General features: G+C 40.7%; 1 protein-coding gene across 1 annotated transcript; it reads left to right on the top strand.

Moving 5' to 3' along the window:
• Nucleotides 1-103,977: 103,977 nt before the first annotated feature.
• Nucleotides 103,978-233,527, top strand: ANKFN1 (ankyrin repeat and fibronectin type III domain containing 1). The gene is made up of 17 exons (XM_070934819.1): nt 103,978-104,163; nt 116,235-116,445; nt 123,499-123,693; nt 124,609-124,722; nt 146,085-146,182; nt 149,698-149,788; nt 163,327-163,434; nt 188,754-188,853; nt 193,773-193,905; nt 197,054-197,170; nt 201,607-201,822; nt 206,648-206,814; nt 208,175-208,322; nt 212,761-212,929; nt 220,905-221,071; nt 224,673-224,886; nt 232,749-233,527. Exons 1-17 carry the CDS (start codon nt 103,978-103,980, stop codon nt 233,525-233,527), a joined length of 3,213 nt encoding a protein of 1,070 aa, XP_070790920.1.
• The last annotated feature ends 54,831 nt before the right edge of the window (nt 233,528-288,358 follow it).

The raw sequence follows: 288,358 nt of genomic DNA, 5'->3' as shown, positions 1-288,358 counted from the left end.
CTTCTTAAGCATTGTTTCAAAGTGACATTCTGCTTGTTATATATTTCTTCACCTCTCCTTAGTATAATAACATTTTCTATATCGGTAATATTTCCCCTCTAGGTTTTTGTTTATTTCTAGTTTTTAACCAATTATGCCATTTATTCCATATTTTATAGTAATCTGATTCTTCTCTTTCTTGTATCTCTTTGGTTAACCTATCCATTTCAGTGCATTCTAAAAATTTTTCTATTAAATCTATTTCGTTTGGCGTTTTTTCTTGTTTCCAGTTTTTTGCGTATATTATTCTTGCAGTATGTGAATTGTGAGTATGTGAATTGTGAGAGATTTAATATCTTTAGGGTATGATTTATTAAAGATTCCTAATAAAAACGTTTCTGGTTCTTTATCTATCTGTGTTTCTGTTATTTGTTCCAACCATTTTTTGATATTAGACCAAAATTTCTTTGCTGCCGGGCATGTCCACCATAAATGATAGAAGGTTCCTGGCAATTTTTAAGTAGGTCACCATATACCATGCCTGAGTTTATCATCTTTTTTGGTTATTAAGTAAACACTTTTACCCAATGGATGTTTTGCCAGAAACGGGAAGTAAGTGCTGGAAACTGGCAAAAAAAGCTGAAAATTTTGTTTGTGTGACCTTGGGGCACTGCAAAGAGCTGTAAATGCAAGCCAGCTGCCAAACAAAGAGTGTGGTAGCTCATGTGGTTAGGACACTGGGTTGGAGATTAGCAAGCCTGCGTTTGAGACCTGAGTGCTGCTGCATGGCAGGGGTGAGCTCCCTGTCACACACTTCAGCTCCTTGACAGTGTTGTGACCTAAGCTTCCTGAGTCGTTAAAACACATGTGTAGTCCCAAAAGCCTCTTTTATTGCAACAGCTGTGAATTACGTTCATTCACAACTGAGTCCCAATTAGTTGCAAAAAGTCCTTCGGGAGAAGTCCTTAGGGATAATCACCAACCTTTATCTTCCTTGACACTCTGCTAAAGACCTACTTGGCAAAACCCCATGGAGTCCAGAATCAAACAGAGATGCCGACTGGGAACAGAATTAACAACATTGCTTTCCTGCAAAGAGCCCATGTGCTTTGCTCCTCTTTTAAGCCTTATGGGAGGGGCCAATCATCTCCAGACCTTATTCCAGGGGTGAAATGCTCCTGGTTCGGACCGGCTCGGGCAAGTAGGTAGCAATGGTGGCGGGCAGTTCGGAAAACCGGTAGCGAAAATCCCTGCCCCCGCCCCCCATGCCCAGCTGAGCCGCGCGATCATCAGAACCTTTTTTTTCTTTTAAATGGCTCTGACCAGCCAAGTTCTGGTCTTAAACCCATTTAAAAGAAAAAAAGTTTTTTCCCCCAAGCTCTGACGATCTCAGCCTGCTAATCAGTAGCAAAAATCCCTCCCTCTCCCCCCCTCAGCTTGCTTACCTTAGCTGCTGGTCACAACGCCTTGCTGTAATCCCTGCAAATCCATTGCCTCAGCAAGCAACTGAATCTCCCTGCCTGCAATCAAGCAGGCAGGGAGTTGTGGACTTCAACTCCCAGAATTCCTCAGCCAGCAAAGCAAAGCTGGCTGAGGAATTCTGGGAGTTGAAGTATACAAGCCTTAAAGTTGCCAAGGTTGGAGACCCCTGTTCTATTGGGTAAGTTTTTTTCCCCTTTGGGAGCTTTAAAAAAATAGTTAATTGGTTTTTTTTTAGTTGTTCTTTTTTTAGACCTAGCCATTTAAAGTTTAGGAAGTTTTAAATTTAGCTGCTTTTATATAAAAATAAAAATAAATTAAAATAAAATAATATTTGTGCAGCTTTCTGAGATTTAGTGTGTTTCTGTAGTGTTTCACTCTAACTACACAAACACACAAAATCTCACAAAGCTGTATGTGGAATTTTGTGTGTGTAAACTGTGAAAGTTGGTTTTTTGGGCTTTTTGTGGCTGTGTGAGGTTCCTGCTTCTTGCAGGAGCCATTTTGGGTCTAGCACAGCTGCTTTTACATTGTGGGTGAGCCAGTTGTGTTGTGTTGTGTTGTGTTGTGTGTGTGTAAAGTGTGAAAGTTGTTTTTTGGGGGCTTTTTGTGGCTGTGTGAGGTTCCTGCTTGTTGCAGGGCCCATTTTGGGTCTAGCACAGCTGCTTTTATATTGTGTGTGAGCCTGTTGTGTTGTGTTTTGTAGGTTAAAAAAGGGCAAAGAAGTGACATTGACTTGGCCACGCCCACCTGACCAACAAGCCACGCCCCCCAGTCACCTTACCACCAAGCGCCACCCACTAATTAAGCCACGCCCACAGAACCGGTAGCAACAATTTTTAGATTTCACCCCTGCCTTATTCCCAAGTCGTCCCTTTAGTTTTAACTGTTCTTTCCTTTTGGCAGCTCTGCACATGAGTGCACTAGGAACAGGCTCCTCCTGTTCCTCTGCCTCTCTGATATCTGACTCTGGAGGCTCCAGAGTCCATACATAACTCCCAGGTGGCCCTGGCCCCATCTCTGCCTCCGACACAGAGTCCTCATCCAAGCCTTCCCCAGACTTCAGGACTGGCCCATGTTCCTCCCCAGCCTTCTCACTGTCCAACTCTGCTGCCAGCTCCACAGGCTGCTGGCGGACCACAACAGACAGCAACATAAAAGGAGCCCCCACTGGTGTCCCCAGGGCAACAGCGATGTCACCAGCTAATCTTTCCAACCCAAAAGCGCCTTAGATGGTGCCTCTGACATGAATGGGACGGTAGTTGCCAAATGCCCAAAATATGATCGCACAATTATGAGTCTCTGTGTGTGGCCATCAGAACTTTCAAATCAGGTCCTAGCCAGTTCTGCAGAGATTGAGTGACCAGTCATTAAGCGAGGACTACCTGCGAATCAGTTCCATGTTGCCTCACGAGTTCCCTCTGCTTTGAATTACAGTTACACAATAGGGGTGAGAAATGGATATAAAATCTTTTCTTCACTGTGAGTGCAAGGAAAGCTCATTAATTTTCTACATTAATTAAATATATGCTGTTTCTGCACCTTCCTTAACTTCTAAATTTCACCATGAGGAGAAAAGGGATTTCTCCCCAAACTGCTGCAAAACATAAATATTTTAGTGTCAGATACTTATATTGTCATCAGCTTGCTAGAAAAATAGTTTTCTAGAAAATCAGATTCTTTCTTTCTCTATGGAAAGTGGATATTTGAATTATAATGAAAATGATGCTAAGGAATTAGTGGCAGCAATAACACATACGGTATCATAATTTTGTTGTATGTGGAATATTCTTTATCCTAGTTAATTTATCTGCCACATCTATTGGAGATTAACATCTGTGGTAACAATGAACTGTGACTGTTTAATCACTGGATAATTTCTGTTTGTTTCATGAATTGTTATCCTTTTCTTCTGCAAAAAAAGAAGCTTATATTGATTCATATAGAATGGAATGAAAGAAGGGAAGGAATCCTTCTCTGTGGATTTATAACTTCAGACCTATAATCAGAAAAAGAAAAGAGATAAAGACGAAAGAGGACTGTAAGCTTGGAGATCTTTGTTTAAAAATGGGTAGTTTTAAAATAATGATTAGTAGGAGAGAAGGAATCAGAGAAGTTCATAAATATGAATGGTCTACTTTCTTTCTTATTGCCATTCACTGGGTGATGAAGTCATTGTTGTTCTTGAAATGATCATGAATCATGAATGAAAAATGTAGAATAAGGACAACATAAAAGGAAGTTTATTTTTCAGAGTCAGACAACATTTTATAGCTGTCTTGGCTCTTTGCTCTGAAAATGCATGTGACCTTACAGCATGTATCATATGTCTATAAATTATTGGCTTCTAAGAAAGGGGCTATCTGGCACTACAAATGACAGAATATCTCTTCCATTATATCAATGCATCGGTCAATATGATTGTTTTCCTTTCAAGAGACTGCTTGGACAAGTCCCTGCACTTTTCTTGGCAAGTCCCAAAGGTGCTTTTTCAGGAGGCAAATGTTGTTCTTGTTTTTTCTTTGAAGATGTTTTGCTTGTCATCCAAGAAGCTTCTTCAGCTCTGACAGGACAGTGGGGAATGGAAGGATTTATATTCCTTGCAGACAGCTGGTCATTTGCATCCTTTTAGAGGGTCACTGAAGCACTTGGAGGTTCATCTGTGTCCTCAGGGTCACCTGAGTCTGCAATTTTTTCCTCTGGAAATCCATTCCTACTCCCACACCATTCCAACAGATAAACTTCCAAGTGCTTCAACAACTTTCTAAAAGGATGCAAATGACCAGCTGTCTTCAAAGAATAAAAATCCTTCCATTCCACACTATCCTGTCAGAGCTGAAGAAGCTTCTTGGATGACAAGAGAAACATCTTCAAAGAGAAAACAAGGAAGTCCAGTTGCCTCCTGAAAAAGTACCTTTGGGACAACCATGACCTGGACGACTAAGAATTTCTACAGACTTTTTTCTTGGCAAGGTTTTCAAAAGTGGTTTGCCATTGGCTCTTTCCTAGGGCTGAGAGAAAGTGACTGGCCCGAGATCACCAAACTGGCTTTGCACCTAAGGTGGGACTATGACTGATGTTTCCCCCATTTCTAGCCTGATGCCTCAACCACTATACCAAGCTGGCTTTCAATATAATTATAGCATAATATTTAAAGATGGTTAAAAGCTAATGAATCCTTGATGAATTATTTTGGGTCAGTATCCTTTATACATTATTCTCCCTTCCTAAATGATTAGATGCAGGCAGAATATATAAATTAGCCTCTACTTTAATCATGTACACAGCTCTTTATTTTTTTAAAAAAGCCTCTGCAATTTAGATGAGGTTATCTAATATTATAGACAGTACAGAAGATCTATCAGTAAGATTTTAAACTCAGCTGTGTTCATTACATTACATGAATAATAGGATTGTATAAATATTCCATTAGTAGCTAATATTATCTCTTCAGAGATCAGTTCAAGCTCCATTAGTTAGAAGTGAAAAAGATGTTGTACGGTTGGGACAAGGATTTTACTTCATTAAGACATTGGTTTAAATCAACAGATTAGAAAATTTTCTTATAAAAACATACCCACTCCAGCTTTTGTATTTTTAATTATTCTCTGATTCCTGTGAGATTAAAACTGATCTAATTAACTTTATTTTAACAGAGCTCCCACATGTCAAAGTTGTATCTTCTTGTTCATGGATATTCATTCTCTGGACTTTGGGGTTGAGAGGCGTTGTCTTTCATTGTTTTTGCTTAGATCTTCATTGAATTTGAGCTGCTAGTGAGGGGACATAATTATTTCTTTTTTTAAAAAAAAATATTTTAAAATAAAAATAAAACATAAAAATAACATCATTCCAAACAATCACAAACAGTGTATCAATCGGTTAACATCCTTTTGTGCTCATTCCCATCTTCAAAGTATCAATATATGATCAAAGCTTATTTTCATAAAGAAATATTTCCCTTATTTTATCTCGACTTCCACTTCATATTTCATATTTATCTCCATGTTTTATTATCTATCCATTGATAAAATAAATCCCATATCAAATAATATTGTTTAACTTCCTGTTCTCTTATTTCAAATGTCAATTTACTCATTTCAGCACAGTCCATCATTTTCTTAATAATTTCTTCATCAGTAGGTATCCTTTCTCCTTTCCAATTTTTAGCAAATACAATTCTAGCTATTGTTAAGATATTCACAATTAAATATCGCAATTCTTTATTATATGTCTCTGGCAAGATCCCTAATAAAAATATCTCTGGTTTAACGTCAATATGTCTCTTTGTCATTTTTTCCAACCACATGTGTATCTTAGTCCAATATCTCCTTGCTTCTTTGCATGTCTACCACATATGGTAATAAGATCCTGGAGTCTAATGACACTTCCAACACTTCTCCGATTTATTCTTGAACATTCTGGCTATCCTCATCAGAGGTAAATGCCACCTGTAAAATATAATTATTTCTTTAGCCATTCAAATTAACCATCTTGAAGACTTTAAATGTGTTGACCAGAAATTGGGGTTATTTTCCCATGATAACTCATATGCTTCTGCACTCATCTTCACAATTGTAGAATTGATTTTTTGAGCAGACAGTTGAACTTACTGCATTTAAACTTCACAATTTTTCTTACTAACTAGAATCTCTCTTTGGGGGGGGGGGCGGATTTGCGAAGAATTCCCTTCTTGGGAATGGCTGAGAACCATTCTGATGAAACCAGAGAACAAGCCACACTTAGTGAATGTTGTTATAACTGCTTTTATTTTTATAAGCCATTCCAAAACAGGGGTTGCTGGCTATAAATGGATTGGGGGAAATTTGGGAAGGGCAAATTGCTGGCTGTCAGAGTTAGCAGCCAAAATCCAAAATAAAATTGAATGAAATATTATTCCTTGGACCATCTGTTAGATGTCAACCATTCAAATCATTACTTTTGCTTCAGACTTTTGACTGGTTTGTAAAACAATATTTGAACTAAAATTAGAAAAATGATTTTTTTTCCATTTGAAGAGTTGCTTGGAAATAAAAGACAGGCTGGAGCTATTCTAATATAAAACAATTCTCTTTAAATATTGCACAGAGAGGGGCGTTAGGAATTGTCAGAAAAATTAACCTCAGTATCTTAAATAGAGAAGAATAAACACCCATACATTGTGGGAAGTTTGAATGGCAATTTATATAAATACTTTTGAGGACAAAAAAGTGTTAAGTATTATAGATATAAATTTGAACAAAACCTGTGATCACTAAAATATGTGAGGTGTAAATAATAGAACAGAATATTTCATCCTTAACATTAAGCTTTGATTTTAGTATCATGAGGCCTGATAGGAACTCTGGAGCTGCAGAATGCACCAACATGTGGTATTTTTTTAGTCCTAGCTTGGAGAACAAACTCAATGGACTGCTTTACTCAGATTTTTAGGTCGTAAATAATGTTTCTATCCTACAGTGGTTGGGTTCAAGTGTCACACAATCATATTGCGGCTTTGCGTAGTATATGAGCCAGCCACTGTGTGTTTAGGTAGAGAAACCAGAATGTAACACTCTAAGTCAGTGTTTCTCAGCTTTGGCAACCTGAAAATCTATGGACTTCAATTCCCAGAATTGCTGGCTGGGGAATTCTGGGAGCTGAAGTTCATTTATCTTCCAGTCGCCAAGATTTAGAAACAGTGCTGTAAGCAATTATGCTGCCATCATATTTGAAGCTATCTATTTTTCCAGATCTGAATTTTGCATAATTAGATAGCTAAGTGTTTGGGTTGTGTCTGTTCCACGCTTATTTTGGGTTTGAGTTTATTTTTAGTTTTGCCTTGCTATCATAAGACTTTCAACAGCAGGGCTATTTGAATTGTTTTTGAAGTTAACAAAATTTTGATAAGGGCAATTTTTCACATCCTTCAATTCCTTGAATATGGCATACCATAGTGATGAAATTTGTTTTCCTTTCCAAGTTTTAAAAGAGGTGGCATTTAAAGTAAGCTGCAAAATCATGACCCGTGCATCTAGGGGGTACTGAACACAGGACACAACTCAGTATGTGCATAACAATGCTTGAAATAAACACAAAAGTCATATCTTTTGCACCGTGATGCTGTTATGTCCTTATAAGGACATCCGCCCTGATTGGCTGCCAGCCATCGGGCGGGAGATTTGAATCCCTGTCTAGGGGCGGTGCGGCTGCCGGGAGCGAATATAAGGAGAGCTCCGGCAGCGTGCCAGCAGTCTTCTTTACTTGTTACTTGTAAATAAAGTTTGTTACATGTATCGAGCTGGTCACGTCTTCTGTTCCTGCGCCTGATCTAACACTGGCGACGAAGGACTAGAGAAGAGAACCTGAGAAAGACTCACGGCACGATCGCCCAAAGAGCTGAAGTCACTTCACCACAGCGACTTCCAGAATGGCTACCCCGCAAGCCCCGATGACCGCGCTGAACCCGTTCGACCCATCCCGGGAGAAGTGGAGGTCATACATGGTCCGATTCCGGCAGTTCCTGCGAGGCAATGGATACCAGAACCTCGATGATGAGAGGAAAAGAGCCCTCTTCCTGGCTCATTGCGGATCGGACGTCCTAGAGATGGCGATGGACCTCGTGGCACCTAGGGACATCGAGGAGATGTCCTGGAACGACCTGCAGGACGTCTTACAGGAGCACTATGCACCTACAGGCACCCCCATCGCAAACAGGTTCACCTTCCAGCAAAGAAACCAGCGGGAAGGTGAATCCATCAAAGAATTCGTGGCAGCGCTCCGCCAACTCGCTGCCAACTGTGAGTTCGACAATGTGGACAACGCCATCCGGGACCGCATTGTTTTTGGAATGCGAGATGTGGGGCTGCAAAAGAAATTCCTCAGCAGGAAGAGGATTCCGCTTAAAGACGTCCTCGACGAGGCAACAGCGGCGGAGACGTCCGAACAAGCAGCCGCTGCAATGGTAAAAGCAAGAGGGATCCATAAGATCCACAAGTCGGGCCCAACCTCATCAGACGAGGCAACCACGCAATCCGAGTCTGATGAGGAAATGGCCGTCCACAAGGTGTCCCGCCCTCCCAGGCGGGAAACACCACAGCATGGCGACCGTGGAGAGCGATGCGGCAGCTGCAGAGGCGACCACCCCAGAGCAACCTGCAGATGGAGGGACGCGACCTGCCGCCGATGCCTGAAGAGGGGCCACATCGCCGAGGCCTGCAGAGCCACAGACCCAGCCCCGGAGCCGCCCAGACCGCGATTCCGGGAAAATCGCAAAGATAACCAGAGGACATCCAAACGGTCCTCAAACCAGTCCCGGCGCGGGGAGGAGGAATATCCCCGAAACAGAACGGTGCACCAGATCACCACCATCGCTCACACAAGCGACGAGGGAACCACCAAGTTCCACGTGACGCTGCTAGCAGAGGGGTCTCCGTGCAAGATGGAGGTAGACTCCGGATCCGCCTTCTCCATCATGGACTGGCAGCACCTACAACAGCTGAAACCGGCATACAAAAGAACCCAGCTGAAAGCCCCGAAGGACAAACTTGTGGACTTTAACGGAAACCCCATTGAAATCCTAGGCAGAGCAACCATCCATGTGAAATACAACGACTTCGATGGAAAGCTACCCATCACCATTGTGCAGCACAGCCGACCGAACCTGTTGGGCGTGGAGTGGTTCAAGCCTCTAGGACTTTCACTTCAGGGCATCCACGAGATCCGCAGGGACGAACTCGACTCCATCATCGAAGAGTTCAAAGAAGTCTTCGATGGTAAGCTGGGGAAATTTGTGGGGAGGCCAATCTCCTTTAATCTGGACAAGGGAATCACCCCAATCAGGCTCAAGCCCCGCCGAGTTCCATTTGCCCTGCGGCCTAAAGTAGATGAACAGCTGGATAAGCTGATAGCCCAGGGCGTACTGGAACCGATCGATCATGCCTCATGGGAGACCCCCATTGTGACCCCACTGAAGCATGATGGGTCTGTGCGCATCTGTGCTGACTACCGTTGTACCATCAACAAGGCGTTGGCACAGAGCGCATACCCAGTCCCAGTGGTGCAACACCTGCTGCATTCCCTGGGATCTGGATCAATTTTCGCGAAACTGGACCTGGCCCAGGCTTACCAGCAACTGCCAGTGGATGACAAAACGGCGGAGGCCCAAACGATTGTCACGCACAGAGGGGCATTTAAATGTAACCGCCTCCAATTTGGAGTCAGCGCTGCCCCTGGCATCTTCCAATCCATGATGGAACGCCTTCTCCAAGGCGTTCCAGGGGTGGTGCCTTACTTCGATGATGTGCTCATCTCCGGTGACTCGAGACCCCAACTCCTTGAAAGGCTCAGGCTTGTCCTGCAGCGGTTCAAGGACAAGGGTTTGAGGGTCAGGCGGGACAAGTGCATCATAGGAGTACAGGAAGTCGAGTTCCTGGGCTTCCTCATTGATAGCACAGGCATACACCCCACCAAATCAAAAGTGGAAGCAATCCATGAAGCTCCAAGCCCAAAAAACAAAACGGAGCTTCAGGCTTTCCTTGGGTTGCTCAACTTCTACGCCATTTTCTTAAAACAGAAAGCCACAGTTGCTGAGCCACTCCACCGACTGCTGGGGAAATCGGCTTCCTGGAAGTGGGGCCAGGAAGAGGAAGCAGCATTCCGGGCCATCAAGGGACTATTGACGTCCAAAAGCGTCCTCATCCAATACAGCGAGACGCTCCCCATCAGACTGACCTGCGACGCGTCGCCCTACGGGGTGGGGGCAGTCCTCAGCCACGAACTGCCCAATGGCTCGGAAGCCCCAATCGCGTACTTCTCAAAGACAATGTCTGGCGCAGAACGAAACTATAGCCAGCTGGACAAAGAAGCCCTGGCCATCGTGGCTGGAGTGAAGCGCTTCCACGAATACCTTTACGGCAGACGTTTCACCATAGTCACAGACCACAAGCCGCTGCTGGGACTCCTCGCAGGCGACCAACCAACCCCGACCTTCATGTCCCCAAGAATGACGAGATGGGCCATCTTCCTAGCTGGCTACTCCTATCGGCTCGTGCACCAGCCAGGCACAGCCATAGGGAATGCTGATGCCCTCAGCAGATGCCCATCGAAGAAGCCGGTCGAAGACCCAGCCCCCACGCTCCACCTACTCCACATTGATGACGACGCCAGCTGCCCGGTGTCGTCCGCAGATGTGGCCGTCCACACTCAAAAGGACCCCACACTCCGCCAAGTGAAGTCCTGGATCCTCAGAGGGTGGCCAGCGGAAAAGCCGGAGGAAAGGTTCAGCCCGTTCGCCAGGAAACAGGAGGAGCTGTCCACCATAAAGGGCTGCCTGCTATGGGGAGACAGGGTGCTGATTCCAAGCACTCTGCAACGGCGGACGTTGGAAACCCTGCACAAGGGGCATCCGGGCATCGTCCGCATGAAGGCCCTGGCACGGAGTTACGTCTGGTGGCCCTCCATGGACAGAGACATTGAACAATGGGTCTCCAGATGTGACCCGTGCCAAGAAGTTCGCCCAGCGCCGCCGCAATCCGAAGTCGCGAAGTGGGAGACCCCCAGCAACCCCTGGTCGAGGATCCACATTGACTTCGCGGGTCCGATGCAAGGGCGACACCTCCTCATCGTGGTAGATGCCTTCTCCAAGTGGCTAGAGGTGATATCCATGGCATCTACCACAACAGAAGCGACGATCCGAGCCCTGCGCCGTCTGTTTGCCACACATGGACTTCCGGATGTGCTAGTTTCGGACAACGGCCCCCAGCTCACATCCCTGGCCATGGAGTCCTTCCTGGCAGGACTGGGCATCCGCCACGCCCTGTCCGCCCCCTACAGGCCGGCCGGAAACGGACAAGCCGAACGCATGGTCCGACTGACCAAAGAGGCCCTCACCAAGATGGGCCCGGGGGACTGGCAAGAGCGCATAGACAACTTCCTCCTCACCCAGCACATCACGCCACACGCCACCACCCACAAGAGCCCGGCCGAACTGTTGATGGGCAGAAGGTTGAGGTCACCCTTGGACCGGCTGCACCCCCAATACAGCCCGGAAGTGACCGCAACCGCCAGCCGCCCGCTTCGCGCCTTCAGCAAAGGAGATTCAATCTTCGCGCTGAATTTCAGCGGCTCTCCTAAGTGGCTGAAGGGGAAAATTGCCAGCACAACCGGGCCCAAGTCCTACATCGTTGAGTTGGAAGATGGACAGTTCACGAGACGCCACATCGACCAACTCCGAAAAAGGTGGGGGGGGCACATGAAAACCAGCCTGACGAGGGAGGCCTACAACACCCCGACGAGGTAGGCCTCCAACACCCCGGCGAGGTAGGCCTACCACACCCAGACCAGGTAGGCCTACAACACCCCGACGAGGTAGGCCTACAACACCCTGACGAGGTAGGCCTACCACACCCCTGCGAGGCAGAGCGGCACCACCCCGACAAGGTTGGCCCAGCCCACTACCAAATGCTGTCACATCGGCAGCCCAGCGAGGTAGACCGGGGCCAACCGCACGGGGGATGGCAACACCAACCCAGCCAGGTGGGCACCGGGCACGGCAAGGCCAGGGACCACCAACCCAGCCCGCAGGTAGACCGGGACCTGCCCAGAGGAGGAGCAGCGCACCCCACCAGTTACAGCAGCCCATGCCAGCCCAGCCAGGGAGACTGCAGTTCCAGGCGAGTAGACCGGGACCCATCCAAGACGGGCACCCCCAAACCTATGGGCAAGGGTGGCACTCGACTCCCCGGCGAGAGGGACCCCCCGCCCATCACAAGAGGCAGCCAGGAAACAACACCCCGACCCGGATGACCCCAGGCACCACCCAACGGTAGACCAGGGACTAGGAGGAAGGGAAAGCCGACAACAACCCGGCCAGGTAGGCCTGCACCACCCCGGCAAGGGAGACCTCCGCCGCCCCGCAGAGGTAGTGCCGCAACAACAGCCCGACCAGGTCGACAACCACCGACCAGACAGGGTAGACCAACGCCAGCCCGACCTAGCAGACCAACACCACCCCTGCGAGGTCGGACAACGCAACACAAGCCAGCACCACCCGCAGCCGGCGGGCCGGTCCAGAGGGCACCAGACAGAACCACCACCCACCCGGCACCAGGCCGAACCACAGCCGAACCGCAGCGCCCGGGAGACCGGGGAGGAGCAAACAATGGACTTACCAAGATTCAGACGCTCTTCCCGGGTCGGAACCGAGCCACCGAGACGAGGCGACAGATCCACAGGCCAGGAAGAAGACCACCAGAACCAGCCATCCAAGGTCTGCGGTCCGGCCGGAGGCGCTGGGGGTGACCCCGCTCACTCGACAGCCGAACCAAGCCCGGTTCCGGAGAGGGAGCCGGGAGACGACAGAGCCCCGTCCACCCAGGTCGGAGACGGAGAACAAGTGAGACTGCGCAGGTCAGCTAGGGTGCCGAGGCGTCCTACGTACCTGCGGGATTACGTGACTTTTGTGGACGAGATTTGACAGTCCAGACTAAGGGGGGAGGAGTGTTATGTCCTTATAAGGACATCCGCCCTGATTGGCTGCCAGCCATCGGGCGGGAGATTTGAATCCCTGTCTAGGGGCGGGGCGGCTGCCGGGAGCGAATATAAGGAGAGCTCCGGCAGCGTGCCAGCAGTCTTCTTTACTTGTTACTTGTAAATAAAGTTTGTTACATGTATCGAGCTGGTCACGTCTTCTGTTCCTGCGCCTGATCTAACAGATGCCTATAACAACTCAAATTCCTCCTGCCCCTTCTTGATCTTGCTGGTTGATGCCTATCGCTGACAGGTTCCTGACATTAGGCTATCTATTTCTATGGCAAGCTATGAAAACTTTATCTTCTACCCTTGCTATTTGGAGGAAATAAATGAGCTCAAGTAGGAAATAACACAAGTTTATTCCTCTATATCAGAGGTGGGGAACTATGCCCCCTTTATGACTTGTGGACTTCAACTCCCAGAATTCCTGAGCCAGCATGGAGTCCACAAGCCATTAAACAGGGCCATAGTTCCCCACTCCTGCTCTATATGGATAGACCTGGAAGATATCAGGCAGTCAAGCTTGTGTTCCAGTCTGCTCTTCAGTTCAATATATTTCTGCAAAACCACACAAGGAATAATGCAATGGAATAAGTGATGGAAAATGATAGTTCTAATCTAGAGGCAGTGGTGGGTTGCCTGCAGTTCAGACCAGTTCGCAAGAACCGGTAGTAAAACCAGCCCACTGACCCGGACGTCATCATAGGTGATCTGTGCATTCGGGTGTGATGCGAACTGGTAGTAAAGGTAAGTAGAAGTTAAGTAAGTTAGTTATCATGAGCGCAGGACAAGCAGGAGGAATTGAGATTGAATTAGAAGAACTGGATCTGCTGTCTGAGTTGTAGATCCCAAGAAGTCATCAAGGGGGCTGATGCTAAGCCAGCCTAATTGACACTGTGCCTGTTTTTATGATATGTGTGTGGCCTAATTTGCAGGACTGAAAATTCCAACTTGTCAGATAGCTGGAATACCTCGGAGAAGGAATTTCCTGTTGTGGCCTATGGACCACCTCTCCTCGCCCCATGCCGTTGCAATGTCCAGTGTCCTACTCTGTCTGAATATGTATTTTTATTAGGATAAATCCAGAACAGTCAAAAGGTGTTTCAGTCATACTTGGGTGAGGTGGACAGTCTGGCCTTTCTTTCCTGGAACAAGGAATGCCTGAAATAACCCAGCATAACACTGATTGATGATGCCACCAGTTTACATGCCTATCTTCGGATCGTTTGGAATTAAGGACTTATTATCAAGAAAGCATTTTACTTCGTTTTCTTTCTTTCTTTTTTTTCTTAATGCGTGATCTGTTTATATGCTGCAGACAGAATCATTGGGTTTAAATAGACTGGTGGGATATTAGAAGATTGGAGTTTCAGAAATAGGTTTTTGTTTTTAACAGTTTTGAGAAATGTGTCGAAGTAGACATATGACACTAGATATCAACAGTTTATGGCAAAAGTGGGTATTTTTAACTTATGAATATTAATCACCCTAAATAAAATTTTGCTTGAAAATATAGTGAAAATTGAAAGAAACCTAAATCCATCTATTACTCATAGCTCTGCATAATCTCCTCTTTCCAGTGGTGGGTTTTCTAAGAACTCATAAACTGATTAAGAACACTCTTTGAAGTTTTTTTTTCTTCCTAAGATTTTCCTGCAAGTATGAGGTCAAATCTTCTTTTTTTTTTGAGGGGGGGGGGCAGGATCAACGAAGTGTTGAACCATTGATTGCAACAAGAATTGATCAAATGGCTTGTTGCTCAAGCTGGCATCATGGCCTGACAGAGAGTGACTGGCCCAAAGTCACCCAGCTGGCTTTCATGGTTAAGGCCTGACTGCAGCTCACTATCTCCTGCCTTCTAGGCTGGTGTCTTCACCACTACATTCTTTGAACTGTAGGATTCTAAATGAAAGGAAACTGTTTTGTAGACTTGTTCTTGTTCTCCTCCCCCTCTCTCTCTCTCTCTTTCTCTCTCTCTCATCTATCTGAATCTATGAAAGAAATCAGAGCTTTGAAATGTTTGTCTGCAGTTATCAACATTCAGAATTTTATTGATTTTTTTTATTAATTACATTTCTTAGTGCTTAATAAACATCATGTTTTGCTTAACAATACTGATTATATTCTTACTCTCCATCCCTTTTTTCCCAACCACTGGTAAAATAGATTCCATGTTTTTTTTTTAATTTTTTTTTTTTTTTAATTTGATTTATATGCCGCCCTTCTCCGGAGACTCAGGGCGGCTTACAATGCTTTAAGCAATAGCCTTCATTCTTTTGTATATTTTATACAAAGTCAGCTTATTGCCCCCACAAACTGGGTCCTCATTTCACCTACCTTAGAAAGGATGGAAGGCTGAGTCAACCTTGAGCCTTGGATAGTATGTTTGATAGTATCTTCTTAATTATCTCTTCATCTCGCGGTGATTCTTCCTTTTTCCAATGATGTGCGAATATAATCCTTGCTGCTGTTGTTACAACACGTAACATTAAATACATACTTTCCTTATCTAATTTTTCTGATATTATACCTAATAAAAACAGTTCAGGTTTAAAATCTACATGTTTCCCTATCATCTTTTCTAGCCACCTGCATCTTTGCCCATTTTTTTTTTTTTTTTTTGCTTTATCACAAGTCCACCACATACGATAAAATGTGCCCGTTTTTTGGTTACATTTCCAACATTTGCTAGACAGATTTTTAAATTTTTAGGCAACCTAACAGATGGTAAATGCCATCTATAAAGCATTTTCTTTATAAGAGGTTGCCATTGTTAATTTATAGTTCCTTTCCCATGAATTTTGCCATTTAGCTAGTTCTATGTTATAGCCGAAGTTTTTTCCCATTGTACCATTGTGTCTTTTATTTGTTCATTTCCCATTTTCAAATTTAGTAAAAAATTATATACTTCTTAATTAGTTGAATATTTGTGATAAGACATTTGCTTATGTGCTTGGGAGCATGAGCAGCGCAGCCAGCAGTCTGACAAAGAGTATAGGCAAATGTGTCATTTTGGTTTTCTGGAAGACATAGAACAAAATGCATGATTTGCCAGCATTCCTAGGCTGGATTAAATGAGTTGCAGGCTCCACCAGCCCTTGCCAAGTACCACCTCTGGTGCCATGCACCAAAATCAGATTTTCTGCCCTCAGAGACTATTGTATAAAGCTCTTACAGTAACTCTGGACATGTAGGTTTTATGTTGTAATCTGGTAACAACTTCCTATCTCACATACTCTGGAAATCTAATTCAGATGTGTCACTTTGGCTTTGTGGTATTCTTTAGCAGGAGCTTTAAAGCCAGAATTGATGTCTAGCACAGGACCATCATTTATCAAAGAAATCATGTAAGCAGCTTTGTCTTTATTGCTACACCCTAAGAAAAAATAAAGTGGTTGATTCAGATCATAGATGTGAGGTGGACAGGTACCTTACCTGCTAGTTGATTGTTTCAGAAGGCCTGCCTAAAAGCTCTTAAATTAGCCTGATGTTTTTAGGTGTGGCCCAGTGGCAGGTTTCAATTTTTTTTTACTACCGGTTCTGTGGGTGTGGCTTGGTGGCATGGCTTGGTGGGCGTGGCTTGGTGGGCGTGGCAGGGAAAGGATACTGCATAATCTCTATTCCCACCACACTCCAGGGGAAGGTTACTGTAAAATCCCCATTTCCTCGCAATCAACTGGGACTCAGAAGGCAGAGAATAGATGGAGGCGAGGCCAGTCATAGGTGGTATTTACCGGTTCTCCAAATTACTCAGAATTTCCGCTACTGGTTCTCCAGAACTGGTCAGAACCTGTTGAAACCCACCTCTGGTGTGGCCCAGTCTCACCTACAGTAGATTCAACCTGTAAGATTGATTGGTCCAGCAGTAGGAAAAAGGATGGATCCATCTAACCCTTTGCTTCCAGCCTGGTTGCTGCACATAATATGTATAACACTAAGGATTGACTGCTAGCCAATGGTGGATTGCTCACGGTTCTGTCCAGTTCTATAGAACCGGTAGTAAAATCAGCAGGAGGCTCCACCCACCCGCCTGGATGTCATAAATGACGATCTGCGTATGCACGTGCGGCCCCGTTGCGAACCAGTAGTAAAGGTAAATAGAACCCACCCCTGCTGCTAGCCTTACATTGCTGTTTGAAAATCAGAACCTAGGTTACAAGGAGAAGAAAGGTTGGTCTCAGAGTCATTTCTTTTAATATCACTCTGTCTGGCGCACCATAACGCACATCTCAGCCTTTCGTTCTGACGGATGTTGGCTGCTACTCTAAGGCAGATAGATACAGTATATTAGGCTGAAGGCATTAACGTTTTAATTATCCTGAAGCACATTCAAGCCGCTTCAAATCTGAGGCCCTGCTTTGTACCTTGCCTGGAAATTCCTAATATTCAAAGGCTAGGGATTGAAGTGTACCCAGTGGGGTTCTCTGTAATGGCACCCCGAGAGATAAGGTGCAGGTTTAGAATGTTAATCGACAGGAAACAAATTTGAATAGATGCCAAGAAGAGAAATCACGATTTTCATAAGCAACAACAGTTTGACATTGTGAAAAACTCCCACAGAGTACAAAAATGTACCCTAGAAACATTGCCTTGTCATACATACATTTATTATAGGTTTCTGGATGGAAAAAAAGAACCATTTAAGCTCTTGAAGCGTGAAATAAAATGCTACTCCACAGGGATGGATCTCCTACATTGTAGGAGCCTATGACTTTCTTTATGGAAATACATTTTATTCTGCATTCTTTCTCAGATCCCTCCATATGATTATACACTTAATTGGTCACACCCGCAAAAATCACATAAAAGACCCTGGAAGGTTTCTGTAAGCAACTCTTTCCATGCTGAATGCAAGGAACACCGTTACACATTTAATATTTTAAAAAAACCTAATTTGCTGCAGTTTTCTTCCAGTACAGAATAGCACAGACATATACTTTGCTATAATTACAGGAATCTTTTTCCCCACTAGCCCCTAGCAACAGAGTATCAGTTGTTAGACTTTAAGGAAATCTTCCCCATTTTCCTTTAAACCAAAGCAACGGACAGGGAAGCTAGTTGATGTAGGCACATTTGCAAATTACAAAAAATTTAGGCTTGTGTTTCACATTGCAGGGAAGCAGCTGCCTGAGGTTTAAACAAGGTACAGTCTGCACAGGGAATCTTGAGCTTCATTCAAAAGACATCAAAAGCAGGGGTGAAATCCAGCAGGTTCGGACAGGTTCTGGAGAACCGGTAGCAGAAATTTTGAGCAGTTCGGAGAACCGGTAGCAGAAATTTTGAGTAGTTTGGAAAACTGGCAAATGCCACCTCTAGCTGGCCCCAGAATGGGGTGGGAATGGAGATTTTGCAATATCCTTCCCCCAGGAGTGTGGAGGGAATGGGGATTTTGCAATATCCTTCCCCCAGGAGTGGGGAGGGAATGAGGATTCCTATCCTTCCCCTGAAGTGGGATGGGAATGGAGATTTTGCAGTATCCTTCCCTTGCCATGCCCACCAAGTCACCCCCACCAAGCCACACCATGCCCACCAAGCCATGTCCACAGAACTGGTAGTAAAAAAATTTGGATTTCAACACTGATCAAAAGCCAAGGGTAAGATCATTGTAGCATGGAGATCAGATTCCTCTCTGTCTTTAATTTTTCTGAAAAATAATTGCATGTGTCTTGCAAAAGCTCAAAGGTCAACTTGTTGATATGTTATCTCTGGTCAAATTTGAATGGCGGCAAATATGCTTTCAGGGTTAAGTCATGGTTCATCATCTAGATCTAGGATTGGAAACTTGGGCAATCATTGCTGAATAATAATTTCACCCTATTCCCCAGCATTTGCCATGCTGACTGATCTGCCAATTGAAGTGGTTCAATAGCAGCTGGAAGGCGAATGCTTCTTCACCTCCATTTGTTTCTACTTTTAAAAGAACAACAACAAAAACCAACCAAAAGCAGCACAACTGTTTATGAATCATTCAAAATAGTATTTGAAACTGCGGAGAAGGCAGAAATAAAGGAATAGATAGGGATTAGGGAAGAAGGAATGCCAATAGCAATAGTGTAATGGGTACTGGTTGGAAGTCAGAGGAGCTATTTTTCCAGCATATAATAAGGGATTTACTTTGCGGGGGGAAATTGGAATGCTTATGAAAGTGTAATAGAAAGTGTAAAAGTCAGAAACCCATTGAAAATTGCACACACAGCCTCTTTTCAGCTTGGAAGATGAGAATAATGTGTGTTTTGCATTGATGATACAGCTTCATGAATAAGGCAGGATCCGAACTCAGCATGAGACTGGTGCCCATGTCAGATAAATGCACTCACTGAATTATATTGAAAGAAGATCTGAACATTTCAGTTCATTAATGATATTGAATTTGAATGCACCACTTCAAAGAGTGATTAAAGTGAAACACTTGCTGGGCCATCTCTACAATATGTTAAAGGCATTCATATTGTCTTGTTCTAATATGATGTCAAAAAAGCTCTAATGCCTTTCTCCTGCTCTACAATCGATTTTCAAGACAGTCCCTGCCGCTCCCGCTAAAAAAAAAGTCTCATTTTTTTTCTTGCCCTCCCACATTTAATTAATTATCATCCATATTTAATTACAGATATTTTGTTTGCTTGTGGAAACACTTCTGTTTCTGTATTATCTACTCAGAGTTACTGCGTGGTAAGATGGGCAACTAATAAATTTTACAAATAACATAAATTTTACAAATATATATATTAGTAACTGCTGGATTAGTGCTAACTACTGATAACATAACACAAACTTAACAGTGAACATAAGATTAAGAAGCATGTCAATCATTTATCAGTTTCATCCTTTCAACTGTCTGATCATGTCAGTATTGTTAATGGTGCATGTAGCTGCACCGTTAGTATTTATAGGTCCTTTTAACAGCAACCGTTCATAATACTCGAGCCGAGGTGGCGCAGTGGTTAGGGTGCAGTACTGCAGCTACTTCAGCTGACTGCTAGTTCAGCAGATCAGCGGATCAAATCTCACCGGCTCAAGGTTGACTCAGCCTTCCATCCTTCTGAGGTGGGTAAAATGAGGACCCAGATTGTTGGGGGCAATATGCTATTTAGTATACTGTCTTTGCTGTAAGCCACCCAGAGTCCTCGGAGAGTGGGCGGCATAGAAATATGAAAAATAAATAAATAAATAAATAAATAAATAAATACTCAACATCCAGTCATTCACAGTATATCATCCATTGTTAGTTCCATGTATGTTCTTTTGCCCTTTTAAAATATTTAACATATTTTATGTCATAGAGATATTTTAAAATAAGTGTTTCCTAAACAAAAAGTTTTGCTAAGAGGACAAGTGTTAAATGCATCAATGTTTCTAAAACCTTGATAACTTGAAGATGTGTGGACTGCAACTCCCAGAATTCCCCAGCCAGCTGTGCTGGCTAGAGAATTCTGGGAGTTGAAATCCACAATTTTCAAGCTGCCAAGGTTGAGAAACACTGAAATATATAATTCCAGCAAACTGAACTCTTAGTCAGGGGTGAAATCCAGCAGGTTCCAGAACCGGTAGTGGAAATTTTGAGCAGTTCAGAAAACCGGCAAATACCACCTCTGGCTCGCCCCAGAGTGGGGTAGGAATGGAGATTTTGCAATATCCTTCCCCCAGGAGTGGGAAGGGAATGGGAATTTTGCAGTATCCTTCCTCTGGAGTGGGGTGGGAATGGAGGTTTTGAAGTATCCTTCCTCTGCCACGCCCACCAAGCCACACCCACCAAGCCACACTATGCCCACCAAGCCACGCCCACAGAACCGGTAGTAAAAAAATTGGATTTCACCACTGCTCTGGATCATATATTCAAAATTGCTCAAAGGAGAGCAATCTCATTTTTTTTGTGTGGGTGTGTGTGTGTGTGTGTGTGTGTGTGTGTGTGTGTGTGTGTGTGTGTATGTGTGTGTGTGTGTGTGGTGTGTAGGGAAGGGGTGATAATATTTGTGTTGATCTCTCCATTCTAAGGCTCAAGCCCACAACAGTTCTACTCTATGATCCCTTTCTCTCAACCAACAAAGATTGAGATAGAGAAGTCAGAGAAAAGATCTTCATCATAAATGCCGATTCATAAATTGCAACTTTCCTGAGGTTGAATCAACACATAGGTCTTCATGAATATGAATTAATGCAGATTCCCTCTCCCCTTTTTTAGCCACATTTAAAAGTACAAAGATGTGAATCCAGCATGCCTCATTGGACATCATTATTTGAAAGACAGACCATATTCTACAACAGCAGGAAACAGTAGCCTTGATGAGGTATAAAATTCTCTACTTTAGAATGAAGTACTCTTAATAAATCCATCTATCTAATTTCTTATATTTGTGATTCTGAACAGTTAAAAGTATGATAAGTTTTTGGTTCTGCCAGGAAGACCTGAATTGTTCTTGGCTTAGTCAAAAGACTACTTGTTTTACACAAATCAGTGAATGAATAGCTGGAACAAGCATGCCATGTTGTTGTTCAAAATACAACATATATAATACAATTTCAGATATAATGTCATAATCTTCAGGACTGTACAAGCACTACTCACTGGCTTTTTTAGACTCCTTGTGATAATAATGATAGTTTGTCTGTTATTAAATAAGCAGTGTAAACATTAAAGTAGGCAGGCTTAGCTTCATAATTTCTGTAAGAGGCATCAGATCTGATTGATTTCCAGGCTGAACTGAGCTGATTTGGACAATTTCTGAGGTGTTAAAATCAAATTAAGATCTGGTGGGCTTGAATAACTCCCATAAGTTCCAGTGGGTTGTTTTATTAAGGTTTTGTATGATTGATGTTCCCCATGTAAAATTTGATATGAGCAAATTTCCCTTTGGGAAAATATGGGCAAATGAGAAACTAAGCAAAGGGGCCAAAGGCATTTCCTGTATGTAATGCCAGCTGCTTGATGCTTTGTTTATCCTCTTTTTGGGGGGTAGAAACATATAATGGTTAAAGCTGAACAGCAAAGAGCATTAAAGCAATTTCCCAACTAGCAATTGATATAGCACCATTATGGAAGTGAATTGTCCTTCGATCCAACAATGATTGGATGATGCTGGAAGATGCTGGAAGTTACTTTAAAAGCACTCCCAAAATTGAACTGAATGTACAGACAGGCAGAGCCAGGTCTGAGAATTACCCAGAGCTTAATTCTATATTTATCTTTGTGGGTTTAGTTGTTCACACAATGTGCTATGGTCTTGCATTCAGAACACCTAAACTTTATAAACAAATATTTTGTGGGACCCCTCACTCTAATTAATATGACTGAATCCCTCTCATCACATCAATAGCACATTTGTGCATGAAAGCCAGCTAGGTGACTTTGGACCAGTCACTCTGTCTCACCCCTACTCACCTCACAGGGTTGTTGTTGTGTAGAAAATAGGAGAAGGAAGGAGTATTAGGTATGTTCACTGCCTTGAGTTGTTTATAAAAATAATAAAAACATGGTTAAAGATAAGTTTTAAAAAATCTTCCTTGCTAACATTTCACAATATGGGGATTAAAAGAAGTAATAGTACATTAACAGGGGAGGATGGAATGCTTAATAAAATTATATTGGCTAGGGCAGTAATCAGAATAGTTCATTATTTTGTCTTCACATACTCTCTCTTCAGAAGTTTATCAAAACCAGACTGCTCTTTATTTGAACTCATTTCAGGAGTATTTTCTAAGGTACTCTTAAAAATAGGAGTCTATGGTGATGTAAATTAAATGTTAACAGTTGAGGATTACATTTCTTTGAAATCATTCCTTTGATATCTTTCGTATGAATGAAATTACTTATGTCAGTAAAGAGATTTCCCCCTTTTGAAGTCCCCCAACCTGCTGTTCAGGCCCCCACCAATACTATTTATGCATATATTAATACACTGAATTACAGTAGGCTGTTGCACAGCTACTCCTGTAGTGCTCTATTTATCATTCTTGGAGGATGGAAGTAACTGCTCCTCTAATTAAGTGTCCAGAAAAGTAGCCAAGTTGTGTGCTATTGAAATGGCATTGAGATTTATTGGATCTGAACATAGCTTAGGAAGACTTAGTTTTATGGTGTATATTTTGCATTTTAACGTTTTTGTAGGAGGATTCTGGTTGTACATATACATCTGATTGTACAATAATACATCCAGGAATTGTACATGATGAGGATAAGAGGAGAGAGACCCGTTTGGATGAATGGGGGCTGTAATATAAATCTTTGCATAGGGAACAAGGCTATGTCATCCTTCTAGCTGATACTTGACGGGCTGTGACAGATGAGCTCTCTAGTTAATTGAAGCAGCCAGAAAGGATCATTAAGAGGTTATGTTCCACTGAGTCAATTGCCAATGGCCGATGACTCTGTGGATCAAAGCTCTCCGAGCTGACCTGCCTCTTGCCAGTTTTGCAATTCTTGAGGGGTTAGAGAATGAGGGGTTAGACCTTGATGGAAGGCAAAGGGGAATGAAGAATACTTTTAAGTTCTGGAAAACAAAATAATACTTGGATGTGACTCAAGTATACACTTCCTTAAATCACTAGAGTAAAAGAAGAGGGGGAAAGAAGAGTACAATCAAACTTGTAAGATCCTATTATTATCATCTATCTAGTCTTCCTGTGGAGATGATTTTCCAGTCCAGTCTGCCTACTGGGCTAAGAGGCTCTAATCTGTTCTGGAAGATTTTCAGCAGCATCTTGCTAGCATTTGGCATTAGGGCAATTCTCCTATAATTTTCTAATTCCTTTAAATCTTCCTTTTTAGGGATTGGAATAGAGGTAGACCTTTTGTAGTTTGGCCATTGTACTTTTTTCCATACTTTTTTGGCAAAAGATTGTCATAATCTATTATTTCCAAGATGCCCTCCAAGAGTTACATAGGGTTTCATTCACCCCTGGGACTTTCTTATTTGACAGTTGGATAATAGCTCATCTGCTTTCCTCTTCAAGCACCACCAGTTCATCTTCAAACTCTGCTCTCTTGAATGCAGTCTCATCTGAGTTGGGCTCCTGTTACAGACTTTCCATGTTTTCTTTCCGTCTTTTTCAAAAGATTATGTTCCATTATTATGTCTTTTCCATGCTTGTTCTTTATGATGTTGACCTTGGAATATTCCTATGATTTCTCTAATTTTCCTAAGTAGATCCTAGTTTTGCTATTTTGTTTCATCTGTCCAAGTTCAGATATTTGATCTCTTTATCTCTTCTTGCTCTCAGCTGGAGGTTTGCATTAAGTTCTCCAGTTTTCCATAGTTCTCTCTTATTTTCACCAGTCTTCTTTCCTTAATGATTTGTATAGTTTCAATTTCTGTGAGGTCTTTTATAACCAGTGTGCCCTTTATTTCTTTCTAGCTTTTCTTATGTGTTTTCATTCAGTGTACAATAATTTTAACTTCTTCCCATATAATTTTAGGTATATGAGGTCCCCATCTTTGAATCAACTTGTAACCTATTCTTCAAGAATGTGTTTAAAGTTATATAAAAGATTAACTGTCTGGATGATCTACCACAAAGGTTGAACATCAGGTATCTTAAAGAAAATGTTTTGTTCAATTCTATTGAGCAATTGCTCTACCTTGCTCATGTCATTTTATGGACTGTGCAAAAGCCATCATCTTCCATTTGCCACCTTCCTATTTTTTCTAAACATATTTCCATACATTTTTTTAAAACATGAGAACCGTTAAAAAAGAAAAGATGAAAAAAAAATCCACCTTTTAAATTGGTAAAGCTAGGAATGATGTCTCTATAAGTAGACCTCAGCTGTGTGAGAAATGAAAACAACTTAACACTCATCAAATATTGGCAATTTGGCACAGAAAACTGTATTGCTCAGACAAAAGTGGGAATTAAAACAAAATTTGTTTGGGACCCTAGTGAGAAAAAAGTTAAGTACTTTACTCCTACCAAGTTCTAAGCAAATTCTGGCAGCTGTCTTTCAGATAGGCAGTTTTTAATAGAATTAGATAATTGAAGGTAAACCTTGCACTGCATGCAATTCTTGGAGGACAGTGTGAGAAAGAAGGAGGAAGGGAGCAAGGGAAAAAATGGGAATTTCATTTTTATCTAAAATCCAAATTTAAAACCCTCTTCAAAGGCAGCTCTGTAGAGAATGCATTGCAAGAGTCCAATCAGGAGGTGACTAAGGCATGAGTGACTGTGAACAGAGCTTCCTTTTCTAGGTTCAGGCACAACTGGCACATGAGATGTAATTGTGTGAAGGCTCTCCTAGTCACAGCTGCCAACTGTTCCTTAAACAGGAGCTGTGAATTCAAAAGAACTCCTAAATTGTGCACCAATGCTTTCTGGGGGAGTGTTTGGCCCAGAATGCAGTTGCACAAGCAGTGGTACGCCTGATCCACTGCCACATAATATTACTGGTATGTGAACTGCACTGGTTTCCAGTAGATGTCAGGTGCAATTCAAGATGGCAATTGTCACCTTTAAAACCTGATGTGGTGGAGCTAGATTACTGGTGGGGCAACTTGGTCCCCAATGGTTTCTTCCCATCCCACCAGATTGAGAAGAGTGGGCATGGTCTGGATCTCATTGGTGAAACAATGTCACTTGATGTATCTGTTGTGACCCAGGCCCAAGTAAGTAGTAGGAAAATCAGTCAGTGAAAAAACAAACAAACTTTATTCGGACAGCTGAGAATTACTTCATTCTCATGAAGAATTACCCAGCTGAGAATTATCCAGCATCGTTCAACTAAATTAAAGCAAATTCCTCCCAACACAAATTCCTCAGTCCTATAGCAAACCTTGTCCAATTAGGCAAACTGCCAAAGTCCTTTCTTGGCAAACGTTCAGAAGTCACAGATACAAAAGTAAATACAAGACGTAGACAAAGAAGAAGATGAAGCTACCAACATTGTTTTCCAGCAAAGCCCAAACACCGTTGCTGGTCTGTTTTAAGCCTTATGGGGGGGACCAATCATCTCTTGGCCCTACTCCCAAATTGTCCTCTTTCCTTGAGCTGCTCTTGCCTTCTGGCAGCTCTTCTCATGTGTGCATTAGGAACAGGCTTCTCCTGTTCCTCTGCCTCACTCCTATCAGTCTCTGGAGGCTCTGAAGTCCGCACCTCACTCCCCAATGGCCCTGGCCCCAACTCTGCCTCTCACGCAGAGCCCTCATCCGGGCCTTCTCCAGCCTCCAGGACTGGCCCATGTTCTTCCTTAGCCTCATCACTGTACGACTCCACTGCCAGCTCTGCTGGCAGGCGATCACATAACTGACTGGATTTTATGACATTTTCTATGGCAGTCATTAAGCAAATGGCATAATCACTAAGCAAACTAGTGGTTTGCTGTGGGCGTGGTTTTGCCAAAAACCAGAAGTAACTTTTGGTTTTTGCAAAAAGCATTGTAAAACATGATCACCTGAGAGTGGGATGCTGCAAGTGACCGTCAATGCTGCCATGTTGCTGAACACCCAAAGTTTGGTCACGTAACTGCAGAAGGGGCCTGTCCTTCGAAACTTCATATTCAGGTCATAAGAACCCCTTTTTTGGGTCAGTCATAACTTCAAATGGTCACTAAGTAATTGGTAATAATTTGAAAACTACCTGTATGTCTTCTCTGTCTTGTGGAACGGCCTCCCTGTTGAGTGATGGCTGTGAAGACTTGAGTAATCCTCCAGGCACCGACACCAAGGTGCTAATAGGAGTCTTACGTGGGTGTAGCTATATTTGTATATTGCTAATGAGATTTCAAAGGCCTCTGAGTAGCGGTTTTATGTAACTGGAATTTGTCTAAATGTTTGTCTAAACATTCTTTAATTTTATTGGAAATTAGGACACCTCTACCCTACATCAGAGGGGACTGCATTGCAGATTCTTGGTCTATTTCTGTATTTCTCACTTTCTCATACTTGCATAACTTCCTACTTTTTAAAATGTGTGTATGGGGGGAGGGGATGTTTTCATTGCCACTTATAACTTTCCCTTTGTGATCTGCCACGTGCTTTTTGAAAAGCTTATTCTCTTTTCAAGGTGAGTGGTGGTTGTCAGCAGACAATAAGAAAACAAACCAGCAGTACCAATTAATATGAAGTCAATCAATCAGAATAGAGCTGGAAGGGACCTTGGAGGTCTTCTAGTCTAACCTCCTGTTCAAGCAGGAGACCGTATACTATTTCAGACAAGTGGCTGTCCAGTCTGTTCTTAAAAGATCTCCAGTGATGAAGCACCCACAACTTCTGAAGGCAAGTTCCACTAGTTCATTATTCTCACTATTAGAAAGTTTCTCCTTAATTCCAGGTTACTTTGTTCCTTTATTAATTTCCATCCATTGTTTCTTGTCTTGCCCTCTGGTGCTTTGGAAAATAAGTTGATCCCCTCGTCTTTGTGGCAGTCCCTCAAATCCTGGAATACTGCTATCACGTCACCCCTAGTCCTTCTTTTCTTTAGACTTGCCATTTTCTGCAACCATTCTTCATATGTTTTAGTCTCCAGGACAGTGGTGGGTTTCAAATTTTTTTTACTACTGGTTCTGTGGGTGTGGCTTGGTGGGCGTAGCAGGGGAAGGATACTGTAAAATCTCAATTCCCTCCCAATCAGCTGGGACTCGGGAGGCAGAGAATAGATGGAGGCGAAGCCAGTCAGAGGTGGTATTTACCGGTTCTCCGAACTATTGAAAATTTCCGCTGACCAGAACTGGTCAGAAGCTGCTGAAACCCATCTCTGCTCCAGGACCTTAATCATTTTAGTTGCTCTTCTCTGCACTTTTTTCAGTCTCAACATATTTTTTGTAATGTGGTAATCAAAACTGAATGCAGTATTCCAGGTGTGGTCTTACTAAGTTTTTAGAAAGCCGAACTAATACTTCACATGATTTTGATTCTATGCTTCTTTTCATGCAACCAAGGATTGTATTAGCTTTTTTGGCTGCTGCTGCACTTTGCTGGCTCATATTTAAGTAATAGTCCACTAGGATGCCAAGGTTCCTCTCACAGTTACTGTTTTTGAGCCAGGTTTCACCTAAAATGCACTAACAGATGGCAAGAAGGAGCCTCCAGGTAGTTTGGAGCATCTTCACAATCAGCTATAAATTAGCCTTGCCCAATACAATTGGACTGCAAGCTGGGAGAGGATTCAGTGATCGATCAAAGCAATGTATTGTGAAAAAGCCCACATGTTTTGCCGTGTAAACTGAAAACATGCAAGCCAAAACAAGACAGTTGAACAAAAGAAATCTTGCAACTAAAAACTATCAAGCTTTACTGTTGATTCTCCCAACCAATGTTATCCTTTGTCACAGTTCCACATTTTATAACTTGATCCTGGAATCCATTGTGGGAGAAGTTGGAAGGTTGGTTGAAGTTCCACCAAGACTAGCTTCTTCTATTTCAACAACAACAAAAAAACCACACCCTTTGTTCTCCTGTGGAATTAGGAGAAATCCCATGGGTCGGACAATTTGTAAAGCATTATTTGTATTGATTTCTCATATAATTTAAGGCTGTATGATTCTTCGTTTGAAAGAACGTTTATAAATATCCATCATAAAGGAGAACAAACATATGTTGACATTTTGTTTTCAATCTTCTTCACTAGTACTGCAGACAGTAATTCTGTAATGGTCTTAACACTAATCTATGTAGAAAACAACGCCTCCTCTCCTTTGTTGATGAATGAGCATTACTCGGGATATTGGTTCTTGTAATCCCAATTTACATTCACAAATCTCTTTAATGGAGTTAAATACCAGTTTGATGGGAGCTACACTTTCACACATTCATATCAGACAATTTACATTTTCTAAGGGTTTAATAATGCATACATGAATTTTATCTCAGTATATATACTCACAAGGCAGTGAGTCTCACTAAAGTTAGTGCTGTTTAAATACAAATAACCTTGTGATTGTGCTATATAATCACCCTTATTTTTCTCTCAGATTTGGTTTACAAACATATGACTCTATATTAATAGCCCCTCTAGTATACTACTTACGAAGAATTAAATGGCATCGTGTGTCATGCCATTTGACTATTGTTAAGTCACTAGGGAGTCTTGGGTCAGAAATAGGAAATATGTAACTTGTTAACTTCCAAATTTCATCAGCCATAGACTGATCCAAAAAGATCCGGAGGATCATATGTTACCCATTCCTGTCAGAAGGCACTTTTTGCATGGCAGCCTTAAGCTGCTAGTTTCTTGTGCTGAAACTGACTGGAAATTTAAGAAGTTGGTGCTTGGATTTCCATCTGTTCAACTTCAACTTTTTGCTAGTTAGGTGGTTTAGCCTTTATTGGGGAATTCTTCTACTTCTTTACTCCTCCCACCCATGCCTGGAAAGCAAACACTTATTGGTTTTCATTCTGTGGCCTAGTGTTTGAAGGCACATGTTTTTCACCGATGGACTTTTTTCTATGAGTGCTCACACTAAGCACTTTTTGTGTGATGTTTCCACTGATCAGAAAGGGAGAGAAAACACACCATTTTGTCAATAAAGGAAAATGTTTGTAGCTCAGGGTTGAAATGAGGAGTCCTTGGTAGTCTCTGAGCTTGGTTGTTGATAGCACATCATCCTGGTAGCTCTGATGATGTTACCTAGTTTGGGTAATGAAAGGTCTGCAAGAAAACAACCAAGCTCAGAGAGCACCAAGGACCCTCACACTGTTTTGTGTTTTTTTTACCCCATCACTTGAACTAGGAGAGGAAAGTGGGGGAACTTTACAGGGGGAGGCGGTGAGTACACCATTCCGTTAGTCCACTGTGAGAAGGTTCCTGCAATAAGAGGCAGTCAGTCCAGCAGGTGTAGTATGAACTTTAATTGATTAAACACACACACACACACACACACACATATATATATACAGTGTGTATATATATATATACATACATATATACATATATATATATATACACACACACACACACACACACACACACACACACACACACACACACATATATATATATATATATATATATATATATATATATATATATGTAGGTCTTTGGTTATTCGGGTCTTCTCCCACGTAAAATTGGAAGTGTCTTGGCGACGTTTCGACGAAGTCTCATTCGTCATCTTCAGGCTGGTGTTCTCGGCTTTGTGCTTCCAGCATTGCTCCTGGAAGCACAAAGCCGAGAACACCAGCCTGAAGATGACGAATGAGACTTCGTCGAAACGTCGCCAAGACACTTCCAATTTTACGTGGGAGAAGACCCGAATAACCAAAGACCTACATACAAACACCCGCGAAAACCTGAGAAAACATATATATATATATATATATACACATATACATATACATATACATATACATATACATATACATATACATATACATATACATATACATATACACATATATATTCGTAGATTTTCATGGGTAGAGGTATGCAAGTTTTGGTGTATTCGGGTCTTTTCCCGTGTAAGATTGAGAGTATCTTGGCGATGTTTCGATGAGATCTCAGTCATCATCTTCAGGCTGGTGTCTTCAGCTTTGTGCTTGTGCGAGGGAAGCGCTTTCCTTGCCGTTTCCGTGCTGTGCCCAGGCCTGAAACCAAACTGGAACGGATCCAGATAGGATGTTTCCTCCAGGAATTGCGGGAACTGTCGCGCGACCACACTCTCAACAACCTTCGCCAGGAAGCGAAGGTTGGAGACAGGACGGTAGTTGGCCAATATTGCTGGATCCAGGGACGGCTTCTTGAGGAGAGGTCTCACCACCGCCTCCTTCAAGGCCGCGGGGAAGTAACCCTCACTCAACGAAGCGTTGATAACACCCTGGAGCCAGCCTCGTGTAACCTCCCGGGAGGCCAGTACCAACCAGGAGGGACACGGGTCCAGTAAACATGTGGCCGCACTAAGTCTCCCCAAAATCCTGTCCACCTCATCGGGAGTCACAGCATCAAACTCCTCCCAGATAACATTCTCAAGACTATTCCTCGTCACCCTGCCCTGATCTACCCAGTCAGAGTCCAAGTCCCCCCGGATCTGAGCGATTTTGTCATGCAGGTATTGTCCGAAATCCTCCGCCCTGCCTTCCAAGGGATCCTCCCGCGCTCCTAGGTGGAGCAGGGAGCGGGTTACCCTGAACAGGGCGGCCGGACGATTCCCTGATGACGCAATAGAGGCGGAAAAGTAATTGAACTTTGCCGTCTTTATTGCCACTAGGTAGGTCTTAATATGCGACCTTACCAGTGTTCGGTCAGATTCAGCGCGACTGGCCCTCCAACCGCTCTCTAGGCGTCTTTTCCGGCGTTTCATCTCCCTCAGTTCCTCGGTGAACCAAGGAGCCGTGAGGGATCGACACCGGGTCAGAGGCCGCAAAGGCACGACTCGATCCAAGGCCCCACCAGCCGCCCGGTCCCAGGCAGCTACTAGGTCCTCGGCTGAGTCGTGTGCCAGATCATCAGGAATTGGCCCAAGCTCCGTCTGGAACCTATCAGGATCCATCAGGCGCCTGGGGCGGACCCATCTAATTGGGTCCGCCTCCCTGCGGCGGGGTGTAGCGGTATGTATGTATGTATATGATCATAGATGATAATGAACATTGACGGCAGGGGAGTGGTGCATCCAGATCATTCAAGCATGCACCTGCCATGGTGAACCACAGCCAAACGGCTTGGAGGCATTTGCCTTCAGTAAAATATAGAGCAGACAGATCAAACAATATCACCGTGACAGCACAAAAACCACTGATACAGGTGTGGGGCAAGAAAAGGCAGGGGTGGCTTGAGGATGTTATCTGTCCCAGGCTCAGTTATTGAGCTGTCTGGGGAGAGGATAAATTGGATGTTCAGAAGAGCCCCTAGATGTACACAAAGCTCTAAATGAAGCCAGTTGAAGGCACCTGACTTAGGACAGTCCAATGCCAAAGAGAAGAACTGTCTTTGATATGGAGCAGCAAAATCTCTTGGACCATCCCTGCCTCCCAGAGCCTTTGCAATTCTGACAGCCTCTCAAATCAAGCCCCTTTTTTCCTCTTCTCTTTTCCAATATTCTGATACGAAGCACTAGTGATTCAGTCCTGATGAATATTGCAACAGCTGGAACTCAGGGCTGCTAAACCAGGACTGGTTGCTGTTGTCACTATCTTTAAATTAGTTACTAAAGATACTCCGTGTCAAGGAGTGGGAAGCGATGGCTATGCTTTCCTGATTCACTAGTTAATGTCAAGGCAGAAAGGGAATTCCAGGTGACAGTACTAGACATTCTACATAAAAAGCAAAGAAAAACAGAGATATATTTCTTTTCTCCTTGAGGTTAGTTATTTCCGATGGCTACCATTCTATAATGAAAAAGTAGTCTGTCGTGATCAGCATTCCTTTGTTCTGTGTGAACGATTCAGGAGTAACAATATACCTGAATTGTGAATTCACAATTCAGAATCAGCTTTATTCTATGGCAGGGCTGTCAAACTCCTGGGCCAGATGTGTCACGGGCTGGCCACGACCATGCCCGGTTTACTGAAGGGGGGGAAGCCACGGTACATCATGTGACACAGCCGTGATAACGTGAGTTTGACATCCCTGTTCTATGGATTTATGTGAACAATCCCATCAACAGCTGGCCTAAGCTACCAATTAGAGATTCATTCAGTTTGCTTGTCTTAGGTAGCTGGATAGATGGAGGGGAAATTCTCATGACTGCATTACAGCAATTGAGGAATGCAACTTGATTAGAAGGAAAAAAAGGGAGGAACTCCAGTGTGTATATATATTTAATATATACATATATATTAAAAAAACAACTTTGTAAAGAAGTCCAAGGAAGAAACCCAAGTTCAGTTAAAACCTGCCCAGAAATGCAAGAAACCCAGAGATAGAGAAAAATTATGAAGAATACTAGGCTAAAATATTGTTATCTGCTGTTGCCTGCAACCATGGAGATAATGCTTTTTGAAAGCAAAATCCAGATCATTCAAGGAAGTCTGAAATAGAAATAATGGAGGACTTTAATTACCCCCAATATCTCTTAGAATACAATCCCTGCAACTTTGGTCTTTCCTGGAATTTCAATATGTTACTGACATATTTCTCCTTCAGAGGGTGAACAAGGCAGAAAAAGGTCAGCTATATTTTTCTTAACCAATAAGGAAGACTTCATCATGAAATGGGAAAAGCAGGAAATAATGGTGTAAGATGGAGTTCTTGATATTACAGGAAACTGAAACTGAGCATAGTCAAATGGTACCTTGGTCTTCATGAAAGGGGATGTAAATAGATTTTGAGCAATGATCAATAGATTTCCTTTGTAGGACAAGCTAGTTAAATTTTCTAAAAAAAAAAAAGATACTAAAACATAACTGAACAAAAAACAAATATAAAGGTTATGTCACTATGCAAAGAACTTAAATCGAAAATTAAAAAGGAGATTAGGAGTTCCAAAAAGGAACAGGTACCATATTTTTCGGACTATAAGATGCACCGGGGTATAAGATGCACCAAGATTTCGAAGAGCTAAGTAAGAAAAAAATGGTTTTTGCCCTCCCCAGCCCTCAGGAGCACTCTGCAGGCCTCCCAAACCCCCTGCGTGTCCCATTTTTTGCAAAAAACGGGACCTGCAGAGGGTTTGGGAGGCCTGCAGAGTGTTCCTGGTGGCTGGGGGAGGGCAAAAACGCCCCTGTTTTTGCAAAAATCAGGCGAAAAATGGGCCTGTTTTTCACAAAAATGAAACGAGCTGGGCAGGGCTTCGGGAGGCCAAAAATGGCTGTATTAAGTGTATAATATGCACCAAAATTTCCACCCTCTTTTAGTGGGGGGGAAAGGTGCATCTTATACTCCAAAAAATACTATATACAATTTAGCCTGGTACATACAATTCACTGAAGAAAGCAATTATGTTTGGAAGAGTTAGCAAAAGGAAACTAGGCCATCGAAGAACACAGTGGCTGGACATCATCAAAACTGACACCACCCAAAGCATAGAAAAACTCAAAGAATTAAGGCAAGATCAGAAGATGTGGAGAGACCTGGTCCATAGAATCGCCAAGAGTTGGACGTGATTGAATAGATATTATCATCATCTTCAGAGAGGAAAATTAAAGTTCGTAAGGTTAACAAGGGATGGTAAAAATAACAACTCAGATTTGTTTAAGTAACAAAATAAACATGGTGTTGGCTTCTCAGTGAAGACAGCAAAAGAACATTGCTGCATAATAAAGCATAATAAAGAACAGCATAAAAAATAACAGCATAATAAAGAATTGTAGATAATAAAGAAAAGGCAGCTTCAGTTTTGACTCTTTCTTTTCTGGAAAGAAAATATGCATCCCAGCAGATACTTGTAAAGAGCTCACTGAATACCACTTTATAATGCCATGATAAGAACACACTTGGAATACTGCATCCAGTTTTGATCACCACAATGTAAAAAAATATGTTGAGACTCTAGGAGTGCAGAGAAGAGCAACAAAGATGATTAAGGACTGGAGGCTAAAACATATACAGAATGGTTGCTGGAGTTGGGTATGTCTAGTTTAATGAAAAGAAGGGCTAGGGGAGACATGATAGCAGTGTTCCAATATCTCAGGGGTTGCCACAAAGAAGAGGGAGTCAAGCTATTCTCCAAAGCACCTGAGGGCAGGACAAGAAGCAATAGGAGGAAACTAATCAAGGAGAAAAGCAACCTAGAACTAAGAAGAAATTTCCTGACAGTTAGAACAATTAATCAGTGGAACAACTTGCCTTCAGATGTTGTGAATTCTCCAACACTGGAATTTTTTAAGAAGAGCTTGGACAACAATTTGTCTGAAGTGGTGTAGGGTTTCCTACCTGAGCATGGGGTTGGACTAGAAAATCTCCAAGGTCCCTTCCAACTCTGGAAGAATATTCTATTCTATTCTATTCTTGATTGAAGGAGCAAGATTCCAGTTTATGAAAAATAAAGTACGGAGTACCAATAGTGGTCTGAATGTGTTCAAATATCCAGGGAACTGGAGAGATTTTCTGCGGATCTAACTAATGGAGAAATATTGGAGTATTGTGGTGGAATTGGGTGCTGAGTTGAGGGAAGGAGTGAAATGGTTGATTCACCTTGAGTCACTTATGGGGAGGGAGGTGATGAAGGGAGATCTTCCATAAAACTTTGCAGTATTTATTTAGTAGTTATGTATTGAGTGCTTTGGTCTGGCAAGATTCCTGCCTATAGGCGAACAACAATAAACATATCACTCTGAGCAGCTGTTCATGTCGTTTCTGGTTCCTTGTGCCTGACCTGTATGGCTGAAGTACCAAATAACAAATTGGCAGATGTATCCACTAAGTCTATTATTAAAATAGAGACCATGAAACCATCCAAAAATTTCAGCTGTGACCTGGTCTGATCCTGATGGGAAGAGAGTGGCACTTTTTAAAAATGTAGAGTGATTCAAGCATTTCAGCATCCTTTCTTCCCACTGGGGGCAAGTCAGAAGACAATTCTTTTTTCACTACGTTTCTTGAATCTATAAATATATATATATATAATCAGTTCAGTATACATATGGCCCCTCCCAACACATCCTTAAGCCTCTTTTTCAGTGCACCCCTATACTTTGTTACTCAGAACTAAACCTTCTGTTGTCTTCTGACTTAAAAAAAAAAATCAAATTGAATAGCTTGGGTGCATTGTGGGGAGGAAGGAGGGGGGGGAGGTTCCTGGATGTTTCAGGCTTTCCTTCTATGTTTCAAAGGATGGCATGAATGACTTTTACCTTTTCCTAAACATTGGAATTAGATTTTTTTTTTCAGTTCTGGCGCTATTTTTTGCCCATTGTTTCAGTAGCTCATTGTCTATTCTCTCGGAAATTCATTTGCATTACAAATCACAATTTCATGTCGACAAACGGTTGGCAGATAATAATTACTGCTTTAAACTGTCAGCTGAAATATGCCCAAATAATGGCACTGCCCCCATGCTAGATGGCTCTGCTGTTGCCCAGCCTAGAAAACTAATTGTTAAACAGTCTGGGGTGAATTGGAAGAGGTGGAGCTCAATGAAAATGAAGCAGTAGTAATTCATCAAAAAAGGGTTGCTTCTTTTTTCCCCCCCCCTCCATAATTTCTCATATCAGGAGGCTGGAAATTGGTGCCTTAACACGTTTGTCAAAAATGTATTCATGCGCATTTGGTTTTCAGCATTTCCTCTGAGCAAAGCTAACTGAATACATTTTCCTAGGCCCCATTGGCTACAGCAATATTGATCTTTGGTTATTTCTCTAGAGTTCAGTCTTTTGTATTAATAAAGGACTGTTTGTACCAGTCAGCCATGGAATCCCCATCCTAAACCAAAGTGGAAAACATTACAAATTCATGCTTGTTATGGAGCTTCCTGGCTTCTTGCCATGTTTCCATCCGCCAGTTTTCTATTAGGATTGGAGCACAAATGAAACTTTTACATCGAGATCTTGAGTCAGTCATTCACTGCAGAGGTGGGTTTCAGCAGGTTCTGACCAGTTCTGGAGAACCAGTAGCGGAAATTTTGAGTAGTTCGGAGAACCTGTAAATACCACCTCTAACTGCCCCGCCCCCATCTATTCTCTGCCTCCCGAGTCCCAGCTGATTGGGAGGAAATGGGGATTTTACAGTATCCTTCCTCTGCCATGCCCACCAAGCCACGCCCACCAAGCTACACCACGCCCATCAAGCCACACCCACAGAACCAGTAGTAAAAAATTTTGAAACCCACCACTAATTCACTGCTTTCTGTCCCCTCTCCTGTCTATGTGTTATCCTGTTTGTACTATATGATAAGGGGAAGATATTCCAGGACAGGAATATCTTCCCCTTCTTTTTCCATGTTGCTCGATCCAGTTTGGCAACATTTCAAGACCTGAATCCATAATAATGAAATTCTTCCTGTTCTACTCCACTTCTTTAATGCATTTAAGACATATTGAAAACTTATTTATTTAATAACAGAATAACATAGTTAGGAGCGACCTTGGAGGCCTTCTCAGCCTTCCATCCTTCCGAGGTCAATAAAATGAGGACCCAGATTGTTGGGGGCCATATGCTGACTCTGTAAACTGCTTAGAGAGGACTGGAAAGCACTGTGAAGCAGTATATAAGTCTAAGTGCTATTGCTAATACTAGGACTACAGGAGTACTTGTATTCATCTGGAACGCATCTTCCCTGTCCAAAAAAGCAAGGGAGATCTTGGTCTTGTATGAAGCGGGGAATACAATATATAAGTGGGTTATTTCCTAATCAGTATCCGAGTATTTTTCCATCTCATATAGCATTTCGGTTACTGACATTATTGACTTTTGCCAAGGCCTACTGTGGCTTTATTAGTTAGCATCGTTATCTTGTTACCCAGTGGTACTGAACCACTTATGAGCTTCCTGCTACTAATTCATTCTTGTTTAACACAGGCAATAAAGCTCTTTCTGCTTCCTGCCTGGGATGTCCTCTAACCCATTGCTGAAATTCAGATTTATCTGAGTGTTGGCAATATCCCTGCTCATTTCCAGCATTACTATTCAGGGCATAACTGGTTTTTACCGAAACAGATATGGCTATGGCTGTTTCTTTCCTCCCGTCCCTTCTAATGCCAAGTAAAAGATGTATGTTATGGTCCTATCAGGCTCATGATCTCCTTTTTTGCACTTCATTGCTTGCAAGCATTCATGGGTAACTTGTCTCTGTAACGTTTTCCCATCATGCATCTTTTAATAGCCATTACTAGGGAGATGCAATGATCTTGCAACAGTCATATCGTTCCTTATAAAGTGTCTATTTTGGCTCTTGGCTTTGAAATGTGGGAGGGGGGAGGTTATTGTCTTATTTGGTATATGGTATGCATTTTCTTACTACTCTGTAATCTAGGACTGTATTTTGTCCTCTTTAAATGTATTTCTGTGATCTTACCTTTCCTCTCCCTCTTTTTATCCTTTTTCTCAAACAGCACCCCATAATAGTGTCCAAAGAGCAGCTTCCTGTGATCATTTTATAAGGATGTTATAAAACCAAGGGTTACATTTATGACCCCATTTTCATCTTCTGGCGTCTGTCGTGAAATAATTTTATATGAGGAATCCCACCCACCCTGCCTCTCTCTGTGTGTGTGTGTGTGTGTGTGTGTGTGTGTCTGTCTCTAGAAAACAGACAGATAGACAAATAGATATGAAAGAAAGGGTGGGTGGGATTCCTCATATACAAAGAAAGAGAAACAGAGAGTCTGTGCACACACATACACTCACATGCATGCAAACACACAGAATACACAATCAGAGAAGGATAGAGCATGAGAGAGAAGTTGCTTGCCACACGCCATTCAAAGCCAGGAGAGTTACTTGTGTCCTTATTGTTTCCAAAGGCTTTTGTCTAAAGTGAGCTAAAAAAAACCCAGCACCAATATTTGTAGCAGATTGATTATGTGACTGCTGACGTGTGCCTTCTCTTAGTAGTTTTAAATTTCAATTTGCAGTAAGAGGAGCTGGAGCAAGGCCTATAAAATTATATCTTTCTTGCCTTCATTTTCCCATGCCACATGATGCTTTTATTAAGATGATATAGTATTTTTATTTGCCTTGAAATCTTAGTTTCATGACGCTAATTTGGTTCAGATGGTGGCACCAGACACAAGAAATTTTGAGAACTTTGATAGCCTGAAGGCCAATCAGATTTCTTTAATGCCAAAGAGGAAGAGTTTTTAAATGTAGATAGTAACATCCATTCTTGAGTTATATTATCACATTACACATAAAGCACATGGTAGGTTTAGCACATGAAAATATCCTTCATTTCACCCAGGCAGGGGATAATCTGAAATTGTGACTGGCTATTTTATTATAGATAAAAGATTTTAGTATCCTGGGAAGAATAGCACTGATTGTTCAATAGAGGTCTAAGGTGAAGTAATCCTCTTTAATGTAGGATACAGGTAGTCCTCAGCTTACGACCACAATTGAGCCAAAATTTTTATTGCTAAGTTAAATAGTTAAGTGAGTTTTGCCCCATTTTACAATCTTTCTTGCCACAGTTGTTAAGTGAATCACTGCCATTGTTAAGCTAGTAACCTGGTTGTTAAGTGAATCTGGCTTCCCCCTTGACTTTGCTTGTCAGAAGGTCACAAAAGTTGATCACATGACCCCAGGATACTGCAAACGTCATAAATATGAGTCAAATGACAAGCATCTGAATTTTGATCACGTGACCATGGGGACACTGCAACGGTCATAAATGTGAAAAATGGTCATAAGTCACTTTTTTAGTGCCATTGTTACTAAACAATTGGCTGTAAGTTGAGGACTGCCTGTATTCCCTTAGATGCGATGGCAGCAAATTCTAGGACCTGTTAAGTCTCATGGTCATAACCCAAATTACTTGCATGTGGGTATATTTGGAGGTAGCATGGAATCCAAACATAGGTATTGTATAGATATTATAAAATTGTTTTCCTTGCAATGGTTCCCAAGAGTTTTTTTTTTCTTTATGGCTGCATTTGTGAGCCACAAGACCAAATATTTAATTACTCTTGTTGGCTGTTTTTGTCCTTTGAAACAGTCCTAAGGAATATCCACACCCCCAAAAGGAAAGTCCTCCTTTGTTGATCATTGGCACATGAACCAAGAATTGTAGTTTGTTCTGTCTGAGGAGTCAGAGCAAGAAACCATCGTTTATTGAGACTTGATTTCTGAACTGACCAAGAGAGTCAAGCATCATGATTCACATGTCACGGTAAACAGAATCAAATCCAAAGAAGAGCTGCTGTGCTTTAGTTTGTCTTGCTAGCAGGTGGACCTGAGGCAGCTCACTTTGGGAAAACAAGAACTCTTCAAAGCTGATTTATTAGAACATCCTAATATGGCTTGTGTGTGAACTTGAGCCAATCTGCTCAAGTTCACGCACAGATGGACGCAACAAGACCACTTATTTATTTATTTATTTATTTATTTATTTATTTAATTAATTAATTAATTAATTAATTAAATTTTTATACCGCCCTTCTCCCGAAGGACTCAGGGTGGTGTACAGCCAAGAATAAAACCCACAACTATATGAAAGTTAAAAGACAATTTAAAAATATTAAATAATTTGGCCGAAAGAGCTAAAATAGAAACCACCCATTAAAATAGCATTTAGGCCAGCCCTGCTTGGTGAAACAATAGCGTTTTGAGGGCGCGGCGAAAGGTACGAAGGTCAGGGATCCTACGAATCTCTGGAGGCAGCTCATTCCAGAGGGCAGGTGCCCCCACAGAGAAGGCTCTCTCCCTGGGGGTCGCCAATCGACATTGTTTGACCGACGGCACCCTGAGGAGTTCCTCTCTATGGGAGCGTACTGGTCGATGGGAGGCTATCGATGGCAGAAGGCGGTCTCGTAAGTACCCAGGTCCTAAGCCATGGAGCACTTTAAAGATGGCAACCAACACCTTGAATCACACCCGGAAGACCACCGGGAGCCAGTGCAGCTCGCACAGGAGTGGTGTTACATGGGAGCGTCGAGTCGCTCCCATAATCATCTGCACGGCTGCATTCTGGACCAGCTGGAGCCTGGTCCATAGAAATGGCAGCAGAAGTTTTGAGAATGGCAGGATTGGAAGATGACTGAATTTAAAAGAATAAGCTCTTAAACCTCCTGCTGCTAAAGAGCCAGGAGTGGCATTTTTCATGTATGTTTTATTTGCAGGATAAAATTTATACAAATAAAGACATGCCATTTGAACTGACCATAGCTTTGTGGGTTTTGTGTATTCAGTAATTGCTTAATCATTCTAACATTCTTCCTCCAAAAAGATCAGTGTGTAAAACATATGGTTCTTCCACCTCCGCCTTGAAGTCATCTAAGCTTGTGAGGCAGGCTGAGAAAGCATCGTGAGACTCAAATCTAACCATGATTGGCCCGCTCTTCTTAACCTTCATTGCTGGATTCGTGTATCACATGCATGCTGTGAGAACCCAAATGATGGTTGTCCTGGTTTGTTTTATGAGCAAGCCTACCTTTCTCTGTATCATAGTGGATTATACCTCTTTCCCAGTGTTGGGATTCAAAAAAATTTACTACCGGTTCTGTGGGTATGGCTTGGTGGGCATGGCAGGGGAAGGATACTGTAAAATCTCCATTCCCTCCCCACTCCAGGGAAAGGATACTGTAAAATCTCCATTCCCTCCCCACTCCAGGGGAAGGTTACTGCAAAATCACCATTTTCTCCCGATCAGCTGGGACTCAGGAGGCAGAGAATAGATGGGGGAGGGACCAGTCAGAGATGGTATTTACCGGTTCTCTGAACTACTCAAAATTTCCGCTACCGGTTCTCCAGAACTGGTCAGAACCTGCTGAATACCTCCTCTGCTCTTTCCATTGCATCAGTTAAAGATTGCTTTGAATTTATCATTTTCATCTGGGTGGGCTTTTTCTCTAGCATTTCAGTGCTGTTTCCCGGTTTCCCTGTGTGATGTAGACTTAGCTTGGAGGGGTTGGGGATGCTCTACTGCCTGGACAATGGGCTCAGGTACACTTGATCAAATCAGGGCTAAAGTACAGGGAAACAGTTGAGGTTCATTTAGTGTATTCATTCAAATATGTAGCTTCAGCTAATGATTTGCTTTGAGATTGAGCCCATTTATGGCTAAATGGATCCTTCTGCTAGAGGTGCCGGTTCTTCCCATTTACCTAACTCAAGAGAAAGGGGGGCCCAGAGTGGTTGTAGTCACAGGCATTTTCGCTGTTTCTTAGCAGCCTCCATCAAGGTGCTTCATGCCATTTAAGAATCGTAGCAAAACCTCAAATCTGAGACATAACTACACATACGTCTTGTATTTCAAAGACACTTTGGAGTGTTTTGTGATTGGAAAGAAACTGAAACCTTTATTGTTCTTCTGGAATGCTTTGTCTGTGTTGTGTACTTGCTGGGAGGAGTAGATGGGTGAAAGAGTGAGATACGATTAGTTTTCGGGGGGGGGGTGTTTAAACAGTGGTTTGGTGTAAGAAAAGCGGAGTACGTTCTGATGCTTAAGCCACTGGGGTTCACATAATAATGGGTCTCTCGGTGGCTGTGTTAGTGAAGTTAGGAAATGAGTTGATTTATTGATACTATAACTTTTTTTTTTAAGGTTCAGATGCTTTGCTGATATAAATTATTGCTATTCTGGAACTATTCTGCTATTCACGTGATCAGACTGTGTGCAGCCCACCGGTCTTTGAACTGGTAGGAAAATATATCAGTCTAAAATCTTTGCTTTGATTATCTAACCCGGGTGGTGCTGTCATAACAATTTTAATGTGGGACAAGGTCAAGGAAGTCTCTGATGGCCTCCCTAGGTTTTATTTCCCCTCACAGTAAGTGTTGATTACTAGTGGGAAGAACAGCCACCAACCAGCCTCTTTAATCTGGCAGCATGGGGTCATAGATGCCTACACTTTGAAACAACTTGTGGAGTAGGGAAATGGCAAAGAAATAGAAAAAATGGCATCCTGACTAAAAGGAGTGAAAATGTGTCAGCCCTTCAAGGTAGATCAAAGTTATGAATGCTAACACTACTTCTATTATGTTTATTTATTTATATCCCACCTTTATTATTATTTTTATAAATAACTCAAGACAATGAACATATCGAATACTCCTTCCTCCTCCTATTTTCCCCACACAGCAACCCTGTGAGGTGAGTAGGGCTGAGAGAGAGTGACTGGCTCAAAGTCAACCAGCTGGCTTTCATGCCTAAGGCAGGACTAGAACTCACAGTCTCCCACTTTCTTGACTGGAGCCTTCACTGCTAGACCAAACGGGGTCTCATAGGGGAAAAAATGAATACATTTAATGTTACAGTAACAAAATCTTCCATGCAGGGGTGAAATGCTCCCAGTTCAGACCGGATTGCCCGATCCGGTAGCGATGGAAGCGGGTGGTTCGGAGAACCGGTAGCAAAAATCCCTGCCCCCCCCCCATTGCCCAGCTGAGCCGCACAATCATCAGAGGCTTTTTAAAATTATTTTTCAACCGAAGAGGTTATAGAAAAAATGTTTTTAAATGGAAAAAAAGCCTCTGCCAATCAGGCAAGTCAGCTGGGATCGTCAGAGGCTTTAAAAAAAAAAGAAAGCCTCTGTCATCAGGCAAGTCAGCTGGGATTGTCAGAGGCTTTTAAAAAAAAAAGCCTTTGCTGATCAGGCAATTCAGCTGGGATCATCAGAGGCTTTCAAAAGGATTTTTTTAACAATCTCTTCAGCTGAAGAGGTTGTAGAAAAAATGGTTTTAAAAGTTTAAAAAAAAAAAGTTGGCCACGCCCACTCAGTCATATTACACCCCCCACCAAGCCACGCCCACAGAACCGGTAGTAATAAATTTTACATTTCACCACTGCTTCCATGTCTGAATTAATTCCATCCTCCATTTATCTTGGTGAAAATCATGGAGGTTCAAGTGTGAGATGCTTTCTCAAATTACACTTCAGTCCAGGATTTAATCTTCGTTTGCTTGACAATTGTTTTGGTTTTGACTCTTCCTTCTGTTCCTCAAGGTTATTCCTTCTTCCCATTACAAAACTACAATGACCTCAAACCCCTTCTAGCAAAACCAGTGTAATATTTGTGATCAAACTGGCATAAACACAGCTGGCAAAACCAGATTCTTTCCTATTTAAAATCTACCATCTGCACGACATAGGACATTTTAGGTATAGATCTACCATTTGTTTAAAGCAGCCTTAAACCCTTGTTTATGAAGCAGGCTTAGTGTGCTTACAACATGAAGCTGATTCTGTAGTTTGAACAAAAGGATTTAAATAGCCTGTTTGCCTTTAAATATTGTTCGGTTATTTCTTCCATTAATAATTTAGCAAATGAGCTTTGTACATATCTCACCTACCCAACAACGTATGGGAACATTTTTTTTTTTATAAACTGAAAGTGGGTGCAGAAATTAAAATGTTAAACTTTTAAAATAAATCATATTTGGGTTTTTCTAATAATATTTTGTTTTTCTGAGAAAAAAATCAAAACAGTCCGGTGTGAATAAAACAGCTTTCAAATCACAATTGTTATTTCCACCAAGTCTCTGATAAAACCCCCTGATGTTATTTGTGGATAATAATATTTTTTTTAAAAAAACTGTCTTGAAGTTATTTTTAAGAAATGCTGGGATGCACTGAGAATCTTGGCAGAGGACTTTTTCTATGGTTGTGAGGTTAAGTTGAACTTATCATTACTCAGAAGGAACAAGTTGTTTCAGGCAGCAGAATCAGAGAAATAGTGGTCCCTCCTGGGCCCTTGATATACTGAAGCAGTGGCATTATCAAGCAGTAGCCCAGGGTACATGCTCTTCCCTCTTTAGTATCATATCAGTATATAAAAGAAAAATTTAGGGTGAGCAGATTGGTGGCCTTCACCCCTTAGCCAGGTAGCCAGTTGCACTACCTTGAGTCTTCGGAGAAAGGCGGCATACAAGTTGAACAAATAAATAAGACACTCGTATAATGCCATTTGATATAGCTTCTTTTCAATAATAGATTATAAAAATGAATCTTCAGTGGGAAGCCCCCCAATTCCAAGCTTCCCCCCCATTGCTGCTTCCTTCAGAAGTCCTTGCACCTAGGAGTGATTTTGATGATGGACGAAATGTTGTAAAAGAAGGTTGATGTGGCCTTGGGAAAAGGGAAGAGAAAGGAATAGTTGAAGGGGTGTTTCAGGAAAGTTGACTCAGTCCAAATCATAGGAAAGCACAAGAATGAAAATCAAAATAACCTGGCCTTCAGCTCTGACAGGCTGTCAAGACTTAGTTATTCTATCCTATAACAATAAAAAGAACAGCTCAAAATTCCTACTATTTCTGATTCTTGATCTTGCCTACTTCACAGGAGAATAGGCTGGGCTGGGCTGGGCTGGCCTAGAGTGGAGTGGAGTGGAGTCAGGGCCAGATTTAGATGAAAAGAGGCCCTAGGCTATTCCACTTATGAGGCCCTTTCACCAGTGGTGGGATTCAATTTTTTTAACAACAGATTCTGTGGGCGTGGCTTAGTTGGGGGTGTGGCTTGGCAATCATGTGACTGGGTGGGCGTGGCTAGCTGGTCACGTGACTGTGTAGGCGTAGGTAGCTTGTCATGTGACCGGGTGGGCGTGGCTATGTGCATAGACTTTTTTCAGAGGGCTGAAAAAAGTCATTTCTGACTGGGCCTCGCACTTTTGACCAGTCCTCACACTTATGACCATCCTCACATTTATGCCCGGGCAGCTTTCTTAACAACCATGTCACTCATTTCACAACTGCTTCTCTTCACCATGGTGACAAGATAGGGCAAAAATATAAAATGTGAGGACAGTTGTAAGTTCGAGGACTGGTCAAAAGTGCGAGGACCAGTCAGAAATAACTTTTTCAGCCCTCTGAGTAGTCCATATGCATAAAAGGATACAGCAATAGAGAGGGATGAAGGAAGGGAAGGGAAATTAGAGTAGGAGGGAGGGTAAGAGAGGGAGGAAGAGAGGAGGAGAAGGAGAAAGGAAGAGGAAGTAGGGAGGAGAAGAAGAGGGGGAGGAAGAGAAAGTAAGAAGGAAAGAAAAGAGAGAGCTGGTAGGTTTGAGGAGAAAGATTGCTGTACAATAAAAAAGATGAAAGGGAAGAAAGCCAACCCCAAACAAATATAAAGATATTAAGATAAAGAATGAATTGTTAAACTTTAAAGAATAAAAGAGAACAAATATGAATAAATAACAATAATTAGAAACACACATACAAACATACAATGTATTTTCTTTGAACAGAGTATTTGGCCGGTTCACAAATTTAAACAGTGTTTAGTCATTTCAATTAAATTTACAATTTCTATATTTCCTTTTTGCCATATTTATTCCTCATCTATTTTTGTAAAAAACCAATATTACCCTTCATCCTCATCTCTAATCTTAATCAAATTCAATTTTCCCCTTCTATTCTATATTATACCCCTTCCCATTGTCATCTATTTTTATATCCATCCTCACATTGGTTAATTATGTAATATTAGTTGTTTAATATAAATTCAACATTTTAATATAAATCAATTAGTTATATAACTACCTTTTTTGTATATTAATCAATATGAACATGAATATTCCAATTATTTCCATGCAATCCAATTTCTTACAAATCCATTAATTATATTTACCAATAATAATAAACCTAATAATTTCCCCCATATATTCCTCCAAACCACAACTTAACCATTTCTGCTTTCAGAAATATACAATTAATAGTATCTCAATTATTACAATTCCCTAGTTAAATAGAGCTTTTTTTCTTTTGTGTTTTAAAATCCTGAACTCTCCTCTTTTTCCCTAAATTTCCCATTGTTTGCACCTACCTTTTTTGGTGAGGAAAAAGAAAAGAATTCTGCCTGCCTAATTTTCCAACCTTGCAGCAACAGCAAAGCAGTTTCAGTTTCGTTTCTCAGCATAGCTAGGGGAAAAAAAATCAGCACTCTTTGCAAGGAAGCAGAAGAGCCCTGAGCAAAACAGCCGAGACAAATCAGCTGAGAGCCGGGAGGCCAATTAGCCTATGCTGAAGCTCCGTGGGCCAATAAAATTACAAAAAAAACACCGAACCCTTTATTAAATTGCTGGCTCCCCCGCCCCTCGCCCACCACTATTTATTGGCAATAAATAGTGGTGCAGAGGGGCGGGGCAAGCCAGCAATTTAACAAAGGGTTCGGCTGCACCACTGGCTATAGGGTGGCCCTTTGAAGCCCCGCGGCAAGAATTTGAAGTTTTTTTTTCCTCTAGCCATCAGCTGGGACTCCGGAGGCAGCAATAGATTGGGAGTGGGCGGGGTAAGCGAACGGCCGGCGATCCAAGAGAGCAGAGAGTGAGGGTGAGTGAAGGTGTGGAAGCTGCTTTCTCCATCCTGCTCTCTTGCGTCCGGAGCCGGTGGGGAACCACGTGGCAGCCCACGTGGATCCCAGGCAGCGGAACTCAGGCTAGGGAAGGGGTGGGCAATTGTGGCTCTTTTACAACCTGTGGACTTCAACTCCCAGAATTCCTGAGACAGCCAAGCTGTCTCAGGAATTCTGGAAGTTGAAGTCCACAGGTTGTAAAAGAGCCACAATTGCCTACCCCTGGCTACGGTAGGCTGGCGCCGCGCGGGTGGGAGGCGAGGGGCGGGCGAGCCAGCAATTTAACAAAGGGTTCGGCCGAACCCCCTAGAACCCCCAGAATCCCACCACTGTGTAGGCCCCTCTTGATCTTGAGGCCCTAGGCTGAAGCCTAGTTAGCCTGTAGGAAAATCCCGCCCTGAGTGGAGTGGAATGGATTGGAATAGAATAGAATAGAATAGAATAGAATAGAATAGAATAGAGTAGAGTAGAGTAGAGTAGAGTAGAGTAGAGTAGAGTAGAGTAGAGTAGAGTAGAGTAGAATAGAATAGAATAGAATAGAATAGAATAGAATAGAATAGAATAGAATAGAATAGAATAGAATAACAGAGTTGGAGGACCTTGGAGGTCTTCTAACCCAACCCCTGCTTAGGCAGGAAACCTTATATCATTTCAGACAAATAGTTGTCCAATCTCTTCTAAAAACTTCTAGTGTTGGAGCACCCACAACAGGTAAGTTGTTCCACTGATTAACATTTTGATTGTTTTTGATTGTTCCACTGATTAACAACTTTTTGATTCTTCCACTGATTAACATTGCTAAGACTTCTGTACTAAGAAATCCAGTGGATAATTTATCAAGGGGGAGGGCCTTCTCTGTGGGGGCACCTGCCCTCTGGAATCAACTGCCTCCAGAGATATGAAGAATTCATGACCTCGGTGCCTTCCACTGTGCCCTGAAGACCTTTCTTTTTCAGCTAGCCGGGCTGGCTTAACACTTTTTAAAATGTTTTTAATAGGTTAGTTATTGTTCTTTTAATTATGGGGCCAAACGCATATATATCTTTTTAACTGTATTTTAATGTTTGTATCTATGTTTTTTACTTTGGCTGTACACCGCCCTGAATCCTTTGGGAGAAGGGCGGTATATAAATTTGATAATAAATAAATAAATAAATAAATAAATAAATAAAAATATTACAGTTACAGATCCCCAAATCAAAAGTTAACTCCATGTTTTCTTCACTAGTTGGATGGTCAAAACACAAAGGTTTGGGAAATTATTTCTGTAAATCTCCCATATCTTCCCAATTTAGCTATCAGATGGGTGAATAGTAATCTTATTATATCCTGTATGTAAATGTTATCATTTCAAATTCTATGTGCTATTAGGATTTTAGTAATCCAGGCTCGAACCGAAAAAGAATGATAAAAAAATTGGTCCATATTTGATTGATTTTATTTTTTAGTATCTTCTATTTAAGAAAAGAATCGTTTGCTGTGATTAAAATCATGTTGAGACTGCACATCCACTACACTAGTCTACCAAGTAGGAGACTCAGGTATACTGCCATCTGTCGGTGATGCATCTGGGGCAGCTCAGGAGTTCATGGCTTCCACGACGGCCATGGACCTGACCCAGTTAGTTCATGGCCCAACCCACACAGGGGGACACACTCTGGACTTGTGTTTTGTCTCAGGTCAGTGGTTGAGTGATCTAGAAATAAGGGATATAGTTATTGAACCCTTGTCATGGTCAGATCACTCACTCCTTCGACTCGACTTTCGTACCGCCACACCTTGCCGCAGGGAGGTGGAACCAACAAGGTGGTTTTGCCCCAGGCGCCTGATGGATCCGGATAGGTTCCTGATGGAGCTTGGGCCATTCCCTGAGGCTCTGGCTCATGACTCGACTGAAGAACTGGTGTCCGCCTGGGATAGGGCGGCCGCTGGAGCTTTGGACCGTGTCGTGCCTTTGCAGCCTCTGACCCGGTGCCGATCCCAGGTGGCTCCCTGTTTCTCTGAGGAGCTGAGGGAGATGAAGCGCCAGAAAAGACGCCTGGAGAGCGACTGGAGGGCCAGCCACTCCGAATCTGACCGAACACTGGTGAGGTCTCATATTAAGATCTACCTAGTGGCGATAAGAGTGGCAAAATCTAACTATTTTTCCGCTCTTATCAGGTCTGCAGAGAATCGCCCAGCAGCCCTGTTTAGGGTGACACACTCCCTCCTTCATCTGGGAGTGAGGGAAGACCCTTTGCAGGGCAGGGCTGAGGATTTTGTGCAATTCCTGCATGACAAAGTCACTCAGATTCAGGAAGGTCTGGACTCAGATTGGGTAGATCCAGATGGGGTGACGGAGGTGGATCTTGAGAATGTTATCTGGGAGGGGTTTGACCTTGTGACTCCCTAGGATGTGGACAAGATTCTGGGTAGGCTTAGCGCAGCCACATGTTTATTGGACCCGTGTCCCTCCTGGTTGGTGCTGGCCTCCTGGGCAGTTACACGAGGCTGGCTCCCTGGGATTATTAATGCTTCTTTGAGTGAGGGTTTCTTCCCCCCCTCTCTGAAAGAGGCGGTGGTGAAGCCCCTCCTCAAGAAGCCGTCCCTGGACCCGGCTGTATTAGCGAACTATCGTCCAGTCTCCAACCTTCGCTTTCTTGCAAAGGTTGTTGAGAGTGTGTTGGCGCGACAACTTCCCCAGTACCTGGATGAAGCTGTCTATCTAGATCCATTCCAGTCAGGCTTCAGGCTGGGGTACAGCACGGAAACGGCATTGGTCGCATTGGTTGATGATCTCTGGAGGGCTCGGGACAGGGGTTGTTCCTCTGTCCTGGTCCTATTAGACCTCTCAGCGGCTTTTGATACCATCGACCATGGTATCATGCTGCGACGATTGGAGGGGTTGGGAGTGGGGGGCACTGTGTTGCAGTGGTTCTCCTCCTTCCTCTCCAACCGTATGCAGTTTGTGTTGGCAGGGGGACAGAGGTTGACCTCGAGGCGCCTTGTTTGTGTGGTGCCGCAAGGGTCAGTCCTCTCCCCCCTTCTGTTCAACATTTATGTGAAGCCGCTGGGTGAGATCATCCGTGGTTTTGGGGTGAAGTTCCACCAGTACGCTGACGACATCCAGCTGTACATCTCCACCCTGGACCATCCCAATGATGGCTTTGACGTGATGTCCTGGTGCCTGGAGGGCGTGCGGATCTGGATGGGGAGAAACAAGCTCAGACTCAACCCTTCCAAGACTGAGTGGCTGTGATTCCCGGTGTCCCGGTATAGTCAGCTGGTTCCATTGCTGACTATTGGGGGCAAGATCTTGGCTCCCTCAGAGAGGGCTCGCAACTTGGGTGTTCTCCTGCATGCACGACTGTCTTTGGAAGAGCATATGACAGTCGTGGCCAGGGGAGCTTTTTATCAGGTTCGCCTGATACGCCAGTTGCGTCCCTTTCTGGACCGGGATGCCCTGCGCACGGTCACTCATGCCCTCGTCACGTCCCATCTGGACAACTGTAATGCTCTCTACATGGGGCTCCCCTTGAAGAGCACTCGGAGGCTCCAACTGGTCCAGAATGCGGCCACATGGGTGATTATGGGGGTGACATGGCGCACCCATGTAACACCTCTCCTGCGCGAGCTGCACTGGCTTCCGGTGGTCTTCCAGGTGTGATTCAAGGTGTTGGTTACCACCTTTAAAGTGCTCCATGGCTTAGGACCGGGGTATACACGAGATCACCTTCTGCCACCGATAGCCTCCCACCGGCCAATACGCTCCCACAGAGGGGGGCTTCTCAGGATGCCGTCGGCCAAACAATGTCGACTGGCGACACCCAGGGTGAGAGCCTTCTCTGTGGGGGCATCAGCCCTCTGGAATGAGCTGCCCCAGAGGTCCGTATGATCCCCGACCTGCGTACCTTTCGCCGCGCCCTGAAGACTCTTTTATTCCAACAAGCCGGGCTGGCCTAATAGGAATTTTTCAATTGGGTCCTTGTTAGTTTTTAAATTTCGTGGGCCAATTTTATATATTTTGTTTTTTTTAATTTTTCTTAAATTTTGTGGTTTATATCTGTTTTAATATGGCTGTACACCGCCCTGAGTCCTTTGGGAGAAGGGTGGTATAGAAGTGCAATAAATCTAATCTAATCTAATCCAAAATTAGACTCTACCAAGTTTTAGACTTACTGTACTACAGGTATGACACAGATGAGGCAGCAGAAAAATAATAATAATAACACAGATCAATATGACTGAAACTTAGCATGAATGTTTTTTTCATAAAGAGGTGAGCACTAGGATAATAATAAAAGACAATATATTTGCTAATGTTTTCAAAACTGTATTTTCCTATGCTTTCACAATGTATTTAAGTTATGTTATTTCAAAATTCTATTTCTGCGGCATCATTCAGCAAAAGGTAAAACCTGGTAGATAGGAAAGTGTTAAATTGCACATTCATTTAAAGGTGCAGATCAGATCATTTTACAGAGGAATGTGAAATTATTAAATTTCACTATCAAACTGAAAAAAAATTGTCTGCCTTTTTCATTGGATTAACCTTTTTCATAAATTAACATTTCTTAACCTGATGCATAAAGGGGATTGTTTCCTTTACCAAATTTTAAAAAACCAGTGGTGAAATCCAATTTTTTTTACTACTGGTTCTGTGGGCGTGGGTTGGTGGGCATGGTGTGGCTTGGTGAGCGTGGCTTGGTGGAATGGCAGGGGAAGGATACTGCAAAATCTCCATTCCCATCTTGGAGATCTTCTAGTCCAACCCCCTGCTCAGGCAGGAAACCCTATACCCGTGATGGCGAACCTATGGCACGTGATGGCGAACCTATGGCACGCGAGCCATCACCCAGCTCAGGTCCAAGGCACAAGCATGAGCGCTTCCCACTGGCCAGCTGATTTTCGAGTCTCCCCTGCAAGTGGGAAACGCATGCGCTTGCGTGGGGAGATCTACCTTTCTCCTCACTTTCTGCTGCCTGTGTCTTCCCAGATCTCCGGAGATTCCCCTCCCAGCGCTGTTTTGGGAGGCAAGGCTTTTTTCCCTCCCCCCCAGCCATTTTGGGAGTCAAAGGCTTTTTTTTCCACTCCCAGCCATTTTGGAGGCTCCCCCCCTCAGCCATTTTGGGAGGCAAAGGCTCCCCCCCACCCCCCATGGTTGGCCAAGTCCATTTCGGTTAACAAAAGTTAACAGACTGGTTTTGCTTGAGAAAGAGTAATGTGTGCCTCCCTCAAGGCAAGATCCATAGTACCTATTTTTAACTTGATAAAATACCACAATAACAGCTAAAATAACTAACCATTTGCTTCCCTCTTATGAACTGCCAGAACAGTGGCACAAAATGGCTTCTTGTGTCTGTTAAATGATAGAACAGACATTCAGTAAAAAAATATTTATGCTTCAGATCTACACAACTAAATGGGAAAAGAAAGTGAATGAAATTCAGGATGGCTGGCTGGACCAACATTTCATCTGTCTGTAATGGGTTTTTTTCCCTCAGCCTTTCATAAAATGTTTCCTGTGCTAAAAGTATGAAATTGATTCATTAGACCTTTTAGAAATTGCCTTTCTGTTTGGAAGGAGAATTTTTGCCTGCTCCTTCTCCTACCTGTAAACTCTAATGGGAGATAGATCTGCGTACATATGTATTGTACCTCTCCCTGAGGATCCGTGCTTGAGATTCCAAGATTGAATTACTAAATGTCTACAACATAAAGAGTTTCGCTAAGTATACATTCACAAGACCTCTGCAATAAAGTCCTGCATAGCAGGAGAATTCATCCACAGTTAGAGTAGCCTTACCGAGAAATTTAAGATTCCTCCAAAAGCATTTGAAAACCCATGTGGTACGTCACTGAACACCCCAGGACCTAATGATCCTATTCTTTTAAAACTTTTTTTTAAAGGATATGGATTTTGTTCACAGAACTAGTACATTTTAGTATAGTTTGTATAATCTGTATAGTTCTAATATTTTAATCATTTTTACTTATATCTTGTAAGCCATCCAGATTGTTAAAAAAAAAAACTTATAGGGGAGATAGTTAAAAAAAAAAAAAGGGAATCCCTGTGGACTTTACTAGTCAAACTATAGGAGGTGGTGATCACCTCATTTTCAAAGTCATTGACGCAACACTTTCTGAAGATATTTCCACAGTTATGTGGCCAGCATGATACCATGGAGGGCTGTTACCTTCCCACCGAAATGGTACCTTTACTCTGCTACTCTACTCACATCTGCATGCTTTCAAGCTGCTAGGTTGGTGGGAGCTAGGGTTAGGAGGGGAACTCGGTCTCGAATCTGGGTTCCAGCTTTCCAGTTGACAAGCCCAGCGTCTTAATTGCAGACCTATCGCCTCATGGTTAAAGGTGTGATGGGCAGCATAAAATTTAAATGAATGAATGAATACATACATACATACATCAGGGGTGGGTTCTACTTACCTTTACTACCAGTTCGCAACAGGAGCGTGTGCATGCACTCGCTTCGCTCGCTTGTGCATGCACCCTTCTGCGCATGCGCAGATCATACCTTATGACGTCCAGGCAGGTGGAAGGAGCCTCCCGCTGCTTTTACTACCGGTTCAGAAGAACTGGATAGAACCGGGAGCAACCCACCACTGACATACATACATACATACATACATACATACATACCAATCTGAACAGGACAAACTGTTAGAAAAAATCTACGACTGTTCAGGCATTCCTTCATCAGAGAAAGCTGATTATGTAATATCAGCTTCTAACATTGGCTTCCATGAAGGATGCTACAGTCATGGTTCACCAGCATTTCCAGGGTTGTGGGTTTCTTAATCCCTATTCTAGATTAAATCACTGATTACGTCTGGTGGCCTACATCTGACTGAACTTTCATCCTTTCTTTTTCATTGAAATCACTCTCTGACCATGAGACAATTCTGAACAATCCTTAGGTCTTTTACAGAAGGTTAATTTCCCACCAGACAGTATCATGTAACAGACAATTCACACAGGACAACTGCGCCGAACTGTAAAAATAAATGAACTTTGGAAAGAAAACCTATTTGCAATTAATTTAGGAGTATGTAGTGCCTAGTTATACAGTGCGATTTCACACAGATGCATATAAGGCATCTGTGTGAAATCCAATATTATTTTTGAAAGAAGGTGGTCTTTATTCTCCCCCCCCTCCCAAGTGTGGCCTTTGAGTTTCGTCTAATGTAATGTGCAATGCACAAACATTTTTGACAGACTATTCACACCTATGATCTTGTAAATAGTTGCAATTTTCTAGATCATAAATACTGCTGCATAAGCAGTTCTTTCAAGACACCATTTCTACTCCATTAAAGGTTAATTTACAGGTTAGTAACCTATAGAAAGAAGATATGTGTACTTTTATGTTAATGTGCTGTAAAGGGAGACGAGTGTCTCCAAAGGTAATTTGTAATTCTCTAGCGGCCCTTCCTTGTGGCACCACTCAAAGCCCAACGTGAATTCTTTTCATCGGTTCATGTTTATGGCAAGCTTAATCTTCTGTTTTAAAGCAGGAGGGGGCAGGAGGAGGGTGGCGGAAAGATCTTAGCTGTTCCGGCTGTATTTGAAAGCATTCATGTGTTTGTTTAAACAGTCTCGCATAACACACAAACTCATTCGTCACAGTGCTCGGATACCTGCTTCTGAGCTTTGACGTGGCTCACAAGGAGGCTGGGATGCGGCTGAAGTTGTGGAGGAGGCTGATCGAATCACAAAGGTGCCATGGCTGCACTCTCCCTCGGTACAAGACGTATCCAATTCTAACCCTGGCCACGCATTTAAGGTGACCTATGATCTTTCATATGGAATCCAGAAAATCTTTTCTTTTTTGTTTTCTCCTTCTCATAATAGTCTTCTCTCCTCTCCCCCACCCGCCACCCCCAGCCACCGCCTTTTCTACTCAGTCATTTGCCTGTCTCCTCTCCTTAGACTACTCTAGCCAATGTTCCTTAGTTTTCTAATAAGGAAATATCAGGTTAACCCTTTCCTAGCATTGGTAGAATGTAAATAATGTTTCATTTCATGTCAATGATGTCAATGGAAAATAATTATCTAAACCAACCAACCAACTAACCTCTAAATAAGAGAGAGATAGGGAGGGAAGGAGGGAGGGAGGAAGGGAGGTAGTGGTGGTTGCCCCCGGTTTGGACCAGTTCACAAAAACCGGTAGTAAAACCGGCGGGAGGCTCCGCCCACCGCCCCAGATGTCATCATCGGCGATCTGATCTCTGCAGAAGGAAGGCGCGTGCGTGAGCGAAGCAAGTGCGCACGCGCGATCCCGTTGCTAACTGGTAGTAAAGATAAGTAGAACCCACCCCTGGAGGGAGGGAGAGGGATGGATGGATAGATAGGTAGATAGATAGATAGATAGATAGATAGATAGATAGATAGATAGATAGATAGATGACAGACAGACAGACAGACAGACAGACAGACAGACAGATAGAATGAACCGGGGTGAAATTCAGCAGGTTCTGACAAGTTCTGGAGAACTGGTACTGGAAATTTTGAGTAATTCGGAGAACCGGCAAATACGACCTCTGGATGGTCCTAGAGTGGGGTGGGAATGGAGATTTTGCAATATCCTTCCCCCAAGAGTGGGGAGGAATGGGGATTTTGCAGTATCCTTCCCCTGCCACTCCCACCAAGCCACTCCCACCAAGCCACACCACACCCACAAAGCCACGCCCACAGAACCGGTAGTAAAAAAAATCAATTTCACCCCTGGATAGTACTGTATTTTAGACTATTATATATGCCTACAGCTCGTGTATTTCTGTGACAAATGGCTTTAGATATATCTATAAACAAACAACAGTATACTGTTATTGATTTTTGTTAAGTGATATATGTATGCACATAAAAGGGCAGAAATCAAGTCTTTTCCATTTTTGAAAATCATATTCTGATACTCTTCTATTTGTAAATAAGAAATAACATAGAATAACATTCTGTGCATAACATAGAAATAATTTAAAGTATGTATTTATTATATACTCCAATACATTTTTAATTGATCACAAAAAAAGTGGCTCCACTGGGAATCAAAATGGTAGGCCACAATGCCTATCTTTTTAAGGATGTACAATGCAAGTAACATTGCGGTGGCTCAGTGGCTAAGATGCTGAGCTTGTCGATCAAAAGGTTCAAAGTTCAGCAGTTCAAATCCCTAGTGCCGCGTAACAGGGTGAGCTCCCATTACTTGTCCCAGCTTCTGCCAATCTAGCAGTTCGAAAGCACGTAAAAAATGCAAGTAGAAAAACAAAAATTGCCATCTTAAAATTGCCAAGTTTCAGAAACGCAGGCTTAGAACATTTAACCCAACACTCCATTTCTAATGAAGTTTTTTTTTTAAAAAAAAAATAAATTCAGAAGTCCTGAGAACCTAAAAGGTTCTCTCTTCCCTTTTCAATGGATACAATGAATTATCCACAACAACTTCAAACTCATAAATAATCCTGTCCTCATATCCATTTTCTGTATCATAATTACAAATGGACTTCTGTTTTCACATTGCAAATACTACCATGCTCAAGTCAACTGCAGATAAATGGAGTGAATGTGAGGTTGTGGTGGCATCAGCTCTTTGAACAGTTCCAAAGGGAGGGCACCTAGAAGTGGGTACAAAATTGGTTAAGGCCCAGGAGTAGCAGATACATTTGGGCAATACCTCTATTTTATTTATTTTTATCCTGCTTTTATTATGGTACTTTTTAAGTACAGATAGTCCTTGTCTTACGACCACAATTGAGCCCAAAATTTCTGTTGCCAAGTAAGACACTTATTAAGTGAATTTTGACCCCTTTTATGACTTTCCTTGCCACAGTTGTTAAGTGAATCACCGCAGTTGTGAACACGTTTGTTAAGTGAATAAGACTTCCTCATTGACTTTGCTTGTCAGAAGGTCACAAAAAGGTGATCACATGACCCTGGGACTCAGCAACCGTCATAAATATGAGTCAATTGCCAAGCGTCTTGAGTTCTGATCACGTGACCATAGGGATGCTGCAATGGTCGTAAGTGTGAAAAATAGTCATAAGTCACTTTTCTCAGTGCCGTTGTAACTTTGGTCCATAAATGAATTGTTGTAAGTCGAGGACTACCTGTAATTCAAGGCAGCAAATATACTTAATACTCCTTCCTCCTCCTATTTTCCCCACAACAAAGTCACCCAGCTGGCTTTCATGCCTAAAGTGGCACTAGAACTCACCATCTCCCACTTTCTAGCCTGGCGCCTTAACCACTAGATCAAATTGGCTGACAGGCTGCAAGACCAACAACAGGCTGTTCCTTTGCCAAGGTGAGGAAAATAAGTTTTTCTACCTTCCTTCTCCAAAGATTGCTGCATTACAAAGTTTCCCTCAGCCCTGCTTTGTATTTGCTTCAGTCCATTTTGACATTCAATTTATTCATGGATAGGTTTGGAAAGGTTTTATGGAAGTGTCCAAACTGGCTGATCAGAAAAGCCTATTCTTCCTTCCAATGCACACTTCCAGCTAATGATACGGAGTTCATGGCTCCTCATACATATTCGTGTTCATTAGGCAGACTATTTCTACTTGAATAGGTCTTTGTCTTGTTAGTAATGCTTGCCTCAAGACATTCTTGTTTACCTCCGCAACTGTTCTCTTCATTTCTTTTCTCTATTTATTTAAAACATTGATAGAGCCACCCATCTTATAATTGCTGCTGAGCGGCTCCCAAACAAATCGAAGGTCTCTTCATCTTCAGTCCCTCATTCCTTCTTGACCAAAAATATAAATTTGGAGAAGCGACCGCAGGAAGAGAAGTGACAGCAACAAGTGTGCCAGTGAAGTTGTGGCAGGCGTAGGAACAGGTAATGGAGAAAAACAGAGGCCTGAAATCTTTACAATCGTGTAATGTTCTGCTTTATGTTATGTTACGTTAAGCTCTGAGCATTTCTGAGTTGTAAAATATAGCTAGCTGAAAATTGAAAATAGAAATAAAATTCAGAAGAGCGTTTTGCAACAAAGCCCGAAGGCAACTTCTCTTTTGAATAGATGCTAAAGGTGAATTTGATTTAGATATATATGTACCTGCACACTTAGCCCAGGCAGAATGGCTTCTTATTTGCGCTGCTGGAAAATTCAACCATTGATTCTCTTATCTAAATGCCCACTTTCTCAAAAGCTGGCCGTAAATTTTCTCACACATTACTGCATATTAAAAAATGTTGCAGGCCTCATTATTCACAGCTATTAGCCTCATGAATCCTCCCCCCTCAAAACATTTTTCTTTCTGAAATACAGTTAATACCCATTAAATTAAATGCAGTCAAATGGGTATGTTAGAATAATGAAATTCACCATTTAAGAGGCTAATAAATCCAACTGCGATTCTGGGAAAGCTTTTGCTATGCAAACCAGGATCTTTGGGTTTGTATCTTCAACCTTTGAAGTCACATGGAGTCCTAGAATTACATTCTTTAGACAACAAGGATTTTCCCAGGACCAAATGAGGTTGATAGGACACAGATTAATATGACAATCCTCCCAACATGGTAGCGCCATAGCTTGGCGGCAGGTAGCCAAAATTTGACAGAATATTGGGTGTAGATCCATGTATGCGCAAATGTTGATATGTGTGTCTTAACCCTCAAACAGGGGCTTCGGGTCTCCAGTATTGTGAATGAATTTCTCCCAGTTCTGAACAATAAAACAATAATTTTGTTCCTGCTCCCCCACGGAGATCATTGTCTCTCCTGCTACACTGTGAGGAAATAGGCCTGCCACCTGCCCCTATTAGATATGTATGTACATACTGTATGCATTTAGAATTTCCCTAAGGAGATCTACCCATCCTCCGAGGTCAGATAGGGTAGGCAAGCTCCTGTGTCCTTCCTCCAAATATTGTCATCTGATGGGAGCTAGAAAGCGTGCTTTTTCCAGGGCGATCTCTACCCTATGGAACCCTCTGCCCCTTGAAGCAGAGGCTATACTCCTTCACAGTGCTTCACAGACCTCTCTAAGTGGTTTACAGAGTTAGCCTATTGCCCCCAACTATCTGGGTCCTCATTTTACCCACCTCGGAAGGATGGAAGGCTGAGTCAACCTTGAGCCAGTAAGACTCAAACTGCTGGCAGTTGGCAGAGTCAGCCTGCAATACTGCATTCTAACCAATGCGCCACCAAAACTCTTATGGTACAATAGCATAGATTGGCCCCAGGTTTTTCATTGTTTCTAATGTTTTATGTTTCAGCTGGTTGTGTTTTGTAGTTTTAAAAATGATTTTATGGGTTTTTAAATCTTTCTTTGGGACAACCCAGGGTTGGCTGAAAGAAGGGCAGTTATATTAATGTTTCAAATGAATAAATATGTAAATCTATATGGGTTGATTTTATATATAAAAAAAAACAACGAATAAGCCCCTTCTGTGGTTGGAAATGATAAATGCTGAAATGGAATCGCCAAGTGATTTTTTTCCCCACTAAAATTTTGAATTATTTCTCAATGATTGCATACTGAAGATATGACTGCATATACCCTGAAGGTACGAACATAACCAAGACAAGTCTGACAGGCTTTCTCGGATCCCTTTCCCAGGAAATGGGCTTGGCTTGACTGCACTGTGAGTTAAAACAGATTTGTAGACTAAGCCGCACAAGTATTTCAGAACAACTAGACAATGACAAATGCAGTGCTTGGAGGGCCATTCTTAAGTGGCCAAGATGGGAGATGAGATGCTTGTTTGTGAAAATGGATGAGTGAAGGACCAGGTGTATTCTGCTCCTTTAGTTCGTTCTTATAGAAAGATTCTGCTGCCAGTTTCAGCTGGAGCGTCTCGCTGATCGTTCTTTCAGCACCATGGATTTTATCTCAATGGGCAAGGTAGAGTAATTACAACACAAGTTGCTTTATTTACCTTGAGGATAAGCAAGATGAGAGCTATCTTAACACTAGTTGACAATTGTTGTAAGGTTTGCCAGGCAATTTCAGATTCTATTAATGCTTTTTTTTTTTTAATTTATGCCCTTTGCAATGATGTTATTTTGCTTTATCTTGTATTACATCTCACAAATAAATACCCTGTTGTATTTATTTGCATCTCAACACTGGATTTCTGTTGTTTTCAATAGCTCATTTGGTGTTGCGAATGTAATTTAGTATGAATAAAACATTTTATTCATTAAAATATATCATTTGGATTTTCACATTTGCTTTTTTATCTACTCAGACCTACTGGAATTTAGAAAGCATCTGTTGGTGCTGATGTGTAACATAGCTTTATGATGTAATAATAAATGCCATAGATTTCTGCTTATTTTTTTAAATTGACCCCTGACAATACAGTAACTTTGGGATTCTAAGAGAATAAGAATCCCAAGGAACATGTAACTAAAGCTTTCTATCCAAAATATATAACCTATTTCTAATTTATGAAACTGTTTCTAAAAGATAAAAAAATATCCTCTCCCCCAAAGCCTGAATTCTCAAACTAGACATAGTAGCATGATTAACAAACTGAACAGAAAAAGAGTGAATGGAGTAGAAGAGAAGAAACCAAGAAACGCATAGACTGAGACGCATAGACTGTGTGTGTGTGTGTGTTTGTTTTTGTGTATGTGTGTTTGTATTTGTAGGAAAAATAGAGGAAATGAAAAGAGATTTCCAAGCATGGTATCAACAGGGATCATTTCTATGCAGGCAGTTCTTGCTTAGCAACCGCAGTTGAGACTGGCAACTCTGTTGCCAAGCAACATGGTTGTAAAATGAAATATGTGATCACACTCAACTTACGATGGCAGTTTGTCAGTCCTGGCTATGTTCACTAAGTGAATCCCCCATGATCGCTAAACGCAATGTCATAACTGCAACTTGCGATCTCTTGCTGGCTTCCCTATTCACTTTGCTTGTCGGAGGCTGGCTGTGGAGGTTGCAGGTGGTGATCACCCCTCTGGGACGCTGCAATGGCCGAAAACTTTGAGGATGGGTCAGGTCTCCTTACTCAGCACTGTCATAACTTTGAATGGTTCCCAAAACAATGCCCATTCAATTTTAGTACTGCAGGGGGGGAAATGCATGTACTATTGCAATTTCCCCAGGTTAGATTTAATATTTTCTGCTCTTCCACAAAAAGACAATAGGTCTATATTGTTAATAGAAGGTAAAACACAATAGGTTTGTTTTATCACCCTGAAGCACTGGCTTTGTCTGCTTCTTGTGAAAAACACTGGGGTCCCCATCTATTAACATACATTAAACTATGAGCATGTTAGAGTCTCAAGCATTAGTGTTTAGTCTCAACCCTTTACGGCATGGGTCGAGGGTATCTGAGGAGCTGTCTCACCCTGATGGGAGTAGTCTGTCTCCAGGCCACCCATCATTTTTGTTTTTAGTTTTTCTATTTAAGTCGCCTAATTTTATCTGGCTTCTATTACCTTTTTTTTTTTTTTTACTTTTTATTATATTGTAAACCATCCAGAGGGACGTGGTGGCTCAATGGCTAAGATGCTAAGCTTGTTGATCGAAAGGTCGGCAGTTCAGTGGTTCAAATCCCTAGTGCCGCATAATGGGGTGAGCTCCCGTTACTTGTCCCAGCCTCTGACAACCTAGCAGTTCGAAAGCACGTAAAAAATGCAAGTAGAAAAAATAGGGGCCACCTTTGGTGGGAAGGTAACGGCATTTCATGCACCTTTGGTGTTTAGTCATGCCAGCCACATGACCACGGAGACGTCTTTGGACAAAGCTGGCTCTTCGGCACTGAAATGGAGATGAACACCGCCCCCTGGAGTCGGGGATGACTAGCACATATGTGCAAGGGGAACCTTTACCTTTAAGTCATCCAGAGTCACTTTAGCATAGTCATGGCATAAAAATTTGATAAATAAGTAAATAAATAAATAATAAATAAATAAATAGTCTTGAAGAGTTCTTATTCAATTCTACATAGGCTGCTGTGATTCTTCTCAAACTTATTCCCATTGTCTTTCTATATCCTGAGTTTCTCTATTTAGTTCCATTATTTATTAACTCCTCCATGCTGGCTTTCATCATCAGGAACCTAGTTCTATAGCTACTTCTCGTGTTCTCAACTGAGGAAGAGAGATAATGGATCATTGGCCCCATCAGTGGTCATTTTATGGGAATAGAGACTTGGTGTGAGACTTCCTTTGTTTATTTTAACTGATCATTCCAATTTGTTGGAGCTTTGATTCAACACAAGAACCAAATTCAGAGGTATATCCACCTTATAAAGCCTGATTAACTACACAGGCTTAAAGGCCCATGGTGTCCAAGCATAAGACAGATAGATTTAAGTCATTTTTAGACGAAAGGAAGAAAGAAACCGAATGTTTAAAAATAATTAGAGGTTTAAACTTGTGGCAAGTCAAAAGGCCTTGATGATCTCCCTTGAGATTGTGCCCAGAATCTCAACCTGTATGAAAAAGATATACCAGACAGATAGATTTATGAGATTTTGGTATTTGTGCCAACTCATCCTTCACTAGCCAGCTACCCAAATCACGTATCAAGGTCTAATCTTTTTCTTCCAAGTCATTATACTCATAAGTGTCAAATATTAAGAGCCAACCTTGCAATTCAAACGTAAAGCAGCAAATTCTCAGAGTGAGAATACCAAAGATGTTAACAATGTGGGGTGCACAGTGTGGTTTGCCACCTCTTCTGGGGTAGTACATGAATTGTGTCTTACTAGAATAAAGTGGCAGTCTAGCTCACCTGTTGCTCATATGAATGGGGATATATGCACATGTGCATGCATTCTCCCATCACTTCCGCAGCCCAGTTCCGAAATACTCAAGGCCTAGTAGTGGGCTGCGGCACAGGGTTGGGGACTCCATGGCTACGAAAATATTTCATAGCCATGGTACTTAATTGGGGGGCAGGGCTTAAATTGAATATGTAATACCGGGTAATACTAAGTCAGAGATGGCTTCAACACCACCATGTCAACTCTGAAGCTGACCTGGATGAAGCCATTTTTTTCCCCCTGCCTCATAGTTGCCACGAACTTTAAAAAGGGGAAGAGAGGGAGGAAGCAGATAGACTGGCTACCAGTCAAAACAAAAAGTTTTCTTGTGGGAACCAAGGTCATCCCAACAGATGGCAGAGGAGTGACCAAGCAGCCTCCCAGCTACCTTCATTGGACAATGTGATCGGTGACACCTGGGGTGGGAATATTTGTTCTTTTCATTAGGAGAAAAACCGCAGGAACCTTTAGAGTTGGTTTTCACTAGCTGTGCTGATATGATGTGTACAATAAACATGTTCTTTGAGAAATCTACCTGTCTCAGAGTTCTGCTTTTGGTGGAACCCTGACACACCATGCACCGTACCATGTGTCTGTCAGTGCAGAAAGACAGGAGGAAGAAGCCACAAATTTAAATCTCAAGGCTATAAAAGTTATTTGCATCTTCTTGCTGGGAGGGGTCAATCAACTCTTCTGTTTGGCTTCATCCTTGTCTACTGAAAAAAAAAAGGGAAACCTCTGTCAATCTTCTGCCAAGTCAAACTGAAAAGCTGACAAAGTATTAAGTGTCAGGAGATCTGTGAGTCATTGCCAAGCCTTGGATTGGTATAGTAGGTTATCCTGAACAATATAAGGGCATATGAATAATATTGATTTAAAAAAAAAAAAAAAAGCACTGATTTTTGAGGTATCTTTTGTTCTTCGTCTTTTAAAAAAAATTTCCTGGGTTTTTCTTGAAAAAGTAAGTCTTTAAAATTATAGATGGATTATCATAGAATAGTAAAGCAATAGTTTCTCCAATAAGTTAGTATCAATTCATGCATAACTGATACTGAATAACTGTCTCATTATAATTGCTTTCACACCTTAATGCCTTTCGTATTGTATTACTTATCAGTTTAATTTTCATATCACCTCAGTCAGTGCACACCTTTCCAATTATATCAGTGGGATTGTGCTCTTTGTCCTGTGCTGCAAAATGCTACATAATAATTAAAAGCAATCATTTATGGGAAATAATATAGCAAATTATTTCTCAGATAAGGCTTAGCAAGTTTCTATTATTCTCAAGTACGCGGGAATTAAACCCTGCCGTATCATCTTGAATACGGAATAGTATAACAAATTTCTCAAAAATCACAGCACCAAAGACCATGCCGTAGAAAGAAGAGATGAAATATAAACAGAACAGCCTGAAGTCCTATTAATCTACTTGGCTTTAGCTCACATTATCTCATAAGTGGTCTGCAGATGCCTCCTGTGGCTGCTGTCAGTAAGGGAGTTAGAAGAATCCCAGTCTGCTTTTTCCTACCTGGAAATTGTTATTCAGTAGTAAATTGCTACTGCTGCTTTCTTTGACTTAAAAGAGATAATAAGAGAGCAGCGGTCTCATATACTTCAGTACCATCAGGGAGAATAAAGCATAGCGAAATCTACTTTTCAAAATAAAACTTGAACAAATTACTTTGCCATGGGGTGTAGGCTCAGCATAAAGCAGCATTCGGTTTTGCCCCGTTTATTCAAATTGCTATTGATGAAGCAGACTAAGGAGAACAACAGTAGACTGGGTTTTTCGGTCTCAAACATAGCCAATTGCACTGCATGGCATTGCCACGCTTTTCTCCCTCCTCCCCTCTTTGCCTGAGCCAAGGAATAAGTAAAAATGTGTGTTTGAGATGCAAAAGGGGCAGGATTTTTAGTTTTGTTTTTTTGGAGTCAGTCGATACACATGGATCTGTGTCTGTGGCTGGGTTATGCTACAAGCTGCAGACATACATGGCTGCAACTCCTATTTGTGACAGCTCTTTGTGTCCTAATTCTAGAGTTAAAGAAGGCCTTTACGGAGGCTGATAGCAAAGTTTTTCTTTCTATCTCAAACATTTGGGCCATTAGCCTCTTTCAGGCATGCCAGTACACCCTCTCTGTTGATTAATGGTGGTCCTTTAGTGCTTTAGTGGTTACCATGCATTTTTAGTACAGGTAGTCCTTGACCATCCCAAAAGTGCTTTTTCAGGAGGCAACTGGGCTTTCTTGTTTTTTTCTTTGAAGATGTTTTGTTTCTCATCCAAAAAAGTGCAGGAATAGACTTTGGGGAGCCAAATTAAATATTATACTAATGAAGTCATTCTACCTATGGGGTAGGGCTCTGACATCAGAAGTTTTAAAACTCCTCCTATGTGAGCCTTTTTTTGGAGGGGGGGGGGTGTTCCTTTCTATTTCCTTTTGCATTTTCATTTTTCCAATGATAGTGGGCCGGTTGGAACCCATTCTCTTCCTGATATACCCTGTTTTCCCCAAAATAAAACATCCCCTGATAATAAGCCCAATCGGGCTTTTGAGCGCATGGCAATAAGGCCAAGCGCTTATTTTCAGGGTTCAAAAAATATAAGATTGGGTCTTATTTTCAGGAAAACACAGCAGTTGTCAGGGTTCCAAGTAACAGCCCAGATGAAATCAAAACTCCAAGAGGCTTCCTCAAAGTATAGATTTATTAGGCACTGCTGGTGAAAACCCAACTCTGAAGCTCCCCAGGTTTTCTCCACCCAACTCAAATCCAAAGTTCTTCTCTCCCCCTCCCCCCATTGCACACAACCATCACATGCCCCAATCACATGCCCCAGGCCCAAAGCCAGATGACTCCAATCCACGCTCTGCCAGGTGCTGGTGAGAGTGTCCTTGGCTCCCAGAAGGAAGAATGTTATTTTGGCTACATATTTCCCCAGCTATCTCTACTCCCCCCCCTCTTTCCCACAGCTCTATCCAGCCTCTCTGTGGCAACCCTGAAGACATTCCAAGATGGCTCCAGGGTTGACAATAGTATTCTGACACCACAGAGGAGAAACCCTACATCTCAAAGCCCAGACATAAAAGTTAAAGCAGGACCCATGCAAATGGGTGCAGGTTTAAAAGCCTAAACTGGCATGTTCCAGCTGGAACTAGAATTGGAAAATTCAGTAGGGATGAATAAGAAATAAGAGCCGTATATTTTTGTTTCATTTTGTTAGCATTTCCTTGGAACAAATCAGATCAATTATTTTAGGAATAATAATTGGGGAAAAAATTTAAATATCTGCGCTGGATGGTTATAATACTAGTAACAAATATTTTGAACTCAAATGTTTTGCACTCATCTAAAAACAGGTGTAATATCTTCTTACTGCTTGGTCTCAATAATATTGCACAACAGTGATATTTTCAAAGCCAGGACCCATTATCGTAGAGTCCGTTGTGGATACTACTAGAGTACAACATGCATGGCTGGACCAGATGCTTGCATAGATCAGGTCCCAAGCAGTGGTGGGTTGCTCCCGGTTCTGTCCGGTTCTTTAGAACCAGTAGTAATAGCGGCGGGAGGCTCCGCCCACCCACTGGACATCATAAATTACGATCTGCACGTGTGCAGAAACTTCTGCGCATTCACGCGTGGCCCCATTGCGAACCAGTAGTAAAGGTAAGTAGAACCCATTCCTGGTCCCAAGTATCCAAAATGGTTAAGTTGAGAGAAGACACTCCTAGCCTCAACCTCCACATGTCCTTCCAGGAACGCCCGCTCAAAAAAACCCTCAGACAGCGAACCCTATTGTTTCACCAGAACTAACTATATTCTCCTACTTCCATAGCTATATCCATTATCTGTTTCATCTTCAACTACTGCTACTCCATCAATTACAAAACAAGTAGTCCGGGCACCTCTTAAAGTAATCCATGACTTCAAAGGGAGTTGCAGGAGGAAAACAGAGAGAATTAGATGTCATCAGCTTTTCCGACAACACAATCATTTGCCTGGTGATTCCTCCAAAAATTTCAGTGTAGTAGTTGAGAATCATTCACATACTTGGGCCACAGGATTAAAAGTCCTGCCTCATCCTCAGAGACAGCTGTTTTTAAAAACTACGGGAGTTTTGCTGTAGAGCAGGGGAGTCAAACTCAAGGCCCGCAGGCCAGATCTAGCCCACAGGATGCTTAGATCTGGCCCGCGGGGCCAACCTGGAAACAGTGAAGGACCAGGCCACAATGCCTCTGCCAGTGAAAATAGAGCTCACGAGGGCCGCAGGCGGCCTTTCCGAGCTCTATTTTCACTGGCAGAGGGTTGCAGGAAGCCATCGCAGCCATCAGGAGCCCGTTTTCGCTGGCAGAGTGCTCAGGCCACCACAGGCGCCCCTGACACAAGTGACATTGAGCTTGCCACACCCACCCTGGCCACACCCACCCTGCCCCCTCGAGGTCAAACACAATCATGATTTAGCCCTCAGTGAAATTGAGTTTGACACCCCTGCTGTAGAGTCTAATTCTAGAAAAATGCCATGGTACTGAAAGCCCCTGAGAAGTCAAAGAGAATTAAGAGTTCTGCTCCTGAACTAAATATGCATTTTTTCTTATTTCATTTTTATGTATTAAATTTATATGCCACCCATCTCAGGTGACTCTTCCTCTTCCAGTACATTTTTCATATTGTAATAATTGGATACTAAGGTTATCTATAACCTATAAGGTTAAACAATTCCCCCTCTCCCCTGAAAATAAATGTTCTCCAGCACACTTCAATAACCAGGATAGGCAGAATGTTCATAGGCTCAGGTTGCACAACCTAAGAAAATCTGTAACAGAAATTTGTAGCATTGTAGTTGCTTTCATCTCTGATTCTGTTAGAAATGTGAAGTTCAAAGCGCTACCGTGCAACACTGCAATTTTAAGTGAAAAATGTACTAGAAGTTGGTCTTCAAGGGCTTGCTTTATTTTGCATTAATCGTCAGCATGGGGTGATTTTCTCCAGCATTTCTGGAGAAAATGAAGCACAAAAATCTTCATTTGGGAATGAAATACATATAGTTTGAAATGTGCTACATTGTTCCAGGTTTTCTGCAAAAATCCCAGATTTTTACACATTTCTTTCCTAGGTCTTTCAAATTATTCCATGGATCTTTCTATACAGTCTTAATCAAAGAAATGTAGTTGGGGGAGATTTTTAAAATATGCTTTCCCAGTTATTATTTTTTTTCTGAGTAGAACTTCCTTCTTTAAATATTTTAAGAATGCAAACTGTGTAGTTCCTCTAATAATTACTCAATTAATCAGTTGATAGCATGAGCATGAACTGATGCAGATGCTATTAATCAACATCAGGTTAATATATCTGCATGTTCTTCCCTTGTGCTGAATACACTTTGCTTTCTGAAGGGAAACGATATCACACAAGCCGCAATTCACCAGGCATTAAACCCCTGTGTGCCTGTTGTGGTTTTTCCTTTTGCAAAAGATCACAGGGTGGGTTTCTGAGACCTGTGGCAAATTTCCCATTGAACAAGATTCCCATACAAAGTTGATGTAAATCAGAATGAGGTAGGCATTTCCCTGAACTCCTTGGTTCACTGAATGGTGAATCCTCTTTCCTTCTGCTGTCAGTAGTGTTAGCTGATGCATGAGATGACGTCCCCAATGTTTGAGGTAAATTGTATTAGACTGCATGTCTAAGGCGTAGGAAATTCTTCCGGAAAGAATTTATTTTTTTAGCAAGCATAGTATGCCACCATCCAGTAAAGTTTCTCCACTGAGAATTAAAAACACTATTAAACAAAGGTTATAACAATTGTTAAAATAAAAATGGAAACAAATACAGCTAATTAAGATGAGCAATTGATCCGGATAAAACCATCTTCAAATTAAGGGCCCTTTTTAAAAGCTGATAAGGATGTATCAGCAAAAGAGGAAAAAAGCTACTTGTTAACAGAAAAAAGGAAAATGCAGGTTGGGGTCCTCTTCCTAGCAGCTTGAGGATGGGCTGAGGACAATATATGTTCTTGCCCTCTTGCAATAGTGCATGGCCTATCCTCACTTAGGAAGCCTCCTCAGATGATCTCTGTAAATGGGAGGTTCACATAGAAAGAAACATGTGTTCAAATAGCCTGCACTTAAGGCAGGGGTGTCAAACTTGCAGCCCACGGGTCAGATGTGTCACGCTCTAGCCATGCCCGCTCCTGGTTTAGCGAAGGGAGAAAAAGTTGTGATACATCATGTGACAACATGAGTTTGACACCCTTGACTTAAGGCATGCAGTGCTGGTGCTGGACTGAGGCATAAGCTACATCTTAGAGCCTCGCAAACCTACAGGGCCTCACAACATTTGAGAATATTTGTTTTCTGATTTTGCAAATGAGTTCATTTACTGATTACTGTTCCTGATTACTTATTGTATAAATATTCATGTGCTTTAAAATTATTTTTAAAGTTATATTTAAGCATTGTTTCTAGGATGGACTTATGAGAAAGTGGAATATTTACTAATCCGTAAATGCATTCATTTGAAAATAATTTGTATTATTCACTTTAAATAACCTGCCAATAAATAATTTAAAGACACACACACATTCAATTTTTTGGTGGTGACCCAATGTCCTCTTTTGGAGTGCACGGTAGACCTTCTGGGATAGCTTTTTAACAACAAACCTCCAAGCTTCACCTGAAGTTTCTAGACTACAAAGACAGTCCCCACATAAGTGTATCTTCATTGTCATATTTGTAATTTATTGTCAGGCTTCTTGTCAGACTGGAAGCAGTTTATACAAGAACAAATTTTTAAGAACTCTGATTTGTAATATTTATTAGAAAGAGGATTACGATTATGACCCAAGAATTCCCACAAGTATTCTACTTTCAAATGTATGTATGTATGTATGTATGTATGTATGTATTTCTCTTTAGCCAGGTTCTTCCTACGTAAACCAAGATTTTTACGCAGCCCTAGTTCAGTGAAATCACAATCCACTAGTTTCTAGGCTTTTTTTCTGGCAGCCAGCAAACACTCTGCTGCCCATTATGTGTTTGCTGGCTGCCAGAAAAAAAGCCTAGAAACTAGTGGATTGTGATTTCACTGAACTAGGGCTGCGTAAAAATCTTGGTTTACGTAGGAAGAACCTGGCTAAAGAGAAATACACATAAAGCCTACGAAAAGGAAAGAAAACAAATATATATGTATCTGGAAGTGATGACGACGAATGGTTTGGAGAACCGGTAGCAAAAATCCCTGCGCGCCCTGCCCCCACAAGCTCAGCTGAGTCGCACAATCATCAGAGGCTTTTTTTTTTTTACTTTTAAAGCATTTTTTCTACAACCTCTTCCGACGAAAAAATGCTTTTAAAAGTAAAAAAATAAGTGCCTCTGATGATCCCGTTGCTCAGCTGGGATCCTCAGAGGCTTTTCAAAGCATTTTTTCCTGCAACTTCTTGGCCGAAGAGGTGGTAAAAAAAATGCTTTGAAAAGTCTTTGACAATCCCAGCTGAGTTGCCTAATTGGCAGAGAGGCTTTTCAAAGCATTTTTAAAAAGCCTCTCTGACAATTCCAGCTGAGTTGCCTGATCGCCAGAGGCTTTTCAAAGCATTAGAAGAAATACTTTGAAAAGTTAAAAAAAAAATTGGCCACACCCACCCAGTCACATTACCCTGCTCCACCAAGCCACGCCCACAGAACCGGTAGTAACACATTTTACATTTCACCTCTGATATATACATACATACATACATACATACATACATACATACATGTGTGTGTGTATATATGTGTGTGTGTGCGTGTGTAATTAAGTTTAGGTAGCAAGATTCTGGTTCACCTCTCACTTTTTCAATGTGAAGTGGAAGACACTTGTCCATTATGAAAACAGGGTACAGAATTCAGAATGACAGAGTTGGAAGGGATCTTAGAGGTCTTCTAGTCCAATCCCTACTCAGGCAGGAAACCCTATACCATTTCAGACAAATGGTTGTCCAATCTCTTCTTAAAAACTTCCAGTGTTGGAACATTCACAGCTTCTGGAGGCAAGTTGTAACGGGGTTGTGTTGGAGGCAAGATACTCTGCAACTGTAGATTGCTTTCGAAATGGCTCCTCGAACTTCTTATTAATGTGAGAACCAGCTCTCCCAGTTACCAGTGAAACTCATTCTCATATACCCCACAGTGAAACTGATTCTCTTTTGGAAACAAACTGCAGTTGGCATATCGACCAAAGCTGATTAGAACCAAAGTGCTGCTGACTGTAGTTGCAGTTTGGTAAACCAGAGATATGTGTGTGCAGAGCTGCCCCCACATTGAAAAAAAAATGTAGAACAGGTAGATCTACCTCCTATCTGGAATTTTCAACCCTCACCATAATCACCTACATCTTTCATTCAATTGCAATTTCTTTTAACACATTCATTTCATTTCTTGTTGCATCAGCAAAACTGAAAAAGCCCTCAACCATCTTACTAATACCCAAATAGATTAGGAAAGACATGTAAGGATTCTGGGAGGTCTGAGCAGATGCAAGTTTAAGCAGGTGCCATTTTTCTTTTCTTTTCTTTTCTTTTCTTTTCTTTTCTTTTCTTTTCTTTTCTTTTCTTAAATGGTAAGATCACCACGTTGAAATGCTGACAATGCAGACAATGAAGTGGGATGGACTTAAAAGGTATTTCATCCATCCCCAGACATAATTATTCTTATTGAATATGATTGAGGCAAACAAGCAAAAATTATGTTTTTTTCATTCTTTGATGCCAATGTTTGTGAACATAACCTTAGAATTGGACTGAAAATATAAATATCTATGGAGATTCTCGGTCATCCAGGTCATGGTTGTCTCAAAGGTGCTTTTTTCAAGAGGCAACTGGACTTTCTGGTTTTTCTTTGAAGATGTTTCTCTTCTCATCCAAGAAGCTTCTTCAGATCTGACTGGTCATTTGCATTATTTTCTGTGGTGTCTGCTGAACACCCTTCAAATGGAGTATGAACGGATTTCCAGAAAAGTTGCAGACTACAGGAACCATTTGCGCTTCAGTTTGAGAGGCAGACAGCACAGAAAATAATGCAAATGACCAGCAAGGGGTATAAATCCTTCCATTCCCCACAATCCAGTCAGACCTGAAGAAGCTTCTCGGATGAGAAGCGAAATGCCTTCAAAGAAAAACCAGAATGTCCCGTTGCCTCTTGAAAAAGCACTTTTGGGATGACTGAAAGTGTAGATAGTCCTGGACTTACAACTGGTCATTTGAAAATCATTCAAAGACCTCTCCTGAGCTACTGATGTCCCATGATGACTGTACACTCGCTCATAGTTAAACGATCACATTTTGGGTTCTTGCCAACTGACTCAATGATTAGCACTGAGCCATTTTCTTGTGTTTACAACTGGTCTCCAACAAATAATCTCCATTGGGGAAAATCGATTCACATAACGACTGCCACACTTATTAACAACTATTGTAAAAAATGGTTGCAACGTTGTACCCAGTGCCTGATGCCTTAACAACTTGCAACTGTAATTCTGAGCTCAGTTAGGACCATAAGTCAAGGACTACTTCAATTTGCCTGTTCTCAATTGGCATAAAAGTGTTTGAAATATCTTTGCTCACATTTCCTGTGGTTTTGAAAGTTATGTAAGACCTGTTCATGTGCAAATAATATACGATTATTATGAAAGTACTACTGGTTAAAATACATACCATTTTTCAGAGAAGGGAAAACGGAGTCATTCAAGATCTCTCCTTTTCTGTAGTTTGGGTAAAAAGAGTCTGTAAAACAATACGTTTGTGTTTGCACACATGCCGAGTCATATCCAATAATAAATGTTCTTTTCTCTGTGTTGTATTATGCTATTTTTGTAGGTAGAAGATAAGCAGATAAATGTTTTAGGGAAAAGTGGGTGGTTTTACACACAGAGGGTTACTTCCTTGGAGGGGGGGGTCAGTAGCATTTAATCCATTTTCTCAAACTTTTTTTAAGCACAGCAAATTGTTCAGAGAACTGAGTAAGAGCTGAAAACCTATTAGATGTTTTTGTGCCAGCCATGGCAGTTTCCTAAAAGGCCACCAGATGGGAGCAAAGAGGTACCTTTGATCCCACTGGTGGGTCATGGGGCTCCGGCCCCTTCACACCCATTGGTAAGGGAGGGGTCAGGGGCCCCTATAAAAATCCCCTGCGCAGGGGGTGCTCCCCAGCTCTTGTTCTAGCTCCCTTTGAGACTGATCCATGGGCTCAATCCAAACTTGGATGCCTCCATGCTAGGGAACTCATTTTATTTACTTCATCTTTAAATAATAAGAGCCTTGATGGTACAGTGGTCTAAGCACCCTGTTATTAACACAGCTGCCTGCAATTACTGCTGGTTCGAATCTCTCCAAGGCTCAAGGTTGACTCAGCCTTCCATCCTTTCTAAGGAGGTGAAATGAGGACCCAGTTTGTGGGGGCAATAAGCTGGCTTTGTATAAAATATACAAAAGTATGAAGGCTATCGCTTAACGCATTGTAAGCCTCCCTGAGTCTCCGGAGAAGGGCGGCATATAAATCAAATTAAAATAAATAAATAAATAAAGCTTTAACTGTTTGCATCCCTGCATGCTGCCTTTCCTTGGAAGCACCCCAACGAACCATTAACCTTGTGAGGGGTCACAAAACCTACCAAATTTTGACTCAGGAGGAAATTAATTCCTAACAGAGGAATATAAGTCTTTCTTTAATTAAGCCATTGAAGTTGCTCCCCCTCCCCCTCTTTTTTTGCAAATATTTATGATCTCTTTTACAAAGGCCTCATACCCTAGTAGTCTTATTCCACCATGTGCATTTTTTTTAAGCAAGTATTTAATAACATTGGTAATCATTTATAATGCTGGTTTACAGGAACATAAAACCACACCTCACTGTTCTTTTCATGAGCTTCAGAGGACATCTAAGGAGAGTTCATATTTGCAATGATGTACAATGGGAGCTGTTTCCAGGTTAATAGTCATTACAAGTATGTCATGTTTCATATCACTTTGTGCAGATTGTGCAATAGTTTATATTTGTAGTTTAGCATTAAGACCGGTTATCCTTATATAATGTTCTCCAGAAGCCTTGAAACTACAACCTCGGTAATTTTCAACTAGAATACAATACAGAGAATGGTATAGGAGAGATGGATCTGTTTGTTGTGATGGTGGTGATTGTTAATCAGTCTTTCAGCACAAGTAAAATAACTCATGTGTTTAAAGCCCAGAAATTGCATAAATAAAAGCTGAGAAATTTAATCAAGGTATAGTATCCTGCATCTGATTGGTTTTGTGAAATGCAGCGTCAAGCGCTGAGAAATTCAGGCAGTTCAAATGTGTATAAAGATTTATTGCAAGCTTAAGTTTTCTACAAGAATCTGAATACAACAGAACAGAACAGAACAGAACAGAACAGAACAGAATAGAATTCTTTATTGGCCAAGTGTGATTGGTGCATACAAAATCACTGTGTACACAAGGAGTTTCTCTTTGGTGCATATGCTCTCAGTGTACATAAAAGAAAAGATACATTTGTCAAGAATCACAAGGCACAACACCCAGTGACAGTCATACGGTACAATAAGCAATCAAATCCTACTAGGAAACAATCAATATCAATATAAATCACAAGGATACAAGCAACAAAGTTACAGTCATGCAGTCACAAGTGGGGGGAGATGGGCGATAGGAACGATGAGAAGACCAATAGCAATAGTAATGCAGCCTAATGTGAATAGTTTCTAGAAAACTACAGGTTGTCCTCCACTTACGATCCCAATTGAGCCCAACATTTCTGTTGTTAAGTGAGACATTCGTTAAGTGAATTTTGCTCCGTTTTACAACCTTTCTTGCCACTGTTGTTAAGTGAATCATTGAAATTGTTAAGCTAGTTTCGTGGTTGTTAAGTGAATCTGGCTTCCCCATTGACTTTGCTTGTCAGAAGGTCACAGAAGGTGATCACATGACCCCAGGACACTGCAACTGTCATAAATATGAACCGGTTGCCAAGCATGCACATTTTGATCACATGACCATGGCAGATGCTGCAGCAGGCAAATGGGTGAAAAACAGCCATGAGTCACTTTTTTTCAATCCTGTTGTAACTTCAAACAGTCGCTAAATGAACTGTTGTAAATCAAGGAGTACCTGTACTAACAATCAAAGGAAATCAGCAATAGTTAAGAAGGAATTCAAGATGGGTTGTACTTAGATCTCTTGTTGGCATGCAGGGATTCATGACTGATGACATGTTTGACCCTTCCCTCAAGCTCAGCCTGGTCATCTCCTACACATAATTTTGGACACTTGAGGGAGGACACCCATAAGAGGAAAGAAACTGGGGCCAATATGGAGTATGGGCTTCATTAGAAAGCAGTGAGGACTACTGTGCTTTGTTCTGAGAAATTATACTGTTGATGGAAAAAAAAAAAGTTAATAATAGATGTTGTTATTGGGACCGATAAAGAAGCAGCTGGGGAAATGAGAATTGTCTGAGCATCTCAGAAGCATTAGGATGCCTTTTTTTTTTTTACCTTTTATTTTTATTTAGAAACTTGGCTATATTCCAATAAAAACAAACAACAAGGTTACAGTTAAAAACAAATTAGAATAAAACTCCATTAAAAAAAAATTAAACGGTTAGAAATCTTTAAAATTTCTCACTTCCCGCCTGGACTACTGCAATGCTCTCTACATGGGGCTCCCCTTGAGGAGCACCTGGAAGCTCCAACTGGTGCAGAATGCGGCCGCGGGGGGGATTATGGGAGCAAGGGGGCGCTCCCATGTGACACCTCTCCTGCGTGAGCTGCATTGGCTTCCAGTGGTCTTCCGGGTGCACTTCAAGGTGTTGGTCACCGCCTGTAAAACGCTCCATGGCATGGGACCTGGGTATTTGCGGGACCGCCTTCTGCTGCTGATAGCCTCCCACCGACCGGTACGCTCCCACAGAGAGGGACTCCTCAGGGTGCCGTCAGCCAGGCAATGTCAGCTGGCGATCCCCAGGGGGAGGGCCTTTTCTGTGGCAGCTCCTGCCCTCTGGAACGATTTGCCCCCAGAGATACGAAGGATATCGGATCTCCGGGTTTTTCGCCGTGCCCTAAAAGCTTTTCTTTTCCATCAAGCAGGGCTGGCGTGAAACCCCCCCCCCTTTTTTTTTAGCCTTTTTTAGCCTTTTAAATTGTCAAATGGGTTTTAGTTTCAATGTTTTAAATTTTGGGCCACAGTTATATAATTCTTTTAAAATTTTAAATTTTGTATTGGTATGTGTTTTAGTTCTGGCTGTGCACCGTCCTGAATCCACTAGGAGAAGGCGGGATACAAATTGAATGAATGAATGAATGAATGAATGAATGAATGAATGAATAAATAAATAAATAAATAAATAAATAAATAAATAAATAAATAAATAAATAAATACCTATACTTTCTATGAGCTGACTAGAATAGATCACTAGAAAGAGACGGTAGATACCACTTCCCTAACAAAAAGCTTAAGTGAACAAGGGTGCCTTCAGTTGTGCCAAAGCTGATAACTGAAAATGAAGATAACTGAAGTGGTGGCTCGATTGTGACTTTTAGGACACACTCTATGGAAGCGAACGTTGGACTTCGGAGAAGCAGGCTAGCAAACAGCATTGATGCTTTTGGATTTTAGTGTTGGAGAGTAGAACAGAACAGAACGGAACAGAACCTTGGAGATCTTCTAGTCCAACCCCCTGCTTAGGCATGAAACCCTATACCATTTCAGACAAATGGTTGTCCTATATCTTCTTTAAAATGTCCAGTGCTGGAGCATCTACAACTTCTGGAGGCAAGTTGTTCAACTGTCAGGAAATTTTTTCTTAGCTCTAGGATGCTTCTCTCCTTGATTCACCAATGATGACGTCGTGGTGGGTGGGCAGAGCCTCCCGCCGGTTTTACTACCGGTTCTATAGAACCAGACTGAACTGGGGGCAACCCACCACTGCCTCAGGTGCTTTGGAGAATAGTTTGACTCCCTCTTCTTTGTGGCAGCCCCTGAGATATTGGAACACTGCTATCATGTCACCCTTAATCCTTCTTTTCATTAAACTAGACATACCCAACTCCAGTAACTTTTATATGTTTTAGCCTCCAGTCCCCTAATCATCTTTGTTGCTCTTCTCTGCACTCTTTCTAGAGTCTCAACATCTTTTTTACATCGTGGCGACCAAAACTGGATGCAGTATTCCAAGTGTGGCTTTACGAAGGCATTATAAAGAGGTATTAACACTTCACGTGATCTTGATTCTATCTCTCTGTTAATGCAGCCTAGAACTGTGTTGGCTTTTTTGGCAACTGCAGCACAAGAAGACTCCTGAGAATAAAATGGATAGCCAAGAAAACAAACAAAAGGATCATATAAGAAATCAATCCAAAGTTCTCATGCAAGAAACAAATCACCAGGCTTCACATTATGTAAAGATCTAGTTCTCTTGGGAGAAGATGCTGTGAAAGGTAGAAGGAAAGAAAAGGAGGAGACCCCCTAACCACAACCAGCATCAAAGTAGATGGAATCAATTACAGGACAATGGATACACTGTTGGAAGACCTGAAGAACCAGTTAGGGGTGGACCCTCTGGAGAAAAATCTATCTATGTGGTTATTAAAATCAACACCCACTTGATGGGACATGATCAATCAATCAAATTCATGGACACTTATATTGTAAATTGACAAAGCACATATAAGTCCTAAACTATAAAGGTCTTTATACATCATGATACTTTGTGACATGACAAGATCTTCAACTTTGCTTGATAGGAAACTGGTGGCTGCTACAGAACTTTTAGAATTTCTATGTGCCCAGTAGATTGTCATATTCAGCAACCTAGGTCCAGTATTTTTCAGTAGTTATACAGAGAGTCCTTGACTTACAACAGTTCATTTAGTGACCGTTCAAAGTTACAACGGCACTGAAAAAAGTGACTTACAGTATGACTGTTTTTCACAGTTACAACCTTTGCAGCATCCCCTTGATCACGTGATCAAAATTCAGATGCATGGCAACTGACTCATTCTTAGGGCCGTTGCAGCATCCCAAGGTCATGTGATCACTTTTTGCAACCTTCTGACAAGCAAAGTTAACGAGGAAGCCAGATTCACTTAACGACCAGGTTAATAACTTATCAACTGCAGTGATTCACTTAACAACTGCGGCAAGAAAGGTCGTAAAATGGGGCATCATTCACTTAACAAATTTCTCACTTAACAACAGAAATTTTGGGCTCAATTGTGGTTGTAAGTCGACGACTACCTGTTACTTTGTAGAACAATCAAATCTCACATTGAGTGTCTTGAAAAAAGGGTAAAGGTAAAGATTTCCCCTATCCAGTCATGCCTGATGCTAGGGGCCTATGCTCACCTCTGTTTCTTAGCCCAGGAAGCCAGCGCTGTCCAAAGATGCTTCTGTGGTCATGTGGCCATCATTATACTCATTAAAAAATATTTTAAAAATAGGGTATGTTTTATGTCATTATGATAAATCAATCAACAAACAAAAATACAAACACCACAACAGCATTAAAGGATTAACATAACTTCAAAATGATAGCTATATACATTATAGACACACATATATACGCATATGCATTATGAACATACATATACATTGAAAGAAAAATGATAAAGATAACAACTCCAAAAATTCTACATTGTTCAAGTTCTTCTTTACAGAATGTCAAATGTAAACATTGTACACATATCACGAGGACCCAAATTGTTGGGGGCAATATGCTGACTCTATAAACTGCTTAGAGAGGGCTGTAAAGCACTGTAAAGCAGTATATAAGTCTAAGTGCTATTGCTATTGCTACTGCTATCAACAATCACTTGCTGTAAATCAGGAATAAACTTTGCCTGCCATAATAATTCTTCTTATCAATTTCCATACCCCCCAAATTCCACAGTATTTTTAGTCGTTTTCCAAATCCTTAGAGTTTAGCCAAGAACATATGCATTAGTAAAATGCAACAGTTGATCCAGAGTCATGTTAACAAGCCTATAGATATCAGCCCAAATTCAACAATAATAAGAGAAGACTTAACCATGTGGTTTAATGTTCCAGCTCCTGATTTATATCTCCAGCAGCGAGATGATCATAACCAACTTTTATTAAAGATTCTAAGTATACCTAAAACAAAATGGTTGTTGTTTTAACCTCATCTTAAGATCGTAAGAAATTGATTTGATGTTGTTAAATGTAACCCACTATTGATTTATCATGACAGGCTATTTAAACTCATTATTCTAAGGTCAGATAAATCATATCAAATTCATCAGCTTTTTTTTTTTTCCAAATTCCTAATAAGAATGGTTACTGGCATAGGAACTTCAGATAATTCTTCAAGAATTTTTCACCAGTGTTGAGCTTCAGAAGCAAGAATCACATCTGGGTCAAATAAACTAAATAATGGATTCCAAATATTTGGAAGCTAATCTAGAGCCCCCTCCCCCCCCAACTCCTGACCCAATCTGATTCCTTTATTAGAGTGTCTGGCTTGTGGAGTTTTCACCGGTCTTAAACTCCACCCGAGGACAAGTCAGGAAAAGAGTTTTGATTCTCCTTTCTTGCAGATCAGGAAAAAAATTCACCTCTGAAAGAAATGGAATCTTCCTCAGCCCTGGGAAAAGAAAACCCCTTGGATAGTTCTGCATTGATCAGAAAGGATGTTGTGGCTTATTGGCTGCCGGCCCCTCCAGCAGCCGAATCAGATGAGGAGAAGGAGGTGAGGGAGTCAGGGTCAGCATCAAGGCAACCTGACAGCTCTGAGGGGGAAGAGGGAATGGAGCTGTCAGAGAGAGAGAGAGAGGTGGAGCCTGGGCCTTCCGTCAGCCCTCAGTTGCAGAGTCAACAACCCCCAGGTCTGGAGGTGGCTGATGAGGAAGAGGAGGAACAGCTGGGTCCAGTGCTTGATGCACAGATGCGCAGAAGGCAGAGGAGAGGAGAGCAGTGGAAATCTGTGGGCCGATCCTTGGGACGGAAGAGCCACCGCTGCTAGCGAAGCCTCACCCTAGTTCTGGGGATTAAAAGCAGGGGGCAGAGATGAATAGATGTGGCAGACAACTAATTCCCTGCCAGACAGACTTGTTAGCCTGCAGTGAGAGAGAAACTTTTTGCCGGGGCTGCTGGCACTCCTAATAAAGGAATAATTGATTTAACTTCAGAGGGTTTGTCACTTTTGGGGAGCTGGGTCAGAACAAAGAACAAAGGGATTTGGGTTGAGAGAGATGTATGTAACATGATGACATCCACACAAACATATAGGGAGCCATGCCAGTAGCGGTGGCAGCTTGAAAATCTTTCTCTACCCTGGTGCTAAATGGTACATCGAATGGCTGATGGTTACGTTTGTCTCACAGTTGCATTCATGCAAATTAACGTTTGACTTATCCTACCCACGCCATCCATGTTTGTAGATCAGAAAGAGTCCTCGCCACAGAAATTAATGTGTCATCCTGAATCACGCCTTTCCAATAGGACAGCTTTGTCATGTGATCTTTACATGATGGGAAATTGGGGGGGGGGAAGGTCAATACAAAGTACAACTAGCATAGGAATGTGCATGACACAGGTTGTCACGATTTCCTGTGGGTTTAGAAAATAGCTAAGCTCTTGGGAGATTAAACTGATCTCAGTTTGAGGAAAAAGTCGGTTGATAAACATTTTGAACAGTGGTCATTGTCTACAGGTAGTCCTCAACTTATCACCGAAGGGAGGCAGTGGTTAAGTGAGTTTTGCCCCATTTTACGACTTTTCTTGCCACGGTTGTTAAGTAAATCACTGCGGTTGTTAAATTAGTAGCTTGATTGTGAAATGAATCTTCCCCATTGAATTGGCTTGTCAGAAAGTTGCAAAAGGTGATCATAAGACCCCAGGACACTGAAACTGTCATAAACATGAGTCAGTTGACAAGCACCTGAATTTTGATCACGTGACCATGGGGAATGCTGCAATGGTCGTAAGTGTGAATAACGGTCCTAAGTCATTTTTTTTCAGTGCCATAAACAAACTGTTGTAAGTCAAGTCACTAGCTGTATGTGCATTGTTCGGCCTAATTTGTGATGTCAATAAGGTGCATATGCTACCTCCTTACCAATTTGAAGTTGATTTCAAAACCTGGCATGGGCTTTACATGGGAACGGGATTTCCTTCCTGTTCAATTCCCCCCTCCCCCCCCCCCCAAAAAAAAAGAATATCCAGAATGAAGCCAGTTCAGACTTTGGTTCCAAATCTGCTGAGTTGATTTCAGTAATGCAGCCAACTTCAGGAAAAGAGAAACCCTGTTTATACAAGTGGTCTACTTCTGTTGCCAAAGTAAGTGGGAGCCCCAGACTCATTCATGCATACTCAATACACCATAGCTCCACTTCCTTTTTTTTTTTAAATCACAACTATTGGGGGGGGTTGGGTTTCCAAAGGAGTTGTGTAGATTTTATGTGACTAGATTAGCCACCTTGAATGAGATTGTTTGTGTGTGAATAATTTTTTTCCGTTCCTAGCTGCTCCCAGAATATGGGTAAAAAGCATTTCAAAAATATATAAATTCTTCACGTTCACCTAGTTATCAGCTTCCAAGCTGCCATAAGGAAGGAGAGAAGAGGCTTGAACTTTCACCTACTTAATTCCCCTGAAGAACTGTCTCCACGTAGATGGGATGGGGGGGGGGAACATTCCTGTGAACTGACGGAGATGGGATGGGGAGAGTGGCTTGGAAGATGGCCAATGAGACACAGAGAATTGGGAACCGGAAAGAGAGGTTTTGGGGGGGCCAAAGTTCAGTGCTAACTGCGCATTGAGTCAGGGTCAGTTCGTTATGCTCAATAAAGAGAAAATTTTCCTCAAAGATTGGGCGTTTGGAAATTCATTTATTTGGAGATAACAACGAAGCTTGACAATAATTATTTTCTACCTTTCTAAGTCCCCTTAGCTCAAGTGGTTGGCAAATCATCTGGACTTTCATTTTATTTTATTTTTGGCATCACAGTTCTCTTCAGCACTAATCAGCAAAGTCAAAGAGTTGGGTTTCTGGCCACTGAAATACAAAATACCATGAAGGCATCAGGCCCTATTTGCAAAACGCAGCTAGTTTTATTAAATGAAGAAGAACCAAGGTCCTAATCCCCAATTCTATCCTAAATGCTTTCTAATAAATTCAGTTGCCAAGAAACAGTAACCAAGCTACTGTCTCTAGGTTTGAGCTTCTGTGTACACTGACCCATCCAAAACAAGGGAAAGTGTGGTGTGATTCCTATGCCCAACGAAGTAGAGAGAGTGGTTCCGGTATCGCAGTGCCCAAGGCACAAATTGTCTGTTTCAATTCTCAGGGTGAAGTGATGAAGAATAGCTTGAGAAACAATTGGCTGTTTCTACTTACTCCTCAGTTGGTTTTGACTATGTTGGCAGATCAATCCAACCAGATTGAGACACAGTTATTAACTTCATTCCCCCCCCCCTTTTCTTGACCTCCGTCGACGGTATTTGTTTTCTCCATGCATAAATATATTAACATTTGGTAATCTAATATATAAAATGGCAGCAATATCTGTCTAAATAAATTGCAGAAATAAGAATCAGGAGCCCTGCATTAGTGAGAGAGTAGAAAGAAGAAACAGAATGATGAAAAGGGTGAATTATTTTTTGTGGGAACAGATTCAGAAGTTCTAAGTACGGTTGTTTGGAGCTCAAAAGAGTTATATTAGATTTTCTAGCTCAGGATGTTTCAAGTGCGTCGCTGTAAATAGATTAGATTCCTATAAAGAAATTGTCCCACATAAAAGAATCATCTCGAGCCTGCATGCTAACCCCCCCCCAAAGGGGAAGGGACTAAAGGTGAAGATGGAATGTATCAAAGAAAGACCCTCATCCAAGAGTTTTATTTCTAAAATCTGCAAATGCCAGGAAGAAATTCCTGCCTCAAGGGCAATGATTTTTTTGCTTGAGTTTGAGAAAGAAAAATATCCTTCATTCCTCATTTTCTTGGCCTCCAATAGGATTTATGCCTTCTTGGACATGATAGCAGTGTTCTGATATTTGAGAGACTCCTACAAAGACGAGGGGGTCAACCTCTTTTTCAAAGCACCAGAAGGCAAGGCAAGAAACAATGGATGGAAACTAACCAAGGAGACAAGCAACCTAGAACTAAGGAGAAATTTCCTAATGATGAGCGCAAGCAACCAATGGAATTGTTTGCCTTCAGAAGTTGTGGGTGCTCCATCACTGGAGGCTTTCAAAAAGAGACTGAGCAACCATTTGTCTGAAATAGTATAGAGTCTCCTACTCTAGCAAGGGGCTGGACTAAAAGACCTCCAAGCAGGGGTGAAACCCAGCAGGTTCTAACAGGTTCTGGAGAACCAGTAGTGGAAATTTTGAATAGTTTGGAGAACAGGCAAATACCACCTCTGGCTGGCCCCAGAGTGGGGTGGGAATGGAGATTTTGCAATATCCTTCCCCCAGGAGTGGAGAGGGAATGGAGATTTTGCAGTATCCTTCCCCTGCCACACCCACCAAGCCACACCATGCCCACCAAGGCATGCCCACAGAACCAGTAGTAAAAAATTTGGATTTCACCACTGCCTCCAAGGTACCTTCCAACTCTATCATTCTATGTTCTATGTTCATCTATACAAGTAATGTAAACATAACGACTCCCTCATGATGACTTCAAATCCTGATGACTTCATTGACTCGCCATATAGTTTTCTTGTTACCGTATTAGTGTTTAAGTGACTTGCTAGTAATACCTTCTGTGATGTTTTTTGATCTCACTGACTAGCTTATAGCTCTAGAATACCCATATATTTTTAAGAAGCAACTAAGTTAACTAGGCACTACCACTTGCTGTGTAGGAGGAAGCAAATATGGTTATTGCTCCCATTTATCCTGATTTGTTGGTGTTCGGAAGGTTGTGTAGGAACTCTTTGCAGAAGAAAAGTCAAGTCATTAGCAAATAGAGTTAGGGTAAGGACAGGGAAAAGTAGGCATGAAATAGAGAATGTAAACCTTGTTCAGGTAGTCAGTTTCTATTTCTAATTAACATATGATAGGAAAATAATTAGAACAACCCAATTAGTTCACTCTTGAATTCCTTTATGCTCCTGAGCTGGAGTAACCCATAGGTTCTTGTAAAATCGGAATTTTACACTGCAACAAGAACTTAAAATCCCCCAAACCAGATGCCCTTGTTTCATTGAGGATTGTAGGTAGTCCTCCCTTAACAACAGTAAGTGGGACCAACAACTCCACTGCTAAACTAAATGGCCATAAACCGCAGTATCAAAACCTGTACTGACTTATGATAGCCATTTGTGATGTCTACAGTTATGGTAGTTGTGGTAGTTGCAGTAGTTTCAGTTGTGATAATTAAATGAGGCATGTGCAAGTTGTTAAGCACAATGTTATGTGATCACCATTTGTGACCTCTGCTGGATTCCCATTGACTTTGGTCGTCCGAGGTCAGCAATAAAGGACACAAATGAAATTCACGACTACAGGATGCTGTGATCATCGTAATTGTAAATTGCCAGTTGCCGAACATTCAAATTGTAATCATGTCACCATAAGGTGCAACAGTGCAACTTTGCCACCAAAGTTGCAACAGTGCAACTTTGAAAAAGGTTGTAAGTTTTATTTGGTGCCATCATAACTTCATATAGTCACTGAATGAATGATTGTTAACCAAGAAATATCTGTATAGAGTTCTGTCTCCCTCAAGGATTGATAGAAGACAAATTGCAAACATCTCAGTGGTAAATAATTGAGCTAGCTTGTATTCTCACCAAAATTTGGAGAGTTCACATATAGTACTCTCTCATCCATTCCAATCAGATTTCATAATGATTGGCTAGATCATGGGTGTCAAACTCGGGGCATCACATTGCCATCATGTGATGTTTCGTGACATTTTTCCCCTTTGTGAAACTGAGGTGGGCATGGCCTGTGTGTGATACATTTGGCCCACAGGCCGCTTGTTTGACACCCCTGGGTTAGATCATCACTAACTACAAGTGAAAGGATTGAAATTTACCTTGTAGTCTTAAAGTGATATTTTATAAAATGATGTACTGTTGGTATTTGTCACCAAAGAGATTGTCTAAAATGTATAAAGGTACTTTGAATTTATGCTGGAAATGGGAACAACATGAGAGGGCATTTTATTATGTATGGTGCATGTATAAAAAAGCCCACACACCCCAAAATATGTTTGGATATAGATATATATGCTAATTCTGAAAATTTTTAAAGATTAATATACCATTGGACCAGAGACTTTTCTGTGGAAATTAATGGATAATCAACTAGGGGGATAAGGTTGATTTTATATATGATAACTGCGACGAGATTACTGTATGCTCAAAAGTGGAAAAGTTCAATCCAACCCACAATAGAGGAATGATTAGTGAAGATGATGGAACTTAACTGAGATGGCTAAATTGACTTCCATGATTAGAGAAAAGACAGTATCTACATTTCTGACTGACTGGAAACCTCTTATTGACCTTTTACATGAAACAGAAAAAAAAAATACACCAATGACTTGTGGTTTTTATGATTAGGGAAAAAACTAAATAATAGAAAAAATGAGGGTTTTTATAACCGCAGAGTAAGAGATAACTTTATAACCATACTTGCATTTGTTGAAAGGAAATTGGAAGTGCTTCTACCTCTTTTTATCTTTTCTTTCTGTATTTTTTTCTTTTTCTGTATTTTCATTATTCTTTATTTTTTTATTCTTTATTATTTTTTGTTAGTTTTTATCCTTTCTTTAAACCCTTTAGCAAACTTTATATAAATAAAACCAACCATAAATGACTTCATTGACTTAAATCTCATATAAATTATTCTTGAATGCTTCGATGATCCTTAGTTCTGTGGACACTAATCTAATAATTTATATTTTTGCTTGAGAAGCTAACTCCATTTAAATTAGGTTAAAAGGAATAGAATGCTTTCCTGACTATCAGATCACCAGCCTAATCAGGCAAACTGTGAAGATACTTTTAATTGGATATTTAATAGACTTGGCTAAAATTGTGGTCTAATCCTAGAGTGCTCTCACTTCCATAGATAAAGCACCACTTGGGCACCCCTTGTGACACCGTTATTAGAAATCCTGCAACCTAAGTGACATTCAAAGCATGTTATTTGTAATACTTAGACAATTCAATAAAACAGGAAGGAATTTAAATTAGTCGGATTTTATGTAAGTCTCTCCTGAAAGCCATTTTGCTTGCACTCCTACCTGAAGTGGATTTCCGCCCTTGAGACCATCTTCACAGCTTTTTAATTCTTTCCAACCTAACAGAATGTAGGAAAGAAGTTATATAAAGGGACTCTAAAGTCTGTCCATCTCTCTGTCTGTCAATAAGAGAACGCTAGAAGCAAAACAGAACAGGACCAAATTTCATGTGGAAAGATAAAAGGAAGATGAAGTTCAAATAATGGGCCAGAAATATAGAGAAAAAAGAAAAATCTCCAGATTTCCCCCCCCCCCTCCAAATAAATTCTCTAATGCAGGAGTGTCAAACTCGATTTCATTGAGGACCGGATCAGGGTTGTGTTTGACCTCGAGGGGCCAGGGTGGGCATGGCCAGCTTGACATCACTTGTGTTGGGGAGATGCCTGTGGTGGCTTGAGAGCTCTTCCAGCAAAAATTTATTTTTATTTTATATTTATATTTAAATTTATATTAAAAATGGACTCCTGAGCTCCGTTTTCGGCTGGGACAGCCTCCTACAACCCTCTACCAGCAAAAATGGAGCTCGGGAGGATGTGCACACGGCCCTTTCGAGCTCTGTTTTCACTGGCAGAGGCACCACGGGCTGGTCCTTCACTGTTAGATCCACCGGCCAGATCTAACCACCCTGTGGGCCGAATCCAGTCCACAGACCTTGAGTGTTGTGATCTAGGCTTCCTGAGTCATTAAAACACACGAGTAGTCCTAAAAACCTCTTTTATTGCAACAGGTCCTCCTATCTAGGCCATTCCTATCCTTCCTTGTCATCTGACCCACACCTGATCTATAAAGGTTTGGAAAGGGTTCCTGAAACCATAATTTGCATGCATTTCCTACTTTCTTCTAAATTATGGCGGCCAAAGCACTCTTTCATTGAGGTCTGTCCATATTTCCTTTTTTTTTTTTTGTACATGATCCTTTTTAGCATAGCAGTCTCTTCTCCGCTTCTGATGGTATTGACCTGACATTTAAATGGATTCAAAGCTTAGCCTGAATATCGTTTCTATCAAAGGTATCTGATCAAATACAGGGTGAGATGCTATAGGATTCCATCCTGACCTTGTAGAATTCAATATTTTTATTGAGGTGGATGGAGAGGTAGAGAGATATGCTTATCAAATATACAAGTGACATGAAAACAGAGAACAGAAATAAATCCATTAAAGAAAATGAGCTGAAAATATCAGGATGCAATTTAAATGAGACAAATGCAAAATTATTGGGGAAACAGAAATCTAATACACAGGTATGGAATGGCAGACATCTAGGTTGGGAGTGCATCTGGAACAATCTGAATATGGGTCAGCAGTGTAAAAATACAAATGCAGCATTAGAGTAAAACGCAAGACATAGCACCTTTATGCTGTGCTGCTCAGAACTCACCTTAAATATTGTATCTACTATAATTCTGGGCAGCACCCTTTATTGGACAGGCCTGTCCAATCCACGGCCCTTGGGCCACATGTACAACTTGTAATGCGGCCTCTCAAGATTGTAAGCTTTGAACATTACTATGTGATTTATAGAACAGAACAGAACAGAACAGAACAGAACAGAACAGAACAGAACAGAACAGAACAGAATAGAATAGAATAGAATAGAATAGAATAGAATTCTTTATTGGCAAGTGTGATTGGAGACACAAGGAATTTGTCTTGGTGCATATGCTCTCGGTGTACATAAAAGAAAAAATACATTCGTCAAGAATCAAAAGGTTCAACACTTAATGATAGTCATAGGGTACAAATAAGCAATCGAATCATATTAGGAAACAGTCAATATACAGATCAAAGAATTAACTATACCTTATATTTTATATCCAGTCAAAGACAATTCCTCTTCACTCAATGCAGCCTAGGCAGGCCAAAAGGTTGGCTACTTGTGCTTTAGAAGATGTGGAATACATTCAGATAAGAGCAGTGAAGAGGCTCAAGAAACTAAAAACTATTATGAGACATTAAAGGAACTGGAAAAGCTTAGCCTTGAGTTTGGGGGTGGGGGACGATCTTGAGAAAAAAAATGACCAAGGACAGATATTGTATCCCTTTTCAAGTGGTTGAAATAATATCACACAGAAGAGTAGCATGATCTGCTCCTTGTGTTTCCAAAGCCCAGGATAAAGGATGATTTTAAAAATACAAATGCAGATTCTCATTGTATATAGGGGGGAAAAAAACATCCCGACAATAAGTGTAGTTCAACAGAAGAACCAATTATCCAGTGAGATGGTGGTGCTTTTCCTTCATTGGATATATTCAAATGGAGGCTAGACTGCCATCTTTTGGGGGGGATGATTTAAGGTAGATTTTTGCACTGAGCAAGGGGTTACAACCAGTGACCCTAAATGGCTTTTTCCAGTTCTATGATTCTGTGATCAAAGTTTTCTCCTCGCAGCTTTGAATGCTCGAATGAACCTGCTGCCTTACATGCAGTGGACCCCCTGGGTCCCACCCATTGTAGCATGTTAGACAGCTTCATTTCAGTCTTCCTTTTAACTCGAGGCCTTTCACAAGGAGCTTCGGTGATGCTCCCAGATTGGTACCTTGTTCCTTTGATCCCACGCTATCAATATTGAGCAGCTCAGGTGCTTTTCCTTCCGCTCACCTGTAATGTAACTCTAATTGCAGCTGCTGGAGCTTCAGAGCCTGGTTTCCCATTGATAAAAAAGCTCCTACTCCTTTCCTCCCCCTTCATTTATTCCGCAACTGCTAAGCTGCTACATCGCCTGTGCACTGAGCTTTGTTAGGTAGTTTTTGGGGAGTGACAAAAAGGTCTGCCTGCGATGCTTTAAGGGATTCCATACTTGAGAAAGTAAATGAACTTTGGACCAGCAACTTATGATATATTATAATAAGATATGTTAGTGCTGGGGGTGAAAATGATACCAAAGTTTTGAATCTATGGTTTTAAGCACATATTATCAAAGCTTTTCAGTTACTTAAGGACCCCGTTCTACCTTTTAAAACCTCCAATTCTGAAGAAACCCAGGCTTTGGACTTAAGATGGTGGATGTTTTGCAACCCTATCCTAGGGCATTATGATAAGGAAGACTTCCTTGGCTCAGGAAATGGGTATGGAATGATGGGAATTGCAGTCAAACACATTCAAGGGCTACAGAGGGGGATATATCACTACTGCAGAGTCTTAAACCAAGCACAACCCTGCACACACTTGGGAGTTTTCCTTCTTGTTTTTTTCTCCTAAGTTCCTTAACCTCTTCCCCTCAGTTTTTCTTTCTGTTGCCTAACTGGGCTATTTTTTACCTCTGAAACTCAGAGGAATCTTGTAGTGTTTAGCTTTGCAAGCCTTGTTTTCATCAGGGACTTTCTCGTCTCTTTATTTAGGACAGGGGTCGGCAACCTTAAACACTCAAAGAGCCACAAAGGTCTTAACTGGAAGCTCCCCATTCAATTCTGGAGCCGACTGGAAGTCCGGTTCCACCATAGAGTCTCCTCCTAGTGTGGGGTCCTTTTTCCTCTACCTGCCCTAACTGAAAGCCCTATCAATTGTGGAGCCGACCAGCGACAAGGAGCCACAGCAGAAGGATGAAAGAGCCACATGCGGCTCCAGAGCCACGGGTTGCTGACCCCTGATTTAGGAGATCACAAAGGTGCTTTTTCAACAGGCAACTGGACTTTGTTTCTCCTTGAAGATGTTTCACTTGTCATCCAAGAAGTTTCTTCAGTTCTGACTGAATGGTGGAGGATAGAAGGATTTATATTCCTTGCAGTCACCAGGTCGTTAGCACTTTTTCTGAGAGTGGTTGAGACCGCTTGGAGATTTATCTGTGCCCTCAGGGTCACCTGAGTAGTGAAAGTGGGTGTGGAACCTTCTTGGAATTGCTGAAAGGACTGTGTTCAGAGAGTGTTAGTGACCAGATGGAATATAAATCCTTCCATGCTTCACCATTCGGTCAGAACTAAAAAAGCTTCTTGGATGAAAGCAAAAAGTCTTCAAGGAAAAACAAAGTCCAGTTGCCTTTTGAAAAATCACCTTTCGGACAGCCATGACCTGGATGACTGAGAACCTCCATAGATATTTGTGAGATCCCATGCCTGTCTTTTGGGATGCAGTGGCTCAGTGGCTAAGACACTGAGCTTGTCGATCGAAAGGTCGGCAGTTCAGCAGTTTGAATCCCTAGTGCCGCATAATGGGTTGAGCTCCCGTTACTTGTCCCAGCTTCTGCCAACCTAGCAGTTCGAAAGCACGTAAAAAATGCAAGTAGAAAAATAGGGACCCCCTTTGGTGGGAAGGTAACAGCGTTCCATGCGCCTTTGGCGTTTAATCATGCCGGCCACATGACCACGGAGACGTCTTTGGACAGTGCTGGCTCTTCAGCTTTGAAACGGAGATGAGCACCACCCCCTAGAGTTGTCAACAACTAGCACATATGTGCGAGGGGAACCTTTACCTTTACGCCTGTCTTTTAATTTTCTCTTAAAATAGTTAGGGATACTCTGCTTTTTACTTTAGTGCTGGGATTCTAATCAATCCATTTTGTTCCATAGGACAAAATAGAGCTTCTGTGTCAGTGGCCTATATACTTCAGTTCATTCTCCCATTTTGTTAAAGTACAGTGTAAAGTCTTCCATGGAGAAACCATGCTCCTGCAATGATCATTAAATAGTGGGAGGGTGGATTCTTTAGGTGCCTATTTGGTCCCAAAGTGCTTGGTTGATAAGAATAACTGCCACTTGTGGTCCTAGTTTGCAGATTCACAATTGCCTCTGTAGATTAAGATTCAAACTGCACCTCTAAAGAGTCATTGAAATCTTATCTCTTATCTCTTCAAGCATCCTGATTTGAGAATCTGATAGAACACTTTCACTTTACAGAATAAATCCATTTTAGGAAACGCTGAACGTGTGTCAGCAAATGTTTCAGAAAATACTGACAATTGTTGAGATAGTATTGTTCCCTGTTTCATAGGGTCTTGGCCCGTCCCCAATGATTCCTCACAATTGACTTTGTGTATCATGTCTTGCATAACTGAGCAACAAAAGAAAAAACACGTGAACAATATAAAGTAATGTGGCAGACAATTGAAAATGGCAGGATTGGAAACAAATGTCCTAAAGGCTCTAAATTTTATTCTGTTGCTAGGTGCTTAAAATGACTCTTACGGTTGGTTACAACGAACCAAGAACATATAGCATACCTTCTTTCATTACATTTATTTTAGATTTTAAAACACAAAACAAAAAGGGGTTGCTGCATTTTTCACATTCTGCACTCTTGCAACCCTATTTCACCTAGAATTATTGTTTTCCCCAAAATCTCTCATTTTATTCAAGCTCTTCTTTCTTAATCGTATAGTTTTAAGGCAGTGTGGCAGGCACGGTTTGGGGCTTGCGCTACAGCTTCAGCGTGAAGGTACCAACACTGATTTCATAACCTTTTCAAAGCTAATCTAATTAATGCTGACTGGAGGATCCGACTGTCAGATGATTTTGCAGATGTCCCGGTATGATGGATCCAGTGCCTTGTTTTTGTGGCTGGATTGCAGCCAGCTTTATCCAAACCTTGGCAAATGAGAGCTGGGATTGTGAACTGCTCGACCAACATCCAGGACCTGGACTGGTTTTGCTCTTATGGATTTCACATAAAACTAAGTGTTTTTAAATGGCAATTCTAATGCCTATTTGATCTGTCTGGGTAGCAATTGCTTACAATCCTGTTTTCTCTCCTTTTTTTTTTTTTTTTTTAATTTCCTTTCCTTTACTCTGGACAATGATTACTTTTTTTTTCTTTCCTACTTGCTTGCTGGGCTGATCAGTTGTGAAAGACAGAGAGTGAGAGAGAAGCAAAAGGATAATGGCATATAGCATCATATAGCCGGGGCTTCCTTGACAACACAAATAAGACCCTTTGATAGCAGGTCTCGGCTACAGTACTAGGGGGGCACCAACTGTTCAAGAATCCAGTACTGTTTATTTGGATATTGTCTTGTGTTGCTGCAAAGGATTTTTTCCCCCTTTCTTTTTCCTTGCTTTGTGTTTTGGAAAAGCTTTCACGCTGGCAGACTTCAACTCCAGCAATTGCTCATAGCCAATATGTATGTATGTTTGTTTTTAATTAGTCACTCATTGTGGGGAAGAGATCCGGAGTCTCTCTGTCCAGAAGCTTAATCACACTAGAGAAATCAATGTGATCTTACTGAATGAACACCGTGGACCGTTAATTTACTTCTCTTCAGCTTCATAATATAAAACACTGGTGAGTGATCTTTTATTTCTTCTCATGCATGTCTTCTCATTTACAGCAAGCAAAGCTGGGGGAACATGTGGAAGGGGGAGCAGAGAGAAACCTGGCAAATTGATGGACCTTATAGTAGTATTATATAATGTCCTTCTACCTGTTGTGCATGTATCTTTCAGAGCACCTTGTTAAACCACCACTGATACTCAGTGCTTTCCTGAGTTGCATAGGCTTGGCACATACCCTGTGGATTGATGCACGCACCAAATTTAGGAAATTCCCTCTCCAGGCTGAGTTAGAAAACTGTGTAGAAATTACTTGGCACGAGGGAGACAGACTTACTTTGCCGACGGTTAGCGTTCAGGTTATACCTATCTGAATATACTGGCATATGATACATCTATGTATTTATAAGAAACCTATCCTTACCTCTTCCAAAGAATGTCTGATTGGCATGATGTTTCCGATGTATATTTTGTGCTGTGGATCATGAGAGTTGATTTGTGCTTAATTTGTAGTGATGATTAGAAATGCAGCATGCAGAGAGGGTTGCCTCCTCCTTGCCCCCACTTCAGCAGCGTAAGGTTTCTGCAATAGTTAAGCTACTGAAATATTTGCTACAGTTATCATTCTTTGATTGCTATAATGTTTAAATTTTTCCACGGAAGGGATAGGCACCAAAAGAGTGGTGGCTAAATGCAATTAGCATGTCAGCAACTGAAATGCATGTTCCCCCTGCTGCGTTCCACAGATGTCCCGGCTATCTGACCGTTCCCCCAGCTCTGATTAGAGCATCGAATAGCCTGGAACACAAGCATGAGGAATTGTTTGGGATGGTGCCTACCATCCAGATTGCCAGATCTCACCTGGGACCCACTCCTGATAGAGCTGATGTCTCCAGAGATGAAAGTCCTCCCGTGCATTGACTCATTGCTCCATCTAGTGTTGACTGTGGCTAGCTTGTGCAATGAAGTCGTGCCAGTTTATCTTTCCACCAAGCAGTGAGATCAGTGAAGAAGGTATGTTGCAGAACGAGGTGCTCAGGACCCAACTGTATCTGCTGTACCCCGTACGAATCTCCTTGGTGTTCCCTGTACCAAAAAGTAGGACAAAGAGAGGAAAACGTGCATGTGCTCATGCAGCTAGCAAGCCTGAGAAACAGGAGAAAAAAATAAAGCAGCCTCATTCTTGCTTGTTGAAATCGTGAGGGGGAAAAAAGGATAAGATGTTCTTAGAAAGGCGAGGGAGGGGAATGTGAGAGAAGGTTGGGAAGCAATTGATGGAAAGGAGATAGGGGAACAAGTAATCCTCTACAAAATGTATCTCAACATTGAGTTGAGATACATTTTGTTTAAGAGCTTTGACTACCATAGCTACACCCAGCTGAAAAAGGAAGCTTGGATTCCATGCTAGAGATTTGAGTTCCATCACCCCCATACAGTTGGTTGGATTTTATAGCAGTGATTAGAAAGCATGATTGGCTTCCTCAATTGATGAATGTTGCACATAGTCAAAACCACAATGGAATCATTAGATTTTAGAACTACATTAGGTTTTGCATGTCTTTGGAAATTCTCAATCATCCAGGTCATGGTTGTCCCAAAGCTGCTTTTCCAAACTTTTGGACTTTCTTGGAGTTTTTTCCCCTTGAAAACGTTTCACTTCTCATCCAGATGACTGCAAAGAATATAAATCCTTTCCTTTCCCCACCATTCAGTCAGAACTGAAGAAGCTTCTTGGATGAGAAGCGAAAAGTTTTCAAGGGAGGGAAAAAACCCAAGGAAGTCCAGTTGCCTTTTGGAAAAGCACTTTTGGAATTAGGTTTTACAAAGACTACTGTTATACAGTTGTGTGTTAAGTGCCAAATAAATCAGTTAAATACATCCAAATCCTCATGCATACCATATTGTTCACTATGTAATGGATCATCTGTTACTAAAATAGGTTACCATAAAACTTGGAGGAGCTAGATAGGCACAGCCGAGGACATGGAGATAGAGAGGATGAGAAACTTTCATTCTTTGAAGTTCTTTAGCAATAACAATAGCAGATTTATATACCACTTCATAGTGCTTTTTAAGTGGTTTACAGAGTCAGCATATTGCCCCCAACAATCTGGGTTCTCATTTTACAGACCTCGGAAGGAGGGAGGGCTGAGTCAACCTTGAGCTAGTCAGAATCAAACTCCTGGCAGTGGGCAGAGGTAGCCTGCAATACTGCATTCTAACCACTGCACCAAGCTAACTTACACTAGGGTGTTTAACTGTTTAACTGGTAAAATATCATTTTTTAAAAAAGTCCTACCAGTTCCAGAGAGTTGCAGAATATGTTGATGTGCTAAATATTATTTATCTATAGAAATATATGTGCCATTTTTATTTCAAGTGTTGAAATCCAACGAGCCTCATAATAACCTTGCAGCTTCCCAGTATAGGCTTGCGGCTGCTGATTTTCCAAGAAGCAAAATATCGGGGAGGGCAATTCTTACAAATCAGATATTATTCTTTCTGGGCAAACCCTACATAACTACTCCACAAAGGCAAGAAAAATCTCTGTCCTTTTGCTCTAGGTGAGTGTCCATGTTTGGAACAGCTTCTATCCAGGAGGTTCATCTAACTCTGAATGTCTCTCATCCTTTTGAAAATCTCTTTTTTGGAGGCAACAGTAGCAAATATCCAGTGAGCTCAGCTCTCTGTATATACCGATAATAAGGGCAACCCATATAATAAACCTCATCCAATATACAAAGAATGTGATAAGATGTTGAAACACAAAGAGAGAGAGATAACCAGATGGTTTCACAGTCCTCCATAATATCCTAAAGCTTCTTTCTTTTTGTTCTTTTCTTCTACTTTCCTTTGGCTTTCTCTTTGATTTCCCCCCCTCTGATTGTCATATTCATACCTTTCTACTTTTATTCTTTAAAAATAAAAAGGGTTGCACATCCTTTGAGACCTTGGCAAATATTCCTGTTTTACAGTCATAGAATAGAATAGAATAGAATAGAATAGAATAGAATAGAATAGAATAGAATAGAATAGAATAGAATAGAATAGAATAGAATAGAATAGAATAGAATAACAGAGTTGGAAGGGACCTTGGAGGTCTTCTAGTCCAACCCCCTGCTTAGACAGGAAACCCTACACCACTTCAGACAAATGGTTATCCAAGCTCTTCTTAAAAATTTCCAGTGTTGGAGCATTCACAACTTCTGGAGGAAAGTTGTTCCACTGATTAATTGTTCTCACTGTCAGGAAATTCCTCCTTAGTTCTAAATTGCTTCCCTCCTTGATTAGTTTCCACCCACTGCTTCTTGTCCTGCCCTCGGGTGCTTTGGAGAATAGTTTGACTCCTTCTTCTTTGTGGCAGCCCCTGAGATATTGGAACACTGCTATCATGCCACCCCTAGTTTTTCTTTTCATCAAACTAGACATACCCAGTTCCAGCAGAGTGAGGCTACCAAATTAGCTGTTCAAGGATGCATGTTCTCAATGTGATCTTACGTACTTTCTGCATCCTGCAGATTAAGATGTAATTCAAGGCACTATAACAATCCCGTTCAGTCTGATTGATCATATGAAAGTTAAATGTACCCTTATGCCTCGTGTCTCTTAGTGAGCAGGCTCCTCTTCTAGATGGAGCACAAAGATCTGAAGAATGTTTTCCAGAGAAGGGCGGCATATAAATCAAATTAAAAATAAATAAATAAATAAATAAATAAATAAATAAAGAAAGAAAGAAAGAAAGAAAGAAAGAAAGAAAGAAAGAAAGAAAGTATACTTCGCCTGAATTCCCCGCTTCTGACGTGATTCAGAATCCTGCCTTATTGTGGTTCTAAAGCAGAATTGGACACCTTGAGAAACATTTAAGTGCCGCCATCTATTAACTCATAAGAAACAGTAGAGATTGGGTTGATTCACTGTAAATTGAATGTTTACCTCATTCACAGTTTCAAAATGCAAATCAAAATGCAGCTTCCTTTACCTTCGTATTTTGTAGTTCAGCACTAATTTTAAAAAGCATGTTCAAAGTAAAAAAAAAAAGAGAGAGAGAGCATGTATTATGCAAGATAAAGCACAGAAGTACACTGTGATAGAAATGCCCATGTTTAGACAAAATTGGGTATAAAAATTTGTATGCACACACATTCAAAAGGATTTAGGTTGTAGGTTCAGCTGTGGCTCCTGCCGAGACTGAAAAAGGCTTCTGCCTGAAATGCAGAATACAGGTAGTCCTCAATTTATGACCCCAATAGGGACCAGAAAATTTATCATTCAGTAATGCAATTGTTGAGTGAGGCATCACATGACTGTTCCCAATTTTATGAATGTTTGGCTGCAAATGTTAAGCAAATCACTGTGGTCATTAAACAAGTACAAGTACAATATCACATAAGTACAATAACATATACAATCTTCCCGGCTGGCTTCCCCATCAATTCTGCTTCATTTGCTAAGAAGTTTGCAAATGACAATCATGTGATCACGGGATGCTGCAACCATCATAAATGTGCAGCGGTTGCCAAGCACTCAAATTATGATCATGTGATCACAGGGACGCTGAGATGTTCGCAAGGACCAATCATAAATCACATTTTTAGCATTGTTGTAACTTTGAACAGTTGCTAAGGTAAGCAGGAGTTGTGGGCCCTGGAAGACCCAACTTGTGGACAATCCTTGAATGGGGGAGTGCCACCCCATTCAAGACCAGGAGTTGGACTATCCCTTGACCTGGGTGGTCCAAACACCCACAGTCTTTGATAGGATTGTTTAGAAAAAGTTCCTCCCCATCTAAACTGTCAGGAGCAAGGAACCAAGAATGACAAGATGATTTAGTCACGGTAGTTTCTTCATCACTACTCATCTATAGACAGGAATCTTGCCAGACTAAAGCACAATCTGCAAAACTATTAGATACAGTTCCTGCATGCCAAGGATTCCAGGCTGATTTGCCTCTTAGGTCCTTGGGAAAGATTCTCTCCCTCTTGCAACTCTGAACCAGATTCCATCACATAAACCCACATAGCCTCTAGGCACTGGGACAGACCCTCAACAGCTGTACTTGGCTGTACTGGAGTCAGAAGATAGACTTGGGTATGATTAGCATACTGACAATTCCAAAGCCCAAATTGGTAGATGACCTCACCCAGCAGTTTCATGTAGATGTTGAAAAGGAGGGGAGGCAGAATAGAATCCTGCAGCACCCAGGCAGGAGTGATGATGAAGCAATCTCTCCCACCCCCACCCACCCTCACCCACATGCACATTAACACTTACTGAAACCAGCTGTTGAGAAAGGAGGAGAACCTTTATAAAATGGTGGCCCCAATTCCTAACCCACAGAGTCAACTCAAAAACTGCCATGGTTGACACTCTCAAAACCCACTGAGAGATAAAGGAGCACAAGATGGATGCACCACCGCCATCTCAGTTCTGCCATAGGTGTTATGTCCTGACAGTTGGCGCATGCGTAATCGCAGCCGCCAGAAGAGGGCGCTAACTTGGCGGGAAGTAAGAGGGCGCTGATTGGGTTAGACACTGATAGCTCAGGTATTTAAGAGCTGTCAGCTTATGAGGGCTCGCTCGCTCGCACCGTTCATGCAGTTAGCTGTTCACGTTATTCTGTTGTTGAAGTAATAATTAAAGGACATTGTTAACTGTTAACTATTCTGCCTCGATTTCTGCCGGCCCATGTCAGTATAAAGCAATAGGTGATTGGCAAGCATGAATAAAGCTGTCTCAGTACTAAAGTCCAACCTGAAGCCTGCCTGAAATGAGGATAATCTGCTTCCTCCAGGGTTATCAATGGCAGATGAACCAACCCAGGGATGGGTTCTACTTACCTTTACTACTGGTTCACAATGGGGCCGCACACGCATGCTTGCTTCATGTGAATGTGTGCACTTATGCACATGCGCAGAAGCTTCCTGATGATGTCAGGGTCGGTGGGCAGAGCCTCCCGTCAGTTTTACTACCGGTTCTTGCGAACCGGTATGAACCAGGGGCAACCCACCATTGAACCAACCTTCTCAACAACCAAAAGAGAAGATTGGAGACTGTCAATAGTTACTGAAGACCATTAGGCCCAAGGATGGCCTCTTGAAGAGTGGGCCACTTTCAAGACTGGGGGCACCATTCCCTCTGTCAGAGAGGTTTGTTTGTACCTCATCGTGGACCCGATCATAGGTGATGACCTCCCTGGTCACTTCATGACCCAGAAGAGAGCCAGATCCAGTAAACAAGGGGCCAAGCTGACAGCAAAATGAGTCCTGCCCACTTCCTCAGGAATCACCAGCTCAAACCCATCCCAGAAAATGGGAGCTCTGCCACTGGGCAACAGCCCCTCTTCTAGTCAGTTCTGGGTGAGGAATGCCTATAAGTTGCCATACTAAACATATAATTAGAATTAGATAGAGGTGAAAGAATAACATTAAATGGAAATAACTTTACAACTTTCAAACCTCTGAAAGCATTCCCCTTAGGAATTCATTTACACAGTTGTTAATTCCACATAATGTATGCATTCTAAGTTTTCTTTGCAGGGTGACTGGCTCCAGATGCTCAAAACCATAAAACAGGCTTTCTGTGTTTTTGCAAGAATGTAAACACTGAAGACAATACATCTGTATTCTTTTTTTAGTTAGTCTGTTTTCCACTTACCTGTGTGGGCATGTTAAACACTTCTGGGTCTTATCAAACGTGAGCCTAAGATTAACCAAAAAAAAAAAAAAAAAAGTTCCCTATCCACACACAGCTTACCTTTTAAGTAGCATTGGAAGTTTTCTTCAGATCTTATTGTAGCTTCCATATGTGATTTCTGTACTGTATGTTTTTATTTGATTCAGTAAATAAGTTATAGGTTAAGAGTGATTCCATGATCTGAGGCAACTATCTAGAAAAATACAATTTCTTTGGCAAACTACAGGCAGGTTGCATAAATTACCTTTCCTAATAAAATATTTGTACATAATGTAATCGCAGGGAGAGCATCCATCAAACTTGGTGCTCTGGATGCTACATTTTTCTTCATAACAGATCTCTCCAAGGGTGCATGTCTTACACATCCTATTTTTAAAAAGCATCAGATCCCCAGTTAGTTGTAAACAGGTAGCTGTAATTAGAGGTGAGATAAATGATAATTTATTTCTCCTCATCATATTGTATTAGTGAAGTAAATGAACTTAGATGATTGCCTATGACTTGAACCCAGACTGAGCTACCTAAAATAAGATAACAGTTCCTCATATTCAGGAGATTCCCTAAGCATTCAATAGAACATGTGTGAATGCTAAGAGAATGCCAAATCGCTTTATTAGAAATCAATGATCATCTAGAGTAGAGGTGTCAAACTCATGTCATCATGGTGTCGTCACAACTTTTTCCCCCTTCGCTAAACTGGGCATGGCCGTGGCCAGCGTGTGATGCATCTGGCCCACGGGCCACAAGTTTGACACCTCTGGTCTAGAGTATTGGTAGCAGATGAGTCTAAGAAAGAAAGTGTGTGGGGACACCTGTTGAAAACAGTTGCCCACAAAAAATTTGAAAGTAGAAAAAGAAAAGGAACTGAATCTATTATCTTAAAGTTCATAGAATTGTTAAATGTAAGGATTAGAAGGTATTTGGGGGACCATCAAGGCAAGTGGTTCTCAAGCTGTGATCCATGGACCCTGGGGGGGGGCATGATGCCATCACAGGGGGTCCACAAACGTTTGAGGAAATGTTATGATTTAAATCTTGAGTTAAGTCTTGGGGGTCCGTGGTCACAAAAGGTATTTAAAGGGAGTTGGTGATGAAGAAAAGGCTGAGAATCACTGATCTAGGCCACGTCTACCAAGGACAAGACAGTATGGATTCCCTAAAAAAGAATCAGTTTTGAGTTAAACGTCTGTTTTGCAATTTACCTTGGTTGCTAATTAAAAACAAAAAGGAAATTAATTATTTGCCTATCCCAAAGCTATTGCTAAAACTGGAGGCCAACCCAGACAGATTGGTAGACCTGCCAGAAGCATGCTCAGTCTAGAGAACTGAAGGCTTCATAATTTACCCTAGAGCAATATGCAGATGGGTTCTTCGACCAGGGTGATTAGGGGACTGGAGATTAAAATATATGAAGAACGGTTACAGGAACTAGGCATGGCTAGTCTAGTGAAGAGAAGGACCAGGGGAGACATGATAGCAGTCTTCCAATATTTGATGGGCTGCCACAGAGAGGAAGGGGTCAAGCTATTTTCTAAAGTACTTGTAGGCCAGACAAGGAATAATGGATGGAAACTGAACAAGGAGAAATTTAACCTGGAAATAAGGAGAAATTTTCTGACAGTGAGAACAATCAACCAGTGGAACAGCCTTGCCTTCGGAAGTTGTGGGAGCGTCATCACTTGAGACTTTCAAGAAGAGATCGGACTGCCATTTGTCAGAAATGGTGTAGGGTCTCCTGCTTGTGTGGGGGGGTTGGACTAGATGACCTACAAGGTCCCTTCCAACTCTGTTAATCTGTTACCATGTGGAGCCTACTTCCAGGTATACAGTATAACATCAAGAAGGTTTTCTGTTCTGATTGGTTCCCACTCTGCCTCATAAACTGCCAATATCATAATCTTGAATCCAACATCCTGGTTAGTTTCAAAATCACTCTAGTTCTGGAATCTGTACACATCCTGGTACCCTGTCTTCATTTCAGTAAGCCTGACAAAACATTTCCACTCTTTTAGTTCTCATTCTAAAGCTCACTTTCCCTCAATTTTCCTTCCATCAAAGGTGCTCAGCCAGCTTTCTCTCACTTGAAACAGACACATTAACAGAGATCCCCAAAGTCACCTTAAAAATAAAAATAGGAAATGGCAGCAAGCCAGGCTTCTTCTGACGTACGTTCATTTGCCTAGGAATTATTTTTTTTTACAGAGACAAGATGAGGTGACAGACAGCATAATAAGAAGCTAGAGGGGTTAGTGAGAAGCAACCTTGCCTTTTAGTAAAGGATGAGTTGTTTTAACTAGATAGGGCTACTTTATGGGAATGCCCGTAATAGCATGCCATCTCCAAAAGGAACTTTGCTTTAGAACTACATAGTATAGCAGCGGAAAGCCTGAGAGTTTTTTTTAAAGGGGTGGGTTAATAATACCCTTATCTATTGCTGAAATTAATGAGGGCTGAATACAACAAGGTTCCATTCTAAGCTTCAAAATAGAAATCAATATTATGAACATTAATATCTATTTTCAAACATGGAAGGATAAAGATTTCTATAGTGTGTCTGTCTGTCTATCTATCTATCCATCTATCAATCATCTATCTATGTTCCTATCTATCATCTATATCTATCTATCTATCTATCTATCTATCTATCTATCTATCTATCTATCTATATCTATCATCTATCTATATTTATTTATCCGTCTGTCTGCCTGTCTGTCTGTCTGTCTATCTATCTATCTATCTATCTATCTATCTATCTATCATCTATCTATCTATCTATAGCTATCTATTATCTATATTTATCTATTTATCCCTCTGTCTGTCTGTCTATCTACCATCTATCTATCTATCTATCTCTATCTATCTATCTATCTATCTATCTATCTATCTATCTATCTATCTATCTATCTATCTATCTATCATCTATCTATATCTATCTATCTATCTATTATCTATAATTATCTATTTATCCCTGTGTCTGTCTGTCTGTCTGTCTGTCTGTCTATCTTTCCATCTTTCTATTTATCTATCTAGGTAGAATAAATAAATTTCACACAAAGTGTCTCTGGACAGCATATATCTGTCTCTATCTCATGAAGAAAAGATCGGACAGCTCTTTTAAAGCCAAGAGATAATTGGGGTATTCAGGGACATAACCAAGAGATCTGCCTCTGCTTCTCCTATGTTTTAAGTTGCTACATCTTAAAAAGTCAAGATAAACTTCCACCTACCTTTTTGTTCTCACTCCTCCTATCTTTTTCATGTGCAGGGAAGAACTTCTCAGGTTTCTTTTCCATTTATAGAAACTGTCATTTGAGTTTAATGAAGCATGTTCTTCAATGAACATACCAATTATTAGCTTGTCTCCTGGCATATGTTAGCCATTTAGAGAATTCATCTGTTTACAATAGTTCACCAGCCTTGGAAGCGTGCAAGGCTATTTGTGATTTAAGCCAATTTAGGTTTCAGACATCCGCCACCATCACTTTTAACAGGTAGAAAGTTGAGAGTGGTACCAGGCCTTGTGCCTCTGCCTAATTGTATGACCAATTAGTGAGAAGGGTTCAGTGGGAAGAAAAATAGAAATACTTCTGAGGCCTGGTTATCAAAGCAAGGCTGGGACTTCATTATGGAATGGATCAAAGGAAGGAATGACACTACTCTAAGCAAGCAGTTCATCCCACACATTCCATTGTTGAATTTCTGAATTAAGTTACACAAAAACACTCACTTTCCCATTATAAAGTGAGCATTGAAACCTGGGTGATTCTTAACACGCCAATTATACATCAAATGGGTGGATAGTACAGCACAGTGCTTTCTTCAGAGCGACAGACAGAGATGGGTTTGGAAAAACTAACAATAGTTTTATATGATTTAAGTCCAGATCAGGAAGAATATGGGATGAAATTCAAATTAGCTCTGCCTTAGCACTCTGGAACATAAGAGGGAAGGAAGGAGAAAAGGCTTTCAAGATTTTATTACTATAGTCTATTAATATAGCATAAGTGTAGTAGTACTTGTGGAGTCTCTTTCTTGACCTGGTCCCCTTTGAAGAACTGGCCAGAAGTGTGTGCAGGTAACAACCAGACTGTTGTTACACAGGGTAGCTAGAGTTTCTATGGCTGTTTCCTAAATATCAACTCCTTATTTTGTGAGTCCCACTCCCACCACTATCGCTCCTGGTATCATTTTATTAGACCACCCCCAAGCTCACAACTTTACAAAAGTGTCCCTTTTGCCCCAAAATGTTGCCTGTCTCTAGAGCGCAAGACAAATGTGTTCCTTATGTGCAAGCAATGAGAAAATATATGTGTTTATTTTAAATGTTGAAAAACTTGGTTTTCTTTTTCTGCAAAAATCATTTATGGTGGATTGCTCCTGCCTTTTCAAAGAAGCACAATCAGATCAAAGCCAAAGGAAAACTAGAGGGGACAGGCAGTGTCGAGAATAGAAAGAAGCAGGGCATCCTTTGACAGGGTCACGAAAGAAACATTGTGAAAGTTCTAATGTGAGGCTGGCCAATGGCTCTCTCTAGCCTGATATTACTTTACTTGTGATGGACAGCAGCTCCATTGGGTATTTGGCCAAAGTTTTCCCTCTCAGTTGCTTGATTCTTTCAAATGGAAGTACCAAGTTTCTTAGGTCTGACAAATATACATCCCATCGCTCTGAGCTACAGAGTTCCTGAGATGTTCTGAGAAATCATAGTTTACTTGGTCACTGGCATGTTGTTCCTTTTCCCTTTTTGCAAAATTTCCTGAAACAACAGAACCAGCAATTTTATTTATTTATTTAAGGTGGCAGCAGTTGCTTGGGTCCCACCCATGGAGGAAAGGATCCCATCTGAAATATAATTCAGCATATGAAATGATGGGATGAGTATGGTTTAGTCAAAGCCCCCAGTGTAAACCAGTTAAAACAGAGTGCCAAAAATGCTTTTGGCACTTCAGATTTCTCTGCCCACTCTCAAGATTGGGCTATTGACTCTAATAAAGAAAAAATAACGGAAAATGAAATTACAGTGATAGAGAAAGCAAAAATATGAATATGGAATAGGATAGTGCTCAGATAAACACTATACTCCAGGGTTTTTAAAAGGCCCCAATCAGCATTAAAAAGAACAAGTGCATCAATCAAGATGAGGAATTTCAAAATTGTTTCCATTCCAGAGAAACTGAACAAAAGTAATTTGATTTGGGGCTGAGAAAGCAGGCTGAAAACAGGCCGAATATTTACCACTGGCATAATTTCTTCTTTTGTTTGCAAAAACTGCTGTTTTCATGCAGAAACTTAGATTTCTAAGATTCTAATATAGCTTATTTCCAATGAACTCACTTGCCAGATTCAAGAGTTCTAATAGCAAAGCTGTCCTGCCTCTTTTGTAGGAACTGCCCTGTGAAAAATGACCCAGCAAATGCAGAGCTTACAACTTTCCCAGACCAAAAAGAATAACCCTCCATCTTCTCCCAATGCCGCCAAGCGTCTCTACCGGAACCTCTCTGAGAAGCTGAAGGGAAGCCACTCATCCTTTGATGAAGTGTATTTCAGAGCTCGAACAGATCGTCTAAGTCTCCGGAAGTCTTCAGTGGTAAGTCTTTGGCATCTCCTGCATTCGTCCATTCATACAATGTAATGTCATATCTGTTCATGGTTCAATTCCAGTAGTTCTTACAACTGTCTCCCCAGGGGATGCCAACTTCCTCCACCAAATTTTGGTCCATGTAATTCTTTCAGTATTATATCAGGGAAATGTTGGAGGCATAAGTGAAGATAATTACAGACCTTTCCAGTAAAAATATGAGGGAAAATTATATTGTTAAGGTATAATGTCATTTACATAGCTATTGTATAATACAGCTTCTATGGGTGAGATACACCATTGTCAGATTGGTAGAATAGCCAATCCCTCCCTCTCTCTCTCTCTCTCTCTCTGTGTGTGTGTGTGTGTGTGTGTGTGTGTGTGTGTGTGTGTGTGTACCTTGGAATAACAGAATTACAGAGTTGGAAGGGACCTTGGAGGTCTTCTAGTCCAACCCCCTGCTCAAGCAGGAGACCCTATACCAATGCAGACAAATGGTTTAGAAGCTCTTCTTAAAAACCTTCAGTGTTGGAGCACCAGGCACCCATAACCTCTGGATTAGGAGTCAGTATTGTCTTCTGGTAATTGTCTAGAGAAGGCCCTGAAGTTTTCTTGATTATATTTTTGGTAGTAGTTAGTTCAGTAGTTAGGCTGGCCCAAAGTCACCCAGCTGGCTTCAAGCCTAAACTGGGATTAGTAATCTAATGGTTTGTAGCTGATGCCTTTAGCTACTACAAACTGACTCTCCATATATACTATGCATCAGGAATGTATAGGCAAGTTTTCCATAGTGGGAATGGTGCATTTTTACTTTAAAAAAAAATATCCACAAAGGGCAGAAAGGGACGTGGCAATGGTATTACTGGGTGATTTTTTAAAAAAAATTATGGATGGGGGGTGTTTTAATTAAGATAGATGCATTAAGCCTGGCAGAAGTTTACCATATGCACTTCTTTTCCTATTTTGTTAAAAGCAAACAACCCATCAAAATATATACCACTGAATTTCTTTGGCATAATCTAATAGACTCTTGTCTTTATTGGTCTGGGATCATAAATAAAGAAATAGATTCTGCTAGCCTGGTCACAGTTGGGTTGCAAAGGGAACAAGATCTTTGGTTTTCACAAAGGCATCTTGTCCAACCTTTGTAAAATGCTATTCAGGCAAAACAGGTCTAACAGTCTTCTGAAAATTCAGGGTGATTGGTTATTAAACAGATATTCAGTGGTCTTTTACTGGAATGTTTCCTTATAAACTATTGGAATAACTGCACGAAGAGTCACTTTTTAAAGGCAGTATTATATTCTAATACATTTCAGATGAGACACTATCTTGGAAGGTGAGAAAAAACTGACTCAATAGGAGTAAAGATATTTCATCCTATTCTGCCATGCATAGAAGGATTATTATGTCATTGTAATCCTAACCTGAAGACCACATTAGGGATAGATTATCTTGGGGAAAAAATAATCAATCAACCAATGGTATTGTGTATATTGTTCATTTTGTAGTCAAAAATTCCATCTCAATCATGAACATATTAGATGCAATTAAAAGATATATGTAGGCATACACATATTTGATTTTTCTACACTGTTTGCTTATAGAACGGTACTCATATATCAGTTTTCTAAGAATCTGAAGGAAGAAAACCCACTGATTGTGCTGAATTTTAGTCCGATCCACAAAATATCTCAGAAGCTTCTGTTAATCAATTACATGGATAAAACCATGTCCTTATTAAAGGTAAAGCTGTGAAACAATGAAAGAATCCTTAAATGAAGATCAGAAATGGGATGGGGTGTGGGACCACATCAAGAGTGCTCTATATCCAAAATTCCTCGACCTCCATGCCATCTGTTCCAACCTGAATATCTTGGCAAAGATCTGAAAGTTCCCTTGGTAATGTTCCCTGGAGATTCTTATGCAATCAGGAACCCAGATGGAATCCGTTGTGTAGTAGATGGACACAGAAATGGCAGCACGGTCTGTTCCAGAAGATCTTTCAACAGGCTTGACAGTAGCATCTGATGCTTTTGAACCCCAGAGTCTGAGTGGCTCAGGAAGCAGGAGAGATTGGATGCAACTCTTACTTACGTCAAGCAGCCTTATTATAAGACAAAGGATGCATCCAACTTATATTGTCTAATATTGATTGGTGCCATTATGGACAGTATTACATGAGACATTTAACACCTATCATGCAGCAGTATTTATAGTTTAAAGTTTAAATTAAATAAAATAAATAAAATAAATTAACATGTAGTAGTAATGCAAAGAGTTTTTCTCCCACTCTGTTACTGCAAAGGAAATGACTCCATTTAATTCTTCCCCATTTTTATCAAAATTCCCTTGTGATAGGAGAATTCCAAATTATATTGAAAACTGTACTCCAAGACCACATTTTTATGATTTCCAATTAACCCCACCTACTTTTGGTAAGAACTTCACATTTAAAAACAGAGTGACATACACAATATACACATATGGCTTAGAATGCTTTATAAGACAAACCAGTCAATGTTCACATTAATTTGAATGCAGCCAAAGTTAATTAAAAGAGAGCACGGTGCTGTCTAATTTCAGTATAATAGTGCAGGCAAATGTTTGCTGGCTAAATGCCCATTTCTTCTTTTCCTATGAATTTATAGGCTTTGGCGATACTTTGTGCCTGTTCTGAATCCTGACAATAAAATTAATCCTAAAACTTATCATAAAAGGGATTCATGGAGAAAGCCTTATTTATTTATATGTTTGTTTAATATCTTGCCTCCATTGTTTTTACAAATAACTCAGGGCAGCAAACATCTTTTTCCTCCTATTTCCCTCACAACAACAACACTGTGAGGTGGGTTGGGCTGAGGGAGAGTGACTGGCCCCAAGTCACCCAGCCGGCTTTGTTATCTGAGGGAGGACTTGAACTCTTGAGTCTCCCACTTTCTAGCTTAAGTAAAGTGCATATAGTCAAGGCTATGGTTTTCCCAGTTGCAATGTATGGCTGTGAAAGCTGGACCATAAGAAAGGCTGAGCGCCAAAGAATTGAGGCCTTTGAACTATGGTGCTGGAGAAGACTCCTGCAAGTCCCTTGGACTGCAAGGTGATCCAACCGGTCAGTCCTAGGGGAGATCAACCCTGACTGCTCTTTAGAAGGCCAGATCCTGAAGATGAAACTCAAATACTTTGGCCACCTAATAAGAAGGAAGGACTCTCTGGAGAAGAGCCTAATGCTGGGAAAGTTTGAGGGCAAAAGAAGAACGGGATGGCAGAGAATGAGGTGGCTGGATGGAGTCACTGAAAGCATGAGCTTAAATGGACTCCATTTAAGAGGATGGTAGAGGACAGGAAGGCCTGGAGGAACATTGTACATGGGGTCATAATGGGTTGAACACGACTTCACAACTAACAACAACCTTAACCACTAGACCAAAATGGCTCTCTTTTTAGAAAATTAACTTCTTTGGACCCATTCACACACATTGTAGATAGTGATAAAATTATTTTGTACCACATAAGATGGCAGGTGAGGAACTCACACAAAAGAGAACGTTAGATTAGAATTCTCTGTGGTGTGTAGTTCGTGCTGGCTTTGAAATGAGAGGGAGGAAGAGGATTTATTGGATTGCTCATCTGCAGCTTCTAACTAGGTCAGTTCTGCTTTTATCTGCCTTGTTTCAAGTGGAGGGCTTCCCCCCTCCCCTTAAAAACTTGGTTTTGTGTCGGTTAATTTCTCCAGAGATGCATGTTCTGTGAATTTCACAAACACATCCAACAGGAAGGCTCAAACGTGGCTCTTCGTCACAGTTCTCCAGGCAGCTCTTCGGAGCATTGTGGGAAAGCATATAAATTTGTGGAATTGTTTCTTTCTGCCACAAGAACATCTCATGCGATACAGTTCTCACCACAGAATAAAGACACTACATTTCCTTTCCATCTAGGAAAACCCATTCGATATAAGTAATGGCTTTTGGCCACTCCCAGTATAACCCACATAGGACATAAAGTAAGAAAAAGCCCATGCAGGGAGAAAAGTCTTTGTGTTCCCCCCCTTTAATGAGCCAACCCCATTTCCCAAAGGAAAAAGTTGCTGTGGGGGTAAAAGGTAAAGGTTCCCCTCGCACATATGTGTTAGTCATTCCTGACTCTAGAGGGCGGTGCTCATCTCCGTTTCAAAGCCGAAGAGCCAGTGCTGTCCGAAGATGTCTCCGTAGCCAGGCATAACTAAACGCCAAAGACAGACGGAATGCTGTTACCTTCCCACCAAAGGTGGTCCCTATTTTTTCTACTTGCATTTTTGACGTGCTTTCGAACTGCTAGGTTGGCAGAAGCTGGGACAAGTAACGGGAGCTCACCCCGTTACGTGGCACTAGGGATTCGAACTGCTGAATTGCCCACCTTTCGATCGACAAGCTCAGAGTCTTAGCTGTGGGGATACAGGGTCTTAAATCCAACATGAACCAACCTTGCTCTTGCTTCTGCAATGGGGATTTTCTTTATCTTTCTGTCTCTCTTCCACCCCTTTGCTCTCCCTGCCTTTTCCAGAGGTTGCCCCAATACTCTGGTGCTGCAAATAGGAAAAGGGCTGTGGGTAAGCTGTGCAGTTGCTTGGTCCTGTGGCCAGAGGTGTTTCTCCACATCTCCTTGCCAAAAGCCTTTTGCTCTTTGTATAACGTTTGTAAAAGCTCAGGGTCATCTTTAGACGAGATGGGTGACACACAAATTTGAATGAATTAATGAAGACAGAAAGCCCAGACGTTTATTCTTTGGGCCAAGTAAAGGGACAGTCGCAATTCTGAGCCAAAGGGCTCTCAGAAAATAGTGCCTCCAGAACCTGCACACTCACAACAAAGAGCAGGGGTGGGCAATTAATTTTCCCAAGGGACCATGTGAGAAACCGGGACTGTTTTGAAGGCTGAACCAACAATGCTGTGAAGGTGCCTAGGCATACATGCACGCACATATGTAAATTAGAAGTAATTTAGACGTTATTTAGAATAGAATAAACTGGAAGGGACCTTGGAGGTCTTCTAGTCCTGCCCCCTGCTCAAGCAGGAGAACCTGTACCAATTTAGATAAGTGACTGTCTAGAGTCTAGATCTTCTTAAAAACATCTAGTGATGGAGCGCCCACAATTTCTGAAAGCAAACTGTTCCACTAGCTAATTGTCCTCCCTGTTAGGAAGTTTCTCCTTAATTCCAGGTTGCTTCTCTCTTTGGTTAGTTTCCAACCAATGTTTCTTGTCCTGCCCTCTGGTGCTTTGGAGAATAATTTGACCCCCTCTTCTTTAAAAAAAAAAAAGGAATAAAAAGTGTATTAAAAAGTAATAGCAGTCGCCTTCAAAATAAAAGCAATCCACATGGGTTGAACAGAGAGAGCCAAAGGGCCGGATGTGGCCTAGGGACTGTAAAACACCCAGATCTGATAAAGAGCATGCTAGAGATTGATAACTTATGATAACATATTCCCAATTACAATTTCTAGTAAACGTCTAATGAAAATCACTGAGGTAAAGATTCAAGTTATAAGGAGATAAAGAAGCAGACAATGCCAAGGAAGGTAAACCTAGGCTTAAACTTTTCATTTCTGGATATCATAAAAATGCGGAGGTGTCTCTGTACTCTGTATGCAACAAGACATATGTCTTTTGCAGATCCTTACTATGAATATGGATCAATGTTTTTCCCTAACTGAATGCTGCCAGGTGGAGAAGTGCGTTTGGCACTCAGTGTTAGGGTTTAATTTCTCTGGACGAATGTGAAAAATATAAATGTGAGGATTTTTTGGAAGGCATAATGTAAATGTGCCTAATTATACTAAGTGAAATAAAAAAAGGGAACTATTTGCCGTGAAACAAAAAAAAAATGTCTCTAGCAGGTGCCCTTTTATACTCTGCATTTAAGGCTTTGTTACCTTAAATACAGAGTATTCACTCCCTCCAGATTCTTAGAAAACTGATATATGAGTAACATTCTGTATAAGACATCATGTTTTGATCTGCTGCTACCAACTGTTCTTTAGAGATAAAGAACTGTCAAAACAGAGGCCCTTGAAACTCCCACAGTCTGGATAACAGATGAGAAGATATGCTGGTCTCTTGATCCAACTTGCAGGGCTCCCTGGTTCTAAGGATGGACACACTGACAAGATCCAAAATTTTGGACCATGGGGGTGCTACAATGGCCAGAATTTTCAGAGGGGGTCATATGTCCCTTTGTTCAGCTCTCTTGTAATTTCAGTCATTGAACAAATGGTCGTAAGTCAAGGACCCCCAGTGATCTCCTGGCTTCAGTTCCTGGAACCTCACAGAAATAAGGGACCACCAGTAAGTTCTTGTAGTACATATGCATCAGACAAGCCAATTCTGGTTGAAGAAGATAATGCTGTAAGTATCTCAGCTCCAAGCCATATAGGGCTTTAGAGGTCAAAATCTGGACTTCAGCTGTACCTGGAATGAGCACCTGAGACCTGCTTATGATGCATGATGGCATTTAGCACATGGGCTGCAGCATTTTGACTGAGATGTTTTTAAAGGCAGGAGAATAGTGCCTAATTATGTTCCTAATTATGTAGCAACAACATATGCCCAGAAACAAACAGGCATCTCACAATATCATGGTAACCTTTTTCAGATCTTCCAACATGCTCAGTTGGATCTTGCTGTTTGCATAATATAGCTCCTGCCTATTTTTTTTTTTAACGAGAAAAATACAGGCTAATTATCCCAAAGGGATACTGGAAAGGGAATTTTGTAGAACCCACCAAGTTACCATTGCTGAGCAGAGTTGCTGAGATAGATGCTTTTGTAAGCAAAAATCTTATGGGTGATAATATGGTTCTATACACGCTTCTTTCAAGAGCAATTGCAAGAAGGTACGTTGATTTGCTTCCTGTGGTTGTTCTTTTCCATCTGAGCAAGCTGCCTTTTAAAGGGAGGTCTAATGGCTTCTTTTTTTCTGGTCTTAAATACCAAGCTATGTGGTGCAGCTATGTGACATTGGGCTGTGTCAATCCTTCCTTCTTCACATATAGTCATGTTCTGGATGATCTGCAGATATCAGATCACAGGGACGATTAGTGTGACATGAAGGATGTGATGGGTGATGACATCTTTGGATCACTGATATGGCACTTACTTCCACGTAGGGAGATTTTATGGAAATGGCATATCCAGGAAATGTACGGTATGTCTTTATTCATTGTTGGAGTGTGAAATTCTATTGCAGTGGATCTGTCCAAGAAGATAGAATAGAATAGAATTTTTATTGGCCAGGTGTGATTGGACACACAAGGAATTTGTCTTGGTGCATATGCTCTCAGTGTACATGAAAGAAAAGATAGTTTGTGGACTGAATTCTCATAAAGAAGTATCAGATAATGATGGGACATTTCTGGACCTGACTTCCTTTCTCAGGATCATCACAATCCTGATTTATTTTTAGCTATGATGGCTAATGTCATTCTTTTTTATTTATTTTTATTTTAGCCAACTATACCATGGGATATTAGTAGAAACCTATTAGCGTGTGTTTGTTATCTACCATTGTTGATTATAAGCCCAAACTTTCTGAGATCTAATGTTTTAATGAGTGCTACATGTAATTTCAATTCTTTGAATTTTTTCCCCCTCCAGTGTGAATTATATTCTTTAATTTATGCTACCAATTTCCTGGGATTAGCTCAGAGATGGAATTCAGGAGAGCAACCTCTCTTCTGAAACTAGTATTTGCTTTAGGGTAAATCCCTGAACTCGGGCAATTTGCATTTCAAAAGCAAAAACAAACAACTCTACATCTTCAATGCAAAGTAGCAGGTAGAGTTGGATTTTGAATTCCTTTCTCCATTCTCTTCAGTTGAAATCCGTTCAACAACAAAATCTCTTAATTAAAAATAAAGCGTCGTCATCATTATTTTTTAACTGAAAGGCTGCCACAATCTGAATCTCAGTACTAAATTCTTTTCCACTGAAATTGATTCCAAAATTATTCTACACCAACTTTCCCATTCAAGTAGTCTTTCGGATAAAGTGTTTTTTCCAGTGAGACCGGTCTATCAGGGCAACTGTGGGACAAAGCATACGGCTTCCGCTTTCGCCTTTCAGACCCAATCCAGGAGCCTTTGCAGGCAGTTGCTTTCGCAGCAAACTATGCTTGTGTTGACAAAGAACACAAAGAAATAAAGGGAGAAATAAAGGGAGACTAGTATAGATCTATTTCAAGCTATTTAGCTCCCATCAGCTAGCCCTACCCTTCTGGGATTCAAACCCAGGCTACTTGCATATTGGGTAGATGTATTAACCAGGGGTGGATTCTACTTACCTTTACTACTGGCTCCCGGTGGTCTTCCGGGTGCGCTTCAAGGTTCTGGTTACCACCTTTAGAGCGCTCCATGGCTTAGGACCTGGTAATTTACGGGACCACCTACTACCACAAGCAGCCTCCCACCACGCTCTCATAGAGAGGGGCTCCTCCGGGTGCCGTCAGCTAAACAATGTCGGCTGGCAGCCCCCAGGGGGAGGGCCTTCTCTGTGGGGGCACCCACTATCTGGAACGAGCTCCCTCCAGAGATACAGAGGATCCCGGATCTATGCACTTTCCGCCGTGCTCTTAAGATTCTTCTATTCCAGCAAGCCGGCCTGGCCTAATTTTCTCCCCTGTTTTAAAATTCTTTTACATCGAAATTTTAATTTGTTTTAAATTATTGAGATTTTTTAATTGTCTTGGACTAAATTATTTAATTTTTTAACTTAATTATATTTTTTAACTTTTGTATTTATGTATTTTATTTTGTGCCTGTTCACCGCCCTGAGTCCTTCGGGAGTAGGGCGGTATACAAATCTAATAAAAGAAAGAAAGAAGAACTACCGATTCGCAATGGGATCGCATGGGCGTGCCTTGCTTCTGCGCATGTGCAGAAGCTTCTGCGCATTCGCAGATTGCCAATGATGACATCCGGGGTGGTGGGCAGGGTCTCCCGCCGGTTTTACTACTGATTCCTGTGAACCAGTCCGAACCGGGGGCAACCCACCGCTGATATTAACCTCTAAGCCACGGGCTCTCCTCACTTTGTCAGCTATACCAGGGGAGAGATTAAGTGTTTTTTTCGGTGAGATCAGTCTAGCAGGGCAACATATGGGATGATCTTTCAGATGTGTGGGGACCACAACATTCCAAGGGCAATTTGATTTGAAATTCAGAACTGGAGACCCATCACAGCTGAAAGGTGCCAGGCTGAAGAAGGGAGAAGGCTATTCAAGATGGAACAAATTATTAAATTAGTATCACATCAACACAACACTAATTGAACCCTTTTGTATATTTGTAAATCATGCACATCTAGAGATGAAGCTTAAGGTGCAACTCAGTTTTGGCCAATAAGCGCTGGATCTTGCAGATGCCTCTTGAGTTTTTCATTCCTTGAAAATTAAGATTAAGAATCTGAAAGAATACAGTGAATTTCATTAATATAAATGGTGATCGTTGGTAAAGATTATGAAGTGCAAACAGAAATACATATTATTTCCACAGCAAGAGCCTTGGTGGTGCAGCAGACTAAAGTGCTGTTAAGTAGCACTTAGCTGCCAGCTGCCTGCAATTACTGCGAGTTCAAATCTCACCAGGCTCAAGGTTGACTCAGCCATCCATCCTTCCGAGGTAGGTAAAATGAGGACCCGGATTGTGGGGGCAATAAACTGACTTTGTATAAAAAAGAACACCGCTTAGGGGGGGCAAATAAATAAATAAATAAATAAATAAATAAATAAATAAATAAATAAATAAATAAATCAGTAATGGTTAACTCAATTGTTCTATTCAAAGAGGAGAATATATTTATATTTTTTATTTGGATATCATTTCTGGCTTTGTGCTTGTGATGAAAAAGGATGAAACGTTGACTTTGGCTTTGCCGATTAGATAGATTTGTTGTTATAGAAATGGCTAGTTATATACTAATACATAAAAATGAAAAGTTGAGGTTGTAATGTTGTTATCTTGCACTGTGCTAAAAAGAAACACCTTTTTCTTTCTTCCATTGTACCTTTTTTTTGTTTCCCCAGTTCTTTTTCCTTCACTTAATTTCCTATTTTTATTTTTCTTTATATTTTATACATTGATAAAACAATAAAAGTTAAAAAATAAAATTATTACTTCATCATTATTAATAACTATTTGAAATTAAAAATATTTAATAATTATTATTACAAACCATTCATTTCATTCATTTATTCAAGACTGGTTCACACATTATGGTAAGCCATAAAATGATTTCCTTGATTTAGCTTTTGAAGTCAGCCATTACAATGTTATAAAATATATGTAAAATAATGCTGTTGGTGTGTGATTCCAACTGCTTATTAAGGTCATTCAAACAAGGGTCCAAAGGTTGTTGGGGTATGGTGATATATTGGATGAATGGATGGATGGATGGATGGATGGATGGATAGATAGATAGATAGGTAGGTAGGTAGGTAGATGATAGTTAAAGAAAGAAAGAAAGAAAGGTGGAGAGAGAGAGAAAGAAAGAGAATGAGAATAAAATTAATTGTGATTTATTTAAGCTCTTATTTAGTCCAACCCTGTTCCTCTGAATTAACTATTACTGACAGGGGTAAATAAATTATGCTTATTTTCATTCACTTGAAATATTTATTTACAGTGATTTTCCAGCCAAAAACTAGCCAAAATTAAAATCTCAATGATACGTAAAATGTATGATACATGGTGCAAATTGACAGCCAATAATTTAGAATTCACCAACCGGAACATAATAACTAAACTCCTGTCGCGTTTGAAAGCCACTTGAAAATAAAGGTGGTCATTTGGAAGAACTTTAAAGGGAGGTATTCATGGTGGGCTCTGAAGTGTCCTCAGCAAAATGGGCTGATTTCCATGACGGTGGTCCTCTGGTGTTCACTTCCAATGAATGCATCTCTAGGCATTATGGAAACCTTATAAATGTCACCCTTTCATTGTTGAGATGCAATTGACCAAACATATAGCACTGTCAGATTCACTCTCTGAAATAAACTATGGCTCTACCGTAATTGGCACTTACTGTGGCTTTAGAAACATGGTGGGAAGGGGAGAGAAAGTGAGTGAGAGAGAGAGAGTAGCAGATATTCATTTCAATCAATGTCAAGTTTCAGAACAGAATTATGAACAAGGCCTGAGACAACAATTGTCTCAATATTGCCCATGGATAAAGCTGGATTTACTCTTACATCCTCCATCCCTCAACATCCATCAGAAAAAGAGCTTCAGCATCTTGTTTTGACACATTTCGAGATCAACCCTACACAAAATATCTAGTTATCTACTGTGGGAAGAAATATCCACTTGGTTCAGTTCCAAGCCGGGAAGAAGGCACTAGAAATAAAATGGAGGCTGGAAGCTGATTGGAAAGAGAGTCCATTTATTGAACCGCATGGGTTCTGGGCAGCTGACCACATGGAGTTGAGAGGGGGGGTTATAAGTTTTCTTGGGCTTTGCACTTGAGCTTCCTGTTCCTGTGCAATAACATGTATTCTATTGGCTGATGTCAGACTCCCATGGGGCTGTTAGGGGGTTATGTAGGGGTCATAGCTGGCTCTATAGGCAAAGTACAAATCCTAGGTTTTTGTCTGAGCTAAGTTTGGTTGAAGTTTGGACTGCTCTGAGGGTGATGCAATAATTCCTATTGTGGCTTAATGGCTTTTTCCTGTGTTGGATTTTGGGTGATGGCTGCTTCTAATCCTACCATTCTGCCTTTGTTTCAAAATATCCTGTCTTGAATGGATTACCAAATCTGCATTTCTAAAAGCTGGCCTCAACATCTGCTGGGGCTATTAAGAAAGTCTTGGAGGCTGCTTTCTTTCTCCAAGAGCATGTTTCTCCATTTCTCCTTTAGGGAAATATACTGTATTATTCTGCCTTTTTAATATTTCCCAAAATATTTCATTCTTCTAGGAGGGGGGGGGGTGAGTGCTAATTTTCTACAATAGTTACTGAAATGTGCATAATCAGGTTTTGCACAATGTTTTTAGTGTAACCTTTTTTACAAAATTGATGTCAAAACCCATAAGGCACATCCAGTTATTTCACCAACAGAATTTCCAGTGCTGCGAAGCCATGTTTGAGGCTGTGGAGCAACAGGACCTGGATGCTGTCCAGGTTCTTCTCTACCAATACACACCAGAGGAGCTTGATCTCAACACACCTAATAGTGAGGGCTTGACAGCTTTGGACATCGCCATCCTGACGAATAATGTGCCCATTGCCAAGATCCTCATGAAAGTTGGTGCAAAGGAGAGTCCACACTGTAAGTATTGCAGAATACTGTACAAACAAAGCTGTACCATACTAAAAAAGGTCAAATAAATCAAAGGAGAACTGGCACATAGTTCTTTAAAGCCACTTGTATTTTTGCCTGTATGCGAACAATCAGCAAAAAGAAGAATCATATTCCTATCTGGATGACGGAGAACTGCTAGATACTCCATTGTGGCCTGCTCAAAGGCTAAAGTGTTCAACCCAAACGATTATTATTAAATGTACTTCCCCAGGATTTCTATGTGCCCATCCCATTCATTCTATTTTGAAGGGGTCAAGATTCTCCTCTTCAACTCTGTAATTTTGAAACCGTTTTCAATCATGATTTCTATTATTGACTTTTTTTTTTAATTGAACTGTGTTTACAGCTATTGTCATATTAAATAGTTGCTAAATGAATGGCTATAAGTCAAGGGCTACTTGTATGCCCCATCACTGTATTCTAACATGCTTTTTGCTTTCAAATCCAAAAGCCTTGTATAACTTCACAAGCTGTATAAATAATTGAGCATAATGCATACATGCCATAGTGGTGTGCAAATCACGGCAAACCAGAGTTAAAAGCAACCGTAGCCTAATACAATTTATAGAGCTGGCGAGTGGAATTTCGTTTTGAACAGATATGAATGAAATAGAGTGCTAGTCATAAAATATCTTTTCCCCAGTTCTGTAAGAAGCAAATATACAGACCCTGCTGTTGTGGTTGCAGCCAGCTGTTGGGCTGACAGGAGACCAGAATGGAACAAGGCAATAACAAACATTGAAATCATTCATTCATTCCAATGTGACTAATAAACAAAGACCCCCGTGAATATGCCTGGAAAGTTTTGATTTCATTTGGATATCAAGCTTAATACTCTTTTTGTGTGTGTGTCTGTGTGTGTCCCTGAACATCTTAAGGACATTTATTCAAATCAAAATTTGAATCTGGGATTAATGACTTGAAGGAAGTGGTGCTGTGAGATGCTGTAAAACAGCATTTCCCTACATATTTCAGCTATTTAAAATGCTTAATCTGTAAAAATTTTAATTCCCACTGCTCTTTTTTTGTCACACCTCTTCAGACAAAGTATCTTCATGTACGTACCTGATTGGAGAGAGGATTTAATGAACTAAGTTATTTTAACCCATAACTGCAGTTAAAAAAAAAAAAACAGTTGCAAATTGGCATTGTTGAATAGTAGTTTGTATCACAGGCCAGACCTCCATGTCGCATGTGGTTGTACCAAAATGTGTTGCCGACAAAATGTTGATGGATACACAAACTCTTATATTAATGTGTAAGTTTCACTATCCTACTAATGATGAATAAATCATAGAGATATAGAAATATTGCAAAGATGAGTTTTGAAATACTGCGTTGAAAAAAAAAAGGGTAATGCATAAGAATTCAGAGATTAGGCAAAAATCCTTTCCTGCAGAATTTTGCTTGGGTGAGATACACTAACTAAGCGAGGCATCTCAGTTTAATCATGCGGTTGTTAAGCAAATCTGGCTTCCCCCATTGGCTTTGCTTGTCGGAAGCCAGCTGGGAAGGTCACAAATAGTGATCACATGATCTTGAGACAGTGCAGCTATCATAAATCCACACCAGTTGCCAAGCATCCAAATTCTGATCACATGACCATGGAGATGCTGCAACAGTTGTAAGTGTCACTTTTTAGTCACTTTTTTTCAGTGTTGTAACTTGGAATAGTCCCTAAACAAATGGTGGTAAATTGAGGGATATCTGTATGTGAATCTCAACCTACCTACCAGTGGTGGGTTTCAAATATTTTTACTACCGGTTCTGTGGGCATGGCTTGGTGGGCGGGGCAGGGGAAGGATACTGTAAAATCTCCATTCCCACCCCACTCCAGGGGAAGGTTACTACAAAATCCCCATTTCTTCCTGATCAGCTGGGACTTGGGAGGCAGAGAATAGATGGGGGTGGGGCCAGTCAGAATTCTTACTACCGGTTCTCCGAACTACTCAAAATTTCCACTACTGGTTCTCCAGAACTGGACAGAACCTGCTGAAACCCACCTCTGCTACCTACCTATTGTATCTGTCTGTGTGTATGGGTACGTGTTTATATGGGTGCATGTGTATATGTGTATATACCAGGGGTGGGTTCTAAATTTTTTTACTACCGGTTCTGTGGGCGTGGCTTATTTTGTGGATGTGGCTTGGAGGTCATGTGACTAGGTGGGGCGTGGCTAGCTGGTCAGAGTCATTTCTGGAAGGTCCTCGCACTTATGACCAGTACTTGCACTTAAGACCTGACTCATTTGTTTGGTTTTAACACTGATCAGCTGTAGGATGGCCCTTTGAAGCCCTGCGGCAAGAGTTTAAACAGTTTTTTTCCCTCTAGTCATCAGCTGGGACTCAGGAGGCAGCAATAGATTGGGGGTGGGACCAAATAAAAGGTAAGAATAACATGAGGGGGTGCGGGGGTGGGAGGGCTGGGGGGGAGAACCGGTTCGGTGACGTCATATCGTCACCGCTACCGGCTCGGCCGAACCGGACCGAACCGGGAGGAACCCACCACTGGTATATACATATACGGTAGATGCAGGTGTGGGTGTATATTTGTGTGTGTTTGTATATCTCAGAATATACACTTTTATACAAATAAAAGTGTTGTTTTATTTTATTTATTTTATTTATCAATTTTTTACAACAGCCCATCTCCTATCAATTCAGAGACAGGGAATCTGGGCCGCTCTAAATGTGACCAAACTAGAACTCCCTCACCTTGCTTCCAATTGGCCCTTCTGGCTCAGAGCTGTCTGGGGTTCAGTCATATCAGAAGGAGCGCTCCATTGATTCCCCACCACCAGATTCTGAGATGAGAATTCATTGGTCTCTAGAACAGAAAACAGTCCCCAGTCAGTTCAACTGTCCCTGTGGGATGCATTTATTTTCAATAGCAACAAGCCCCCCCCCCCCCAAAAAAAAACCAAGCAATGACAATTGTAAATAAGCAGATAACCTAGAGCCAAGAGAAGGTTTGAGGCTCAAGGGACCCTAGAGAAGATACTTGAGCTCTGGCTGGAAGATGCTCTTGGTTGACCCTTGTCCAAAAAATACCTGAGGAACACCTCACCTGCTTGATGACATCGTCCACTGTCTCCATTCAGGGAACTGTTCCACTCAATTTTTTACCCCTTGTCTGTGTGCTTGCAAGGGGAGAGCAAATGAGTCAGTCAACCGTCATTTAAACCGTGACTCAAATTCTGACATCATATGTAGAACATAGAATAATAGAGTTGGAAGGGACCTTGGAGGTCTTCTAGTCCAGCCCCCTGCTCAAGCAGGAGACCCTATACGATTTCAGATAAATGGTGGCCCAGCCTCTTTTTTGATGCTCCATCCAGTGATGGAGCATCCACAGCTTCTGAAGGCAAGCTCTTCCGTTGGTTGATTGCGCTCACCGTTAGGAAACTTGTGGCTAAGAATACTATTTTGCTTGCATCTCGGCAAGTCACATAATGAAACTGTGTCCCCAGGAGCTCAAATTTAGCAAACTCTGCTGTTAATTTAAAGTTAGTTAAATTAATAACATTTCGTATGTATCTGCCAGTCTCCATGCTCCAGGAAATCATATCTTGAGGCTCCAATTTCCTGGCATTTTTTCCCCCTACTGAGCTATGCCTGTATATTCTAGCCCCCTCTCTGTTTTCACCAAGTCTGTAGAATCGGTGCACTTTTATGGCTGTGTCGTGTCCACAACACTTATATTATCATTTAAACTGGCCTCCCTTAACTTTCCAGGGTGATTTTTTTCTCTCTCTCCCTCTCCTTGGTTACTGTAGCTGTTCAGTGAAAAGAGTTGTGTCGTTTAATATTTATTTGTTTATTTTTCTGTCATGGTTCGTGACTGGAGGAGAAAAAAAGAATCAGGGGTGACAGGAATTAAAGCACGTGATTGACGGCTAAAGTAACATTCATTAGGCATGACAAATCTGCAGGAAAACACAGCCTTGAGTGTTCTAAGCAGCAGTTAAAAAAAAAAAAAGACTGAGCTGATTTTTCATTGACCATCTGTAAATAAATGCAGACTGATGGCACGGAGGGGCAATCGTAAATGAGTATTCATTTCCTGCCTTTAATGCAAACATGCCTGGGAACGCAGGCTAGGCACCTATAGCCACTTCATTTCCATGGCAAAATAATGCACTGTGCTGATCACAATTTGCATTTGCTATCTCCATCCATTGGAAGTCTGAAGAGGAGAATTTTATAAATGGATCACTGTTGCAAGTAGAGTCCTTCTTCCAAAGCTGATAGCTAAAATGGGATGCAAATAGCCCCACATAAGCTCTTCAAATTAGCGTCAACTAAATCAAGGGTCCCCAACCTGTGAGCCATGAGGGGATTGCAACCAAGCTGCAGAAACAGCCAGCACGCATGCGTGCACATGCATCCTCACTTGTGTGAGCAACATGTAAGTGCATGCACGTGTGCTCCATTTGCATGAGAGGCAGGTGCACTCATGCAAATGGAGCTGCATGCGCATGCACATGCTTGTCAGCCACTCGCCAGAACCATCCCCTCTCCCACACATACACACTGGTTCACAAAGTCGGAAAAATTGGGGAACTCTGAACTAGATGCTGTGAGCTAATCCATTATGTGACGACTTGACTTGACTTGACTTGACTTGACTTGACTTGATTTGATTTTCAGCCAGTGCAGGCAGTGCTCGACATTCAATCACAATTGAACCCAACATTTCTGTTGCTAAGCATGGCAGTTGCAAAGTGAGTTGTGTCTCACTTTACATCTTTTTTGCCACAGTTGTTAATTGAATCACTGCAGTTCTTAAGTGAATCATGGAATCCTTAAGTGACTCTGGCTTCTCCCATTGACTTTGCTTGTCTGAACCTGGCTAGGAAAGCTACAAACAGTGATCACATGATCCCAAGACACTGCAACTGTCATAAGTACATGCCAGTTGCCAAGCCACCCGAATTTTGATCACATGACCATGGGGATGCTGCCACAGATGTAAGTATGAAAATCGCTCAGAAGTCACTTTTTTTGGTACTGTTGTAACTTCAAACAGTCACTAAATGAATGATTGTACCTGTATGGTTAATTTACTATGTTTTGTGAGTTCACATGTAATGTGAGCCCATTCATTGGCTTATTCAACGAACTACAGTTAAAATAGACCATGGTTTAACATGCTCTGTAAACTCTATCGTTATACAATTAAATGCTTAAGTATTTAAAGATACATTTCTATAATAAATGAAAGGGTATTTGCAGTTATCATGAATTGTTGGGGACAGCACATGAACTCACCTATATTTTAATATCTTCCTTAAAACAATATGGTTTGTTTTTTTTTTAAATCATTCTTTCCAGAAAGCTAAAATGTAGGCGAAATAGATACGGCTTGTGCTAAAATGATCACATGGTTGCTTTTTTTGGTGCAATATTAAAAGCAGCCAAGTCTATGGAGTGGCAAGTACCATAAGCTGTTTAGGGGTGCAGCAACAACGTTGCAGTTTCCTATAGGTCACAACTGCACAACATAACAAATGATCAGCCCTTCAAAGGAGGCCAAATCAAGAAATAAACACCACAGGGATTCCAGGGACATTATTGATGTAAGTATAATAACAGAATTTTGAAAGTCTGTCCAAATTTCTCTCTGTCCCATCTAGGCTTAAAAAAACAAACAAATCAGGCATAGTTATTTTGAGTTTCCTTCTCACATTTGCTGGACTGTACAATCGTTACTTCAAGTCCCTTCTTAATGGTTCTTTCATACTTTTCCCAACATCATCTCAAAATTCCTCTACTCAAATTTACTATAGAATTATATCTTTGAACATTACTGACAGATACCAGAACCGAAGAAGGACTGCAGCTGAAGATTCAGGGACACATCTCTAAGAAGATGCTCTTTTTTGTAGATGCTAAAGAAACCCTTAATGACAGAGAAAACCAGCTATTAGTAGCTACAAAGTGTTAAGGGTCAACCATATATCTAGAAGACACAAATCCCAATCTTATGTGTCCTACTTTCATCCATATGCAGCTGGTTCTTGCTTCACAACTGCCCTGTTTAATGACTGTTTGAAGTTACAACAGTCTTGAAAAAGTAACTTCACAGTTTGTTCTCGCAATGACGACCGTTACAGCGTCCCCGTAGTCACACGAGTGAGATTCAAATATGATACAACTGGCAGGTGTTTACCACTGTTACAGCATCCTATGGTCTCAGGATTGTCATTTGTGTGCTTTTACCATCAGCTTCCAACAAGCAGAATCAATGGAGAAGCTGGCACTTAAAATCGCAAGTTGTGGTCCCATGATATTTCACTTAACAACTGCATTGCATGTAGTCATGAAACGAGAACTACCCATATTTTAATTGACTGAGAGCCACTTGATTCTCTCTGGAGCAGTCGAGGATATCTTTATAGGTTAATGTAAATAGACTGGTTTCCATCCCTGGGCTTATCCACAAGTATACAGGCTAATACTCTTTAAAGTACCCATATCTCTCATACCCTATATCAGGGGTGTCAAACTTGATTTTATTGAGGGCTGTATTAGAGTTGTATTGGACCTTGGGAGACTGGAGTGGGGTGGGCATGGCCAGCTTGATGTCACTCGTGTTGGGGATGCCTGTGGTGGTTCAAGCATTCTGCCAGTGAAAACGGGCTCCTGAGCCCCATTTTCAGCCGCGACAGCCTCCTGCAACCCTCTGCCAGTGAAAATGACAGAAAACGGAGCCTGGGAGGGCTGCATACGGTCCTCCTGAGCTGCGTTTTCACTGGCAGAGGCAATGTGGGCCAGTCCGGGGAGCTGCGTTTTCACTGGCAGAGGCAATGTGGGCCAGTCCTTCACTGTTTCCAGGGTGGCCCCGTGGGCCAGATCTAAGCACCCCGCTGGCCGGATTCAGCCCCCGGGCCTTGAGTTTGACACCCCTGCTCTATATACTCTGATATATGATTTCATATGCATACTTCTCTCTCCTGATTAACTTCTACGTTTCCCTTTGAAAAGTCCCAGAACTTAACCCACTTCCTCTTCCTCGCAGTTGTCAGCGTGGAAGGCAGATCCGTCCATCTGAGCAACTTGGTCCAAGAAGCTCAACAACGGGTGAATGACCTGTCTGCACAAGTCATGAGTGAAAGTCTCGGCACAGACAGCTCTGAGAAGGAGAAGCAGCTGAAAGCCTGGGAGTGGAGATACCGGCTTTACAAACGCATGAAGTCCAGCTTTGAACACTCCAGTAAGAGCCAAGGGAGAAATGCCTGGATGAGTGAAATGGGTGGAACAGAAATAATTCATAAAACACATTGTGTCTCCAGGGATTGTGTCTCCCTCAGCATTTCACTGAGCAGCTAACCTGCTTGACAAATGGGTTACAGGTAGAACAGCAACCTGCCGGTTCCTAAAATAAGACAAGTGCAGGACTAGAAAAGAATTATTTAGTTGTCTATTCATGGAGATGGACATTTATCATAAAGAAGGTTGGCAACTATTAGACCTTCTTAAGGAAGCTGCTTGAAACAGTGGAAAGGCATCTTGCGTTGCGATATAATAAAATATATTTCATACCCAGTGCAGTCAGGTTCATCACTTGCAATGCTGATGTCAGAAAATATGAAATCTTTTAAACAATAATCTGTGTTTTACAGGCAGGAAAGTTTTAACTGCTAAGCCAAGCTGACACATCCTTAAACCTGCATTAAAAGCAGCTTCTTACATTTGTTTTTAAAATTTATAAAATAAATGATATCTAAACATACAATACAATCGGTGTCTAAATAAATTCTAAATACGAATAAAAATTCATCAGTGCTTCCGTTATTCCATCCCCTTGGCAAAGCCCGTGTGACTGAGGAAATGTGATATTATAAATGATGATATTCTAAATCTTGTACTATGCTTACATATAATTACTTGCCATTAGAAATACTTACACTCTAATGTCCCAAATAGACGAAGAGAACAAGAGAAACCAATGGTGTCAAAGAGTCTCATTAGCATACTGTAGATGCCTTGTTTTCATTACAAACACAAGCGACTTCAGTAGAAAGCTCACCCTCGTTGCATGGCTTCGACTCATTTCTTCAATGACCCAGGGCAGTGTTTGAAAAGTATTTGTTCCGCATGAAGTACAGTGTTTTTCCTCTGTTCGCAGAAGCCCCTGAGGCACCAACCAACATCTGCCTTATGGTAACAAGCAGCACATCACTCACTGTCACTTTCCAAGAGCCTCATAGCATCAATTCAGCAGTGGTGACAAAATACAAAGGTAATAGATTTGTATCAATTTCATGAGCTTTCATGAATGTGTGTTCAACGAAATAGGGGCTTTATATCTTTGTTGGAGCTGAAAGTAGTTCCCCAACATAACTTGGATTAGATATGAACTATGTTTGATTTATCTTAGTAAATCCTTCCTTCCTTCCTTCCTTCCTTCCTTCCTTCCTTCCTTCCTTCCTTCCTTCCTTCCTTCCTCCCTCCCTCCCTCCCTCCCTCCCTCCCTCCCTCCCCTCCCACTTCCCTTCCCTTCCACTTCCCTTCCCTTCCCTCCCTCTTCTGTATCTCTCTTCAGTAACAGCATGTTTAAACCCTAACATGGTCTTGATAGTAATTAAGAAAAACTAGAAAACAGTGTCTGTAATGTTTTCAGCTGCCATCTGCCCGCATCTGTAAAAAGAACCTCTTTGTATAAAACCCCCCCGAGTGACATTATATTTGTATTCCACAAAGTATGACCAAGATCCAGCCATAGCGGTAATTTATAATCCCATTTGAGTCGGTGCTTCTTCCAAACTCTCATCAAAGAGTCTCTTAGTATATGGCTTTTAAATACTTTATCCACTTTGTTATCATAAAATAGGTAAGCATGCCATCCAAATTCAAGATCGAAACTTTCTATATTCAATATTCCAATCTTTTTCCTTCCAAACCAATCACTTGTTAAAGTCAAAGCTGCTGCATCATAATATAACTGTAGGTTTGGAAGTTTAAGACCTCCCCTTTCTGGAACATCTTGCATAATTTTCAATTTCACTCTCGGTTTTTTCTCGTTCCAGACAAACTTATTCACTCCAGTTTGCCACACTTTCAGTTGTTTATCACTTTTAAGCACCGGAATCATTTGAAACAAAAAAAGAAATCTTGGCAAAATGTTCATCTTAACTGCTGCTATTCTTCCAAGTAGGGACAGCTGCAGTTTTTTCCAAGTCTCCATATCTTTCTGCAACTCTCGCCACAACACCTCATAATTATTTTGAAACAATTTTGTGTTTGATTCTGCAACCTGAACTCCTAGATATTTTACCTTTGGTACAATCTCAAAACCTGCCCTCCTCTCAAGCTCGTGTTTACGATCTTGTGTCATATTTTTAACTATCATCTTAGGTTTTTTTTGATTCAATCTAAAACCTGAAACTTTACCATAGTCTTGTATAATGTCCTTCATCAGGATTATTGATTCCATTGGCTGTGTTAGGGTGACAACCAGATCATCTGCAAATGCTTTTATTCTGTAATCCTCTTGCCTTATCATTATACCTTTCAAGATATTAGAGTCCCGTATCGTATTTAACAAAACTTCTAGTGTTAAAATAAATAAAAGTGGGGACAGCGGTCATCCCTGTCTTGTTCCTTTTTCAATTTTAAACTCTGTTGTCAAACTTCCATTAATAATAATCTGTGCCTTTTGCTCTTGATAAATTGCTGAAATCGCCTGTATAAATTGATCCCCAAAGTCCATCTTTTTTAAAGTTTTTAGTAGAAAATTCCAGTCCACTCTATCAAAGGCCTTCTCTGCATCCAAGAAAACCAGCACCGCAGGAATCTGTTTATTCTTCTCAAGATATTCCAATAAATCTATTACTTGCCTTACGTTATCCTTCATGTATCTACCCTCGATAAATCCCGCTTGATCATCATGAATCACCTTTTGGATTACTGGCATCAACCTGTTGGCTAATACTTTTGCATAAATTTTATAATCAGTATTCAGAAGAGATATTGGTCTGTAATTCTCCGGTCTTTTAGGACCTGCTTGCTCTTTTGGTATCAAAGATATATAAGCTGTTGTCCATGATGGGGGTATTTTACCCCCTTGTTGAATATTACAAAATAGATCTCTAAGTTGTTCCAGCATTTCTGCTTGCAAAGTTTTATAATACACAGCAGTCAAACCATCCGTTCCAGGAGCTTTGGCTGTTTTTAATTGTTTAATTGCTACTATTATCTCCTCCTCTGTTATAGGATAATTCATTCTTTCCTGTTGGCTGAAGGGATTAATTTAACTTGGCTACAATATAATCAATTACAATTGAGATGGAGAGAGGACCAAAAAACTGGTATTATGTTGCATGAGGAAGAATTGGTTAGACATATAAAAGAGAAAGGTCCAATGCATATTAAAAGGCTTTATAATGTTTTGTTAGAAAGGGATTCAGAAACTGAATTAGTTAAAGATTGTATGATTAAGTGGGCACAAAATTTTGAAGAACCAGTGATGTTGGAAACATGGGAAAAAATTTGGGTTCAGAATGTAAAATTTACACAGTCGCAGAATCTGAGGGAAAACTTTTATAAAATGTTTTATAGATGGCACTTAGACCCAAAAAATTGTCGTGTATGTACCCTAATGTTCAGCCAAAATGTTGGAGATGTGACTGTTTAGATGCTACATATTATCATGTTTGGTGGACTTGTAGGAAAGTTAAGGCTTTTTGGATAAAAATTTGGTGGGTCATGCAGAATGTTTTAAAGAAAAAAATTCAATTCTCTCCACAACTGTTTTTATTGGGTATAGTTAAGGGTTTCACATTGGGTGAAACAAAGTTGATATTGTATATGATAACAGCAGCAAGATTATTGATAGGTAAATATTGGAAAAATGAAGCTTTGCCCACTATCGAGGAATGGACTATGAAGATGGCCAGTTTTGCAGAGATGGCGAAGATTTCAGCATATCTAAAAGATTGTTCACAAGAGACTTATGAATGGGAATGGGAAAAGTGGATAGGTTATGTTCAGAACAAATACCAAACTAGGAAGTATCAAATAGCTTTCATTTGAAAATGATATATCAAGATAGAAATATGTTAATGTAATGAAGATAAAAAAGAAAATTATAAGGGGGAGGGAGGGGTTCAAGTTTTATATAAGTTTTATACAAAGGGGTTTTTTTTTTTACTTATATCAAGTATACTGTGTGGAAGTCCGGGGGGAGGGGAGGGCTAGGGAGGGTTAGGGAGGTTGGGAAGGTTGGGGTGGGTTGAGGGGGGGGGGAAAGGGGTGAAAATGTAATTGTAAAACTTTTGCAATAAAAAAAAAGAAAAACTAGAAAAGACACAGAACCTTCCCTGCCCAAACCTAGGAAAGGAAAGAGGGGAGGGGAGGGGAGGAGAGGAGAGGGAGGGGAGGAGAGGTCATAGCTCTCAGTTTCTCAACAAAACTTAAATGTATGATCAGTCACATATACCCCAGGTAGTACATCTCAATATGATATTGAAATGCAGAACTGAGACACTCACTCCTTGTTTGTTTTTTTCGGGATTCACCACTGAACATTTGTAACACTGAATGCTAGTCTTCCTTTCTATCAGCACATACAGCTCACAATGTTTTACTTCCCATCATCATTTGGGGGGAAATAGTGTTTGACTAAGTATAGTTTGTCTTCATTTTACTCCTGCCATAATTCCCGTTATTCTTCACAAGTCCTTTAAAATTGGCTTCCATTAATTCACCTATCGATTGATACTATCCCAGATGAGAAAACATGAAAGAAAGCTGAAAGTATGGCCCATTCCTTAATAAAAGGTACAAGGTGTTATTATGTGGAAAAGCAGGAGGAGGGATTGCTGTCTATACATTGCTCCGAATTCCTGTATGAAAGGCAGGAGATAAATTAATAAAGAGCAGAAATATTTGTTTCAGTAGTAACTAAAGATTATCACAAAAGCCCCATAGTTACTTATCTGTTACTTCCTGGTGGTGTTTGATGTTACCAGCCCATTTCACTAAAATCTAGATTTTTCAGTTTCTAGAGTCATATACCAGTGGTAGAATTCAATTTTTTTTACTACTGGTTCTGTGGGCATGGCTTGGTGGGAGTGGCTTGGTGGGAGTGGCAGGGGAAGGATACTACAAAATCTCCATTCCCACCCCAGTCTGGGGCCAGCCAGAGGTGGTATTTGCCGGTTCTCCAAACTACTCAAAATTTCCGCTACCGGTTCTCCAGGACCTATCAGAACCTGCTGAATTTCACCCCTGCCATATACAATTGTAACCACAAGAGACCCCTGACCTAAAGCTGGAATTCATTACATTGTGTGATTGCATGTACAAATTAACTTCCCCCAATCTAGTACCTTTTAAATGTGTTGGATGGCTCCCCCACCATTATCTCTCAATTTCTATTGGCCATAGTGATTGAGAATGGTGGAATCCGGTATCTCTCTATGCAATATTTGAGACACTAGCTTGGATGTAGCTGTCACGAATCTTTCTCAAGTGGTTATTTTATTTTATGCTTTCTTGCTCAAATTTAGGAATAAACTATACCTGTATTTACAGCAAGTGTACAGATTGAAAACCTTTCCTTTCTTGGGAAGATGCACTCAGGGAAATAGTCCGACAGAGAAGGAATCCGTCTCTCAACTGTTGCTTTTCGTAGGAATTTTTCTTACAGAAAACTAGTAGACCCTGAAGTAATCCAACCTCAGAATAACTCTTTGAAGTGATCTAAGCCTGAAACAAAATATATTCGCTCCAAGGTCTTTGTTTTGAGGTCAGACCAAAATAAGCTGTTTTGCTTCAAGTTTGGGATTGGGATGCTTGCTTTATGAATTTTCATCAGCAGCAAGGGCTAATCCAATCCCTGGTCCTGTTGGTTTAAATTGGATGAGGTAACATGTAAAATCTTGAAAGGAAGGCAACAATGAAGCTGATGGTGAAGCAGAAAGAGAAGCCTGCATCCAAAAGCAAGACATTGCTGCTATTTTTTTTTTTAAAGGGCAACTTGAGGCTCACCTGGGAAACACTATCTGTAATGCAGGTAGTGAAAGGGATACAGGTGTCTATGGAAACATCTGTATTCTTAGTTTTGGGAATGCTACTGAGATTGCAAAAATGCAAAGACTATCAATATAGGGTTGGTTCGGTTGGCACTGGTGTGTATATGTGTGCACATGCTGTGCATACTTTTGTGTCCTATTGATTTTGAGCTTTCAGGTGAATTTAAAAATCCAAAAAAGTTGCCTTGTGTCAGGGTTCCAAGTAATAAATCCATAGCAAGCAAGACTCTGAAGCAGGTAGGTTCCTCAAAGAATACTTTTATTGGAATTATCATATTGGCACATATCTGGTGAAAACCGACTCTAAATTCTCCCGTGGTTTTCACCTAATTAAAAGTAAAAGTTTTTCTACTTCCTCAAAACAATCAGTCACATGGTCCAATCACTGTGCAGGCTGGCAGCCGGGTAACATCACTCTGCCTTCCTTCAACCAGGTTTGAGAATGTCCTTGGTTCCCAAGAGAAAATATGTTGTTTTGACTACAGACCCCTCCAAAGCAAATCCCCCCTCCCTATCCTTCAGTTCCAGTGTGGCAACACTGAAGTGGTCCAAATGGCTTCAGTCAGGTCAGCTTCAGGGTTGACACCTTGTTCACGTATGGTGCGTGCCCTGCGTGCATGCTCTTGGGTCTTGTGGTTTCAGTATTAACGTCATTCGTGTAATTCAGAAATGCCATCGGTTGCTTTTACTGAGGTTGTGCCTGGCAGATGGATGGCAAAAAGGGAGCGTGCTAAACTGTAGCTTAATCTGGTTAAATAGGTGGAGTGGCAGTGCCTCCAGAAGAATTGGCTAAGAGGATTTCAAAAAGAAAAGAAAACATTAAGAAAATGTCATTGGAATAGCATGATGTACAATTTCTGCCTTTCTGGCTGTGTTTGTTTATCTTCAGGCAGTAATGGTACCACTGCATTGGAAAGTTAAAACAATTATCTGTTTTATCTTGTCAAGGTGTTGGCTCAGAGTCTCAGGATCTGCGGAGAGAGAAGGGAGAAGTATCTGATAATAGATTTTAAATTAAAGTCAGGGATTTTCTAGGGGTAGAGCTGTGCCTGTGAGGATTTGTTATCATTTTTTTTAAAAAGTGTTTTTCCCAATTACTATATTCTGCAAGTTGACTGGCTGCTGGCAGTATATATCATGAAACATGGAATGAAGAATCATAGGGCTGGAAGGGGCCTTGGCAGAGGTGGCTTTCAGCAGGTTCTGACCAGTTCTGGAGAACCAGTAGTGGAAATTTTGAGTAGTTCGGAGAACCGGTAGTAAAAATTCATACTGCCCCCACCCCCATCTATTCTCTGCCTCCCGAGTCCCAGCTGATCAGGAAGAAATGGGGAATTTGCAGTAACCTTCCCCTGGATTGGGGAGGGAATGGAGATTTTACGGTATCCTTCCCCTGCCATACCCACCAAGCCATGCCACGCCCACCAAGCCAAACCCACAGAACCGGTAGTAAAAAATTTTGAAACCCACCACTGGACCTCGGAGATCTTCTAGTCCTACTCCCTGCTCAAGGCAGCAGATTTTATATCATCATAGACAAATGGTTGTCCAATCTATTCTTTAAAATCTCCAGTGATGGTGCACCCATAACTTACGGAGGCTAGCTGTTCCACTGATTAATTGTTCTCACTGTCAGGAAATTTCTCCTTAGTTCTAAGTTGAATCTCTAACAAGCTTCTGCTCATTGCTTTTTGTTCTATCCCATGAGTTTGGGAGAATAAGTCAATCCCCTCTTCTCTGTGACAGTTCATCAAGTACTGGAAAACAGCTATCATGTCACTCACAACCCTTTTCAACAGGCTAGACCAGCGGTCTACAATCTTGGCAACTTTAAGCTGGGGAATGCTGGGAGTTGAAATCCACCAGGCTTAAAATTGCCAAAGTTGCAGACCCCTGGGCTAGAATATCTAACTCCCTTAATCGTTCATCATATGATTTAGCTTTCAGACTCCTGATTATCTTTGTTGCTCTTTTCTGCAGTCTTCCTAGGGTCTCAGCATCCTTTTTTGAATCTCGGTGACTTGAACTTGGATGCAGTATTCCAAATGTAGTTTCACTGGTGCAGTATAAAGTGGTATTATCACTTCTTGTGATCTTGATAGTATCCCTTTGTTGATGCAGCCTAGGATTGCATTGGCTGTTTTGGCAGCTGCAGCACACTGATGTCTCATAAGTGATGGTCCACTATATCCGTCTCACAGTTACTACTGTTCGGCCAGGTACCAGCCTATTCTAAACCTATACATTTGGTTTTTCCTGCCTAAGTGAAGACCTTACTTATATTACCACTGAACTGCATCTTATCGGATAGGGCCCAGTACTCAAATGTGTCAAGTTTCTTCTGAATCATGAGTCTATATTCTAAAATCTTACCTATTCCTCCCCCAACTTGGTGTTGTCTGCAAATTTGATGAGTTCCCCTTCTATCTCATTTAGACCATTTATGAAGATGTTGTATCTAATGTCTTATGATGAATGTATTTTTACAATGACTTTGATAATGATCTATCACTATTGTTGTATGTACACCAAGAGCTTATGCACCGGAGACAGATTCCTTGTGTGTCTAATCACACTTGGCCAATAAAGAATGCTAATTCTAATGTTGAAGAGTACTGGGCCCAAGACAGAACTTTAAGATACTGCACTGCATACTTCCCTCATGCAGATATAGTTCTATTGAGGACTACATGCTGGGTGGTTGGTCAGCCAACTGCAAATCTATCTGGTGATGGTACTGTCTATTCCGCATCATTCTTTCTTATCAAGAAGTAGGCTATGATTTTACTTTGTCAAATGCCTTACTGAAGTCCACGTGTCAGGATTCCTACAGTATGTCCACAACATTTCTTTGATGTACTAATTTAGTCCCTTTATCAAAGTAAGCAATTCAATTTGTCTGCCATGATATGTTTTTAACAAACCCTTGCTGACATCTAGTAAAAAGCTTGTTCATTTCTAGATGCTCACAAATCCGCTGCTTGATTATCTTTTCCAGGATTTTCCCAGGTATTGATGTCAGGCTGATTGGCCTATAATTTTCTGGATCTATTTTCCCCCTTTTTTGTAGATTAGAACCACTTCAGCTCTTTTCCGGCCTTTCTTATGCTACAGGAACTTTATATTTAATGGCTCCAAGATTAATTCTGCCAGCTCCTTCAGAACCCTGGGTTGTAAATCATCCAGTCCATGTGATTTGTATGTGATTTGAGGGTGGATAGGTATTCTCTTACTAATTCCTTGCCTATTTTAACTTGTATACCTGTTTATCTCCTGTTTTTGATAGGTTGGGCTATTTCTTCCTTTTGCATAAAAACAGATCCAAAGAAAGAATTAAGCAATTCTGCTTTCTCCCTGCCAGCTGTCTCTTTCTTGCCATACGCTCCCATTAATGGACTTATCATTTCCTTCACTTTCTTACTTGTTCCTTACGTATTGAAAGAAAATTCTTTTTAAATAATGTTTAGTATTAGTTGCCAGTCTTAGTTCATTTGGGGCCATAGCTTTCCTGACTTCCTCCTTGCAGATTCAGGCTACTTGCTGGTATTCTGTTTTAGTTATGTACCCCTCTTTCTGGGGTTTCCCCCCACATTTGACCTTTTTGTCCCTCAGTTTATCAGAGAGCTCCATGTGCAACCTTACCAGTCTCACCGGGTGTCTTTTGTTTTTCCTCTACCTTTCATAAGACAAAATTGTCAGCTAGGCACATCAAGAACCTAGGGAATGTGACATTTAGACATTTAAAAAGTCTAAAACAATGCAATTATATTAATGCGCCCTAGTTCAAATATACATGAATTAATTAAGTATTTTAAAACCACATGGAATTGCTATTACACTTCAATTTTAAAAGCAATTTCTCTGGAATGTCCTTTTCTTATTAGGTATGAAAATGGTTTTTCTGAAATTTTAGGAGACTCATCTTTGCAAACATACATAGGATGGCCCTTTTCAGTCATTTGTGTATATTTAGAAAATTATGTTTTGGTCATTCTCTAAGCCATTGGTTTTCAATCTTTTTGAATCCATGGCACAATATTGAATATAGCATTGCTTTGAGGCACACCAGAAAATTAATCATATATAAGAATTTTTAAACATGTAGGGAATGGTTCAAGGGGAAGTTATAATTTTTTAAAAAAATTATGAACACAACTTAATATACAGATTATATAGAATAAACATAAACAAGAGCCATGATGGCACAGTGGTTGGAATGCAGTATGGCAGGCTAATTCAGCTCACTGCAGGGAGTTCAATCCTCTCTGGCTTAAGGTTGACTCAGCTTCTATCCTTCCAGAGTTAGTAAAATGAGGACCCAGATTGTTGGCGACCATATGCTGACTAGAGGGGGCTGTAAAGCACTATGAAGTGGTACATAAGCCTAAGCGCCAGAGGTGGGTTTCACATAATTTTATCACCAGTTCACCACACACCAAAAATGTGAGTGTACGCGGCTTAGAAAACATGGCTAAAGAGGACGATATAGCACCAGGGAGGGTAGGCAGGGGCGGGGGCGCATGTCGCCACTACCTGTTCGCTTGAACCGGTCCGAACCGGCTGAATACCACCACTGCTAAGCGCTATTGCTATTGCTATAATACAGAAAAATAAAATAAATAACATGCACACAAAATCTTGTGCCACACTAGTAATAAGCCAAGTCATGGCTATGTGTCATGGCACACCAGTTGAGAACAACTACTCTATTGTGTTTGCACAATATAATTTAAAACCTAAATAAAACCATGCATCTCATTTAAATTCACCGAGAGTGGTAGTATCTATTTTTTCCCCCAGTACTGGCCTCTAGGCCATGCTGATTAAGGAATTCTGAGATTTAATTCATTCATTCAGAGGGTGGCAGGTTAGGGAAGGCTCTTCTAAGGCTGCCCAAAAGAAAGACATGTAAAGGCCACAATTTAGGGTGTCTGGTTATCACCTTTAAAGCCAAAACAACCTGATCATGACTCTTCTTCACCTCCTCCCATTCATGCAATCCAGCTGACTGGCATGATTCTGCTGATTTTATAGGCTGGAGGTGAACTGCTAGAGAAGAGTGACCATTGCAGAATTAATCTGTCATGCCTTTGTTTTCAGATGATGCCCTCTGATCCACCTCCAATGCAGAAGCTTTCACCACATGAATGGCTATGCATTTTGTGAAATCTGCTAGCAATCACTTTGCAATAATGTGATGTGTTCAGGTAGTGGTTCAAAAGTGGTGTTCAGGTAGTCCTTGACTTTGTTTTCTACTCAGGAACTCAAGCCATGTGCTCCTGTTCAGGAACTCAAGCCATGTGATTCCTGTCCACCATTAAACCATCTTTCCAAGCAGTCTTCTTGTTTCCAGTGTTTTTTTCCCCACTTGGAACTGAACCCAGATGGACATTTCTTCCAACATATTTATAATGGTTGCGGTGTCCCAGGGTCATGTGATCATCTTTTGCAACTTTCTGTCAAGCAAAATCAATGGGGAAGCCAGATTCACTTAATAACCATGTTATTAACTGAACACCTTTAATGATTCACACAACTGTGGCAAGAAAGGTCGTAAAATGGAGCAAAACTCACTTAAAAACTGTCTTCCTTAGCAACAGAAATTTTGGGCTCAATTGTGGTCTTAAGTCGAGGACTGCCTATACTGTATATTCATTTATAAAAGATTATTTATTGTCATATACACATCGCCACAAGTCCCATTAAGTGTAGACATATACATATTTCGGATAACTAAAAATAAAATATGCATCTATGAAGCAACCGTACATACATATTACACAGAGTGTAATAGACAAATATTCATATAAAATATATACATTATAATAATTTCTGAGATTATTTTTAACCAATGTACTGAACGTTTGATAGAATATAGCATCCTAATACTGAATGGATTTAGACTGATTTACCCATTCCTTGTATTATCCTATTTATTCAGAGAGATAATGCCATAGAAGAGTAGCCTGATTCTGAGTAAAATTGCTCCCTTGTGCCATTACATAATAATCATTTATATTAAAAGGCTTATATTGGTGTTTATGCTTGCTTTTCCCACCCTGACCTCTTTCTCTAGTCTCAGAGGCTTCTGGTTTTCATTCTTCACCTCAAAGTCAGTGCTTTGTCAGAGAAAGTAAGATTTCACAGCTTAAAAGACCCCATGCTGAGGAGAGAATTTCTTTGATCCCCAAGCACCATCTTCAGTAGCTGTGCTTTAACAAGTATATAACGATTTTGTTAGGCAGAAAAAAAATAACAAAAATACTCAGTGTATTCCTATCAAGAAAGACCTCCATTTTGGAGCATGTCGCTTGAAGTACCTCTGAAAAAGATAAAAAAAATGTTTCATTGCATGGGAAGTTTATACCTGCACTGTTATTTGGCGGAGAAGGGGATTTGGTGAAGAAAATATTCTCATTTTGTGGAGGAGGATAGACAGAAAAGATTTAGATATAAACGTGCAGACAGTTTTCTAAAACCTATAACCATTGAAATCTTAGGCAAAATACTCAGGGGTGAAATGTTTCCGGTTCGGACTGCATTGCCCGATCCGGTAGCGATGGAGGCGGGTGGTTCAGAGAACCGGTAGCAAAAATCCCTGCCCCCCCCCCCCCATGCCCAGCTGAGCTGCGCAATCATCAGAGGCTTTTTTTAATTATTTTTAAAAGCATTTTTTCTACAACCTCTTTGGCCAAAAAAATGCTTTTAATAGTAAAAAAAAAGCCTCTGATGATTGCGCAGCTCAGCTGGGATCATCAGAGGCTTTTAAAAGCATTTTTTCTACAACCTCTTTGGCCGAAAAGGTTATAGAAAAAATGCTTTTAAAAGGAAAAAAAGCCTCTGCCGATCAGGCAACTTAGCTGGGATCGTCAGAGGCTTTTAAAAGCATTTTTTAAACAACCTCTTCAGCCGAAGAGGTTGTAGAAAAAATGCTTTTAAAAGTTAAAAAAAAAAAGTTGGCCACGCCCATTCAGTCATATTATCCCCCACCAAGCCACACCCACAGAACCGGTAGTAACAAATTTTACATTTCACCACTGAAAATACTGTAGTTGTTAAATTGGATTTTGTGGGTCTGTCATCCAGCTATGTATGAACTAACATTAGTATTACACAATAAGTTATAAGTGCTTCAGATACATTGCCAGTTTGATATATGCCTCCTTCATCTTGAAATGGAGAAAGATGCTGCATTTCCAAGAGAAATAGGCCAATTTTTTTCTTTGCCCAGAAAATAAGTCTCTCAGAAGAGGAAAAAGATTAAATGCTTTACACCATTGTTGTCCAACCTCCTGAGCTATATTCGGTAAAGAGGAATTGTGCTGGACACATATAAAATATATAATATAGTTAATGTATATAAATAACAGGAAGGTGCGATGGCTCAGTTGTTAAAGATGCTGAGCTTGTCAGCTGGAGCTGACAGCCTGGGTTTGAGATCTGAGCACCATGCAAAGGGTGAGCTCCTGTTCCTGCCCCAGCTCCTGCCCACCTAGCAATTCAAAAGCATGCAAATGCAAGTAGATTAATAGGTACCACTTCGGTAGGAAGAAAGAAAGGTAACAGTGTTCCGTGCACCCTTTGGCATATAGCCACGCTGTCCAGAAGACCATGGAAAATGTCTTCAGACAACTCTTCTGGGGCTGCATTACTAGTTGTACAGGGCTGCACATGCAGCCCTGTACAACACAGTCATGTGTTGGACACACCTGCTTTACACAGCCATCAGTTTTTGCATAGATTCTTTAGAGAAAAATAACTCAAACCCAGTTTAGTCTCAATATTTCCATATTCTCCAATACTTATTAGGCTTATCCAGATTTACAATTGAAATGATTCTGGAATCTTTGTTTGGTTAGTATCACATCATCATAATGCACAGTGCCTTAAGAAGTTACTCACAGTATCAGCAAATTTGTCATGATCTGGGCAATGCAGAGAGAGACGGAGGGAGGGAGGGAGAGAGTGTGTGTGTGTACTGGATGAGTATGTATGTTGTAGTTGGGAAATGCAAATGGAACATACAATTTTGGCATACGTACATTCTGGGAGATCAACAGAGTTCTTTCGTTAAAAGAGCTCTTATTCAAAAAAATTTCTTTAAATGATGCAGTTCTTCTCCCCAATCTAATTCTTAAAATTAGATTTGATGCCTGGAGAAGATATAAACTTATGAACTGTCCAAATGGGATGGTGGGTGAAATTGTACAGAACTGTTTTGTCTTAACCTATTAAACCTCACTGGCTATATCACTAGGGCCATGCCTTTTTTTTAAACTTCAGCCTATGTTTCTTGCACTGTGACATAGTGAGGTGATAAGTCAAGCCAATACCCACACTTAGTGCTTATTTTCTGTTGGCAAATAAGCTAGAGTTAGCTAAGAGAATGGAATTCCTCCCAAAAGCTTTTCTCCAGAAAATGTTCAATGAGTTGGCAAAGCATAGGATTTTTATACTGCTGACAAGATTCATACTGCACAGATCAACAAGGCAAAACAAACCAGAGACTAGCCAGAGTGTGCCAGAGAGGTATGTTTTATCAGGAGTGCTAAAGAAAAAAACATATATACTACGTTTCCCCAAAAATAAGACCCTGTCTTATATGTTTTTAAACCCTGAAATAAGCGCTTGGCTTTATTGCCATGCGCTCAAAAGCCCAATTAGGCTTATTATCAGGGAATATCTTATTTTGGGGAAAACAGGCAGGGGTGAAATCTAAAAATTTTTGCTACCGGTTCTGTGGACGTGGCTTAATTAGTGGGCGGGGCTTGGTGGTAAGGTGACGGGGAGGGCGTGGCTTGTTGGTCAGGTGGGCGTGGCCAAGTCAATGTCATTTCTTTGCCCTTTTTAACCTACAAAACACAACACAACACAACTGGCTCACCAACAATATAAAAGCAGCTGTGCTAGACCCAAAATGGCCCCTGCAACAAGCAGGAACCTCACACAGCCACAAAAAGCCCAAAAAACCAACTTTCACACTTTACACACACAAAATTCCACATACAGCTTTGTGAGATTTTGTGTGTTTGTGTAGTTAGAGTGAAATACTACAGAAACACACTAAATCTCAGAAAGCTGCACAAATATTATTTTATGTTAATTTATTTTTATTTTTATATAAAAGCAGCTAAATTTAAAACTTCCTAAACTGTAAATGGCTAGGTCTAAAAAAAGAACAACTAAAAAAACCCCCAATTAACTATTTTTTTAAAGCTCCCAAAGGGGAAAAAAACTTACCTAATAGAACAGGGGTCTCCAACGTTGGCAACTTTAACACTTGTAGACTTCAACTCCCAGAATTCCTCAGCCTGCTTTGGTTTGCTGGCTGAGGAATTCTGGGAGTTGAAGTCCACAACTCTCTGCCTGCTTGATTGCAGGCAGGGAGATTCAGTTGCTTGCTGATGCAATGGATTGCAGGGATTACAGCAAGGCGTTGCGACCAGCAAGCTGGGGGGGAGGGGGAGGGATTTTTGCTACCGATTACCAGGCAACAGCTGAGATCATCAGAGCTGGGCTCATCAGAGCCATTTAAAAGGAAAAAAGGGCTCTGATGATCGCGCGGCTCAGCTGGGCATGGAGGGCGGCGGCAGGGATTTTTGCTACCAGTTCTCCGAACTGCCCGCCGCCATTCCTACCTACTCGCCCGAGACTGTCCGAACCAGGAGCATTTCACCCCTGGAAATAGGGTATTAAAACCTTGTTATTTTCTTTCTGGACTTAGCAATAGTTCACTGTCATCCTCAAGAGTCTACTAGGCCAAGCTTTATTATTAGTCCAGAAGTTGTTGAATTGACATGCATGACAATGGCTTTCCAATTACTTAGCACTATATGTTTTGCTTCTTGTATATTTTGATGATATCTTTTACAAATATGTGGCCTGAGAATGGTTTCCTACCCATCCATCTTTCTTTGAATCCTTTATCATTTTTAATCAGTGGTGGGATTCAACCAGTGTAACAACTGGTTTGCTGAGCATGCGCTTCACTCATGCATGCTCGCTTCGCTCGCATGCCTGCCAATCCATTAGAAAACACAATTAAAAGCAGTGTTAAAAGCACTAAAAACAGCTGAGGCGCAGCAATCCGCTCTGCCGCGCCTATCAGCTGGGCTTCAAATGAACAAAATAAAGGTAGGTATAGCACTGTGGCAGGCGGGCAGACCCAGCTGATGGTCAGAGCGAACCAGTTCGCTCTCAGCTGATCATCGGAGCAACTGGCTTGCCCAAAAGCAGACCGAATAGGCTGAATCCATCCATGTTTTTAATGTGTGAGAACGAGGGAATTTTCAATGTATTCGCAGCAGTTGTATTGGTTATTTGAAATTAACTTAAATCTCAAATCAGTGTGTGTGTGTGTGTGTGTGTGTGTGTATGTTTTCTGAGGTTTTCGCGGGTGTTTGAATGTAGGTCTTTGGTTATTCGGGTTTTCTCCCGCGTAAAATTGGAGGTTTCTTGGCAACGTTTCGACGAAGTCTCATTCGTCATCTTCAGGCTGGTGTTCTCGGCTTCGTGCTCCTAGAAGCACGAAGCCGAGAACACCAGCCTGAAGATGACGAATGAGACTTCGTTGAAACGTTGCCAAGAAACTTCCAATTTTATGCGGGAGAAAACCCGAATAACCAAAGACATATATATATATATAGGCTTTGCTTCCACCTGTCTGGGCCCTTGGCAGATGGCCACTCGTAGATAGAAGGCTGCCCTTATTTTCAGTTTTGCTGCTATTCACATTTAGAGGTAGTTCCTGATTAGTGATTTCTCTGTTTGTGCATTCACAACAGTCATAGGGTCTGCAGTTGAATGATCACCATTTGTGATCATTCTTCCAACAAGCTTCTAACAAGCAAAGTCAGTAGAGATGCTGGCAGTAAATTGTATATTGTGGTGTCAAGTTAATTGTAAGTGTATGATATTAGATTTAATGAATACAGTTGATTTGCTAAATGACCACAGTGGAACAGATGTTGTAAATCTGGTGTCATCAAATGATATTCCACTGAATGACCACTTCACTAAGTAAGAAAATAAGAAAATAAGACTCAGGGAAACACGGGTATCTATCATCTATCTACTATCATCCATCCGTCCGTCAATCCATCCGTCTGTCTGTCTGTCTATCTATCTATCTATCTATCTATCTATCTATCTATCTATCTATCTATCTATCTATCTATCTATCTATCTATCTTATTGTCAATTATATTTAGAGCCCACCACATTTGTACACAGAAAATGTCACTATCTGTCAATGTAAACAATTCAAACCTTGATAGAGCTAGATAAGTCTTAGCTTTCATGTAGAGTTTAATGCCATTTATTCCCTGTTGTGTTCGTTCTCAGGAAGTGAAACAGGGAAAGAACACAACAAGAACAAATGGCCTTAAACCTTACATCTCCCCCCCCCATCAATCTGGCTTCGCTATTATGGCTAGGGTTAAAAGGAGACATAGTATTAATATATTTGATGAGCATCAGAGTGGAGAAGGCCTCTTTAAGATATATCTTCATCAAAACTCCTGTACTGTCCTCTATCTCTCAATCAAGGTCATTGGCATAGATAGATTTACCACAGAAGCTCAACGCTGAAATAAAACATAATAAATGGCTAATCTAAACACACATATCCCAGCAACAAGATCTTGAGAGCTTAATGACTAGGGGGGAAATGAGGACAGCCACTGACTTTTTTGGATTATTAATAAGATGCTCTGTGTATGAACAATAAACCTGAGTCCTATTTTAGCTAGAGAACTAAACAATGTGCCATATGAAACACTACAAAGGCATAAAAAGATAATCTGTCACTGCTCCTGACAAATGTGTTTGTTTTCAGATGTGGAGAAAAAGTTCGGCTTTTCTCTAGTGCTTACAGTGACAGATAGATAAGTCCCCAATTGGGAAACTAATAGCTTTGCAACATGGTATATAGAGTTTGAGGAGATGTGCATCTTGAATCTCTGAAATTCAAAGTACACTTTAATACATAGCATTCCCACTGATTTTCCTGTGTAGCAACCCTGTGAGATAGGCTGAACTAAGTGAGCGTGGCTAGTCCAAAGTCACTCAGTAAGTGTCTATGATTGAAAGTGGACTAACTCTTCAGTCTCCCTGCGCCTAAGCTAAGACTTTAATATGGCATCACCCTGGCCTTTAATCGGAGACTATCCTTATTTCTTTTGTAGGAGGCTGGAAGCCTTAATTAAACCAATTTCTTCTTAAAATGTAATGAGCAACATGTGAAATCAAAAAATAGGCAAACTGTGACCCATCGGGTCATCATTTCAGACATCAAATTCCTCAGTGCCTTCAATAATAGCAGAGCTTCTAATATACTTGAAAAGTTCTTAAAAATTCAGGCTACATTCAGAGATGTATCTGCCTTGAAAATGGGTCTAGGGCAATTTGTCATGACCGACTTGCTGTGGATAGCTGGGATGAGATGGCCGTGGCGAGTTGTCCCATTCCATTGAAAATAGCTCATGTTGAACTGTGTAGCACATTCAACCATCAGTGCAAGATGTGTTTTATGACATTTTGTATATTGTCATAAGCTATTTTATGATAATGTTTCTATCATAACATGTTTTATGAAACTTGCTGAATTTTAATTTCACAGAAATCATGGGATGGGATGGGATGGATTGGGGTGGGGTAGGGTGGAACAGAATACCATGAAGAAGAAAGCAAAGCAGACATTCAGCCATCTAGACCAGTATTTCTTAACCTTAGCAAGTTGAAGACGTCTGGACTTCGACTCCCAGAATTCCTCAGCCAGCATGGCTGCCTGGGGAATTCTGGGAGTTGAAGTCCACCCACCTTCAACCTTGCCCAGGTTGGGGAACACCAATCTAGACCAAAAGTTTGGAATGCTCTGAGTTTCAATTCATGTGCATTCATATAATAAATGTTGTACTAAATTACTGTATAGTTTCCAACAGATATAACTTGATTCTTTCCAGGCCTATCTGTACTTACTCAATGTGGCTATACAATTAGGCAAGAAATGCCCACATACAATACAATTCACACATTTCATCATAAACAATATTTTAAAAGTGCAATGTAAGAAAGCAGAACTGACAGAAGTGTTTATTCTTTGCCTAGCTACCTGTCTTTGTTACCCATTCTTGCTATATCTGGGCTACCAGAGGTATCAACCTGGTTTTTATTTGGATATAAGATGGCTATTCTTAAGGGCAAAATTAAAAATTAGAACTAATTCACATAGTTTTTTTGAAGAGCTTCTATAATGACAGCTACGTTTTAATAATGCTTTCTGAGGTCTGCTTACAATATTTAAATTCCCCCCATGAGATAATGTAATTTTTAAAAAGTCATGGCAGGATGAAAAAATTGATAAACTAATATTTAAGAATAAATATTGTTTTATGCGCAATGTGCAATAATCAGTTCTGATCATCCCTTTGCATTCTTTGCATTCTTTGACTGTTGCTTTGCTCCTTATGACAGTATTTGTGTGAATTATCCCGTCAGGTACACAGGACAAAATGCATGTGGACTAGAGCTGTATAAACAGAGAGTTTCCTCTGACTTCTTATTTTAGCACCAAATTGTCATTCGGTTGTTATTATGAAAAAAAACCTCATGAATTTATCACGAATGAAGTTGAATATACATACATGTCCCAGGATAATGTTGCAGGATCCAATCTGAGTCGGTCACTGGGACCACAGGTTTTGTCTTCTCAGCTTTTGGACTCATGCTAGAGCCCATCCTCAGGGAACTCCTTCCTAGCAGAGTGTGTGCTAGGAATTTATATGGTGTGTGCTACAAATGTGTGGAATTTATATGGTACCTGTTGTATATGCCTTTTTAGATGTTGATCAGGATCTGTTGATGGTTGGTTTTTAAGTTGTTAACTGTAATTTGTTTGTGCTGCACAGCCCTTACCTTCTAAATACTTGATAGTCTGGTGATAAATCAGCACTCCTGTTGATTGACAAGGGGCATGTTTCCCAGGCTTCAATCACTTCCCTGGCTGTTTTTTGTCCCTGCTCATCCAACAATCTTAGTAGCTGCAAAACTGAATGTGTATGAATTTATGAATGGTGAATTTATCTCTGTTCTGACACTGTTTGTGTGATAAAAGTCACTGTCCAGGAGCCCTGTTCTTTATCTGACTAATGAAATGTTCAGTAGCAACAAAGAACTGATTTTCAAGACAGCTGGAGGTGGTTGGGAGAAGAATGTTGCTGCTTTAGTATGAGCAAAATCAAGCTCTAAATAAACCATAGTGATTTTCTTTTCTGCTTCTGATAAGCAAGAGAAGTCAACATAGTGAGGTCATCCCTTTGAAGAGGGCCACCTATCAATCATAAAAGAGGATATAGTTTTCATAAGAGATAATTAATGTAGCTTAAAAAGAAATACTGTATATCTGTATACAGACAATCTTATCTGCATTGCTAATCCCAAGAAAGTTTTGTGAAAAAGAACAATAATATTGAGCACGCTACAGATAGGCAAAAGATTTTCTTTATTTTAAATGCATTATTTTTGGCTTTATCTTTCCTTTTCAAAATTCAACAGCCCATTTCTTTAAAAATCACACTTGAAAGAGGCTTCTTTTGATATTCTTAGCCTGTAATGGATATTCTCTTGCATCACTGTATTCATATTACTTTAATTCAAGCCCATTGATACTGGCTCAATGTTGTTTTCGATGAGATTTGACTTAAGGTGGATTCTGAAATGCATAGGGCATGCCACAGTTGCTCTTTAAGATTATAATAGCAAACATTTTAACAATTATAACATTTTATGTTCTTTTACTTCCCTTTTATCTTCTCTCTTCTTTGATTTCTAGTCATTTGGCCCAAATTTACTAAAATATAGTTAATCCTGGTTCTTGATTATGCTTGACGTATTGCTTCCTTTTCTTTCTATCAGTTACCTACACTGCACATTTCTATCATGTGCAATGAAATACAAAGAATGGCCTCAAATTCCCCCCCCCTCCTCCCCCAGTACAGGTCTTCAGACAAGACAGCACATTCCTTTTGTTTGACATTAAACAACTAGGATGGTCTTCTCCAATTTATGCTGGCACTGTAATGGAACTTGTCTGTTTTGGCAGTTTGTATATCCAGCTTTGCTTTTAGGTGATTTAATGCAGCAAACGTTATAAAGCCCAGAAAAATTGTGGTTTACAATGGAAAATGTGAAAGGCCATCAAATATAATGACACTTACTGGCACATTATAATGAATGGCAGCTATGCATAGGAAAGAGAGAAGCCCTACAAGATGTTTGATTAACAGCCTTTCATGGTGCTGGCTGGAGATAGTGCTGTGGCTCTTAGTAAAATCACTGATACTCATGTTGTTAAAGCCTTGGGGAATGCAAGGCTAAGAGAGAAAAGCTAACATTTATTGAACTTGGATGTATTACTTCTCATAGTAGGTTTGAAGAGGGGAAATTTTTGGAAGAGGGACTTAGAGCTAAAGACCCATAGGAAGCATAATATAGAATAATTAATCAGTGGAACGTCTTGCCTCCTGAAGTTGTGGGTGCTCCAACACTGGAGATTTTAAAGAAGAGATTAGACAATAATTTGTCTGAAATGGTATAGTTTCCTGCTTGACCAGGAGGTTGGAGAAGAAGACCTCCAACATCCCTTCCAACTCTGTTATTCTGTTAGAAGAAATGTATCACTGCTCTTGGCCAGGATACAAGAGAAGGTAGAACTTACTTTACATGAAGGATCAGATGTGATACCAAATTTGGTATCAGGATTTAGATGTGGTACCAAATTTGGGCAGTAGAAATTTGGAAGTTACTAGATGATGACAGAGAAAACTTTAACTCTTTGCTGATATCTAGTGGTTATCTGAATTTTTGCAGCCCAAATCTGATAACCCTACATTAGGTATCAAACAAACATTTTCCAGTCTTTAAATGTTTTGGATTCTATTTCCATGTTTTCCTACCTCCCAGTGTTGCTAGCTGAAACAGTAACTATAATTATAAGAATGGAATTTCAACAAATATAACCTATTCCCTTATATTTTATTTATTAAGCATTGGTTTAATAATTTTATCTGTCAGCTGCAATTTGTATTCCTGTTTTTACTTGCTTGGCTTCAGTGGTGAAATCCAAATTCTTTTACTACAGGTTCTATGGGCATGACCTGGTGGGCCTGGTGTGGCTTGGTGGGCATGGCAGGGGAAGGATACTGCAAAATCCGCATTCCCTCCCCACTCTGGGGCCAGCCAGAGGTGGTATTTGCCGGTTCTCCGAACTACTCAAAATTTCTGCTACCAGTTCTCCAGAACCTGTCAGAACCTGCTGAATAGCACCCTTGCTTGGTTTATAGTATAATCTCATACATATCTTAAATATAAATCCCACTGACTGCAACTAGGTTTGTGCCCAGGCCATCAGAGATTGCATAAGATTGTCTAATTTTTAAAATTAAAAATAGTAAAATGATTTAAGAAAAATGGAAGGCAAAAATTGCCTTGAAGTGGTTTAGCATTTACAGACTTCCTCCTGAAGCAACCCAAGCCAATCTGACCTTCCCCTTTTTGGTTTGTTTTCTAGTGGAATGGAGCTGTTCCGAAGACTTTTCTCCTTTGGCCGGAGAAATCATAATGGAAAACCTTCAGTCTTTGAGATGCACTATTACTGGCCTCACAATGGTAAATGAAAAGTTGTTAATTCAAATTGCCTTTTTTCCCCCCTCTCAAATGCTAAGAGAAATCTCTGCTGGAGAGAAGCAGCTGAGTGCCATTTCTCTGGCAAGTCATTAAACACATTCTGTTCGACATACAGCATCCCCAAATCACCAAAGAGTAGGAAAGCCGCATCGCTTTTTGTGTGAGTTGCTATATTAGTGAGGAGAGATCAGAAAAGACTGGATTGAAAGCCGGCCATGCCATGGATCAGGGGCTAATCTTAGGGCAGATCAAAGGCTTTGAGAGATTCAATCCTGACTCCATGTCTGATGGCTAAAATAACAATTGTCTCTTCACTGCTTCACTGGGGAAACAAATGTCACTGGATGCACTAACTTGAAAGGGGAGAAGTATGTTTTTCTAAAGATTAAAAGTGGGTGGAAGATGGGCAATCCGATGAGCTCCTGACAGACAATCTGGTGAGAGTGAACACATTTACCTCCAAGTTGGTCCTTCCTAAGCAGCTGAATGTGGATTTGGTTGGTAATAAAAGAAAGCAAATAGAACAGCATCAATATCAGCAACAGAAATGAATTTATCAAAAAAATAAATAAATCAAGTACATTCTCTGTTTACAAAATGGCTAAATAAACATATGTTTATCATCTCCAAGCCTATAATGTTTACGATACTTCCAATCAGCATTACATTTAATTTATAACGGGTTTAAACTATGGTAAATCCAAGGAAGCCAGAATCAGGACAGGAGCATTACTGATTTTAAAACTGCTTAAAAACTAAGAATTTAGATTATATTGCTGCTGTCTGCACTGAATTTTATTTTGACGTTAATACTCCAAGTTTGAATAAGATGTTCTCAAACATTGAATTTGTGCCAGGTTCAGCTTCCGTTTATGCTTTGTGGCCAATATTTAGAGTATAGAGTAATTCATTAGGACCATTTCTAAGAGATTCAGGTGAACCGGAGAGCCTCAATGGCTCTCAGAGAGAGAGTGCTAATGACAGATGACCAGAAAGAAACATGATCCTTCCATTCCCCACCACTACCACCATCCAGTCAGAACTGATGAAGCCTCTTCGATGAGAAGCGAAACGTCTTCTTCCTCAAAAAAAAAAACCATAGTCCAGTTATCTTTTGAAAAAAGCACCTTTCAGACAACCGTGAACTGGAATGGCTAAGAATCTTCATAGACATTCTGAGAGAAAAGTTTCCAGCTTCAAATCAACAGTTGGGCAGCTGCATTACTGTCCTCCTCAAGTAGTCATCTTCAAATTATTTAGTAACCCAATCTAATCACTGAGCTTTTTCCTTAGGCCTTAGAGATAACATGAACTTTTGTGAGAGAACTGTGGTGAAGTATCCAAGATGAGTGTTAAATCTTTGAGGGTTCAGTCATTTATATCTCCAAAGTGAGGTGCATTGGCAGCTGAGCTTTCAAAACTCTCCCCTTGGTTCCAGATCTCTGATGACCTCCTTCTGGCAGGCAGAGATAGCAGAGAATCTCATCATATCCTGGTGCCAATTAGGAAAAAATGAGAGGAAAATTTAATTAAAACGAAGTGTGGCAGGTGTTCATCATTCCCTCCAAGAAATGTCTATTTTTCTTTTGAAAATCTACAAGGTGGTTAGGGATCTAGGCCTTTATTTTTCTTTTAGCAGCAGAAACACCCCATCTTGTCATAGCAGTCTGGAGTTTTTCACAGAGGCTGCTTCTCCTTTGCAGGACTTCCTGGACTGACTTTTTTTTTTGTTGTTGTTGTTAAAAGAAAGAGAAAGCACAAAGCCCCAGCCATTCTGTACATTTTCAAAAGTAAGTCCAATAATTTCCCTGTCTGTAAATGGACCTTGGATGGGTTGATTTATTTATTCATTCGTTCATTCATTCATTCATTTAAAGCAGCTGGAATATGACATCAGTCCTGCATAAATAAGATTGCATTTATTCAAAATTATATATCCCTGGTTTGGATATGAGCCTTGGGGATTTATGATGTTACTCTCTAAATAAGAAAAAAAATGGCATTCCGTTATTGTCTTTTTGGCTTAGATTTTAAAATATCAGTCAGGAGAAATTTCAAGATTTACTTCTACATTTCTCAATTTCCAAAATATTTTCCCTCTTCAGCTGATCTACTGATGTTCCCAATGCCCAGCAGTTAAGTATTTAAACAAAGAAAGAACAGTTGATGAGAGAGGTTGTTTTGGGGATGAAAGAAATTTTGACAGGGATAAAGGGCAGGGTGAGTAAATTTCAATTTTTTTCTAGACTGACTAGAAAAAAAAGAGATTTGTGATTGGGGAGGGTACGGTATACTACAAATCACTACCAAACATATACATTTTAAATGGAATAAGAATGAAAATAAATGCTAATAATTGCTTTGGTTTTTTTTTTTTAATATGAGGTTTTTCAATTTGCATTTCACCAAAATTATTACTCCCTACATACTGAAAAACTTTTTAAAAATTATGTGTTATGTAGCATAAGTCCCAATATGCGAACGCCGAGAACAAGGCAATCCAACAATAAGTATACTTAAGAGAAAATTGTATATAATACATTAATACTTGCAAATGTGGGTATAAGGGAAAAAAATATATTCAAGAATGTGAAAATATGAACTTTTTTTGCTGAGTTTGTAAGCTAATGAAAATATATAGAGAAATAAACTTGTGAAAGGGAAGGTGCAAAATTGAACAACATTGAAATTGAGGTGGGTAATTTTTAGGGATAGTTGAATGTTCTGGCCCAAAGTACATTATACAAAATGCATTTTGTATCTAATGTGTCCCAAAAGATGAGAAGCCAATACATAACAGAATCAGAGCAGACAGAAGTGAGATTTTAATCTTTTATTTTACTCCTGTGGTATACAGGCTAAACTCTGTTTCAAAATTGTATTTGCCTTAGAAGATGCTCACAGATTATTTCCCCCAAAGCCAGTACTGTACTATTTCCCTCATTTTCCTCAGTAATAGAGTAGAGGAGGAAAAGGTTAAATGTCTTCTCCACAGCTACTTAGAACTCATGTATTTTTTAATTGCTCTGGTAAGAGGCAAAGGAGGCTGAGGCTAGTAAGAGCAGAGGAAAAAAAGAAAGCATTCTCTCTGCCTTTTCTCGGGGTTTTAGTCTTGCGTGATCCTCCTCCTCCTCCTCCTTTTTTCTTCTCTTTCTTCTTTTCCTCACATTGTCCTTCGTCTCATTTGCCACCATGCTAGATAATCCCAAGTAGAGTGGAGATCTGCTCAAGTAGTTGATATCAAGGCGCTAATGTCTACATGAATTTGTCCTAAATAACAACAATAAAATGCTTCAAGTGCTATTTGTTCTGTTGAATAACATGAGCTGAAGCTCTGTACAAATTGGCAAGCACATCCCAATATAAATAGCTTCAGGAGAAAAATGTGTTTTCGTCACTACATTCATCTTTTCTACTGCATAATGATGTGACTTTGGAAAATGTACCTTGGCCATGTGTATAATCTTGACGTTTTGTCTTTTATTTTTCATTTACAGGGCCGAAGGTATTATGTCCAAGTGTACGCCCATAACATGAAAGGCTGGGGACAGCCTCAGACTTCCTTGCCTTGCTGTGCTTCTCCTTCTAGTAGGTTAAGAGCTTTCGGTATTGATGTTACATTTATATGACCAGTGTTTGTTCTGTGTGTGTGCGTGTCTTTCTCTCATTCTCTCCCTTTCTCACTCACTCATTCACTCACTCATTCTCTAGCTCGTAAAAAAAATTAACCTTGTAAAAAATTAGTAAAATGATGCTATTAGCAAGAAAAAAAAATGTTTAAAAGTGGCTACATCTCTACAGGGTTAAATGTCTGATTAAATGCTTTTAGTTAATTCTCTCTCCCTCTCCCTCTCTCTCTCTCTCCCCCTCCCCTTTCTCCCAAATTAAGGGGAGAAGTTAGACAGAGAAGCAAGAGGGAAGAGAAATGGAATGAATATACATGTCTGGCAGTTGACTCATGACAACTGGACTTCTTTTCTTCTTTGGTTTGAAATGCTTCACTGCTTATTCAAGTAATCAGTTGCCTTGACTCAACTTCCAGGCAACTCTATCTAGATGACTGAGAACTTTCATCTACAAACGTATGCAATTTTAAACCAATTCAGAACTTTCAATTAATATCCCCCGTTCTTCAGAAACTGGTGATCGTATTGGGTAATTGAGAGAAACGAACATAATACTGTATTGGTATTAGAAGATTTTTCTCATTCCGTTAAGGCCCACGCAAAAGGTGATGCAAAGGGATTGCAGGTCAGATGAGAAGCATTGTTTTCACTCTGTTGATTAATTTGGGACAGTTTGGGCAGCAAACTTGATATCATGACAAAGTCAGCTGAAGAGGTGGGGTTTTAATCTGATCCTATAATACCCAGAAAAATACATGCTCTGGTGACTCTTATGTATTACCAATCCATTCTTTAAATAGTAATTAGGCTCCAATTGTCATTTGAAGAAAAAAAAATCAGAATATTACAAAAATGCCTGGAGATGTATTTTTGTGCGGTATGTCTTTCCTTCCTGACATGCTGCTGTTTATAAATCATGATTCTGATGGTGCCCATGCTGACTTTCTTTGTTCCCACCATCTTTTAATCAGCCATTAGAATAATTTCTTATGCCTGAAAGTCTAATAAATTGTAGTTGGGAACTGTTGATACATGATCACAGTTTATTTTTGTCATAAATATTCTCTCCGGCATTGCTGCTCACAGTTCCGGTCCGTCTGCAACTACTTTAGTTCAGGGATCCCTAGAGTAGAATCCTGAAGTGGTTTCTCTCCACTTACCATATTGTTTTTCTGGTTTCACATGGTTGATAGATCATAGTGTATTCTTCACATGTATTTTTTCTCAAAAAAAGTCCTGCTTTAGTTTACTTCTCAGTGCCCCATGTGGCATCCAATAATTCCACGGTCCCCACCCATCAACACTTTCCAGCAGTTCAAGACTGTTTTGTTTTTTCGTTATTCTTGGTTTTTGCTCAATTGACAAGAAAGTCACATTGCACAAAGAAGATCAATAGAAGGAGAGAAATTATGGGTGCGATACATCTTATTGGTAAGATAAAAGATGTAAACATCTTGGCAAATTTTCAGAAGGATAGCAAGCATGATTCTTAGACTTCGGAAAGGATGATTTATTTTCCCTTCATCTATATCTTAGTTTCTTGGATTCTTTTTTATCACTTTGCATAAAATACAATGCACATACAAAATTGCAGAAAGACAGATGCGGCTGCTAAAGAACTACACTCACACTGCCATAGACACACACATACACACCGAATTGAAGGTTTATTGTTATTGTTTAACTGGCGCCAGGAATATGCAAAAATGGGAATATAGAGAATCTGGTAGCTAAAATGAAAGGACCTGAACGTTTTCTTGTATTTTATAAACAAACATTCAGTACTGTAACTGTCCAGTTTTTAGAGATTCCAGCAAAATAGAAAGTCAACAAAATCTGCTGAACTCAAGTATAGATCATCATTCAGCAACTCTCATCCCAAAGCTTTGGGATGGCAAAGTCAGCCTAAAATATAACTATTTCTAGATTACCAGCCTTTCTGAAAATCCAGATTTCTGATTCTACAGTAAAATGACTGTTTTGATACTATTTTGATTTGTGAAGATTTGAGGATGCAATAGAAATGGGCATGTTTACTTATCTTTGCAGGGAATCAATGTACCAGTCAGGGTTCATTGATCAAAAATAAATAACCCCTTGCTTAGCCCTGAAACAACTAATTTACTCAGATAACATCTTGCTTATCATTGAAACACAAATCCTTTGTCTTTGGTTTTGCTGGGTTTAGAGCAGGAGTGAAATGCTACCAGTTCACACCAGTTCGGGCAAACTGGTAATGATAAAAGCTACCGGTTCATCTGAACCAATATTTCCGACGATCAGCTGTGCCACATGATTTATATTCACTAGAAAGCAGGAAATCCTGCTTTCTAGCAAATCTAAATTGCAGAGCACAGCTGTTCCCCCCCTCACTGTTCTATTTACCTTGTTAAACAGCGTGCATTTGGCGCACACTGCACATTAAGTGTGCATTTGGTGTGCATTGCGCATACATGCACAGCATGCATTTAGTGTGCACTGCACATGTGTGTGCAACATGTTTTATGTGCACACTGTGCATGTGTATGCAGCATGCTTTATGTGCACATTGCACATGTGTGTGCACAACGTGCATTTGGCGTGCACCACGCATGCGCAGGCAGCAAACCGGTGGCAATCCGCAGAAGATTTCACCACTGGTTTAGAATCCTTTCTCCTGTTCTGATATTCACTGACCACACTGGAATACTGAAAGCTGGGCGGTGGGACAAGGCAGCCAAGCATTGTCTAACATGAGCATAAACCACCTCATGCAATATAAAGCAATGACATGCTGTGTTTCAACAGTGGTATTCACTACTTAAAATCAAAAGTTAATCTCAAAAGAAGTAGGATAATCTGGGATGTACTGTAATTACAAAGCTGACAATTAACATCTGACACTTTTTATAGAAATACTGTAACATTGATATCTCTATAAATCTGGAAAAAATACTAACAAACTTTAAGAAAGATTCAGTTTCTGATTTTCTCTGCTTCAGGGGAAGTTTGCTTTCATTCAGACATCTTGCAGATCAATGTGATTCGGACAGTCCTGATGAAAGGGATGTAATCCCTGCAGTTGTGATTCTGACTACCTGTATCTTAGTACATGTCCTCCCCCACCCCCTCACTGGACAAGGCATGTAGTTGGGTCAATCTGTTCAATGTTTCCTTGTAAGTGGAAGTGCATTGGTCTGCTCTGGAGAGGCAGTTATCTGTCATCTCCTCAAGAGACCATCACTTGACTCAGTGGAACTGGACAATTTCTCTCCAGTCTCCAAACTTCCCTTTTTAACGAAGTCATTGAGAAGGTGATCTGCTTGCACATCCAAAAGGGCCTGGATTATCTGGTCTCTTTCCAGTCAGGATTCAGACTGATTATAGCTTTGATTATGCTTGTTTCTAATTTCACCTAGGCTCAGAATGGGGCTCCTTGACCTCCTATTGGCTTTTAACATCATCAGTCATGGTGTCTTTCTGAATCCCAATTCAGGGGACTGGGAATGGGAGGCGTGATGTTGCAATGGTTTCAGTTCGTTTGTTCATAGCTCGTTCCAGCTGATGTCAGGCTAAGATCTAACAATACACCTCTTCTCAGTTCCCATCTGAAATGATTACTGAAAACCAGGGTATTTCATGGGTAAATCATATGACAAACAATCAGAATAGATGGCTACTGTGGGATCTGATGGACTTCAGAGACAAAGTTCGTTAAAATGCAGAAGGTGTTCTTTTTTTACTGAGACTTTAACAAAAAAAAATACTTTAAAAAACTAAAATAAGGAAATAATGTACTAGACAGCAGGTAGCAAGCTTTGATACACATATCAGGTTCTCTAATTCTAAGACTTAAGAGTCAATCTAACTGCATGCCAATACAGACTTCAGAATGCAGCTGGAAAGGGAAGAGGTTGATGAAGATGCTACACTCCTTCTGTACTCACCTCTTCCTGTATGGTGTTGTACTGCGTGTGTAAGCCCATAGCATTTAGGCTTAAGGGAGTTGATTACTGTAAAAGCTCCTGTTATACAGATGGTTCTCATTTACTGACCGTTTGTATAGTGACCATTATAATGGCACTGAATGAGTGATAGTTACAACCAGACCTTGTACATATGACCATTACTGCATATCCGTGGTCATGTGATTGCAGTTTGCAACTTTCTCTGCTGGCTTCCCACAAGCCAGGGGTTGGGAGTGGGGGGCACCATGCTGCGGTGGTTTTCCTCCTTCCTCTCCGACCGTACGCAGTTTGTGTTGGCAGGGGGGCAGAGGTCGACCTCGAGGTGCCTTGTTTGTGGGGTGCTGCAAGGGTCAGTCCTCTCACCCCTTCTGTTCAACATTTATGTGAATCCGCTGGGCGAGATCATCCGTGGTTTCGGGGTGAAGTTCCACAAGTACGCTGACGACACTCAGCTGTACATCTCCACCTGGACCATCCCAATGATGCCCTTGACGTGATGTCCCAGTGCCTGGAGGCCGTGCAGATCTGGGTGGGGAGGAACAGGCTTAGACTCAACCCTTCCAAGACCGAGTGGCTGTGGTTTCTGGCGTCCCGGTATAGTCAGCTGGTTCCATCGCTGACTATTGGGGGCAAGATCTTGGCCCCCTCAGAGAGGGCTCACAACTTGGGTGTTCTCCTGGATGCACAGCTGTCTTTGAAAGATCATATGACGGCCATGGCCAGGGGAACTTTCTATCAGGTTCTCCTGATACGCCAGTTGCGTCCCTTTCTGGACCGGGATGCCCTGCGCACGGTCACTCATGCCCTCGTCACGTCCTGTCTGGACTACTGTAACACTCTCTATATGGGGCTCCCCTTGAAGAGCATTCGGAGGCTCCAACTGGTCCAGAATGCAGCCGCGCGGGTGATTATGGGGGCGACTTGGCGCACCTACGTAACACCTCTCCTGCGCGAGCTGCACTGGCTCCCGGTGGTCTTCCGGATGCGATTCAAGGTGTTACCACCTTTAAAGCGTTCCATGGCTTAGGACCGAGGTATATACAAGACCGCCTTCTGCCACCGACAACCTCCCACCAGCCAATACGCTCCCACAGAGAGGGGCTCCTCAGGGTGCCGTCGGCCAAACAATGCCGACTGGCGACACCCAGGGGGAGAGCCTTCTCTGTGGGGGCACCAGCCCTCTGGAATGAGCTGCCCCTAGAGGTTCGTATGATCCCTGACCTGCATACCTTTCACCGTGCCCTGATGACCCTTCTGTTCCAACAAGCCGGGCTGGCCTAATATGAATTTTATAATGGGTGTATGTTAGTTTTTAATTTGTGGGCCAAATTTTTATATATTCGATTTTAAATTGTTTTTAAATTTTGTAAATCTATATGTGTTTTAATATGGCTGTACACCGCCCTGAGTCCTTCGGGAGAAGGGCAGTATAGAAATCCAATAAACATAAACATAAACATAAACATAAACATAAACATAAACATAAACATAAACATAAACATAAACATAAACATAAACATAAACATAAACATAAACATAAACAAGCAAAGTCAAGCAGGGGAAGCCAGCAGGAAGTTGGAAGTCAGTCATGTGAGATCCTCACATAAATACCCATACAGTCCTTGTTTAAGCTGCTGTTACTAGACACTGAAGTCACATGGTGGTTTTTTTTTTTTAAATTTATAATCCCATATGTTTTCAGTTCTAGTTAGTGTTGATAAATGAGGATTACCTGTATCAGCATGCACAGAAAACTTAAAACCATCTGGGAAGCATTTGCCACAATATACAGGGGATCAACCCAAAGTTTGTGTTTTAGCTTTTTAACTCTTGGCTTGAGCCAAGTTAACAAGTTATTCAAGGACTTCGCCTTAGTTTGTTATCTATTGTTGTTTCCAATATAGGCCTTTGCCTATTAACAGTTTGATATCAGCAAGCTAAATAAATATTTTTCATACAGGTAATGCACAAAAACAGTTCCACCTTCAATTTTTCTTTTTCTGGAAAACAACCAGGTAGGATTGGCTGAGGGAACAGCAACATAGCTGAGGATTTGTCTTTTTGAATATGATCTGCTGACATTGGTGTTGATAGAGTGGAGAGAGATTGAGCCCAGGGCTCCTGCTTTTCAGGGTTTCCAAAAGACACCCGTGAAGACAGAAAGATATCAGTATGATGATATCCAACATTACCTCTGCCACCCAGGAGATGCTGTTGAGGTTCTTCTCCAGTGCCTGGAGGCTGTAGAGGTCTGAATGGAGAAGAACAAAATTTAGCTCAATCCTGTCAAAATAGAGCAACTGTGAGTTTTGAATCCTTCTCCACACAGATTTGGGGACTTTCTCTCTCTGGCTTTGAGCCAGGTTTACCCAGAATTAACATGTAATTTGGGTTCATGATTCCTGATGGAAGACCATGGCTATAAGGGCCTTTGTACAAGTTTGCCTTATGCTCCAATAGCTCCCATGTTTGGATTGAGAGACCCTACTCATGGTGATTTATGCCTTACTTCCCTCACAATTGGTTTATTCTAATGTGCCATACATACAGACCTTGAACAGCCTCTGAAAGTTGCAACTGATCCAGAATGCATGGCATGGGCAGTTTTTGGCATTTCATAATATTTTGGCATAAAACCTATTGTTCCAAATTGTGATCTCTTTCAGCGCTAACATAAAAGACACAGGAAGACTTGTTTAATGCTGGGATGAACTTTCACCTAGTTCCTGGCTCTTCAGCAGATAGCGTTACCTGGACAACAGAGGGAGGGGGGAATTCTTGTGAAGAGAAAGTGCATGGGACAAAGAGATGGATCTGGATAGTGGCCAATGAGACATTGGGGTTGAAGAACGGAAAGGGAGGGGTGTGGAAGGAGGTGCCAATCTTGGCTGCAACAGAGTTCAGGAATGTCGTTCTCTATTCTTAAATAAAGAAAAAAGATTCATTAGAGACTTTGCGTTTGAAAATGAAGTTTATTTAAGATAGCAACGAAACCTGACACCTATGCTGTGTGTGTTGCGATGGCTTCCTGTAAGCATCTAGACAATATGGAGTGTTTGTTATCATCAATAAATCTGGTGGGCCATCACCAATAAATAGCACAGAGAGCCAGATTATTTGTGGAGCCAATGTGTTGATTGTCTCCACTTATGCCACCAACAATGGTAGGGTTGTCATCTTCAGGTCCATTACATCACTCAGTGTCATTTTCTATAACACAAGAGTTGTGCCCTATGGCATCCCCCCAGAAATCCAGATGGCCCTAATTCTGTTGGCTTTATGCAAAGCATTCTGGCAATTCCCCCAGGTTTTGGGGTCAACCTCCTGACCCCAAAGATTGTAAAAACAGCTAGACTGAATGAGCCCTATTGGTTAATTTGTTTAGTTTTGATTTCAGAATTAGAAGTAGAATTATTTATAGACCTCATACATATGTTATGTTACTTGGTTTGGGGTATTATCTTTAATATTATGCTGCTCATTTGGGTTTTAACCCTCTATTTCCTGACTTGAAGGAAGCTATAAATTGCTCGGTTAAATAAACAAGCAAGCTCAGGCTTCAGAGAAATCAAAAATGTACTGCTGTTAATAACTGTATAAGCTTTTCTAGGCTGAAAAATTACATTATTGGAATAAAGTGCATGATGTGTTAACCACAGTTGGCAGGGTATATACCATTCAAGCGGGTGTAGAGAAAAATGGTAATATTGAGATCAAAAGGCAGTGATTTTTTTTGCAATAAAGATTTTAAGCATGCAATATAATATATGAAAACCACAAGTATCACAGAGCAGTGTTGATGAGAAAACAAATATCTTGACACTGCTATGTTAATTAATGTGTCACAAATACTTAACCTTATTACACTTCACTTGATCTGCTAATATATGCAAATTCTCTAATGATTTTATATCCTCTGATAAATGTTCTGATACAAATAAAATGAATGTTCTGATACAGATGCACAAATCAGCCAAATAAAACTTATTAACTCAGGCCAAAGAAAATGGGTCTACTGGGTTTTAAATTATTGCTTGAAAGAGTTGTATTTCAATTTTTCCATTGATGTGAAAGGTTTTATTTGGCCTTAGTTGTTGGTGTGTGTGTGGCTATTATATTACAGAAAGGTGATTACACTGAATGTATCTGGCCTGTTAGATGAACTGTTTTGGAACTGGAGCTTGGAAATAGCTGTGTTTATCAAAGGGTGATGGATTCTGCTCTTAAATTCATACACTAATGTTGGGGAATCCTTTTTATAACAGAGTTGATTTTGGCTTAAAGCTATAATCTAAATTTAGAAATCTCCATACATGTAAAACTTCCATAATAATCTTGGTTTCAGGAATTTTTGCAGAATTAAATGTAGAGCATTCACCCCTAACTCTAATATTGGCCCCCAAGCCCATCAAAACCCAAATCTGTGAGGGAAAGTAACTGAGCTGTATGAAATTACTAATTTACTATGAGAGCTCCATAACCTTCCCACAGCCTGGTATTCTCCAGATCTTTGGGGCCGTAACGCCTAGTTACACTGCAAACTGGCTGGTAATTTTGTCAGTTCAAGGTACTGTTTCTGTGTTGGCAATATTCAACAGCTTATGCAGATTTTAAACATGCTGGCAGGTCCAGCAATCTTGCCCATGTTTGCTTTGATCTAAGTCCACCATGTCCACCCGGGTCCCGGGTGGTGCAGTAGTTATTTCAGTATTGCAGGCAAGCTCTACCCACAGCCTGGACCTGCCAGCATGTTTAAAATCTGGGACAATGGCAGGAAAGTCCTGGAGTTTGAGAATCCCCTATCATAATTTGATCAGTTTCTGGTTGCCTGAAGTTCTGTGATCAGTCTACCCAAGACACTTGAAGGACCTATTGGGTTCCAGGGAGAGCTTGGGCTTGTTCCTGAAGGTCTGTTACATAGTCCAATTGAAGCCTTGGTGCCACCTGGAATGCAAGGCAGGTAGAGCTTTGGAGCAGTTCACGTTTATGCAGCATTTCCCTTCTCATAGATCTTGAGGCTCTCCCTAGTTCATAGAGGAGCTGAGGGAGATGAAACAGGACAAAAAACACTGTAGGACAGAGAGGTCTCAATCAAGTATGATCTCTAGATTCTCTATTAAGGCCTATGTTATGGTGGTAAGGGCAGCAAAACAGCAATGTTTTTTTCTGCCCCTAATATGTCCACAGACACCCATCCAGCAGCCCTGTTTGGGATGATCCAGGCCCTTCTGAAAAAGATGAAGCTAGAGGTTCACTGTAGGGTCACCGTGATGAATATTCTAAGCATCTGTCAGATAAAGTCACTCTGATTACCTCCAAGGCAGCCTTGAGACAAGTCACACAGTGATGACTAACACTTTAGTATAATGTTGTTATCTGGGATGCATTTGATCCTGTTAAGTCCTGATACAGTAGACAGGGTTCTGTAAACTTGTCACTTGTGTCTGGGGATTTTCCATCTCTTGTTCTGGATGAAGTTTCACTACCCCAACAGAATCAGTAAATAATTTGGGGATCCTCCTAAATTCATGGCTCCTGTTCTAGTAGCATTTGGCAATTGTGGATTGGTGGGGTTTTGCATAACTTTGTTTAGTTCATCAATTGTGCCCTTTCCTGGACCGAAGGGCACTGCTCATCACAACTCATGCCTTGATTACCTCTGTAATGGATTATTACAATGCACTATATGTAGAGGTTCCTTTGAATAACGCCTCAAGCTATATCTGGTTCAGAATATGGCAATGCAGGCAGTTAGGACTACATTGAGCCTTGGTGGCGCAGCAGACTAAAGTACTGTTAAGTAACACCAGCTGCCTGCAATTACTGCAAGTTCAAATCTCACCAGGCTCAAGATTGACTCAGCCTTCCATCCTTTCGAGGTAGGTAAAATGAGGACCCGGATTGTGGGGGCAATAAACTGACTTTGTATAAAAAAAAGAACACCGCTTAGGGGGAGGGGGCGAAAGCCCTACTAAGCAGGTATATACAAAAGTATGAAGGCTATTGCTTAACGCATTGTAAGCCGCCCTGAGTCTCCGGAGAAGGGTGGCATATAAATCGAACCAATAAATAAATAAATAAATAAATAAATTTCCAAGCACTTATGTTGTACCGCTGCGCTACAAGTTGCATTTGCTGCTAGTATGCTTCCGGGTGCAATTCAAGTTGCGAGTTGTCACTTATAAAGTCCTTGCAGGCATGGGGCTGAGTTATTTGTGGGACACCCTCTCCACAATTGTCTTTATCCTGCTCTGTTCAGTCTGTCAAGAGAGTCGTACTGTGGCTCCCATCAGTTTAAGGACTGTCATTTTCTGGACCTAAAAAGTGTCCTTTGCAGCTTCTGCCCATTCCCTATTCCCCCAACCCTTTGGATTGGCTCCAAAGCTGGCAGCTTTTTTCAAAGCTTTGAAGCCCTAGATGTGTTGCCAAGCATAGGGGTTGGAATGTTAGTGGGACTCCATGAGAGTACTGACCTGTGGCAAATTTGCTTTTCCCTTGGTTGTTGTTACATGCCCAGCATCACCAAGATGAGAAGGGTGACCATATAAATTGAATAAATAAATAAAATAAATTGAAAATTGGTGATGTGACTCAGGCAAGTTTTTGGATTCCTACCTTCGAGTTCAAAATGGCCAAATTCATTACTGCATGCAAAGATTGCACAAAGATGCAATTTGAAGCCAGATATGTTTTACATTGAATGCCCAATTGAAATTTATGTCATCTTGGTTAGTAGTGTTTTTTTTTTGAAAACAGTTTTTTATTTTTATTTCTTATACACATTTTGTAAATGTACATTCTCTTATCCATAATTGATCATATATATACATATTTTTTTCTAACAATAGCATAAAAATAAGACATTTTAATTACATTTGGAGTTGCTCTTCTATCCTCTCTTTTCCCTTTTTTCACAACAAATCTTCTTCTCCTTCTTCTTTCTTTTCCACTCCCTCCCTCCTCTCCTCTTCTACTTTCTTCCTCCTCCTCTCCTCTTCTCCCCTACTTCCCTTTCCTCTCTCCCACTCCTCCCCTCTTTTCCCCCTTTCTCACCTTCTCTCCTTCTCTCCTCCCCTATCCTTTCTTCCTCTCCTTCCCCTTTCTTCTATTCCTCTCTCTCCCTCTCCTCCTCTATCCCTCTACTTGGTTAGTAGTTTTGATGGTCAAAAGTCCAGACTGAGTTTACACATCAAGCTAACTTCTGCTACAGTATTTAGTATTTGGGAACTGGCAAATTTAGGAGGAGGCTTCATATGGAGAAGAAAAAGAGAAAGCAAGATTAATCTGTGGAATCAATAATGTGATTCTGGAACAATGGATATAGCCTCATTTATATTGGATGATCTCTTGCCTAACACATGCTTCCCAACTTGCTGCTTTCCAGATCTGTTAGTACTGCGAATTTCAAAATTCCCTAGGCATTTTAATGGATGCTAGCAATGGGGAATTGGTGTTGGGTTGGCTCAATTTATAGAGCCAAATTGAACAAGGATGTTCAATTTAAGGCCAAGGATCACTTGCAACCTTCCCAGCCCTTGGAAAAGTTGACAACAATATTTAATTTTTAATGTGGCAAAAGGTCTGAAATATTAAAGGAGTGGAGAATAAATATATCAAGTCAAATTCCTTTTTAGATTTAATCAAATCAATTTTAGTTTGGTCTACTTCAGAGATCCCAAACTTTTCAGCTCAACAATCCTTTCATGAAGTTTCAGATTATTCATCGACCCCCAAACATTTATTATGTGATTAATAATTAAATTAATACTACTTTAACTAATAGTACTATGAATAACAACAACATTGACCCTTTGGATAGTCCCAATAACCTTGGAGGTTAATGTTGACCACTTTGGGAGATTCTGGTCTAGTGTGATATATGATAGCAATAACACTTAGACTTATATACCGCTTTACAGTGCTTTACAGCCCTCTCTAAGGGGTTTACAGAGTCAGCATATTGCCCCCAACAATTTGGATCCTCATTTTACCCACCTCGGAAGGATGGAAGGCTGAGTCAACCTGATGATGCTCATGAGGCCACTTAGAGCTCAAGTATAGGCATACCTCAGAGATATAGTGGGTATGATTCCAGACCACCACAATTTGTTTATTTGTTTATCTATTATTACAATTAAATTTGTTTGCCTCCCATCTCGCTGCAAGGCAATCCTACAGCAAATATCATATAATATGAGTCATATAAATTGTTTGGTTTCCCAGTGCATATAAAAATTATGTTTACAACATGGTGTTCTATTAAATGTGCAATAGCATTATAACTAAAAACAATGTGCATATCTTAATTTAAAAATACTCTATTGCTAAAAAAAAATGTTAATTATCATCTGGGGCCTGCAGCGAGTTGTAATCTTTTTGCCTGTGGAGAATCTTGTAAAAATTTCAGTATCTGCAGAGCAAAACAAAACCAAAGGCAATAAAAGGAAGGCATATGCCTGTACATACCTTGTTCTGAAGAGGAGCATTTTGAGGGAATCCAGATGACTGGACCACTTATAATTTCAACAGCAGATTGCAGTCCCCCACTCACATGGTATTTATAGGTCGTTTCCCAAATTCTCCATAAATATTATCTGAGTGACAAGCATATAAAAGATCGTCCTTTTTAGTATTTGGTATGTTTCTTAATTAAATTAACTATGTCACTTTTTCACTTGAGTTCGATACTTAACATTCCCTTCGGCCAATTCATCTTTTAAACCATCTTGAGAAATCATTCTGGCTAAGATTCAGATAAATTCTTCTAAATTAGGAGCTGCCACTTGGCCTCCTGAACTGTTGATTGGCCAAAAAAGGCCCAGCAGCAACATAGTGATGTCATCAAAAAGGGAAGGGTGAAAAAAAAATGGGTCTACATTACGTCTATCTGAGGTTGGACTACAAGGGCAAGAGTATGAGAATGGAAGTGTTTCTTGCACAGACTTCTGCTCTTTCTCCCACTCCTACAAACTCCCTCAAACATCAAAACGAAGTAGAAATTGCACTACTAGAACTGGTCATTTTCTCACTGCATTTCCAACAATATAATCTCAGGATGATTCAGAGGCCACCAACGAGATGGGATGGCATGTAACTCACAGGCAATGGATTGCTCCCCTCTTGACACAGAGGTTGGTCCAAAGTCACTCTGAAAGTAGCGTACATCAGATGAGCTTTATCCTTGGCATCTTATTTTTGCCTTCTGACCATGGCAGACAAAGAGAGGTTTATCTAAAGTGACTCAATCACTTCCTTCACAACTGGGGGATTTCCCCAGTTCATGCTAAAGGGATGCCCCCAAAATATAATTCTAAAAAAACCCTCTCCTTTAGAGAGAGAAGGAAATTTCTTTCAATTTAGCAAGGGATAACAAAGCAAGCTCTTCGGGTAGCTATTTGCATTTTACACCCAGGTTCTGATCAAGGGCAGACATTAAAATCAGGCACACTGGGCCCTGAGCTCAAGTTCTCTCAGACGCCAGCAGACACAGGATCAGGGCCACCGGTCTTCCCTTTGTTCGACTTTCATTCTCTTTGTTTCTTTTGTTCACCAGACTGGAAAGACTACGATGGCAGAGAGCCTAAGCACCGGGGACAGATTGAAGCCCTGGAACGTTTGTTGCAGCAGGTTAGAGCGTCTCGTCCGAGCTACAGTTGCCGAGGTAAGAGTAAAATATCCATCGGGTAGGGCTCTGTGGCGCCTGAAATTTTAGCAGCCTCCTATCTGGGTTATACCTTCCCATTCATCGGGAAAGGAGAGATATTAATATTTGGGGGAAAAAGGCTTCCAATCAAGTATTCTCCTTCCTCCTTGTCTAACCCGCCCAGCCTCCTCTCTTTCCCTCTCTCTCTCTCTCTCTCTCTCTCTCTCTCTCCTTCTCTCCCTCCCTCCCTCCCCCTCTCCCTCCCTCCCTTCCTCTCTCCCTCTCTCCCCCTCCCTCTCTCTCTCTCTCCCTCCCTCCCTCTCCCCCTCCCTCTCCCTCCCTCTCCCTCCCTCTCCCTCCCTCCCTCTCTCCCTCTCTCCCTCCCTCCCTCTCCCTTCCTCTCTCTCTCTCTCCCTCCCTCCCACTCTCTCCCCGCCTCATAAATGAAAACCATTTAAAGTGTTCAAAGCCTTGCTTGCTTGTTTGCAAGAATGAATAACAGAAAATGTTGGAAACGATGCTTTGCTTTAGCCATCTCTTGGACAAATGACAAAATCGCTGCATTCGGCAATTGACTAAAATCAGTGGTTTTACCAAACTCCTACAATCGGTAAGAAAAAGGCAGCCCAACTGGATCACATAAAAATAGCTTTTTCTTGTTGCTTCTTACATTGTTGCTTGTTACAAGCCTCCTCCTCTCAATAATGGAAAGAAGCTTCCAAAGTCATGACTTTAATTTCAATCAGCCCTTCTGATGAGTGTGACATTCATGCTGAATGTTCTTGGGAATCCATAAGCACCAAACTTCATAATCTGCACTAGGGTTTCTCAACCCTGATGTAGATTAAGATGTGTGAACTTCAACTTCCGGAATTCTGCAGGCTACCTGGGAGTTCAATCCACACATCTTAGAGTTGCCAAGGTTTGAAACACTGGCCTACACACACAACCTAGCAGGAATTAGTGGGATATGAATATATTTCATGGGACTTCTATGATAGGGTTGTGCAGATCCTCAAAAAGCCTAGTGATTCAAACACCTACATTGCTAGGACAATTTTCAGGAAAGGAATAGAAAGGGACTATGCTAACTTTCACAAAAATGTATGAGATTTCAACCACATTGGTTGAAACGTTTCATAGTTTAACCTATTTATAGCATCAGTAGGCCTTTTGCAAAAAAAGTGTCTTCACTTCTACAGCAGTTCCTCGATCTGACCACACAGGATTGCTGCTATTATGTCATGGGCTTTAAAAGCTTAAATAAAGCTTCAGCCCTCTTGCAGTCCCTTCACAATTTTTGGTGAGGGAAATCTCAACCACGTGACTATGGAGATGCTATGGCGGTCGTAAATGTAAGGTCATAAAAACACCTTTTCAGCACTGTCATCAGTTTCAATACAAAGCACGAAGTAACACATGGAAAATTATCAAAGAGAGAACCAACCGAGAACTAAGGAAAAATTTCCTGACAGTGAGAACAATTAATCAGTGGAACAGCTTGCTTTCAAAAGTTGTGAGTGCTCTGGAGGTTTCTATGAAGGGATTGGAGTTGGGCATCCATATGTTAGAATGGTATAGAGCAGTGATGGGATTCAATTTTTTAACAACCTGTTCTGTGGGCGTGGCTTATTTGGGGGCGTGGCTTGGTCATCATGTGACTGGGTGGGTGTGGCTAGCTGGTCATGTGATCGGGTGGCCGTGGCTATGTGCATAGCGACTACTCAGAGGACTGAAAAAAGTCATTTCTGACCAGTCCTCGCACTTTTGACCGGTCCTCACATTTATGACCATCCTCACATTTATGCCTGTTGCAGCATTCTTAACAACCGTGTCACTCATTTCACAACTGGTTCTCTTCACCACGGTGACAATATAGGGCGCAAAACGTAAAATGTGAGGACAGTCGCAAGTGCGAGGACCTGTCAAAAGTGTGAGGACTGATCAAAAATAACTTTTTCAGTCCTCTGAGTAGTCCATATGCACATAGGGACTACCCAGAGGGCTGAAAAAAGTGATTTCTGACAGGTCCTTGTATTTTTGATCGGTCCTCGCACTTATGACCGCTCATCATTTATGCCGGTTGCAGCATTCTTAACAAACGTGTCACTCATTTCACAACTGCGGTGCTTCATGTGACCGGGTGGGCATGGCCAAGTGGTCATGGGGCATTGCTTCTTTGCCCTAATGACAGTTTGCTTCAATGGTTGTAAGTGTGAAAAACGGTCATATGTCACTTTTTTCAGAGCCATTGTAACTGTTGTAAGTCAAGGATTACTTGTACAAAAATACAAAAAGCTTCTTTGCTTGCAAAAAGCTGCCCTAAATACCAATCATTAGATTAAAAATACCTGCAGACTGGAGTTACAAATCAGGCAAGGTGGCAGAGCACCTTGAGGAATTAAAATTAATTAATTAATGAGCTGAGGTGGTGCAGTGGTTAGAGTGCAGTACTGCAGCTACTTCAGCTGACTGCTAGTTCAGCAGATCAGCGGATCAAATCTCACCAGCTCAAGGTTGACTCAGCCTTCCATCCCTCCGAGGTAGGTAAAATGAGGACCCAGATTGTTAGGGAGCAATATGCTATTTAGTATCCTGTCTTTGGTGTAAGCCGCCCAGAGTCCTCGGAGAGTGGGCGGCATAGAAATATGACAAATAAATAAATAAATAAATAAATAAATAAATAAATAAATAAATAAATAAATAAAATAGTTAAAATGCAATGATAACTATCAGCAGCCAACTCTTGTTCATAAAGTGAAACCCTTTAGCAGAGAGGTCATTTAAGCTCTCCAGAATGAAGCAAACGAGCAAACAGAGTATCTGTTGCTTGCTAAACCAATTACCAGAACAAATAGAAACAGGAACTAGTCAGATTTCCGAAGCTGCTTCTTTTCAGGAACTGAGATTAACATTTTTCCTTCCAAACAAAGCTGAATAGGGAAAATTATCCCATCACTAAACATAGGATTAAACATCACCAAGCACAGAATTAAACTTCACCAAAAAACAATCAGAAAGGGTATGTAAACTCACATTTGGATGTCAATCTTTCTAGCTAGCCAATAAGCCTTGCTGAATGTCACTCATCTTGGTTCCTTGTCATTAAAAGCTTCTGCTTCATTATTCAATTATTTCTTCAAAGTGCTGATCATTGCACCCTGGCTGAAAGAACTCCAACAGAGGAGTATTTCCTTCCAACAGTGGTGTAAAAAGCTTTAAAGAACCCTTCCCCTTTAAGAAAGTCAAGCAAAAACAAAAAACAAAAAAACACCCCTGAGAAGCTCCGGAACCGGAAGCGACAGAAAGTCTAGATGTTACTGCCAATAATGTAATAAGGGTTAATGGAGAGGCAGTTTCTGTAAGCAGGGCAATAAAGATTAGGCTAGGAAACAACACCAGAATGTTGTAATTCCTTACAGGATTAACCCTGTAAAGTGGAAAAAAACAAAAGGAGATTTCTTCTAACAAGCGGTTCTCCGAATTGCTTAACTACTTAACAACCAGTTCTACCGAACCGGTGCGAACCTGTAGAATCCCACCACTGGTATAGAGTCTTCTGCTTGAGCAGGGGGTTGGATTAGAAAACCTCCAAGGTCCCTTCCAACACTGTTATTCTGTGCTCTCTAAATAGCACAGTTGCTAACTGAGGCTTGCTTCTAGAGCAGGGCTGCCAAATTCCCAGCTCGCGGGCCAGATGCATTACACACATTACACGCCCGGTTTAGCAAAGGAGAAAAGATCCTGATATGTCATGTGATGTCGCCATGACAACGCGAGCTTGACACCCCTGTTCTAGAGAATCAGCACAATGCAGCTTGCCAAAATGATGTCAGCCCTTCAGGGTAGACCAGATCAAGAAACAGTGGAAGAATTGAATTACCGTATTTTTCGGAGTATAAGATGCACCTTTTTTCCGCCCTAAAAGGGGGTGAAAATTTAGGTGTGTCTTATACACCGAATGTAGCCCCGCCCACCCACTGGCCCCCACCCTTTGGCCTCTGCCTCGCAGCAGTTACCTCCTTGCAAGCAAACAGCAAGAAAAAACAGCTCCTTTCAGCTTCAGCACAGCCTAATTAGCATAAATTGATTAGATCGGCCTCCGACTCTTAGCTGATTGCTCTCAGCTGTTTTGCCCGGGCCTTTGCTGCTTGCTGCAAAGAGGTAAATTGCTGGAGCAGATTTTTTTTTTTCCTTGTGCTAATCAAGCTATACTGAAAATGGAAATGAAAGTAAAACAGGCTGTTTTCTGTTTGCTGCAATGAGGCAAAATTGCGCAGAGGCAGATTTCTTTTTCTTCTTTTCCTCACTGAAAAAGATAGGTGCATCTTATACTCTGGTGCGTCTTATACTCTTATGGTATATCTTACTAAGATAGGATGCAGGAGCAGAATTTTGCAAACCTCCCTTGTGCTTTTCCCCCTCCCTTTTAAATTCCAATAAAATCAGAAAAAAGGAGCCTGCTGGAGCCTCTTCCAAATACTATCTTGTTTCCCACTGTGCTACTTTTCTGTTCCATCTACACAAATAGGCGTCACCTAATCGATGGTCTGATCAATAAAACAATTTTGTAAATGTTGCCTCCTAGAGCTTATTTGGATTATTACTGATTGGAAACTGAGCAATCTCAACATGAATTGTCCCTCTGCCCCTTCATAATCCTCAGCTGAATCGAAATTCTTGCAATTTATTGACGCACTATAAGGATAAAATAAATTCCTTGGTTAAGGTCACAGGCTAAAAACGTGATTCTTTTGTAGACTGCTACGCAACTGTTCTGACTATCAAAAATCTGATGTTCCCATTTTTGTAACTATGGTAACATCCATGCGAGAAGAACATGCCTTTTTGAAAAGGATTGGCGACATTGCCTGAGTAAGTGGGTTCTTACCATCATCATCCCGTCATCAATAAACAAAATTATTTTTGCTGTCTTAGGAGAAAAGTGCAATATAAATTGACTAAATGTTAAATAATGAGAAAATGGTCTGGATAATGCATTTGGAATGTGGGGCAATACAAGTAATCCTTGCTTAATGACCAGTTGTGTTATGACTATTCAAAGTTACAATGGCCACAGAATGGGTGCTTTAGATCCATAAAGCATGGGCCATCGTAAATGGTTGTGTTTCCCCCTGTGGGCAGATGACCACATGTTGGGCATTTTAGCTTTACAATTTATCACTGATTTCTGTGGTCATCTGTCTGTGATTCATGGTGGGTTTTTTTTTGCTGATTTCCAGCATTCTCTGCCAGTTTCCAGTTAAAAAAAACACATTCTGGTAGAGAGAAGTTCCCTGAGGATGGGCTCCAGCATGAGTCCAAAAGCTTGGAAGACTAAGCCTCTCGTTTCGGTGACCAACCCAGATTGGATCCTGCAAAAAACACCCAGATAAATGAATGGTTTTGCTTAAGGATTGTTACTTTCACTTAATGGTCACATTGTTCATTTAATGACCATCATAAAAAAAAAAAAACCAGAAATGTACTTCCGATCTTGTGGCTGCTTTGACTTACAACTGTAATTCCAGGGTTAAATTGAAGATTACCTGTAATTCCTACAGGTGGATATATGTGGGATAATATAGAGTCAGAGTCTGATTTCTGGAACAACATATAACATCTGGAAGTAGTGATCTCTCTCAAACACACAACACACACACACACACACACACACACACATTAAGCAAAAAGCAGCAGTGCTTGAAGGAGTAATACCCAATATAAGGGTCCTTGTTTACTGGCTATCTGTTCATTGACCATTCAAAGTTGCAACAGCAACTTACAACCAGTCCCCAAAGATCCAGGTATTGCAACACCCCCCACAGTCACATTTTCATAATTCAGGTGTTCACACTTACAATTGCATGGTTGCAGCATCCTCCCATGACACCGTTTATAACTTTCCCTGCTGGTTTCCCATGAAGTCAGTGGGGCAGCCAGCAGGGAAGGTTTCGAATTGTTTTGATATGTCCCTTTGGCCTTCCTGTACTTGCACTGTGCCACACCATCCATCCCCTGTCCTTCCTGCCATTGTACCACACCGTACACATACACACCTGGATTTCCTGTGCTCGCACACAGCCTGCACCAAGCCTCCCAAGCCCTCACTCCACTCACACACAGTCTCTGCCAGCCCTCTCAGTGCCTTTTTTAGTTTTTCCCAGCCCCCTGCAGCACCTCCGTGGCACCCCCATGCTCCTTATCTGGGACTCCAATTAGTTCCCAATTAATGAACCATGTATTTTGGGGTTAACGATGGCAACTGGGACTACTGGAATTGTCATCATTAAGTGATGCAGTGATATGTCACTGCACTTTACAATCATATTGCTTAAGGATGGCAGTCCCGGTCCCAATTGCAATTGAAACCTGAGATCTACTATGTATAGTTTTTCCTTCCAGAAGCAGAGGTGCTGTAACCATGAGATGCCACTTGAAAAGAGTAATGCATGAATCGCCTAAAGGAAGCTTCAAAGATCTTGTAGTATATGGCAAACTATTTTTAAAAGCTACTTAACCCTTTCCTTCTCAGAGTACAATAAGTGTTCCACACAGAAATGGAAATCCTACACCAGCTTCTTTACAAGCAGAGAGTGGGATTCCCTGTGTGCCTTGATATCTGTGGGATGACCAAAGATGGGAGCAGCCCTACCAGCCCCCGCCCCCCAAAAAAGGAGCCCTGTAAGCTAATTTTTAATAGGACAAAAGGAGGACATTAAATGCATGGAAAAAAACATAATACGCTCTGATTTTATTTAGTTTCAAATCAAATTTAGTTTTAATCGTGGCCTTATTTGCTTCCTTGTCTTGGCTCCTCCAATTGTGTGTGTGTGTGTGTGTGTGTGTGTGTGTGTGTGTGTGAGAGAGAGAGAGAGAGAGAGAGAGAGAGACAGAGACAGAGAGAGCGAGAGAGAGCAAGGGAGACAGAGTGAGTGAGAGAGAGAAATCTTCTATACACCATTCAAAGATGCATCTCTGCTCTAATAATAAAGATTTGTAGCCGGAGAAGATATGTAGGAGAAAATTGTCAAACAAAAAAGAGGTGCTTCATTTAGAGGCTTCCAATTTCTTACGCATCCCTCCCTCTTCCTGTCAGACTCTATAGCGCTCTCCAAACTAAGCTGTAGAAGAAGAAGAAACATTTTAAAATAACCTCAGCACATTTGCAAGAGAGAATTGGTTGATGACAGAAGGCTTAAACACCTCTCTCTCTCTCCGGTCACTTTTCTTTAGCAAACGGCCTTTCATCTCCTGCCTTAAAATAACTTAGATACAAACTGTGTAGTTCTTTGTCCGTTCTTATGAGCAGGCTTGTTTAATTTTAGTAAAATTTAGTAAATAAAATGTAAATGTATTTAAAATAACTAAATAGATGGGGAGGTGAAAGGACGGACAGATAGAGCTGAAAAAGAATTTTATTTTTTTTCTTATATAGTTCTGCAGTTAATGATGGTAGACCTTTCATTATAGGTTTCTAAGCATTGTTTGTCCTCTGGGGGGAAAAAAGTGCTGTATGTAGGAATTGTAGTTTTTACAATCTACACTACAGACAAGGAGGAATCAGAAATCACTAATAGAGAAAGACGCCTCTCCGCCAACCTATAACTTCTAGATACAGAAAGTCAAAAGAATAAATCGGATATAAAGATGACCTGGTGAGATATTGATTTTAAAAAACTAATTTTGGGGGGGAAAAAACTCTTGACAACTATATTGGGACAACCGCATTTTCAGAAGTGCTTATAAATACAGCTAGTCCTCGACTTACAATCATAATTGAGCCCAAAATTTCTGTTACTAAGTGAGACATTTGTTGTTTTGTCGCATTTTATGACCTTTCTTGCCACCAGTTGTTAAGTGAATCACTGTTATTAAATTAGTAACATGGTTGTTAAGTGAATCTGGTTTCCCCCATTGACTTTGCTTGTTCAGAAGGTCGCAAAAAAGGGATCACGTGACCCTGGAATACTGCAACTCATCATAAACTGTGAGTCAGTTGCCTGAAATTTGATCAAATGACCATGGGAATGCTGCAATGATTGTAAGTATGAAAAATGGTCATGTCACTTTTTTCAGTACTGTTGTAACTTCTAACAGTCACTAAACAAACTGTTGTAAGTCAAGGACTACCTGTAGTTCAGGTCAGTGGTAAAATTCAAATTTTTTTTACTACCGGTTCTGTGGGCGTGGCTTGGTGGGCGTGGCAGGGGAAGGATACTGCAAAATCCCCTTCCCTCCCCACTCCTGGGGGAAGGATATTGCAAAATATCCATTCCCACTCCATTCTGGGGCCAGCCAGAGGTGGTATTTGCCAGTTCTCTGAACTACTCAAAGTTTCTGCTACCGGTTCTCCAGAACCTGCTGGATTTCACCCATGGCCTTATGGTGTTTTTGAGGAATACTTGTCTCACATTTCTGATTTTTCCATTGTGGAATTTAATATTTAAGATTCCTATTCCACCACAATACTCCAATATTTCTCCATTAGTTAGATCTGCAGGAAATCTCTCCAGTTCCCTGGATATTTGAACACCTTCAGACCACTATTGGTACTCCCTACTGTATTTCTCTTAAGCTGGAATCCTGCTCCTTCAATCAAGAATAGAATAGAGTAACAGAGTTGGAAGGGACCTTGGAGGTCTTCTAGTCCAACCCCCTGCTTAGGCAGGAAACCCTACACCGCTTCAGACAAATGGTTATCCAATCTCTTCTTAAAAACTCCGAACTACTCAAAATTTCCACTACCAGTTCTCCAGAACCTGTCAGAACCTGCTGGATTTCACCTCTGGTTCAGGTATTTCTTTTGAACTTGCTTTGTATATATTAGTATCCTTAGACAGTCTTTTTTCCCCCCTAAATTTAATCTGGCACATATACACACACACAGAAAACAACCTATAGATGATTGCAAGCAGCAAAGTCATCCATTTGTCTTCAGAACTAAGATAAATGCATTTCACAACTGCAGGTTGCTAGGCATTTCTTGGGGATCTAAAACCTTGAGGTTTTTTTTTTTAATTTCCCTTCTTCTACTTTTATGATTAATTTCAAATTATTTTTTTTATAGTTAAATGGATCTATGCGAGAAGCTAAGGAAACCAGAAAGTGGGAAATGTTTTCCTTATCCAGTGAAATGCTGGACCGCTAATTCCAAAGTCAGTCCATAAAAATATTTGAATTACAATGTGAGCAGTGGAACCAGCTCTTCTTATATATTCAGCAAAAGGCCGAATAATAGGCACATCTAATTGGCACAAATAGGCCTATTCCCTTGACTTTCCCTGACAGGATAGCCCCAGATCCTATTCAATATGCATCATCACTTTTAATTGTCCTTTTGAATGCTGGTTTACCAATAATGTGTAGAACATCAATAAGTTTGTTACCTATAAAGTACAGTTGTATCTTGGTGCACAACTGTTTTGAAACTCATTGAATTTAGTACTGAACACATTTTGACGTGAAAGTTTTGTCCCAGTACTCATCGTTTGTTTGGTACACAACGCACAACTAGAACTTGTCAGTATCGGCTGCCCTGTAACTCACTATATTATTCCTTATGGGAAAAATTTGTTTGATACTCATCGTTTTTGGTACTCATCACACCTCCCAGAACTAATTAATGATGAATACTGAGGTACCACTGTATATTGGAACAGCATTCATTGTAAAGCAGAGTATTGTATTCAAACCTAGAATCAGGTTTGATTTTCAATAGCCTTTAAATCCAACTCATCGATTTATTTATTGGTTCGATTTATATGCCGCCCTTTCTCCGGAGACTCAGGGCGGTTTACAATGCGTTAAGCAATAGCCTTCACACTTTTGTATATACCTGCTTAGTTGGGCTTTCGGCCCTCCCTAAGCGGTGTTCTTTTTTATACAAAGTCAGCTTATTGCCCCCACAATCCGGGTCCTCAGTATCCACAGTAGAGGATTTAAACTGAGCATAACCTGCAGATTACATGTGGCTTGCCGAAACTTTGCCCATTTTTTCCTGCTTCCCCACTGATCCATCATTAGCTGGGCATTAGAGGAAACATTACGATCTCCCACAGCTATTGTTATATGGGGACAATATTTTGCATTGGGATTCCTGGAGGAAGTTTGCTCTTCCCCACACCTCCCCTGCAACTAAGTTCACTCTTTCTGCCATACTAATGGCAGAAGGAAAACAAGCTGGCATCGCTGCGTATGCTTTAACTTTTCCAGCGAGGGGGATTTGGTCAGAATGGTTTCTTCCCTGCTGCTTTTTGGAGACAGGCTGTGTGGGGATGAATGCGCGTGGCTGTATGTGCCAGAGACAATGAATGAATGAGAACTCAAGGAATAAATAAAAATAAGAGAAAAAAAAAAGAAATGGGCATTGCCACTCAGTTCTTTCTTTGGATATGCCCATTCTGGATTTTTGATCTTGTTCCATGGGCAGCATGCAAGCCCGGTCACTTTCTCATGTGGGAATGTGGATTTTTTTTTTTTTTAATTGAAAAAGTTTTAAAAACAAACATATTTTCCCCACAACCCCCCACAACCCCCCCTCCCCCTCCCCGACTTCCCAGAGCAGAACACAAGGTATTTCTATTGATCTTTAACAATAATCTAAATTGCATAACCAATCATTAAACTAACATCCCTATAAAAAAAAATTCTTAACCCCCCATATATAAAATCCTATTTCTTAAACATAATACTTCTAATGTCACTTATATAACGCTTATACAAATAAAAAAAATCATTCATAAGCTATTTGATATTTTTTGGTCTGATACTTATTTTGTATATAATCAATCCATCTTCTCCAGTCCTGTATGTACCTTTCTTGTGTGTGATCCTTCAGATATGCTGAAATTTTAGCCATTTCAGCTAAATTAGTTACTTTCAATATCCAGTCATCAATAGTAGGCAAAAAGTCCTTCTTCCAGTATTGTGCTACCAACAATCTTGCTGCTGTTATCAAGTTCAAAATCAATTTAGTCTCTGCAACTGTACAGTCCGTAGTTATACCCAGTAAGAACAACTGTGGAGTAAATTTCAGTCTCTTTTTAAAAATATTCTGCATCACCCACCAAATCTTTATCCAAAATGCTTTGATTTTTCTACAAGTCCACCATATATGATAATAAGTTGCATCATCACAGTCACATCTCCAACATTTAGCTTGCACATTAGAATACATACATGATAATTTTTTAGGATCTAAATGCCATCTATAAAACATTTTATAAAAATTTTCTCTTAAATTTTGTGCTTGTGTAAATTTCACATTTCTAATCCAAATCTTTTCCCAAGTTTCCATCATTACTGGCTCTTGAAAATTTTGTGCCCATTTAATCATACAGTCTTTAACCAATTCCGTCTCAGAATCTATTTCCAATAAAGCATTATACAACCTTTTAATATGCATTTGTTTTTGATCTCTAATTTGTTTTACCAAATTCTCCTCATTTTGCACAAAGCCAATTTTTTGATCTTCCTTCCATCTAGCTTGAAGTTGACCATACTGAAACCATGTATAAATTATACCTTCTTCTCTCAGTATATCTAAAGATTTCAAATACATTACCCCCCTTTCCATAATAAGAAGCTCTTTATAAGTAATCACCTCCTGTTTTTGTTCTATACTTATATTTTCTATTGCATGTCTAGGATTTGCCCATAAAGGTATCTTATAATTTAACTTATATTGATATTTTTTCCAAACCCTTAACAAAGCATTTCTTAATATATGAACCTTAAATACTTTATCCACTTTTTTGTCATATAGCAAATAGGCATGCCATCCATATAACAAATCATAACCTTCTAAATTCAAAATTCTCCCTTCAGTTAAATTAAACCAATCACTGATTTGTGATAAAACCGCTGCTTCATAATATAATCTTAAATTAGGCATTTTGAGACCCCCTCTTTCACATGTATCTTATATAATTTTCATTTTTATTCTGGGTTTTTTCCCAGCCCAAATAAAAGTATTAACACCTTTCTGCCATTCTCTCAGATTTTCATCTTTCTTAAGCACAGGTATCATTTGGAACAGAAATAAAAATCTAGGTAAAACATTCATTTTAATTGCTGCAATTCTTCCCAATAAAGACAACTGTAATTTTTTCCAATTTTCCATATCCTTCTGTACCTTCTGCCAAAGTACCTCATAATTGTTTTTGTATAATTTTGTATTTGAAGCTGCTATATATACCCCTAGATATTTAACCTTTTTAACTATTTCAAAATCTGTTAATCTTGCTAATTTGTCTCTTTCAAATGTAGTCATATTTTTAACTATCATCTTTGTCTTATGTGAATTAACTTTAAATCCTGATACTTTCCCATATTGATTAATTATATCCAATATGTATGGAGCCGACTCTATAGGTTGAGATAAGGTAATAACCAAATCATCTGCAAAGGCTCTTAATCTGTAATCTTGTTGTCTAATTACAATACCCTTCAATTTTTGTGAATCACGTATCTTATTCAGTAATACCTCCAAAGTCAAAATAAATAATAGTGGGGACAGAGGACACCCCTGTCTTGTTCCTTTCTCAATTTTAAAAGCCTCTGTTAAACCTCCATTAACTATGATTTGTGCTGATTGCTGCTGGTATATCGCTCTAATTGATTGTGTAAAATATTCCCCAAAGTGCATTTTCTCTATTATTTTAAACAAAAATTGCCAGTTCAAACGATCAAATGCCTTCTCCGCATCCAAGAATATAAACGCTGCAGGGACTTGATTATTTTTTTCCAAATATTCCAATAAGTTTACAATTTGTCTGACATTATATCTCATTTGTCTACCTTTTATAAACCCTGATTGATCATTGTGAATTATTTGTTGCATAACTGGCATTAGTCTATTAGCTAATATTTTAGCAAAAATCTTATAATCAGTATTCAAAAGTGAAATTGGCCTGAAATTCTCCGGTTTAATGGAATTTCGGTCCTCCTTTGGAATTAGTGAAACAAAGGCTGTTTTCCAAGAAGGTGGTACTCCTCCTCCTAATTGTATTTTATTAAATAAAATTTTTAGTGGTTCTAACATTTCGGATTGTAACTGTTTATAATAGACAGCTGTTAGTCCATCTGTTCCCAGAGCCTTACCTATTTTTAATTGTTTAATTGCTCCAACAATTTCCTCAGAAGTTATTGGCTGATTCAATCTATCTCTCTGTTCCAACGTTAATTCAGGAATCTCCATCTTTAGATATCTATCAATATCAACATCTTGAATTGCATCTTTAGCATATAATTTTGTATAAAACTCCAAAAAAGCCTTTTTTATTAAATTCTGTTGATAAATCTCTTTACCTCTAAATTCTATTTTATCTATAATACGTGATTTCTGTTTTTTCCTCATCGTGTAAGCCAACCATCTCCCAGGTTTATTAGCATTACAAAATGTGTTATGTCTGGCATATTGTATGCTAGTTGCTACTTGCCCCGCCATTAACATATTAAATTGCTCTCTTAAAATATTAATCATATCTTTTGCCTTTTTATCTCCCGGATTAATTATAAGCAATTGTTCTTTCTTTTTAATTTCCTCCTCTATCTCTTTCCGTCTATTTTGTTGTTTTAATCTATGTTTATTATTCAAAAAGATTAATGTTCCTCTCATATAAGCCTTACACGCATCCCATACCATCTCCATCGAAGTTCCTTTGTTCATATTATTAATAAAAAATTCTTTCATTTGTTTTTTAAGCTCACACAAATTGTCTTCATATCTGAATAAATTCTCATTTAGCCTCCAAGACCTCCTTTCCCCTCTCTCCTGCTCTAGTTCCACCCAAACCGGGCTATGATCAGTTAAAGTTCTTGGACATATCTTCGTACTCTTCACCCTAGAAAAAAGATCGTTTGTAGTTAATATAAAATCAATCCTCGAAAAAGATTGGTGCCTATCTGAGAAAAAAGTAAAATCGCTCTCCAATACGTTCCTTTCTCTCCAAATGTCTCTAAGCTCCATATCCTCCAAAATATCAAAAAAAGATTTAGGCAACTTAGCACGCATGGAGATCTTGGAAAGACTTTTTTTATCTTTCTGGGTATCTAATACCCCATTCCAATCACCCATTAAAAATAAGGATCTATAGTCCCATTGTAGTATTTTGGTATGTAAAAGTTTGTAAAATTTATCTTGTTGTTGATTAGGTGCATATACTCTGATTACAAGCAGCTTCCCACTCTGTGTTGTTAATTCAATTGCGATATATCTACCTTGAGTATCAGCCTCAATTAAATTGGCCACTAAGCCTCTTTTAACATATATTACTAGGCCGTTTTTCTTTTCTGGTGCTGATGCCACAAAATGTGTACCTAATTTCGAATTTATCAAGTACTTTTGATCTGAAGATTTAATATGCGTTTCTTGCAAACAAATAACATCGTTCTGAAATTGCTTCAAATAATGAAATATTTTCTTTCTTTTTTGTGGAGAATTTAAACCGTTAACATTCCAAGATAGAAATTTATTTGCCATCTCTGGGCGTTCCAAGCTTTGAGAGCATCAGCTGAACCTCCTCCGCCATTTTAGACTTCGGCCTAGCTCCTCCCACTGCTTGCGTTTTTTGGGCTTGTTGAGTTGGATCTTGAGGCTGTTGTGCCATATGTTGTTTATAGGTAGCCCTTGTCAGTCGTTGATCTTTTGGCAGCTGAATCATCGTTAATGACTCCAAGGTTGGTGGTGGACCCCCAGTCAGTAATGGATCTTCTTCCAGAATAGCTCCTCCAGCTAATACTTGAGCATAGGTTTGTGGTTGCCCTCCATCTTTCTCTTGTTGAGTAATTTCCAATTGCTTTCTAGCACCCCCTGGTGAGGGTGGCCTTCCAGCCTTTAAAACATTGGCATAAAAATCTTTTGCTTTTCCAACTGTGTTTAAACGATGTCTTTGCCCAGCGTATGGCACTATTATCCCAAATGGGACATCCCATCTGTACTGAATTTGCTGGTTTCTTAGTTCATTCACCAAAAAGCCAAACTGCTTTCTATCCCTTAACATTTTAGGAGGAAGCTCTTTCAGGACCACCAGCTCTTGTCCTTCCACTTTAATCTTATTTCTATAAGACGCTTGCAAAATGTCATTTCTAACTCTCCTTGTTGTAAAATAGATCACCACATCTCTTGGTAACTGCTTTTGTTTTGCCAGCCAGGAATTGACCCTGTAAATTTTGTCCATTTGAATTGCCACATCTTCTGGCCTTTCTGGAATCAGCTCTGCTAAAGCATTGGAGCAAACATCTTTTAAATTTTCACCACTCTTTTCTTTCAAACCTCTCAGCCTCAGGGCAAATTCCATTGACCTGTACTGTAACATAACCATCTCGTCATCCACTTTCTCTGTCTGTATCATAACCTCTCCCAGTTTAGTTGCAATCTCCAAGTTAGCATCATCAATTTCCCGCACTCTCTCCTCAATCTTTAACATGTGAGTAGCCAATCCTGAAACTGCATAAACAATGTCATCTCTTATTTCATCATGTTTTTCCTCCACCACACTTGTAAGTTTCTTTAACTCCTCTGAAAATCCTTTCATCATTTCTGTCTGATTATTCAGGGCACCCATTATAAATTCTTTAAGGTCTTGTGACTGTGTATCAGCCGGAAGTTGTTGTTTTTGAGTCACTACAGGGGAACCTCCTCCCCCTTTAGAAGTTGGTGGCTTTAGTTGTTTAGCAGCCATTTTATTTAAAGAAAAGTTTTCCTTTTACAGCCAGAAAATCTTGTAAACAGTCTTAGAAAGTATATTCCAAAGTTTTTCCAAAATAAACAATCCTCTCTTCAAACTATACTCAAAACCCAGTAGTTTTCTCTTCAGGCAGAGGGCTATTAACAAGCAGTTTCCTTTTAACTTTCACTTTCCCTTCCGCCCATAACAAAGGCTTCCTCCCAGCCTCCAGCTCCAGAGAGCTCCGTTTGCAACAATGTATTCACAGAGTTAAGTTCTGTTTCTCTTAAAAAGCTTGCACTCTTGCTTCCGCTCTGTCTGCCTTGTTGAAAATCATTAAAACTCACTGTTTGCCGGCAGAATTGGACGCAGACGTCTTGCTCTGAAGACAGAGGCACCAGCGATCCGGAGCGATGGGAGGGGTGAACTGGGGAGCTCTCACCCTCCGAGTCCCTGGAATTAATCCAGTGACTTTCGGGGAGCTCTACCCACCCCCTCCGGCTCTCCTCTCCTTCTTTGCCCGAAGGAGAGTTTTTTCAAACCGCCGGACAGCTGTTTAGCGCTGTCAGGGCGGTTTTAACAGATCGGGTGGCTGGCGGTCTATGGAGACCGTCCTCGACGTCTGCGGAGCCACCGGAAGCTCTCTTGGAATGTGGATTTTTGATTGCACAAAGATTTCTCACTTCTGTGCCAGTTCAGAAAAGCTAGGAATTTCAGTGAACCTGTAAATAGAAGGCATGAGCACTTTTATTCGCAATTGACTTTTATTCCTCAATCATGTTGGCAGTTAATTTCATAATCAGTCCCGGATTTTCTACCAAGTACAAGGAATTGTGACCAGTTTCAGCTTTCCAATACCTGGACCATCCAATCTCGTTAGCACTTTCAACTATAAAGTTCATTCTTTAAATGCCTTGATATAGATGTTTACCTTAAGATATGGCCCTCTAGATATAAATTATTCTGGTGCTATGTCTAAATGAGAAATTCAAGAAATGCCGAGAGGCAGTTTCCATGGCAGTCAAGTTCTCTTATACATTTGAAAGTAACTTTGAATCTTTTCTCTGTTTGCTTAAAAGTAGCCAATGGTTAGGGATTTTTGCTCTTGACTATAAGTTACACATTTTCCCATTATCTTTATGCCTAAAGTAATCTAACAATTTTTCTAGAAACCACAATTTTGTATGTTGATTATGTTATACAGCTATCTAACAATGTAATGTCATTTAGTGTCTTCTCCAGCTGAATGTTCTTATCTTTCCAGGATAAGAACAAGAGAAATACCTGGGTTGCTTTAAATTGTTCTAAGTGCAAGAGATCTACTTGTTTTCCAGCTATGAAAACATTCATTAATGTATCTCTACTTACCTATAACTTTTAAAAAGTATTTGTTAGTTTTTGTGGCTTTGAATCATGGTTGCCTCCTGGCAACTGCTTAAACATTCAAGTCGCTGCAGTTTTCTTGGAAAGATTTCAGAAATGCTTTGCTATCGTCTGCTTCTTTAGGCTGAAATAGACTGATGGGTCCAAGATCACCCAGCTGGCTTCATGCCTAAGGTGAAACTAGAATTCATGGTCTTCTGGTTTCTAGCCTCAACCACTACACAAACTTTAAAGATACATAGATAATCCATCAAAATATCTGTTTTTAGGCTGGTGCATTAACTAGTGTACCAGGTGGCTGGTGTACCAAACTGGCTGTTTTGATTTTTATGGATTATTAAAAATATTTTTGAAAATAGTAAAGAAATTAATTGCATTTTAATAGAAAATCTATTTGTTGTGAGCCTTAGTGGCGCAGCAGACTAAAATACTGTTAAATAGCACCAGCTGCCTGCAATTACTGCAAGTTCAAATCTCACCAGGCTCAAGGTTGACTCAGCCTTCCATCCTTTCGAGGTAGGTAAAATGAGGACCCAGATTGTGGGGGCAATAAGATGACTTTGTATTAAAAAAAACACCGCTTAAAGGGGGCCAAAAGCCCTACTAGGCAGGTATATACAAAAGTATGAAGGCTATTGCTTAACGCATTGTAAGCCACCCTGAGTCTCCGGAGAAGGGCGGCATATAAATCGAACCAATAAATAAATAAATAAATAAATAAATAAATAAATAAATTTGCATTTTCCAAATAATGCAATGAAGCATGAATACTTGGGAATGTCTTCAGATGGCCCCAGACTGGACCAGAGTTTCTAAATAAGGGCACACATGTTTTTTTTAAATTTTCTTTTTCAGTGGTTTTATGCTGGACCACTGGACCACTTTTATGATCATATTTTTCAGAGTTTCACATGCTTCTTGAAGTGTTTTTCCCTTTAGGGTTTTCATCCATGAAATCTTTCCTAGGCTTTCTCTGAGTTTGTTACAATCAGCTCTTTTAAAGTTAAAGACACTGATTGGATTATGTTCTATTGCTTGTGTTTGCTTTATATTGAATTCCAATATGACTTGATCACTCTCCCCCAAGGTTCCAACAACTTCAACTCTCTCTATCACTTTTTCTTTATTAGTAAGAATTAGACCCAGTATAACTTTTCCTCTAGTTCCCTCCTCTACCTTTTGGATGGCAAAGTTGTCAGCTAGGTTGATTAGGAATCTGTTTGATCTCCCACTTGCTGCAGAGTTTGTCTCCCAGTTGATATTAGCATAGTTAAAGTCTCCCATTATTACTGTGGTGTGTTTCCTATATACATTTGTTAATTGATTAGCAAAAGGTTAGTTTATTTCTTCTGCTTGGTTGGGTGGCCTATAGTGTAATCCTGTAGCAATTTCATTCTTTTTTCCTAAACACTAATAAAGTTAAGTGCATGCCATCTACTTTTGTAGGTGTGCTGCAATTGTGTTTGATCCATCTTCTGTAGATTTGGTAGCAATGAAAGATACTTCAAACTCACAGTGCAGGCAAATAATAACTTCTTCTTTATCCATTAGAAATCCTTCCTAATTTCTCCTCTCCTCATCCACCATGTCAGTTATATTTGCTTTTATTTAGTGACATAATGAAGATTTGTTTTAATGTCACCTGCCAAACAGTTTAACTACTCAGTACAGAACAGATTTATGCCTTGTGTCTTTCCATAAAAATTTAAATGCTGGCTGGTATCCCATCATCATTTTTTACTGTTGGAGGACAACCGTTTAAGATAATACTGTTGGATGACTATACATAATCATCAACATCAGAAAGACTATGCTTCTCAATTAACCTTTTCGCATTTACACATAATCACAATGCTGTAGAAACATGTCTTGGCAACATCTTTTTTCCGCTTTGTCCTTACAGATTTGCTTTCATCTCATTGCCTGCCTTTGAGTGAGAGCATTGAGTCAATGTACCAGGCGGTTGCATGAGATGTATACATTTCTTTGCTCATCAAGTTGGAGAAAACCTATTTTCCAAAGCACCAGAAAGCCAGAGAAGAAACAATGGATGGAAACTAATTAAAGAGAGAAGCAAGCTAGCACTAAAGAGAAATTTCCTAACAGTAAGAACAATTAACCAGTTAAATGGCTTGCCTTCAGAAGTTGTGGGTGCTGTATCACTGGAGGCTTTTAAGAAGAGACTGGACAAATTGTATAGGGTCTCCTCCTTGAGCAGGGGGTAGGACTAGAAAACCTCCAGGGCCCCTTTCAACTCCGTTATTCTGAAATCGGATGGCTAGGAAGAGAAGCAATCAAGGCAAGATGGATAATGGGAATGGCAAACTGCATGTTGGTATAGTTTCCTAGGGTGGTGAAAGAGTGCTTCACAGTAGCAGTGAGGAAAGGTCTCATATCTATACAAAGGTTCATGTGCCCAAACATGCTGTTGAACTCATGTTTTATTAGTAGGCTTTACACTGATCAACAGACAGAATCATGTTACCCAGAAGTTACAGAATGTCCACAAAACTCCTAGACCTTCGTTTAAAAATGGATTGACATTAATAGGATTGGAGCATTCTCACATGAAATCTCATATGAGAAAATCTCACACATGATTATCGGGAAGAGGTGAGTGCTGAAACCTAAGGAGATTTAAGAATTTGTTTGAAGTAGCAAGGCTCTTTTTATTTTCTTATGTTAAGTATTTGCAGAAAGTTTTTTTTTTTCCCCTTCATTTTATGGCTTTATAGCTCACTTGCCTTATCATTTATTGATGCTGCTTTGCTTTTGGATACAGCTTTGCTGTCATACAATTAGTATCACACTATGTTATTTATTAGCTAATTAAATGGTAGGTTTTTCAATGTTTCTTCCTGTGGATCTCAAATTATTTTTTAATCCCACTCGAGTATTTCTGGCCCCTGTTTATTCAAGATTATAAAAACAAAGCCTATCATCAGGGTGGGAATAGCTGTGACAGTGCTAGTGTTTTGGTTCTTTAGTAATGGTATTAAGGCCCTCATGGAGTGAAGCCAAATCATTTGATTAACCAAGTGGTGTACTTTCCCTTTGTAAATGCATCCTGCATTACACCAAAAAAAAAAATTCCACTCTGCAATTATATCAATAGACTAAATATTGATATAATCGCATCATAGTTTTTTCTATAATACATTATAAAGAGGGAGGTAGGGAGGGAGGTATATACTGTACATATGGATTTTTATTATAATAGTAAAATCTAATAGCAATAGCACCTAGACTTATATACCGCTTCACAGTGCTTTACAGCCCTCTCTAAGTGGTTTACAAAGTCAGCATATTGCCCCAACGATCTGGGTCCTCATTTTACTCATCTCAGAAGGATGGAATACAAAATAAGCTTTTAAAAAAGAAGAATACAAAGTAGGAGAAAAATGCAAGAAAAAAAGACAAGAAAGAGAAAAGTAGGGATACTACATTTGTAGGGACAATAAAGAGAAAAGAAATATAGAAAGAAATTATTTCCAATCTGCATCATAACAGATATAAAGAAATTTAGGGACTCTTCACTCCCTCCAATGTTACAAACATTTGTCTCTTCCTCCCATATCCCTTGTGTATCTCTTGTGTATAAATAAATCCATAAAGCATCATCTTCTCAGTCCTGGTGCAGATAGGAAGTCTATAAAGGGTTGCCAGATGTAAGAATTTATTTTTTTAACCTTGATCAAATAAAACAACTGTATATTCCTTCATTTTGCTTCTAACAATCATCATTTTAGTTCATTCAAATATTGTTGTACGATGTGATTTTTCTTCATTTTTTTTAATCCCATTACACAAAGTTCTTTAAGACTTGAACAGCTCTTTTGTATCCAGTAGGAAAAAATTATCAGTGTCACTCTCTTGGTTTGTCATTCATATTTCCTTTCCAAACTTTAAGGCCTCAGTCAGTTTCTTTGGTAGATCCATAAAACATTCTTTTCTAATTCATTCTCTTGGTCTTCAGTTGTAAATCCACTTTTGATGCCATCTGTATCTTGTCAGCTAATTTTTTTCTACATGTGACATTTCTTCAATAACTTCCTCTGGGCACAGTCTATTCAGAGATGAAGACATCATTACTAACATTGTTGATATTTTCTAATTCCATTCTTCAAAAATCTCATCCAGTAGTTTCATTGTTAGAATGTTTTACAACATTTTGCAGATTCAGGTAGATCTTTAACTAAAAACTTTAGTCCCCTCTAGTATCCAGTTTTTGAAATATAAAATTTCTTATCTTTGTTTTTTCTTATAAATACCAATCAGTGTCTTTAACATTTTTTAGTTTATGATTATTATTTTTCCCATTCAGGATTGAAGGCAGACTCACCCGACATTTTCAGACTCGACAGTCCAAAGATCTTAGAAATAGTTAATAAGCAATTTCTGAAAAAGATTTAAAAATGAGTTTTGAAACTTACTGTCTGTTAAAATTCTCTTCCATGGTTGCAAGTAAAATAACTGATCCCGTCACTTCCCAGTGCTAAAAGCCATGGAAAACCCCTGCCTTGCAGTTTCCTCTTGAGAACCAACTGTCCAGAGAACATGTGGGCAATCTCCCATTTTCTCCTTATTTGGAGAGGTTCCAAGGAACTGGTCTACTACCCGGTTTCTTGGTCTTTGCCCAAGTCATTAGCTGTGCTTTCACAGAGCTGTCTTCAATTCACTATGGCTCCCCTGGAAGTCGAAGGAAGGAGATTCCTGATTGGAAGCTTCCTCATAAGCAGGGTTGAAATCCACTTACCTTTGCTACTGGTTCACAAATGTGAGCTTGCACGTGCCTCCTCTGCATGCACAGAGGGTCAAAAATGGGACGTGATGATGTCTGGGCGAGTGGGCGGAGCCTCCCGCTGCCGGCGCTACCAGTTCACCCGAGCCAGATAGAACCGGCTGAATTTCACCACTGCTCATAAGTCTTTCCTCAATATTCTGAAGTTAACAGACTCAACTGTCACTTGTCTCCCAGGTAAAAATAAGCATGAAAAAACCTGCCAGGATACCAATTTCTATTCTAATCTCCTTCTGCAAAATACAAAATAATAATACGTGTTTTGATTGTTCCGATTTTGAACAAACAGATCTGCATTTAAACCGAGGAGAGGCTCCTCTTGTATTCTTTGGCACCACTTTAGATCTTTACCAGATTCAGAATTCTACAGAATCTTGTTCGGCTGCATCTTTCTCTTGTCGCCTAGAGTCAGAAGGGGAATAGGGAGCCAGATTGTAGTGACAAGAGTAAGCTTAGCAGCCATCTCAAATTTAATCAGAATATTTGTGCAGATGTTATTTTGTCAGTCGAAACAGCTGTTGGAGTAAATAAATTTTAAAAAAAGAACTAATTGTTTCTAGTTATTTTTTCTTAACAAAGGAGAGTGGGAACAAGCCAGAACTGCAGGGGTACAGGGGATTTTAGTCTTTTAAACTGGGGTTAATCATGAATGATTTCTTCTAAAGTGAGACTGCTATAAATTCTCAGTGTGTTGGAATTTGGCATGAACGGCTTTAGAGGAAAAAGTGCTGTGATCTCCCCAAGCCCATCCATGTCCTCTATCGTCCATGAGTTTAAAAGATTCCTGCACCACATTGCACATTTTTTTCTATAAATGTTATTAAAAGTTTAAAAGGGAACATAACACTAGCACAAATTAATACAGAACAAAGTAAACAAAGAAAAAAAGAAAGAATTGGGGAAAAAACTAAAACACAGAAAGAAAAGATAAAAAGGAATAGAAAGAAGGGGGAAAAGGCTTCCGATTGCCTTTGCAGCAAATGTGATTAGAATATTATCTTATTCTATAGTTACCAAAAAAAAACCCTTTCTTTTTTTCTATTATCCTTTTTTTTAATAATCATCAAAACCCACAAATTCTAAATGTATTTTTTCTGCTTTGTACAAAAAGTCTATAAGGGGTTTCCAATCAGCCATAAATGCAGATATTGCACTATATTTCAGACTGCTTTTTCAGTACGCAAAATTTTTACAGAACGTGTTTTCTAGGAATCCTAAATGGTGGCCTGAATATCTTTATATTTTTATTTCTACTCAGTAACAGTTAAGCTATGGCAGGCTCGCTTTTATTAAAGCTGTAATGTAGATGTTTGTAGTGAGAAACATAAATTATGGTGGGATTTATTCCCATTATTTTCTTCAACCAAAATCTCCCCTCAAAGCTATGTTGAGGGAAATTATCCTCTTTCTGGATTACCCTTTGTGCTTGCTGTCAGTTTCCTTCTTTTCCTCACTACCGTATAAAGCCATACTTTAGAATAAAAAAAAAAACATTAGGAATATACAGGTAGTCCTCAATTTACAACAGTTCATTTGCAACAGTGGCAAATATCTATAGCTCAGGTATAGAATGAGGGTGAAGGTTCATTCTTTGAACTTGTGAGTTGGTTTCCAAGCATTTCATTACCAGGCTAGCTAACATCTTCAGCAGAATTTACGGGATGTCAGTGTTCTTCTGTTTATAAGGGCTTCGTGTGGTCAGTAAGTCTTGTGATGGGTCAGGTATGGGTGTGTCAAGTGAGGGTCTTGTGATGGGTCAAGTGTGGATGTGTCAAATGAGGGTCTAGTAATGGCTCTTGTGATGGGTCAGGTGTGGGTGTGTCAAGTGAAGGTCTTGTGATGGGTCTTATGAGGAATCAGGTTTAGTTTATTGTTCAGTTTAGTTTACATTTATTGTCATTGCACCTCATAGAACAAAATCAAATGCCATCTTCAGTGTACATTATAATTATAAAAATAAAACAGAAACACACATCCTTCACAAATCTATACAATTGAATTGAAAACCAATATTGCAATAATATTGCACTATACAGTGGAATTCAATATAATTACTGCCCTGCGATAGAATAGGTGTTTTTCACCTATTTGTCCTTGTTTTTATTATCCTGCACCATCTGCCAGATGGTAAGAGTTCAAAAAAAGGGTGCCCAGGATGAGATGGATCTTTAAGAATGTTTTGAACTTTCTTAAGGCAGCGGGAGCTATAAAGCTCTTCCAAAGAGGGGAGAGAGCAACCAATGATCCTCTGGGCAATGATGTTAACCCTTTGGAGTGCTGTCCTATCTGCCACTGTGCAAGTGGCAAACCATACACAGGTGCAGTAAGTTAAAATACTCTCTATGGTGCAGCGGTAGAAGGTCATCATCAGGTGTGAGTCATCAGTGAGAGTCTTGTGATGGGGAGGTGAGGGTCAGATGACATCAGATGAGGGTCATTGGGAGGTGAAGTGCTGGTTGGGGGGAAGCTTGCATGGGTTGGTTGAGGGTTGGTGCAATCTCTGGTTGGCTGTGTGGTTGATTTGGATTCTGAGGGGTTTATAAGCTGGTTATAGGTCAAAGTGTCTGTTGATGGAATTGCTTGTGGAGTGCCAGGCTTCGATGAACTCAGGAGTGTGGTGGGTGGTAGCATGGCCGATGATTTTTGTGTTGCTCCAGTCGAACTGGTGCTGTTTGGTGTCGGTATGCATAAAGATTAAAAAGTTGGGATCGTGATGTTTGACTGCCATCCAGTGTTTGTAGATCATGGTTTTTAATTGACGTGATGTGTGCCCCACGTAGAATTACAACAGTTCGTTTAGTGACCATTCAAAATTACAACAGCACTAAAAAACAGTGAGTTAAGAGCATTTTTCACACTTACAACCATTGCAGCATCCCCACAGTCATGTGCTCAAACTTCAGATGCTTGGCAACTGACTCATATGATTGCAGTGTCTCAGGGTCATGTGATCACCTTCTGACAAGCAAAATCAGTGGGAAAGCCAGATTCACTTAACAAGCATGTCATGAACTTAACAACTGTTGTTGACTTAACAATTGTGGCAAGAAAGGTTGTAAAATGGGGCAAAATTCACTTAAAAGTCTTGCTTAGCAACGGAAATTTTGGGTTCAATTCAGTGGTGGGTTGCCCCCGGTTTGCACTGGTTCTATAGAACCAGCAGTAAAACTGGCGGGAGGCTACGCCCACCGACCCTGATGTATTCAAAATGCTTTTGCACATGCGCAGATGCTTCTGCGCTTGCGCAGAAGAACGCACACACGCACGAGCAAAGCAGGCGTGTATGCGCAGCCCCGTTGCGAACCGGTAGTAAAGGTAAGTAGAACTCACCCCTGGTTCAATTGTGGTCATAACATGAGGACAATTACATTTAAGTATAGCTTTATTGTTGCCACTATCACCTCAATAAAAATACACCCAATGCTGCAAAGCTGTGCCAATTTCCTTTATTTTCTCTTCTTTTCTTTCCTTAAACACTCCAGATAATGTTAAATTGCAGAATGCCGGTCGCAAGCAGTCTGTCTCCAGAAGCCTAAAACATCTCTTCCATTCTTCAAACAAGTTTGTGAAGACTTTGAAAAGGTTTGTTTGACTTAATAGAATTGCAGTTTTATATTTGAAACTGCCAGAAATCTCTCTCTTACATAATCTGCATTTTGTACTCTGAAATTGTTTAGTATTTTGGAAAACACTACAAGCTGAGACCGTAACCACAGCAGGATTTGGAAAAATGTGCTAAGATATATAAGGAGCTTTACTCAAATTTCAGCTTTCCTTTCTATTGCAGTTCATGTCTCTTCAGTATAAAACCTCTTAGCTGAAAAGACGTTCATTAATTCAATACAGTACAATTCTCCCCCAAAACAAAGGGTAAAGAAGAGAAAACCCCATGCACACAGACCTAAATCCTGGATAATACCCAGCTTCTGACCTTATCAATGTAAGGTTGCCAATTCTAGCTAAAACCACTCTTGGAGATTCCTCTCCCATTCAATTAATATATGCATGCAACATTTGTAAATATGCATGTGTTATGGATGGTTGGATATGTATATCTGCCAAAAACAGATTCCAAAATATGGCCGGGCCAGGAGAAGTTGATGATGCTTTACAATGTTCCCCAAAAGTGATATATGTACATCCACACATTTTTTTTGCTCTTGGATCTAGATTTCTGCACAGCCTTAATAAGTCCCTGTAAAGGGAAAGAAATGAAAGAGTGAACTGGATGCAGAGGAGATAAGAGGAACAGGGTAGGATAGGGTAGGGATGGAAAGGAAGAAGGAAAAGGGAAGGGAGAAAGGAAGGGAGAGGAGAGGGGAAGGAGAGGAGAAAGGAAAGGAAAAGAAAGGAAAGGAAAGGAAAGGAAAGGAAAGGAAAGGAAAGGAAAGGAAAGAAGGAAAGGAAAGGAAAGGAAAGGAAAGGAAAGGAAAGGAAAGGAAAGGAAAGGAAAGGAAAGGAAAGGAAAGGAAAAGATTGGATTGTCTGGGTGTGACAAAAAGGATTAAATTTAGCAGCCAAACAGCCCCTTCTAAACAGCAGCCAATCTTCAGAGCAATCTTCAAAGGCATTCATGCTTTCTGGTGATCCAGTTCACTTGCCCAATCCTTTGTTTCAACAGCTTCTTTATCCTGACGAGCAACATAAGACCCTCTAATTTCACAGGTAATAATTTGTCTCCTTGATAAATTCAGGGAGCTTTTGAGTCAGGCTAAAACCACACGCATGAAAAGGTAAAGATAACCTTGGGTTCAGCTTAACACTTGGTGGCTACAAGGACACATCCATGCTGTTTTCTCGGTAACTGTATTAGAGTGGTCTGCCACGGCCTCCTTCCAGGGTGCTTTTTAAACTTCCCAGTCCAAGCAACTGCCCTGATAATCTCCCATCCAAGTACTAACTAGGCCCGCCCTGCTGAGCTGCTGAGCTCCGACAAAGCCAGCCACCCGCTAAGGCCAATCAAAGGCATGCTTACCAGGACTAAGTACCTTTGAATACCATCTGTATAGGATTGTACTGCATGTACAATCTAGAAAGAAAGAAAGGAAAATGCAGGCCATCTCTGCTATCTAATTTCTCACTGTGAAGCCAATTTGTCCCTATTTTATTCCATTTGGCCAGTAGTTATTTAGATGGTAGACAATTACAGTAATCTTCCGCAACTGATGTCTTCCAGAGAGGTTGGGTGTCAGCTCCCATGCTGGCTGGGAGGCTTATAGGAATTGTTCTAGTATTTGGAGAGCCCCGGATTAGGCAAGGCTGACTTAACCCTTTACCCTCTAACAAGGGATGAATTGTATGTCAGGAGAGTGGAAAAGTTGGAGCCATCTACTTTCTGCCCCTTTTCCCGCCCTCCTGTGTGGACATGGGATGGATTGAAAACTACAGAAGAGGCAGAGAAAGGAGTTTCTAGTGAAGCTGATTTTTCTCTAGAATGTTGTCCTAGTCTCAGAAGTGAGGAGAGTTAATTCTCTGTCCGGTAAACAAGTTCACAGCGTGAAAGCAAAGTTTGTTAAATGGATCACTTGTATGAATTAGGGAGTTTTCATAATATATCTGACTCTCAGTAGAACATCAGTGGAACAAGCTGCCTCCAGAAGTTGTGAATGCTTCAACACCGGAAGTTTTTAAGAAGAGATTGGATAACCATTTGTCTGAAGTGGTATAGGGTTTCCTGCCTAAGCAGGGGGTTGGACTAGAAAACCTCCAAGGTCCCTTCCAACTCTGTTATTCTATTCTATTCTATTCTATTCTATTCTATTCTATTCTATTCTATTCTATTCTATTCTATTATTCTATTCTATTCTATTCTATTCTATTCTATTCTATTCTATTCTATTCTATTCTATTCTATTCTTGATTGAAGGAGCAGGATTCCATCTTAAGAGAAATACAGTAGGGAGTACCAATAGTGGTCTGAATGTGTTCAAATATCCAGGGAACTGGAGAGATTTTCTGCGGATCTAGCTAATGGAGTATTGTGGTGGAATAGGAATCTTAAATATTAAATTCCACAATGGAAAAATCAGAAATGTGAGACAAGTATTCTTCAAAAACACCATAAGACCATGGGTGAAATCCAGTACGTTCTGACAGGTTCTGGAGAACCAGTAGCGGAAATTTTGAGTAGTTCAGAGAACTGGCAAATACCACCTCTGGCTGGCCCCAGAGTGGGGTGGGAATGGAGATTTTGCAGTATCCTTCCCCCAGGAGTGGCGTGGGAATGGAAATTTTGCAGTATCCTTCCCCTGCCACCCCCACCAAGCCACCTCCACCAAGCCACGCCACTCCCACCAAGCCACACCCACAGAAGCGGTAGTAAAAAAAATTTGGATTTCACCACTTGATAAGACGTCTTAAGTGTGGTATTGGACACACTGAATCAAAATAGTTCAACAATAGGGCCTTATAGACTGGACAGCACCTAGGATGAATTGAGACTCCAAACTACTGTATATTCTAGAATCTTTTGTAATGCAGAAGTTTCTATATTAGACCCCAGGCAGCCTCCATTTCCATTAGATAAATAAATTTATGGAAAGTGCCACCTGGAAGCAGGAGTTTAAAAAAATAAGAATTCAAAAGAGAGAGTTATAATAAAAGAAAATTGAACCCAGCAGGTCTGTTTAGCTCAACTTTCATTTATTTCAAAGCAAAAGATGCAACAAATGGCTTTTATCAGTTCTATTTTTCCATTATTTCCCAATTATCTGCAACCCTGTAATTATTTTTTTCCTGAGAGCGCTGGACTTGATTTTAAGTTGCCAGTTCCTATAGTCACTGTATTCTTTTCCCGTTAACAACTTGTTTTGACATCCTTCTGAGTTCTGCATTTTTGACAGCAGTCAGGTTTTCTAAGACAATCTGGAGCAACATACGAGATTTTCTGAAAAAACAAAATTATGGGTGCTAGAAAGCAACTGGAAAAATATTTGCTGTTGCCGTTGTGATAAAAATAAAGTTAAAATTAGAAAGAGATAGGTATTCATATTAATGCAAGCAATGATAATTAATGCAATAATTGACTCATATTTAATTTAAAATATTTTAAAACAATAACAATAATTTTAAGTTTAAGGGAATATTTTACTTAAGAAAATGATTACCATAAGAAGATAAGTTGTTGTTTTTTTCACATGGGACTAATAAAAAGTAAACTCTCCAAGTTGAACTTAACTTCTGGTAACTTTACAAGTACATCTATATACTATAGTTTTCTTGGCAACAAAACCAGTGGTTTGCTGTTGTTTTTTTCAGCTTTCCAAATTAGCCTACAACCGTCTTTCTTAAACTTGGCAACTTGAAGAGGCGTGGACTTCAACACTCAGAATTCCTCAGCCAGCTCAGGAATTGAAGTCCATACCTCTTCAAGTTGCTACAGTTGAGAAACAATGGTCTACAGATTTGGGATTCTTAAAAGTCTCCCATCCAAATACTACCTAGACTTTACCTTTTCAAGTTCAAACAAGGCTAGTTAGCTCTCAGAATCTGATGCACCATGTTGATTTGTCATTTCCAAACCCAAATATGTTGCTACTACTTGTCCAAACATAATTCAGGTGAAAATGACAGGGTGAATAGCGTAGCCCATGCATTTGTGGAGTTATTCTGCAGATTTGCTAGTGTTTAACATTATCACATTTCTGGGAAATTCTCCTTCTTGGCAGCAATGAGTTGAATTCTATTGTTTCAACATTGCAACAAGGCATTAAGAGTTGTAAACCTAATCTTGCGTAGCTTCTTCTCCAGTAATATTACACTACTAACCAGAGCATACAAAACATTTGCCAGACCAATTCTCGAATACAGCTCATCTGTCTGGAACCCACACTGCATATCGGACATTAATACAATTGAGCGTATCCAGAGATATTTCATGGGAAGACTCCTCCACTCCTCTGCTCACAACAGAATACCTTATGCCACCAGAGTTGAAATTCTGGGCTTAGACAATTTAGAACTACGACCTAAGCATAGCTCATAAAATCATCTGCTACAATGTCCTACCTGTCAATGACCACTTCAGCTTCAACCACAACAATAGCTGAGCACACAATAGATAAAAACTTAAAGTGAACCGCTCCAAACTCAATTGCAAAAAATATGACTTCAGTAACAGAGTGGTCAATGCCTGGAATGCACTACCTGACTCTGTGGTTTCTTCCCCAAACCCCCAAAATTTTAACCTAAGACTGTCTACTGTTGACCTCACCCCATTCCCAAGAGGTCTGTAAGGGGTGTTCATAAGCGCACCAGCGTGCCTACCATCCCTGTCCTAATGTTCCCTTTATTTGTATTCATTTCAGGTATTCAAATCATGTTTATACTTATATATATTATCTAATACACGCTTGAATAAATAAGTAAGTAAGTAAGTAAGTGCTAGACCAGTTTAGAGGATCTTAAAGACTTCTTGCTTTGCAGAATGCAAATCACTATCTTGTTTGGAATAGACACCTAATTGTTCTCCTTTTTCATTCTTCTCATTTATTTTAATGCAGAGGGCTTTATTTAGCTGTGATATTTTATTACAAAGACAACATGTTAGTAACCAATGAAGATCACATACCAATAGTGGAAATTGATGATTCTCACGCCAGTTCTATTATGCAAGATTTTCTCTGGTTCACAAAGGTAAGTCGTTTTCTCCCTTGGTTGAACTCCTCCGGGTAGGAGAGTATTTCGGAGCTGATCCCCGCCCTCTGTTTTTCTTTATACACACACAGCCCTTCTTAGCCACATGCATGCCTGGGTTGTGTGAGGACACACTATTGTGAGCCCTGCTGGATGTAGGGCAGAATCTGTGACCCCTCCAGGGGCTGGACTCCAGATCCAATCAGCCCCAACAATCATGACCAATAGTCATGTAGAAGGACCACACATTAAACAATCAGTTAGATCTGGATGGCCAAAGTCAATTTTCCATGGTTGCATTTTAAGATGAAGTTGGGTAGCCAACTAAACCGAGTACTTTGTAAATCTAGAGGCCAAAGAGTGATGAAGGATCAGAAGGCTTATATGGTATATGGCTACAGAACACATTCATCACATTCATAAAATCTGAATGTGTTACAATTGTATAGAAAGCATGCATAAGGTTGACTCAGCCTTCCATCCTTCTGAGGTTAGTAAAATGAGGACCCAGATTGTTGGGGGCCATATGCTGACTCTGTAAACTGCTTAGACAGGGGCTATAAAGCATTGTGAAGTGGTATATAAGTCTAAGTGCTAGTGCTAGTGCTATGCAATAACATCCACTTTATAGAGCAAAGAAAACATGCAGACAAAGTGGAAGGATTGAATCTTGCCCCCTAACCAGAACATAACTCTTTGCAGTCCTGCATTCCAGGCACTTTCCTCTCACCGAAGATTTATTTCACATTGCAGCCTATTTGTAAAAAAACCCAAAAAAACACATTTCAGGTAGTAGATTGCGAGCATGTGCTCACCGCAGCATAGTCTTAAATTCCCCTTTTCTTTCCATGCAATCGAAGGAATTCTGTCTTTAAACTGGTGAATATAGTAGTGATGTTGCATCTCATTTAGTCCTAAGGGAGTGGAAGGGGGGGGCGGGAAGCTACCGTGTAAAAGAGGAGAATTTGGGGTTTCTGTGCTGAGTACCAGAGGGAGACTTTAAACTGCAGAGGATAGTTAGGGTAACTGTTACATCTGTCTAACAGGAAAGGGTGCATGCTGCAAAACTTGTTTCCAATTGAAGGGTAAAATAAAAGCAGGTTGGAAGCAAACGCATCCTCCGTTGGTGTTATAGCATATGTATCTAGCTAAGATATTTCCACTTGGGTTTCATAATGTATCGGTAATGGACTCTTGTTTGTATCAACACTATTTTTCTATAAATATTTATAGAAATTAGTATTAGTATTAAAATTTGTATGCTGCCTGGCTCCCAATGACTACAGACAGTTCACAAGTAAGAACATTTTTTAAAAAATACAATAAGAGACAAAACAATAAAGATGACAAGAACCAGACAGGAACAAAAAAGAAAGAAACCCACACAATCCAAGGGGGAATTCATTCACCTTTGCCAAAGGCTTGGGCAAAAAGCTGAGACTTCCAGTCTCTTAGAAACACTGGCAGGGTGAGGGCCACTCAGATTTTGGGAGGACCTCATTCAAGAGGTCAGGTGATGCTGCAGAGAAGGTAGGCTTCAGGAGACAGATGGCATTGTTTAGTTGAAGGAATCCAGAGCATACCAACCCTTCAAGATTGAATTGGCTAGGAAGCGACTATGTGAGATACATGTCCCTCAGGAACAGAGGTGGGTTTCAGCAGGTTCTGACCAGTTCTGGAGAACCGGTAGTGGACATTTTGAGTAGTTCGGAGAATCGGTAGTAAAAATTCTGACTGGCCCCACCCCCATCTATTCTCTGCCTCCCAAGTCCCAGCTGATCGGGAGGAAATGGGGATTTTGCAGTAACCTTCCCTTGGAATGGGGTGGGAATGGAGATTTTACAGTATCCTTCCCCTGCCACGCCCACCAAGCCATGCCCACCAAGCCATGCCACGCCTACCAAGCCACACCCACAGAACCGGTAGTAAAAAATTTTGAAACCCACCACTGCTCAGGAACCAGGTCCCAGGCCATGAGCATTTTATAGGTAACAACCAGTTCCCCTTGGAAGAAAAGGAGAAACTAATGCAGCTCACAAAACATTGTGGATGAGTTGAAGTTCAGAGTCTGAGTAGTGTTCAAGGGCAGCCCCATGAACAGTCTGCTGCAGTTGTCAGGCCATGAGGAAGTGACCAGGGCATGAATGACTCTCTGAAGAGCTTTCTGGCCTAGGAAAAGGTGCAACTGACATATCAGATAAAGCTGTTGAAAGGCCTTCCTGCCCACAGCTAGCCCCTACTCACTGAACAGTAGCAGTGAGTTCAGGAAGACCCCCAAATTGTGTCCTACTCTTGAAGGAAGTGCAATCCCATCGATGGTCAGAGATGGAATATTCCCAAATCCTGGGTATGGGGGAAATAGAGAGACTGGACAATAATTATAAAAAGCTGTTGGATTAAAGAACAGCTTGTGGAGGAGGGGTAGGAGAAGGACCACCCCTTCTGTCAAAGAGATCAACACCATAGCATGGATGGATCCAACTGCAGAATGCGTCCTTGGCCACTTTTATTACCCAGATCCAATAAACAGGTTGTTGTGTTTCTAGCAGAGAGGATCCTAGCTAATTCCTCAGGAATCATTGGCTCAAACCCATTCCAAATCATACTCAATCGTGTTTATTTCTTGCCCCCACAAACCTGTTTTAATTGATCCAGGATTTAAATAAATCCAGGGAAGCCCCTTTCTTCCCATTAATTTGTAAGGATACAAAATGGATCTTGGATTTCTTAAACTACTAATGCCGATAAGTATTGGCACTGGAATTAACTGAAGTCAAATTGGAAGGGAAGATCCTTAAGAATGCTCAGGATGTTTAATACAAGTCAGAGGGGGGCTGATGCAAACGTACATCCTCCTCTCTCCCCATATTGCCTTTGAGCCCAGACTGATCATTTTCATAGTACGGCACCCAAGGGTATTAAGAGAGATAAATGGTGTGTATGCCGATTAGATGCAATGCAATTCTGCTCATTTAATAACTTCTTGTCAACACACTGCCACCCACAGAATCATGGCATGAACAGCAGCTACTTTTTGGGGAAGATAACGTTTGTTTGTTCATTCATTCATCCTTCTTGCCTTTTTTCTCTCCCCCCCCCCCCCCGCAAACCTCCTACCTCCCTGCCAATTCCGCTCTGTATTTTGCAGCTGTCTTGTATGTGGGATGAGATCAGATGGCTGAGGCAGAACATGTCTGTCTCCATGTCCTCCTCCACGGCGCTCCAAGCCAGGCAGAAAATGCTGTCTGCAGCAGCCCAGTTACAGGTGAGTGGCAGCGCCTGCTTCCCGCGGCATATCTCGGGCAAGGGTAGGGTCTCCAAGGGAATCAGCTGCCAGCTGTCCCCTGCTTTAGCACTTCCTTCTGGCATGGCCTCAAGGGAAGAATTATACTCTGGAAAGCAGCAGCACGGTCTGAGAGCCCAGTCAGAGCTAACAGGCCATCAATAAACTTGCAAAATAGGAAGAAGTCAGAGAGAGCAGAATTAAATGTGACACGGTAAATAAATAGTCGCCTGCCCTGGAGGATAATCTGAAAAAGCAAATAGCCTGCTCAGTCACATAGCTGGTGGAGACGCTTGATTATTATGTTGGCAGCATTCAAAGCAGCAAATCCAGGCCAGCATCAAACAAAAAAAGCATCCTAGATAATTAATTAGGTGACAAGATAACGATCCCTTGGGGCATCTGCTCATTTTTTTTTCCCCTTGAAGGGCCACTTCTGATGGAATGTCACGCAAAATATCTTCTCTATCCCGATATGCCGAAATATCTTCTCTACCTACTTTGACAAAACTCAGCGTGTTGAGCCTTAAGGATCTTTGTGGAAATCCACCATTAATAACTACAACAGCCTTCTCCAACTTGTGGTTCTCCATATTTATTTATTTTTTTGGAAATTGCAACATGTGAAGTTACTCATCAGCTAAAAGGAAATTTAGAAATTGCAGATTGAATTTCAGCTTACTTGAGGGCGACCATTGGGAGAAGCTGTATTTCACCAAATTCAGAAAACCTTACTCTGGTACATCCTAAGTATTTTGAGGATAGGTGAGTGGGAGTAAAAATGCTTCTTCTATTTGATAGTGGGCATTTACAAGTAATTCACAGGAAACAGAGTAGTTGCACTCCTAATCTCAGTCTGAGACAGATCAGGCAAGGGTTCATAACTGGCTGACCAAATAAAAGAAGGGCTGTATTATGAAATTAATTAAACCTGAAATGAGCAACAGTAAGCCAAAAAATGCCATTTCTTTTTTCCTATAACACAAACAAACCCACTTCCAGATCAGCTCATTGGTATAAACAGCGAGCATGCTTTATTAATACGCAGCTGGCAACATTTCCTCATTAGTTTTGCTCATCACTTCCTGATCTGTCTACTCCAACCACAGAGGAGCTACACTGGTGATACTTTGATTACTTATTCCTGCGTGGATCTGTTCATTTTTCTTGCCTCCTCTAGTAGCTGACAAAGATGTGGAGCAGTCAATGGCAGGAAGTACACACTGGGTTTGATTATTTTGATCATGTTGTCCAGAAGCAAAATAATGTAGTAGCACAGGTAGTCCTCGACTTACAATCACTCGTTTAGTGACCGTTCAAAGTTACAACAGCACTGAAAAAAGTGACTTATGGTCATTTTTCATGCAGCTGTTTGCACCATCCCCATGGTCATGTGATCAAAATTCGGACGCTTGGCAACTGGCATGTATTTATGATGGCTGCAGTGTCCCGAGGTCATGCAATCACCTTTTGTGACCTTCTGGCAAGCAAAGTCAATGGGGGAAGCCAGATTCACTTAACAAATATTACTAGCTTAACAACTGCAGCGATTTACTTAATTACTGAGGCAAGAAAGGTCTTAAAATGGGGCAAAACTCCCTTAAGTCTTGCTCAGCAATGGAAATTTGTGGTCGTAACTGTGTATATGAGAACTACGTGTATATCATTTTAGTAATGATTCTATTTTTCTCCTAGTGCTTAATCCTTAACGCTAAGGTGCGTTTGCAGATTCATACCTATATGTGCCTCCTAACCTGCCTGGCAGATTCAAAAGCTAAATATGCTCTCCATTTTCTGTGTGTGAAAAATAAACTCCCTAGAAACCTGATTCTAAATTTCATGTGCTTCTTGGTAACATAGATGAACATGTCTAGTCGCAGTAACAGGTCTGACTTACAAGCCTTGTGTTCTTTGCATTCCTGCCCTCCTGAGAGAGAGAGAGAGAGCGTGCTAATCAAGTTCTTGCAATCTCCGAATGATTAAAATAAATAAATAAAAATAAAATTAAGTCTATCTGACTCTAAGCAAATCCGTATACAGGCAGCAAAAGAGCAGAGGGCCCATAAGGATACAGAACGCCTACTGTGTGCCTTGGACGGGGATGCCTAAAGCTAAAATAGCTACTTAAAGCCACTTCTAAATGGCAGCCAGTGTGCCTGGCTGTTCTGAGTGCTTTGGTTATAAACAATCTTAATAATGCTGCTCAGAGGTAAATAGTGTCTGCTAAGTGCAGATAGAGTCAGCTCAGGGTGGCTTTATCTATCAAATGAGAATGTCATTAAGGTTAATGTACAGCCCCTCTGCTTTCATAATGAACAATGTGCCACATTGTCAATTCAGTTTTGCCTTTTAAATCACTCCTCCTGCCCCCCCCCCCATTACTTGCATACTGTAGACCTTTTGAAAGCTTCCAGAGTCACGGGCATATTTAAAATGCTAGGGATTTTTCTTTGAGACATCTGGGCATCTCTTCAGGAGACAAACACTGGTCCTCAGCCTTAGGTGAGTTACCAAAGAGTAGGAAAAAAACTAAACTAGATCTAATCATCTAGAAAGTCTTGATCCCAGTGCTGGGAGCAATCATGTTCTTTCTAGAGTTGGCCTGAATGTTCTGTCATGAAATTGTCCTGCACAAACCTCCATGAGATGCAATGGTCATATTGTATAAAGATGCTGAGAGAATCTTAAATATGGTCATTGTTGCTGCAAAAAAATAAATAAATCTGTATCCAATGTTTATGTCAAAAAAAGCAAACATAGAACAGTCAGAAACTGCATCAATTTTCCTTCCAAGGTGATTCTGTCTCATTGCCTTTTATTAAGTTTTCATCATTCTGTTGTAATGCTGCTGAGCTCTGCCGGAATGCATTTTGACCTAGAAATTATACATAGTCTAGTTGTTTTCTGAAATACAGATATCTCTCTCTCTTGTATACGTTTGTAGTTCATATTACACTTGGCATCAATCAACTCTCAGCTTTGTAGCTTTCAAAGTCAACCATAATGCTTATGTCCTTTAAAATGAAGATTGTATTTAAAAAGAGAGAGTGAGAAAGATCTGCAGATAAACATCTCCATCAGTGATTGTGATCGCAAGTCCAGCATTGTCAATGTATCTATGGGGACTACGGTAATTCAGAGGCAAACAGATGAACCAAGTTTATAGAACTGGAAGACTCTTCCCAAGTCTAAAGTCCTCCAGGTGTGCTAGGACAAGAACTTTCATAATATGTGCCCAGCATGGATATTCTAGGAATTTCCATCACATCTGGAGGTCACCAGAATGGGGGTATAAACCATACATCCATATTCTACCCAGCTGTCCTAACAGAAATGTTGCTACATCCTACTAAGGAGCACAGAAGGCATTTCGAATTTCAAATAATCACCATGTTGGATTGATTCTCTTTGCTGTGAAGAAAATGCTCAAGTTTCCATCTGTTAGAAGAGATTGAAACCTATGGATGTGGTCCAATTCCATTAAAACTCCCTGGGAACGTTGTCATTATAAGATTTTATAGTCTTATGCAGACCATTTTGTGAAATTCCTTCCTTTTGTCAATTGTTTAGCAGCAGTAGAGCTATACAGAATTTTTCCATCGTTTTCTATTTAATGCCATAGAAAAGAGCCCAACTCAGTGGTAGAAACCCATACTGTCTCACAGAAGGTCCCAGGCTCCAGTTAAAAACATCTCAGATAGGAGAAACATTAGGCATCTGCCCCAGGCACTGCTGCTACTTATCAGAGCAGGTAATGCTGAGCTAAATGGAGCAGTGGATAGATTCAGTTCAAGGTAGTACAGTAAAATTATTATTTTACAAGTGCATCTCAGTGCTCCATCTAACGTATTCTATTTTGTTAATAAATGCTTAATTCTGTTGATATAAAGACAGTATAGATATCAATTTGAAATGAACAGAACTGTTGGGTCTCCCTTGTTGTTATAATTGTGACTCTGATTTGTGATTTACCACCCTGTTGAAACAAGAAAGGCTCAACATTAAACTAATGATCATTTGAAGGGCTTAGCTGGTTATGAGCCGCAGTGCCGCAGTGGTTAGAGTGCAGTACTGCAGGCTACTCCTGCTGACTACCTGCTGCCTGCAATTTGACAGTTCAAATCTCACCAGGCTCAAGGTTGACTCAGCCTTCCATCCTTCCAAGGTCGGTACAATTAGGACCCAGATTGTTGGGGGCAATATCTGACTCTGTAAACCGCTTAGAGAGGGCTGTAAAACACTGTAAAGCAGTATATAAGTCTAAGTGCTATTGCTAGTTCTATTGCTACACTGTTTTCATTTCTGTGAACAGCTTTTGAAAGCTATTCTGCTATTCAAAAAATGTGCATTATGACCTGTGAAAATGAGTCAATAACTGTGTGCTTTGTGGTCTTCCACTGTTCCCTCTTCAACCACAGAACCTGTTAGGCACACATAATCTGGGCCAAGTCTATTATGAACCAATCAAAGACCGCCATGGCAATGTTATCATAGTGACAATCAGAGAAGTGGAGAGCCTCTATTCCTTTTTTAATGGCAAATGGATGCAGATCTCTAAACTACAAAGCCAGAGGAAATCTCTTTCGACACCTGAGGAGCCAACAGCGTTAGACATATTGCTTATCACAATCCAGGTAACCCTCTTTTTCTCCAAATTTCAACAAATAAACAAACATTCCTTCTGATAAGCTTTTGGGGATTCAGTTGCAGCTTGTCAGGCAATTTGTTGGCTTGTTCCAATCTGTCCCTTAGTCAGGAGGTGTGAATACTGGAAATCGGTTCAATTAAAAATGCAGGATTAGCTAATCTTTATTTATTTATTTGATTGACTGATTATGGCTTCCCAGCCCAAAAAACTGTCCCCATCCTGCATCCAAACCAAGTTAATCATGCATAGTTCTCCCTAAATTTGAAAACATGAAATGAAATCCTTATGAGAGCCAGCTGGTATCATAATTAGTTATTGAGTTGAATTAGGAAATACCAGTCCAAGTCCATCCTTAACAATGGTGGGTTTCAAATTTTTTTACTACTGGTTCTGTGGGTGTGGCTTGGTGGGCATGGCATGGCTTGGTGGGCGTGGCTTGGTGGGCATGGCAGGGGAAGGATACTGTAAAATCTCCATTCCCTCCCCAATCCAGGGGAAGGTTACTGCAAAATCCCCATTTCCTCCCGATCAGCTGGGACTTGGGAGGCAAAGAATAGATGGGGACGGGGCCAGTCAGAATTTTTACTACCGGTTTTCCGAACTACTCAAAATTTCCACTACCGGTTCTCCAGAACTGGTCAGAACCTGCTGAAACCCACCTCTGATCCTCACCCAATGGGGCCAGACACTCTCCCTCTGAGCCCAGCCTATTTCACAGGGTCTTATTGGGGAAAATAAGAAGTGGAAGCCTAGTATATGCTGCTTTGAGGAAGAAGGAGCTACATCTAATAAACCAATTAAATGACTCAGAAATCTTTTTAAAATATTTATGATATCTTACCGGAAATTTTTTAAAAATGATTTAAAAATACAGCAAAACAGTAATTAAGACAATAAAATTAAGGTCACTCAAAAGACAATGACTGTCAGGAAACTAAATAAAACTAGTCCTGCTTTGTAAATTGCCCCATCCACCGGTTTTTGAGGGCACCAGCAACTGGGGAAAGAGATGGCATTTGCTTTTCACCTGGGCTGCCAAAATGTGTAGAACATCTTACCCACAAAAAAATGGACAAATTTTGTCAAACTCAGCATCATCTGTTTATAAATGCTCCATCTCAAAGTCAGAAAGACCCTCAAAATTTAAAGTGTTTTCAGAAACAATATGAGGTTGATTTGAGGCTCTTTATATGTCCGCATTGCTGAGATGTGGCATCTGATCTGAGCAAGGATCGGTGCAGCAGGTTTTAGAACAGGGCTGTCAAACTCGCAGCCTAGGGGCTGGATGCGTCACGTGCTAGCCACGCCCATGTCCGGTTTAGCAAAGGGGGGGGGGAAGTCACGATACTTCATGTGATGACCCCGTGACAATGCGAGTTTGACACCCCTGTTTTAGAACTACTAAACCCATGATAAGATAGACAAAGCCTAGCACTAGGGTGACTACACCCTATTGGGGCCAGAGTTGGATCTGAGGATGTGTGCCCAAAGAAGAAAAGCAGAAGGAAGTGACCTCAAATTAACAGTATGTTAAACAAGAAATAAGCAGTGATAGACAGAGAGAAACCGTTTTTTGTTTTAAGTTGCCATCCACACCCCCACTTCAGGGGTGGGTTCTACTTACCTTTACTACCGGTTCGCAACGGAAGTGTGAGCACGCTTCTGCGCATGTGCAGATCACCCATGATGACGTCGTGGCAAGTGGGCAGAACCTCCCGCCGGTTTTACTACCGGTTCTGTAGAACCGGACCGAACTGGGAGCAACCCACCACTGCCCCACTTCCTCCTTGTGGTCAGTCAGGCACGAGGTGTCCCTGGAATTACACCTTTGACACATTGACCAACAGTTAAGAGATTCTGCAAATTTTTTCCTCTACCTGGGAAAAAAAAATACTAATAATCTTTGGATTTTAGCACCTGAGCAGGGGAGCCTCTGTATCCCTTTTTGCTGAGAAGAGACAAATGTCAGCTTTGGAAAGTACAGCCACTCCTGTCGCATACTATGCTTAGCACCGGAAGCTTATTCTGACAGCCGCTGACACTTTTAATTTTCTCCCTCCGCTCTCTACTCTGTCTTTTGAAATCCCTTGGCAAAATCTGCCAAATTCACTTTCAGGTTACATCCCGAAGCAACAAAAATGCTATAATCTTTTTCTTGAGGGGGAGGGGAAGAGGCAGAGTTAGAAAATCATGTGAACCTTTTTATTAGGAATAATCACAGGACACTACAAAAAAGAAATAAAATACCTAATTATCCATATATTAACGGCAGCACGGATAGTTTTTGCCCAGAATTGGAAACATGAGGATATACCAATAGAAGATAAAATAATCAGTAAAATTATGGAAATGTGCAGAAATGGACAAACTTACAAAAGAAATACAGGAAAAAGAAGAAATGGATTATTATTTAGTATGGTAGAAATGATATAACTGGTTGGAGAAGAAGAAAGGAAAACAAGAACAGGGATACAAATGAGAGGTCTATAGAAACTATAGGAAAAAAGTACCAATTGAGGAACATAGTAAATTAAATAAGTAGACTAAAAAAAAAAGCTGAAGAGATGGAGTACTAGAAATAGAGATATAAAAGATATGTAAGAAAAAATATAAATAGATTCATTTTATTTTATATATAAGTATATAGACATATAAGTATAAAGATAAATATAGACTACCGAAGCAACAAGTTTAAAAAGGAGTCGTAAAGACTTGATTTATGTTTATTTGTTTTGTATGTTTTACTGTTGTTTATATGTTTGTTTATACTTTTTAACCAATTAAAAAAAAGAAAAGAAAATCATGTGAACTCTCTTTTCTCCAGATCACACACATTTATCTGTTAATAACATTTGTTTGTTTGTTTGTTTGTTCATTTGTTTAATAAATGTATATAAGTGCCCACCAGACATGCAATGACTCCATATCTTTTTCCTGCAGCTCCTTAGTCTCAAGAGACCTCTCCATAGTCACACCAGAATTTTTTTTTTTTAATATGGTTTAATTCCAATTCCGTTTTCCCCCTCGGGTTCCCCCCCCCATTTTAAATGCTTGAATCCATCTCTCAATGATCAATAAGAGAGAATATTAGCAAAGGAACAAAAGATAGGACCTCATAATCATGACTTTCAGACTCTGGTAAGTGAGCTAAATGAATTTGACCGTGAGACTCTCAGTAATAGCCTCCTGATGTGGGAGGCAGATTAATTGGTTCTAGATCTTCCAAGTATTATTTAAAATGCTTTCACTGCCCATTTAGAACAAGTTAGGATTAGGAATATTTCCAGTTCCAAATGCAAGGCTAAAAGGAGGTAAGGAGTTCTTTCCGAATACCTTGGCAAATTTTCCTTCTGCTGTTGCAATTGAACCACTGCTGGAAAACTCTCACTGAATTTATTTAGTCTACAAATGAACATACAAATCAGGAATTGGGGTCATGTATCTGATACCCACATACTGAAGCCACTTTCTGCACAGTAGCTTCTGCCCATAGCTCCCTCCCTATGCTCCAATTGAGAGCCAGTTTGGAATAGTGGTTAAGGCATCAGGCTAGAAACCAGGAGACTGTGAGTTCTAGTCCCGTTTTAGGCATGAAAGCAGACTGGGTAACTTTGGACCAGTCACTCTTGCTCATCTCTGGGAAGCAGGAAAAGGCAAATCATTTCAGAAAAACTTTAGCAAAAAAACAACAACAACACTACAAGGGTTTATTCTAGGCAGTCTCCAAGAATTGAACATGATTAAATGGAAGAAGAAAAATATTCAAATTATAAATTGGAAGGATTACTTCCACGAATTCCAAGGACAGTAGGGCCATTAAATGCATACTTTGTAACAAAACATAGGGCTTGTAGTTTTTTTCCCCCTTTTTTGTAATTGTGGAGTAAGAGATAACTTTGTAATTATTCTTGTATTTACTGCAAAGAAAATCAGAAACTTTGTACTATTTTTTATCGTTTCTTTCTGCATTTTTCTCTCTTTTTTGTCTCTTTTTTGTTCTCTATTCTGTATTAGTTTGTGTTAGCTTTAAAACTTTTAATAAAATATATAGATAAAGGGAACAAAGCATGGGATTTGGAAAACAAAGTAGTAGTACTTCTTCTGCTTCTGCTGCTACTATTACCACAACTACCACTAATAACATTAGTAGTGTGATGAACCATAGTAATAATAAATGTGACAATACCTTTAACACAGTGGTGAAATGTAAAATTTGTTACTACCGGTTCTGGGGGCGTGGCTTGGTGGGGGGGGTTAATGTGACTGGGTTGGCGTGGCCAACTTTTTTTTTTTTTACTTTTTAAAGCATTTTTTCTACAACCTTAAGAGGTTGCAGAAAAAAATGCTTTTAAAAGCCTCTGATGATCAAGCAACTCAGCTGGGATCGTCAGAGGCTTTTAAAGCCTCTTTTAAAGCGGCTCTTTTAGCCGAAGAGGTTGTAGAAAAATGCTTTTAAAAGTAAAAAAAAAAAGCCTCTGATGATCCCACAGCTCAGCTGGGCATGAGGGGGCCAGAGATTTTTGCTATCAGTTCTTCGAACCACCCGCCGCCATCGCTACCGGATCAGGTGAACCAGTCCGAACCGGGAGCATTTCACCCCTGCTTTAACACCCATCAAACAACATCTGGGGATATTGGGAAGGATTTGATAGGTGGATAAAAATGGCAAATGGCTGACTGAGCAACAAACCATAATAATAAATAAAACACAATATTGCTCACTGCTTGGTGAGCCCTTCCTTTACTTTTTTATATGGAAGAAAAATCAAGGAAATTTTTGAACTTGTTTTTTTTCTCCTTTTCTCCAATAGGACACACTTTCCTATCACAGAAGGAGCCAACAACGTCTGGCTCCGGGCCTTTATTTGGGATACTTAAAACTCTGCAGTTCCGTTGATCAGATCAAAGTGCTTGTGCTACAAAAGCTGCCCAACATTCTGTGTCACGTTAAAATCCGAGACAATGGCAATGTGTCCAGGTAAGGGGAGAAACATTTCCCAATCATGCTGATTAGAATTTGCTTCTGAGTTGATGTGGCCTGGATTCCCTTACTCACTCACTCTGTGAATCTCCTTTCCCACTGGAATGGTGATCTCTGGGAACATTTTTCCTCATTGTGAATATCAAGGCATATGTCAAGATTTCTTATCCTCAGCTGTCATTTATCTACCCAGTTTGCAGCAATCAGCCAGACTAATGCAACCTGACAAATAAGGAAAGAAATAGCCAACTCCCTATCCCAACAGTAAGATCCAGGGATACAGTTCCTACTTGCCTTCACCCAGAGACTAATGGGTACTTATCAAACACTGGCCAGACTTGCAGAGATGCTGGGTTTACTTGTTTTGCCTACCTAAAGCCCACGTAGGTCTTCCAATGGCACCTACAACTTGACCATGGTACCTTAATAATCTCTGCCCCTTTCAGATGCTAGGCAACATCACAATAAATGTAGGAAATGGGTGGTATTTGCATCACTCCCCTTGTCCTCCTGCTGTAGATGCTTCCGTCAGTGGTGGGTTTCAAATGTTTTTATTACCGGTTCTGTGGATGTGGCTTGGAGGGTGTGGTGTGGCTTGGTGGGTGTGGTTTGGTGGGCATGGCAGGGGAAGGATACTGTAAAATCTCCATTCCCACCCCACTCTAGGGGAAGGATACTGTAAAATCTCCATTCCCACTCCACTCCAGGGGAAGGATACTGTAAAAACTCCATTCCCTCCCCAGTCCAGGGGAAGATTACTGCAAAATCCCCATTTCCTTCTGATCAGTTGGGATTTCGGAGGCAGAGAATAGATGGGGTTGGGGCCAATCAGAATTTTTTCTACCGGTTCTCTGAACTACTCAAAATTTCTGCTATCAGTTCTCCAGAAGTGATCAGAACCTGCTGAAACCCACCTCTGGCTTCTGTCCAGCACTACACTAAAATATACATACTCCAACAATCCCCTTGTTTCAGCTTCATGTCTTTAATCTTAAGAAGAGAGGAGAAATAAAAACCCAAGCTGGCTACACCCAATGAAGAAACTAAATGAGTTAATGAGAAAATTGAGCCCACCCACCCACCCGCCTGAGACCCCTAGGAATCTGTATTAAAAATTATAGAAATATGGAACAGCCTGAATGTCAAAGAAAGTCTTCAGCTTGATATGCACACACAGAATGAAATCAGAAAGTTGGCCCTTTTTTTAACCACAAACAATTGGGCCTGCTACAAGTTTAGAAGGTTTTACTATTTGAGAACAAAAACCCCAACAAAGCCCAAACGTACATTCAGTAAATTCTTCCTTGTGCAATGAACTTTTGTTATATTTCTAATTTTAACTTCACTCCCTATACAGAGAGGAATGGGAATGGATCCAAAGACTTTCTGGCTCAGAATCTATGGAAAATATGGATCATTCTGTAGAGTGTCCAACTCGACTGTTTTTTGAGCTCCAAATGGCAATGAGAGCTCTTCTTAAACAGATCAATCTACCTCTACAACAGGTATTATTTATTTCTTAAATTTATTTGCTGCTTATCTTGCCATGGGGCTATGCAACTCCTCTTCCATCTCATAAACCTACTGGTGGGAAAAATATCGGTAATATTTGCATATTGTATGTATTTGTGCATATGTGCATGTATGCTGATTAACAACGCTGAACCTGAGCTGATTTGGTATCAGATTTGATTTGTGTACATTTTGCTCCCACTAGGGAAAGATGGAGTTGTATTTTGCTTGCCTCAGGACAGATTAATGAAAGCTGTATTATAATTCATAGCCTTGTTTCCTTTGCAAGCTTTCAAAAATAATGCTTTAAACTACAGTGAGCTCATGGTGAAACCCTGTATAAAACTTAATTTAAGTCAAGATAGTAATCAGTGCCATAAAACAAATGGCCAGCTGTAAGTGGCAATAGAGCTTGCTCTTATATACCTCTGAAAGTGTGTGAAATATGATTTGAGTTGGAGATTGAAATGATCTATATGTGTATATATGAAAAAGTGTTCCTGAGAGCAGGAATTTAACATAGGCAAGATTAGTGAGGCAAGTTTTATGAGTGTAGCAGAAAAGTGATTTATTTAGAGGGAATAAATGATATGGATAGGCAATGCCTAACACTTAGCCAATCACATCCCCTGGGAAGAGTGTCCAAGAGCATGTGCGCTGGATGGGTGTCCGTGGGAAGAGAGGGGGAAGGAAGTGACCTTAGACTAGCAACCTCTTAAACAAGAAGTGTGTGAACTGAGAAATAGAGGGTAAATCTTTAACTCTCTGTCTGCACCCTGATGATCTTGTGGCCAGCAGGTCATGAAGTGGTGAAGGGTCATTACCATTGGTTTTGCACCTTCAAAAGTTGGGTGAGATGTTGAATGAGTACCAGTATATAGTGAAGCAAGTGGATGAGTGCTTCTCGTATGTCCAGGTACCAAGCTTTTGCCCCAGGGTGCATCTCACAATGCTGTGTTAAAACAGAATAATTTGTAGTTATACACAGGGGTGCTATTCAGTAGGTTCTGACAGGTTCTGGAGAACCGGTAGCAGAAATTTTGAGTAATTCAGAGAACCGGCAAATACCACCTCTGGCTGGCCCCAGAGTGGGGTGGAAATGGAAATTTTGCAGTATCCTTCCCCCAGGAGTGGGGAGGGAATGGGGATTTTGCAATATCCTTCCCCTGGAGTGGGATGGGAATGAAGATTTTGCAGTATCCTTCCCCTGCCATGCCCACCAAGCCACACCCACCAAGCCACGCCTACACCGGTAGTAAAAAAAAATTAAATTCCACCACTGGTTATACATCCTAGCTGTCACCAATGCCTTTGTCATGCAATCTGATTCAGCTCACAAGAGCCAAGTGAGCCATCCAAATACAATTGTCTTCAGTCGTGATCTGTTGTTACGCTCTACACAGTTTCTTGAAATGATTATGATGAAGATGCTTCCTTTGGTTAGTCTTTATATTTAATCAGTTCCATTTTTTTTCACTGTCCTTCTTGGCTTTCCTTCCTAGAGAGTGCAGATCATTTGCATTTTCAGCCTTCAGTATAGTGTTATCAGCATAGCACAAGGTATTCCATCTGCTTATACCAATACTATAATCAATTTTATTTCAATCAACAATCCAATATATGGGTATCAGTTTGACTGTTGGAAGACTGTAAACCATGAAGAAATCACTGACCTTGGATTGACATAAATTAATCAAGTTGTTCTCCTGCTTCATTTTAGTTTTCTAGGCCATAGAATCCTCTTTTTTTTTTTTTTTTTTGCTCCTTAATATTTCCAACTTTGGCACTCCAGTCCAACAACAACATGCACATCTTGCTTACAAGGTCTGTGAGTTTCAGAATGAACTTGTTATTCTTTATCAGTGGTTGGATAATCTGGAGAAACTTGGATAGCACGCTGACTAGAGAATTGTGGGAGTTGAAGTTCACTCCAAGACCGAGTGGCTGTGGCTTCCGGTGTCCCGATATAGCCAGCTGGTGTCATCGCTGGTTATTGGGGGCGAATCACTGGCCCCCACGGAGAGGGCTCGCAACTTGGGCATCCTCCTGGATGCACAGCAGTCTTTAGAAGAGCATATGACGGCCGTGGCCAGGGGGGCTTTTTATCAGGTTCGCCTGATACGCCAGTTGCATCCCTTTCTAGATCAGGACTCCCTATCCACGGTCACTCAAGCACTCGTCACCTCCCGCCTGGACTACTGCAATGCTCTCTACATGGGGCTCCCCCTGGGGTGCACCCGGAGGCTCCAGCTGGTCCAGAATGCGGCCGCGCGGGGGAATTATGAGAGCAACGGGGCGCTCCCATGTGACACCTCTTCTGTGCGAGCTGCACTGGCTCTCGGTGGTCTTCCGGGTGCACTTCAAGGTGTTGGTGACCACCTTTAAAGCGCTCCATGGCTTAGGGCCGGGATATTTACGAGACCGCCTTCTGCCACCAATAGCCTCCCACCAGCCAGTACGCTCGCACAGAGAGGGCCTCCTCAGGGTGCCGTCCACCAGACAGTGTCAGCTGGCGACCCCCAGGGGGAGAGCCTTCTCTGTGGTGGCGCCCGCCCTCTGGAACAACCTCCCCCCAGAGATACGTACAATACCAGACCTCCGGACTTTTCGTCGGGCCCTGAAAACTTATATATTTCACCTAGCCGGGCTGGCTTGATCCCACTGTTTTGGTTAAATTTAATTGATTTTAATTGGATTGTTTTAAATTGCGGCCAAAGATACTTAATTATTTTTAAACTGTTTTTAAATTTTGTATGTTCTGTTTTATTCTGGCTGTTCACCGCCCTGAGTCCTGCTGGAGAAGGACGGTATACAAATTAAAACAAACAAACAAACAAACAAACAAACAAACAAACAAACAAACAAACAAACGAACGAACGAACGAACGAACAAATAAATAAATAAATAAATAAATAAATAAATAAATAAATAAATAAATAAATAAATATATCTTAAAAGTTGCTGCATAAACAGTCCTGAAGTCCTTTTTTTTCACCTTTAATGTAAAGCTACTTTGTATAAACTCATTTTATTATGGCTACACAAAAGTAACCAAGGATATAGAGAACTCCAAGCTATAATCAGATTCACTATCTTCTTTGTGGTTAGTCTTTCTTTCAAGTAACAAATCTGATCACTACTCCACCAACACATAACCATTTAAATTGGAACAATTCATCCATGGGGAATATTGTATTGAAGGGAGGTGGAATCTGGCCTGATTCTAGGCCTTTAAAAAAGTTAAAGATAAAGTGATAAATGAAGGAGACTTGTGTTGAATCATTGTAGGCAGCATATCTCAACTTTAAGAGTTAGAATTTCTTACCAGCCAATATTGGACATCTGCTTCTGAAATATTTGTACAGCATTCATCCCATTTTGAAATAAGTGGCATTTCTTCCCTTTGCCTAAAAGGATTCCAGCCTGTAACGGGAGCAATGCTTTAGGGAAGAGTAGACCAGGGTAGATATAATCCATAATTCAGTTTGGAGCAGTGGTGAAATTCCATTTTTTTTTTATTACCGGTTCTGTAGGCGCTGCTTGGTGGGCGTGTCATGGCTTGGTGGGCATGGCTTGGTGGGTGTGGCAGGGGAAGGATACTGCAAAATCCCCATTCCCTCCCCACTCCTGGGGGAAGGATATTGCAAAATCTCCATTCCCACCCCACTCTGGGACCAGCCAGAGGTGGTATTTGCCGGTTCTCCGAACTACTCAAAATTTCCGCTACCAGTTCTCCAGAACCTGCTGGATTTCACCCCTGGTTTGGAGTAAAAAGAATCCTTAATTAAAAAATACACTGTCATTTGACTTTCATGTTTTTCTCTAGTGCAGCTTGTTAATTTTTTATTATTATTATTATTATTTGCATTGTCCCAATTTGTGGCAGGCTGATACAAGAGCAAAGGAGCAGACAAAACACCCTCCAGAATCTTACCTAGGGCTGTTGTTGTTTTAAATAAAGTTCTCAATATTTGAACCAAATTGATTTTCATGTTTCCATGAAAATCCAAATGAATGATTTCCAAATGCAAAATCTTGGAACGATCGTAGAGTGGGTTTTCTGGTTAATAAGTAACACGGATGTTATTTGGGGGGGTGAGACTGGGGTTGTCTGTGGATATGTATGTTTGAACGGGGAACATTAGAGCATGACACCTTTTCTGAAGCAGGATTAAGAAAAGCATACTTCAATATGAGTGTGTGTGTGTGTGTGTGTGTGTGTGTGTGTGTGTGTGATGTGTGCATGTTTGCACACCTTCACCCACATCCAAATGCCTATGTTTTATAGACACTGCCTATCTGGTGGAGATAGTTATGAGAATTTAATGTTTTATATCATTGTGAGGGAGGGGTATTGCTATAAATGCCATGTTATAACTTTCTCCTCCTCCCACTCCCTTCATTTCTTTTCTGTGCGTGTCCCTCTGTAGGCTAAGCTGTTCCGTCTGTATACACAGGAGGTGTTGGAACTGGGTCACAATGTGTCCTTTCTTCTCCTGCTCCCTGCCTCAGACGACGTCTGCACTGCCCCAGGACAGAACAACCCTTACACCCTTCACACAGGATTCCTTAACCTCCCTCTTCAGATGTTTGAACTCGGTATACTACCTTGGTTCTCCTAGAAATATTAACCCACTTGCCTCACAATAAAAATCACAAGGTTGGATCTGTTTCCCCCATCCAGTCTCTGCCTCCCCCTCCTCAGCGGAGAGCCAATAAATCATGTGATTTCTTGGCAACATCACTTTTTCTCTCTGACTCCAGATAAGAGAGGGGGGAGGGAGGGAGGAGGGAGGAGAGAGAGAGAGAGAGAGAGAGACCCGCTAACTAGATTATGAGGGCTAGTCATCATTCCCGGCCTGAAGAAGCCAGCCAGATATCACGCAACACACAACCCTTGAGTGTAGTAAAGCATGCCGAATCAGGTCATTCTGAAATGAGTTAATCAGCAAAGCAAAGTGGGTCGGTCTGGCTTAGCGGTGATTTTGATGTTCTTCATAATTGCCGCTATTTGCCTACGCAGAATAGTTGGAGCTCAGACAAATACATCCATTATGTATGTATGCATCGGTCATTTTATATAGGAGAGAAAGCATTTCTGTGACAAATGTTGCTAATTAGGACTCATTCTGGAAGAGAGCAGTGGGTTTTGTTTTTTTTTTCTGGAGTAATTCCATTTCATTTGTTTGGAAGAATAGCTGCCCTGATCACCAGGGCTGGGGAACAACAGCGGAAAAGGGGTTGCTTCCTCCACGTCTAGATTCCCAGATACAACCAGAAAAGATAAGAAGCTGAACTAGATCGACTTTGATTCCATCGGGTCAGGGACACATTTATAATTTTGAGAGAATCTGATTAGCACACTCACAAAGTGATTTGCTGATTCACAATCTGCTGGCAAGAGCTGTGGTGGCACAGTGGTTAGAATGCAGTATTGCAGGCGACTCTGCCAACTGCCAAGAGTTCGATCCTCACCAGCTCAAGGTTGACTCAGCCTTCCAAGGTCGGTAAAATGAGGACCCAGATTGTATGGTGACTCTTAAACCACTTAGAGAGGGCTGTAAAGCACTGTGAAGCGGTATATAAGTCTAAGTACTATTGCTATTGCTTGTACACATGGCCAGTTACAAAACGCTCATTAACCAGAAGGCAAACTAGCCCTAGGGGATGTTCTTACCATTATTGTAAGGTGTGATTGTCAACACTATGGTGCTAGATGTCCCTACATTGTATTTCAGTATTCTGTTTAATTCTTAAATTAAATGATATTTTGGTAAAGGCTTGGAGTTTGGTAGACTGCCGAGAAATAGCCCTGTTGCTCATGGCTCCATGCTGCCCATTCCCACAATAAAATATTACTTGTAGGATTCAAAGCAAATGGTTCCCAGCTGGTAATCTCCAGATGCCTTGGGATTACAATTCACAGGTTCCCCTGCCAACAGGGCCAAGCATCCGGTGTTCAACTTGGTATAAAAGGATTGGCTTTGGCCATTGAGGCTTAGGGTTAGACTTTGTACATCCCTTATTCCTTTTTGTAAAACCCAGGAAGTCCCTAGAGGTGCTGCTAAAGTTTGGCAGCAAAATGCAGAGATTCCTTTTTTCATATTTTTCATGGGGAAAAAAGGAGGAGCGTAGGCGCATCAAGCTCAACTCACCCCACCAGAGATGCCACCCTCATTCTCAGTAGCCATTTAAGTGCACTCCAAGCTACTGTACAAAAAAAGTACATCCAGAAATTGTGATGTTTCCAGTAGGATTAGAAGCGCATTTTATATCCGCTCTAGCTCTGCGCAGGCAACAGAGGTAGTAAAGCAGTTTGACGTAAACAATAAGAATTGAGGCTGCTCTTCTCATTTGTCTCAATGCGGTGAATTTATAATGCGGGAATCGTAAGCACTCCAGGGAGAATTCTACTAACAGCTCAATTTTACTTTCCAAACAAAAAGTAACTGATCTCATGCCCTCGAGCAGAGGCCATTTTCTGATTTATTGCACATTTTCCCCTAGTGCCTATAAAATAGCTGTGATTCACCTCCCAAATATTGGAAACTTCCACTCCCTATTAGTTGGTGGCTACTGGATCTTTAACTGTGAAACCACAGATGACTCTGCTAAAGTTAACATTTGTTACACCAACATTATAGGCCTGGTTTTCAAACCACACCACAGTAAAGGAGATGCAGCTCTGAAGCTAAAACAGCAGTTGTCATTTTGCTAAAGTGCCACCTGTGTAGGGTAAGCTGTGAGTCTTCCAAGATGCTCAGAGAAATTAGCCCTGTTGGAAGATGATGGGGGGAAAGTCAGTACTGATTTTTTTTCATTTTTTCAGACACGGCTGAAAAATATGTTGGCATGATCAGAGAGGGATATAAAGGGCTTGGGAAGATCTTAAAATATATATCTAGGTTAAAACAACCCCACGGGTTTTCAAGCAATTAAAAGGAGATGGTGACATTCAACTGCAGGTATAGCTTTAAAACAATAGAAAACCTGCTGAACCTATAAAACAATTGAGGGAAGTTAAAATTTTATTAAGGAGATTACTGAAATGTTTCAAATATTCAATGCTAAACAAATCACGCACTGAATTTGCACCGTGACTAGTTGCTAGCACTAGGCTGCTACCCATGTTAGGTTAGAGCAGGGGTGTCAAACTCAATTTCATTGAGGGCGGCATCAGGGTTGTGTTTTACTTCCGGGGGGGGCAGAGTGGGGCATGGCCAGAGTGGGCATGGCCAGTTTGACATCACCCGTGTTGGGGGCGCCTGTGGTGGCCCGAGCATTCTGCCAGTGAAAATGGACTCCTGAGCTCCGTTCTCAGCTGCGACGGCTTCCTGCAACCCTCTGCCATCGAAAACAGAGCTCTGGAGGGCCACTCATGGCTCTTGCGGCTCTCGTTTTCGGCTGTGATGGCCTCTTGCAAGTCTCCCAGCGAAAATGGAGCTTGCAAGGGCTGCCCATGGCCCTCTCCAGCTCCATTTTCACTGGCAGAGGCACCACGGGTTGGTCCTTCTCTATTTTCCAGGGCGGCCCCACAGGCCAGATCTAAGCAACCCCAGGGCCGGATCTGGCCCCTGGGCCTTGAGTTTAACATCCAAGGGTTAGAGGCAGGACCATAAGAATCTACAGTCAGGTCCAGAAATATTGGGACATTGACACAATTCTAACATCTTTGGCTCTATACACCACCACAATGGAGTTGGAATGAAACAAACACAATGTGCATTAACTGCAGACTGTCAGCTTTAATTTGAGGGTATGTACATCCAACTCAGGTGAACGGTGTAGGACTTACAGCAGTTTGCATATGTGCCTCCCACTTGTTAAGGGACCAAAAGTAATGGGACAGAATAATAATCATAAATCAAACTTTCCCTTCTTAATACTTGGTTGCAAATCCTTTGCAGTCAATCACAGCCTGAAGTCTAGAATGCATAAACATCACCAGACGCTGGGTTTCATCCCCGGTGATGCTCTGCCAGGCCTCTACTGCAACTGTCTTCAGTTCCTGCTTGTTCTTGGGGCATTTTCCCTTCAGTTTTGTCTTCAGCAAGTGAAATGCATGCTCAATGGGATTCAGGTCAGGTAATTGACTTGGCCATTGCATAACATTCCACTTCTGTCCGTTCAAAAACTCTTTGGTTGCTTTTGCAGTATGCTTTGGGTCATTGTCCAGTGCCGTCCAATGAGTTCTGCAGCATTTGGCTGAATGTGAGCAGATAATATTGCCCAAAACACTTCAGAATTCATCCTGCTGCTTTTGTCAGCAGTCACATCATCAATAAATACAAGAGAACCAGTTCCATTGGCAGCAATACATGCCCACGCCATGACACTACCACCACCATGCTTCACTGATGAGGTGGTATGCTTAGGATCATGAGCAATTCCTTTCCTTCTCCATACTTTTCTCTTCCCATCACTCTGGTACAAGTTGATCTTGATCTCATCTGTCCATAGGATGTTGTTCCAGAACTGTGAAGGCTTTGTTAGATGTTGTTTGGCAAACTCTAATCTGGCCTTCCTGTTTTTGAAGCTCACCAATGGTTTAAATCTTGTGGTGAACCCTCTGTATTCACTCTGGTGAAGTCTTCTCTTGATTGTTGACTTTGACACACATACACATACACCTGCCTCCTGGAGAGTGTTCTTGATCTGGCCAACTGTTGTGAAGGGTGTTTTCTTCACCAGGGAAAGAATTCTTCGGTCATCCACCACACTTGTTTTCCATGGTCTCCCAGGTCTTTTGGTATTGCTGAGCTCACCGGTGCATTCCTTCTTTTTGAGAATGTTTCAAACAGTTGTTTTGGCCATGCCTAATGTTCTTGCTATCTCTCTGATGGGTTTGTTTTGTTTCTTCAGCCTAATGATGGCTTGCTTCACTGATAGTGACAGCTCTTTGGATCTCATCTTGAGAGTTGACAGCAACAGATTCCAAATGCAAATAGCACACTTGAAATGAACTCTGGGCCTTTTATCTGCACATTGTAATTGGGGTAATGAGGGAATATCACACACCTGGCCATGGAACAGCTGAGAAGCCAATTGTCCCATTACTTTTGATCCCTTAACAAGTGGGAGGCACATATACAAACTGCTGTAAGTCCTACACCGTTCACCTGAGTTGGATATACATACCCTCAAATTAAAGCTGACAGTCTGCAGTTAACGCACATTGTGTTTGTTTCATTCCAACTCCATTGTGGTGGTGTATAGAGCCAAAGATGCTAGAATTGTGTCGATGTCCCAATATTTCTGGACCTGACTGTATTACAGTTTTCCTATTACTGCAACTTTCCTTGTATTTTTGACACTGCTGATTGGAAGTGGGTTGCCAAGATTTTAAGTAGGATTCTTTAATAGTTGTTTCTGGAGATGTCGGACATTCAATGTGGGATGTTTTGAGGCAAAATATGGGCTGAGCCTAAACAAGCAGCATTGATCATGGAAGTTTGTAAGTAGAGTATGATGGCGATCCAGTGAATGCCAAAAAAAAAAAAAAAGTCCACCAGAGGCTAACTATGTCAATGGAGAGCTTTGTTGAGAAGATGGCACATAACCCACATTTAGATCAGCTTACATAAACTGCTGTCATGACACTGAGAAGCTTCTTGTAGAAACTTCCCTAGTTGTCCACAGAGCATGACGGCAACACCTGTCTGAAACTTCTTAAAGCAGCCTAATCCTTTCCTTGGATCCTGCAGCACCTGTAAAAGACTATGGCCTGTTTCTGAGAAAGCTGCTTTAATAAGCTGCACAGAGATGCTGCTGACTTTGCACTCTTGTGTGCACCAAGTACCTTTTTGAAGATTGAATTCAACGTGTGGCAAAGACCTTTTCCTTCTATTATTGGGTTTTCATTGCATGTGAATAAATATTCAGTATTAACCCACAGTGGTTATAGTTGGTGTAAGAAGAAGCCAGTGTGTGTAGAGCTGATACTATCTGAGAAAGCTTTAATGAAACACACATAATTGCCTGTAGGATGTGCTTCGTGGTTGCCTGTAGTAATTGTTCAGAACAGAAAATGATCAAAGAGTGAGGGGGTAGTCCAGGTTTAGCTCTGCAGCGTTTCTTTCTATTTTGGAGACAGAAATAATGTTTAATGGAGTTTCTCCAATCAATATATTATCACACCTAAGATGTAAATCTGGCAAGATGCTTTTTTTATAAGTCATGAACAGCATGAACAGAAATGCAAACTTGCACCCCTTCATTTTTTGTTATTGCTGTTGTATTTTCTTTTTCAGTTTTATGGGGGTAGGGAGGAGAAGCACCATGATTAACCAGAATTGAAAATCCATATTCAGAAAGGAATACACAATTATTTTTTTAATTGGGTCAGTATCTGTAGATGTAATGAAAGTTTGTGCACTTTCAAATTGCATGGAGCTCTTTATCAGGCAGAGCACAGAGGTAGTATTGTTCAATAACCCTTCACAAATCTGAGTCTCATCTCAATCCATATATTTCATTAACCTGGTATTCTCCAAATGTACTATCTGGGAATTATGAGAGTTTATTCTAATACATCTGGGTGAAAACAAAGAGGGAAGAACATTCTATATCATGATCTAAACCGATAGTGTTCAAAAAATCGGAGGGGTGGGGAGAATCAAAGTTTGAAATAGGTAGCTCTCTCTTGAAAAATGTGGTATATTCCTAAATTCAATTTATAATGCTCTGTTAAATGAAAGCTAGTAGAACAGCGGTTTGGAATGGCACATCAGGATGCATGTCATTGAGGGTGGGAGCATGGGAGAAGGAAACTACCACTTTCAAATTAAAAAGAAATTTAGTGCCACCAAACTTTCAGCTTGTAAACTAGAGAGATCAGGGTTTTCCACAGCATCTGTTTCAGAAATATGAAACATTTGGTGAGTAGATTATTATTAATCTACTTAAATTATTTGTTTTAAAACACTTGAGCCTGGTTTGGAAGGTTCATACCTTCCATATAGGTAGAGCGCATATTTTTAGTGCAGAAGTCTTGGGTTCAATTTCTTGCAATCCACATTAAACAATAACAACAACATGGAATTAGGTACCTGATCATTGAACAGACCTTCTACTTATTTCCTGCTCTAGGCAAGATTGAAAACATGGAGAAGTGGACAGAGAGTCTGATATGGTCTATGGCAGTATCTAGTGTTCTTTCCTTGATCCATTATGTAGCTGAACACCGATTCTTTCATAACACATTCATTTACCTTGGTCTTTTCTTATGTATAAGGACTTGATGAATTTGTAATGAGATAATTGCTACTCTGGGTGGACTAAGATCTTAATTATCACTACCTCGTGTGTGTCCTATTGAGACAGAAAAATATTATGGCCCAGCATCTTCATCTGTAGGAAATTCTTATAGATAGATGTGAACCTCTACTTCACTGCAGGAACCAAAGTGATGTAAGTATAATGAGTATAGGAAGCTGTGCCCTTCAAATGAACTAGAACTTCCATTATCCATGGATGCTGACTATTTTAAGCATAATAAAGCATGGAAGGCCTGTTTAGGAATATTGTCCTTGAGTTGGTTATGTAGCATAGACCAAGGAGTCAAGTACAATTTAGAATGGATTTTACTGCTCATTTGATACACAACTGAGACAAAGCAGTTATTCATTGGCATAAACTCATCAATGATGAACTTATGATAACATAAACACAACTTTGTAGATTTTACTCAAATGATGCATGAATAACCCCTGGTTGTTTTTCAGTCTATGAAGCATAGTGTTTGAAGCAGAAAGCTTTATCTGGCTTTCCATGCCTGATGAACTCCTATGTCCAAGCATATTCTTACTTGTGTTTTCATTCTGCCCGATTGAGATTTTTGTGTACATTTGAAGCTTGCATACTATTTACATCGATAGGAAACTATCCAGTAGAAAAAAATCATTTTGACCTTCCCTAAGGACTTAATAGATAGAGCATGGGTGTCAAACTCGATAGCATTACAGGCTGGATTGCAACGTATCTTGCGGCATTTTTTTGCCTTTGCGGAGCTGGGGTGGACGTGGCCTGCGCGTGACGTATCCGGCCCACGGGCTGCCAGTTTGACAGGCCTGATCAATAGAGCAAGTGTGGCAAAAGCTTTTAAATGTGGTAAGATGCAGAGATGCTTAGGGGGCCATTGGCAATGCAGAACGATGCAGTCGAGACCAAGCAGAATAAAATAAAGGACAATGATGAGGAATCACTTTGTAAAATTTCAAGGCAGGTCTTCAGTACATCCAAAACATAACAATAAATACAGCCAGATATGCAAGTGAGATATATGACCGCTGTCTTTCTAGTCTGCTAATCTATTTTAATACCTGTGGTAGTCTCTGATCCACAAAAGCTTAAGCCACATAATTCTGTTTGATGTTAAGGCCCTACACGATGCTTTTGTGTTTTCACTGTAACAGTGAAAAACCCTTCTGTAGTTTCAGCTCTTCGCATAATCTTTTGTTTTTCAGGGAATAATGTAAGCTATGGCAACTGATCTTGATTAAGCTCCTTCGAAAGGTAAGTCTTTGCGGGACCCCCCCTTTAATACACTTACTTCTGTGCTTTGTTGTCTCCGCAGTTCATTTCTGCAGTTACAAGGAAAAATTTATTAGTCTCTATTGCCGCCTTTCCGCTGTCATAGAGCTAGATTTTCTGAGCACCCAGCAGTCCCTAAGGGAAGCCATTTCAGACAGTGAAGTTGCTGCTGCTAAACTAAGACACCAACAAGTCCTAGATTACATACAGGTAACTATCTGTTTTCTCACTAGTCGGGGCTGAATTTCTGGCAGGGGTGGCATTTGGGAACCTAAGCAGAGATTTGTTGGGTGAGGCAAGGCATAAAGAGGTGACTGTTAAAATATAACTTAAGTTTTATGAAGATTTTATTTCACTTTTCCCTCCCGTCTTGTTCAAATTGCTTACTTTATGAGTGAATCTCAGGGATGAAATTATATGACTGAAGTGTTATAGAAAAATCTGTCAGTTGGGGTTATACAGGTAGTCCTTGAGTTATGACTGGTTGCTTAGAAACTATTCAGAGTTACAAGAGCCCTCCATCCAAGGTACTTACAACCTTCTTCCAAAGTTTGGATGGCTGCGGCCCTAACCTGTGGTCACATTAATATATTTCGGGCATACAACAGTTCTGCATTTATGGCCCTTTGCAGTGTCTTGCAGTCACATGTCCATGATTTACAACAATTTTGCTGAACAACAGTGTTTATTTCCATTTTTTGGCAAAAAAATACCCCATAGCAAACAATGGGTTCACTTAACAACCATGGTGAGTTGTTTAATAACCACCATAAACAATGTATAAAATTGCATCAGTGACATGATGACCTGCGTTAGTTTTCACCACTTACGGTCATAATGGGAAGTTTTCATTACAGGCGTAAATTGAGGATTACCTGAAACCCATGCCTCTTCCCGTGTGAGCAAAAGTTGCACATTGCAGAGAGTAACTGAGAGTAACTGAATCCAAGAAATCAAGCAAAGGTAGAAGGATGTCTATGGAGATTCTTAAGTAATCCAGGTCAGGGGTGGGTTCTACTTAACTTAACTACCGGTTCACAACGGGACCATTGGAAGATCTGAAGGACCAGATTGGAAATACATTGTCCTAGAGAAAAATCTATCAATGTGGTTGCTATGAATCAACTCCAGTTTGATGATACCAACTCAATCCATTTTTTTAAAATATAGTTTATATTGGCAGATTTCTTTAGCCATTTCTGATAGTTTCAAGTAATCTTAAATTTGAATCCAGGATACAATCCATTTCTCTTTTGTGATATTACTATCACATTATTTACATCTTGTAAATAAATCATTAGCTGTATTAAATAGGCCTTGGTTTAAAACTCTGAAACAAATGCCTTCTTTTCCACACCACTTAATATAGAGAAAGCTTTTAACCATATTTAAATTTACTTGTATTAATTTAATTTTACCCAATCCACCTGTTTCCTAATTCTCTCCATCCAGATAGGTCATTTCATAGGTTATCTATTCCCCTTACCCCTGACTTTTAACTCTACATTCCCAGCAGCTTCATCACCCCATAAAGAGATTTCGTTTTATGCCAATCGTTGCACTAATTATTTGTTCCTTCTTGGTGCTTTAGTGAGTACAGTGTGATTTAAGGGAGATATGTAAATAATTGTTGGCAATGCTTTCATTTCTATATTTTTAAAAACAAACTGCAGTCAAAAACTTGATAAACGAAGACAATGAAACCTTGTACTTATGCTAAAAAAAGTAGAAGACATAAATTATTATATACATTCACACACTGTTAATTGTTTTAAGACTTTTTTTAAAAAATAACATACCGAATGCTAAAGATTCTAACAAGTGAGGAGGTCTGTTCTGCTCCTGACAAACATTTCATAGAGAAGACAGAAATTTACGTCCTGGTTGCATGATTGTTTATGATTGATGAAAATGTGGCCATTTTTTAAACCACTATGTTTGTACCAAATTACTGTGACAGCATATTGGACCTGTCAGGTTCCTTCTCAAATGAAAACCAGCTGTATTCCTCCTACTGGCAACAGAAAAGGGGGGAAAGAAACATTAATTCACTCTACCACATACCACAATCTTCAGCCGCAACCGCAAAACCACAAGAACATTTGTATGATCCTAGATCTAAGTCAGTCACTATACAATCCAAACACTGTAAAGAATCAAGGAGCCCATAAACAGTATTCAGAAACAGGAACTGGTGAGAAACGAGATAGTAAAAATTATAAATAGGCAATGAATACGTTGTAGCAAACTAAGCTATGGAATTGTGAGAAAAGAACTTTTTTCAGGATTGACTAAGATACAACAAATATCTGAAGCTAAATTTAAAAGTAAATCTTCATTTAACTGTGCCTTATTATATATCAGGCATCTTAAAGACATAGTCAGAATCAAGCAGCTGTACTTTTGTTCTATTAAATACATCAAAATAAACTGGATAACATCACACGAGAGGTAAAGATTTATTTGGTTGTTTATTCATTTACAAAATTTATATGACTGCCCATGACTCTGGATGGCAAATAGTTAGTTTGCAAAAGAAAAAACAAGTATTAAAAAACCAGCAAAATTTTTAAAATGCAAACAGAAAAGCATGGCACCGTGTAACAAACTTGGAAATTATTGTGAATACTATTCCAATCAATGGTTATTCAAAGGTTTTTTAAAACTAAGACAATGTTCCATTATTTATTTACAAATTTGAGTTTTGCTTTCCATGTTTTCTCTCCTAAGTTTTGGTTTAGAAGATTTTAATTAATTTCCCTATTTTATTTATAGGCAATATTAATGTACCTGTAAAAAGGGGATAATAAAGAGCTATGAATATACAGTAGCTGAACTTGTAACAAGGGTCACTATCAGTGAGCTGTTGGACAGTATTACTTGGTCTGTTGTGTGGATGTTTGGGTGGTTTAGGGGTGGAGAATTGTGGTGGGTGGGAGTGTGTTTGGGGATTGTTATGTGTGTTGGACCTGGTCTTTAGGTGTTAAGTGAATTTCGTTGTATGGGTATACTGTGTAAACACGTACAATGACATTAAAGTTATTTACTTATTAATTTATTAACAAGCTGGAACATCACCACATGTGTGTGGTAATACCTTCTCACATGTTTTAACATTCCCCCCACAACACATTTGGGAAATGCCCACATGAAATAGCTGTGTATCCATCTATCAAGGCACAGCTTAGTATATACGTGTGGACACTAGATCACAGGTGACAATGTGCACATCTTCCTTGTTTTTAAGGAATTGCACTAGACCTTTATGGTAGTTGCCAAGAAATGTAGGATATGATATGCTTGATGGCAAAGAATCTAATTAATACCTTAAATTATATCCAGGGTCTGAGAATCGATTTTATTTATTTAGCTAGTTATTTTGAAGATTTTGCATAGAGTAAAAAACAAATCTAAAGGAAAAAAGGAAAAAGAGTTGCCAGAAAATAAACAAGAGAAGAAAAAAAAAAACAAAGTTATGAAACATAATTACTTCTGACCATTTTTGTAACAGATATTTAAAAAACTCTATCATCTCTCCAAAAAGCTCAGAAAGTCAGAACTCATAGAAATCTGGTTTCCTAGCTAGGCCAAAATTAATCATGCAAATAAAATGCAAATGCTCTGGGAAATGGGAAGGAGAAGGTATAGTGTAAAAAATCTTGAGTGCATGAGAAGTCAGTTCATCTTGAAGATCATTATCAAATTCAACTAGGATTATCTTTCTCTCGCAGTTAACAGAAATCAATTAAAGTTGTCAAAATAAAACAAGAGTTTCCTTGTGAAAATATGTCTGTATTACTTCCTCATGCAGCAAATTGATGAGATCTGGCGGGAAATGAGGTGGATCAATGAAGCATTGCAGTATGCACGGTACAGACCAACAACCTCTGGCTTGCCTCTCGTGAAAATTCTGGATCTCTCAGAGGAACCCCTGCAGAAAAAAATAAGCTCCACATCCTCCCATCTTGACTGTCTTCCATCCCCACCTCCTTCCCCAGAGATGGAGATGCCAAGGAGAAAAGCTGGTAAGGGGAAAATATCGTCTCTTTCATCAAGGCACAAGGTTTTCCACCGTTTCTGATTCAGTAGGACTTAGTCACCACTGTAAGCTAGAGCTATCTAAAGAACTCAAAGTGGCTGTGTTACATTTCCCACTGGATTTGGCATCTCTATGATAGGACTCCACTCCAGACATATTATTCAGTCAAATTAACCAGGGAAGCACAGTCAGTCAGTCAGTCAGTCAGTCAGTCTGTCTGTCTGTCTGTCTGTCTTATCTATCTATCTATCTATCTATCTATCTATCTATCTATCTATCTATCTATCATCTATCTATCTATCTATATCTATCTATATGTATCTATTTATCTATGTATGTATCTATCTATCTATTTATCTATTTATATCTATCTATCTATCTATCTATCTATCTATCTATCAGGGGTGGGTTCTAAAATTTTTTACTACCGGTTCTGTGGGCGTGGCTTATTTTGTGGGCGAGGCTTGATGGTCATGTGACAATTATTTAGGATTTAGCAGAGGTACTGGTCTACCAGGCTTTTAACTGCTTGCAGAGCTGTACCGATCTACCCATTTATTTTTTGCAGGCACTGGTCTACCCATTTATTTTTGCAGGCACTGGTCTACTCATTTGTTTTTGCAGGCACTGGTCTACTCATTTGTTTTCTTTTAAACACGGCCCTTTGAAGCCCCACAGCAAGAGTTTAAACAGTTTTTTTCCCTCTAGCCATCATCTGGGACTCAGGAGGCAGCAATAGATTGGGGGTGGGGCCAAATAAAAGGTAAGAATAACATGGGGAGCGGGGCGGTGGGGGGGGCAGAACCGGTTCGGTGATATCATATTGTCACCGCTACCGGCTCGGGAAAACTGGGCCCAACCGGGAGGAACCCATCACTGATCTATATGTATCTATCTATCCATGTATCTATCTATCTATCTATCTATCTATCTATCTATCTATCTATCTATCTATCTATCTATCTATGAGCCGTAGTGGTGGTGCAGTGGTTAGAATGTAGGACTGTAGGCTACTTCTGCTCATCACCGGCTGCCAGCACTTTGGCAGTTCGGGTCTCACTGGATCAAGGTTGACTCAGCCTTCCATCCTTCCGAGGTGGGTAAAATGGGGACCGAGATTGTTGGGGGCAATAGGCTGACTCTGTAAACCGCTTAGAGAGGGCTGTAAAGCACTGTGAAGTGGTATATAAGTCTAAGTGCTATTGCTATTGCTACCCTGTTTCCCCGAAAATATGACTTACTTTGAAAGTAAGTCCTAGCTTGATTTTTACATGTGCGCCCAATATAAACCCTCCCCCTCCCCAAAATAAGCCCTAATTAAGACCCCACCCACTCCAGGGTGCACGGCAGTGGTGGGTTGCCCCCGGTTCGGACTGGTTCTATAGAACCGGTAGTAAAACCAGTGGGAAAATCCGCCCAGTGACTCTGATGTCATGAGAAGCAATCTGCGCATGCACAGAAGCTTATGCACATGCTCAGAAGCAAGGCGCATGTGTGAGCGAAGCGATCCCGTTGCAAACCGGTAGTAAAGGTAAGTAGAACCCACCCCTGGTGCACAGGTAAAAATTAAGCTAGAGTGGGGATGTGGGGTGGCACTGCCCTACTACTTACCTTCGGATAGTTGCAGCCAGGCCTTGCACACCTCAGCTCATTTCTTCTGCAGCCAGCAAGGCTTTCCTGAAGGCCTCTTTCCTGTAGCCAATAATACAGTTCTGGATCAATCCGGAGCTCTGTTATCGGCTGCAGAGGCCTTTCTTAAAGGACTTTCCTGAAGGCCTCTATAGCCGATAACAGAGCTCCGGATCAATCTGGAGCTCTGTTATCAGCTGCAGAGACCTTCAGGAATGCCTTGCTGGCCTTGCCGGCCGAAGAAATTCCTGAAGGCCTCTGACAGCGAAAAGGAGGCCGGGGGCAACATGCACAAGTAAGGTGAGTCAGTGGATGACATCTCCCCCCCACCCCGAAAATAAGACCTGGTGCCTTTTTTGGTGGCAAAATAAAATAAAACAGGTTCTTATTTTGGGGAAAACATGGGACAATCTATAACTCACTGACTCAAAATTGACTCATCCTTCTATCTGTCCGTGGTCGGTAAAATGAGGACCCAAATTGTTGGAGGCATTATGCTGACTCTGTAAACTGCTTAGAGTAATGTGAAGCAGTATATAAGTCTAAGTGCTGTTGCTATTCTGAAGAGTTCCCTTCTCTAATTTGGCAGCCTTGACTCCTAAATTCCCCCGTCAATATGATCAATGTAGCATAAGCACAATTCATATGCTATATTGTAATCAGTATTAAAACTATTCTGCTTGAGCATCTCTGGGTATGTTACACATATCCAACCCTCAAAAACTTTTTTCACACTGCACCACAAATCTCTGCATTGCCATGCATGAGCTAACCAGTGCTACTTTTGCTGGCCGGTGGTACATAATCATCCAATTATTGGCCTTTTTTTTCTCAGTCATTATCCCTGTGTGCTTGTGTATGTAGGTTTTAATGACTAGAGCTGATCCTCTGCTCAATAAGCCCATTAACATGAGCACAAAAGTTCAGCCTCGTTTAAATAAATGTCATCTTCCCGATATTGGAAACATAACTCAGGAACTAAAATATTAACATATTTGATCTGGACTTGTTTTGTTATTGTTGCATTTGGAGATGACATCCACAGAATTATTAACATGACTCTGGATCAATCACTATATGTTAAAGATCCATCTGTTCTTCATTCTTAAAACTTGATCAAAATATGAAGAATTATGCATTGTGGGGGGGGAGGCATGAGAGTTGCCTAAAGGAATTATTATACAATACTGGATTGCAAAATATGTAATACATAGACCTGCAGCAATGGATAACAACAACAACTATATGGCACTGTTACATTAGCCAGGAGACTACAAGGCTATGATTGCCTTCAGAACAGCTTGCCTTCAGAAATTGTGGGTGCTCCATCACTGGAGGTTTTCAAGAAGAGACTGGACAGACACTTGTCTGAGATAGTATAGGTTTTCCTCCTTGAGCAGGGGGCTGGACTAGAAGACTTCCAAGGTCCCTTTCTGATTCTATTCTATTCTATTCTATTCTATTCTATTCTATTCTATTCTATTCTATTCTATTCTATTCTATTCTATTCTATTCTATTCTATTCTATTCTATTCTATTCTATTCCATTCCATTCCATTCCATTCCATTCCATTCTATTCTGGTAGCAGATTGGCTGCTTGTTTACCAGCTCTGTCAGATACACTCTTGCGCACTTCCCATGATGTGCCACAAGCAGGCGAGCTGGCTTCGCACCAGAAAGAAAAACAAGCAGCTCTTCCTGCAGTTTCATCCTAGGCCTCCTCCCTTCCCCAGAGCTGCCTCGTAAACAGGCACCGTAACCATTTGACTGCCTGCACAGAGCACCAACTGATCTCCTCACCAAGTGGTACCTATTTACCTACTTGCACAGAACATGCTTTCGAACTGCAAAGTGGGCAGAAGTTGAGGCAAGGTACGGGAGCTCACCCTTCCCCCTGCCACGCAGTGCTAAGACTCGAACCGCTGGAGCAAAGACCATCTCCAGTGTCATTAAGCCACTGAGCCACTGCGCTTCACATGATTAAAAAATAATAATAACAATAGTAAAGGAATCAAATGGTAAAAATTTGTATGCTAGCCTTCCCCAACCAGTGCCCTCCATATGTATTGGATAACAATTATCCTTTCTATCCGGAAAAGGACCAGGCAGAACTGTTCTGCTAAGCACAAGGAGGGGGTTAACGTTCCATTGAACTCAGTGGCCCGCAGTACAAGAATTCCTAATCTTCTACCTTCTTCCATTTTGCCCGATTTGTCCTAGCAGAATATATATGACCCCTGTATCCATCCAGCGTACAAATACAGAAGCACACTGCCCATACACAATATTCTTTACCTCCCTGCCCCAGTAGACAGTTCAGGTAACAAATTGATATGAATTATTTCCCATGTCATGCAGACTGAAAACTGAGATCTGCACATAAATACAGAGCCTCTTTCACAAACAGCCTAGCATCAGAATAAATCTACTGGAGGAAGCCCATGCAGCTGATGTTTGCGTTCTGAGATTGAAGGCTTGTTTTTATTTTGGTTTGGTTTGGGAGCTTTTTTTTTTTCAGCGCTTGTCTGGTCTCTCCGTTTTGTGTTGGGAACAGATGAGTGGCATCACGTACCAGCCTGGGACTTTCCAAAGAATCCAAGCTCCTGCGGCTGGCAAAAGTCCCCAAAGGTTAGACTGGCTGTCTAAAGTTAGGCAGTCCAGAAAATGCCGGAAAAAACAAGCAGCAAGCTTTTCTGTGCTTCCCCCTTTAGTAAGAAAAAGTTAATTGCCTTCTGAGTAACAACAGGGGTTGTATTTGATTGGTCCAAAGACTGAGCTACATTTTATGATGCATCAGAAACATCGGTAGGGTGGGGGAAGCAACAGCACTTAGACTTATATACCACTTCACAATGCTTTATAGCCCTGTTTAAGTGGTTTACAGAGTCACCATATTGCCCCCAACAATCTGGGTCCTCATTTTACCCACCTCGGAAGGATGGAAAGCTGAGTCAACCTTGAACCTGATCAGATTTGAACTGCCAAATTGCAGGCAGCCGGCAGTCAGCAGAAGTAGCCTGCAGTACTGCACTCTAATCACTGTGTCACCGAGACTCCAAGGAAGCCTCTCCCAAACCTTGTCATAATCCCTTTTAGCTTCCCAGTGTGGTAGGTTCCAGGCTCAATTTTCTTGAAGAGCCAGTGTTGAAAAAATCATTCCAAGGGCCGATTTTCCCCATCAGGGTCTGAGTCTTACCTATGTACATCCACCCATCTATCCCTTTCTCTGTTCTCTTTTAATGGCACCCACAACTCACATCACTAGAAAGGCTCCAGAGCAGGGTTAGTGCTTGGACCCCTTATTCCATGTAAACCAGGGATCCCCAACCTCCAATCCGCAGCCCAGTACTGGGCCACAGCCTGTTCAGAACTGAGCTGTGGAAGTGACAGGCGAGCGCGCACAAGTGCACAAAGCTGCTTTCATGGAAGCAATGAATGAACAGAATGAACTGAACAGAATGAACTGGACAGAATTTCAATTCTGTCCAGTCTAACATACTTGACCCCTGCACACCAAAATTTATCAACAGTAATATAATCAAGTCTTTGAACAGGTTATAGTCCTGTGATGGCAAACCTAAGGCACAAATGCCACAGGTGGCACGTGGAGCCATTTCTGCAGCCACGCGAGCCATCGCCCTAGGTCAGCTCCACCACGCATACGTGCATGCCTCCCACCAGCCAGCTGATTTTCGGGTCTCTACCGTGCATGTGGGAGATGTGCACGCATGCCCATGCCGTCCCTCCCCTCCCAGGAGTCTCCACGTGGCCTGTTTTGGATGCCAGGTAAGTACAGGTCTCGCACGGAGGCTCTGGGAGGGCGAAAACCGGACCTACTGGAAGTCCATAAATGGGCTGTTTCTGGCCTCTGGAGGCTTCAGGGAGGCCTGCTAGGCCCAAAACAGGGTGCAGGGAGGTTGCACGCACATGTGCAGGGGGAATGTGGAGGGTCTCACAGGCCTATGCACGGGGCGGGATAGCACGGGGAGGTTGCGCATACATGCGCAGGGACAGGGTGTGCGTGGGAGGCATTGCATTATGGGTGTGGGCACGCACACACTTTTGGCACCCGAGGAAAAAAAGGTTAGCCATCACTGTTATAGTCCCATTTAGTGGAGTTAAAACTCTGCACAGTATATTATGCAAATCATTCAGATTTCAAGCAACATAATTGCATTTTTCTAAATTCTGTTTGAACGGAAGAGAAAAAAAATCTGTTAACCTATTTGTCTTAATATTAGTGGAATTTAGCATCCAGGGTCTAAATGAGTAATCATAGTGATTAAACATAGCTTTAGTTTGTTATCATTAACAAATTTCAGAGTAGATCTTATACAGATTTCCATTCAGACTAAAAGCACTGCAGAATTAGGCACTGTTTATGACCTACTTTTGCTCTGAAAATATGTCTAGCACAACAGCCATTCATTTGGCATTCTTCTAATGGATTCCTTGTTTCCTCATATGTTATCAGAGTTTTAAAGCATACAAATGAGAGGAATAGTTTTAAGCAAGCCTAAAAGTATAATAGCTCTTACTGTCCTGGGGCTGGACAATTGGATATAAAGACTGATAGAGAAGTCAAGAATACATAAAGCCAATAATTCATGGGGAGGTCATCAACCTATCCGAAGTCCATGCCAAACAAGAGATGAAGCATCAAACAAAATCAAGAGATCAAAAGCAGATGCAGGACATGGTCCAAGAATCAAAAACCAAGATTTCACTAAACAGGTAACTCAAAAATTATAGGACTAGCATTTCTGGGCTGAAAAGTATCAGAATGATTCTCAGTGGCCATCTCACAATCCAGAAATGGTAGCCCTATCAGAAAGAAGACGTCAGCTGAATTCATGTATCACATTAAGCCATATTTTTAATCATGGCTTGTTGAATAAGCTACATTAACTAAATTCACCCATAAAACTAAGCTATAGACCACAAATTATAATGCAAAGCAGTTGGATTTAGTCATCCTATTAAGCCAAAATTAAAGAAACTATATTCTGATTTAGGACAATATGTGAATGAAGTTCAACGTTTATAGCAAGTAGTAATTTAGAAGAGAAGGCTGAGCTCCATAACAGGCTGGGTTGCAGAGCCCTAGAAAGGGCTTCACCCAAAAAAAAAAGGGGGGGGGGAGGCTAAATAAGACTTTTACTCAGAAGCAGAGACTATTCCTGAGTAAAAAAAAAATGTCAGAAGAAGCCCCTCTTGTTATTTCTTCAATGGAGCCTTCTGTATTTAATGGGCAAGTAATTCTACGCAGTCTTGAGACCAGCATGCTTAGCTTCCTTCTCAGAACAAAAGAGGATCCTGCTATACCTGAGCAAGCAGTGTTAAAGTTATCTCATCAAAGGACCATGATCCCACCAATCCCATCCTGATCAACATCACTATTTTTAGTAATACATACCTCCATGTCCTCTACTAAAGGGGAACTTCAGAAATGGTCCTTAAGTTCTCCTCTTCATATTTATAGAAATGTATTCAGTAACAACAGCAGTGCAGTGGTTCAAAGGTTAAGAAGTAAGACGTCAGCTGAATTCATGTATCACACTAAGCCGGGCTTACTAGCTGGAAAGACAGCAGCCCAGGTTTGAGATCCGAGCACCATGTGATAGGGTGAGCTCCCATCCTCACCTCAGCTCCTGCCCACCTAGCAGTTCAAAAGCATGCAGATGTGAATAAATAAATAGATGGGAAGGTTACAGCACTTCGTGGTGTCATGCTGCCACGACTGCGGAAATGTCTTCGGATAGCACTGGCTCACTGGCCTTGAAACGGAATGCACATTGCCCCCTATAGTCAGCAATAACTAGCGGAGTAAAATCCGTAGGGACTCCCTTTTGGTAACAAAGAAACCTTTTTTTTTTTTTTAATTTGATTTATATGCCGCCCTTCTCCGGAGACTCAGGGCGGCTTACAATGCATTAAGCAATAGCCTTCATCCTTTTGTATATTTATACAAAGTCAGCTTATTGCCCCCACAAACTGGGTCCTCATTTAACCTACTTTAGAAAGGATGGAAGGCTGAGTCAACCTTGAGCCTGGTAAGATTCGAACCTGCAGAAATTGCAGGCAGCTGTGTTAATAACAGGGTGCATTAAACCACTGTACTACCAAGGCTTCAGGTTCATTTTTCTGTAGAGGGTAGTTAGGTGCACAGTTAAGACATGCGGACTGTTCAGGGTTAACCCCTTTTATTCTCTTTGCAGATTCCCAGCCATATTCCGATGAAGAAGGTTGCTCAGAGGTGTTCCTTCCAACCGACAGTGACTATGATTCTAGCGATGCTTTGAGTCCACGAGAACTGGATTTGGTTTATTCATCCTCCCAGGATATCTCCCATCAGGCTGTGAGTTGTTTGAGTGGTAGCGCCCCAGATGTCCTCCAAGTCCATGACATCAAACCTTGCTTGACTCCAAAACAAAACCCAAGAGGGAGTAGTGTCTTAGAGACAGAAGTTGATCAGTTTACAGACAACATGCAGAGTCTGTCCATTGGAAGACTTTCACCAAAAAACCCAGAAAAGAATTCCGTCTCAAAGCAAACTTTGAGTTTCCTAGGGAAGAAAAAACATGGGAAACATCAGCACTACAATTATTTCAGCCGACACCATCGCTGGCTCCGTGTACACAGCGAAACCCAATCTATCTCTCTTTCTGAAGGCCTCTACACTCCCCATCTCACACAAGCCATGGACTACTCTCAAGAGCCCACTCCTGGTGAGCAGATCAGCATTTCTATTGATTGTCCCCGCACTACTTTCTTACCTCATGCTTCAAGTCTCCCAGAAGAAGGGAAAGACAAATACCAGGAACTGAGGCCAAACATCCGCAGAATATATGTTGAGCCTTACAAGACCACATTATCCAGTGAAGGTAGCAACCAGTCTGGAGATCATACAGATTTGCACAGCCCTTTGGGTCAAGGCAGGATTGCAGAAGATCAGTCTTGTTCTAACATCACCGAAGTGTTCAGCAGTGACCTTTAAGAGATCACGTTGCTCAGTTGCCCTGCTCCTCTGCCCTGCCTTCAAAATACAATCACACTTACCACAAATGGAAGACTAGTTCTTCAAAACAAACTTTGCATGCAGAAGTCCCAACTCATGTCTCTACCAAATGGAGAGCAGATTTTCTGCATAGTTTTCTAAGAAAAGACATAGGGGGTAAAAATTAACTTTTGCATATATGCTTACTTGCACTACTTCTAAAGTTAGATGGCTGATTCTTGACTCTTTATTGGATACTTAACAAGGCAGAAAGAAATGTTATCTTTTTCATGTGAAAAAGAAATTTTCAGGAAACTTAAAATGTTTCACTACGGAATTTTCCCATCCTAGATAGTCAGCTTTGTCCCTCGCTTATTGAGTAGCATTCATGGCCCCAGGAGCTGATTTATTATTATACACAACTAGTTATTGTGTTTCACCAGACTGGGCAACGCAACATCAGTAAAGACAATTGTTCAGAAAATAATGTTGATTTTGAAGAATAACAAGATGCAAGTGGTGCAGCCAAAAAGGTCTCTGCAAACAAATTTGAAGAAGATTATCTGACTTTACCCTTTTCCCTCCATTGTAACCTTCTGTGGGAAAGATAACTGAAAAGATCCCAAAATTTTACTGGGAGGCAAAAAAAAATCACACCCACTGTTTTATTTTTGTTTTTTAGTTTGTGGTTTTTATATCTACAAGATTATGAGCAGTTTTGCTCCTACAGCATTTTTCAGCTATACCATTTGAATAGATGTCTTTCAGGATATAGCTCCCCTAAATCATTAAATCAGACCACTTTCTCTCTTCAAGATCATTTTTGAACATTATTGGTTGGTAATTCCCAATGTTCTTCAGGTGGAAACCCAGCTAAGTGATATAAACAGGTATGGTTTTAGAGACAACTTCAGTTGGCGATCTTATTTGGAAGGAAGTCTTTCACCTTATCCCTTCTTTTACTTTTCAGTTGTTCAGTCAATGGGACTTGACAGTTCACCCTACCAAAAATGAAGAATGAGCACATAAATTTGTGGGCAGGCTCAGGAGTAATGGCGTGGGTTCTTCATCATAATTCACTGATTAGTTATTTTGAAGAGATGATCCCCCAATTACAGTTCATCTTTGTTTCTTGTGAAATCTACTGATCTCAATATTTTGAATGTAAATTACACCATTGGGACTGGAATCCTCTTTAATTTATACAACTCCTCAGTATGCAGACGGATGTTCATATAGGATCTCATCTCCAGGTGGCTCTTGATGGGAAGTTAGCCTTGTGGAATACTGCCTTGGACCACTTCTTAGATGGAAATGTATCATGGGAATCATCAATGTTACAAGACCTGGGAAGGAGACGGTACTATTAAACGATTTTGCTGTTAGGGGTATAGGCCATTCTGGGTAAGTTTAATTGATAACAAAATGAAAATTTTACTCAAGTCAATGAGGCCATCATCAAGTCAATGTGGCCATCATCAAAAAGTTTTTGCACAGAATGTAAAGTATCTACTTGCACTATTCACAAGAGCATGGGTACCTCTGTAGTTCTCTGCCTACTGATATCTAGGGAAAGCAGAAGGAACCAAGCATGCTTACAAGTCTTTGAATAATCAAGACCCCAACCTTATCAGGAGACACTCAGATCCTGGAGCCATTTGAATGCACTAAATCACCTCTACAGAAGTTGTTGGCTACACTGATGTGTACAGAAGAACTGGTCATCTCTTGCATGTGCAGAGGTGAATACTTGCAGCAAGTTATCAATTTAAAGGAAAAATGCCAGGTTTTCCATGTTATTATCAAGACTTGCAGTTAGCATTCATTAGTGTCTGCTCACTTGCAGGAAATCTGTCCCCCCCCACACACACACACACTCACAAAAACAACAGCACTCAGTTTTCTGCTGGATTAGTTACCCACATTTTCATTAATGCTTAGAAACTACCGTAAGCATGCAGAAAGTTATGTCTACTTCTTTGTTGAAGTGTAAATATTTTTTTTCCAGTGGAGCCAATGAAAATTTGAAATGCTGTGAAGAGAAAAGGGAGTTCCATATGTATGGGTGTACATAAATACATGCATGCATACATACAGGGAAGGGAATGTTTTATTCCCAAAATGAATACCAAGAGTCTTTAAATATTAATGCTTTGAAAAGATATATGCATCTTTTTATTCTAAATCTTACACACATGCTCACCAAAATGATGTATTCAGTTGCTGGTCAACTCTTTAAATGCTTGGCTCATGACTGTTATGGGATGTAGATAGAAGGCATAGATATGTAGATGATTTTGTAGATACCGGGGTTTATATACATGTAGATATAAATAAAGATATAGATTATATAGATATGCTGCCTTATGGAAAGGTTTCTGGTATATTTGAAAAAAAATGTTGCACAATTCAGAGTTTCTTCAGGAGGAGTGTACTTTTCCCATCAACAGGAACAACCCCCCTCCCCACCCCCCACCCACACAATGCACCCAGACCACGCACATTTTTTAAATTTGTATGTGGTTCCTGTGGCAGATGATCTGCTTTCCTCTTCTTTCACCCATTGCAATCTCACCCCATGTAGCAGTAACAGCTCTCCTGATGTTACTGTCCTACAATTTTTTTAAAAAATCCCTTGAATTAGTAAAACAGCCAGAATTAGTGCCGCAGTTACAATCTCCATGTTTTCTTCAGTACAAGTGATGACAAAAGCCAAATGATCCACAGCAGGGGTCTCCAACCTTGGCAACTTTAAGACTTGTGGACTTTAACTCCCAGAGTTCCTCAGCCAGTTGGGAGTTGAAGTCCACAAGTCTTAAAGTTGCCAAGGTTGGAGACCCCTGCTCCACAGTATGCATACAGTAGAAATGTGTCCCAGTTCTGGCCCACTTTGAGTTTTATTTTTCATTTTTCCTTACATTTCCTCAAATCCAAGAGGAGGAGATAATTGAGGGTGAAAAAAGAACAACCTATCTCACACTTACTAAGAGGGATGGGCAGGCATGGTTACCAGGCCACTTTGGGGAGGGGGGTTGTTTTCCTATTTTAAAAAAATCTGGAAGATAACTGGGATAAATTCCTAAATCAGCTATTCCAGAATAATTCCTCTGAAGCCAGAGGGTATCTTCTAAGTCAAGTGATTGGTGAGCTGGACCAACCATTGTTTTGTTAATTTGCTCAGGTGGACAGGGAAACAATATGAATGTTACGAAAAATGGTATATTTGGGTAGCAAAGAAGCTATCTAAAGGAAGAAACCAGGTAATATTTCCCAATGTTTACTCTTTTGTCTGAAAGTTTAGCCACTAGGCAGAATAATGCCTACTCTTCTCCCTTAGGAGGGAAAAAAAATCTTAGGAAAGGGGGGAAAAAATTGTAAATGAGATTTGTAAGATATTAACAGCAGGATTAGCTTGATCTCAAAACAGCCGGAATGGCTACCTGCAATGGCAATATTTTGAAGATTGCCACTAAACCAGCATGAGATCCAAAAATGCACCCCTTTGGTTGTGTATGTGTGTGCGTGTGCGTGCGTGTGTGTGTGTGCGTGCAGCAACTTGGGAGGCAGGCAACGTGTTTTCAGCCAATCTTGTTGAATACCATCCAGCCTTGTTCTATATAAAGCAATTTGGCCATTGAATGCTTGTCCTTGTTCTGATTCTTATTGTAATTTGTTGCTGATCTTGCAACCGAGTGTATGTTAAAACTTTCAGTTGTACATTAAATGCACAGTTTTGTGTGCTTTAAATTTCTGTACATACATGGATGCACAATATTATAAATACTGTGTGTTAATTGTCCTCCTCGGGGAATTTTGCCTCCCAAATAGTATTTTCATGTACATGTCTCTTTAAAAAATGTTTAAAATACTGCTGTATTTTGCGTGCCTCTCCACGTGTGTGTTTTGAAAAGAGGACTGGCTCTTACACAGAATATTAAAGGAATCTAATTTTTGACATATATTTTTGATAACTTGAAATGTACAAAATACTCTTTTAATGGAAAATTTGATCAGCCTAAAATATACTAAATCTATTTGAGTGAATGGTATTCATAGCCATAAGTTATTTTTGTTTTTAATTAAGAGTATGATTTTGTGTATAATAAGGTATCATGGATAAAGATTTCCTTTTGAAATTTTAGAAACATAAAAGTATTTTTTTAAAATTGCATTTTCAGTCGATTTTACTCTCCAAAATTAGATTCAGATCACTTGTTCAGTTCCATACAATTTACTTTTGGTCCATGCTTTTGGAATTGAGCTAGATGTTACCATATATACATGTGCTGCCTTTCCCCATTACAACTGATTCTAGCATTCTTTGAAAAATCGACTGATTCCAAAGCATTTTTATGCCAAGCCAAGGAAAGGTAGTAATTGGCGTGGTCTCAAAAGAAGCTGAGCATTTATTAATTGTTTTTGCTCTGTCAGTGAATAGGAGGTCTCCTCATTTGCAGGAGAACTAAATGTTTCAGGAAGCAGGTTATTATGTAGAATTTTATGGGCTACCCGCATTTAACCTACAAAATACCCTTAAAAACCTCTCTTGTTCCAGTTCTATTTTTTTATTATTATTAAATTTGTTTGCCTTCAACCTCACCATGAGGTGACTCTGAATGGCTTACTATATCATTGTACGAAGCTGCCCTAGAGTAGTGAATGAATCTCCAATGAATGAATCTCTTTCTTGTAATCACATAGCTTTATTTCCTTGATACAGTAGTCCAAATGATTGAATCTGGGATTTGGGGCCTGCAAATCTTTAGCACTGGAAAGACTACAGGTAGTCCTCAACTTACAACCAATCAGAGGACCTACAACCGGTCTTTATCCTTATGACTGTTCCCACAGTCATGTGATCAAAATTTGAGTGCTTGGGAACTGGCATGTACCTTACGATGGTTGCAGCATCCCAGGGTCATATGATCATCATTTGCTGGCTTCTGACAAGCAGAGTAAATGGGGTATTCGCTTAATAACTGCACGATTCGCTTAACAATTGCAGTGATTCGCTTAACAACCATGGCAAAAAAGGTCATATGATTGACTCATTTAACAACAGCCTTGCTTAGCGGCAGAAATTTTGGTCCCTGTTGTGATCATAAGTCGAGGACTACCTGTATGGATTTCAGCTGGTTTACCCTGCATTTCAGCTGCATGCTCATTTTACAAGTTCTTTGATGAGTGGTGACAACATGCCCTACTGTCATCATGGATGTGTGTCATTGCAGCTGCTCAGAAAACACACTCAGCACTATCTCACATGACACAGTGGCATAAATTAGCAGTTTACCACACCCATCGCTGATTATGCATTTCTGGATGCCTTCCTCCATCTGTATCTTCATATTTCCCCAAGCAGCAATGTTGTGTAGCTGTTAGATTGTTGGGCTGAGCAAAATCCCACTCCATTATGAAGCCTACTACTGTAGGTGATTTTAGACCAATCTCAAGCAGTGTGGTGGCCTAGTGGTGAAGACGCTTGCCTCCCATTTGGAAGTTGAGAGTTCAATCCTAGGTAGCGGCAGATATTTCTCCCCTAAGGCACAAAGAGAAAATATCTGCTGTGAACTCCACATAGGCATCTGGCCAGTAAACGCTCATCTCCACCCCAACTCTACCCTAATTAGGGACTACAGGGTCATAAAAAGGGAAGGGTTTTTTTTCTGTATCTCAACCTCATCTGATTCAAGCGTGTAATGTAAAAATAAAGCACTCATGTATCCCACTGAGTTGATTAGGAGAAAAAAGGGATTCTCTGGGATATTGCTTGAAAAAAGAGCAATAAGGTTGAGAGAATGGAAAAGACTCAAAAAAAACCATAGTTGGGTAGAGGTGATAATATCCTCACTTTGAGAGGTGAAAATTTCAAAGAAGAAAAAAAGTAGGATATGAAGCGGTGAAAGGCAAAGGCAGAAAAATCTGGAGAGATTTGGCATAAAGTTGCGGCAGTTCGCTTTCTTATTGTCTGCCTTGAAGTTGTTTGACTACTAGTTCTCACTCCTTTTCCCTGAGTTTCACAGTATGTTGTCAACCCTGGAAGGAAATAGTACAATGTGTAATAGAGTCTCCGTAGAGAACTGCGACAATAGTTATATGCTTCGTGATCAGCCGAGTGCTGATCAAGCCCCATCAACAGTCCTCGGTCATAGACTGGGAGATTCAGGGGAGCCATATGGAAGTACAGTGAGCCATGAAATGAAATTGGTGCATCTACATAATGCTGCTTCCTCTTCCTTTCCAAACTGAGTCTTTGCACGTCGGTATATATGGTAACAGATTTTTTTTTACTGAAGTCACTTTGCAGCACTCTAAAGACAAAAGAAATGTACTCTGTAGGCTTCAAACTACCACTGAGAACATTTCAAATTCATTAGTCTGAATCAATAACTGCAGACAGGGTTGTACACAAAAAAAAAAGAGCAGCCAAGGAGGTTTACACAAAAGCCAAGTGTTCTACTATCATGTGTCCTTCCTTTTTCGAGTTTCCAAAGATGACAGTTTTGTTGCATGTACCAGCCTAAGTAAATAAGTAAATAAACCATGAAAACGCTCTCAGTTGTCACGTCAAGGTGACATACATGACATCGTCCCCTCCAAAGCCGTGCCACTAAAAGAAAACCTAGTATGTGTGCATGTGTCTTTTATGGAATTGGGGCATTTCTGCATGGACCACAATGTATTCTCTGGGATTTGCTTGGTTGGTTGTTTATGCTTACCAGAGTTCCTCTTTGCACCAGACAGAATCAAGGTGAGCATTTACAGTTTCTGTAAAACGCGCTCCAAATAGTCATGCCTCGTTGTAAAGGAAGGACTATGTGTCGTTTTTATAACTGCCTCTCGTGTTGTACACCAAAATGTTTTAAAACCAAGCAGAGAAGAAAAAAAAAAAAAGCAGTTGTGCAACGGACCAGCTTCTTAACAGCATGTTTGTGACTTGCTCTTCTGATAGCAGCAACGGTTTGCATTTTTTTTCCCTGTTTTCTTATTCAGATGTGTTGTCCTTTCCCACGTAAAATGTCGCTTTTCCTTAAACAAACCTTTATTTTTCATTTTGACTTCAAATAAAAGAATACAATTTAAAAACAAAAGGCGCTTTGAATTCTTTTAATAACACTTGGTTTGTACTTCGATTTGCTTTATGGAGGTCTGGGAATTTCACTGCTGCAACTCCCATCTTGACTTTCCTGATTCCCCTGCGGAGGTCAGGCCTGTAAGAAAGGGAGGCTGCCGACCAACCAGCCTGTCCATTTCGCCAATTGAGGCCTAATGGCAGTTTCCCACTGTATTCTTGCCTGCTCCCAGACCATGCTCCATTCTCCATCTAATACAGTAGTCCTTGACTTACGACTGGTCCCTTAATTACCAAGATTATGATGCACACACACCCCCAAAAGGTACTTAGGGCCTGGTTCCAAAGGCCTCTCCCCCTCCGTGACCACATTTACAACTGCAGTGTCTTGTGGTTACAGGACCATGATTTACATTTTTGCTCCAAAATGAAGTTTATCTCTGGTTTTCAGCAAAAATGCCCCATAGCGAACAATGGGTTTGCTTAGTGCCCGTGATTCGCTTAATGACCACACACACACACACACAAAAAAGTAAAACTGGATCAGTCACCCACTTTATACCCATCATGATTTACAACCATAACAGTTATATCTTCATATCAACAAGGCTATCAGTATTGAACTCTCCTCCCTCCCACCCAAAATAATTTTGAACTCTTAACATTTGTTGGAGAAAGTCATTCTCTTTAACTACAAAAAGAGAATGGCACAAAACAAATCAATTATCGTGGCCGTAACCGTAAGAAGAGAAGGAAGAATGTCTAAGAGCATCTCATTCATCCATTAGACAAGAGGCCTTCCTTCGGATGGGTAATTTGCTCCTGCTGTAGCTCGGCCTATCGATTTCTGAATGTTTTAACAAAGTCAGAGAAATGTGTTTTCTTCCTCACTCTCGCTCCCTTCTCCTGCCAATAAAATAACATGTAGGCAGAAGAGGAAGCTTTTACTGCATTTCTTTAATCTCTCCTTTCAACACGTAATCTGTAAAATAGGTTTGCCTAATTCCTAAGAGAAAAACAACTGGAATATTCTCAGACTTCAAGCACAAGGTTTTTCACAATCATCCATAGTGGGTGTGCAGATGAGACTAACCCAGATATAGCATAATTTGTCATATGTAAGACTATCTATCTGTAAGGAGATGTTGCCTGTCTTCTGTGTGATGTCTTTCGGTTTTTAAAAAATGTACCATATTCCATTCCCAGTCTCGTCTTCTCTTCCTTCAGAGCTGGTAAACATTCCCTCCAGCTGGTCATCCAAGTTACAAATAAAAATATTGAATAGTAGTAGGAGGCCCAGGAAACCAAGTGTTACAACACCTGACTGAATATCTCTCTCCAGTTTTATGAGCATCCACTCATATCTACTAGTTGAATATGGTCTTTGACCTCCCATGTCCCTAACTCCTCCTAATTCTCCTCCTAATTCTCCCTCCATTCAGCTTCCATTTAAGGAGTCTGCTACTCAGAATATCATGAGGTACTTTTTTAAATGCTATGCTGAAATCAACACACACACACACACACACACACACACACACACTCACACACACACATATATATATACACAAACACATACATACAGCAGCTGGGTGATCTGGAGCCAGTCTCTCTCTCTCTCTCTCTCTCTCTCTCTCTCTCTCTCTCTCTCTCTCTCTCTCTCTCTCTCAGCCAAACTCACTTCACAGGGTTGTTGTTGGAAAAAAAGGAGAAGGAAGGTATGTTGGATATGTTCGTCACCTTAAATTATTTGTAAAAGCAATAAAGGCAGGATGTAAATAAATACATTTATAGCTCATTCAAATTGCTGTCAAACATGATTTTGATGTCCTTTTGAAATTTATATCTGATCATAATGACATCGATTGTCATAAATTATATAAAGTTGGTGTTTTTATAGAAAAAAATAGACACACAAGGTGTGAGATTATAATAGCAAATTTCACCTAACAAGGCACAAAAAAAACATTCTAATGAATTGCTTTTCAATTCAATATTCAATGAATATTGCAGGATATTCAGTAGGGAGTAGGGAGAATCTGATTCAAAATTCAGAAGACATTTATTTCCTGTATTGGGGGTGAGGAACATGGATCATGGAAATGAAATATATTTAGTCCGCAAAAATTATATTTTCCTTTTCCCCTTCTGCATGTCCGCCTTGCAAGTGCTAATACAAGTGGTCCTTGACTTGCGACAGTTTGTTTAGTGACCATTCAAAGTTATGAGCCGAGGTGGCGCAATGGTTAGAGTGCAGTACTGCAGCTACTTCAGCTGACTGCTAGTTCAGCAGATCACTGGATCAAATCTCACCGGCTCAAGGTTGACTCAGCCTTCCATCCTTCCGAGGTGGGTAAAATGAGGACCAGATTGTTGGGGGCAATATGCTATTTAGTATACTGTCTTTGGTGTAAGCCGCCCAGAGTCCTCGGAGAGTGGACGGCATAGAAATATGAATAATAAAATAAAAAATAAAATAAATAAAAATACAAAGGGCACTGAAGAAAGTAACTTACAACCGTTTTTGACACTTACACTATTGCAGGTTCCCCATGGTCATGTGATCAAAATTCAGAAACTTGGCAACTGACTCATATTTATGACCGCTGCAGTGTCCTGGAGTCATATAATCACCTTTTATGATCTTCTGACAAGCAAAGTCAACGGAGAAGCCAGATTCACTTAACAACCGTGTTACTAATTTAACAGCTGCAGTGATTCACTTAACAAATGTCGCATTTAGCAACAGAAATTTTGGGCTCAATTGTGGTCATAAATCAAGGATTGCCTGTCTGTTCAATATGCCCAAATAAAATTCAAGCGTGATCACTCTAAAGGCCTATTCATGTTTAAGTCTAAGCCACTTTATTAGGAGTAATGCAGTAACAAGGACTAAAACAAGAGTTTTACCTTATTCTGAATCTCCCAACATTTCCAACTTTTAAGAGCAGCAGCAAGTAAAAACTGTGCTTCCCAACCTCAGCTATTTTAAGATGTGTGGACTTCAACTCCCAGAGTAACCTAGGCAGCAATATATTCTGGGAGTTGAACTCCACATATCTTAAAATAGCTAAGATTGGGGAAGATTAGCATCAAGGAAAGGAAAATGATGGCCCTTGTGCAAATACTTCCCGGTTTTAATGTCAGTGTGCCCTACCTGTAAACTGGAAAGTTTACAGCATTTTGATTGCTTTTCACCAGGTCTCTGTGTTCCTCTGTTAACTTGATCCCATCCTCTCAGTTTTTAATCGAAATTCGGTTTTAATTGGGTTGTTTTAAATTCGGGCCAAAATTATTTAATTGTTTTTTAAAATGTTTTTAAATTTTATATGCTATGTTTTATCCTATGTTTTTAAATTTTATATGCTATGTTTTATATGCTATGTGTACACCGCCCTGAGTCCCGCAGGAGAAGGGCGGTATAGAAATATAATAAAATAAATAAATAAATAAATAAATAAATAAATAAATAAATAAATAAATAAATAAAACTGGCATGTTACAAGTTTTGTGTTAGAATCTCTACTCGTGGTTCAGAGGTAGATTGACAATATATAAAGTTTTGCATTCAGTACTGTATTTTATTGGCTCCAACCATCCAACCAGCACTTTTCTAACTCACTCCTGATACCACCAACGCTCAGTACCTGTTTCTATTTCTTAACAATTAGGGAAGCAGAGAAGAGAGATCTACCAGCCTAACAAATGGCCTAAGGAAGTATTTCCCAACCTCTGCAACTTTAAGAGAGGTGGACTTCAATTCCCAGAAGCTGGCTGGGACATTCTGGGAGTTGAAATCCACACCTCTTCAAAGTTGTTAATGTTCTAAACCAGGTGTCTCCAAACTGGGCAACTTTAAGACTTGTGGACGTCAACTCCCAGAATTCCTCAGCCAACCACAAGTTTTAAAGTTGCAGTTTGGAGACTCCTGTTCTACAGCATATTCAGTGCTTTCTCCTCTGACTACATATAGGCGGGGAGGGGGGGGGTGGGGGGGGGGGAAACAGCAAGGAACAATCTCTTCTACTGGGAAAACCCTGAGAATATTAACCTGGATGGACACCAGTTAGATTTTCATGAAGGCCAAATTAGAATTCACTTTTGCAATCACTGTTCTGAAAGAGCTCAAGAAATAAAAGGTAAGTATTAATGATATGGAGCATCTGGCAAGCTTGTTATGTTCTTGAATGGATAGAAGAGAAGGCTTGGAAGAAATCCAGAACCCTTAAACACTTGGAAGCTTAAATAAACTATTAACACAACTTTACAGTGATTTGGGATTATGTTCCTGAGCATAATCGCTATGGATGTTCATTTAATTCCTCTGGATTTTTTAATGTCACTTTTCAGAGGCAAACAAAAAAGAACACGCAACTGTCTCATGACAAATCATAATCAATATCATAGCAATATCTCAAAAGACTAAAAATAAATTGCAGTTTAAATTAAAGGAGCGTTTAAAACACACTTGTTCAGTTCAACTACACAGAACACAAAGAATTTCCCATAACTTAAAAGAGAATACCAATAACTTAAGATCTAATTTGGCATCTTTAATTAAAACTCTAATGACAATGACAACAACAACTATGTGTCCTTAAGGTCTATTTCAAAGTAAATAAATATATGCTAAGGGAATGTGCTACATATATATAATGGCATCACCAGAGAAGTTCTCCTTTTTCTGTCTAAATTTCTGGTGGCAAAATCAACTTGTTTGATTAGGGACAAAATAAGTATTTTTATAAAAGACTTGAAGCTTTTTATGGACTTTTTGCTGAAAATTGAAAAAAGAATAATGATTTCTGGATTTGCTGATTAAAAGAGTTGAATATGAGATGGGCCCCCGCATGCACCCTGCCCCCGCATGTGCACTGGCCTCCCACACATGGCCCGCCCTCCGTGCATGCGCACATTGCCCCCCCCACATGCGCCCCACCCCCTGCACATGCAGTGCAGAGACCCAAAGACTAGCTGGCCGACAGGAGGCATGCACGCATGTGCAGCGGAACTGGACTGGGGCAACGGTGCATGTGCCCACAGAGAGGGCGCTGCATGCCAGCTCTGCCACATGTGCCATAGGTTCGCCATCACGGTGTTAGGCAAATAGCCAGGGCTAGCACATGCCTTTCACTGTGTATTTCTCATGGTCTACCTGCTTATTCTATTCCAGGGGTGTCAAACTCAAAGTCTGGGGGCCAGATGCAGCCCATGGGTTGCTTAGATCTGGCATGCAGGGCCACCCTAGAAACAGCAAAGGCCTGGCCCGCAGTGTCTCTGCCAGCAAAAGTGAAGCTCAGGAGGGCCCAGACTCTGTTTTCAGCTGTGACAGTTTCCTGCCTCCCTCTGCCAGTGAAAATGGAGTTCAGGGGGCCACCCATGCAGTCCCCCCCACCCGAGCTCTATTTTCATGGGCAGAGGGTGGCAGGAGGCCATTGCAGCCAAAAATAGAGCTCTGGAGCCCATTTTCGCTGGCAAAGTGCTTGGGCCACTACAGATGCCCCCGACACTAGTGATGCCAAGCTGGCCATGCCCACCCTGGCCACGCCCACCCCAGCCCCCCGAGGTCAAACACAAGCCTTCAATGAAATCGAATTTGACACCCCTGCTCTATTCCAATCCCTTCCTCTCCAATGTATGTAAATAGAAACATTAATTCTCGTCTTGCTAGTTATTCCAGCTCCCAGATGAGCATTACAAAGGGCAGTACATGAGGGAAAAGGGCTATAGATTAATCCCTTTATCCGGCTTCCTCATGAGTTGAGCTCCGGAAACCTTCCCTGTTATTTGAGCTCACCTGGCTGTTTGGTTAGTTGTTTCCTTCTGACACTGTAAAGCAAAGGAAACTGAAGTAAAATCATAAGCACAGTCACAATCATGTAATTTTTCACTTATTGACCATTTTGCTTGATGACCAAGTTGCCGGTCTTATTTGTGATCACTAAAGGAGGACTATGTTCATTAAACTTATCCCATTCTGTTTATTATCATCTGTATTCAAAGTAGAGACCAACTCATATATACGAGATATGGAGAAGATACATATTGAATTTAATGGGCCTTAGAAAGCTGGTTTGAAGTTATCATATCAAATAAATGATTTCAACTGATTAAAGGTTGCTTCATTAATTCATTCACTAGAAGTTCTCCTTAACTGCCATGTGAGAGCTGAATTACTGTATATCCAGCAACCAATTTACTTACCAGCACTGGCGCTCTTATAGCATCCTTTTAGTGAATTTTCTTCCTATTTCCTTTTTTCTTCTCCAATTCTTTCCTCCCAGGATGGCCACAAGAGGTATCTGCATTTTCTTCTGGGTAACAACTTAACAATGGGTGGTGTGTGTGTGTGTGTGTGTGTGTGTGTGTGTGCGCGCGCGCGCACACAGGTTCCAAAACTTTCTCCTCAGGAGCAGGGAATGTGGATATGTGTTGCCAATGTGTCTGCACATATGTCTATATGTTTTGTCCTCAAAAGGTAATCAGAAAATGCAGACATGTGTATGTTTGTGCATGTATCCTTTTTACCAAGGGGATCAGTCAGGAGGTGAAGATAATTGTTATCCATGTACATGTATGTTAATATAGACACATATACCTTCTCTATGAGGACTAGTCAGGGAGTGTAGATATACACTGTCTATGTGTAAGGCAGGGATGGGTTCCACTTACCTTTACTACCGGTTTGCAACAGGAGTGTGCGCATGCTTCGCTCGCATGCGTGCTTCTTCGCTCGCATGCGTGCTTCTGCGCTTGCATGCGTGCTTCTGCCCACGCGCAGGTAGTCAATTATGACATCCAGGCAGGTGGGCGGAGCCTCCTGCCACTTTTACTACTGGTTCTAAAGAACCGGACAGAACCAGAAGCAATCCACCACTGGTGTGAGGGTTTAATTAGGGTGGATACCTATTTATTACTTGTGAGTTTGGGCGAGACATTGTGCTTGCCATCTTCCAGAGTGTGACACACATACAACAACATGACAAATGCCTCCTCTCTTCATCCTTAATGACCAACCCACGTTTCATACTTTATTACAAAAAGAAAAGGTGTAGCTTCAGCTTGTAAATAAAAATATCTTTTTGTGTCATATCCAAAGGACAGCTTATTTAGAAATGTGTATCTAAAAAATGCAAAGTTATTTAACTAGGTTAGAAGGGGAGTGGAAGATAAGTAGAAGAGGACCAAAGAATATAAATGAGTTAGCAGATAAGCTAAGTAAATTCTCTGCATCTTCATTGCTGAGGATGCATGGCAGATAGATTTGTGTCTCATCTGAAATCGTGGTGGGGAGATATAATAGCCCAATCCTTATTGAAAAACTGAAAATAAACATTATTACCAAAGCCGGATGATATCCATCTTGAAGCCCTTAAAGAGTACTGATCTTCCAATATAAGTTACACAGGGGACCCCATCCCTCAGACCAATTTCTCTACCGTAAAACAGAATAAAAACGGGCAAACATTTGTTTTTCAAAGAGATTTAGCTGGGGTAGGTGTGGAGAACCAAACCAATTACCATCCACAAATGATAATTAAAAAGTATGGTTTTTTTTTTCCTGAGTAAGTTGCTGGGATACTTTTGAAAATATAAAGCATGTGCAATAAAAAAGAAAACCTGCCCCAACTTTTTCTAATGTAATGCCTGCTCATCTTTTAGCAACAAACACAAGGTAAACCCTGTTAAGCTTACCCTGCTAGGTCCTCACCCAAGATGTAACAACAATTCCTAAGCAAGCTGGTGTGGTAGATTGGGCAGAGAAGGGACAGAAAGCAGGAACAAGCTGTTCTTGGCATAGATTATCCTCTCTGCCTGGGGTTATGAGCATCATTCTTGAGTTGAGACTCTAGAAAGAGTGCAGAGAAGAGCAACAAGGATGATTAGGGGACTGGGGGCTAAAACATATGAAGAACGGTTGCAGAAACTGGGTATGTCTAGCTTAATGAAAAGAAGGACTAGGGGAGACATGATAGCAGTGTTCCAATATCTCAGGGGCTGCCACAAAGAGGAAGTCAAGCTATTCTCCAAAGCACCTGAGGGTTGAACAAGAAGCAATGGGTGGAAACTAATCAAGGAGAGAAGCAACTTAGAACTAAGGAGAAATTTCCTGACAGTTAGAACAATTAATCAGTGGAACAACTTGCCTCCAGAAGTTGTGAATGCTCCAATACTGGAAATTTTTAAGATGTTGGATAACCATTTGTCTGAAGTGGTGTAGGGTTTCCTGCCTAAGCAGGGGGTTGGACTAGAAGACCTCCAAGGTCCCTTCCAACTCTGTTATTCTATTCTATTCTATTCTATTCTATTCTATTCTATTCTATTCTATTCTATTCTATTCTATTCTATTCTATTCTATTCCATTCCATTCCATTCCATTCCATTTATTGGCACCATAAGTGTCCCATTGCTTTAGTACTGGCATTTAGCTATGCTACGCTATGGAGCTATGCTCCATTCCATTCCATTCCATTCTATTCTATATCATGAGAAGGACATTGTGGTCCTCACCATGTATTTTAAGGTGGTCCAAACAAAAGGGGGCAGCAAAAGATCATCCAAAGCTGGAGGAGTGGATCTTGAAATGATAAATACCCTGCCAGGAATACTCACAGACATCCTGACTAGGGAAAATAAAAAGAAGAGATCAGCCTGATGTCCTATACATGATGAAGGGATTAGATTGGGCAGGAAAGGTGGTGGCAGCTGAGACACATGTCTCAGTGGAAATGAAACTTCCAGAGTTTGGCTGCTGTGGAAAAAGCAAAGGCCACATTGAGGATCATCCGAAGCTTTAAAAACTACCAGAGTTTGTGAAGCTTTGCTCCAACACTCTTACTTATATCCAAAGTTCATTGAGCCAAGATAGCATTAGAATGGCTCTCTTTCTCTTCTTTTGCTCTGGTTCTCCTCTCTTTCTTTAGCCTCTTTTTCGGACATTATTTTACTGTATGTTTTTTTTTTCTTGTGATGAAATATAAATATTAAGGCTCTGAAACAGCCAAACTACTTATTCCTCAAGAGAGGCTCTCAACCAGACTCAAAGCCTACTTAAGAAAGTTGCCAACTGGTTTGATTACACGCTTCACATCCATTTATGGGGGAGGGGGGAGAGGGGGAATGCATCCTGTGCCACCTTTTGTGGAGAAAAAAAAGGAAGATGTAAATAGCTTTTTAAAATGCATTGAGAAGAATTAATGAGTTTGGAAAATATTGGGTGTGGCAACTTTTTCATTTTCTTTTTTTTTTTTTTAAGAGGGAAACTTGGACGCTTCTTCATTTTTAAATTTTAGTTTTATTTGTTCCTTCTTGCAATGCTTACAATGAGCTTGGAAAATTATTATCCAGCATTTCTGCAAATGAAAGCTCAACCCCGCCAGCCAGCTAATGAATCAACCATAAAAACTGCCTCCTTAGTAGATCTTCAAAGGCCTCTGGAAGGAAAACAAATAGCGTGGTTCCCCCTTTAGAGACAGCAGGCTAAACATGAGCACCGTCCTTTGCGAGGCCACATGGGGAGAAGAGAACATCGATTAGCTGGTGGGAGCAATTGGGGAGGGGGGGGAGACGGGGAGGGGTACCCACACAGCAATGTTAGGGTTGACTTTGTTTGAAAGACAGTATAAATCCTGCCTCTCTCTCGTTCTAACAAAAAAAAAAAACCCAAGTGCCAAATCACGATTTGAAATGAGATAAAAGTGCAAGCACCATCTTCCCTTTCGTGGAAATTAGTACTGCCGATTCGTTAAAAAAAACAAACTGCACGTAGCATAGCTAAATGCCAGTACTAAAGCAATGGGACACTTATGGTGCCAATAAATGACAAACTGATTATTGTTAAACGTAGCCAGGAAGATAACGACAGCCTTCATTTACATATGAACATCGTGCCATGGTAGAGCTAGGAAATGGCTGCTTTTTAACTCCAGCGGTTGTCTGAATTATTACTTTTTAATTATTAAATTCATTCCATCCTTGGCTAACATGGGTTCATCTTAGTGGGTGGCTGCAACATTTATGTGCATGACAGATAAAAGCTTGGCTCTCAGCTGTTACGGGACTTCTAGGCTCAGTGATTACATTGCTTTGAAAACCAGTTGCCACATAGATTTTAAACCAGAGATTTTTTTATTGGGGATTGTACCTGAAATATATAATATATAACAGAGATATCTGATTGTGAATGTATTAACAGCGGCTAGAATTGTGTTTGCTAAAAATTGAAAAAATTAGAAAATACCAACGCAAGATGAAGTTATTAAGAAAATAATGGAATGTGCTGAAATGAGTAAATTGACATTTGAAATTAGAGAACAAGAAGATAAACAATATTATAAGATATGGAACTTATTTTATCAATGGTTAGATAAAAAAATATGGAAATGAAATATGATAGAGATTTTTATAATACAAGAATTGTAGAATTATATAAAATATAACATAAAGATGTATTATTATTGGATCGATTTAGGATGATGAAATGAATGTTATAATATAAATTAACTCAAATCTCAGAATATTTTGTACAAAATGAGGGAAGAACAGCTCTAGTCAAATAAATGATTAATGAGGACAATAATACATAGATATATATTAGACCGATAATATAAGAATATAGATAAACTGTAAGCTATGAATATGTTGAAGACGCACAAAAGACTTGCAACCAACCGACACACTGTATGTAATTGAGGATGGTTTTATGTTTTAATGTATGTTTGTTTAAAAATAAAAATGAAATTTAAAAAAAAAAAAGAAAACTAGTTGTAAGAATGAAAATGGAAGATCTTTTCAAATTCTAGATTTAGTCATCTTAATAGAAACGTCTCACTGTGGAATTGCGTTACAGGTAGTCCTCGGCTTACGACCACAATTGAGCCCCAAATTTATGCTGCTAAGTGAAACCTTTGTTAAGTGAGTTTTGCCCCATTTTACGACTTTTCTTGCCACCATTAAGCGAATCACTGCAGTTGTTATGTTAGTGACACGGTTGTTAAGTGAATCTGCCTTCATCATTGCTTGTCAGAAGATCGCAAAAGGTGAACAGATGACCCTGGGACACTGCAACCGTCATAAATACGAGTCAGTTGCCAAGTGTCTGAATTCTGATCACATGGCCATGGGGATGTTGCAAGTCGTAAGTGTGAAAAACAGTTATCAGTGCCGTAGTAATTTTGAACAGTCGATAAATGAATGGTTGTAAGCCGAGGACCCCCTGTATTTTGTTGTTGGATTGTATTATTATCTTGTTTACTGCAAAATGCTCTATTGCATTTCGAGGGATTTTCCTGATTATTCTGTTGAGTATCTCTAGACTCCCATTCTGATGACAGTACAGCTTGTGTGTGATAAAATCAAGACAGGATAGTGCCAGAAACAGGATGTTGGATGGACCTGTCATCTTAGGTATCAAGGTTTGTCTTAACTTGTGGGCTCCATATCTTCCCACCTCAGTTAACCCCAAGCCAAAGGCTTTACCACTGAGATTGCCAAGCCACACCATTAGAGTGATCAGAAACCAGAGGTTTTGTTAGGGAACCCACTGCTTTTAGCAAGGCCAAATAAATAAATATCAAAGATCTGTAAGTCTTCCCCAATGATTTCAACAACAGCTCCCATTTCTACCTCGTCAGTACTAATTCTAGAGATTTAGAGATGGAGTTTAACTAAAGTCGGCATTAGTCTTTTACAATTGCTCTTATAATAAACATTCAAGTTTTATACCAATGCCTTAGAGCAGGGATGTCCCATCTTGGCACGTTTAAGACCTGAGGACTTCAGCTTCCAGAATTTCCCAGTCAGCCATGGTAGCTGAGGAATTCTGGGAGTTCAAAACCACAAATCCTAAACTTGCCAAGGTTGGTCACCCCTGTCTAGAGGACCCTAATAATTTAAATATAACTACTGAATTCAATAATACCCAGTCATTAGTTTGTCTTTTATCAGTCAGGGATGAAGACAATATGCTAAATTTGTTTGTTTGTTTACTTTTCCCATTTCTTAACTATCATCTCCCTCAGATTTAAATTTAAAGCCAACACCTTCTCTAATGACTAATTTGGCATGTTGTATGAAAAAACAGTCAACATTCAACAGGTTTGATGTGTTCAGTTCTTCCCGTTTTTACTTGAAATTCCAGTCTAAATGGAAATAATTGGGTTTTAAAGCTGACAAACTGAAGCTAGGAGGCAGTCAATTCAGGTCAGCAATGGTTATGTTGACATTCAAGTCTTAAGTCATATGTCACTAGACCAGACTATTTTCTTTTACTTTTTCTACGAGGTGCTACTATGGTTTATACCCCCTCTGACAAATCTATGCTACCTTTAAAATCCTTCACATATTTTCCCTCTCCATAACTTTAGAGCTTTTGAATGGGGCTGTGAAAAATGTCACCCCAGCTCTATGTTAAAAGCATTCATTTTTAACTGTTTTTGTTTGTATGGTTTCAATTATTGTGGGTTAGGGTTAGGGTTAATTTAATCTATTATCTCCTATATTGTATTGTCCACATTTCATGCTGGCACTTTATTTTTCCATATACTAAATAAATAAATAGAATTATTGTGATACTGTTTGCTGTCATACAGAGTCAAAATGGCTTAGGGCCCGGTTATTTACGAGACCACCTTCTTCCACCGATAACCTCCCACCGGCCAATTCGCTGCCACAGAGAGGGCCTCCTCGGGGTGCCGTCGGCCAAGCAATGTCGACTGACGACCCCCAGGGAGAGAGCCTTCTCTGTGGGGGCACCCGCCCTCTGGAACGAGCTACCCCCAGGAATACGACTGATCCCGGACCTCCAGACCTTCCGTCGAGCTTTGAAGACATTCCTATTTCAGCAAGCTGGGCTGGTTTAAAATTTTAATGGGTTATTTTAAGGGTAATGGGTTTTAACTTTTGGGAAGCCAATTTGATTTAATTCTGTTTTTAAATTATTTTAAATTTTATATTGTATGTATTTTAATTTTGGCTGTTCACTGCCCTGAGTCCTTCGGGAGAAGGGCGGTATATAAATTTAATAAATAAATAAATAAATAAATAAATAAATAAATAAATAAATAAATAAATAAATAAATAAATAAATAAATAAATAAATAAATAAATAAAATGGTTTAAGATGGGTAGCTGTCGAAATTGAATCAACAAATAAATAAAATGATCAATATGTATGAAGAGTAGCATTTATATTTAACTATAAAAGTGCTATCAATATGGACCCAAATTACTCCCTTTAAAAAATTGTGTAGACCATAATTCAACAATCTATGACAGCAAACAAGGGCTTCCTGATCTGTAGGCTCTTTTGTATATAAATTTTATTAAAGTTTTACAAAACACATAACAGAATTGGAAAGGATCTTAGAGGTCTTCTAGTCCAACCCCCTGCTCAGGCAGGAAACAAACAAATGATTGTCCAATCTCTTCTTAAAAGCTCCACTGTTGGAACTCCCACAACTTCTGGAGGCAAGTCGTTCCATTGATTAATTGTTCCAACTGCCAAGAAATTTCTCCTTAGTTCTAGATTGCTTCTCTCCTTGATTAGTTTCCATCCATTGCTTCTTGTTCTGCCTTCAGGTGCTTTGGAGAACAGAATGACTCCCTCTTCTTTGTGGCAACCACTTAGGTATTAGAACGCTACTATCATGTCATCCCTAGTTCTTCTTTTCATTAAATTAAACATATCCAATTCCATCAACCTTTCTTTCTGTTTTAGCCTCCAGTCCCCTAATCAGCTTTGTTGCTGTTCTCTGCACTCTTTCTAGTCTCAACATCTTTTTTACATTGTGGCAACCAAAACTGGATGCAGTATTCCAAATGTGGTTTTACCAAGGCATTATAAAGTGGTGTTAACACTTCACGTGATCTTGATTCTATCTTTCTGTTAATGCAGCCAAGGACTGTGTTGACTTTTTGGGCAGTTGCAGCACACCGCTGGCTCATATTTAAATGATTGTCCAGTAGGACTCCAAGATCCCTCTCACAATTACTACTATTGTAATAACACAAACTAATAAAGAACAGAAGCAAGCAAGAAAAGCAAAAGTGCAGAAAGAAAGAATAAAACAATACAAAGAAGTTTCCGATTTCATTGATAGAAAATGTGAGTGCATTTAGAAAAGTCTTTAGATTTTTTTTTAACTCACTTTTTTCTACCAGTATTATCTTTTTTTTTTCTGATCACCAAAACCACAAGTGCATTTTTTTTTCTGTTTCATGTAAAAAGTTTATAAGAGGTGTCCAGTTGATCATAAATATTGGGGGGGGGGTGTTGTTTCTCTAATAAAAGAGGTTAATGGATATTTGGCCATTTGAACAAGTAGTCTGTGATGAGATAAAATATTATCCCTTTTTAATACCTGCCTTGTAGAAAATGGATGGTTTATCTACTTAGCTCTGGTCATCTTGTGTCTGTTGACTACACCTTCCTGTCTACAGAGGCTGGGAAAGAAGGCATGAGTCTTTCAATTTTTGCAGTGCAAGATCTCTAGTTATCTTTCACCAGTGGTGCTTCTGAATGTCAGTTTGTTCCCTTCCAAAAGTTCTTTCTGCTAGTCATACAGGTATATATTTGCCAGTGACCTCCTTGGTTCATTTTGCCTATGTGGTTTCTCAAATATGTCTGGGGTGGGAAGATCTGCGCTCAATAGCATGGCCTCTTTCAAAGATCTCTCCCTGCCAGAACCTTGTCAGCCTTTGGCTTTCACAAAAGCTCAGGAGAGCCTCATGGCCAGCAGTCCTGCTTGGCCGCCCTCCGAGCCCAGGATGTAAACTGTGTGTTGATTGTCAAGGCTACTCACCTGGTCTAACCCAGCTCATCAACAGCCCACTGTCAAAAGGGGAGCTTAAGATGGAAGCTGCTGAAGTATCTATCCAGGGCATAGCCCGCCAAGCTTACCAGCATAGGCGTATTTTCGTTAAAAGAAATAGGCACTGTCTGTGGCTGAAGGGTCTGAGCTGCAATCAACATCAACATCAACACTGCAAGGACACAATATTTTCTCTCCTGATTACAACATGCTCATTTAGTTTGGAATTCCTCGGCTGCCTGAAGACTACAGGGCAGTGGCAAGAGTTGTCCGTGTGCCAAAGCAAAGAGAAAGCACAGTGTGTGCACTCCTGCTCTGCTAGAAAGCAAAGGAGTTGTTTGGAGGAGACGTTTGCAGGAGACACGTTCAAGGTAGCTTACCCAACCCGAAAGGCAAAACTCAACCACGCACTATTGCAAAAGTAGACAAGGGCCATCCATATCAAGAACAAAGACCTGTGAAAATGGCCTAAGCAGGCAACACTGGGAATTTAGGATTGGTTTTGGAAGAGAAGGCACCAACGTTAGCATAGATGTTTGAACTTCCATTCCCAAGATTTTTATTTTTTTTTCATTTTAGAAATGCTCAGGAACATAAAGAAATGTTGACATTCTCCTGGGTTGACAAACCTTCAACAGCATGTCTCCAAAAGTTAAGTAGTTAGTAAGTGTTGTGTTATAAAATACTGTCCCACACTGCTTTGCCATCAACAGCTTCTATTATTAGATTTTTCTTCTCCTTTAATCATTTCCTATCTTACTTTTTTTTTCCTCTCAGAATTCTGAATGGCTATGTCACAAAACATACTCAAGATCTGATCCAGCTTAACAGAATGATATAATTTCCAAACCAGGACATAAATGATGGTGAACATCAAGCATTCCTGTTTCTTCTTACTTTATTTCATATACCAAAGAAGGAGAGTGAAAAAGCTTATTCCTGTCTAATTTCTACCTCCCCTGCACCCATCCCATACAAAAGATCAGCCAAGGAACTTTCCCCATTGCCAACTTGAAATGCTATAGCCACCTCTCCTTGAGTTGGCAGAGAATTATAGCAACATGTTATTGTCCTGATTGGGATCTCTTTCTACCTGGGTTGCCTCTCTTCCCAGTCAGTGCAGTAGTCTGATTTTGCCATGCCTGTGACCTGTCAATCAGGCTATTATAAAACACAAGTTTAGTGTTCTTTCAGAAATGTGCTAAAGCCGCATTTATAAAACAGATCTCAAAGTTGTGTGACTCCTACCTTCAAAAGGCTTGTCAGACATTTTGTGGGTGAATATCTCTATTAGCCAGATCATAAGGCATTTTTAGAGGACATATCTTTAGTGAGGATGGAGAAAAAGCAGGAAGGATGGGGAAAAAACTTGGGGCCAGAGGCATCCAGCAGTCCTATTTTTGGAGATTCGAATATTTCAGACACCAGTAACTTCACTATTGCTTGGACAAACCCAGCAAGTTCTCAGGACCCCCTGGCCACACCCTCTGACAGTCTCTCAGAGGTTAAGTTCCCTAGTCCTAGGTAGAAGCTCCTAAAGGTGATTCAGGAGCAGAGAGCTGAACTTCATCAATTTCAGAGGCTAATGAAAAGAGAGGGGAGCATTAAGAGGAGAGCAAATTCTGCAGTGCCTTTATAATGTGTCTCAATTGTGCACTTGACAGAAGCTAGGTCTGGCTTAATTTATCATATACCCTTGGGGGAAAAAGGTGCTCAGAACATCTCTTCCAAATTCAGATGTGACCCCCATGTGTTTTGGACCCTGGATTTTACTTTACTTTGTCTCTTACCTCCCCTCTGGGTTTGTCCTCTGGTTGATTGTTTATTGGTGTCAATCCATGCTTGCCTTTAGGCTAGCCTCAAGGCTAGGGGTGTCCAACCTTGGCAACTTGTGGATTTTAACTCCCAGAGTTCCCCAGACAGGATGGCTGGCTAGGGAATTCTGGGAATTGAAGTCCACAGGTCTTAAAGTTGCCAAAGTTGGATTCCCCTGCTCAAGGCCTAGGAAAAGACTTTTTCACAGGCTGCTTATTCTCTATTAACTGTGAAACAGCTTGAGCTCACTTATCTCTGGCTATGGCAGATTTATAGCCTGCTAATTTATTCTAACAGCCAGTCAAGCCTGCACAGAAAACCCAAGCCAAATTCACTACAGAAGGCAGAGTCCAGCGACTCAGACAAATTCACCCCCTCTAAAATCTCTCTTATTACAGCAGGTGAAAAATCAAATAAATAAACTAAAAGGCTTGATGGTTAGTTTTCCTGATGTGCATGTGAGCTCATGTTGAGCTTCTTGATTAATCTTTTCCAGAAACCCCCACTTTCACCTTCCAAAGCCCCCAAATTTATTTCTCAATTGACAAACTTCAAAACTCCTGGCAAAAACTGAGTTTTACCAAGAACACTAAATTCAGCATGCTGTGCTGCTGTACTAGGCCCCCATTTTTATAGCCATAAATAATTCCTTGCATTTCCCCAAAGATTAGCTTGTCTCTATCCTTCCCCCAAAATGTAGAAAAGTGATTTTTTAAAAAAAGAACTTGCAAATTACCACCCAATTAAGTCTTTTACCCATGAGTACCAATTATGTGCCAGGTGCTTATATTACAATCTTTTGGATTAGAAGTCCTTTGAAAACATACTGCACCCTCTCTAATTCACTGGAGTATAAGGAGCAGAAGGAACTGCCCAATCAGATGTGTAAGTTTCTATTATTACAGCCAAACTCAATAAAAATGGTTTTAGCCTTCCTCTGGAGTCAGTTTCCTGGCCTGGTCCACCTAGTGTGGCCAACAATCGTGACAAAAGTCGGTTTGGCCAACCTAATGGTGCTCAGTTGTATATCAAAGAGTCAGATAAGTAAATGGACCAAGAGTCAAGCAGAGGAAAGATAGTATAGCTCCAACATCAAAAAATATAGTGATAAGCAAAGCAATGCCAAGTCTTCATGGATGGGGAAATTATTTAACTGAATAACCAAAAGCTTATGAAGGCTCTAAGGTATTGCTCAACAAACAAGGCCAAATGTCTCTCTGCTGATCACCACTGACTCTGCGTTGCTCTCGTTGGGCTCACTCAGGACAGTGCAGACATAGTCGGATTTCAGCTTCCTCTGGAACAAGGTAGTTTACACCTACCTGGAAAGTTAGGCTCTAGCAACAAAAATCACCTCCAACATTGAAAGGCGAGGAAGAAAGAGGTTGTGTTCTCTCAAAAAATATTCTGTGCGGCATTTTTCAGTTTTTAAAAAGTTGAGACAAGATCCCTGTGTGATAATCTCTCACAAACAAGAGTGTTCTGTGGCTGCTGTCGCCACTCAAGATAAAATGAAAGAGAAAGCATCAGTATCCCTGGGATTTGTCCTTGAGGCTGAGATAAAGAGACTGTGTCAGGTCCTATGACTTCAAGGGCCTATTAACCAGGGCAATGACATCCAATCTAAAAGAACTTGCCCAATACAATTCTGACTGCAGAGAGTAGTACACGTTTTTTTCAAAAGTCTCAGAACCAAAAAGCTTGCCTAAATCATCACTGATATAAGTGTTTTATACAGTTGAATACCTGCCAGTTGGATGCAGTGTTTTACAGATGGAACCCCCGCAGATGGGATCCTGAAGGCCTACAGAAGTAAAAAGGGAAAGGGGAGAAGCTGGAAGAAGATCATTAAAAGAAAAATAAAAGCAGCCGTGAAATCAGCAGGCACAAGCTATTGTGTCATCTCTGGACATTGTGTTGTTAACTTGAAACTTCCCTCTAACATATACCAATGTGTCTTAAGCTTCTTCCTATCAGGACCCCCTCCTATTTTAAAAATTATGGAACATTTGTTTGAATAGATATTTGTTGAATCAGGTAAAACTAATGTTAAACCTATTAGATATTAACATAAATAAAATATTTTTTCATGAACCTACCCTATGTTTTTAACAAAAGCAAAAATGAGAAGAGTATTGTTGTTTTCAATTTTTATTAAACTAACTTATATTGCCGCCCAACTCTCACACAGTAACTCTTCAATACATGGCAAATAACTTCAGTTTTGTGGACCTTTGAGAGAGTCATGGGGGAACCCCAGGAGGCCACACTTTAAGAAACTATGGCTTAAGCCAACTTTCCTAAGATACAGGCATTGAAGAGGTTGCAGCCTCAGACAGTCTCTGAGTGGCAAAGGTTAGATTAAGGCAATCATTTGATAGAGTTAGCAACTTGATAAATCTAGGCCTGAGCCTCTGTTTGTTCAACTGATACTACTCACTGTCTGCCTGGCTGTCTTCCAATTGTCCTTGGCCTCCGTCAAATTACATTTGTAAGATTATGAGGCAGTAAACAACTTCTCGAAAGTACGATTTAAGGATGCCGAATCCACCTTTAAGAAGAGCAAGAATAAGTTGATCAGTTATAAAGCAGAAGCACTGTACAAATAGCACTCATACAAAATATAGGAATAAGTCTATTTTGTATGACTGATATTTGTACAGTGCTTTTTTCTTTATAGCTGATCAATTTATGGATTAGAGAGAAAGTGAGAGAAATAATGTGGGATAGCAATGAGCAATACGCAGAGAATACAGCTTCACTCCTTCGTTCATTATCTGAGGGACTGTCTCTTGTCGGTCACATTTATCCCATTTTTGAGTCAGGAGAAAACTATGCCAACATGAAATTTAAGTTATCTGTCCTCCATTGTTTCTACCAGGGGTGAAATCCAGCAGGTTCTGACAGGTTCTGAAGAACCGGTAGCAGAAATTTTGAGCAGTTCGGAGAACCACTGGGGCCAGAGTAGGGTGGGAATGGTTGCAATATCCTTCCCTCAGGAGTGGTGAGGGAATGGAGATTTTGCAGTATCCTTCCCCTAGTGGGTAGGGAATGGAGATTTTGCAGTATCCTTCCCCTAGAGTGGGGAGGGAATGGCGATTTTGCAGTATCCTTCCCCTGCCATGCCCACCAAGCCACACCATGCCCACCAAGCCACGCCCACAGAACTGGTAGTAAAAAAAATTGGATTTCACCACTGGTTTCTACTGTGTCTGTTTGAAATCATTGCAGAACGGGTTGTTGAGATTATACAAGTCCTATGATGATGATGAAGTGCAGGGAGTGATAGGCACAGCTGTTGATTGCATCTTCCAGGTTTGCTGTGTACAACCCCTCACTCCTTCAATAGACCACCAGTCATGGAGAAAGACACCTACCAATCAAGATACTGTAGCAGAAACAAAGGTGAGGGGGGACAACAGCCGGATTCTCTTAGCAGATCTGCCTCATGTCCTAGATCCCACTGTGTCATAAAATGTCCAGGAAGGCATGCAGCAACAAGAAGGAAGAATCCAGCAGAGGGCTAAATTGATGGCAACATTTCTTGAAAGAGAGAATGTTTGTTTTTTTGTTCACAATCATTTATAAGGTGCTTTGTTCCTGAGTCAAGGCTGTTTTATAAATACGATAAAACAAACATCTACATAAATATAACATAAAAACAATACCTGGTGTTGTACGCTAGTGAGAGTCCTCTGTGGTTATAGAAGCCAAACCAATCAACCAATCAATAAACTTTGAGGTAAGGGTTCTTAACCTAGGTTGCGCAGATCCCTCCTTGGGGTCAATGAACCTGGATGTGGAGGGGAACTTTAATATTATTTTAATTAGGCTCTGACTGAAATCCAGCTTTTCATTTCAGAATGCATGTAGGCAACAAAGAACTGTTTTTAGGCCCAAATATGTTTGTTGACTTCAATGACACTCACTATTCTGCAAACATTCTCTAAATGCCATTTTTGAAAATCAAGACTTTAGCAACTAACCAGAGTGTAGGAGAACCTACAAATTTCAGGGAATAGAATGTGACAAAGGAATCGGGTAGCTACACAAAAAACTCATTTCCATGTGCATCTCTTCTTGATCTTGGTTGAGAAGGAAGACCTGGAGTCTGGCTTTATCAAACGGAAAGGATAGTCTTTCATGTGCATGGAGTAATAAGCTATAGGCAATAACCTACACCTTGAATTGTGCCCGGAATCAGGCCTATAGTCAATGCAATGCCTGCAACATTATTGTTGTATTATTACAATCGCTTTCATCTACCAATAGGCAGGCTGTTGTGTTTTGCATCAGCTGAAGTTTCCAAGCCATCTACAAGGGCAAGCACAAGTGAAGCACATTGTAGCAATGCGGTCAGGAAGCAAAGAGGATGTGAATCACTACGGCTAAGGGCTGCAGCCCTTGAACCAACCAAACCTGCCCAAGATCCATCTGGCCACCGATTCCACCTACTCTTCTAGCGGTAGTTGTCCATCCAGGAGGACCCTCTAAGATGCTTCAAGGACAGACCAATTTATCCAGAGCTACTGAAGGAGCCGGCAGATGACCCAAAACCCTCTAACTAACAGCAAGCTTGTTTCGCTGGAAATGCGCTTCTTGGTTTTTTTTATTTTTAGCTCATCTAGATCCTGACAAGCTCCAGAAAGACAGAATGTCTACTGCAATTCCTGATAAAGGAAGATGTCTATGCACAGTTACCTCTACATACTGACTACCTCCCGGCACAATGGCTCAACAGTTAAGTTGCTGGGCTTGTCGGCAGGAAAGCCAACAGCCTGGGTTTGAGACCTGAGTGTTGCATGATAGAGTGAGCACCCATCTTTGCCTAGCTCCTGCCCACCTAGCAGTTCAAAAGCATGCAAATGTGAGTAGATAAATAGGTACCACTTTGGTGAAGACAAAACAGCATTCTGCAACATCATGTTGGACACGTGACTGTGGAAATATTTTTGGATAGCACTGGCTCATGACGTTGAATCGGACATGAGCGCCCCCCCCCCCCCCCGAGTCAGCAACAAACAGTGGAATAAAATCTGCAGGGACTCATTTCCTTTCCCCAGTAATGGCAAGTAGATGTTGAAGAACAGGGGAAGAATATTGAACCCTATGAACACCCCCACCCCCACCCAAGAAAAGCCACAGGTCTGAACATTTCTCCCCCATTCATACTAGCTGAAATTGCTCACTCAAAAAAACCAGGCCTCCAACCCATGCAAGCAGCATAGGTAAATAACATTAATAACTATGCAAGGCTAATGACATTATTATGATACCAAATGATTTTATTTTCAATGCAATGGTCGAGGAATGATTGCCCTCTGGTTAAATAGAAATGGAGACATGGTCTAAGCCAGCAAAGATGCAACCCATAATGTTAGCAGGAATGAACAGCAATATGTTACAACACAGGTATTTTTTCCTCTGATAAACTATGCAGAGAGAGCATAGTATTGTAAGAGCATATTTTGCTTATAGAATGTTCCATTTTCCATCCAGAGCAACAGTATGGCTGATCCAAAAGTTGGCTTGCTCATTTTAAAGCAGGGTTTCTGTCAATGTCAATCAAAGGGATGAATTAATAATACATAGAACTGACTCCAGGCAATTCAGAAATTTTGCCAATCCACATCAGTGTCCCTCAAACTAGACAATCCACTCTGTGGCATATTGTCAAGTATGAAGCTTGTCATTGGGTGTTAAGAGTCATTCTAGCCAATATATGATGAGCTTCTTTGAGGAAATATAGATCATCATGAGTGTTATGCTGAATCCCATCATCTTCTTGAACAGACCAGGTTTTTAATCTGGAAACACATACCTTGCTAAGATCTTAGCTTGATTGTTAGGAGTCTTTTTGTAATCACCAATTCAGACATCCAAAGCATATATCTGGATGGCAGCTACATCTGTGTGAAAGAAACTGACAATTGGTGCTCAGACATGGCAGAAATGGGTAATGAGGTTTATTTACTTGGAGGCAATTTTCTTTCATTTTGGTTCTGCCCAATAGAACAGGAAGAATAGATGTAAAGGCTGCAAAGCTGCAAGGCACACTTTTTCAGGCACTGTATCATTCTGTGCCTCTTTAAGTCCATCAAGAGGCAGGAGTCAGATTTGAGCCCATGATTAACAGACTTTAAATGTTGGTTCATTCATTCTCTAAGTCAGAATCTCCTTTCAGAGAAAGAAGATAACTGCCTCCAGCCATCCACACGGGAAAGATATTTTGATCCACTGTTAATACAGGTAGTCCTCGACTTACAGCCATAATTGAGGCCAAAATTGATGTGTGGTTTTTTTTATTTATTTATATGCCACCCTTCTCCGGAGACTCAGGGCAGCTTACAATGCGTTAAGCAATGTTGCTAAGTGAGATATTTTTAAAGTGAGTTTTACCCCGTTTTCTTGCCACCATTGTTAAGTGAATCACTGCGGTTGTTAATAACCTGGCTTCCCTGTTGTCGAAAAGTCACCAAAGATATTCACATCATCCAGGGGACACTGCAACCGTCATAAATATGAACCCGTTGCCAAGCATCTAAATTTTGGACAAGTCACCATGCTGCTGCTGCTGCAGCTGCTGCTGCATCACAGTCACTTATACAGTTTTTTTTCCCAGTGATGTTGTAACTTCCGTCACTAAATGAATTGTTGTAAATCGAGGACTACCTGTATTTTTTAAAACAAAGCCCTCTGCCCGATTCTCTCTGGGTATCCCTTGGTGGGGGTCCCTCCTTGCCACTGCCCTGCTTGCCACCAAGTTTGTTCTTCAGAAAGACGGAGGCGAATGAGCCTTATTTTATTTTTTTATTTATTTTAATTTGATTTATATGCCACCCTTCTCCGGAGACTCAGGGCGGCTTACAGCGCGTTAAGCAATAGCCTTCATACTTTTGTATATTTTATACAAAGTCAGTTTATTGCCCCCACAAACTGGGTCCTTCCCAAACCCTTCATTAGAAATTGGGCTACTGCAGCTTCCCCGAGCTGGCCGCCACTTTTTGGCTTGGCGTCCATCTCACGACAGCATCCTCCGGAGTCCGGAGGCTTAGACTCCGGAGACCGAGGCAGGCGCGCGTTATTCAAGCAGCCTCGAATTGGCGCGCCCGCTTGTTCGATCTCCCCCCCCATCCCATTGTTCATCCGCTGTTTCTGGCCGAAACCATCACCCACCCACCCCCACTCCCACCGCCAACGCCAACGCTGCCCTCAGTGGGGAGACGAGGGTCGGACTCTCCCGCTCGGGCAATTGAGCTCCCACCGAGGTGTCTGCTAATTGATTCCTTTCATTGCGTCGGGGTGAGGCGCGTCGGGCGGCAAGGCGGTTCCGCCGATTTGGCACACTCGCCCACCCCCCGCCCCCCCGCTCGTCCCGTTTGAAAGCAGGAGCCGAGAGGCAGGGGGGCGCGGGCGATTATTCCCAGGGGCGGGCGAGAAGTGGTGGGGGAAGGAGAGGGCCCGTCGAGCGGATCCCCGTGGCTCGGCTCCAAACTGAAATATTGTCCTCGGCCTCCAGGACGTAAACACAGAGGCAAGCCTCCGATGCTGGCGCCAACTTAGGCGAGGGGAATGTGAATGGAAAAGGGAGATGGCGGGGCAGGGGAGGGGGAGGGGGTGAAGTGAAAGGCGGGAATAGACTAGAATAGAATACTATTGAAGGGAAGGGGAGAATACTATTGAAGTTTAAAAAGAAACTTCACACACGCACCTCCCACCCCGCAGCCCAAATTTCTCATCATTTCTTTCTTTACGGGAACCCCGTAAATAATGGGGATTTTATATAAATAGATCTCAGATTAGTTAACTGAGAGATCTACGAAGGGGCACCTAATGGAAGGACGATTGAACGTGGTGGGGGGGGGGGACTTTTGAAGATAAATGCCGAACTGCCCCCGTGTTTTAAGAGCTGCTCTTGCAAGAAGCTCTTAAATAAGAGCTGGAGAAGATCTAGGAAGGAAATTGGTATCCATCTTTCCACCTAGACTAGAGCATCAATAGGGGCTGGATTATTAGGCTAGTGACAGCGACTGGCTAACCTTTCTTGGGCTCTGAAGCTAAAACGGGATTCAATCTGGTTAATACTTGGATGGTTGTGCTTAGACAGAGAATTCTAGAATGGGAATTTTTTTTTTATTTGTATCCCGCCTTTATGATTTTTACAAATAAGGTGGCAAACATATCCAGCACCCCTTTCTCATCCTTTTTCCTTCCACAGCAACTCTGCAAGGTGGGTTGGGCTGAACGATGAAAAAGTAACCTCACATATACTTGTCTCATGGTAATGTTGCAGGATCTTATAGAATAGCCCAAAGCACACAAGAGAGAAGTTCCCTGAGGATGGGTTCCAGCACAAGTCCTAAAGCTCAAAAAACTAAATCTCTGATCAGTGACTGATCAGATTGGATCCTACAAAAAAACATCCTGGCTGTAACAAAACATTTTAATATTGTTGCTAAGAAAACTGCAGGTAGCCAGGAGAAATCAAGCTCAACCACAGGACATCTTTTAAATTGGAACAGTACTCTGGAAAAGGAGGATTTCATTGCCCTGCTCATATGCACAAAAGCATATCTTAAAGATCAAGATTGTTAAAAAGAAAGGAATAAAAAGTTTATTTGATCAAGGTAAAAAAAAGATACGTTATTATCACTCAGACTTTTGCTGACATCAGGACTGACTGAGGAGGCTTTAAGGATTTCTTTACAGATAAGAATGAAGATATGAGAAGAAAAGATTATTTGTATTTTAAGAGAAGGTGATAAGTTACTACAATTGTCTATACTTGTGCTGAAGGGGGAAATCAATTTTCTTTTTTTTACAATATTCTTTTCTTTCTTTTCTATTTTTTATTTTTCCCCTTTTTTCCATTTTCCATTTTCTTTTTTAGCTGATATTAATTTCTATCTTTTTTATTGTAACAATTAATAAAATTATTATTAAAAAAAAAAGACACGTGTACCTGTCTTGGTTTCTGCCAAAAATGGGGGACAGAATGAGCAGGCACCATTTCTCAAATAAACCAGATTACTCCAACTATGATCTGCAGACAGATGAATTCCATGCATATTTATTCCATGGAAAGCCTGGTTGAATTCAGTGGAGCCTGTTGTGAGATGAGCATGCATAAAAATGCCATTTTAGGTACTTTGTGTCTCTTGCCTTGGAACTGAATGGTTTTAAGATCAAAGAAACTGACGAACCAAACCACTGAGTTACATCTGCTGTTTGGGAGCTGTAAGCTATGTAATGGATTTAACGTGGTGTGTGAGATTTAGACAATAGAGAAAGGAATGAGATCCAATACTAAGAAACAGAAGTTAGCAAAAGGGTTAGGTAGATAGTTTGATCGGTGAATCTATCTAGCTTTATTCTAAAGCCGTCCAAGTTGGTGACCATCATGATTCCTTATGGCAAATTCAACAGGTAAATATGTCATGTAAGGAAGTACTTTTCTTTAATGGATTTGATCTTTAAAGATTGCCCCAAGACAATGCATAAATAAATGCATTTCAATGAATATATATATTGAACACATACAAATAGTCCTCAATTTACAACCACAATTGAGCCTAATGTTTCCACCGCTAAGCAAGACAGCTGTTAAGTGAGTTTTGCCCAATTTTATGACTTTTTGCTAAGTGAATTGTTAAGTGAATCACTGCAGTTGTTAAGTTAGTAACGTGGTTGTTAAGTGAATGTGGCTTTCCCATTGGCTTTGCTTGTCAGAGTCACAAAAGCTGATCACATGACCCTGGGACACAGCAACCATCAAATACTTGCCAGTTGCCAAGCGTCCGAATTGTTATCATGTGACCATGAGATGCTGCAACAGTCTTAAATGTGAAAAACATCATAAGTCACTTTTTTCATTGCCACTGTAATTTCAAATGTCCTTAAATGGTTATAAATCAAGGATTACCTGTATAATTATAGAAATTATGGAAATACAAACTCAAAGTATCAATACATGTAACGCCTGGAGAACATTAGATGAGTTCAATCACAGTGAAGTGGTCAACAGACCAATGAATTATAATAAAATTGCTCATAATAAAATCTAAGCCAATCTTTGGTGGTAATAAGGCAGTGACTCAGGCTGCAAGAGCCTGTAGTACAGTGGACTAAAGCACTGTTATTAACAGATTAACATCTGCTGCCTGCAATTACTGCAAGTTCAAATCTCACCAGGCTCAAGGTTGACTCAGCCTTCCATCCTTTCAAAGGTAGGTGAATGAGGACCCAGATTGTGGGGGCAATAAACTGACTTTGTATAAATATACAAAAGTATGAAGGCTATTGCTTAACGCATTGTACGCCATCCTGAGTCTCCGGAGAAGGGCGGCATATAAATTAAAGCAAAAAAAAAAAAATCAAACCTTTCTCTCCACCCTCTCATGTTGAAATTACAATTCAACTTTCAATCAATTTGGATCCAGTACAAGGAATCCAAGGGGGCACCATCTTCTTTGCCTCACGTAATAAAATTCTTTCAGCCCAATGAAAATCCCACTGGGATTATTTTGGAGAAAACCACCCCCACACCCCTGGGATCTAAAGCTGCAGAATGGAGTGCAAAAAAATCTAAATTGCAGCAAAGGGATAAATAAAACTCTAGCTGTTTGTTGCCAGGTAGTAGTCATTCAGAATTTTGCAGCCCCACTAAAGAACTGAGACAATAGCTTGAAGCATGAGCGAGAGGAAGAAGTATCAGGGCTAGGCAATAAAAGATAGCAGTCAGGGTCCAAAGTTGATTAGGGATATGAGCAGCTAAAAAGTGAATTGGTAAACTTGGAGGAATTAACAGAATAACAGTTGGAAGGGACCTTGGAGGTCTTCTAGTCCAACCCCCTTTCTCAAGCAGGAGACCAATCTCTTCTTAAAAGCCACCAGTGATGAAGAATTCACAACTTCTGAAAGCTCTTCCACTGGTTAATTGTTCTCACTGTAAAGACATTTTTCTTTAGTTCTAGGTTGCTTCTCTCCTTGATTAGTTTCCACCCATTGCTTCTTGTCTGGCCTTCTGGTCCTTTGGAAAATAGATTGACTCGCTCTTTTTTATGGCAGCCCCTCAAATATTGGAACTCTGCTGTCACGTTTCCTCTAGTCGTTCTTTTCATTAGACTAAACATACTCAATTCCTGCAACCATTCTTCATATGTTTTAGCCTCCAGCCCCCTAATCATCTTTGTTGCTCTTTTCAGCACTCTTTCCAGAGTCTCTCCTTTTTATATTGTGGTGACCAAAACTGGATGCAGTATGAGTTATTGATAGAGAATTGCAGAAACGTGGAGGCAATGGCTGACAATGCATATGGTTCCGCTTTGGGGAACCTTTGAGCCTTTAAAAATGTCCTTCTCTAACTCCATTTCTTTGAGCAATCATGGCTACCCCATGATCATGCAAGCTTAAAGGGCATAGTAGTTATAGGTTATTTTTACAAAGAACTAAAACTCAAGTGCTATGACACATATCACAGATGTGTTTTCCTGTTTTTATTGCATTGTATGGTATGTATTGTTTTTATTCTCGGGTTGCAAGCCTCTCAGAGTTTGGTTTAAGATGAGCAGCCATATAAATGAAATAAATAAAGGCCTACAGATTTGCCCAATCCTACAGCTGGTTTGATTGTTGTGAGTTTATGGAGGATGTGCACAAAAGAAATGGGAAAAAATAGAGATTGCAGGCCTGTAGTCCAAGGATGTATGCGTTTTTAAAAACTCAAGATGTAATTCTGGAAATAAAGTAAAAACAGTAGAGAGGTGAGGAAGGTTGGGGCTTGTGGGGGAGAAGGAAGGCTTACTTTCTCTTTAGATGGATGTGAAGAGGCCCGATCAAAAGATCTGGTTTACCACAGTCATGCTTCATTACGGGGAACAAGGGAAGGGAGGGGATGCCCAGTCCTCCTGTGACCAGCTTAGGAGTAGAAAGCTCTTTAGGCCAAATATCTCCACTATCATGAGTTCTCAATAGAAATCCAGAGGGAAAATGGCAGCGTGCCACAATTCTTCATTGATTGACAGCATCTCTCAGAACTCCTATTCTTAAAAGATTTCTTTTATCTTGCCTTTACTGTTTTTATAAATAACTCAAGGTGGCAAACATACCTAGTACTCCTTCCTCCTCCTATTATCCCCATAACAACAATCCTGTGAATGGGTTGGGCTGAGGGAGAGGCACTGACCACCCAGCCAGCTTTTGTGCCTAAGGCAAGACTAGAACTCTCAGTCTCCTGGTTTCTAGCCTGGTGCCTTAACCATTAGACCAAACTGACTCTTTATCCATCTATTAGTGAGGAACCGAACAGGAAGCAGGAAAAGTTGTCTCAATGTACACCAGATTATTTCGCTTTCCACACAATTTTTTTTTTAATTAGATTTATATGCCGCCCTTCTCCGGAGACTCAGGGCGGTTTACAATGCGTTAAGCAATAGCCTTCATACTTTTTGTATATTTTATACAAAGTCAACTTATTGCCCCCACAACTGGGTCCTCAATTTACCTACCTTAGAAAGGATGGAAGGCTGAGTCAACCTTGACCCTGGGGAGTTTCGAACATGCAATAATTGCAGACAGCTGAATGTTAATAACAGGCTTTAGTCTGTTGAGCTATCCAGGCTCCAGACAATTAAACTGTCACTCTTCTTCACCAAGCAAGAGGAACAATTGGGGACCAAATTTAAAAAAATCTAAGATGGTAGGAAAATGTTGATGACAGGAAAAAGTTTTTGTATGCTTTCTAGTTAGAGATTTGGCTTTGAATCCCTTTATAGTAGTGGCCAAAATTGTGGAAACCTTTTGGGAAAAGTGTATTTTCTAAAACTAGCTAATAACACCACTTTTTTTGAAGTAGTACCATAAGATTATATATCAATGGCAAGATAATTTAATGAAGAATGTAATTCAATAACTTTTATGAAGGATTTGCTATTAGATAGCAGTTACAGTATAACAAAGAAAAGTGAAACATGTAGAAAAAACAAGATATACGAAAATTATCACCATAGAAAAAATGAGATATACAAAAATTATCACCATGTCAGTTAATAGTTGGGTAACCTTTAGCATGAATTACGGCCTTACAACGTCTTCCCTGGAGTGAACCAAGTCTTTTACTTCTGCAGCTGTTATAATGTGAAACCAAGATTGAAGGATTGCTTCTATCAACTGGGTTTTATTGCTGGGTCGCTTTTGACTAGCAAGTTTCTTTAGTCGGCTCCATAGATTTTCAATTGGGTTAAAGTCTGGGCTATTCCCAGGCCATTCCAGCAGTGGAATATGATTATCTTGAAACTCCCCCCAAAAAAGTGGTGTTATCAAACCTCAAAAATACACTTTTCCCAAAAGGTTTCCACAATTTTGGCCACTACTGTATATTTAGTTAGGATTCTGGTCTTGCATTGCATCTCCACTTAGTCTCCCAGCAACTTCTTAGTATTACATACTTGAGAGACAAATTCAATAAATTAGCCTTCTTTAAAACCAGGCTGAGCAGATGATATTTTCTTTATCAAGAGTTTGTATGTGTATTCATTAATGGGATAAAAGTAATTTATGGTGTTCCTGTAGGTGAAGTAATTGAGAAGGAAAAATGGAAAGATTTTGTCTGTTTCATTCTCACTTCCAGATGGGTACAAAGGTTGTATGCAGGAAGCATACCTGAAACCTCAATTTCCACCCAGAAGTATCAAGAAGAGACAGGGAAACTATTTTACTTTAATTTAAAGATGTGACAACCTTAAACTGGCATTGCTTCTAATTTGTGGCTTTGGAATTCCATTTCTGGGGCTTTCAGACACCATGGTTGTTGAAAGCCATCAGCAAGGTTTCCTGCCATTTTGTGAAATACATGCACGAAAACTATAACATAATACATATAATAGAAGTCAGCCCTGTGAGTCTGAAATTGCTGGTGTGACATAGTGATTAGGAGGACTACAGATGGGGACATGCTGGTTTAAGTTCAGCCTCAGGCCTAAGAGGTCTTTGAAGGATACTGCGCCAATCACTTCACTTAGTCCAATTTACTTCACTAAGTTCTTTTTGAGAAAAAAATAAGAGAGCTGATGAGTACTTAATATGCTCACTTGGGCTCCTTCAGGAAAGGTTGGTAATCATACTAATAAATATCTTTTAAAAAAATTAAATCCAAACTGGCAGGCATCTTGCTCATAACATGCCTGATACAACACCCTACTTTTACCAAGAAACAAAAACCAAAAAATACCCCACACTCTTGATTGGAACTGCCTATATTTTTAAACATTATCTTAATAATTCTTAGGTCCTTGGTTAGGACTTGAAGTATTGAGTTTCCAGCAGTCTTAGACTGTGAATTTAACTGTAGATTACCCACACTTAATGAGTGGTACCAATAGTAATAGGCGCCTTGGGCACCATCCCAAAGCAACTGGAGCAGCACTTGAACACCATCGGCATTGACAAAATCAGTATCTGTCAATTGCAAAAGGAAGCTTTACTTGGAGCAGCTTACATCCTGCAATGATAGCAATAGCACTTAGACTTATGTACCACTTCACAGTGCTTTACAGCTCCCTCTAAGTGGTTGACAGAGTCAGCCTATTGCCCCCAACAATCTGGGTCCTCATTTTACTGATCTTGGAAGGATGGAAGGCTGAGTCAGCCTTGAGCCTGGTGAGATTTGAACTGCCAAATGGCAGGCAGCTCTGATGATACCTTTTAACACCATTAAACAATACCATCTGCCTATCCCAGGTTTTCGGGAAAGACTGGATAGGTGATAAAAATGCAAATCAAGTCTTAATATCTGGCTGACTGTGTGACCAACCATAAGAATAATAATTCCATCTAAGTTACTCATTTTTAATTATACAGAACATTAGTCTATGTCTTCAGTATTGTCCTTTCAAATAACAAAAGCAATATTTTATCTGATTGGATGTTAGCAAATATGTTTTAGATGAACTCAGGGCCAACCTATGGCTGGTCATTACTACTATTACTATTACTATTACTATTACTATCACTATTGTTTCTTTAGCAGCCTATGTGAGATGTGATTTGGGAGCCAGGCACTTGCTGGGCTGCCTAGAAAATGGGTTTCATTCTGCCTCCTACCCTAGTGCCTTTTTACGCTCTGTAGCAGAGGTGGGTTTCAGCAGATTCTGACCAGTTCTGGAGAACTGGTAGCGGAAATTTTGAGTAGTTCGGAGAACCGGTAGTAAAAATTCTGACTGGCCCCGCCCCCATCTATTATCTGCCTCCCAAGTCTCAGCTGATTGGGAGGAAATGGGGATTTTGCAGTAACCTTCCCCTGGAGTGGGATGGGAATGGAGATTTTACAATATCCTTCCCTTGCCACACCCACCAAGCCATGCCACGCCCACCAAGCCACACCCACAGAACCAGTAGTAAAAAAAATTTACTACCGCTGCTCTGTAGCATAACTACATCTCTCAGTGGAGGGAAAGCAATTCTGTACTTTGACACTTTTATTCTTATACTTCAAGCTTCACTTTGTGTAAGACTTGGGCTACCCTAAACTCTTGAATGTAACCATTAGACTTTTTGCTGGAGATGAGGTCTACCAGAACTGAGCTGCAAAAATGCAGGGAACCTCTACATGGTAGCAAAGGGTTTGATATATTTTTGCTGCCATCTAGTGGTTAGAGGTTTGCAGCAAGTCTGCATCCCTACTTCAGGAAATCAATGGATCAAAGAAGGTTCAGACTTTCTCTCCCATCAGCTCATATCAGGCTAGTAAAAACTTTGTAGGCTGGTAACTTTTGAAGTATTTATAGGTCTGCCTTCTGTTTCCTCTGGGTATTTAAATACACCCCGAGGGTTTCCAGATTGTGGCCTGGCAAACTTGGTTTATTAAGGGTTAAATACAATGGAATTGATAGCACAATCTGTAGCTAGTCTGCCTCCTCTAACAAGATCAGCCCTGGCTATAACCAAGCTGGGAAGTCTATTGTTTCATTAGACAAAGCAAGTTAAACTGTTCATATCTCCTTTGCCTCCTTGAGAATAAACAAAATGAATATAATAAGTAGCTTAATTAGTGTAAATCTGGGGCAGCTGCTTTACATAAGCAGAACAATTACATATTTCCATCAGTCTATTTGAATGATTCAGCCTATTTTTGTCATGGTAATCCAAGATCTCTACAGGTAGAATTACAAGGGTTATTCTCCTAAGAAACAGGCAGCATCTAAAATATCCTAGCTCAATTTCCTGTAGAAAGTCTCTGATCCTTTCAGGATTTAGCCCCTGGTCTCAGATCTTGCTGTGCCGAGTCTCATAAAGGAGTCTCATAAAACAATTGTTGCCGAGAAGGATCATTAGGCTAAAAATGGAGTCAAGCCTTGACGGGCACACACACACTGGAGCTAAAGGGAAGGGGGATGTCTAGGGAAGAGAGAGAGAGAAAGAGAAGAAAGAAAGGTTTCGCTTAGTTTCATTTAAGTTCGCTTAAATTACCACCCAGTTGTAATTTAATGATAAAACCTTTTTTGTAAAAAAAAAAAAAAAAAAACTTTTAAAAGTCAGACTTGGAAGGCCAGTGAAATGATGTGGGGGAAACACCATTTTCAGCATCGTAAGGGGGCTGAGATTTTAATATTATTGATGATGTGGGATCAATCCCAGGCTGCGTTAAAGAGGGATAGAATCAAGATCACATGAAGTGTTGGTACCACTTTATAAGGCCTTGGTAAGGCCACACTTGGAATACTGCATCCAGTTTTGGTTGACACGATATAAAAAAGATGTGGAGACTCTAGAAAAAGTGCAGAGAAGAGCAACAAAGATGATTAGGGGACTGGGGGCTAAAACATGGAGAACGGTTGCAGGGGTTGGTTGGTTGGTCTAATGAAAAGAAGAATTGGGATGCAAGGTAGCAGATAATTTTCAATAGGTGTTTATTTTACAGTAGTTTTGGAAAGACTCTTGTCAGGCTGCTATCAAATACTGTAGTCCTTTTTAAAAATGCTATCAATAAATGTCAGTGGGAGCTTTCTCCTCTATCTGCCAAGTCATTCTGCCAAATTGGTGAAAGCAACAATTTTTTTAAAAAAAAACATCATATAACATTCTTGTTATCAGAATCAATGACTTGTCAATCATCTTTGATTTAGTGACAATTTTTGGCAGCTTGGCAGTGTCGTTAGTTGTTTGAAATTTGTTTATGTTCTCCAAAGGCTCACCTTTCCTATTAAAATCTTCTGACGACAGCAATGTTGAAAACAAGATATCCATCTCTGGTGCCCTTCATTTCATTATCATAATGAACATTTTCTCAGCATGATCATTACTCCTAGGTGCATGATTGCTTTCAGTGACTTCATTCCAGAGATTTGTAACTTGGGATCACCAGGAGTGGCATTTGAAAATATTTGGAAGATGGCCATGGCTCATCCTAGGATTATTCTAAGGAACCATCACAGAAAACTGATTTTGGAAGAGAGAAAAAAAGGAAGACTTCTTCCTGTTTGCTTATTTGGGCAATGATGGAAATTTTTATGTTTACTTCTCTTAACTAGCTACTTTCCCACCATCGCTTGTTAGAACCACAGGGTTGAAGGAATCTAAACTCAGTTCAATGCAGAATCCACTACAGGTAGTCCTCGACTTACAACCGTTCATTTAGTGACCATTTGAAGTTAAAATGGCACTGAAAAAAGTGACTTATGACCAATGATGGGTTTCTGCCAGTTCGCCCCAGTTCAGGCGAACTGGTAGCGGCAGCAGGAGGCTCTGCCCACCCACCCAGACATCATCACGGACGCTCTGCGCATGTGCAGAAATGCCGCACGCAAGTGAAGGAAAGGCACGCATGTGCGCACTCAATTCTGAATTGGTAGCAAAGCTAAGTGAAACCCACTATTGCTTATGACCATTTTTCACACTTACAACCATCACAGCATCCCCCGGTCATGTGATCAAAAGTCAGACGCTTGGCAACGGACTCATATTGATGACGGTTGCAATGTCCCAGGGTCATGTGATCGCCTTTTGCGACCTTCCGACAAGCCAAGTGAATGGGAAAGCCAGGCTTATTTAACAACAGTATTGCTAACTTCACAACTGCCGTGATACACTTAAGAACTGTGACAGGGAAAGGTCGTAACATGGGGCAAAATGCACTTAACAAATGTCTTTCTTAGCAACAGAAACTTTGGGCTCAATTGTGGTCGTAAATCAAGGATTACCTGTATAGTATGTCTGACAGATTACTACCTAGCTTTGGTTTTAAAACATGTAGTGGAGAAGACTTTACTGCTTCGTGTGGCAGCCTCTCCCACTAGCTGACAATTCATGTGGTCTGGAACAGAGGTGGGTTTCAGCAGGTTCTGACCAGTTCTGGAGAACCAGTAACGGAAATTTTGAGTAGTTTGGAGAACCGGTAGTAAAAATTCTGACTGGCCCCGCCCCCATCTATTCTCAGCCTCCGAAGTCCCAACTGATCGGGAGGAAATGGGGATTTTGCAGTAACCTTCCCCTGGAGTGGGGTGGGAATGAAGATTTTACAGTATCCTTCCCCTGCCATGCCCACCAAGCCACACCCACAGAACCAGTAGTAAAAAAATTTGAAACCCACCACTGGTATGGAATATGCTTCCTTCTAGTTTTAACCCATTGGTTCTTGTTCTGCCCTTTGCTATGAAGTGAGGACATCCACTCACTCTTCTCACTCTTGCAGATATTCAAGAGCTTTATCTCATCTCTTCTGCAGGTTAAACATAAAAAGATTCTACGTACTTCCTCAGAGCCTTCATTATCTTAAGTCATCTTTTGAACTTGCTTCAATTTATCAGGGTCCTTTTGAAACTGCGAGGGCTAGAACAAGACACAGAACTCCAAACAGGCTCTGCCTTTGCCTCTTGATCTGAACTCTGTATTCAGAGTAATGACATTGCCCAATACAGGTACTCCTCGATCTATGATCGTAAGGGAGCCTGCCCATAATGTTTGCAAACAGTGACGGTTGTTAAGCGAGATTGCCTCCCTTAACGACTCCTGCCTGCTTTCCCTGATGCAGCCATTAAATTAACTGCGTGGATCATTAAGTGGAGTGTGGGGTGCCTCAGGAATGGTGGAGGGGTAGCTCTTGTGGGGGAGGGCACTGTAAATTTGAGCAGTGCTAACTGACCGGTTGTAAATCGAGGACTACCACCTGCAGTATTTATCTTTCTAGCTTCCTCACTGCTCTGGGGAAGAAGGACATCTTAGCACTCTTGCCGAGTACTAAGATACAGCAACTGGATCTGACTGAGGGGTCTTCCTGGGTAATTTTTTTTTTTTTTAAATCCTTCACATTGCTATTGGTGTTTAGCTTATGGCTGATAAGGGCATTCAAATCGTTTTCCATGGATTATTACTGCCAAGGAGGTCTCCTTTATTCTACACTTGTGCTTTATATTCTTCTAACCCAAATGCAAAATTATACATTCCTATTAAATTCCAGAAGAACCGAATTGCTTGAAGACTTTGCCCACTCTGGATATCAAGATGACAGCTGTCAAGATGAGTAGCTTCCTCGGTCCTCCTTCCCCCATGTTATTAAACGAAAGTGCGTAATGGCCTTATAAGCACTCTTGTGTCGGAAACAGCATTTCACCAAGAATACTGCAAAGAGCCACATTGGTTTGTTCGTGTTCATAGACACTGCATATGTTAGTTGTTTTATGTATGAAATCTATTTGCCTAATGCGCTGCCTAAGTTCCGTAATTTGCATAATAAAATGACATTCAAAATCTCTTAAGTGCCGACCTGCTGTCATCTGCTCTTTCCGTTTATATTTTCCTCCAAACAAACAAACAAAGACCAAAAAACAATAAAAAAATAAAACCCAATATTCATGGCTGAATCTGATCTTATCCAGATCTGCCCATCCAAAAATATAGTTCAGTATGTAATAGGCAGGACAACTGCAAAGAAGAAAGAATTTACTGAGGTAAATTCTGTAATGAATTTTTTTCCTCTCACAGGAGATAAAAAATCTTTTCAGCTCCTGGGCTAATGTTTGTATCCAGAGTTGGATCAGAGACTGATCAGTGATTCAGGAAAATGCCAACCATCCTGAGGCCTATCAATTTTCCTGCCCAAACTCGGTGAGATTGTCTCGGAGGTGTGTAGTGCTGCAAGCACCCATAGTGAGGATTTTGATATTCATGTGGGCTTTGGCGATATCTTGTTATGTGGAAACAATTTGTCCTTATAACAAATGTTAGTTGAAAAATATACCTCCCTAAATGCAGTTTGCACCAGCTTTATTCGCAATACTGAGATATCAATCATGCTAAGAACAAATTAATGAAGATACATATGCTCCATATATGCTCCATATATGATGTGTGTCGTTGATTATTTCATATTACAAGATCTAAACAATATCCTAAGCACTCTGATGTTTTTCCTTCACTTTGCCCCTCTAAAACTACTCTAACCTTAGCACTTTAATTTTATACTTATTCAATCATTTCTGAGAATAGGACACGGAAACATGCAAATAAAAGTACTTTTCTCCTAACTTTCTTTCTTTTCTTTTCTTCTTTTTTTTTTCCTGGCCCAGCACAGTGAGCTGCGTCCAAAGAAATACTAACATGCTGGATTTATTGCAGAAGATAGTATGGAAAAAGACAGGCAGACTGAGGTGGCTAAATCCAGTGCCATGATATACTGAGCCAAATGTGAGAGGTATAAATACTTCGCCATTGACACCACCTCTCCCTTTAAAAAGGAAGACAAATACTTCTCAACACTCTTGTCTCGGGCTGGCTTGCTGAAGGCGCCCTCATAAAAACTTAAGATAAACAGTTTATCAAGAGATGAATGTTCCACTGCAGTTTTGAAGACAAAGCTCTCCTCCGCCTTTCAGAAAGGAAGGGGGGAGAAGGGGGGAACCTCACCAAAACTGGATCCTGAACCTGATTAGCACGAACTTAAAAGACATTGGAGCGATTGCTGCAAGAGTGGGTCAGTCTGTCATCGAAAAGAAAATTTAAAAATGCTGTCCCGCTTTCTCTAGTGTACACAAGCAAGCAGCTATACATACAGAAGTCAGCTCCATGTGTGGCTGAATGTGTGTGTGTGTGTGTGTGTGTGTGTGTGTGAGAGAGAGAGAGAGAGAGAGAGAGAGAGAGAGAGAGAGAGAGAGAGAGAGAGAGAGAGAGAGAGAGAGAGAGAGAGAGAGAGAGAGAGAGCTTTTATTGCACACCACTTTGAGATATTTTGAATGGCAAGCAGTATACACGTCAAATAAAGTCTCCTTATTATTCCATGTTACCCCAGTCAGCACCTAATCCCTGGAAAAGATGCCAGGATTTAGGCTGTCTCTTTTTTTCTTTATTATTTTAATAGAGGAAGGTCTAACAAATGTTAAGCAAAGGGAAAGACCTGGCTGATCTTCTGTGCTTGGGGCGGCAGGGAGAGTTTTCCAGTGCCGTATCCACTTTAAGCTCATACAGAAGTGAATGGCATTCATTTATTTATAAGAGGAAAAAATAAAGCAGATGCTTCTGCATCGCCGACATAGAGAACATAGATTTGCATATAATTTGCATATGGGTGCTTTTTCTCTCCCCCTCTTCCACAGTGAATATCAGGATTTATGGACCGGGGTCATGTTTTACAATGCTTTTGCTGAAATCCAGCATTCACTTCCAGCTTTTGGAAAAAGTGCGTCCATAGCGAACGATCGGTTCGCTTAATGATCGCTGCAAGAAAAGTTTGCAAAACTTTTTTTGGGGGTCAGGTGAATGACCCAATTTACGACCATCACAAGTTATGACAGTGATGGGCAAGCTCCATTACAATTGTAACTCGAGGCCTATCTGTTTTTCACTTCAGTGGAAGTGGCTTCTGTGTGCATTTGGAAATCACTTTGAATTAGTGAAGTGGGGTGACCCACCAACTGAAAGCGTGATGTCACCGTGATATTTTCTAATGTTTTGTGATGTTTCTAAGGGAACTTTTCTTGAATCCTGATCACACCTTTGCAAAGACCTACACAGCCTGTCCTTTGGGGTTGTGCAATCTAAGAGAGGAACCTCTATTTGAATCATTATGTAAAGGTAAAACTTTCCCCTGACCAGTTCTGTCCAACTCTAGGGAGTGGTGCTCATCTGTTTTTTAGCTGAGGGAGCCAGCGCTGTCCATAGTCATGTGGCCAGCATGATTATACACCAAGGCGCATGGAATGCTGTAAGCTTCCCACCAAATTGGTAGCTATTTATCTACTTACATTTGCATGATTTCAATAATGGTAAGTGGTCAGGAACTGGGGCAGGAACGGGAGCTCACCCCGTCACATGATACTTGGGTTTCGAATTGTGGACCTTCCAGTCAGCAAGCCTGGTGTCTTAATTATGACAGCCGTGGAATAGCAATAGCAATAGAACTTAAGACTTATATACCACTTCATAATGCTTTACAGCCCTAAGTTGTTTACAGAATCAGCATATTGCCCCCAACAATCTGTGTCCTCATTTTATTGACCTCGGAAAGATGAATCAACCTTGTACAGGTCAAGATCGAACTCCTGGCAGCGGGCAGAGTCAGCCTGCAATACTACATTCTAACCACGACTCTTATGAATCATTACGTAGATGCTCTGAAAACTGTTCATTGCTGTTTTTTATAGGCCTGTACAGTCCCAACTCCTTTCCATTGAATTGTGTAGATATGCTGTATGTGTATGGACCTAGTTATACACACACAGAGAGCTCTCTGATCAAGCTCTCTTGTGACTATCTGTGGTATTTTCTTGACATCAACATAGATGTAGTTTGCCACTGCCTTTTTCCAGGAAGGTTTCCTAGCTCTGGGAATTTCTGGTAGTGGTCTCCAGATAACCAAATCCAACTCTGATTATCTTTTTTTAAGATCAAACCAAGCCTAGTGTGACACAAACAAACAAGAACAATTGTTAAATCATTTATAACATATAATATAGCACTACAGTATTTCTGCCACAGAGATGGCTGCTGGACATTTATCCCCAACCACGTTGCTTTTTAGATCCTTACTCTCGGTAAAACTGTAAGAGTAAGGAACGCTTTTATATTTCCTCAACTTTTAAATATTGAACACATGGCTACCTTAAGACAACGGCTTTGTAAGCTATGTGGAGCCTTGGGAACTGACTTGGCAGGATGAAGCAATATTACTCAGTTTTTATTGGCTGATAAGGCAGAAGGGGGGCCTGTAAAATACTCCCCATTAATTCCATGCATACAAGGTCAAGCCAAACATTGTAACCATTAACTTAAGGAAGGTGTCTATAATGTCCTGGAGCAGAATAGATTTCTGTAGCACCTGCACATGTACATACTGTGTAGCAAAGATCCCAGCCTCTCAAATACAGGTAGTCCTCAACTTATGACCAGTTACATCATTCAAAATCACAACTGATCTAAAAAAAGGGAGACTTGGATTCAAAGTTCTGACATTAGATGATTGAAATCTGAGTGCTCAGCAACATGGATGCATTTACCGCTGTTTGCAGTGTCCTGTGGTCATGTGACTGCATTTTACAATGGCTTTGCCAAAAAAAAAAAAAAAAAAAAAGCTCAACACTTACTTCTGGTTTTCAGGAAAGCTGCACCCACAGCAAACCATCAGTTCACTTAATGGCCACGATGTTTGCAAAAAAGGTAGTAAAATCAGGACATTCACATGACTAACCTGTGTTACAACCATTACAACATATGATCTTAGTGAGCGGGTTCCATTATGGTTGTATATCGACAACTATCTGTAGAGATAACGGAGAATTATAAAAATGCCACATATAGATGTACAACGGGCAAAGATGCCATTCAACCCTAGCGTTGCCATAAATCTCTCTTGTAGGTGGTCTTCAAACCTATAGCAAGACACAAATCGCCCAAGGCTGTCCTGGGGAACTGCATTTTTCAATTTCCAAAGCCCATCATTCCATGCTATTCCATCCCAACAAAGAGGAAAACAAGCAAGGAGATCGAAGAGTGATTGGGGAGGGCAAGTGATGTCATGCATGTCATGTTGTTGTCACTGCAGCTCATGCTAAATGTCTACGGCCACATCTGCTTCAATCTGGAGATGGAACATGTTCTTGTCGTTTTGACATTTTTCATCTTTGTTGTGAAAAAAGCCTTCATTTTGGCAAAAGACTCTTCACATCACTGGATGGCCCAAAACTGAGAATCAAAGCTTTTACATGATATTCTAGCAGTCTTCCCCTTCAGCTAGAGCAGAAGTCTTGAAACTTGGCAACTTTAAAACTTGTCGACATCAACTCCCAGAATTCCTCAGTCAGCACAGTTGGCTGAAGAATTCTGGGAATTGAAGTCCCTAAGTCTTAAAGTTGCCAAGTTTCCAGACCCCTGGGCAAAAGCATCAGTAGAATTCTAGTTAATGGAGTTGTGTCTGTTTTTGTAGTCTTAAGCATTTGTTAGACTCTGGTCTTGTCATTGAAAACAGCGTCTGACTCTGGTTTCCTTTGGTCGCATGGATGCATCAGTCTCTCAGAATTTTTCAACCCTAAGCATTTCATCTGGAGACTTGTTTTTGAAATAAAACTTATTTATAGGTCATTTATCATGGCTCCTGCCCAACTCCTCCCATTTCTGCCAAGAACGCTTGGCCTTGGTGTGGCACCCAGGAGCCACATTCTAAAAAGCGGTGGGTGGAATCAGAACAATAACTAAACGCAATCTCATTTATCTCATTTTGATTTACATTTAACCTTAATTAAAGATATAGTTAAGTTGACTGCTGTCTTAATATTTTTCCCTTCTGTCACATGAACATTTATAATTTGGTTCCTGGAGGCTACACCCCACGATTTTACACATTCTACTGTCTACATTCCAAGTTCCACCTCATTCTATAAAACAATCCTATAACTGGGAGAGCTGATACTCCCTATTGCTTACTCACCAATTATACAATGACCTCTCTTCTGACATCTAGAAATTAGGACTTCCTACTTGAAAGCAAATATCTTTTCCGCAGAGCTGGCTTCTATTTATTGCATCTCAACACTGTGTAGACTTCTATCCAAGGATGCTCCTGTTGCTGCGGTTTTTAAATTACAATGAAAGGATGTTGATGCTCAGAGGTTCATATAGGGTCATGCTTAACTCTTGATTCCTTGCCAGCCATGACTCTAGTGGTCAGATTATATATCTGAAAGCAAGCCAACAAATGGCCCTCTTCCACTTCGTTTGATATGCACAAAAACATCTATGCTAGGACTGATTTTCCAAGAGAACTGGCTGAAGAACATGTGTTTGGATAGTAGCTGAGAGTGACAGATACTATCAGAGATTGATACTCCCATCAAATGGAAAGGACTGGTACATTTTTATCCACACGTCACCTCCCTCTCAGACTTCTGAGCATAGACCATAAACCTGGGGACTGTGTAATTTCAGACTTCAAGGAGGAAAGAGATATGTATTCTTTGAGGCATATCTATGACATCTTGCAGTGCATATAGTAGTACCTCCCCAATTGTATCATCCTGCCCCTTTAGATCTGGTAGAGCAGAATGTGCAGACACCATCTGCCAGTGACTTACATTTGGTAAGCCCTACACAGTGGGCCTTCCTTGCCATGGTGCTCACTTTAGGAAACATTCTCTCCACACACCCCAAAATTAGATTAGTTCCATCCCTCTTAATGTTCTGGAAGTCCCTCAAGACCTGGTTATGTCCCCAGGCTTTGGGATCTATAGATGTGTTTCAATGGCTCCCCTACTGTGGATATATTCTCTGTCAGGTTAGGATTTATATCTTAGCTTTAATTAACTTATATTTTTTTAATTTCTATTTGTGTGTGTGTTTCAGGGGTGAAATCCAAAGATTTCCCTACTGGTTCTGTGGGCGTGGCTTGGTGGGCATGGCAGGGGAAGGATGCTGCCAAATCTCCATTCCCTCCCCACTCCTGGGGGAAGGATATTGCAAAATATCCATTCCCTCCCCACTCTGGGGCAGCCAGAGATGGTATTTGCCGGTTCTCCAAACTGCTGGGCAGCTATATAAATTTGATCAACAAGCAAACATACTCCATTCCAAAGACCGAATGTGATTTTCACACACAGGCTGGCTGTTGGGTGTGAGGCAAGCACATTTCTTTCAACATTTGATAGGGTGAGAGTGTGTAGGAGGAAATGAGCTGAGACAAATGGGAATCGGGGAGGAAGCAACTTTGAATACTGCCAGGTTTTGGTGGGGAGCATAAACCATCCCCATGGCTCAAGAGAGGCTGCTTCTGCTGGGATACAAAATGCAGAAAGAAAGAAACATAATCACCTTGGCCAACGCAGTGAAATAAAGTGATACATGAGGCTATCTGTGACAAAGTGAACCGGAAATACTTGCCTACTGCTCTATTTCTCAATAGCAAAAAACCTGTTTAATATCATTTCAATGATTTATTAAGAAACCTATCATAGCCATATTGATATGTGGAGACACATCAGGCAATTGTAAGATCAACCCTAAAAATATCAGCAATCAAATTAAAAGAGGCTTATTGGTAGCCATGCTCACAAAAAGGTAGGTGAAAGTTGCTAAATAATCTGTGTTAGAGGATCTTGAGTATATACACAATGAGACACGCTTGACTGTTTACTTGCGAACCCTTGGAGTAAGTGAATGTTTGCTAGACTGAGGTAAATGGCGCATGAGGCCACACTGTACCTCAGTTTTATTGATTCTGCAGCATAAACACTCAAAAAGATGACGTTTCTTTAGTAAACAAGGCAAGATGATGGGGATGTTCAGGTTATTCTTTTCATTTGAAATGAGGCATTTGTAAAATATTTCCTGGCCTTTCATTTTGTCAATGAGAGCAAAACATTTTGAGCCCCTGGATAATCTGCTTAAAATATCACTCAGTACTCCCATCAAAATCCTCAAAGTTCAAACTTCAGAGTCAATATTGACCTTTTGAGATCTTCCACTAATCTTTAAACACTTGGGTTGTCCTTTTTATACCTTCTTCATAACTTGGCTTTCTGTGCTGCAGTGTTTTCCTCTGAATAGAAGAGTTCACCAACTCTCTTCTACACCATAATTAAATAATGATCTAATTATTAGTAGTGAATTTTATCATGTTTTCTTAACCAGCACTGATGGTGCTGATGGTCTGCTTTTCTAAGCAATCCTGATCCACATGCCCTCCCCTCCCCAATACCAGGCAGCTGTTTTAGAAGCAAAAAAATAATAAATACATATAAATTTAATATATAGTTTGGCCTTGAGCTCTAACTTTTTAACAGCTGAACCGCTATTTTGACTGTTATGGATTTTAGAAGCCAACTCAGTGTAGCTATATCTGAAGAAAACTCCTATTAATTACTCTATCTACTACTGTATCTATGCACTTATATTTCCATATATATATATATATATATATATATATAATATCCTATAACATATAATATCCCATAACTCCACACTGACAACAGGAAGGGCATCCGGCCAGTAAATACTAGCTCCATTCAGTTGCCCAAACTCCACCCTGCAAGGGATTATAGGGTCATTAAAAGAGGATGGTATATAATATCCCATAACAATTTTGCAGGATAATGTGAAGATCGAAGAAGTAATATCAGAGAAACAATGCCTATTTCCAGCACTACCTCTAGTACTACTTTGTGAAACACAGGATTTCATTTTCACTGGAAAAATCCAGCTCAAATCAGAAGTAACCATTAAGATAAAACATGAAGAAACCCCCATAATCCACAGAAAATATCAGACGTCGTTTTAAGGAAGACTGCCCATAGCTTATTTGGAAAATGATAGCGTAGGGATGTGAATGGCAAAAATCCAAAGGGGAAAAGAAATCAAGATTGGGTGAATATGTCTTTGAGTCGGTCTTGATTCCTGGCAACTGCCTTGATAAGTCCCTGCAGTTTACTTGTCAAGATTTCAGAAGTGGTTGCCATTGCCTACTTCCTAGGGCTGAGAGAGAGACTGGCCCAAGGTCATCCAGCTGGCTTTATGCCTAAGGCAAGATTAGAACTCACACTCTTGGTTTCTAGCCTGGTGTCTTAAATCAGTGGCCCCCAACCTTTGGGGCACCGGGGTCTGGTTCCATGGAGGGGTTTTTCCACGGACTGGAGGGGGCGTGGTTTTGTGTGCTGCCTGCATCCCATGGATGGGGCTTTGCTTGTTTGCGCAGACCAGTTTCTGGCATGCCACAGACCGGTGATGGTTCATGGACTGAGGGCTGGGGACTCCTGTCTTAAATCATTGCACCAAACTGGCTCTCAAGGTCAAGATTACAGACACCCAAATATTCTTTTCTGCATATGAGCTTGCAAGAAGTTTGTAGTATTACTTATACTATATACAAAATAACAGAATATCTAACAATATAAAAAGCAGCTTTTGCATTAGTCCAAGTCTCAGACTGCATTAGTCTCGTTGTCAGGTTTATTTCAGTGCATGGGCTTATTCGACTGATATGTACAAGGTTCGTGTATACATTTATTTATATACACTTTTCTTATACATGCATTTAATTTGGGTGCATGCCAGGGGTGAAATTCAGCAGGTTCTGACAGGTTCTGGAGAAATGGTAACAGAAATTTTGAGTAGTTCGGAGAACCGGCAAATACCACCTCTTGCTGGCCCCAGAGTGGGGTGGGAATGGAGATTTGCAATATCCTTCCCCCAGGACTGGGGAGGGAATGGGGATTTTGCAGTATCCTTCTTCCAGGAGTGGGGTGGGAATGGAGATTTTGCAGTATCCTTCCCCCAGGAATGGGGTTGGAATGGAGATTTTGCAGTATCCTTCCCCTGCCACAGCCACCAAGCCACGCCCACCAAGCCACACCATACCCACCAAGCCACGCCCACAGAACCGGTAGTAAAAAAATTTGAATTCCACCACTGGTGCATACATTTCAAAATTATTTTTCACTTGAATGACCATGAAGGCAATGAACTATTGCCCCAAACCTGGGGCAACTTAAGATATTTTTAAATTTCTCTCTATACACAAAACTGTCCATGTTAAAAAAAAAAAATTAGATCAAGTAGTTGCATTTGTACAGAGACAAGAAATGATTAACTGCGTAGACCAGGGATTCCCAAACCTCAGGTCGTGGATCAGCACTGGTCCAAAGCCTGCCAGGAACCAATCCATGCAAGCGAGCAAAGCCCATCCATGCACACAATGGGATCCAGGCACCACATGAAACCATGCTCCACTGGTCCACAGAAAGAACGCCCTCGGTGGAACCAGTTCCTGGTGGCCAGAAGGTTGGAAGCCACTGGTGTAGACGACTGGAACTTCTGACGTAACTGAGGCCTCACATTTTAACCTGGAACGCCTTAGTTTTAAACTAGAACCTCTGAGTAAGTCAAGCCAAATTCACACATCTATGGATCCCTCCTGTCATCCTTTGCTGAAGCTGGCAGGGTGCTAACCTGCCCTAATCTTTGCTACTCCCTTTGCTATCTCATGTCACACATTGAAGTGGGCTCTGCACTGCTGTACACCTATAGCACACATCAGAGTAAAGGGCACTGCTGGTTTCGGAGCCAACCTCATCAGGATCATCTCCAATTGGCACACCGATTTTCGTGCAATTCTTTTAGATGTGCTATTCAATGACACCTACGGTCAGGTGGACAGCGCTCCAACTGAATCAATGCAGTGTGTGAAGACAGACACTGATGCAATGAGAAAAGCAGGTGGCCCATCTCTCCTTGGCCCCTGTGTATTTGTTGATGCATCTGGAGTAAGGTTGGTTATGTGTGGAGCTCCATATCTGTGTCTATGCAGTAATTGGACTCTCTGCCTACTCACCTAACAAACCTTTTCAGATTAGGTGAGAAATGAAACCGCCCTGAAGGACATATGTGGGGTCCTCCCATCACTTGTGCATGGTGCTGCTGAAGATTTATGGCATCTACCATGAATTCCACCCGCTTGCTATGTGTACGTAGGCTGGCTAACCATTTGCTCAGACTGAAGAAGCTACTTTGGCTAAGCAGCAAAACATTTCAGACTAACAAGAAAAGAAGTCCAGTTGCCATAACACAACTTCCAGAAAACTCTACCTGGATGGCTGAGAATCTTTATTGACATGGTAATTAGAAAGTTTGTGTAAACTGGCTAAGCACAACCCTCGTGTAGCATTTGATAATTAGGGGATCCTGGCATAAGAGGTTGGTATACATACCAAGAGCTTGATATGATTGTCTCGCTGTGTGTTCAAAGCACAGCAAGATAATTGCTCATCCAAAATACCATTTTTTTTAAAAAAAAGGGAGGGGGAGACTAATACTGTGGTTTGATCTGGCAAAACAAGAATGAGCAGCAGGAACAGTGTTCAGTGTACTGAAGAGAAGGAGACAATCCAGAACTACAGCACAGCTGGAAGGGAGCACTAGATCCCTACCCAGAACAGATTAAAGCAAGATACCTCTCCTTCGGGCATTAGTGTGCCCCACATTGACTACATGGAGGGATCTGAACCATAAGACAGAAAACACCGTTTCAGTAGCCGAACATCTGGCTGATCTCACAATACAGGTCACAGCACACAGAGCAGGACTACCAGTGTAAGGAATCTGTGCAGATGTGCCCTCTGGAAGCAACAAACTCCTAATTTTCAAAACCTGTCCAATTCATCAGGGCTGTAGTTAACTCTTGCAAACATAAATGCCATAAAAGCAAGCACTTTACACCTGGAAGAAGGCCTTGGTGATATTGTTCGCTGCTTGGGAACTGTCAATCACAAAAACTCTTCTTCCGTTTCCTTTTTTCTTTCTTTTTTTTTAACAGTGTGCGCTTGGAGGAAAATCTCTGCATTTCTCTATGTATCCCGATTGCTTCTCAAATTTTAGTAGGAACTTGATCATGTTTGGCTAAATTGGGCAGCCCAGAATATCTCCAAAGTGGTTTAATGCACATTACTAACTTTTTCATATCTGCAACAAGCCCCCCCCCACCTCCCCACCCCTTATAGAAATTCCCATATTCTATTAAGGCCGAAGAATGAACATTTGGAATTGCTCAAGCTTTTCTGGAACAAAACTGGATATTTCCCCCTTTTTTCCTAGCCTTTTTCTAAATGTGCTTTAAACTCTTGGCATTTGAAATATTATTGGTAGTAAGCCACTCTACTAGCAAGAAGAAAG

Source organism: Pituophis catenifer, unplaced genomic scaffold (genome assembly GCF_029215685.1).
Source record: "Pituophis catenifer annectens isolate HBS135680 unplaced genomic scaffold, rPitCat1.0.hap2 SCAF_2, whole genome shotgun sequence".
NCBI lineage: Eukaryota > Metazoa > Chordata > Lepidosauria > Squamata > Colubridae > Pituophis > Pituophis catenifer.
The sequence above is the reverse complement of the archived record's forward strand: the minus strand, read 5'-3'. Positions and strand labels throughout refer to the sequence as shown.

Bases quoted from the DNA above. Each gene is read 5' to 3' on its own strand.
- ANKFN1 (XM_070934819.1), top strand. From the start codon at position 103,978: ATGACCCAGCAAATGCAGAGCTTACAACTTTCCCAGACCAAAAAGAAT. The intron at 163,435-188,753 runs GTAAGAGTAAAA...TAAACACTCCAG, and splicing joins TCCGAGCTACAGTTGCCGAG to ATAATGTTAAATTGCAGAAT. The intron at 206,815-208,174 runs GTAAGGGGAGAA...CTCCCTATACAG, and splicing joins GACAATGGCAATGTGTCCAG to AGAGGAATGGGAATGGATCC.